Below are 288,358 nucleotides of genomic sequence, written 5' to 3' on the forward strand. Positions count from 1 at the left end.
TGGGCCTATTTACTAAACACCACTAATATGAGTTTATTTATTGCATCTGTAGAGTTTCTGAATAATCTTAGCTTGCGCACAGTATGTGATGCTTGATTTTTTCATAAAGCATGCCCTAGTTACAATTACATGTCAGGTGCACTAACATGCTCAAGTTTATGATGCTTAAGGACATATTTTAACATAATGTAAAACTATGATGGCACTAATGTATTTTATGTATTTTACATTCTGTTTGTATTTTGTAAAAAAAAGTATTTGTATCGAATTTTCGAAGTATTCTTGTAAAAATCTCTTTTGATTAAAAACAAGAAATAAATAAAAAGAAAAAGATAATGTTTTCTCAGTACCAGGAACTGAGACGTATGCAGATTAGGACAGCCCACAGGGAGCGCTTGCGTGTCCAGTCCTATCCACTACCCTACGTGCAGAAGAGGAACCACTAGTGGTAGCAGAAATAGGAAACAAGCAGTTTATCTTCATGGTAGACTCAGGAGCGGAAAAATCATGTCTCATGGAAGGGCGGTTTCCGCTCTCGGCAAGAAATCTGGAAACACAGGGGTTCTCGGGGCTATTTTAAAAGTTCCTTACACAAAAGACCTTGACATAACAGTGGGGGGAAAAACAGTGTGCGCACCTTTACTGTACCATGAAGACGTGCCAATAAATTTTCTAGGAAGAGACCTTTTGAGCAAATTAAACATGACGATCTCCTTTACTGAACGGGGGATAGTGTGCTCAATGCCAGGAGTGTGCCCCGTACGAGCGATGTTGATGATATACACCATGACAAACGAAGTTGCGGTAAGAGGGGTGCCCATTGACATGGACATGTTTGTTTATGGTATCAGGGTGTTGGCACGAGTGGTGCCAGAGATAACGAGAAAAGAGTGGAAGGTACCCTAAGATTTTATCTTTCGTCCAATTGTAATTACAGACATCATGCCAGGAACAATTTTGTCTAGTGATCTAGAGGGGGTTCAGGTCTCGAGCAAACGCATCGCAATGATAGGACTGGACACACATGTGTGCGAGTGGAGTAGTACTGTGCATAGACCCAAACATAATGTTGCGTGACTTAACTGATGAAGAATTGTTCACTGACAATGAGGGTGATGGGGAGATAATAATGGAAATAAGCATACCATGTGACATCATGATCCAACACAGGGAAATACATAATCCTCTCATGGCTACTGTCAACGTGCCACCCACAATATCTGAGAAAGACATGGAAAGGGTCCTGCCAGAGGTATGGACCACAGGCCCCCATGATGTAGGTTTATTGCACGAAGTAACATTGGTAAAAATAAAATGGAAAACCAGGTGTCATACCTCCAAGAGTTAAGCAGTACCAACTATCGAGGGAAGCAGTGGAAGGAATTAGAGAGACAATAAATGCACTACTAAAACAAGGAATAATAGTGCCATCCAATTCCCCATGTAACACAGAGATTTTTCCAATCAAAAAAGCAAAAGGCGGGGCGTGGAGAATGATACAAAACTTACGCCCACTCAATGACGTCATCCAGAAAGAATTCCCATTAGTGCCTAATCCAGCATCAAGATTGTGTAGCATACCTAAAGACGCCACATGCTTTACAGTAGTGGATCTGAAGAATGCTTTCTTCTTGATTCCAATTGACCCAAGCTCTCAGTACCTCAGAGTATTCAGGCTAGGGGGGAACAGATATGGACATTGCTGACTACCGCAGGGGTATTGTGAAAGTACCAGCATTTTAAATAGGATACTGCATGAAGATCTCGGAAACATTGATGTAGAAAGCACAATAATACAGTACGTAGATGATTTACTTGTCTGCAGCAAGAGTGAAAAGAAGTGCAGGGCCGACTCCATAACATTGTTGAATTTGTTGGCCACGAAAGGGTACAAGGGTACAAGGTAGATAAAGGAAAACTGCAATATTTCATAGCAGAAGTATTGTACTTAGGGCAACTAATTTCCAAAGATGGCAAGAGGATACTGCCTGACAGGGCAGCTGTCATATGCCATACGATAATACAAAAAACAGTAAAGGACATGCAAAAGTTTCTCGGTATCTGCAATTACTGCCGCGCATGGATGCTTGATTATGCGGCATACACCTGTCCACTGCTGCAAGCGCTAAAAGAATCACAAAAGAATAATGTCCTGATAAAATGGACAAATGAAATGATGACGCAGTACTTCAAGTTGCAAGACCTGATTGCAAACACACCAGTTCTCACAAACCTAGATTATGACAGGGAATTTGATTTATTTTCACACTGCAATGGTACGTTAAGGACTGCAGTGCTGATGCAGAAAACTTCCCTAGGACACAAGCCATTGGCCTATTACAGCGGAACATTGGATTCACTGATGCAAGAGCAGTTTGCATGTGAAAAAGCTCTCACTGCAGTGGCCTTCGCCATTGAAAAAAGCGCCACCATTGTGATGGGATGCTCAGTGACACTGTACGTGGAGCACTCATTTTTTGCAATTCTAGAAAGATCTAAATCAACATTAACAACACAAAGGGCAACAGCCTACGAGATAATAATCTCCAGCCTAAATGTCCATGTGGTCATATGTAAAACAGTAAACCCAGCCACGTTCATTATAGAACCATGCACTGTAAAAGAAATGCAGGAACACGACTGTGCTACATATGAGGGAGAGGAGAATGACATCCCCAAAGCAAGTGAAAACGCACTACAAGAAGGAGAAATATACTTCATAGACGGTTCAGCATCAATAGATAGTGAAACAGGGGGAAAACACGTGGGAGTGGCAATTGTAAGAATGGAAGAAGAAGGTTATGAAATAATTATACAAAAAAGCCTCCCTTCTCATTATTCCGCACAAGCAGTGGAATTGGTAGCACTAATTGAAGCACTGTGCACTGCCAAAGGGTGCTCAGTGATGATATATTCAGATTCAGCATATGCCACAACGACAGTACACTGAGGGTTATCACGATGGAGGAGAAGAGGGTTCCGAAGGGCAGATGGGTCACCAGTACAACATGCTGCATTACCAAATGAACTAATAGAAGCATTAGCGGAGCCATCTGTAGTGGCAGTGGTGAAATGCCAGGCCCATTCCAACAACACTGATGTGATCTCATTGGGAAAAGCAGCAGCAGACACATCATGTTGGTCAGAAGAGGGTGCAAGCAGTTGCCAATAGATTTACTATGGAGACAGGAACTAACTGGGAAAGTAGTAATGCCAGTGGAATTGTTGGAAGTAGCATTTCAGCAGCTGCATTTCCCGACACATGTAACTAAGCAACATATTGCAGCAGACATACAAGAGCATTGGTTCATTGAGAACCTACAGGAAAATTTGCCAAAATTTACCATAAAATGTATCACATGTCAGACATACAGTTCAGGAATGACACTAAGAACATTGCGAGGAACATTGCAGCGCCCAGTGGGCCCATTCAGGGAGCTCCACATTGATTCTGCGGACATGGGGGAGAGGTGTAATGGGGTAAGACACTTGATTGTGATAGTGTGCCCCTTGTCCAGGTGGGTGGAAGCGGGACCATGCCCCAACCTGGATGCAAAATGCGCAGCAAAGTTTTTGGTACAGGAAGTGTTCTCCAGGTGGGGCATTTGTGATGTGATAAGATCAGACAATGGCACACACTTTGTGAATGACCTCTTTAAGGAAGTAACATCGTTTCTGGGGGTTAAGCACAAACTGTGTTTGATTTATCACCCAATGGCTAACGGAGTGGTGGAAAAAATCAACGGCGTGCTCAAAAGTAAGTTGTCAAAGTTGTGCAACACACTCAAAAAGAATTGGGTGTATTGCCTGCCCCTAGCACTGTTTCAACTCAGAACGCAGCCAGGAATGGACCATCATTTGAGCCCGCACAAAATAGTGATGGGCAGGCGTATCCATATGTATCCCCAGTAAGAAAAGCATCGGATGCACACAGGGCTGCCACAGTGCTGGTGGAAGAATTCAAGGAATACTTTACACAGTTCACACACACAGTGCGTAGCATAGCACGACAAATTGCACCACCCTTTACAGAAAACGCTGCAACAGATACAGCAATGCCAGGGCAAGACAGTCCAGAAGGACTGTTGATGCCAGGAGAAAATGTGTATGTGCGAAGTTTTGTGTGGAGGTGGAACTCCCCAAAATTCCATGGTCCATATGATGTAATTTATTGTACATCCACAGCAGTAAAAGTGAAAGGATTGAAATATTGGGTGCATCTCTCAGATGTAAGAAGAGAACGCGATAGTGCAATCCCTCAATGTGAGCGAACAACCAACAGTGAAGAAGCAAGTGGGCAGGAAAAGTGATCATGGAAAAAGTATAAAATGACAAGAGCCGAAGTAACAAAAAATAGAATACAGAATGTATGTATGAATCTCTATCTCTCTCTCTCTCTCTCTCTCTCTCTCTCTCTCTCTCTGTCCCCTCTTTTTCGTATGTATGTTTTTCTTCTATCTCTCCATCTCTTTACTAAACTTAATAAAGAATACAAGAAACAGACAGTGTACAGGAATGATGCCTAAGACCAAGATACAATGATGTTCGTAAAAGAGCAATGCCATGCAAAAGAAATATAGAAAAATAGTAACAAGGTGTGCACACTGCAGATAGCATAACGTAGCAACAAAAAGAGATTAATGAATAACATGAAAAAAAAAAAATAGTAATAATGTTTTGAGAAATGAAATTTTTGCATGTCACTTAACAATTTTATATTGCCCGTCCAGGTAACACAATGGCCGAAAGAAGTGCACTCACAGATACCAGCACAATGTAAGTTAGCAATTGGGTAGCTAATAGAATGAATACATATTATACATTTTTAGTGTGGCCTGAAATATTCTGCAATCATTTTTTCTATAATGCTATTTTTTATGGCGTGGTACTATACCGTGTTTTTCATTGTGGAGGATATGAAAAAGGGGGGAGCGGGGCACAGCTAATACGAGAAGGGTCAGTACTTAGATGGGCAGGGGTAAAAACAATGTGGAGAGATCATTATTCTGCTAATGATTACTCTGCCAATACAAACCTCACTACATTAGACATCAATGGCACCACAGCAGCCCCCCTCCTTCCACGTGCTGCTATAAGCGTGAGCAATGATAATGAAACAAACCAATATGATGGTGATTACTTTTGGGTTAATGAACCTAACATGATAAATGTTAATGCACAGACAACCTGAGAACCTACCTCTCAAGGAACTATCATGCACTTTCATGTTGCTGCTAACCAAGAGTCCCACGATTTATCAGCTGGGTACACTAAGAATGAACTTAATGACACAACATGAGCAGCAGTGTTTCCTATACATTATCGAAAAGTAAAACCAATGAATAACCAGGAAGGGGGGAGGAGAAGACGGAAAAGGGGGGTGGGAGGGAAAAGATATGATATCTACCATGGCCTGGGATTAGATGAAATTGAAGATCACTGCCACCCCGACCAATCAAACAAATGGTACTCGGACATGAGCGCCACTGCAAAGCAAGCCACAAACAAGAGCTGCTACGTCTGCTCTCTTGTAACCCACGTATCAGGCACACCCAAAATACTAGTACCACAAGAAGTACCCTTGTCAGACACCCAGTGTTTAATTCATCTTGTATTATGTAGAATCGGAGCACCTTACAGGCACACACAGTTACAATAGAACTGCTGCAGAACGAGAGAACATGCACACGCAGACACCAAGGAGTGATTTGCATTAAAGAACCATTCTTCGTCATAAAAGGAACAAGATTCACGGAAAACAAGTGGCAAGATGAAACGATCGAGTGCAAAGCTGAAGTGCTCAGAGAACTCACTGAAGAAAACTTCTAATGGGTCAAAGAAACGAATGCTCCTGTCTGATCCCAGCACATTGTAAAACTCACCTGGGTCACAGCACTAGAAAAACCCATCAAGAAGCAATAAGAAATACCACATGAGCTTTGTTTTCACGGAGAGGGGAAGGTGCCAGTGGGCATCAACAAGCAATGCAACAAAAGAATTATAATTCCAGATATGAAGAAAGGCACAGCTGCACTCATGGACATGTACTGGATCTGCGGTAAACAAGATTGAACAAAAAACACAATTTTTCAGTGTGAGAGGTCCCTCAACTCCCAAATATAAAAATGTATACATGTCACTACACATACATTCTTTCACATTGGTGTATTTTAATAATCTTCAGATAGAGTACCTAGGGGTATTCTGGAGAAACAATACAAATGGGTATGATCCGTAACAAAAGAGGATCTTAATGTACAAAACATACAACAGCAAAAGATTATTGTCGGTGCAGTTGTGCAATGAGGACAAAAATCAACAATCATTGACATAATAGAAAGAAGTCACAATAATAAGTGTTTGAGCTGTACACTGTTCATGTGATGTTTAGTCGTCGACACAACAGTGTTTCGGCCTAGAAAAGCTGTAAAGTGCAGCTAGGTGAGCATGCCTTCATCAGGACGTGTGGTGAAATGATAGTAGTCCTGGGGTATCTATCTATGAAAAACAAAAAAAAACAATTGGAGTACAGTGAGTGGAGGAGGACCTCAACGTTAAAATGATGATTCAAAAGAGCTCTCTATGGATGCTACAAAAATACAACCAAGCTCTCTGGTGGAGAGGCTTGTGTCTTACCAAGGGTTAATCCACTGCCAAGGTAAGACGGGTCCATTCTGAGTACAGGAGCCCAGCGGCCATTTTGCTGCGCCGTAAAGGACCAACCAGTATGTATCTGTGAAGCCTGGAAAAACACATAGGACACTGTAAGAGTGCCATCCAGGTCATGGTATCTAACAGCATATCTAATGTAATAGGGTAAAAGCTTACCTCAAGTGGTAACAAGTGTCTTCTACGCGACACTGGCGGAAACACGACCTGTGTGCAAAACATATAATGCACAGTTGTAATAATCACCTATTCTATAATCATTCAAAATAAAAAAATATATATAATGGGCCGGTGCCGGCTCCAAACATTAAGGGGGTAATTCATAGAATTCAGCGCACAAGTGGCGCACGCGGCTGGCGCACAGTGTGCGCGTGCGAATCCCTGCGCCAGCCGTGTGCGCTAAAATCCATTTCCGCGCACAGCGTATTCATGGATTCCAGCCACCAAAACCAGCCGTGGCGCACAGTGGCGCAGCAACCCTGCAGCAGCGCCAGTTACGCCCCCAAGAACGCCTCTCGCGCAGGGAAAAGCCATCAAAATCCCCAATCCAGCCCAAAGGGCTGCGCCAACCCTGTACCAGCACGGCAAGCGGGCTACGTGTATCACTGGGGTGCGCGGGAAGTACCTCACGCGTTTGGCCCCGTGCGAGCAGGGTACGCGTATTTCTGGGGTGCGCCGGAAGTTCCACACGCGATTTCCGCAGGGTACGTGTATCTCAGGGGTGCGCGGGAAGTTCCACACGCGATTTCAGCAGGGTACGTGTATTTCAGGGGTGCGAAGGAAGTTCCACACGTGATTGGCCCCGTGCAAGCAGGGTACGCATATTTCAGGGGTAAGCGGGAAGTTCCACACGCGATTTCCGCATGGTACGTGTATTTAAGGGGTGCGCGGGAAGTTCCACACGCGATTTCCACAGGGTATGTGTATTTCAGGGGTGCGCGGGAAGTTCCACACGCGATTTCAGCAGGGTACGTGTATTTCAGGGGTGCGCGGGAAGTTCCACACGCGATTGGCCCCGTGCGAGCAGGGTACGCGTATTTCAGGGGTGCGCGGGAAGTTCCACATGCGATTTCCGCAGGGTACGTGTATTCCAGGGGTGTGCGGGAAGTACCACACGCGATTCCATCAGGGTACGTGTATTTAGGGGTGCGGGGGAAGTGTCACACGCGACATCAGCAGGGTACGTGTATTCCAGGGGTGCGCAGGAAGTTCCAGACGCGATTCCATCAGGTTACGTGTATTACAGGGGTGCGCGGGAAGTACCACACGCGATTCCATCAGGGTACGTGTATTTCGGGGTGCGGGGGAAGTGTCACACGCGACATCAGCAGGGTACGTGTATTCCAGGGGTGCGCGGGAAGTTCAACACGCGATTCCATCAGGGTACGTGTATTACAGGGGTGCGCGGGAAGTTCCACACGCGATCTCATCAGGGTATGTGTATTTCGGGGTACGGGGAAGTATCACACGCAACATCAGCAGGGTACGTGTATTCCAGGGGTGCGCGGGAAGTTCCACACGCGATTCCATCAGGGTACGTGTATTACAGGGGTGCGCGGGGAGCACCACACGTGAATTGCACGTGTGGGTCCTCCCAGGTGTTCCCTCTACACCCTCCACGGCCCCTGCAGATGGCTCACACCACAGGGGCCTACCCTGCACATGTCCTGCAGGCACCCCATCCACCATGGCCATGCCCCCCAGCCAACCCACATGTCAACTTGCACTACTGCCCACCAACGGATGTCCCCCTGCACCCCCAGCCACCAGGGGCACCCTCCACCAGGCCCCACCCATGTCTCCCACCCCCCCTGCCCCCCAGCACTGTGGGGCACCTGCCAGCAAGCCCCCACCCATGTCTCCCACCCCCCCACCCCCAGCACTGTAGGGCACCTGCCAGCAGGCCCCCACCCATGTCTCCCACCAGCCCCACCCCCAGCAGTGCAGGGGCAGCCTCCACCAGGCCCCCACCCATGTCTCCCTGCACCCCCCAGCAGTGCAGGGTCACCTCCACCAGGCTCCCACTCCTGTCTCCCACCACCCCCACCCCCCAGCAGTGCAGGGTCACCCTCCACCAGGCCCCCACCCATGTCTCCAACCCCCCCCCCACCCCCCAGAACTGTGGGGCACCTGCCAGCAGGCCCCCACCCATGTCTCCCACCCCCCCACCCCCCAGCACTGTGGGGCACCTGCCAGCAGGCCCCCACCCATGTTTCCCACCCCCCCACCCCCCAGCACTGTGGGGCACCTGCCAGCAGGCCCCCACCCATGTCTCCCAAAAAACCCCACCCCCCAGCAGTGCAGGGGCAGCCTCAACCAGGCCCCCACCCATGTCTCCCTGCACCCCCTACCCCCCAGCAGTGCAGGGTCACCCTCCACCAGGCTCCCACTCCTGTCTTCCACCACCCCCACCCCCCAGCAGTGCAGGGTCACCCTCCACCAGGCCCCCACTCATGTCCAACTCATGTTCCCCTGCACCCTCACCAGCCAGCACTGTGGGGCACCTGCCAGCAGGGCCCCACTCATGTCCAACTCATGTTCCCCTGCACCCCCACCCCCCAGCACTGTGGGGCACCTGCCAGCAGGCCCCCACTCATGTCCAACTCATGTTCCCCTGCACTCCCACCCCCCAGCACTGTGGGGCACCTGCCAGCAGGCCCCCACTCATGTCCAACTCATGTTCCCCTGCACCCCCACCCCCCAGCACTGTGGGGCACCTGCCAGCAGGCCCCCACCCATGTCCAACTCATGTTCCCCAGTCAACATGTCATCACAATCTAGATCCCTGGTCCCTATGGTCAGCCTCCAAATGCAAAACACCCACCCGAGTATTGCATCCACCCACTCATAATTGGCAATTACATGACAGAACACCAATTGCAAGTTCCAAAACAAACACATTTCCCTCACATACACCCAATGGGTGTCAGTGAATCTCAAAACCCATATCATGATATGCATGAAACCAATGAGATACTACACATTGAAGTTCACTAAAAAAATATGTATTAAAGGAAACATACATAGAATCAAAAATAAAGAAACAGAAATGGGAATGTACAAAAATGAAAAGAAGCATGTCCGTGAAAAAAAGCAAAAGCAAAAATCATAATCCAAACTAATGGTGTCCAAAGTCACTGTCCACAAAACAAAATCCAATGGGAAATAAAATTGAAAGCCATTGCTCCATGGTTAAAATGTGAAAGAAAAATACAATCCAACAGTGAACTATGTACATACGAACAAGCCAGGGTCCATTATCCCAACAAAAGAAATGAAACCTATCTAACTACACTAACTAATAAAATAAACTATATACAAAAATGTGGCCAATGTCCAAAAGGTCCAAAATAAATTTTTTAAAAAAGGAAACCTAACACTACCTACATAACTATGTACAAGGGCAGCGGGCTAGTTTGACGGCTCACTTTTGGATGTCCCGGGCCAGGGCATCATCGAACTCCTGCTCAATGTCCCGGAGGCGGTCCTCCTCCATGGCCCCCAAGGGTCCGCAGGGCCGTCGCGTGTCCACCTCCAAACCCCTGCGGATTGCCTCGAGGCACTCGGCCCGCCTCAGGGCCCTCCGCATGGAGTTCTCCGCCCTGACCATTGTGAGGCGTGCCTCTTCCGCCCGCTGCCGCTCCGCATCTATGGCGTGGCCCAACCGCTGCCACACGGAAGACACTCTCTGTCCTGGGTCCTCCTGCCCTCCGGCCGATGCCTGCCCCTCCGATGTTGTTCATGGCTCCCACCACGTTGCTGCTGCTGCTGTGCCTCTGCCCGTGCACTGCCTCCTGCTGCCTGCACATCCTCCGCCGGCTGGGGTGCAGTCGTTGATGTGGCCACCCCTGCTGGACGTCCGACTCCCGACTGTGGCAGGGATGCCTCCTCCACCAGTCTGGCCGCACCGTCAGAGGCAGCTCCACAGGGCACCCAGGTGACTGATGGGTGGGAAAATGGCACGGAGGACGACTGGCGCGTAAGGGGTTCAGTTGAGGAGGCGGTCGTAGCAAGCCCCATCATACGGAGGAATCCGCCTGGGTGACCTGTCCCAGCAGGCTGACGTGGTCAACGAGCCATTCGAGATGACGTGCAGTCTCCTCATGAAAAGACTGCAGGTCACGTCGCATGGCCCGTTGACGCAACGCCACACCAGTCAGAACAGGCTCAACCCAGACCCGGATGGCCACATCCGCAGGCAGAGGAAGGCCAGTTGTCGTGAGCTCATCCCCTGCCTGAAAACGGGTCTGGACGTAGGCATCCCTGCTGGTGCAAGATGATGCAGGGACAGGATCAGGGACAGGATTGCACACAGGCACCTCCGCGGCGGCCTGTGCTGCCTCCTGTCCCTGGTCCTGCACTGCACCACTAGCACCAGTGGGATCCCCACCTCCAGACCCCATCTCTGTTGCTTGCACGGCCTCCTCCTCCACCAAACCCCCCACCAACCTGGATGACTCCGTGCCATCTTCCCCCGTTGGGCCCTGTGGGGTCCCAGCTGCCCCTTCTGCTGCTGAGGAGTCCAACTCCAACCTCTGCCTCTTGGACCTCCCCCCGGCAGCTGCGGCCTGGGACGCGGCACCGGACTCCTCACTCCCCAACGAGATGACAACATGGGAGGGGAGCCGGGCCTTGCGTCCCCGGCTGGCGGTGGGATCCCCGCCGCTGTGCTCCACAGCACCTTCTCCGCCCTCTTCATCAGTTGACGCTGCAGACAGGGAGAAATAAAACACAGGCATCAGGGCACTGTACAATGGACACATACACACATGACAGTTGTACATGAGTGGCATTGGCAAACCTCAGACATGTCATCACAATCCCCAACACACATGTCATTCCAACTCGCACACATGAGCCAAACCACAGCCATATCGCAACTGCCAGCACCATCCATACACATACAACAGCATGAGCAGGCAAAGGTGAGCCAGACATCACATGCAACACAGGAAGTGCACCACACATGTACACACACCACCACACTTGCATGCATGTGTACACCTCTGCCAAGTGTCGAAGTGTTCAGATGGGCATCCATGTCACATCTGCCGATCAGGCTTCCACATAACGCTGTCACATGCATCCATGTTGCATCACTGTTGCACCCTTGTCAAATACACACAGATGCACATGTACACAGTGCTGATACATGCAGCTGAAAACAACATACATGCGTGACATCACGGACATGTCTACTTACATACACATTCATCCAAACATGTGTGCCCACACAACTGCATTTGGCATGCAAGCCTACACACACAAGCACCATCCATGTCTCACACATTCCAGCCCTTGCATGTGTTAGCCCCACAGCCCTGTACACCCCCACCCATACTCGACCCCATACAAACAGATGTGCAACCTGCACACTACTGAAAAATCACCACACGCACAGCTCACAATCAGGATGCATGTACACTTACCGCTCGACTCCAGATGGGTCTGCCTCTCTAGGACCTGGACGTGGAGCGCTGGGGATATGCGTTCCAGGACCCTCATCTGTTCTTCCGACAAGTGGCCCCGGCGCCCCTTGGCATCCGCTGCCTTCAAGAGGCGCCAGGCCTTGTTCAGGGTCCTGGACCTGAAGTCCTCCCAGCGCTTCTTGACATGTTGGAAGTCGCGGACTGCCACCCCCTCCGCGTTGATGGCAGTCACAAAGTCAGTCCAGATCCGAGTCCGTCCTTCCTTGTCGGCGAGGGAACTTCCGAAGAGGGCATCATACTGCCCCAGGACTTGCTCCACCAGGACACCAACTTTGGTGGCACTGAAGCTGGTGCCCCTCTGCCTCTCTGGCCGGGGGTTGTCAGTGGTCTCAGATGGTGTTTGCCCCGACATGACAACCCCAGAGGCAGGAGTGGGTGGGCAACTGGGTCCTGGGGCTGGGCTGTGGAGCGATGGAATCCCAGTCGGGAGTCTTCGGTTCCAGCAGGGGTGGTCACAGCAACAGCACCCCTGGCTGATGTGCAGGCAGCAAATGGCAGGGCACGTGGGCAGCAGGCAGCAGCAGATGGCAGGTGGGAGCGTGCTCGGGGCTCTGGGGGGCAGTAGTTCGGCCTTCTGGGCAGGAGCGTGGTCTTCCGTGTGCTTACACGTGGCCAGCTTGATACGGAGTGATTTGGCACGTGAAAATTCGGCACGTCAGCGTGTAATTCGAGGAAAGGCCCTTAGCGCGTAAGCTCGTCTGCACGCATACGCAATTTCATTGGACAGAAGGCCCCTCAAGCGCAAGCGCCCCTGTGACGTGACGCGTACAGGCGTGCATGGGCATTTCAGCGCGCGTGAAAAACTGCACGTCCACGTGTAATACGAGGAAAAGGCCCATGCGCGTAAGTGACGTGACGCGCGCATGAGTTTCCCTCAGCACAGGTTAAAGGTGAGCAGGCCCAGCAGTTCGCTGTACGTGCCTTTCGTGGAGACCGACGTGTGTTGCTGCTTCCTGTTGTTTCGCGCGCCATCACTACTTCACAGCTATCAAGGACGTATCTCTTCTTTTGGCGGGGGTATTGGCTACGCGTGTTTTTCTGCATCGCGCTAGTCAGACGGTGAGTCGCACATGCTCTTTTTCCCACTGCGGGTGCCCCTGTGTATCGCACCCATTTTCGATGTCATAGTAGCCTGTGTGTCCCACGCGTACGCGTTATTCGTGTTACTGGGTGCCACCCAGTACTGCGGGAGGTTGAATCCACGCACGTAGGCTGCAGGGTTGCGTGCACGGTTTTACTGCAGTTTTGCGGTGCCTGAGCATTGCGTGACCCGTCACCACATCACCAGGGTCATATACAGCCTTGCAGGTGCAGGGGAGCTGTTAACATCTTGCTTCCCACCCCCTTCACCCCAATTGCCCAGGTCAATTGTGGTGTACACCTCCCATTGGCACCACTCCATCTGTGCCAGCACTACTACATCAGTGCCATGGTTGGGAGGCCACCAAAGGTGAGGGGCGCCTCAGCTGGGCGTCCTCCTCGTGGCAGGCGTGGTCGGGGATGTGGCCGTGGTGACCAGGGAGTAGGGGGACTCCAGGGTGTCCAGGGCGGCCACAGAGGGGGAAGAGGCAGGGGTGCGCCACTTGAGCACAATGTTGTGCCATGTGTCGGTGCAGTCAAGCCACCATCCCCTGTGGTTCCGGGGGATGCAGCTCCTGCATCTGGCACTGGCACCCGTTTGACCCGGCAGTCCGTTCCATCGACTGCCACGGGCCCAAGGTAGTGGTAGCTGCAGGTGCAGCTGTGGACACCGCCACCCAGGCTCAGGGTCTGCCAGCGCAGGCTGCGTTGGCACTTGAAGAGCCCTTGGTAGATCTCTAACAGGCCAGGGGGGAAACCATAGGGGCACGCCGGGCTGCTCAGACCAAGACACGTGTCCCTGGGGCAGTCATGTCATCTGCTGCCCCGAACAGCCGGGTGTTGGCAAGTGCAGGGGCAGATGCACCCAACACCACCGCGGTTGTGAGTCTGCCAACCAGGACCGTTGCGGTCAATGACCCTGCCACAGCTGATGTTGCTGCGCAGGGTCCATTAGTGGGCACCCAGCTGCCACTGACACAAGTCAGGCCTTTGGTCATCCCTCCACCTGCCACTCCCTTGGCTCAATCCACCAAACCCACTGGCCATACTGGTCAGGGCGGCATTAGCCAGCCAGGGTCTGCGCCACAGTCCAAGAGGAGGAAGGTTGCACCTGCAGCACAGGCTGGGACCCCACACACAGCCACGACCTCCTGCATGTCGAGGAAGAAGCCTTTCTGTAAGCAGGAACTGGACTTTCTCGTGGACTACGTGCGGGGCCACAGCCGTGACATGCTAGTGGGTGCCAATAGTCAGACTACGGCTGCCCAACGTGATACCCACTGGAAGCATGTTGCGGAACATGTCAGTTCATTCGGCCATGAGGAGCGCACAGCGCAAGAGTGCAAAACGCGTTGGAATGACATCAAGCGCAGCACTAAGGCTAAGTGTGCCTCTAATTACAACTTGACTCTGGTGACTGGCGGTGGGCCTGCACCAGAGGAGGAAGAGCTCACTCCGCATGAGGCTCTCGTTGCGGAGTTCATACCGCCTAAATCGGTCGAAGGAGTGGGAGAGATGCTGGACTTTGATGCGCAGTCCAGTGAGTGTTGATGCGTGTTTGTTGAGGACGTGTGTGTTTCACTTGTGGGATGTGTTGTGCATGATTGCTGCTACATGTGACGTGTACATGGTTCTGATGTGTAAGTAATGCAATGCTTCCGTTATGCATGTCTCCTCTGCCTGCATGCGGGTGCCATGTAGGCATGCTCCCTTGCCCCTCCTCCGCCACTCTGCACCCCAGTTCCACCTTTGCACTGGTCTGCTTCAATCTTGCCAATGTGTACTTTCTTGTTCATGTGTCCTGTGTAGATGCTAACTTCCAGCGTAGAATCTGCCAGACATATGCCGTGTGGTACAGCCTTAGTACTCGATGCAGGGTATCTCACTTGTACTGTGCATGGGTCAGATGTCCCGCAGGGACATGAGTGCACATTCATGCTCCATGTGCATTGCACGCATGCCCCTATGTGTCCTTGACTGGATGATCACTGTAATACAAGTCCTTGGTTACATACATTGCCTGCCATCTCATCAGCCTTCCCATGTCAACTGTGGCTCAGTCCTGCGTTGCACACATGTATAGGCTCTGACAATCTGTGTGGCTGACAGGCCTCAGCCTGTTCAATGGCCAATGACTCTGTGCAACTCTTGTTGTGTCTTCTTCACATGTGGGCGGCCTCCAGAGTTTTCATCATGTGTCCTGCCTACTGTCCCAGCATCATTTGCAGTGTTGTCATTTGAATCACATTAAGCTGTTGATGCCAGTCAACACTGCCTGTCAATACACAGGTCAACCTTTTGATACCATGCTAGGCATCCCTGCTTTGGTACTGGAGTGGAGGGGTGCTTGGCTTCTAGATATGGTACACATTGAATGCACAATGCACGTGATGTCTGAATTTGACATTGCACTGCCTTCACATTTCCTGGCACACACCATGGAGTCCTTGTACATGTAGGTAGTGAGTGGCGTACACATTTTCTGCACTGCATAGACTCACTTCCATGGAAACTGCCACCTTTCAACAGGTCTGATCACAGAAGCTATTCAAAGTTGACCCAGCATGCATGCCAGGTTATATGTTGTGTGTCACATGTCTGCCGGATGCGTTTGCTGCCGGTGTGTGTGTGTGTTGTGTGTTTCTGACATGTGTAGTGACCTTTTTTCTCTCTATTTTTCAGGTGATGACGCAATGGAGGCGGAGGATGGTGTTGTCATGCCAGACACAGGGTTGGTAACACCACATCAACCCGGCACTAGTGGGGGTCGTGGGGTGGTAGGCCACGAAAACCCCCAAGTGCTGCAGTCCATCTTGTCTCTGGCTGCCTATGAGTCCAGCCTTGATGACGACTCTGACGTCCATGTTGAGTTGGATGAGCATCAAGTCCATGTGTCAGGGGTGAGTGATTCTGATGTGGACACTCCTCTGTCTGCGACCCCTGCACTGAGGGATCAGACAGTCTTGGTTCCTCCACCCCTGGTGGATCGGGACGCAGGGTCCCCCTCCACAACAGTCACTGATGTGCCTGGGACATCACGTCGACGGGGGCATGTAGTCGTGCAGCCGCGGGCGGTGCCAACACAGCGAGGACCCCCGGTCCTTGGGTCCCGCAGGGGTCAAGCCCGGCAACGCGGTCGCTGCGCGCAACCGCTGTGTACTCAGTGGGAGCAAGACATGACTGCCAATTCCGAACGGCAGGGGGCAGCAATGGAGAACATCGCTGAGAGCATGGAGCGTGTGGCCCAATCTGTGCTCCCCCCTGCTAGGCAGGTGCTTCTCCAGCAGCAGGCGGCACGGTCCACGGCCCACTCGCTCAGGCTGGGCATGGCGGCCTCAGACAGGGCACGCCAGGCTGAAATGTTGTCTCTGCGTCAAGCAATTGTTGCTCACGCAGAGGCGCACATGGATGCCCTGAGGGAGGAGTATGCTTCCCTCAGATCCACTCTGGGTGTCCTTATGATGTCCCAGAGGCAGCCGGCAGAGGAGAGGTTTGCACAGCTTGAGCGTACCATCTCGGCTGAGCTACAGGCTTGCCGGGAGGTGCAGCGGTTGTCCAGCCAGGCCTTGCAGGAGGAACTCTGTGTTACACGTGCTACCTTGCAAGAGGAAGCACGTGTATCACGTGAGGTTCTGCATGCAGACCTACGTCACATCGCCACACAGAACCAGGTTCACCCGTCCGGCAGACTTGCTGCCGACGAGGGGCAAGCTGCGGCTAGGCGTGGCCAGGCTACTGTGCCACGTCCTCCTTTACAGGATGAGCCAGACTCGGATGACCATCTATCTCCCACATAGGTCGGGCTGTGCAGGCGTTGAGCCCATGGAGTTTTATTTTTGGCTCAGCATCATCGCATGTGGATGTTGAGCAGCACCCTGTACCTCCCCCCTCCTGGGTGCCTCCCCTTCCCCCCGGGTCGTATGTGGCCATTTTTGATTTTTCTTTTAGTTTAGTTAATTAAGTTTCTGTTTGATAGTTAGTTTAATTAGGTAATGTAGGTTTTCCATTGTTAGTGTAATTAGTTAATAGTTGATTTAGTTTAAAATTGCTAGTCTATTGTGCTTTCATGTGACGGTGCGGTGTTTTGTGGCTTTTGAAGGCATCCACTGTCTGTTCCAGCTGGGCCCTTCAGGCTTGTCTTGTGTATGTGTTTGCTGCTTGGGGTCCTTGACTCACATATGCCACTCCTGCCTCCCTTATCCATGGGCTTGCAAGGATGGTTCGGTGTTACAGAATTTTACACAAGGGCTTTGGACTGTCATATCTGTGGCATGTCTGGTGCTGTGTGACTTGTGTTGACACCCCTAGTGGGGATGATTTTGGTGTTATTGTCCACTGTTCAGATTTTGCTAGATGGGGTGTGTCATGATTAATGTGTACATTCATTGATATGCATTGTGTAGTATGTTTCATATATTTACTGTACACGTGCTTGTTGCAATTCATGCTGTAGATAGTGTTCCACACTTTGGATGTGAAAGACGGACAGATGGTGTGATTTGTGATGTGACTCTCTGACATGGTCAAGTAATGAGATGCCTGATGTCATGATGCCCGCTCCCGGGGAGCCGGTTCAAGCCCTGCGTCCCCGAAAGCGGACATCCAGTCCCCAAGGAAAGACCCAGCAACCCCATATAGGGGCCCTTTGGACAGTGTCCTGGCGCCTGTGAGCCAGGCTCATAAAAGACATCAGTCCTGGCGCCATAGGCGCCAGGCTCATTATGGAAGTGCTTGGGTGCACTTACCTGATGCAGACCATGCTGCAGGATCCCGGCCTCCTTGAGGCCTGAAAGGAACTACTTTACCTGTGGGACTAATTTACCATCCGGGCGTGGTCGGGGAAGGATACATACCTGATTGGAGGAAGGATGCATACCTGGAACTTCTTCCAAGGCTCTTTAAACCCCACCCGAACAGCCATACGTGCTTCGCATTGTTCTGCATTTAGCAGCTGGACGCTCACCGTGTCTGCTCCTGCATCCTGACTTCTGCCACGCCTGCCAGCATCCTGGATCACCTGCAAAGGAAGAGAAGAAGAGAACAAAAGAAGGAAAAGTCCTTCCCTGCTAAATCCGCATCCCGGAGACATCTCGCCGACAATCCTGAAAAGGAAGACTTTTATTTAAAAGCTCATCGCGTCGATCGCTGCAGCGCCGCATTCCACTCACCTTTACAGGGCGCCTCCATGTTCAGCAGCGACCATCCGGATTCGCAGTCACGCCCCAGCGCCTAGGGAGAAAAAGACCAGAACAAAAGGTGAGAGAGAGAAGGGAATAAGGAAAGCTAAATCTCCATGTTAAGACTTACCTGTTGATTCATTCCCTCTTCATTTCGGGTCTGCGTCGCATCCTGGCATTTCCGGACCCCGGCCCCTAAGGGGAAAAAGAGACATCAGCGTTAATGAGCGAATGAAAAGACATTACCAAAAAACGCTCATTAAAGACTTACCTGATTTCTACAAGGATTTCACCTCTCATCTCGGGTCGGTGCCTGTTCCCCGGCATTCCGTACCCCGGCCCCTATGGGGAAAAAGACACTAGCATTAGTACATTAATGCATGGACACAATGGGAACCTCTTATCAAAAAACTTACCTGGAAGCCAAGCAAGTTTGGTTCTAACCAATCCGAAAATCCAGTGAAGTAACTGGATACCAACGCGCCCCTGCATCAGAAGCAGGATGGAGAGCTCGTCCTTCCAGACCCTAAGGTGAGACGCTACGAGGAATCACAGAAGGGTTTCGAGGAGGGTGAGAGGGGAAAGTGGGAGGCTGATTGCATTACCCCGCCGACAGTTAATCCCCTATTTTCGCCTACAGAAGGATACTTCTGTGAGCCAGACAAGCCAGATTTGGGGGCACGGTCCAGTCCGTCTTCCGAACCCTGCGCATCACCTTAGAAGAGGTCAAAGCAGCGCGAACCAGGCCAGCGCCTCCGTGGGAGTCAGGTGAGCGTTACAGAACGCGAAGCCTTCCTACAAATTCCCACCCAGGCGCTATGGAAAGTTCTGAGACTGATCAGTTGGCCCAATTACTGGGGGAATTACGGTCCGAAGTACATGCCGCTCGTCAAGAGACTAATGCCCTCAGGAGGGAATTAATAATATCAAAGGAAAGAACTGATGACCTGGCCAGACAGCTTTTGCAAGGTCAAGCTGGGCAAACTCCTCTACCCGGTTCCGGAGGGAACCCCGCTCCTGTGGTTTCCAGTAACCCTGTGCAGATTAATCTACCTGGAAACATGCCGCTGGCCCCACCCGAACGCTTTGCTGCGGACCCCAAACGATTCGCCGTATTCATGAATCAGTGTCGTTTGCACTTCCTATGCAGACCTGGGGCCTTCCCTAATGATCAGACCAAGGTAGCCTTTGTATTGTCATATCTCAGCGCTGCGCTGCCGATTGGTCAGTTCCACTGGTTACTCAAGATGACCCGATTCTCTGTGATTTTCAAAGGTTTCAAGCAAGCATGGAAAGGTTATTTGCTCGACACTCTCAGGGGCAGGCTCTGGATGACGAACTTCTATCCCTGCGACAGGGCAATCAGGACCTCCTATCCTATATTGCAACCTTTAATAGACTAATTGTGGAAACGGGATGGCCAGAGGATAAAAGAGTCACGTTGTTTTATCGAGGCCTACGCGGAGAACTTAAAGATGTCTTGGCCCAAGTTGTAAATCCGCCCCAAGAATGCACAGAGTATATAGACTTAGTGGTCCAATTAGATCACAGACTTCAAAACAGAAAAGCAGATCGGTCCAGGTTTGAGACCCGTGTGTTGGTCAAGACCCATGCTAATCCCAAGGGAGTTGATGTCTCTGAACCTATGCAAATTGGAGGGGTTAAAGGACCCTTAACTCAAAAGGAATGTGAAAGGAGGCGGCAGTTAAAATTATGTCTTTATTGTGGGAATTCTGGACACTTTCTACGAGAGTGCCCGGCAAAACCGCCCCGAAAGGCGGTAGGAGCCGCTGATAAAAACCATGAAGACTCTGTTTCGGGAAACGACTCTGCCCGACAAGTGTAGGGGTCCACTTGCCGAGCTTGAAAACTCACTCTCAGACCTCGCATTTCATTGTGCCAATGGTTCTCATAGATCCAGAACAGCCTAAGCGGTTGCATGCAATAAAGGCATATATCGATAGTGTGGCGATTGGAAACAATGTGGATCGTGAATTGGTCTCTAGGATTAACCTCCCTCTCCGTCCTAAAACCAGCAAAGATGTCATCACCACAGTCGATGGAACTGAAATTGCCTCTGGACCGGTAACACATTCCACTACTGAGGTGACTCTTATTGGTCCCGACGGCCATCGGGAGGGTGTTGTGTTTCATGTAATCAAGGCTCCACAGTTTCAGGTTATTCTTGGAATCCCTTGGTTAGAGACACATAATCCTCGAATTGATTGGCGAGCTAAGAGAATAACCTTCCCGGATTGTACACAAACCTGCTACCCAGAAAACCTGAAGATTAATCTAGCATCTGTAACCTCTGCCTCCATGCAACTACCTCCGGAATACCAAGACTTTCAGGACGTCTTCCAAAAGGAACAGGCCAACACGTTACCTCCTCACAGATCGTACGATTGCCAAATCGATCTGGTGCCCGGTGCACAACCCCCTTGTAGCAGGATTTATGCCCTTACCGAACCTGAGAATCTGCATTTGAGACAATATTTGGATCAATACCTAGCTAATGGTTTTATTTGCCCGTCAAAGTCCCCGGCATCCTCGGCTTTGTTCTTCGTGCCCAAAAAAGAAGGCGACCTTAGAACTTGTATCGATTACCGCGCATTGAACCAGATAACGGTTAAAAACCGTTATCCTCTGCGTCTGATCCCTGAACTCCTTGACCAGGTGAAGGACGCTTGCATATACACCAAGTTAGATCTCCGGGAGGCTTATCATCTGGTACGAGTTAAAGAAGGCGACGAATGGAAAACTGCCTTCCGTACTAAATACGGATTATTCGAGTACCAGGTGATGCCTTTCGGATTGTGTAACGTGCCGGCTGCCTTCCAATACTTCATGAATGATGTCCTTCGGGAACTCATCGATGTTTGTGTTGTCGTATATATCGATGACATTCTGGTGTACTCCTCTTCGGAATCTGATCACAGAAAACACGTCAGGGCAGTACTTGAAAAACTGTGCCAACACAAACTATTTGCTAAATTGGAGAAATGTGTTTTCCATACCACAGAAGTCGAGTTTCTAGGTTTCATCCTGACACCCAAAGGAGTCCGAATGGACTCAAGAAAAGTGGATGCCATCCTCAAATGGCCATCACCTAGCTCTGTAAAAGGGGTTCAAAGCATACTCGGCTTTGCCAATTTCTATCGCAGGTTTATCCCGGAATTTTCACGCGTGGTACAACCCATTACTGCACTCTTGAGGAAAAATAAACGTTTTGAATGGTCTGAAGAAGCCGAGCAAGCCTTTCAGGATTTAAAAGCTAAGTTTACCTCTGCACCTATATTGAAACACCCACGTCCAGATCTCCCTTATGTCGTCGAGACTGACGCATCCAGCCTAGCCATGGGAGCTGTCCTGTCCCAAAGAGATCCCGAAACCAACCAACTGCATCCCGTAGCATTTTAGTCCAGAACATTCTCAGCACCCGAGGTTAATTATGCAATCACGGACAAAGAACTGTTAGCCATCAAGTCCGCTTTTAAAGCCTGACGGCATTATCTGCTTGGCGCTCGACATACCATCACAGTGATCACTGATCACCGGAATTTACAGTATTTGAAAACCGCCAAGGCTCAGTCATCACGGCAGCTCCGATGGGCTTTGTTTTTCGCTGAATTTGATTTCGTGATTACCTATCGACCTGGCTGTAAGAATGGCAAAGCAGACGCCTTATCCCGAATTGGAATGGGAGAATCTGATACAAACTCAGAACCAGTACCAATAATTCCCGAACAGAGAATTCTAGGCATGACTTTGTTACAGACGCTTGAAGACATTCAAGCCAGAGTGAAACAACTCCTGGACCCTACAACCTTACAGGATTGGATACAAAAGGGATCAGACTTTACCATAGATAATGGTTTACCTTATTTCCAAGGACGCTTATTCCTGCCACATAAGGAATTACACAAACTAGTTATTTCCGGTTATCATGATGCATTAATAGAGGGACACCCCGGTATTGCCAAGACAGAGGAAAAGGTGAAACGACAACTTTGGTGGCCCTCTTGGCGAAAAGATGTTAAATCTTTTGTGATGTCCTGTGGTGTTTGCGTCCAAAATAAAAGTCAAAGGAAAAAACCAGCCGGTCTCCTTCAACCTCTAGACATACCGCCAGCACCCTGGCACACCCTATCAATGGATTTTATTACAGACCTGCCTCCTTGTTCGGGGCACAATACTATTCTGGTAATTGTGGATTTGTTTTCCAAAATGGCCCACTTTATTCCTTTGAAAGGTTTACCTTCAGCTTCTGTCCTAGCCAAAGAATTCCTTAAAAATATTGTTCGGCAACATGGATTCCCATCTATACTAATCTCTGACCGGGGAAGCCAATTCATTTCCCACTTCTGGCGCAAATGTTGTCAAATGGCACAGATCGACGTAAGATTATCGACCAGTCACCACCCTCAGACTGATGGTCAGACCGAGAGGAAAAATCAGACCCTTGAGCAATACTTACGGTGTATGTTACAGCAATCTGAAAGCAACTGGAAAGAAATTCTTTGGATAGCCGAATACGCATATAATAATTCGGTACACTCTGGAACTGGCCACAGTCCTTTTTATACTTTGTTTGGGCATCACCCTCGAACCTCAAACCTTGACTCACCTCAGAACCTCGGAATGCCTGCAGTAGAACATCTGCATTCTACAATTACCCAAGCCTTCAAAGAGGCAACTACGCATTTACAACAAGCCAAGAGAAAATACAAGGAGAATGCTGATCTACATCGGAGTGAAGCACCTCAGTATCAGATTGGGGATCAAGTGTGGTTAGCTACCAGACATTTACCACTCAAAGGGCCTCGAACTTTTAACCCAAAATATCTGGGACTTATTCTATTACGGCAATAATGAACCCAGTGGCTGTTAAACTTGATTTACCAGCTAGTATGAGAATTCACCCTGTTTTTCATGTGTCACTTCTGAAACCAGTGGTACCCGGAACCCGACTACTCAAACCTCCAGAACCTATTCTAATAGATGGGGAGCTCGAATTCGAAGTGAAGAACATTTTAGACTCAAAAATGTTTAGGTCAAAACTCTTCTACCTAATTGATTGGAAGGGGTACGGACGTCAGGAGAGGTCGTGGGAACCCAGCGACCATGTGCATGCACCTCGATTAGTCAGGAAATTCCACCGACTCTTCCCAGACAAACCAAAATCCCCGGAGGGAACAACCTTGGGAGGGGCCTTGGGGGGGAGTGCTGTCATGATGCCCGCTCCCGGGGAGCCGGTTCAAGCCCTGCGTCCCCGAAAGCGGACATCCAGTCCCCAAGGAAGGACCCAGCAACCCCATTTAGGGGCCCTTTGGACAGTGTCCTGGGGCCTATGGCGCCAGGCTCATAAAAGACATCAGTCCTGGCGCCATAGGCGCCAGGCTCATTATGGAAGTGCTTGGGTGCACTTACCTGATGCAGACCATGCTGCAGGATCCCGGCCTCCTGGAGGCCTGAAAGGAACTACTTTACCTGTGGGACTAATTTACCATCCGGGCGTGGTCGGGGAAGGATACAGACCTGATTGGAGGAAGGATACATACCTGGAACTTCTTCCAAGGCTATTTAAACCCCACCCGAACAGCCACAAGTGCTTCGCGCTGTTCTGCATCTAGCAGCTGGACGCTCACCGTGTCTGCTTCTGCATCCGGACTTCTGCCACGCCTGCCAGCATCCTGGATCACCTGCAAAGGAAGAGAAGAAGAGAACAGAAGAAGGAAAAGTCCTTACCTGCTAAATCCGCATCCCGGAGACATCTCGCCGACAATCCTGAAAAGGAAGACTTTTATTTAAAAGCTCATCGCGTCGATCGCTGCAGCGCCGCATTCCACTCACCTTTACAGGGCGCCTCCATGTTCAGCAGCGATCATCCGGATTCGCAGTCACGCCCCAGCGCCTAGGGAGAAAAAGACCAGAACAAAAGGTGAGAGAGAGAAGGGAATAAGGAAAGCTAAATCTCCATGTTAAGACTTACCTGTTGATTCATTCCCTCTTCATTTCGGGTCCGCGCCGCATCCAGGCATTTCCGGACCCCGGCCCCTAAGGGGAAAAAGAGACATCAGCGTTAATGAGCGAATGAAAAGACATTACCAAAAAACGCTCATTAAAGACTTCCCTGATTTCTACAAGGATTTCACCTCTCATCTCGGGTCGGTGCCTGTTCCCCGGCATTCCGTACCCCGGCCCCTATGGGGAAAAAGACACTAGCATTAGTACATTAATGCATGGACACAAGGGGAACCTCTTATCAAAAAACGTACCTGGAAGCCAAGCAAGTTTGGTTCTAACCAATCCGAAAATCCAGTGAAGTAACTGGATACCAACGCGCCCCTGCATCAGAAGCAGGATGGAGAGCTCGTCCTTCCAGACCCTAAGGTGAGACGCTACGAGGAATCACAGAAGGGTTTCGAGGAGGGTGAGAGGGGAAAGTGGGAGGCTGATTGCATTACCCCGCCGACAGTTAATCCCCTATTTTCGCCTACAGAAGGATACTTCTGCGAGCCAGACAAGCCAGATTTGGGGGCCCGGTCCAGTCCGTCTTCCGAACCCTGCGCATCACCTTAGAAAAGTTCAAAGCAGCGCGAACCAGGCCAGCGCCTCCGTGGGAGTCAGGTGAGCGTTACACCTGATGAGACACACGCAGATGACTTTGAAGCATTAATCATGTGTTTCATGCCCTTTCTGCAGGGGGATGAGCCTCCAGAGCACCTTTGCCAGCAGACATGGCCCATTGGACGACGGAATTCTGGACACGTTTGTTGGTGCCCACATGCACATGTGTGCACAAGCAGAGGCACAGGGATTGCAGACCCACATCCTAGAACTGCTGACATGTTCCAATGAACTCCAGGCAAGATGAGCAGCACAGGGGGGCCACGACACAGCAAAGCTTGCACCAGGCGAGTTGCACATGCAGGCTTAGTCACAGCACTGAGGGTGAGCTTAGACGAATATTGGTGTTGAAGCACACAATGCAGCTCAGATGTGTTGGTGGACTGATGGCTGTTGATAGTAGGGTTGTCTGGGACACATGCAGGGGCAGTGGCACATACCCTCCGGTACACCAAGGTCCATTGAGGCACTTGTTTCAACCATGTAGCCTTCCGAGATATGGAAAGGGGCAGCTCACAGGGACATACAGCAAGGGACATACTCGGGTGCAGTGCATGTATTTTCCATGTACTTTATGATAAATGCACTGCCAACTTTGTTTCGGCCATGGTGGTACGCAACTTGCTCAGAAGTAATGGCTTGCTATATGGGTCTGTCTGCTTACCCAGGGAACATTGCATGTTGTGTGAATTGTGACACATTGGTGTTCCATTTGCCACACACCCACCGGCGGCTGACTTACTGCATTGACTGTGTATGACCCATCACAGGGGTGATGTTATATATGGGTACGAAGCATCTACACCAGATTGTCTGTTTGTAGAGTAGTTTGTTGCTATGGGGCATGTTTGGTGTTGTGTTTTTGTGTAATTGGCATGTACAGGTTGTTGACTGTGGCTCTCTTTGCAGCATTGCAGTGCTCCTGTAACCGGACCTGAGAGTGCGCAGGCAGGAGGCCAGCACTCAAAACCAGAGCTAAGTGTCTTGTTGTTTTTTTTTCGAACTGCTCTGCATAGGCTTGCTGGGGATTGTACTAATGCATGGATGTATGTGTGGTTCAATTTGGTATGTTTTTTCTCCCTAATCACCCGTACTCCTATGCAATTTTGAACCCTGTACCCTCTACCTGGTGTTCCTGCTTCCCGTACCTATCCAAGCAACGTTCCCTGACCCTCTTTCCCCGCTGGGGTTGCGGATGCCTGTGTAAGCCCCGAACTTGCAGGCGCCAAAACCCTAGAGGGGGTGGTTGGTTTGTACCACTCCTGAGCCTGGACTACAGAAGGCCATGACAATGATGTCCACGTTTGTTTGGATTGTGTATGTGTTCATGCAGGTAGTACATTTTCAAGCATTCCCTAGTTTCATGTGCCATTCCTCCTCCCCTCTCCTGCCACTCATTCCAGTCATCCAGTGTGTTAACACCTATCCCGACTGCATATCCCTGAACCTCCTTACCCACCAGCGTCTCAGGGGCCTGTGTGAGTTTGACCTTGCAGGGACCCGGGACATGGTGGGGGTGGTTGTTTCGTGACACTCACGCACCTGTACAGGGGACCTGTGACATTACACATCCGTTCATGGTGCATCATCCGATGTCATGTACCACACATGTTTCACATCCTGTCGTGACATTGTTTTACTGTGCTACCTTGGTTGTTGCATCATTGTGGTAGTACTTGGCCTTTGTGAGGTACTGCTATGTCAAGTCATCTACTGGAGGGTGTTCTGGTTCGTTTTTCTGGCTTGGATTTTGTGATTTTGGACATGAGTGTGGATTATGAGGGTGCAGGCACCTTTTTACACACAAGGTGGGAGATGGTGACGAAGGGTAAAGGTGATCCTGTGGCCAGGTGGAATTGAGGTTTGAAGGCTCCATGACCCAGGTGCAGTTGTTCAGTGGGTCATGGTCATTTGTGAGGGAGGGGAGGGTTGTTGTTGATAGTTGCCTTGCCCTGCAGTGTGATGGGAACTCTGACATTGTAATGGTGGTATCCTAGGTACATGTTGTGTTCTGTTGATCAATGCCTGTTCATGTGTTGTGTTTTCCTTTCAGGTGCGAGGGGATAGTTGTGGTTTGACATGCTGGGGTGTACACATGGTGAATGTTCACATGTGATGTGTGGAGAACACTAATGGTCACTTGAGTGCACATGCATATGTGGAGTGCATGTCCTTGCAGAACCACACACTTGCACTCTGATGCACTACATGTACTCCCATCCTTGCATATCCACGCGTACACTGTTTGCCTTCTGGTGCCCACTGTGTCCCTGCAGCACATGTTCTGTGACCGATTATGGATCCTATACATGCCTGATTTGCTGTTTGATGTGGTCTGTCACTTAGATGTGATGCTCAGGGTGTGCATCACACACAATGGCTGTTCACTGTGCTGTGCGCTGAGCAGTGTGTTGCAGGAGTAGGACACAGCACACATGAGCTGCAGTGTTGATTTTGCAATGCATGTAGACAAGCATTCATTGTTATGTTACGTCTACGACTCTTGTAATGCATTTGGAAATGACTTATTTTGGGTGGGAGATTTTGTTGGTCTGTCATTTAATCTGATTCCGGGTCAGGCATCATTGTCTGATGCCACTGTACATTTAGGACATGGCAATGTGTACCTTATCGTTACTGTGTTGGTGTATGGGTATTACTTGCCATGTCATGTTGTGGTTTGGGAGGGTTTGAGTGACATGACAGTGATGGCCATGGCCTGTTTTGCAGGTGTGTGTGATGCACACCTTGCATGTCAGGGTCATCCGCTTCTCAGAGCAACTAGCTGGGGGTAGATCTCTCTCCACGGCAGGGCCCTCCCTCTGGAACAGCCTTCCTGCCTCACTTGAACTTGAGGGGAACCATCTCCAGTTCTGGAAGCACCTCAAGACCTTCCTCTTTGCTTCTGCTTTCTCTCTGCCTCTCCCTTGCAGAATTCTGGAACTGCACTGGAGCTGCAACTGGGCCACTCTCACCGACCTCGGTCCCTGGCCCAGCCACTCTCCACTTGCACTGCCTCCCTGGCAACCCCTGCACTGCGGTACTGTCTCTCTATCCCTACAGCCCACCCTTCCCAGCACTTGTCTGTACTTACCTTTGCAGTTGCCACCAGCCGACCTATGTATTTTTTTTTTTGGTCTACTTCCCCCGTACTGCACTCCCCCCCTTCCCCTTGCACTTTTCCCTTCCCCCTACCCCTGCACTTGCACATCTCAATGACACCTGGCCTAGTAGTACCGTTGTCTGCCTTCCCTTGTTCCCCCCTCCCTGCCTCATCGCACCTTGAAATACTTGTGTATAGGCCATATCATGTCATATGTCATATGTGTGCCTTTTGGTCACACGGGATAGCTTGTATTTAAGTAGCTAGGGATGCAGACGATGCGGCACTTCCATGGCAACTATCTCAGGGTGGTAGGGTTGTGACAGTTGACTGTCTCTTTGTCATCATCGATTGTCACCTGGTATGTGCCAGGCCTGTGTGCACTCCGCAGGGGTGGGAGTTTAGGTGAAAAATGTGGCCACAAGCTTCCTCGCCACGTGCCTTGTACCCTCCCATGGGCAGCGCCTGTGCCTGTGGTTGGGGATGTGGGGGCACCACCATGTCCACCGGGACGCCCTGCCGTGTTGCAACATTGTGCAAGACACATGCTGCCACAATGATCCTGCACACTACTGGTGGTGCATAGAGTAGTTGCCCACCAGAGCGGTTAAGGGAGCGGAAACGTGACTTGAGCACTCCGAATGTGCGCTCCACTATGCCCCTGGTTGCAATATGGGCAGCGTTGTATCTTACCTGGGGTGGTGTGGTGGGGTTCCGGATTGGCGTCATCATGTGGTTGCTCAGAGGGTAGGCACTGTCCCCTGGGGAGGTGATAATAGTTGAGATTATTAGGGTTTGGATATTTGTCTGTGTGTGACTTGCATGCATGTGCAAGGGCATTTGTACTGACCTAGGAGCCATGTGTCGCCATGCTGCCCAGCTTCCAGGGCCCGGCTCAGGGCGGACATTCTGTATATGAAACTGTCATGGGTGGAGCCAGGGTAGTTTGCATAGACAGAGGTGATGATTCCCTTTGCATCGCATACCATCTGTACATTGATGGAATGCCAGTGCTTGCGGTTTCGGTTTCGGCTCAGTGGCCCTAGGTGGACGTAGGGCCACATGGGTGCAATCTATGGCACCGAGCACTTTGGGGAAGTGTGCCACCCTGAAAAAATCCAGGACAACGGCCTGCCTTTCTGTGGGTGTTCTGGGCATGTATATGTGCCTGCGGACTGAGGGGCGCGCTGTCATGATTGCCAGTACCTGGTGTAGGCAGCGTGACTGCGTGGCCTGTGAGACTCCCCCCACTATGGCAGTGGTCCGCTGAAATGACCCAGTGGCCAAAAAATGCAGGACATTGAGCAGCTTCTCCAAGAGGCTCAATGCTTGGGAGCAAAGGGTGGGGGATGTAAGGTCATCTTCCCACTCCCTGACCAGGTCTAGGATGATATGGGGTGGAAACCTATACCTGCCATAGACCTGGTCGTCAGGCATCCCAAAAAGGCTTGTCCGTGGTGCGAAAATGCATGCCCTGGCTATTCTCCTCCTCCTGCGGTGTCCCACGATCAGTGCTGCGACAAATGGGGCATTCATCGTAGCTGTATATACGCGTTTGTTGTTTGCGTGCACTTTTATGCTGTGCGCGGGGACACTTCCGCCTGCCTTCGTGTGGCGGATGCGTTGACGCCTGTGCGCGTCTTTTGCCGTGCGCGGGTTTCCCGTATTCGGATCCATGAATACGAGTTGTTCGCGTGCGTGTGGGCGTTCCGTGTAGTTCCCTGCAGTACTTCCCCAGTTACGCCTTCTTTTTCACGCGTTGTTCCCCATTCCGTGTGTTACGCCCACTGTTCCGCCCACTTTGGTTGTGTGCGCCGTGCTATGTGCGCTTTTGCTGTGCGCGTAGCGCACGCCGTGTATGCCTGCGTGCGCCATGGCTGGATTGGGCACACGGACAGCGGGAAACACGCGCATCATTTTCCTTGAATCGCACGCATGCGCGTGCGCTGCGTTTCTCACGCTTGCGCTCCCTTGCGCCTGCTTGCGCATGGATTTTCGGCGCACGTTTGTTCCATGAATCGGCCCCTAACGGCGTGTTTTGAAATAAACATGCTGATTTTTCCATGCGTGTGCACCCAATCAAGCTAGCGTGCACTTTAGAGTGGCAAAAGCACGGCGGACAAACCGGTAAAACAGTAAAACAACGACTAATGGCCGCTGGATGGCTCAGTCGCTATGCGTGTGGAAAGCAGACTGATACTGTTGGAGGTACTAAGACGTGCACGAGCGCATGTGAATTTGCCAGTGTGTGCTCTATGAAGAGTAAACACACGTAGAACAAGGCAGAACGTACTTTCTATGAGTTGGTACGATTCGCATAGAATGGCGTCTCCTCTGCAATGGTAACGGTGAAAGTGAAACCGTAGTCACGGTGACCGCGGGTAATCAAACCCATGGGTCGCACTGATTGGCCACGCGGTGGCGCGCCCCTGTTTGCGCGTCATCGACCAAGTAGCCAATCAAGGTGGGTCGTGCTGATCCGGGGGGAGGTGCCCTCCGTGGAGGTGCACCCAGCACTATAGGCACGTAGTGCTAAACAGCCTAAGCCAAGTGTTAGACACGGAGCAACCCAAAGAACATAGTGTGTGGTTCCCGTGTAAATCCAGGTGAGAACAACATAACGTACACATGGATCGGCCCAGATTATGAAATACACATGTTGGCCCCCTGTGCTGCCCATCTACCGTAAGGTGTGTCACTACGCCGTCTCAGACGTACAACACAAGCCGCGGCGGAATTGAGAAACTGGTGTGGGTATAAGGGTTATATTAGACCCGAGCTATGATTCACCACACATGTGCTGATGAAGGTGCCCCCTGTGGAAAAGCTGCATACTCACTCCAAGGTGTGTTGAATATTGACTGAAGAACATGAATAAAATGAAAACTCAGTGTCGTGCGAGTATCCACAGTAATACACATATCCATAGGGACGTCAATGTCACAACGAATGGAAATATTGCTTGGCTGTATGTACATTTGAAATGTGTACGTTCATTGGTGATACATTACAGTCTGCAGAGGATAACATAATCAACCTAAAGGTCCACGAGATTATAACGAGCGCTCAAAGGCCCTATGAGTAATCATACCACTTATGGGCAAATGCCGCTAGACCCACATACTCGCTACATTGCGTGTTGTGTATTTACAGAAGGAAATGTAACCTCAATGTTATAAGAGTATCAACAGTTATACACATGTCCATAGGGACGTAAATGTCAGAACACATAGAAATGTTACTTGGCTGTATGTACATAAGAACAAATGGACATTGTCATTGATGATGCATTACAGTCTACAGAGAATAATACAGTCAACATAAAGGACCTAGAGATTATTACGAACACTCAAAGCAACCGTGAGAAATCAACCCGCTTATGGGCAGATGTCGCTAGACAGGTGTTGTCGGGGATAATAAAGGAGAGGAATCCACCCAAACTAGCTATCTGTAGGAACTCAATTGGCGTAAAAATGTTTCCATTCCACAGATATGTTCAAACCTGTTTTGACAGTGTCAAGTTTGTGCACTAACTGTTGTTCCAGTATAATTAGTGCTTTGTCCCTATCTCCACCTCTTTTCTGTGGGGACAGTTGCTGTATGATGGTCCACGATATGTCTTCGTTTGTATGACCCATCCGGTTAAAATGCTCCACCAAAGGCTTATCCGGTACTTTGTTTTTAATGCAAGATCGATGCTCCGAGATCCACTGTTTGATCAGTCTGGAGGTTTTGCCAATGTATAATAACAAACAGGGCAACGTATTCCATAAATAGCCCACTTGCTGTTACAATTAGTGTGAGTGTTTAGAATGCGATGAAAGTCCTTGTGATCAAAAGTCTTTGTAGGGGTGGTGTAGCGACATGCCACACAATTCCCACACGGGTAATGTCCCACCACACTTGGTAAATCCCACAGTGTATTTGGAGTCTTGATCGCCTCAATGTATGTGTGCACCAAAGTGTCCCTTAGGCTCTGTTTTTTTTTAAAGGCAAAAATAGGCTTCTTGTCCAGGGTGCCCTTGTTTTTTATCATGTGCCAATGTTTGTTGATCGTTTGTTTGGTGAGATTGCTCAACGGGCTGTACGTTGTGACACATACCAGTCTGTCCATCTCTTTTTTCTCCTTTGGTGTTAGGCACACTGTTCTGTCCATATTGAGTGCTCTTTTCTTAGCTTGTTTTATTGATTTCTTCAGGTACCCCCTCTCCTTCAAACGATTTTGTAAGTTGTTGGCGTGTAATTCGTATTTCTCTTTGTTGGAGCAATTGCGTCTGATCCTCAGAAACTGGCCATAAGGTAAATTGTATCTTAGGCCCTGAGGATGATAGCTGGTAAAGTGCAATAGACTGTTCCGGTCCGTGGGTTTTCTGTACAGTTCGGTGTGGAGATTATTTCCTGACCTATAAATATGTAAGTCCAGAAAATCAACCGCCTGATAGCTCCAATCAATGGTGAAATGAATGTGATCATTGCATACATTTATCCATTGGTGGAAGAGGAGTAAACTGGCTTCTGTGCCTGTCCAAACGAGTAGCACATCGTCAATGTACGGTCTCCATACAAGAATTTGTGATCTGCAACGGTTAGAGTCATTGTGTATATGATCCAATTCATACTGAGCCATATACAAATTGGCTACATCGGGGGCAAAAGTAGCCCCCATGCTTACACCCTTTATCTATTGATACAATTGATCCTTGAAAAGAAAGAAGTTCTCTGACATTGCGAGTCTAACACACTCCAAGATAAAGTCAGTTGGTGTAGTCGTCACATCATTCCTTTGATTGAGGCAGATCTTCAATGCTGCAAGTCCTTCTCGTTGTGGAATCGACGTGGTAAACAAGTCTACCTGCATCTCCCCACATCATGGAGAGGTACTTGCGCCCTAGCCCCTCTACATTCAGCTCTGATGGTAATACCAGAAAGTCATATATAGGAGGTGAAGGTTCGGCTGCATATCACAGCAGGGATGTTGGCTGGCATATCGGCAGTAGGGCAATCGGCTGGCACATCGACAGCGCCCAAGTAGCAATAACAGAGTCTCCTTGGTATGACCTGTTGTCAGAAAGTGAACTAAAAGACAGACTCTCTCGAAAAAGGAGATCATCAAACTATATCTCCACTGAATCATTTGCTCTTCTTGCCTAGATCCCGCCAAAGTATAAACTCTTTAACTCCGAAAAACATTCTTCCCTCTTAACACCAGGACTCCAGGCTCGAACTAACGCCAAGTGGTTACAAATCGTCCGTTGGGAGTTGATCCAACTGGCCAACGACACTGAAGAGGGATTCAATGTGATCAAGGTGGAACTTCGTGCCTTGCGCCTAATGACAATGCAGAACCAGTACGTCCTAGATCTTCTCATAGCAATGAATGGCAGTGTTTGCCAAAAAATTGGGAGTGCATGCTGTACATTTGTACCCTCTGAAGATGCAGATAATGGCACCCTCTCCCACGTGATCTCAGCAGTACATAGCCTTAGGGAGAGAATGTCGAAAGAGGGAGGAATAGAACCAAGCAACTGGTTTGACAATATGTTTAGCTGGGTGCCATCCTGGTTCAACGCTGTGATGAACGTTTTTGTCCCTGTCATCGTTTTCATTCTGCTATTTTTCTGTGTGTGCCAACTAGGTATCCGTTGCTGTGCAAAATGTATGCCTAACTCAACTATGATGATGGTAACGATGGGCCGACATATGATGGACGCACAAATGCAAACTGGAGAGCCTAACCCACCAAAACCCACCAAAGTATCGCATGACAGCTGTATACCGCCAGAATGAGGACAGGGTGGATAACCTATACCACACCACCATAAAGAACCAAGAGAGCTGCAATGGTACAGGGAAGTGTGGGTGAACCTGGATGGGGATGGAGGGATATTTATGACATGCACCCCAGATGAGTACGCAAGAAAGGGCCAGAGCCTGAAAAGCGTATGTAGGGTATGGATGCCCATAAAAGGTGCACCAGCTTGGGACAAAGCGGTAGCTGAAGCTGAGAATTATCGGAGTGAGAACAAAAGAGCCAATAGTTTGTTACTTTAGATGTAACGAAAGGGGGGAATGTGTGGGAGCGAGGGGTCGTTAGGACCCCCACTGTCCCCCCATGCATTTAGTACAGCTTAGACCATATGCCTCCAATGGTGGGGAATGCCTCCATCGCCCTTATGTAATACCAGCGTCGGCTGGCATTTGCGTAGATGGGGCTGTTGCGCAGGACATGTGGCATCCATTTTTTGCACCCTCGACTCCATCTTTTTGACTAAGCCTCACTGTGATAATATGAAAAGGCTTCTCTCCCCTCAGCAGCACTGTGCACACCGCACACAATGCCCCCACCTTTTCTCACTGTGTCTGAAAGCTTCACAGCTCCATTCTCACGCTCGAGACAGAGGTAATTGCAACAAAAACAAATGTAACATCTCACTCTTCCTCTGAGATCACTGTCCCGTGTGTGAACCGGCTTGAGCCAGGCCCTGTAGCTCATCCATCTCCACAAACCTGCCCATGCCACCTCACCCCGCTATTGAAAAATTACTGCCAGTGTAACCCTGTGTCCCTGCAAGGTATTCTCTTGATGTACCAGATATGTGACCCCGCCATGATGCCCACCCCAGCATGCCTTTAGCTAACATCAGACCTCTAAGACAGTATATTGTCTCCCACTACTAACAAACTTTAACCTGCCTCAGCCTCTTTGATAAGTCCAGACCCTCTGTGTAATCAACGTTATCACACTGGTCAAGACCCTTAACCTGGTACCCCATAAGTGATGATGCAAATACACGAATGAAATGTATAGGTTTACAATGATTTGCTCAAAGGAGTTGTGATGACTATTATTTAGTGCATGTTTAATTAGGTTGTATTATGTTAGCGCTTAGCTAGTGGCCACGCTGCCTCGCAGCGACCTGACCCTCACCCCGACCGGACACAGGCAGATGGACCTCATGACGTTCGCCCTCCCGCCAACTGGACATCCAATCTGGATGGAGCAACGCTCAGTGGACCATATGTATCTATACTGCTTATCCAATCCTGCACTGGCCTAGTACCCTATGTTAATTGCGTCATCTATGATGATGTTTCACTTTATAATGTCATGTAATTGTAATGTTTGCCAGAGTGCTCTCGGGCAGCAGAGTTCTCTGGATGCCAATTCTCGATAAAAGATCCAAACTCTCGCAACCTGTTCTCTTAGCCTTATTCCTGTTGGGGTGTGTGTCATTTATTTGTATTGCACGTAGTAAGACGGGGATGGGCCCTTACACTTGCTAAGTGGTGAAAAAGAGTGGCAACTGGGAAGGTACCAGGTGGGCGGGGCTTAGGCCAGGTGACCTAGATCCACCTACACCTGCTCCCCAGCTGCAAAGGAAAATAGGCTGGAGGGCTCCTTAAGTAGGGAAAAGAGCGACAAGCAGGAAGGCACCAGGTGGGCAGGGCTTGATAAGTGGTGAAAAAGAGCAGCAACACGGAAGACACCAGGTGTGCAGGGCTTAGGCCAGGTGACCTAGATCCACTTACACATGCTCCCCAGCTGCAAAGGAAAAGAGGCTGGAGGGCTCCTTAAGTAGGGAAGAGAGCGGCAAGCAGGAAGGCAGCAGGTGGGCGTGGCTTGCTAAGTGTTGAAAAAGAGCAGCAACTGGGAAGGCACCAGGTGGGCGGGGCTTAGGCCTAGATCCACTTACACTTGCTCCCCAGCTTGAGAGTATAGCCTTTTTTCGGGCAGCAAAAGTTGGAGAAGGTATATTTCTTAACAGTCCCTGTTTTACATTTAGGATTGTATTGGCTCTTAGTTTGTATAAGTGGGCATTGTAAGCTCTACCCACCCTTGAACTCTTACAGGGCAGAAATATATTTGTCACATTGGTGGCAGCGGTTGGGGTTTGGAACAGACTGTGCCAACAACGTATCCTGTCAAAATAACAATGTAGATTTAAAGTTAGTTTCACTGCAAGTGTGCAGTGGAACTTGATACGAGCTCTGCAGCCACCTTTTTACTAGGTGAACTGCAAGAAATTGGTCAAGTCAGGGGTCTACCCTGTGGCAATAAGGTGGAATATACTGAACTGCTGAAGATTCTGCAAACGTTTGAGGAAGCTGGGGGTTGGAAAATTCCCCAGAGGCCAGCAGCAGTGCTGAGCCTCCAGCTCAAGATATCATTTCTCTGGAAGAAGTGGAAGTGGATGTGGATGGCAACAGTGATGACACCTTCCACCATTCCTCCCGTAGAGCAGGCAGCATAGTCTCCCAGAGATGCCCCAGGTCCCAGGCCTCAGCTAGGTCCCAATATTCTTCAAGGTCAAGGGTTTCTGTTATGTTTAGGTTTAGCCAACCAGGAGCAGTTTTAACAGATAAGGTACTCTTCCTTGAGTAAAAGAAGTGGGCCTTAGAGGTACAGAAGCAGAGGGACGCTGCTTCTCTAGCGAGACAGAAACAGAAGGCTGGTGCTGCTCTAGAGGTGCAAATTCAGAGAGTTGCTGTCGTGCTAGAAGAGCAGAAACAGCAGAACATTGTGCCCCTGCACAAGATGGAGATAGAGTAGCACATGGAAGAAAGGAGGTCTTTCAATGGGGAAGGTAGTGCCTTCCTTGGGTAGCACCCAAGGGAAGCCTAGGCGCTACATCCTCAAGTACTTAGTCCCTCCTTATGAGATTGGGAAGGACATAATTGATTGGTTAGAAGGACTGGAGCTCACCTTCTGCACCCAAGGGCAGCCTAGGCGCTACATCCACAGGTACTTAGTCCCTCCTTATGAGATGGGGAAGGACATCATTGATTGGTTTGAGGGACTGGAGCTCACCTTCTGCATGCAGAATGTGAAACAAGAGTTGTGGGGTATAGCCCTATGAGTCGATCAATGTCTGTTAATGATGTTATAGCTGTGTTGGCTTCTGAAAGAGGCCCATTTATAAATAAAAATGAAGGCCACCATCCCCACAAAGTTCTGCAAGACCCTCAAACAATATCTCAGGAGCTTTAAGGAGCTCACCAAGAAAGAAGTTCAAATCTTTGAGGCGTTTGCCCATCAATCTTTGAAATATCTGAATGGATGAGTTACAGGTAACAAAGTTGACACCTTCCAGGGCATGTTCATTCTGATTGCATGTGCACCTGCGTTTAGTGGACAAGAATATAAAAGACCTTAGACTGTTTGCCAAAGCTGCTGACGGGTATGTGAGTACTCGAGTCCAGAGAAAGGCCCAGACTGACGGACAGAGGTTCTGACCATTCTTCAAAGAAAGACCCCCCAAAATATGAAGAGAAATCCCAGTACCACTGTTGTTCAGCCCCCAGTGAAAATAAATGAGTGAGGGCCCCTCTAACACTGAAGTGCCAGCACCCTCAACACCCAAGGGTTGTTTTCTGTGTGGTGATATGACTCCTAGCAAGGGATATCAAGCTTTCATGGCGAGACTGAAGAAAGCACTGGTAACCGTTGGATTCCTGGAAGAGGATATGATATGATATAATATGATAAGTCATTTATAATGCACCTGTACACAAGTGTTTCTAGGCGCGTAAAGACAAGGGAGGGAAGTCAGAGGGAGGACAAGACAAACAATCTTACTAGGCCTTGTGTCATTCAGATAATGCAGGTGTGAGAACGAGAAGTGCAAGGGGAAAGGGAGGAGAGTGCAAGGGAGTGGAGAGAGGAAAGCAAGGCAGCAATGCAATGAGTGAGTGCAGCCAGGGCACAGCGGCTCTGGGTAGTGCAAGGAGAACAAGGGACTGTGGGGTTACAGTTATAGCCCCTAAGTGTGTGGTAGACCCGGAGGCAGTGCATGGGCGACTGATCAAGAGAAGTGCCTGGTACCCAGTCGGACTCTGAGGGTAGCCAAGCAACCAGTGGGTACAGCAGACAGGTAGGTCAGGTAGGTCAGCAGGAGATGGAGAGAGAGAAAGCAAGGGAAAAGAGGAACGTTTTCAGCTGCTTCGTGAACTTCAGGTGGTCCAGCACAGGTTTGAGAGGGGCAGGGAGGCCATTCCAGAGAGAGGCACCTGCATAGGAGAGAAATCTACCTCCGATTCTCTGCCTGGAAAAGCCTCTAACCCTTAGAGAGTTAGAGCTAGTTTAGCGAAGGGCTCGAGAAGGACAGTATTTTGGAAAGGAGCGTTGGATGTGGTGTGGGCTCTGGCCCCAGAAAAAAGGCTTATGGACAATGCAAAGGGTCTTGAACTTGATCCTTGCAGCCAACGGGAGTCAGTGGAGAAATTTCAAGGCTGGAAAGATACGGTACCTCGCTTGGGCCAAGGATAAGTCTTGCAGTCCTATTCTGGATTAGTGGCAGAGGGCAGAGAGTAGAGGAATGCGGATTGAGAAAGAGGCTATTGCAGTAGTGCAGCATAGACAGAACCAGAGCTCTGGATACAGTGAGCTTCTGGGGGACAGAGAGAAAGGGAAGAGTCAGAACACTTTGAGGTTCCTTTCAAGAGCACCATGCTAGGAACTGGGTCTTCCTGGAGCTTATAGTGGGACTTCTTGGTGACGTCCGAGATGTGAGGAGTGAAAGAGAGAGTGGAGTTGAAGATGACACCAAGGATGTTTACCTCACAGGATGGCGAAGGAAGAGGGCTCAAGGCAGACCGCCAGAGTGAGAGAGAGAAATCAGTGGCAGGGGTCCCAATGAGAAGGATCTCAGTTTTACTGGCATTAAGGCAGAACTCGTTTGAGGTGGACCAATCATGAATCGTGGATAGACAGTCAGGAATGAGTGAGAGAGGAGAGGAAGCTGAGGGGAGCCTGAAGGAAAGCTGAGTATCATCTGCTTAACACTGAAAAGTTAGAGGAGAAGGTAGACATCAGCTGGGCCAAAGAGGCCAAGTAGAGTTTGAAAAACCAAGGTGAGAGGAGAGAGCCATGGGGAACACCACAGGTAGAGAGAGAGGTTGCAGAGAGAAAGGGACCAAGTTGGACCTGGGAGGGGCAGTGAAAGAGGAAGGAGTTCAGTCACTCCAGGACCTGATCCGTGATGCCCAGGTTCTCACAGAGTCAATTGATCAGGATGGCGTGGTTGACCATGTCAAAAGCAGAGGAAAGATCAAGGAGGATGAGGACAGAAGAAATGCTGGAATCAAGGTTAGAGAGCAGAGGTGTTCAGGAGAGCAGTTTCCATGCCTCAGGCAGCTCTGAAGCCAGACTGATGGGTACGAGACAAACAACAGTTTCAGTGTGGAGAGTAAGCTGGGAGATGGCCATCTTTTCCAAGAGTTTGCACAGGAAAGGGTTGATGGAGATTGAGTGATAGTTTGCTAGGCAGGTAGAATCGGCAGACGGCTTCTTGTGGAGGGGGTGCACAAGGGAGTGCTTAAGGGGAGAAGGGAAAGTTCCAGTGGCAAAAAAGTGATTACAGAAATCAGCCAAGGCTGGAGCGAGGGTGTCAATATGCTTCTTGATGGTTCTGGAGGAGCAGGGGAGCACCTGTTTGGATGAAACTTTCATAGATCGGACTTGTCTAGAAACCTCATCAGGTGTTGTCAGAGAGAAAGAGGAGAAAGGAGGAGGAGAGGGAGATATGGCCAAAGGGGGGCCTAGAGAGGAGGATGGAGAGGAAAAGGAGATAGAGGACGGGATGTCCTGAGTTTTAGCAGAGAAGCGAGAAGCAAGAGACTAGAGCCATACAGAGGGCCTGGGAGGGAACAGGAGAGGTAGAGGCTGCAATAGGATTGGCCAGTTCCTTGCAGAATGTAAAGAGTTTGGCCGTGTTGTTAAAGGCTGCAGAGATGCAGACTTGAATTTGTGCTCTCTCCTTGGACAGGACAGAAAGTCTGTATTGCCTTTGGAACAGGCAGCAGGCCGGTTTGTCAGAGGATGTGCCCGAAGCCTTCCACTTCCTCTCCGCCAGCCTGCACTTGCACTTCAGGATTCTGAGTTTGGAATCATACCAAGAGTTGCACTTGTAGGTTGGCTTCAGCCAGATTCTCATTACAGGGGCAAGGATGTCCAGGGTGTTGGAAAAGGAACGATGCAGATTAGAAAGGGATGTGGCAGGGTGTGAGTGAGTCGTAGGAATAGGAGGAGCAAAGAAAGTAGAGGCACAGATATTCACTGATACATGCTTCAAGGGCCGGATGACTGAGAAGGTAGGTAGCAGTGCTGGGGGTGGGGCTTTGCCTGAGAGATAGAGAGTTTCAGATGAGAGGAGAGTAGAAAGTGGTCAGTCCAAGAGAGAGGAGTGGTCTGAGGTGATGAGAACATCCAAAGTGTCCGGCAGAGTGTGTTGTGCCAGCGGGCAGAATAGAAAGAGAGAGAGTGTTGCAGAGGTTGTGGAAAAGCCTAGAGGAGGGATTAGAAGCATCCAGGTGGGTGTTGAGGTCTCTAAGGAGGATAATTTGAGAAGTTGAGAAGTAGAGGCACAGAGAGGAGATGTCAGCCCCTTTAGTGAGGAATAGAGTGAGCTGGACAGGTGGCCTGTAGATGGTGGCCACAGTTAAAAAGAGGGCAGGAGAGATAGAGAGCCTGCAGATCAGGTATTCAAAGGGGGATTAGGCCTGCGTAGGGATGACTGAGGCCGGCCCCACTCCAGAAAGATCAGGTATTCTCCAAAACCAGGATGGTTGGTTCAGAGTTGGGAGACGATATTGTAGCCCACTGGGAGGAAAGTGTCACAACTGCCACATTTGAAAGACTTCCGTGAAGGGGTACAGGTTTGAGGTACACCCTTCGGAGGTGGTAGATGGGCCCGAGGATGGGTAGAGGGGAAGTTGAGGGGGCCAGAGAGGTGGCTGAAGGAGTAGCAGGAGAAAGGAAGAAGTTGATAAGATGTTGGAAACACCAATCAAAAAGGAGGAGATTGGGCTGAGGGCCCTGAACCAAGACGATGCCATTCAGATAGACATTAATGATGGTTTTAGAGGAGTGGAAGGGGGCAAAGAGGACCTCCCATCCAGTGCCACTCTTAAATGGGAGAGGAGGAGAAAGGAGAGGAACAGAGACCAAATAAAGGATCCATAGGACTGGAGAGGGGACAACAAATGGGTTGTCAGTGAGAGTCTGTCTGGAGGAAGCACTGGTTTAGGTATCAGCAATAGGGAGGTCTGGGTTGGAGACTAGGATGTCCCTCTTGAACTTCTTCCTTCCAGACTTGGTGAGAGGGATAGGGTAATAGAGTAGAAGTTAGAGAAGATGGGAGAGACAGAGAGCACTATATTGGGTGCGAAGGAGGTAGGTGGAGGAGAAGGAGGTGAGAGAGATGCACAGCCCTGTGGCACACAACTCAGAGTGTGCAGGGGGATGAGGAGGAGGGGGGCCGGGGTCACAAGAAAGGAAGACACAGGAGGGGAACAAGTTACTCACAACAAAGAACTCCATGCCTTGCGGGGAGGGTATCTAGGTGGGATCCTAGAGAGAACCAGCAACAATGCCACAGTTATTGGAAGGCGAAAACACCCAGATTCGGCTTTCCCAGAAGGGGGAAAACAGGCACTGTTTTTGAGCACAGCACAATACAACACAGCCAGATTTCACTTTCCTTGAAGGAGAAAAAGTCTCCATTTTTGAGCTCAGCACAATACAACAAACCCGGGTTTGACTTTCTAGAAAGGGAAAAAAGGCTATGTTTTTAAGCACAGCACAGAACAACACACCCAGATTCAACTTACCTGATCAGTCTCAGCAGGTCGACAGCTGCAGGCTATGTGCTACCACATTGGACACTGGAAGACACCACTGGAGCCGTCCGTAGAATCTGGTCCTTGGCCAAGGGGGCTGCCATGGAAGGGGGTGCCTTGGGTGGCTGATTTAAAGCGCCCACCAACCAATGGGAGCACGATGGGAGGGATGGAGGAAGCAACCAGGACAAAGGGAGGGGGAGCAGGAACCCAGGCGCATCGGCGCGAGAATGCAACTTTTACAAATGCACACCTTACTCTGCCACGGAGCAACAGTCCTCACCCCAGCACTGGAGAAGTTGACGTTGGTGTTTCCTGATGATGGTGGGGATGACCTGTAGGGACAGAGGGAGAAAAATCATGACGAAGTATGCTTACCTGTTGTGTGAGCAGGGGTTCGGGCCCTGGGTCCTCCTGGTCCGAACAGGCCCAAACAGAAATGTCCCTTTTCTCCGTCTGCCCTTTGATTCAGATGCCCAGCCAAGAGACACCCTTGATCTAAGAGTTAAGAGCAGAAAGGAAGAGGCAGGGCTAGGAAGGTGGGTGGTGCTTGCACCAAGTGACCTAGATCCACTTGAACCTGCTCACCAACTGCAAAGGTAAAGAGCTGCTTAAGTAGGGAAAAAGAGCAGCAAACCAGAAAGGCACCAACAGTTTAAAGTGATTGACAGGTGGGTGGGGCTTAGACCAGGTGATCTAGATACACTTGCACCAACTGCCAAGGATAGTTAATGTGGGCATCTTAATACATGAAGTTTCACTGGGCCAGGGAGTGGGCGAAGGATCCCTCATTCTGATTCGGAACGGTTTTGGATCCTTTAGGAGGGCTCCAATTCCCGTCCATTCTCAGATGTTTTACGGGACAGTGTGTCCATTAATGGGGAAAGTCTCCCTCTTGGCATGATACAGCTGTGAGTATCACAGATGTCAAGCAACAATAGGTGAAGGAAGGGCAGTACATTCCAGGACCATACCAACTGGTGAGAGAGCTTGATAGTCTATCTTACTGTCCCTTGGCAATGGTAGCCCTTAGTTGTGGGGATAACACCTCCCTGCAATGTGCTGCAGTCAAGAACCTCATACCAGTAGGGTATGGATGAATGCGAGAAACCAGTGCCACCTGTAGCTTCCAGTCCTGGCCTAAAGTCCCTGAGGCTCCTGCTCTGACGAAAGAGTACTTAGGGGCCACTGAGGTAACTATGGGGTTATAACCAGATTCAGTAATCTCAGAGTTGACTACTGGTGTAGAGGAGATACCTCAGAATGTGGACAGGGAGATTTTTAGACCTAAATGGGCTACCAGAGCTGGATAAGTTGTCTTCAGCTGAAGGCCCGGGCCAGGTTGAATTTCACCAGGAACAGAGGTACTGTCCTGTTCTGATGACTCAGTTGAGGCAGACAGAGGAGTAGGTGTGGGGCAGATGTTGTGAACCACTCCTGAAAGTGGAACAGGCACAGAGTGAAGGCCCTGGCCTATTTCAGAACCAGGAACCGGTGCAAGACAGAAGCCCTGGACAGTCCACAGGCAAGGATTCCAAGAATACAGGGGCAGGGCACATCTAGGAGATAGCTTTCACCCAGGCCCCAGGTGTTTCCTACTGGACTTGGTTTCTGAAAAAACTGCTGGCACAGACTACTTGTGATTGAGTGGTCGTGTGAGTGGAAAAGTAACTACTCTCAGGTAGCATACTCCTGAGATGTCATAACTACCAAGGACCCCATGTTATCTCTGTGGCTGTGCAGACACCACAGAAATGTCAGCAGGCCAGACCACTTTTCAACCTAGAAAGCTGGCTTAAGCATGGCCCCAGTTTCAGAATTCCCAGACTATGGGCATGGACATAGAAGCCAGACAGCACCTGTAAAACTGGAATTGGAGTGGGCTCAGCCGAGCAGAGCCTACATGTCCCTGAACAGCCCATCACCCGTCTTCACAGGGGGCTGATGGGGTTACAGAGAAACTGAACCATGGTTGAGAAGAGTCCAGAGCTTGGAGATTGGGGCATATCTCTACAGAGAGTTAAATGGACATGCTGCTTGAGTCTGGACCTCAACATCCTAGTGAAGATGGCATTCTGTTATATGCTTGCCTTGCGGATGAGCATGAACTTGAGGAAGGTGTTTCTCAAACTTTTTGGCTGGTGGGCATATGATGAATTGTGATCTGGCAAGGTGTGAAAGCTCTGGCTTTTTTGATTTTTATTAAATAATAAAGTGATGCAATATGTCCATCTCTGAAAGGGAAATCTATGAATGAGATCCCCTTTCATAAGCTCCGTGCAAAAATCATAGTGCGTACTTGTGCCCTGCTGCACCAGTATACTAGTTTGCAGCACCTGCTCTGCCAGTGGCGCAGAGTATGTTCGGAGGTCACAGGTGCCCTCTGGGCAGCTGCAGTGACATCCAAGTCTCTGAAGCACAGGGGCTGCATTCAAAATATGTCTCCCTGCTCCAAAAACTGCATAACTCTGAAGATCCTGTCTTGGTGGCAAACTAAACAGTAAAAAAGTAAGCCATACCTAAGTTAGGGTATGGCAGCCATTATCTTTCAGAGTTTTCTCAACCACATTAAATTGATATTGCACATGTGTCAACCATGTTGGCCCAGTTTAGTTGTGGAAGGAGTATGTGAATTTGCAAGGACAGGCTATAAATGAATGATAGGAGACCAACCTCTGAGAAATGTGTGAGGCCATGCCGCACACTTTTCATCTGCTTCACACACAAAATGCATAGTCACGTGCACTCCAGGAAGACACAGCCTACAGGAGCTGTCTTCCCCTGTCATACTCAGCTGGAATGTGATAGCCACGGGTACATCAAAGCATCTCAAGATGGGGGAAAGCACACCTTCCTCCAGCCATGAGCAGAGTAATTAAAATATCAAAGGCCCCATGGGTCTGCTTTCCCTTTCTCTGATCCGTCTCGTGACAGTGTATATTAATGAGGAATAATTTGGACAAGCCTGGAGAAGAGGCTTGGTTGCTGGAAGAGAAAAACGGAAGGTGGAGCTAACACCCCTCTGATATGCAATGTCTCAGATTGAAGCTAGTTCCCACCTCTCTCTATGAAAGGCCGTGAATGGCATGTCTGGGTCTGTCTGGTTACCAAAGGTGTCCCTGCATAGCAGACCCCTTTCAGAAAGTCGAAGGATGTGATTTGGGGAGACAGGAAGTCTGTTCCCACCACATAATTCAAGGGAGTAGGGCTTTAATCAAGAGTCACAGAAGGCTCAGTAAACCAAAGAGACACTTTGATCTACAACAGACAGGAAGATGGGTGGGACTTAGGTATATGTTGTCACCCCTCACCTTTTCCTGTTACAGAGCATTCTGGTCCTGACCTCATGCATAACAGAAGATTGTTGATGGGGACCCAGAATTGGTTCATTGAGGTATGCTTAGCCTCCACCAATAACTGGGGCCCATCTGGCTTTAAAGGTTGGCTGAATCCCCTTTTTAGAAGATCATCCGATGACTTTGAAAGGAGTAAGAAGGGGTCATTTGGACCCAGGCTGGAGGTACAGTCTACCTTACATCTTCCACCCATGATCGAATATCAGGAATTCCAGGAGGGAAGCAAAATCCCTCCCCTAAATATCTCCCAGGGAACAAAGGGAGATACCGGACTCAGAGGTCCCGTCCAGCAGCTCCAGAACCGGTACCCAGTCAGCACACAGTGTGCCCTACTAGGATCTGCCAGCAAGCTTCCTAGGCCGGAGAGTCTCTGGACAAAGGTCAAGGCCATTGTCTGCAATCACTCCCCTGAGCTTTGGGCCGTCCGCCTTGAACGGACGACACAAACCCTGCGATGAAGCTAGGAGGAGTGCCACACAAGCATCATCCAGTGTCCAACTTTTAAGGACATTCTCGAGACAGTCGAGACCTCGAACCACATCCGGATGCAGCGCTGACTGTTGTTGTTCCGCAGTCACAAGAGCCACCTCGACTAGCATTCCAGATCCACCCAGCAGCACAGAGACAATGATTTTTGGCCCCAAGCGCCGTGCCGGCCAGCCTGCAGCCGTGCATCCAGCCTCGCTTGCCGAACTGCCTGCCGCCTGATACCCGGAGGCTGTCTCCCACCAGTATCTCTGTCTCAAGGGCTGCAAAGCACCTTGTAACCACCTCAATGCTGTCAAACACCAAGAACTTCTTCAGCACCAGGTAGATTGTGGTTCTGCCCCCCTGATCCTTCTCTGAATGCCCCTAGAGACAGTTATGATCCTTTGCCCCTTTGGTGCTGGAACCAAATAACCTTGAACTGTAAGACTGATAACTTTACCACCTACGCTCCAGTCAGTATCCAGAGTGCATCCCTTTCCTTTGTGACAATGTCTGTCCTCTGTGTTCCTTCACACCGTGGATTGTATTTGTAGTGTGCTAGAACCATCTGTTGTAGTAATAATAAAGTAGATATTTGTATACAAACTTGACTGGACAGTCCCTTTTATCATTGGGTAATACTTGTATTTTCGATGTGTTGCAACTAATCAATGATCCACGACCTTGCAGAGATAAGCCTGCCGTTCCATCCACATTACCAAAATTGGACATGGGCGTCTTTTAATTCACTTGTATTTCAATCTATTCAGATCCTTTCTGGTGTACTAGAGGTGTGGGTTTGATTGATGGTTTAGAAACCAATATTCATCTCTGGACCAATGGAAGTTGATTTGTCACAGGGTGTGACATCAGAAGGTCAACGTCCGCTCATTTCAAACACAGGACTAAAACTAGCCCTGAAGCAGGCTGGATTTAGTCCAAGCACCTAGAGACTTTCCTTTATTTGTATTTGTATTTTATTTTATTTATAAAGCGCCTTAAGCCAAAGCGCTGAACATCAGAACAACATGATACAAAAAACATAACAGTGGAAGCAACATACAATAATGAATCAGTCCAACAAAACAGTGAGAAGAGCAATTAAATTGGAGGGAAGAGGGGAGGCAAAGCAGTAATCATTTGGAGGCTTCTTTGAATCATCACTTGAGAAGATTTCAGTGGACCATGCTGAAAGTGCAGTCCTTTCTAAACTCTTCCAGTTGTGAGGGTAAGGCAGGTGTTACAAGGAAGAGGTGAGCTCTGTCCTCTAACCATGACCAGGGACCATTAGGGGTGATGTGTTGCTGTAACAAGACATGCCTCTCTTCCAGCCACAGTGGTATCCAGGACCTTGCCGTGTTGTGTGCCAGCATCCCCTATATTTGGGAGCTCGAGAACAACGACCCATCTCGACCATGGAAAACTCAAAAAGAAAGAAGGAAAAAAAAACATGTGGCATATTTGACCGAATTTAGGCGAAAATGTTGTATAGCCTAAAAATTCGAACAAATATGCCATACAAACCATTACAGTGAAGAAGGGCACCAAGGGGTGTGGGGGGGGGGGATCCCACGCACCCTTCTTCACTGTAATGTCAGTGAGGCTTGCAGGGATGTCCCCCGCTCCTGTCTCAATAAAGTTTTTAAAAAAACAAAAACGAAGGAAAAGAAGACCATGCGGCACTGGTTCCCATACATGCAAATGAAGGGAACCGCGTCGCAGAGGGATGCTGGAGACGGTGGCACTCAAGGAGGTGTGTCGCCCACAGGTAAGTAAGGGGGTGGGGAGTAAGGGGATAGTCTGAAATGTTCATGAGAGAGACGTTTTCAGTAAAATAACTTTCAGTCTTTTCTCCCTCGAACATTTCAGCTGCATGAAAATCACGGTAAATCCTTGTCCGTGATTCCACGGAGTGGGACTCACAGCAACCTGAAGAGTGACCTGCAGCTACGAACATGGCTTTTTGCCAGCTACAGCGATACCCACAACCTCACTGTGTTGAAGGACCCCGGCATTTGTGTGCAATTCCTGCTCGTGTTTTGGAGCATGAGAAAAGGACTCATTTTGTCACTGAGCCCCTGGATTTGGATTTACAGAACCTAGAACACCAAGAAGTCTGATTCAGCACTGCTGAACCAGCAAGAACTGTACAAAGGTACCATTGACTGCTAAGAGACCCCTTTGTCCATTTTTGGGCCCTGGAGACTGATTAGGTCACTCGTCCATTTCTGCACCCAGAAATATATCCTTTTTGAACTTTGTAGTCGTCATTGCCTTTTCTTATTACCCAAAGTGTTGCCTATATTCTATTTGCATAATCTATGTTGTTTCTACAGGAGTTGGTTTTTACAGTGTTTTCTGGTTAGGTATCATTGTACTTGGTGTGTTTAATTAAAGTATATCTTTTTATAGAATCTTAATTGGACTGATTACTTTGCTGTTAGGGTTGCTACGTTGCTACGGAATCACATTCACACCCCTCTTGACAGTATATCCTTCTCTGAGCCCATGTTACCACAAAAGGCAAAGGAGGCATATCTCTTCACTGTACCTTTATGATTGTGCTGGCTCTTAGTTTGTAGAAGTGTGAGGGCTGAGTGGGCGTTTTTGCCTCTACTCATTCTTGCACTCCTGCAGAGAAGAAGTTAATTCGCAACAGAGGCAGTCACTGCCATGCACTTAATGTGGGAGTCAAACCTGACCACAGGCTGCGCAAGCTCAAGCAATGTGTATACTGAGTAAATAAGAGTATTTATGCATTTGTTCATGATCTGCTCCTGTAGATGTCACTGTTGAAGCAGCCTCCCTGTCTCTGCTTTGCCGAGGAACTATAGAACATGATTACATCTCCAGTCCCACCATTGCATTTTGAAACACACATTATAGATTGAGAAGAAAAACACATGGTTTGTAGAGAGCGTAAACATAGAAAACGTTAATATACAATTATCAAATGTATGACATCGGATTGCATTCGAATTACAACATAGCAGGGGGTAGTGTTTCGACCCTTTTGGAAGTATTTGAGGGATACTCAATGCAGGGAGCTTTTGGAGGTCTGTCCAATGGGAGCAATCCCTCCAGCGCCGATTGCAAGCAGTAAGCAAGCGGCCATTTTATTCTCGCACAATAGAGATTGTTTCCAGATGTCAGCGTACCCCTACCACCTCTTCCTCGAGAGTGTTGTTGTTCGTACTACCTTAATCTCTTTCTTCCGACCACAACACTGCACCGCATGTCCGTGATTAGGTGCCTGCGGGCATTGATAGGTAAGAATAAGGTGATTTATCGTTGTTATCTTTCCGTACACCTCCCCCGCCAGCTCTCGCCTCAAACCGCCTGTCATTTTGCTCCTACGTTAAGAAGAACTGACAGCTAGGTTATCGGCCCGGGCTCGGCGGCAGGAGCCGGTCCGATGCGCAGCCTTCCCCGCGCCACAGTGCGTCTCTGACAGGCAGCCGCCCCATGGGATCCTGCGACACGGGCCTGTTGAGCCTGACAGGGCCTGCAAGGAAGGGGGTGGGCGCCGGGGTCGAGCAGGTAACCAGGGTGCCGATAACAGCGGCGGTTCATTTCATGGGGGGCTGAACTCAATTTGCAGTAGAGACCCAGTAAGGCGAGTTGCCGAATGATGGAGTCGCCCAATGCTCAGCAGAAGCCCTGGGGTCAGGCGAAGTATTAACAGCCTCTCTCCATCGGAGGTCAGGGGAGGGCTGCTACATGTCCACTGATGGAATAGGATTTTTTTTCTTTCTGTTTTTTTAATCATACAGCGGCGTCATGGTTGGCAGTCGATAGCAATTTAAACACAAGTCGCAACACGAAAAAGGTGCAAATTGTCAGAGCAGAAGCTGTTTTGCCTGGCGTATGTTGTATTCTTTACTCTAAAGTAGACCCAGACAAAACTGCGTTTTTTGAAAAGATCAGGCACCGCCTTCACCTGCATCATCGGCTTATTAGGCCTATTTAAGAAAAAAGGAAAACTTTAAAGAAATAGACAGTGCTTTAAATTGGGCGACAAATTGAGGTGGGGCTCTAACAAGGCGGCTTGTCCTACGTTATATGGGTCTAGCTAAAAGTGAAGGCAGACAGTTTAGGCAAGGGCTGCCTGGAGGGGAGTAGGAGACACACACAATCTGGGGGGCGGGGGGCAGGGGGAACCTTGGGGGACTTTCCATCTATAACACGACGTAATGGGTCGGGAAGATAGCCCAGGGGCAAGATGTGTCTCTTGGAAGCAAGACGACACAGAACAACACAGGTTCAAATTCAGGCCTGCGCTTGGAGACTGGTGTCAGGTATTAATCATGTTATAGAAGATTAAACGCAATATCACTATTCATTTGCCCCCATGAAAGTTCTACTTTCAATAATGGAAGCCGTTACTCGTTTGCTTAATTAAATTATCGTCTGATCAACGCACTAAAACTATACATTCATTCTCTTAATTTCCCTACCTGCTCAGAGTTATTTTTGTAAACGTTCATGTCGCCCTAGCTTTTCCCATGGTGCCTCTTTCCCGTTGGCCCTGTTTATTGTTTATCTTACAGACCACGGTTTGGCTGAGACTCTGGCCAGGGTCCAAATTCACTTCTACATGGACATGGCTCCACGCTTTAAGGTCACTATTGTGGGGTGATGTGGGCAATATTATAATAATATAAAAAAACACATATACACACACGCACACCCACTACATAACACACCTCTTTCTTCAAAGTGAAAAAGCAAACGGTTGGACAGCACCGCTAACATAAATTAGCCCTCCATAGATCTCAACAGCAACCACACCAGTAATGCAGAATGGGAGCAATTAGTTGAACAGCAAGGGCAGGCCGTTGAAACATAGGACAAGATCTATTTTTGAGCAGCTGTACAGGAAATCAAAATCAGAAAGCAACAACCATTAGACATTCAAGGGGTTATGAAGGAAAAATAAGCAGGGATTATTGTCTGAGCTTAATTTGGCAATTTTATTTAACCAAACATATACTACAAGGCAGTTTTCGGACGCTTCCTAAATTAGAACAGCTGACTCATCCTGACATGCTTTCACCTGCTGCCTTAACTACTGCTAGAGTTTTAGACACGTGTCAATGGTATGACCAAAGCCTCAGGCCTGGGCAATCATAAACGGGAACATCTCAACGGCCACCTTTCTGATCAACATTGAAACTAATGCAACTGACTTGCAGGGTTCTCCCTGCTCCTTGGCAGATTCCAGTAGTCATGCAAAGACCAAATTACAAAAAAAAGCAGCTGCTACTCAAGTTATAGATGAACAGGGTTGACACCAACGTATCTAAAACTCTAACTGGCCCATTGGGAAACTGCTGATAGGCCGGGTTTTTGGGATCACGTTGTTCCCTTGAAGAAATTAATGCTCTGTAGGTTTAAACGGATGTATATGGTTAGGCCGTGGCACAATTGTTTGCGGCTGAATTCACCGTGGGCAATTCGGCCGCAAAGCCAATTTTACCACCACCAAATCTGCCAAAACAAAAAAAAAACATCCTACACCCCCCACCAACCCCTACTTACCTTTTTGCCAACTGCCCATCTTCTAACCCTGCGGTGTCGGATCCGTCCCTCTTATGCAGGTCGGATCCGACACCGCAGTGTCCGCTTTTTTTTTCTTCCTGTCCCCCGCCTCCAATCCTCTGGAAGCGGAACACACCCCTGCTCTCCCCAAAAGCCATCACTACCAAACATGGGGAGTGGAGGTCACCCCTGCAACCTCCACTCCCCATGTTTGGTAGTGATTACCCAACGTGATCGTTTAAAAACGATTGAATGGTCCAGATTTACCATACAATCGTTTGTAAATGATCAATTTGGGTAATACCAGTTTAAAAAACATTACAGATATTAAGTGCTCAATCTTAACAATAAAATCACAAAAAGTCTCCTCCGAGATAACAAACAGAAAGTGTGTCCAGGAAAACCACATAAATAGTGATCGTGAGCTGCTTTTGTGCGCACTAGATTATTTTATGCTAGTCCGACCAAGCCATAGTGTTGGAACATAAAACAAACACTAAGTACTGCTCTCAGACACAGACATTTGTTTGACCACCCATAAGGGAATGAGAAAATACACCCTTATGTTTCTGATCAAAGTTCTGCAGGTTATATCAGAAAGCATGCATGCACGCCTATATATTTGACAAGCTTGCCGCACAAGGCACTCATTGTAGGGCATGCATATCTGCCACCAAAAGCGGTTCCACAGTGTAGTGCTAAGGTGGGCTGGGTAAAGCTGTCATGACATTGTGGGTGGGCTCTGCTCTGGCATCACTGACACACACGTTGGTTAGTAGTGAACACACAGACTGGGCATGCAGTGCTAAGGTAGACAATGCTCCCGAGTCCCAACTCAGCTGGAATCTTAGGTAAATAAACTTTTTGTAGTGGTTGGTTGTTAATTGGTCTACTCGCCCGTTTTTACCAAAATTAAACTTGTTAGTTGCTACGAGTGCAGCATCATTCATGACGTGCCGTAAAGTGAGCGGCGAGTATATCATGTATATGATACCTATGTATTTTCCCACTGACCTTTTAGCTCTCATCGCTCTAAATCAGACACACGATCTCAGCAAGTACTTGCAGAGAATTTCACTGCTGCTTGAGGGCCGGCCTGACTCTGAGCACGTGTCTCTACCTTTCCGCTGCCTCGTCACCTGGGCTGCGCTGCAGTGCACTGCGCATCATGTGTGATGCAAGCATGGGGAGCACAGAGGGCACATGCAGTTCTTTTCCTGGGCGGTGCCCGAGTCAAATGCGCAAGTGAGCTTGAGCAGAAAATAATTACATGTACAGTCCGGACCAGTGCACCAAGCAGCCAGCCACACACAGCCAGCCAGTGCGACTGTCTCTGATAGCAACAGCATCATAGCAATGAGTGTAGAACCACCCATCAGTGCTGGACAGACTGTATGTATGAGCAGAGCCGAGCAGGGGTCCTGGATGTTCTCTTATACAGTGTCCAGCCCTGGTTTTACTTAACACTGAACGCAGGCAGCCTTGGAAAAATGAAACCCCTGCTTCCTCACCTCCCTTCTGATTGTGGGGGGGATAAATGGCATTATATCCTCCCCATCTAACATTGTGGGGGGATTTGGCCAATCTGTCCCCTGCATGTCCTACGCCCTTGGCTGCCTGCCCAAACAATGCATAACCATGGGAGGGGAAGTTGTATTATGTGAATGCAAGTTGTATTCCCACAAAAAAAAAAACAAGAAGACAATGGGGGTCATTCCGAGTCAGGCGGAAAAGGATTACCGTCATCGTTTCCCGTTATGGACTATTCTGCCCTACCAGACCGTTATTTACGGCGCCGTAAAGTACGAGGTCGTAAATGGCGGTCTAGTGGCGCGCGCCCGACACTCCATGCCGAAATTAGCAGCATGGCGTAAACCAGAGCTGATCCCAAGTAATGTGGACATGCAAAAAACGGCCTCCACAAGGCCGCAAAGTACCTTACCGGCATGGAGTAAATAACGACATCGCCGAGAAGGTGTTAAGAACCATAAGCAGTGTTTCCAAGAGGCACAGGTGCACTCAATCAGCACAGGTGGAGGCAATGGAGTCTGGCACAGCACAAAAAGAGCACACCCACACACCACACCCCCTCCCACACCAAGATGATACCAATTGTAGCAGCATTCCTGGAGCTGGAGGCCCTGCTTGCAAGGCAGCAACTACAACAACAGCAACAACAATAACCACAGCCCCCACCACAGAGGATACACAGGAGGAGAAGGAGGGTGAGACAGGCCCAGCATGCCCTTCTGGTGCAGCCACCATTACCACGCCGCCAGCCCCCAATCCCCCGCATCAGAGCCACCCCCTTCAACCTCACACCAGAGCAGATTCACACCCTGTACCGGCTTGACTGGGACACCATTACCACCATTTACCGGCTTGACTGGGACACCATTACCACCATAGTGGACCTGATACATGACGATATAGTGAGCCTCATAGAAATCAGCACTGCCATCCCCCCTCTACTGAAGGTAGTGTCTGTGCTCCACTTCCTTGCCACAGGCACCTACCAGCATACAGTCGGACACATGATTGGCATTTCACAGCCCATATTTTCCTGGATACTCAACCAAGTGCTGGATGCCCTCCTCAACCACACAAGGGACTACATATCCCTACGCCGGACTCCCCAGGAGATATATGATACAAAAGTTGCCTTCCATGCACTGGCAGGCATGCCAAATTGCAGAAGTGCCCTCGACTGCACCCACGTTGAATTTGTGGTCCTGCATGCCATGGAGGTGCCGTATCGCAACCGCAAGCAATACCACTCCATCAACGTCCATCTGGTGTGTAATGCCAGTAAAGCCATCACACATTGCAATGCCCGATACCCCGGATCAACTCATGACTCCTTGGTCCTGCGGAACTCCACACTACCACGCTACATGGAGCGACATGCCGGACGACGTGCCTGGCTGCTTGGTGAGTAACCTGAATGGGCCATGGCAGTGCATTGGGGCTGTGAGTATGTTGGCTGCCTACTTCACCTGGGTGGGAAAGGGAGGGGGAGATGCCTACTTCATCTGGGTGGGAAAGGGGGGGGGAGATGCCTACTTCACCTGGGTGGGAAAGGGGGGAGGGGATGCCTACTTCACCTGGGTGGGAAAGGGGGGGATGCCTACTTCACCTGGGTGGGAAAGGGGGGGATGCCTACTTCATCTGGGTGGGAAATGGGGTGGGGATGCCTACTTCACCTGGGTGGGAAAGGGGGGGGGATATGCCTACTTCACCTGTGTGGGAATGTTCACGCCAGTGCACGATGTGCACCTCACAGAACACTGTGCCCCAAGGTAAGTGACACGGCACATGACTACCTAACCACACAGTGATGATTTAGAGCCGACACCTAACACAACATGACTAACAGGAAACCTGCCCGAATACCACAACACATGCACCACTCATCGGTGGCCCTTACACACCGTAAGGGCATCCTGCACCATGCAGTGCAATAGCACCATGTCGGCTCCTGCATCTCACCACACAGGACAGTCATCCCTGGGAGTGCATAGAAGTGAGTCCAACAGGGATCCCACAGCGTGTGACTGGTCCTGCACACCCATAGGATTGCTGCAAGTCACCATGGCACAGATCAGTGCAGAATGATGAGTATGCTACTAACTACATGCAACCCCCCCATCACCAAAACTCGCACAACACATCAATGAATGCAGTCCAACACTGCTGCATGCATATACGATGCACATGCAACAAGACGTGAGTGCACACCATAACCCATCATGAAGAAGCTACCGCCTCCATCATTCCATTGCACAGGACACATAGCCGGGCCAGTAATGGGGTGAATGCATCCTGGGACATGTGTGTTTGGCCAGTAATCACCTGCTGCCATGTAAGACTAGTACAGTTCTCCACCATGAATTTACAAATACTTACCTTCATTCCACTCTTATGCAGGTGATGCTGGCTACCCTTTGAATCCGTGGCTCATGACCCCGGTCCGCAACCCACAGAACAGGCACGAGGAGGACTACAATAGATCCCATACCCGTACACGGGTGGTGATAGAGCAGACCTTCGGCCTGTTGAAGGCACAATTTCGTTGCCTCAGCCGGTCGGCTGGGGCACTCATCTACAGCCACGAGAAGGTGTCCAAGATCACCATGTCATGTGTAATGCTGCACAACATGTGCATCCGTCGGAACGTGCCACTGCCCCCTGACGTGGAACTGCTACCACCAGATGATGATGAGGGGGAGGATGAAGGAATGGCAGGACAGCATCACGGTGCCGATGCACAGGAGGAACGTGCCGTGCGGCAATCATTGAACGGACAATATTTCTGACTCACTAGTCAGCTGAGGGTGTGAGGGTGACAGGACATCAGGCACTGGGTGTGGGGATACATGTACACCATGCACTGTGGAACATTAAAAGACACATGCACAATGATCAATGTCCACTCTGTTTTTTTTGGATGATCAACCGGTGTATTGAATGATAAAGTTCTAACGTGTACAACAAAACCTACACCACCACCCGCCCCCCCTCCCCCCAACTCCCACACACACCCTCCCCCCTCCCCCTCCTCTCCAACTCCCACACACACCCTCACCCCTCCCCCTCTCCCCCAACTCCCACACACACCCTCACCCCCTCCCCCTTCCCCAACTCCCACACACACCCTCACCCCCCTCCACCTCCCCCCACAGCAATCCCACAATAGTTCAATTGGGGCAACGTAGGCCACATGTGTGTGCCGGGATGGTCAATGTGCACTCCCAGAGCCACGGGGATCCATGTCGTGGCGGCGCAATGTATGCAGTGAACGACGGACGGGGCTGGTCTGGGTGGAGGAGCTCTGTGAAGGTGGCTCCTCCTGCTGGGGCTGTGGTGTGGGGTGTGCTGCTTCCAGGGCATCTGCGATCCGGCCAAGGACGTCGCAGAGCCGGTTTGTGTTCGCTGTGATCACCTCGCCCAGAGCCTGAAGGTCATTGCGCCACTCCACCCTTGATTCGCGATTGTCCCTGATGAACTCCTCAATGAGGCCTGTGAGATGCTGGGAGCGCACTACATCCATGGCCGATGTGGCCGATGTGCTTGGCAGTCTTGGTATTGGGCCTGCAGGCCTTCACAGAGATTCTGCAGGGGAAGGAGATACAGGACAGGCAGGTTGTACTCCTTGCCCTGTGAGCCCTGGGGTTTCACTCTCCCCGGAGTCGCTGTGTGCCACCTGGCTGTATGATGGTGTGTCAGGGGTATGGCCAATGTCAATGGTGTCCTCCACGTTGGCTCCCGATATTGATGGGGGGCTGTCTGGCACATCGAGGAGGCACATGGCTGCATTCTCACCAGCCACACTGGACTCCTCAGAGTGCAGCGTGGGACATGTGTCCAGCGGCACTGCAGGCATGGGTAGGGGTGCGGGTGGGGGTTGTGCACCCTCCATGGGGGTTGCTGGAGCAGGTGGTGTTGCCTGTGTTGTCTTCCTGCTTGCAGGTATGCGGCAGCCCCTGACTCTGCCCCTGGAGGTACAGGCCTGGGTGCTTTCCTGGTCCTCACTGTCATGCTCGCTGCCAGTGGGCGGAAAGAGAGAGACGGCATGAGCAATAATTTGGGGCTCAGCATTTCTACATGTCTATGGTATCACAGTGGGATTGCAGCGGTTTGTTGACATTTGGGTGGTGAGTGGGACAGTGATCTGGGCTTGGATGGTCAATGCATGCAGATGTCTGGGTCACTCATGTTGGCGGAGTACTGTGATGACTCACATTCAGAATGTTTACAATCACTGCCCCGTGTGCCTCACGGATTTAGCCTCTTTGTGTGGTATGGGCCATATGGGTTACAGCCTTGCACCTGACATCGGCCTGGGTCCCACTTGTTCCAGCATGATTTGATTGGAGGGGGGGGTTGCCCAACCATGACGTGACACCTTGCCCAGCCCTTGGCAGTGACTTACGTTAGGAATGCATGTTCTATCTTGACTCATGACACTCACCTCCATCAGTGGATGACGCTGCACCGCACTCCATTTCTCCAACACCTTCTATGGCTTCTGCGCCCATCATGGCCGCACACGTTTCCTACCACGGCATCATTTTGATGGGGGAACCTGCCCCTCCTCCTGTCTCCAGAGCCTGACTTTGGTTTGCCGAGAGGATGGCCCGCACCCTGAGACGGAGGTCATCCCAACGTTTCCTGCAGTCCTTGGTGGTGCGGGGGTGTTTCCCACGGCACTCACCCTTTGTGCCACCAAGGCCCAGATCTCTTTCTTCCTGACGACGGTGGGCCTCCGCATATCACTGCTGAATACAGTGTCTGCATGTTCGTGCAGAGTGTCAACCAGTAACTGGAGCTCATCCTGGGTAAAGCGCTCCTTTCTTATGCGTGCAGCACCCTTTTTTAATGCTTTGGGCATGATGCTGGTCTCCAAAGCCTATTTCTCTGATCACTGTATGGCTAGGGGTCCTGTATGGAGAGGATGGCAATGGATTGTGATTTTAAAGATGGCCGCCGTGCTCCTTCCCGTTCCTGTTCGATGACGTTTTTTCCGGTTCCGTTTTTTAACGGTGACCGTAAATAGCGGTGACCGCTATTTACGGTTACCGCTGAGTTCTCTATGTCGGTAGTGTTATGTACGGTGCGCTTGTTGCCGGTAAGGGCTTTTGGGGCCCTTTTACGGCATGGCGCTGAGGTGTGTTACCGGCATGGCGCAAAGCGCGTGCACGCAGAGTCGGAATAGGCCGATTTTTACGGTCTTGTGCCAGCACGGAAACGCTTTTTACGCCATGCCGTTAATCGCCTATACTTACCGCCCTACTCGGAAGGAGGGCCAGTATGTTACAGAAAACATTTGGTGGATTTCAATTGACAGGAATTGTTTTATTTCATAATGGTTGATTGTAACTGCCTATTGTTTAGAGAAAAACACTTAGTTATCAAGACGAACCGTGCATATCATGCATTTTAAATGCAGCAAGCAATATTGGACATCTTGAAGGAATACTAGCCCAATCCTGAACATCTTGTGGTGTTCTTTGCTTTAAAAAAATGTGCACTGTTTGTACTGATAACACAATATTACAGTTTTTAAAACTATACATTAAATTGCACAGTACAATCATCTCTTTAAACTGAAACCCACAATAATTGCCACCTGTAGAAGACAGTGCAGGCTCCTCAAGTGTGATGAGTGGTCATTAAAACTCAAAGTAAAATTCCCATCTGCAGAGTGTTAATGACAGTTAGGGAGAATTCTCCTTCTATGGCTAATTTCCCTCACCTAGTGAGTCCTAGCAGCTTTACTACTGGATTTCTGGAGTTTATTTTTCCACCTAGTAAGAGTGTGAGCCTTTTTTCCCCACTCTTCCCTGTGTTTTGCCATGTGTATTTTTACTGTTTGTGTGATTTTGGGCTCTGGAGCACCCCACTCCATGAGCCCCGCTTTTTGTGCAGTGACACAAGGTTGTCTTTCAGACTTCCCACTGACTCCATTTTTCTGGGGCTGACTACTGTCCCCCAGAAACATGTAAAGTTACCATTAACTTTATGCAGACACTTTAAAACTACAGACCCAGTACACCCCATCTTACATGGAGTATTGGAAAGGCTTAACCCCTACCCCTTTTTGTCTGTGCCTCTCTAAGCTTTGTTTTGCTCTTTTAACAATTAGACTTGGCTGGTGGCAGTGGTATCTACCCTAACTTTTCTACCGCAATTATATTATATAAACGTGAGATTGTTCCAGGCTATTGTGGTAGCCTGGAACTTAAACCCATTTGCCCAAATACTTTTTATTTCAGCTCCGGTTGGGTTTAGTCGCCATTTTTTTTGTTAAAGTCCTTCTTGTGTTTTACTTTGCGCAGCAAACCAGGTTTGCCTTCTTTGTTCACCGTCTTTTGGCGGGCTTCTGCAGAGAAGCACTCCTCTCGGCGCTTGAGTGTCTAGGTGGGCTGAATGTGAGGGAGGGGTGTAGCCACCCCCTGCACAGGGTCCCCATGGAGACCCACGTTGTACTTTGTCATGATTGACTGAGGTGGTTGTCAGGGCCGGACAACCCCCCTGCTGGGTAATTGACAGCCAGGCTGTTTGAATGGGGGATTTTCGCATAAAAGGCAGGACTCTTGGACTGGAAGTCAGAGTCGCCACTGGAACTGCAAGGAACCGAAGAGAAGCAGAGAAGAAGATGGCTTCTGCAACCCCGAGTCCCGGTGAAGCCCTGCTGCAGTCCTGAGCTATCTACCCTTCAACGACCAGAGAAGATCCAGTCCGGAGTCTTCTTCCCTTGAGCCTGGTGGGGTCAACCAGCTCATCTTCCACAGCCAGAGGGTCCCCTTCATGGTCGAAATCGCTGCACCCTGCTGTAGTGGTCCGGATAGCTATCTGAAGAGCCTCCCCTGTTTTTAAGGAGTGCACCTTTCATTCACCGTCGCTGCTGCTGGCCTCATCCATCGCTTCAGATGTCCTCCTTCTTGTCACCACGACTGAAGCTCCAGGAACTGTGAGTCTGCAGGAAACTACCAGGCACAACTACCATAGCACCAGCTTCTTCAAGGAATAAGGTACTGTGTCCGACTTCGAGGAACTAGGGTGAACCCTTTTCTCCTCACTAAAGGCTTGTCCTTTTCTTCCTTCCCTCTTATAACTTTTGCCTCCTCTTCTGACAATATTTAAGTACTCCTGGCAACCTTGAATCGTGAACTATCTGACTGTGCGATCCTCGACAATAGGAACCCTGTTCCTCCTAACACTGGCACAGGCCTATTGACTTTTATCTTTTGGTTAGAAAGTGTTCTCTGATTCTGTCTACCATGACAAAAGTATTGCCTATGATTTTTGCCCCCAACTCTCTTGTGGTAACTCAGATGCTAAGTGTGTTTTTACCCCGGTAACATTTCTTCCCGCGGATACGCATATCTTTACTAAGACCGAACTGTCATTACTATCAAAAAGTGATCGCATATGTATTCCCGGTAACGTCTTTTGTTTCATAACACTGGTCTGTCAAATCATAAGGTACTTACCTTGAGTTGTTCTGCACAAGGGGAATTGGTTGTGTGCAGTGTATTTGAAGTGTGGTTTTATTTTACTAGAAGTGAAGTGTTTTGTGAACATATGGTTTAAAAATAAATGTACTTATCAGTGTTTGCTTGAGTCACAGTAATTATAGTCCTTTGTGTAATCTCTACTACTGCTCATTTGCTCTTGAGATAAGTTTGGCTGCTGAGTCACTGCTACCACTCTTTCTGTGTAGTACAGGCTTGTACCAAAGGTGAACTTGTATTACCACTTGTAGTCTTAACTCTGTACAGTGGTCCCTAAGAGCACTGCATAGGATTCTGCCTAACACTGGTGGCAGCGTGGGATTTTTAAGTATAGTGATTACACTTAGAGAGCTGCTATTACCTTGGGTCAACTAACCACAAGGCTTAACACCACTCTAGTTTTATAACTGAAAATCATGTCAAATATGGAAAGCTATAGTGAAGAGAATCTCTTAAATTGCACTGCTGAGCTTTTGAGAACCATGTGTAGAGAGCAGAGACTCTCTGACAAAGGCAAGAAATCTGAACTCGTTGCTAAATTGTTGGAAAAGAAAAGTCTGGAGATTGGGTCAGAAGAGCCTACTCCTCCAGCAAATGTGGATAATGATGTTTCTGATTCTGAGAGTGTTGGTTTAGATGAAGTAGAAGAATCTTTGTTAGGACATCATGCCACTCCCTTACCTGCTCAGAAACAACAACCTCTGTCCACAGGACCCCACAGGTCCTACACCCACTCCTGAATGTATTGCCCTTGAGAAAATGAGACCTGAAATGGAAGTCAAACGTATTGAGGCACAAACTGCCATGGAACATCAAGAGTTAAGGCTCAGGGAAATGGAGATGGCTCATGCTTTAGAGATGAAGAAATTGTCTTTGGAAAATGCTTCTCTCCCAGAATCTACTAGGTCTTCCAGCCCTAAGACACCCCATATGCCAAAGGAAATGATTGGTATGTATGAGACTAAACTTGATATTTTGGATTGGTTAATATAATCATGGGATTCAGGGTATCACAGGGAATCAGTTGATTCCTTGGCTTTTTTCTGGGCTTCCCCCTGTTGCAAGTGATGCTGTGATGGAGTTGGGGGAGGAGGATAAGCAGGATTATGAGTGTGTGAAGCTAGCTTTAATAGCTAGATTTGGGAAGACCCCTTCCCAGTACTTTAAGAGGTTTAGGACCCTCGAAAAGCATGATGGTACCCCTTGGGCTACCTGTTTGTGTGAATGTTTGAAAAACTTAGATGGTTGGGTTAAGGGTTACAAAGTGAACACTTATGAAGGTTTGAGGAATCTAGTTATGTTGGAGTCTATTTATGATGCCTGCTCTCCTAAGCTTAGACACCACTTGGCTGATTCAAAGGAGATAGATCATAAGAAACTAGCTAAGGCTGCTGACTTGTGGGTTGCCAAGAGGGCTACTCACAAGGATTCTGGGGCAACTCAGAAGAAGGATAAGGGGAAGCAGCCAAATAAAGATAACAAGGAGAATTCCAATCCAAAAGAGAGCCACAAACATAACCAGGGTAAGCCACAAGGGAAACCATATCAGGCTAGTGTACCATCTGGTGCCAAACCAGATGGAGGTCAGAACAAACCCCCATTCAATAAAGCATTTGGGAAATACTTTGTTTTTGGGTCAGCTGATCATGTGAAGGGGGATCCCAGATGTAAGGGTAAACCTTCAGGGGTCCACACTGTCTCCTTAGCCTTCTCCCATGTGAAAGAAGTACCTATAGCCAGTGGAAACTTTCAGTTACGGATGATGAGCCCATGAGAGTCTCAGCTAGTGTTTCTTTAGTGTCCTTGGGTCTTTGGGAACAACCAAACTTAGATGTCTATAACTCAATCCCAGATAATACTAAAGAGTACTATAAAGATAGTGTTCTTGTGAATGGTCAGGAGACACCTGCCATCAGAGACACTGGAGCCAGCATAACTGTGGTTGATGATTTTTTTTTCAAGGTAGAGGATGTTGCTAAGGCACCCAAACACCTAACCAAGTTAGCTAGAGGCCCTGCACAAATGGTTCCCCAGTTACCAGCTCTCATCCAGTGTAATGACATGACTGTCAGAATAACTGTTAGTGTGCAAAGTGATGTACCTGGGAGAGTCCTGTTGGGTAATGACCTAAAAACTCTTGGAGTTGTATCTAGTACCCCCAGGCCTCCTAGCAAAAGGAAGCAGGAGCTCATCAGATCTGCTAGGGAGAGAACCTTGAGAGGCTGTCCTGGGGATTTGATAGAAGAAACTATCACCCCAAGTCCACAGGACTTACTTACTGCTATTGCAGGACAGAAAGAGACAAAGGGTAAACCCAAGTCTGACAGCAAGAAACCAGCAAGCACCCCTGTGCCCAGAAGGACATCACCAAGACTGTCCAAAGTCACACCTGTGACTCATCCACCAGCTGATGCTGAGTGTGAGGTTCAACCCTGTATGGTTCAACTAGATACTGAGGAATCAGATCTAGAAGAAGATCCTACTCTGGTTGGAGATCTTGACCCTGTTGACCATCCTGAGCTGCAGTCTTTACTGGCAGAAAGTGGACCCAACAGGGCAGATTTCAGCAGAGGACAAAGGGAGTGTCCTACTCTTGAGGTTCTTCGCCTACAGGCAGCTTCTCAGCTCAATGGGGAAGAGCCTGGGAAGTATAGGTTACACCGGAAAGATGGCCTCTTCTATAGTGAACCAACTGAGTCAACCCCTGGAGACTGCAAAAGACTTGTAGTACCTCTAGAGAACGGACTCCAGTTCCTATAGTTAGCCCACGAGATACCTTTAGCTGGTCACTAAAGTTTTAAGAAGACCAACGAAAGGCTCTCTCTCTACTTCTACTGGCCTAAGATGGGTTCAGAAATAGACTAATTCTGTAGGAGCTGTCACACTTGCTAAACCTCTGGCAAGAGTGGAGCCACGAATGTGGCCCCTTTGGTGCCTCTCCCAGTGGTGGGAGTCCCTTTTGAGAGGGTTGGGATTGAAATTGTTGGTCCTCTTGACCCCCCCATATCTTCAGGTAACAGGTTTATCCTGGTTGTAGTAGACCATGCATCTAGGTATCCTGAAGCAATACCTATGAGAACTGTTATGGCTCAGGCTGTGGCTAAGGCCCTACTTGGTATTTTTTACCAGAGTAGGTTTTCCTAAGGAAGTGATATCTGACAGGGGATCACATTTTATGTCCTACTACATGCAAGCCATGTGGAAAACTTGTGGAGTCACTTACAAGTTCTCTACTGCCTACCACCCCCAAACCAATGGATTGGTAGAAAGGTTTAACAGAACTATAAATAGCATGATAGGTGATTTAGAAGAACCCCTTAAAAGAAAGTGGGACCTTCTACTGCCATGCCTTCTCTTTGCATATAGAGAAGTCGTCAGGAGTAGGTTACAATCCCTTTGAACTTCTCTATGGCCATCCAGTCAGAGGTTCATTGGCCCTGATTAAGGAGAGGTTGGAGAGTGCCCCTTCCCCCAAGCCAGTCAGAGTGACTATGTGATAGGTCTCCAGAGGAAAATGTCACAAATGATGGCAGAGGCAAGTGATAACCTGAGGGCTGGTCAAGCTCTGGTCAAACATTTGCATGACCAGAGGGCTAACATGGTTGAGTTTACTCAAGACCAGCTTGTTCTTGTTATGGTGCCCACAAGGCAGAGGGCCTTGCAGGACAAATGGATAGGACCCTTCAAAGTTGTAGGTAAACTTGGAGAGGTGAACTAGCTGGTGGACGTAGGCAATCCTAAGGAGGCTCCCAGAGTCTTTCACACAAACCGTTTATAGCCTTATGTCTCAAGACCTGACTTGGGAGCTTTGCTTCTAGCTTCAGATCAAGAGGAGGAAGAGAGTGAACCTCTACCTGATCTCCTCGGAGGCTTACCTTTAGATGAGCAAGTGGAAGGAATTACTCTCTCTTCCAGTCTCACTTATGACCAGCAGGATGAGTACAAGTTACTGTTAAATCAGTTTTCCTCCCTGTTCTCACTTTCACCAGGCTTGACCCCTTGGGGCCAGCATGATATTCTCACTGGTGACTGTTTGCCTGTAAAAAGCAGGGGCTACAGAATGTCAGACAATGTAAGAACCCATATAAGGAATGAGGCCACAAGATGCTTGATCTCGGGGTAAAAGAACCCTCTACTAGTCCATGGTCTAGCCCAGTTTTGCTTGTACCAAAGGCAGGATACAAAGAAATGAGATTCTGTGTGGACTATAGAGCTCTAAATGCAGTCACAAAGACTGATGCTCATCCTTTACCTAGGACAGATGAGCTAGTGGACAAACTTGGTGCAGCCAAGTACTTCAGCACATTTGACCTAACGTCAGGCTATTGGTAAATAGCCCTGACAGACCATACCAAGGAGAAAACTGCATTCTCTACCCCAGCCGGCCTCTACCAATTTAAGGTGAAGCCTTTTGGACTAAAGAATGCACCTGCTACATTTCAGAGCATGGTCAATTAAGTTCTGAATGGGATGGGGGACTTCTGCATGGCATACTTGGATGACATTGCAGTGTTCAGACCTACATGGAAAGAACATATTGAGCAAATTGGATATGTTTTGCAGCCTCTTGAACAGGCCCATCTGACCATAAGGGCAAGTAAATGTCAAATTGGTCAGAGTAAAGTGGTCTACCTTGGAAATGGGTAGGAGGGGGTGAGATAAGGCCATTGCCTAGCAAAGTACAAGCCGTACAAAACTGGGCCACCCCTACTACTGAAACCCAAATGAAAGCCTTCTTAGGTCTCACTGGGTATTACAGGAAATTCATAGAGAACTATGGGACCATAGCTTATCTCGTGAATATGATCTCCTCTCCAAAATTCCCTAAAAAGGTTATATGGAATGAGGAGTGCAATCAAGCATTTTAAGGCCTGAAGAAAGCCCTTTGCCAAGCTCCAGTCCTAAGAGCTCCTGACTACCACCAGCCTTTCATTGTACAAACTGATGCTTCTAATCTAGGTATAGGTGCAGTCCTTAGTCAACTGGATGAGAAAGGTAGGGAACACCCCATTTGTTTCATCAGCAGGAAGTTAAAGGATTCTGAGACAAGGTGGGCAACAATATAACGTGAATGTTTTGCTATTGTGTGGTCACTGAAGAGGTTTAAACCATACTTGTATGGATCTACCTTCATTATTCAGACTGACCACCAACCCTTGAGATGGCTGATGCAAATGAAAGGGGAAAACCCCAAACTACTCAGATGGTCAATCTGCCTGCACGGGATTGACTTTACCATTGATCACAGAGCAGGACGTCACCATCAAAATGCTGATGGTCTCTCTAGGATATTTATAACCGACTAGAGGTACTAGATGTATGAGATCCATCTAGGAGTGGATTAAATCCTCCTGTCCCTTAGTTGGGGGGGTGGCGAGTGTTAGGGAGTATTCTCCTTCCATGGCTAATTTCCATCACCTAGTGAGTCCCCCAGCAGCTTTGCTGGATTTCTGGAGTTTATTTTCCCACCTAGTAAGAGTGGGAGCCTTTTTTTTCCACTCTTACCTGTGTTTTGCCATGTGATTTTTACTGTTTGTCTGATTTTGGGCTCTGGAGCACACCACTCCATGAGCCCCACCTTTTGTGTGTGTTACACAGCACCTTCAGTGCAGTGACACAGGGCTGTCTTTTAGAATTCCCACTGACTCAATTTTTCTGGGGATGACTACTGTCCCCCAGAAACGTGTAAAGTTACCATTAACTTTATGTAGACACTTTAAAACTACAAACCCAGTACACCCCATCTTTCATGGAGCATTGGAAAGGGTTAACTCCTACCCCTTTTTCTCTGTGCCTCTCTGAGCTTTGTTTTGTTCTTTTAACATTTAGACTTGGCTGGTGGCAGTGGTATCTATACTAACCTTTCTACCGCGTTTATATTATATAAACGTAGTATTGTTCCAGGCTATTGTGGTAGCCTGGAACTTAAACCCGCTTGCCCAAATACTTTTTATTTTGGCTCAGGTTGGGTTTAGGCACCATTTCTTTTTGTTAAAGTCCTTCTTGTGTTTTACTTTGCACGGCAAACCAGGTTTGCCTTCTTTGTTCACCGTCTTTTGGCGGGCTTCTGCAGAGAAGCCCTCCTCTTGGCGCCTGGGTGCCTAGGTGGGCTGAATGTGAGGGAGGGGTGTAGTCACCCCCTGCACAGGGTCTCCATGGAGACCCAAGTCTCACTTTATCATGATTGGCTGGCGTGCTTGTCCAGGCCGGACAAACCCCTGCTGGGGAATTGACAGCCTGGCTGTGTGAATGGGGGATGTTCGCATAAGAGGCAGGACTCTTGGGCTGGAAGTCAAAGTCGCCACTGGAACTGCAAGGAACTGAAGAGAAGCGGAAAAGAATACGGCTGCTGCAACCCCGAGTCCCGGTGAAGCCCTGCTGCAGTCCTGAGCTATCTACCCTTCAACGACCAGAGAAGATCCAGTCCAGAGTCTTCTTCCCTTGAGCCTGGTGGGGTCAACCAGCTCATCTTCCACAGCCACAGGGTCCCCTTCATGGTCGAAATCGCTGCACCCTGCTGTAGTGGTCCGGAGAGCCATCTGAAGAGCCTCCCCTGTTTTTAAGGAGCGCACCTTTAATTCACTGTCGCTGCTGCTGGCCTCCTCCATGGGTAGTGCAGATCTCTTCAGACGTCCTCCTTCTTGTCACCACGACTGAAGCTCCAGGAACTGTGAGTCTGCAGGAAACTACCAGGAACAACTGCCATAGCACCAGCTTCTTCAAGGAATAAGGTTATGTGTCCGACTTCGAGGAACTAGGGTGAACCCTTTTAGTTTAGTTTAGTTTGTTTATTTATAAAGCGCATCCGAACCCTCAGGTAACTGGGCGCATAGTCATGTGTACAGCAAGGTTACATATCGTTGCACAATCATCGTATAACAACAGACAGAGCGTACATTAGTCCAAGCTCTGAGTGCTTACATACAAGAGTAGAATATACCAAGAAAAGAGAGGTATGTACAAAGAATATGGGATGAGGAATAATAGTTACAGTGGCTAATGCGGACCAGGTTACAGGTTGGTTCCTGAGTATGCTGTAGGTAGAGTAAGCATTGCTACAGGTGTAGAGCGGCGGCTAGCAGGTCATGATGGTGTTAATCTGGGTGTTTAGGCTAATAGCCAAGATTTTACCATAGCTCTGAATGGCCAGAATGCGACTTCCGATCTAATTGTAGTGGGGAGGGTGTTCCAACATTGTGCTGCAAGCACTGGAAAACTGGAACCCCCTGCTGTTTTTAGGTTGAAATTCGGGATCTTTAGTTGGTGTAGGTAAGGTGTTCGGGTGGGTCTAGTGGGGCAGTGTCTAGAGAATTTGTCAGAAAGATACTGTGGGGCAGTGTGAGATAGGCACTTGTGGGTGATGACCAGTGTTCTTAGTTTAATTCTGTCCCGGATCGGGAGCCAGTGGACTTCTTTTCTAGTCGTAGATATGTGCGCCTTGCGCGGGAGGTTGAGGGCACATCTAAGTGCATTATTTTGCAGGATCTGGAGTCTATTCAAGTTTTTAGTGGAAGTGCCTAAGTAGAGTGTGTTACAATAGTCTAATTTAGACAATATCAGCGCTCTAGAAAGGGTGAGGCAGCTAGAGGTGGAGAGAAAAGGCCTGCAGGCATTGATCAATTTATTGGTGTGTGAGGTAGCTGAGATGGTAGAATTTATTTGTTTCTTTAGTGAAAGGGTAGAATCTAGATATACACCTAATGTTTTAACCTCTTTGGAGACTTTTATGATGTTGCCATCAATAGTAAAGGAGTGGTACCTTTGGTCCAGTTTGTTGAGGCGCGCTTGGGAGCCTACGATAAGCAGTTCTGTCTTATCGTCGTTAAGGCAGAGACTGTGTGTGGCCATCCATGTCAATAGGCCTGCGCCAGTGTTAGTTTTCTCCTCACTAAAGGCTTGTCCTTTTCTTCCTTCCCTCATATAAATTTTGCCTCCTCTTCTGACAATATCTAAGTACTCCTGGCAACCCTGAATCGTGAACTATCTGACTGTGTGATCCTCGACAACAGGAACACGGTGTGATCCTCGACAACAGGAACCCTGTTCCACCTAACACTGGCGCAGGCCTATTGACTTTTATCTTTGGGTTAGAAAGTGTTCTCTGATTCTGTCTGCCTTGACATAAGTATTGCCTATGATTTTTGCCCCCAACTTTCTTGTGGTAACTCAGGTGGGTGCTAAGTGTGTTTTTACCCCGGTAACATTTCTTCCTGCGGATAAGCGTATCTTTAGTAAGACCGAACTGTCATTACTGTCAAAAAGTAATTGCATATGTATTTCCGGTAACGTCTTTTGTTTCATAACACTGGTCAGTCAAATCATAATGTACTTACCTTGAGTTGTTCTGCACAAGGGGAATTGTCTGTGTGTAGTGTATTTGTAGTGTGGTTTTATTTTAAGGGAAGTGAAGTGTTTTGTGAGCAGATGGTTTAAAAATAAATGTACTTATATTTTTTAACCAGAAACCTTGAGTCAGTGTCTGCTTGAGTCACAGTAATTGTAGTTCTTTGTGTAATCTCTACTACTGCTCATTTGCTCTTGAGATAAGTCTGGCTGCTCAGTCACTGCTACCACTCTTTCTCTGTAGTACGGGCTTGTACCAAAGGTGAACTTGTATTACCACTTGTAGTCTTAACTCTGTGCAGTGGTCCCTAAGGGCACTGCGTAGGATTCTGCCTAACAATGACCCCCATTAAAATCTTAAACACTAGGCTTCCTCAGTGCAGTTGGCACATAATCATCAGTGACTTTGGCCAGAGCAAACAAAGGAATGTATTCGATGGATCAGTAATCCCACCTCTGACAGTGCTGTGCCTCCCCTCCCCACACCTCATGTTGAGGTTCTGGTTTCATCCTGCTCACAGTATCCATACTCTCCAATTCGTTCCCCCTTACATCAAAAGTGGGAAGATTGCGTATTGCAGGATTTAAAAGGAATGTCGTAGTTGGGACCTACAGGGAGCCCGGCACAGCCCTGGGTCAAGAAAAATGTATGGAGACTGCAGAGGCTTAGCCCCAGCTAGCCCCGGCCCACTTAAAGCCCTGGAAATACACATTTATTTTAATTAAAACTGGCTTTCGTGAACACAACCTTATTCACTTGTAACACTGTTAGCAAGTGCCTCACTTAGATGGAATTGTGAACAGTAGCCTGCATGGAATCTAGAACACACTTAGAACTGTGAATGTTAGCAAGTGCCACACTTCAATAGAATTGCGAACATTAGCCAGTGCCGGACACAGACAGAATTGTGAAGAATAGCAAGTTCCACACTTAGAACTTTGAATGTTAGCAAGTACTACATTTAGATAGAATTGTGAATATTGCCTTCGTCACATCTATATAGGATTGTCATTGTTAGCAAGTGCCACACTTAGAATTGTGAATGTTAGCAAAGACCACATTTAGATAGAATTGTGAACATTATCCAGCGCCGGACACAGACAGAATTGTGAATGATAGCAAGTGCCACATTTAGTTAGAATTGTGAACATTAGCCTGTGTCGCATCTAGATAAGATTTTGAAAGTTAGCAAGTGCCACACTTAGAAAGAATTATGAATGTTAGCAAGTGCCACTTTTAGATAGAATTGTGAACATTAGCCTGCATCACATCTAGACAGGATTATGAATGTAGGCCAGTGCCACATCTAGATAGAACAGTGAATATTAACCATTGCCACATCTAGACTGCATTGGGAATATTACCAATGCCACATTTAGATAGAATTGTGAATGCTAGCTTAATTCGCATCTAGACATGATTTTGAAGATGGGCCAGTGCCACATCTCGATATAAATGTAAATATTGGCATGCGTCATATATAGACAGGATTGTGAATATTAGCCAATGCCAGATCTAGATAGAAATGCAGAGATATCCACACGCCACTGCTAAACACAATATGGAAATTTAGCACATATCACTTCTAGATAGCGAGGCCAATAACCAACCCACTAACAATTTCACCCCTCTACATACACCTCCCAAACTCTAACCAAACACAACCACAGCCCTAAAGCACAACAAACTGCACAAATGTCACTACACCGCAACAACAAAACAAACCACACATAGCTTTGCACAACAGCACACAACGGCTACCGACCGGAAAGCACCGTCAAGCTCAGTGAACGGTGTTAACCAAACTGAAACTTTATCACAACTGTAACATTATCTGCAAGCCCAACCACTTATATGGACTGACCACTTCCTACTCTCATTTGACATTAGCACTAATAACACTCACCACATACAGTGCCCACTTGCACCAGCATGTCTGACGCGAAACAAGCGGAATATCACTGCTGAAGTCCTCATCCCACTAGTTCTACCCACCCTAAACATGATCCCTTACACCTCGGACCTCATTCTACTAGTAGACACCTATAATAACGCCATGACCAAAGCTATCGACCTTGTTGCCCCTCTAAAACTATGCAAAGGTAAACCTAAAGCACATCTTAACTCCTGGTACACACCAGAACTTAAAATACTAAGAAATAATAAGTCCAAAATGGAAACCCTTTGGAAAAGGAACCCGACAGAGGTACACAAAACCAATCTCACAAATGCATCCTCCCTCTATAAAAAAGAAATAATTCGTACTAAAAAGGAAGCCTACAATATAAGAATAAGTAATGCTAGCTCCAGTACCAAAGAATTATTCACCATCCTGAAGGAGTTAGAAAACCCCATTCCACCCTCGGACATGTCCGTGAAGGACCAACTCTGGTGCACAAGCATCCAAGATGCTCTTGAGAACAGAATTACTAGCTTACAAACAAAAATAAAAGACGACAACTCTCCAATAGTAGCCCCACCTCAAGCCCCCCTATCCCTAGCTCACCCACCACCCCCAACACTAATCAGGGATTCACCTTCAAAAAAGTAACCCCACTAGAAATGCAAAAAATCATATCCTCCCTCAAACCGTCAAACTGCAAAGGGGACATCTGCCCCTCACAGATCATAAAAGATGCAGCAAGAGACTTCGCACCCTTCATTTCAAAGCTTATAAACGTGTCATTCTCCACCAATTCGGTACCTAACAATTTGAAACAGTCATGGGTCCTCCCGCTACTAAAAAAACAGACCCTGGACCCAGCCATCCCCACAAACTACAGACCTATCACAACCGTTCCTTTCCTGTTAAAGATCCTGGACAGAGTTGCCTACTTGCAAATTCAGCATTACCTAGAGGCCAACCAATTACTTGGATTACGTCAGTCTGGCTTCCGGCCCCAACATGGAACTGAAACTGCCCTTGTTGATCTTAAAAGTCAGATTGACGAAATCAAAGATAAGGGCAGGGCTGCCATCCTACTCCTCTTAGATCTCTCTGCAGCTTTCGACTTGGTCGACCATAAAATACTTTGCAACCACCTCTCCTCTGCTGCCCACTTTTCCCCCTCTGCCGTCTCGTGGATACAGTCCTTCCTGGCCAATAGAACCATGAGAGTCTTCTCTCCGGTGGCTGCAGCAGACCCTATCCCCATCACTTGTGGTGTCACGCAAGGCTCATGCGTCTCACCCACCCTATACAACATCTTTACAAAGCCCCTCTTTGATAAATTGGACCGTCTGGGTGTCACCTACACAAACTACGCGGATGACACCCAGATACTCCTCACCATCTCAGGCAATTACAATACTGATGTAGCCAGGATCAATGAAATCTTCTCTGTTATTCAGGCATGGATGGCCACACATGGCCTCTGCCTGAATGACGAGAAGACTGAACTTCTCATTGTTGGTTCACCGAACAACCTGCAAAAACTAAGCCCCAACTATTCTAACAACTATTCTAACATCATAATTGATGGCAATACCATCCCAGTCGCCAAAAATGTGAAAACATTGGGCTTCTATCTCGATGCCAATCTTAACCCCACCAAGCAAGTTAATTCAACCACCTCAGCTACCGCCTACAAAGGAAAACTAATTAGAGCTTGTAGACCATTTCTTTCCTCTAACAGTTGCCTCACGCTAGCCAGAGCTCTTAAACAATCTAAGTTAGACTACTGTAACAGCCTCTACCTAGGGGCTAACCGAGCGCTAATCAGCAAACTCCAAGTCCTTCACAACAATGCATTACGCACAGCGCTAAACATTCCCAGGCATGAGCATATCTCGGCCACCAGAACTTCATGTAAATGGCTCTCTATCCAACATAAAATTGATTTGAAAATCCTCTGCCTCACTTACAAAACCCTCAACCATCTAGCCCCTCCCTACCTTACTAATAAACTCACCTTGAAATCCTCCATCAGACCACGAGATCTTCCAACACCTTATGTCTCACAGTACCTAGATTTACCTCTAAAAGATATGGAGGCTCGAGCTTCACTGTCCTCGCCTCCCAACTCTAGAACTCCCTGCCACTGAACATTAAGTCATCCAAATCCTTCCTGTCGTTCAGGAAACTTGCCATTGGATCGCTTCTGACTAAAAGTCAACCTCTAAGCTAGACTTAGATAGAAACTGTACGAACTGCACATGTCTCATTTTTGTTATGACTACTCCCTATTACCGCCACTTTCTGTATATTTTGTATCTAACTGTTGTCTAGTATCACTGACTATCACAAATCACAATGTACTGTGCCATGCAACCTGTTCTATACCATTACCGCTATTACCGTCACTGACTGTACATTTTGTATTTAACTGTTGTCTAGTATCACTGCCTACTGTGCCTTGTCATTTGTACTAAGCGCCCTTTTACTCCCGGGTCCGGAGCGCTATAGAAATAAATAAATAAACAAATAAATAAATGAAACTGCCAACAGCACATCACAGCTCCCTTGCACTTATCCCACTTGTTCCCACTAACTTCACCCCCCAACCCCTTTCCTTTTCAGATCTGCTAGCGCGCCAGGGGACCCTGCGGTGGTGATAGTGCACGGTATAAATATCCTTTAACATTAACATTAACATTAACAAATGAAAAACAAATCATTTTTCTTAACACAGACAGTGAAGTGAAAGGAGTCCTGTGGGGCATACGGTTCTGCAATTATATTGTGTTCCGTATGGAGCAAATGTGGACTGTCAGCACTTCAATGATTAGATCAGGAACCAGATGATCTAATTTCTAATCCTGGCTCTACACTTAACCAACATGCCTGAGCCTGGGCAACACACTTTGGAACTGAGACACAAAGTTGCATACCTCCTTCTTTACACTTGATTCAACAAGCCTAGAACTGGAGACAATCTGAAGATCCTTTCATCATCTGTGAGATGCCCTTTAACACATCTTTGTGGGTCACATTTGTATGTGAGCAAATCGGCAAAAACTGTGAATGTGTAACTCACATTATAAAGGTTCACAAAATAAACATTCCAGTCGGTTGAAAATAAAAGTGAACAAGAACCACCGTTGAAGCATGACTAGACATAGGAAATCTTTGTGATAGGAAATGCTTTTTTGTAGCAGTGCACACAGTTATTTAATTATATAGGCTCACAGCAGATGTTATTTGCAATCCCTGCATCATTTTTAAAATGGTCTGGGCCAATTATAGCAGTGGCATGGAACAACTGCATTTTTAGAAATATATCTAAGGACTGACAGCCAACTTATCTAAATGGTGGTTTTGAAGTACAGGAAGAACATATTTATTCTTTAAAACATATTGACCTTAATTTTCCGCCTAGCTGTTTCTACCTTTTGTTCTGGTATATTAAAGAGAGTGAACTTGAAGGTACTTGCAACTATATTTTTGATGTAAAATTATTTGAGAAAACCACAGCAGCAGCACTTCCTCATAAAGGAAAGACATCTAAACCATAAAAAAATGGTGCCACTTTTGATCAATGCTGGATGTCTCACTACAGTAACCTCAAGGAAAAGTGCCTCCAAATTGCTTAAGTTGGATAGAAAGCGGGAGTTCCAGTACCCGTGGATGTAATAGGCAATGTAAAGGGGCTGTCAGGCAAAGCAAGATATGTAATGAGAGAAGAAGAGCAGGGACAGCATCATTAATCCCTGAGTGTTCTGCGAGTTTATAAATAACCAAAAGATTAGGGCACCCTCTCGGGATGGAGGATGAAAAAATATATAACCCGTCAAATGGGCATTGAAAAGCTGAAATACTTCAAGGCTTTCGCTCTAAATTTGCATTTACAGATCAAAGACCATTCACAGCTGATTTATTTAGAGGTCTTTAAAAATCACTGTAAATAAGGATGCGTGGAGTAAGGACAAAAATATAAAACTGCTTGAGAACATAAATAAGAATTGTGTGCCCTCTGAAATTAAGTTCACTTCAGTGTGAGTCTGGGGCTTGCTGCTGTTTTTGGGAAATCTGCCCTTGAATTTCAAGCAGTCAATTAAATCTGGTTTAGCGAATGATGACTGGCACAAGTTCCACACAGTGGCAATACATGAGAAGGGGGCAAAGCCAAGACCTGACAACAAGGCATGGGTATGCGTAACATCTGTTTTAGGAAGTATTCGGAAATGCTTTATTAAGGAACAGATTGTCGAGCATCTGGGCAGACAAGAGCTGCTTCGAAGAAACCAGCAGGAATTGAGGTGTAACAAGTCTTGTCATACTAACCTGCAGGGATTTTGTTAGTGATGAAGTGTGCGTCTCAAAATTGGCAAAACATAGGGAGCGATATTTTTGAGATTCAGAGGATTGAATGCCACACAAAAATGTATTTTATACATTGCATCAGACAATGAACGGAGAATTGATGTTGAAATGTTTTGGAACCGGTTAAAAGGCAGGCATAAGATATTTCCTCCGGTTTCTGAATGGGTCCAGGGCTGTTCTTACATGATCCATAAAGATACGTGAGAGACAATGTTTCCATCTTTAATAATTGTGCACGCTTAGTAGGGTAGTGTATACAGAACAGCACACCCCGCAAATAAAGCATACAGCTGGACACCCATAGAAAATGTGGACGCTAACGACGTCAGATGAGGTTAAATAAGTGAACAGGGTTGTAATACGTACACAATAACACAGACTACATATTGGGCCTGTAAAAACGTTTTCTACCAACCTATGAACCACCTGTAGAGTTTGACATACCTCCTGAACTAATAATAATTTGTGTAAGCAGGGCATTGAAAAGCTCCGCCCTTTTGTCAGTAACCACCAAGAACATAGCATGTAACTGGCAGAGAAAATGGGTTGCAGCGTGTGTGGACGTTTATCTTTAATTGAAGCAAACATAACTGTCTCTCACATATGTGTATTGTACTAGTCTTTCATGGCTGCAGGCTTTCTTGAACCCATTCCATTGTATTATTTTCCATTTAAATGCTTCTCATTTAAGCAATGTCATGGTAAATATAGCTGCCTCATGCATACCTGGCACATGAATGTCTCTACTGTAGCCAGCTAGGTCTTTTTAGAGGTACATTCCTGCCATTAATATACCCTTATTGTAATATTTTCTACTTAAATAATACTCATGAAATTGACTGTGGACAAATAAATGTCTGCATGTGACCTGCTATGTCACAGAACAAAGTCCTTTTTAGCAGGAAATGTCTGCTATGAACGTTTCTATTGTGATCTATTCAACCTCAAAGGTACTGAGGCAGACTTCATCCAAAGGATGAATTTCAACACCATCATTGACTCGGTACAGGAGGTTTTGCTTATAAGCCACATCCACCTGAGCTATTATAGCAATGGTGACGGATTATGGGAGTCATAGGCCAAAACAACTGGAGAGCCATAATAGGGTCTTCATGCTCTGTGATTTTGTGTTAAACTTCAAAAAGGGCTAATGGGTTTGCAATATGGTGTTGCGTAATGCGACTCATATTCCCATTTTCGATGATGGTATAAACAAGGGTTATTTATTAGTTGGCTTGCAAGTCAAACAGACAGCCTCCTATCCATTAACCCATTCCTTCCTAACTGACGTGACCTTCACTTCAGACCCATTCCCTTTATGGGGTTTCAACAATATGACCAAAGAAACATTGAGAGCATCTTTTATCCGCTGTGGTGCCTTAGATGTAGAGTTTATTAATGCAACACCTCAGCCTGTCTTCGCTATCTATTTTAGAAAGCTATGCTTGGCAATCTACTTCCGGTTTACTTGAAATGTATTAGATGCCCTTCCGGTCTCGCTACCTCAGACGAGGGGTATCAGGCTTCCACCACCATGACAACATCTGGCTTCTCTGAAGGGCTCATTGTCTGATCTGGCGTGCGCCAGTATGATCCAATGTCCTCAGTCCAGTGGCCTTCTCCCAGTTACCTCGGATGGTAAAAAGGCTCATAGTGAGCTGTTTCTGGTACATGTATGCAGTTCATAATGAAAAATCGTTGACCACAGCCAACAGTGGAAAGCGAAGCATAGGAAAGTCAGATGAAAGGAAGAAAATAACAAAACACAAAGGACAGGAACAGGACCCAATATCATGGGAGAGGGCAGTAAACACTCTTCCAAAGCACAATCCTGAAAAGGGAAGGCCCCCTCTCCCTCCTACGGTTCTAATCATATCCTGATTATGTATTTATTATTCCAGGGAATGCGTGCTACCACAATGGTATGGTTGCTGAGTCCAAGGAGAAGTTGGAACTAATCACAAGGAACATTACAGACTTACAAACTTGACTTTACTATAGGAAATTACATGTTTAAAAAGATATCCATGGCTTTAATAAAGAAATCCTATACTATCGATCCTTCCTTGATTACAGACTATTGCCATAGCTCTGATGTTTTATTCACCTTATATTAGCAGAGAGGGACCAATGATACAAGGAATAAGAAGAGAGGTGACATGGACAGACTTATCGAAGATCTCCTCTCATGAAGACAGTAGATCATCCAATATGAATAATCTCAGAAATATAAACAACAGGACACAAATACCTATTTTAGGGAATGGGGCGCCCAGGTACAGGAAACAAGAGCAAAACCATATCTATGTCAACCAAGTAGCATCCCTCCTGTTTTGCACTTGGTACAAATCCTTTTGAAGGTAAGGATCCCTCTATAATTTTTCATATACGAGTTTCCAATCAGACCAACCCTCTTTATTGTCACGTATAAATACAGAACAAACCATAAGCGTCCCAGCCACAAGACAAGAACTGTGTTGTGTTATGCTTAATCTGAGGTGTAAATGTTTTGTTTTCCCAAAATGTACCCAAGTTAATGTCATGTCAATGTTGAAGCACCTAATGTCACTGATCTTTCCCTAACTTCCACCCTTCATCCCCCGCCCCTGCCCAAAATATACCTCCGGAAGTCTTGCATTATGAGAAAAATACATTTCATGATTGCAGCAAATTATATATCCACCATAAATCTGTCTAACGCGAGCTTTGTGCCCAAGAAAAACTAAAAAAAAAAAACACACAGCGAGCGTGTGATTAAGCCAGCCAGTAAAGCTAGTAGCATTTTAGTCATCAATCCGGATACATACGGTAACGTGCTATTTGATTTACTTAATAAGATCGATCATTACACCATTGAACACACTGTCTCAGCTTTTCTCCAAAGAGAATTGGGGTGGGGCCATGCCGAAAGATGTCTGAGCCTTCAGTGAGCTAATTACTCAGACCATGACAATCGGACGTGTAATGGCTGATGCCGAAGCAGTTGCGTGTGAGGGGTGCAAACCACGAGCCTAGGACCATAAGGCCGCTAAAAGGTAGCTTTAGTATTGATTAAAAAAAAAAAAATCACAGCAAAGTTAAAAGAACAAAGTTAAAATAGCAGTAAATCAGAATAATGCAAAGCGTAACTTGCCTCTGTGGCCATACAGAGATGGGAACAATGTGATTTTTATAACTGTTTCCTCTTGTGGGAAGCAGCGTTGAAGTCCTAAAAATTAAAGTGGGGGGACTCATCAACAAACGCAAAGGGATGAGACGTCGCCAGAAATTAGCAAATCAAGGTGAAATATGTACATTTCATTGAATTGGCTTTGCATAACCACCCAAATTTAACTGGACGAATGGCATTTGCCTTTCATAAAATCAACACGCACACAAAACCAAGACAAGATATTTTCTTCTAATAGTGTTTTAGAAAACGTTAAAATGTGTGCATGTTTTAAACTCCAAGAACCAATACAAATGTTTTCCCTGGGACTTGCAATAATGAATTGTGATATTTCACCTTTAGATGTTTGCTATTTTTGATCCGTGTCTTTATTGCAGGGGTGAAGTGTCCAGCCTACAAACCTAACGACTGAGGTTTGATCCTTGATGTGGGCTTTAATTCATAAATTCAAAGAGGATGTCCAATGTTTCTCTTTTAGCTGGGTGGACTGAGTCCACCCTCTGAATAAAGTGGGGAGACTCCGTCCCCCTGCGTGTACCCTCGACGTGAGTTCTGGTGCGAAGATTTGTGCCAGGATGACCTGCACATTTCTGCAATGAAGAATATTCCTCAAGGATGCATAGGCAAAATATACAGGTACCACTGGTAGACCACAAGTCGACCGTGCAGCTCTCAGATGATTATTTTCATGTACTGGCTTAGAGGTAATACATCAAAATGTAAGGGACACATCACTTGCTTAGATACTGCTGAAACGGAAAGAAGACTGGATACTTTGCTTGAGCATCCTGTGCTAAGGCCGCGAGATGAAAGCCCTTCAACATGTTACTAGAATTGAGACTACAACACACGAAAGAATACCTTTAGGTTTTTTATTTACATAAGTGCTCAAAAGATAACACAAGATGTCAGATGCAGCCAGCGTGTACCAGGATTGTAAGGGTGATCAAAAGCAAAGCACTGGATGTGGATTTGCTCTTAAATCCCAGGCATGCATTACAAATACTTGCCAGATCTTATCTTGACTGTGTCTGCCTCGGGTTCCTGGACTCAGATAGTCCCTACTTTATATGGGTTCATCTGTTTCCTTACACATATGAAAAACAGGTTCACAGTGAAACTCCTTCAGATGTACAAATGCAAGAATGCTACCTAGGGGTGTTCATGCACCTTATTTTAAAATGACCTATCAAGTACTTGGCTGACTTACCTTGGTTCCTCTCCGCCACCTTCTTCCACAGCATTCACATCTAATAAGGCCAGTTTAATTTGGGATACCTTTTCGGCTAAATGCTTCTTAGGGGATGTCTCTCCTTGGATATGGGCTTAGTGAGTTCCTGATTGATGGCTTAATAGACCAAATGGTTAGTGAACCATTCAGGAGAGGCAAAACATCATGGGGCTCGTAGACAAGGTATACTGGAGCCATCCATGGAGGACATGATCAATACCCTAGCATCCCTCAAAGCTACCTCCTACTCTGAGGACACTCTGACAGCCTCCAGCTTCGAAAGACTTCCCAGAGAAGCACTCCACCATTTCTTCGTACCCCTACATCTTGTACTCTTTCCTCCATACTTTTTGGAAATTCCCTTCAAATAGGATGGGACTGAAGTGGTTCTTGTAGCACCAAAAATTATTGTCCTTAATTAGGTGGAATAGGACATGTGTGGCACCAGCAGACCTTTTTCCCCACTCTATTTTCTAGTCACGTTATTCTCCACTCACCTTGGCTTTGGGATAATCCTTTCCAAACGTCTGTGCTGGGTAAAAAAGGGGTTTGTCTCATGTTCATCATGTGGGCATCACAACGTGGCATTGAATCCTCATTCAGTCAGTGTTCAGTGCTTGGGGCCCAATCATGGCTGGGATGCCCATGCTACCTTATCGGTCAGTGCTCTCAGTCGGTGACTTCAGTGCTGAGTGGAGGTGTTTTGACACCCGAGGGAGGCCAGCAAGTGATTTCCTTTTTACAGCACCCTAGGCTGGGGACATCTTTCCAGGGAACTCCCATCCTGAGAGGGATAGTTCAGACCGTAACCATACCATGATTCATCCAAAGGTACTCTATAAAGGGACTAAACTAATGCTGGAGTGAGCTCTCAGGTGCCCCATTCAGGTGCCCCATTCAGATGCGAAGTGCATTGACAAGTGCTGTCAGATGCTGGCTCCTGGCCTGACTCCCTGCTCAAATCTGAAAAGGAAATACTTACTTGGTATGGACTATTGTTAAGAACTTTACCTATAACCCCCGACTCTTACCACGGAAATATATATTACTTAATTTTAATTATATTCACTGTTTTTCTTATTTTTAGGGCTAATTCAGGCTCAAGCTCCTCCCCCTTTCCAGCATCCTTTATGACCACCAGGGTGTGCGGTTTTTGCGCATGCGCATTTTGAGATGTGCATTGACAAGTGCTGTCGGCTGTCAGCTGGATGCTGGGAGCGGGTGGGCGAGTTACTTTGTTATTTACTTTTGCCATTTGGGTTAGTTCTTTTATGCTTGTTTCTCTGAGATAGCTTCCGTAGTGGAACCTTGCATGTGTAAACCATAATTGGTTTATCTGTTCATTTGTGCATTCCAGGCTTTTACGCTCTCACGTCTGACATGCCGTCTGCTAAAGAAATCTTTAGTCAGGTGTCCGACGTGCTGATTACTCTGAAGAGCTCATCACATACTATTAACCTAACATGCAGGAGCAATGCTGTTTTAAATGCGTGCTCAATTTTTGTCACTTCCGATTGGGGGTGTACCGAACCTCGGCTTCGAGTAAGTATTCGGCCGAACTCCGTCTGAAGAAAAGCTATTTGGCTCCGGCCGAATAGTTTCTTGCTATTCGGCTCTTGCCAAATAATTTGTCATTCTCATTTGAACACAATGCAACAAGAACTCAGAAAGGCAAATATAGACTTCAGTTTGCCAAACTGAATAGAATTAGACCAGACACTTAGTCACAAGACCAGACAAATTGCTATCACACAGCTGTAAAGTATCTTATATTGTAATCTGCTCATTAGGGCATTTGTTTTTTTACAGATTTCTAGACATATTTAGCCAACAACAATACAGTGAAATCTTTTCTTTTGGTGATTGTATGTATGCAATGTGCACTTTATTCAGTTTTAAAAGACAAACTGAAAGAAATGTGCATTTGTCACTTTAGGATACATTCAGTTCCTTTCATGTCTCTTCCCACTGCAAAGTCATAGTCCCCCTTTTTCTTTTTTTTAAGGACTTGAGTCCTTAGTTTAACATTGTCTGACATTTTATCAGAAATGATAAGATACATATGTTTGTGTATTGGAGAGAAGGACTGGCTAGGATAAGTGAAAAGTGAGCAGCATTTCTTCCTATGGGACATACCCATGGAGAATCAATAAGAATTCACAATAGGTAGTGGAGACTAGCAAGGCTCGGTTATATTAGGCAGCGTAATATGCCCCCTCCCAACATGTTGGGCAATCTCTCCAGTTCCAAAGTGGGCCAGTGTGTGACAGTGGGTAAAGATAGAGGTGAGGACTCTATGAGACAATCAGAGACCCATACTATATTAGTGGAATTTTTGGGATGTAGAGTTGGGAGAGCCAGAGAATTCCTGGGAAGTGCCAACTCAGGGCCGAGCCTTAGGGTTCGGCTTGGCTCCAAGTGGCAAACATGGGAAGAACTGGTAAAATGAGCACGTAAGTCTTGGAACCAAAGACACCTTTCCTGACACTCTGCCAGCATAGAGTGCAAGCCCCCATTACTGGCATCCTGCCTCCCCAACACCCCAACAAACTTCCTATTTGGAGCCTGCCACCCCCTAACACAAATACCATATATGGCATTCCACCTCCCAGACCAACAACACAATTCCCCGACCTGGAATTCTGCTTGTCCATCCCTACTAAACATTGATTCCTGCATGGCCTCCCACCTCCTCAGACCACACAGAGAGATAACACCCTACACCTACTCTGAGCAATCAGACAATGAAAGCAACCAGAGTCAGAAAATGATTCTGCTTCAACGAGGAATACAAAAATAAACTAGCCCAACCAACCAAATTAAAAACGCTTTAAAGGGAACGTTTCCTTCCTTTAAAGCGTTTTTAATTCAGTTGGGCTAGTGGCAGTGGGTTCAACTCTGACATAAAGCAATACTCTAATGAGAATGTGCATTTAGGGCCTTTCTATCTAGTTAATATATGAAAGGGATTTTGATACGTGCTTAGGCTCTCCTAAATGTAAAGCCCCTTCACACGCTTGTTTATCAAAATTAGCATTTTGGTCTTTTGACAAACATATTCACAGCTGGTCTCGGAACTGCCAAGGTGACAATGGAACAGACCAGGATGAGACACAACGCCTTTCCATCACCATGAGTGATTGCGGACCATTGTTTACTCAGAAATGGGTGCAGGTCATAATTGCAGTTTAATCACTTCTAGCAGTATTTGAATGCAGGGGCAAGAGGGATACCGGCAGCTCTGGGGAGAAGGCGCCAGGTCAGATTAGCCTTTTTTAAAGACATGGGTGTAAACTCTATAGGGGAGCCATCAGCATGAACACAACTGCACCAGGAGTGGAGACAGGATGATCTTGCAAAGCTCACTCTCAAAGCCAGCACAGGGCTGCAGTTTAATATATGGGGCAGATTTCCTTGTACGATTGCACACCTGTCTACGTTTTATATATATATTGGTTTGTAGTAAAAATGTGATGCTTGTGAAATTTCGCTTTTAAGAATGAAAGGCTGAATCATGTGAGAACTGCAAGCCACTCAGATTAATTCAGGTTTGCTGCTGCTTTAACACACCAGGCTATCCAAGCAGCTTTCTTTATTGCCCAAAGAAATCAAAATAAAACAAAAACAGAACTGCACAGGCAAAAAGACGAAATTGACAAAAGCAACAGCACATTTGGTGGAAAACGGCAGCAAGTGCATTGGCTATAATAGGACTATGTTCCGATCAAGTATGAAGTAAATGTTAAAGTATATTTTAGTACTGTTATAATTTGTTTAATTGTTTTGGTGGCCATCAGAGTTACATAAACAAACTTCCACTATGTATAATCCAGAATTGTTCTTTTTATGCAATGAATAGTTAGACCGATGTGCAAAATCTGTGAGGCTCTTGTAGCTACGAATGTAACACTGCAGGAATATATAATCACACAAGTACATGCCATACCTGTGCACCCGATACAAACGAAAGATACATCTGTCCCACATTTGCCCCTGTTCATTTCAGTCATGTCATCTGACTTGCTGCCAAATTCTACTCTAACTAAAACACTGTTTCAAAAAGATATAGAAACATGGTGTGAAAAGCGAAGTGACCTTCTTATTGACATAAATGACGAGCCTAGGATCAGAGACTTCTCACAATCGCCGGCTATGTTCTCTCCCTCTGCACAAAACTCCTCAATTCTTTCATGCACAGAACCAACTCCACGACGGCAAATAACCTCTCGTGTAAACATTGCCAATATTGAGGCAATGGACCATAAAGTGCAAGTCGAGACATCCCTGCGGGCAATGAAAACTGCATTGTTTTTGTTGACCAAATTATACTAGACTTTGAACAATAAACTAAATAATCAATATAATCTATTACAGCAATTAATAAATAAGAACAAGAAACATGTCAGCACTTCAACTCAGCAAGAGTCATTGAGTCAATCAAATGAAGACGTAATAGAAATAATGTCTAATACACCTCTGCTAGTAGTTGAGCAAGCAAACTGCTCCTCACCTGCTCAGTTGAATGATAGCCAAGAATCAATTTGCCATCCAGACAAACCAGGTAAAAAAATAAAGAAAGAATTTCAAACATATACAAGTACCCTTAGCTAATCAATCTAGGTTGTGTAATTTAACAACCGTACCAGAATTTCCAAATTAATGATCCTGCTGGAAGATCAAATTATGACTTGTTCAAAAATAACACTAAGTCGGATGCCTCAGAATCTGAGCCTAAGAAAACTAAAAATATGAAGATGTCAGATGCTGCTAAATGTTCCAGTTCTCGCCATTTTATTCAGAACCTGATACTATCAAAGACTCAAACGAATGTGGCCAGATCCGTGATAGCTAAAAAGTACTGCAAAGTGGCACAACAAAAAAATGTGGAAAGTCTTAAGCAAAAGTCACAGTTCTTTAATACGAACCACTCGACAATTAAGTGAACAACAATACAAAGCTGCTAAAAATGTCATAACAAATGAAAACACAATAGCTACTGCAGAATCTAAATTAAATACATCCACTGGAAACCTAAGGTCCAAAGAACCAGCAAGACAAGATGATAAAAAGACAGAATCCATAGAAACTCCTGCCCTTGATCCAAAAGATTTTCTGACTCTCGAACAGAGCAATCTAGCTCATCACCATCTATGTCTCTGCACCAATCTAAAGATCCCTGATTGAAAAAGTATTTACAAGATCTTCCTGATGGTGGGGAAAATAAGAACGTTCAATTTCAGACCTCAACATTACTAACTGAGGGGTTTGCCCTGAAAGCAGCCACACAAGATAAGAGATTGTGTCCGCATCACCTACTCCTACAATGTAGAAGCCATCCTTTTCCCATGTATGATTTGAACAGAACTTGTGTCATGAATATACTAAACAATATACCTGCCCTAGAAGATCTGTGCTGTAATGATTTTGAGCAAGTCGAATTTATTCATGACCATGATCTGTCTGTAGTTAAGCTCTGGATGAGATCAGGCCTTGTGATGAACCTGTTGTGGCAAACTAGAGGTGAGCTATACAGCCTTGGTTTCCTTCTAATAAATCACTCATCCTTTGACCATATACATATTTCCTCCTATGGGAGAAAATACACATCAAATGAAGATATATACCAAAATAAAAGTAGCCCAACTCAAAGTGTGTTCAAAATGAATCTAAAGTAGACACAGTTACAATTAGAAGAACCGTTTTGAACTCAAATTAACAATCCACCCACCTATCACACCAGGGGACACAAACATTTGACTAATACCCATTGTCAGATTATGATATAATAGCTCTGCAAGAAGTCTGGCTCATTACACCTACGGTCTGGGAACAACACATGCTCTCTCTAATTCCAGCTAAGCTACCATTTAGAGGACGTCCTATGGCTGGCCTGATGGTGGCAGTGAAAACAGTGGCAAATCTATCTATAGAACCTTGTGCATCCCTGAATAGTTTTCTCCAACTGGTTAAAATAAAGTCCAATAAGAAATCTAACGCATTAATACATGTGTATTGGAATCACGTAGGGATACAGGATGATGAGGTTTTCAAACCCTTGCTGGACGTCATAACTTTGGACCCTTCAAATGACTATACCATCCTAGTAGGGGATTTGAATATTACCTGCCTAACAAAATCCTCCAACCCACTTAAACCTATAGCAATATGTTGGAACTCACTCTTGAAGCAACGACAACTGCTTATGATAAACAGGTGCACTCAAGGGGATATTCCCCCTGCATACACATGGCACAGAGGGCAACAGGTTGCACTCATTGATTATGCGTATGCAGATTGCAATCTTTTCACCCACATTTTCAGTTTCAAATTAAACCCCAAACTGCCAGCGAGTTGTTATCTGTTACGTGTAACCGGTCTAATCCTAAAAAAGTTCTGCAACCGTCTTCTGCCCGAGATATGGCAGTCTCAAGTGGCAAAAACAGATTCAGATGGACATCTAAATCATTACTTAACTTGAATAATTAATTAATACATTTGTTTTAATACTCAGTAAACAGACATCGCTACCTCTCATGATTCATATGTAGCAGCCATGCAAATCTTCAAGATCAGAAGGCATCTGATCTCCAAGGCCATCACGAGTAAACTCCACATTATGACCATGATTTAGCTGTTAGGAAAGCTAAATATAGATCTGAGAAGTGAATGCTACTATTTCTACCCTCCTCCCAAACGGTACAAAGCTTAAGGACTCTAAAATGTCATTACAAAAACTGGATTAAATCCAGAAGGGCCTCAATGCACCAACGAGATGCCAAACAAAATAAAGAAGTCATGGCAACCAAGAACTCATCTCGCATTTGGGGACTTTTGAAAATAGCAAACGGGTCCTCACAAATGGGTGTCCAGATTAATGCAGTTCATGAAGAAGTGTGGAAAGTGTACTACACAACCTTATATGCAGCCACTCCCCTATCAGTTAAGGCAGTTGATCATCCATGGTGTACCCATTACACCTTGCAGTTTGATGTCGATGGCGTACTTTATTATATCATGAGACTAAGATCATCCTGGGCCCCAGGTCCATAAGGTCTATCGAACCAGATGATCAAAGCCCACCCATTAGCATGAGCTAGAATACTAATGATTATATTCTTTCACACGATCCAAACTCGACAACTCCCTCCCTCGTGGAGATCATCTATTATCGTCCCAATATATAAGAAGGGCGATCTTAGAGAGCCTCGGAATTATAGACCACTAACACTATTAGATATTCCTGGGAAGCTTTTTGCCAGGCTCATTCAGAGGGAATTTAATCAATGGATTTTGCGAACGGACATACAAGATCCAAATAAAACTGGATTTGTGTTAGAATTGGGTACAGCAATACATTTACACACTCGACATGCCATAAAACTTAAAGAACACCAACGAAAGCAACCATTTTATATGGCTTTCATAGATTTCCAGGCGGCGTTCAAATCATGTCCTGCACATCTGATATAATGAATACACCAACTACATTCCGAAACTACTGCACAAATTTGACTTTCCCTGGATAGTAATCTGTCGCTTCCCATTCCAACCTATAGAGGCCTCAAGATGGGGTGTATACTGGCATCAACATTATTGAATTTCTTTATTGCAGATATGCGACACAAATTTGCTGAAGTCACCTCTTACTTGCCCAAACTGGGGGCCCAAAGTGGGGGCATGCGCAACCCCTTGACTGTTTTATGCTGACAACCTTGGGTTGGCTAAAACACCAAGGGGGCTGCAAGCTCTTCTGACCCAGCTGGGGGATTATGTAAATGCGAACTTACTTAAGGTCAATCAATCTAAGTGTAAAAGCATGCTTGATGATGACAGACAGAAAAAGAGAAAGACGAAATCCAGATGGATGCTCCAAGGAAAACAGATACAGGTAGTTCAAGAGTATAAATACTTAGGCCTCAGCATTAGCAACCATCCTTCCGACAAACCTTATCATCTAGACAGACAAATATAATTGAGGACTGCCATATCCCAAGCATGTATAATATAGGCTAGATATGGTAAATTCTCATTAACACCAGCAATCATCTTTTTTAATCAAAAGGTGACTCTTATTCTCACTTACAGTGCAGAAACAAGAACATGGCAACCAGAGTCCCTACGGTTGAGAAGGGAGGGTCTTTTCTGGAGATCAGTCCTTTCACTACCTCAGTCAGTCTCCATGTGTGTCATACGACACAAACTGGGGATGGTCTCTTTATATCCATGGTATAGATGGAAGCTCTTTTGACTTTATACAAAATGCTAACCTGGAGAACTAAAATTCAAGAATCTTTACAAACAGCGTGAATATCTGACTCCTTGCTAATTACCAATCCGAATAGAGCCAAAAAAATCTATGGCTCGAAGATTGGATCAGAACGAGAGAAGGCTGTACGAGACTTCGCTTGTTTATAGATCAAGCGTTTCTATCCAAGAGTTTGAACAAATCTGAACCCGATATTACTATGTTCCAGGACCCTACAACAAGGAGGCTATTTATGAGGTTCAGAATTAATCTATGGTACAGAAATGATGTTCTTCAAGTACGTAAAAAAAATCAGTAAAGAGCACAACATTTGTAGATTTTCTTTAAATGTTATCCAACCTGAGAAAATCAAACATTTAATTTCTGAATGTCCAGCACTAAGTGAAGTCAGAACAAAATATTTCTTCCATCTATTTATGAATTTTTCTATAACAACTTACGAAGATTTGTGGAGAGTGATATCTAACTGTCAAAGAGTTTAAAAGTTTTCTTTTTATATTAAATATTTTAAAGGCTGTTTGATCAGCTATAACAAATAAAAAAAATAAAAAATACTGGAGGCCTCTCTGATACTGTCTGTTCCATGGCTTATGCAAATATCCAAGCAAGGCTGAGGATCCCTGCAAGGAGTCCAAAATGACATTTTTCGAGGTTCCCTGATTTGGGGAAAAAGCTGCAAAGAGCACTGGTGGCCCTTTGTCTCACCCGCAGTGGAACGAAACTCACTAGGACTTTACCAGAGGAGCTGTCTAGTAGAGCTAAACACTTCACAGGTGTGACCGAGTTTCCCTCAAAGTGGGCTAAGACTTCCACAAATCACCCGAAATGTCCCACAGTGATATCACAGGTCAAAAGGCCATTTTACCTTGGGAGACCAAGCCTACTGTGATGCAGGCTAAAGTTCCTAAATCCAAAATACTTGTGAGGTGACTGAGGTAACTATCGCTACAACATCATCCTCTGCTCATGTGTGTAACACTCATCTGGCATCCACGGAGACGTCACTCAGCCTGTTCTGACCTCTTACGACCTCAAACCCTTCCCTGGAGTCTACTCGACTGGAGACTGGGCCTGAAACACAGGATTGGTAGAGTTTAACTCCCTATTGTCTCTGTGTTCTTGAACCCCTTCTTCCCCGGGGTCCAACCCTTCCCTTAGATCCACAGCTCACCTTGTTTTCTTGGAAAGTGTGCCCTCCGTCCTGCTTTCAGTGCAGGGGCGCGTTGATTGATGCAGGCTCGTTGCTGCCTAGTTACTTCACTGGCAAGAGTCCGACAGGTAAGTATAATGAGTCTTTTGAACAGTTCTCTAACTTCGTTCCTTTCCTTCCTTAGATGATGGCCGGTGTCCGGGGATGGCGACGTGCGGCTGAGATGAGTAGCGCTGAAGGTGAGCTAGAGCACTATGCAACCCTTTCGTATTTGTATTGAACTGAGTTATTTTTCTGTGTCTTTTAGGTGGCGAGACATTTTCAGCATGGATGCCGTTTTTGAAGAAGAAATGCAGTGAGTAAGCGTGGTATGCGGTGCCTCTAGATGTTTCCACGCTAACCTAGAGTGTCTTTTCCCACTTGCAGATGGATGAGAAGTTCCAGAGACAGAGTTCCCCCAGAGCGGCTGGGATTCAGGTAAGCGTTTGAAGCTCGTACAGTCTTTAAAAATAAGCGAAGATTTGCTGAATGCTTACTAATGCCTTTTTTCTGTTCTTTTCCCTTTTCCTTAGGAAGCGGCATGCCGGGATGGGAATGACACCGCCGAAGATGTCCGCAGAACAGAAGAAGCGATGAATGATGGGCAGAAGTGCCGCAGGGTTAGGCTGTTCCTAACAGTGTTCTTGTTCTTCCAGGAGCTGAGCACAGAAGAAAGATGCAGGCCTACTGGAGACCGATCCGAACACAGTGAGTGTCACGCTGCAGGTGCAGAAAACACAAATCAAGTTTCTCAGCCTGGGCGTGGCTTAAATAGTCTCTGGGCATCCCAGGTGTCTCTGGGCTGAACCACACCCAAAAGAATAGACTGCACATGCAGTTGTGCGAACCGAAATATGTGGGGGCATCCATCCTGTCCCCATCAATGCACTACAAGTCCAATCCCCAATGTTATCCTATGGGAGTGAGTGAGTCTGGTGCCACAAGCGCCAAGTCTGATTCCAACTGGGTCTTTGGAGGGATGGAGAGGCCTTTGAGGGCCGTGTAGGTGATCGTGGCCTGGCTCCAGCCTGACATCTTGGAGGGCTGGGGACATGAGGGGCAGGAATCATGACATGTGTCTGAATGATGTCCCAGATCTACCCCTCATTATTCTCACAGTAGGTTTCCTTTTGCCCTGAGGGTTGAGTGCTTGGCCTAACATGAGTGTTGTTACTCCCACCACGGTCTCTATGGCTTTAACATACTTTCCTCTTCATTAGGTAGATCCATCAATAGGTAGGACATCTTCTGTGGAGTCCTGGAACAGGCAGGTGCCCACACCAAGACTTAGTCCTCAACCTCAGGGTCAGTCGCAGAGCTATGAAGATTTCTTTTTTCTACGTTTCAAACTCTGATGCACTCTGCTCCTATGCAAGAATAGGTCAATGATTTTTTCAGAGAAATCCTTCCACAACTGCAGGATCTGCCAAAGCCTGCAGAGTATCATGATGCTCTGCTACCAGCACTTTAGCTGGAGGAAGAACCACTCAAATAGCTGCATCAGATGCAGAACCTCATGTGCCTAGTTCAAATTACCCTTTGGGGAACTCTTTAATGCTAAGGATGCCAAATCAATTATGACAAAATGAATACTGCTCTGAAGGAGTACAATGATGAGTAATAGCTAATGTGCCTACTCGGCCCTCACACTTCTACAAACTAACAGTGATCCAATTAAAAAATGTAAAAAATGCATAGCGAAGAGATATACCTCCTTCGCCTTTTGTGGAAACGTGTGCCGAAGGACAGCTATACTCTTAGAAGGAATGTGGATGTGAGACTGTAGCATCCCAAACAGCATAAGTACAACAGTTCTAAAATAAACAAATGTCCAACCAAGGTTCTATAAATATATATATTTTGATTAAACAAATCAATTAGACAACTATTAAAAGCACTATACAAACCCATCCCTGTTAAGGAATACAGAACATGCAGAACAAGCTTGCACTCTGATACTTTAGCAGGAAGGAAAAAGGCAAGAATGTAATAATATCACTGACAATATATGTTTCTTAAAGAAAAGTGACTTTAACCTATCACCCAGGCCCCAAAAATTTACCAGCAGCTCTTAATAGTACGTGATTTCAGTATTTCGGTGGTTCAACAGGGTTGAATCAGGCTTTGAGCTGTGATGCCACTTTCTGCAACCAGGCTGCTCTAGAAGCCACTGTTTGCCTGCCGCTGTCTGAACACATGACCAGAGTCACAGATTGCCCTGGCAACTTGCTTTAAGGTAAGCCCCCCTCGGCTGAATGCGGATATGACCGCTGAGCAGACGACATCTTGATAAAATTAAATGATGACATTGTATTGATCCTGTGCTTTACCTATTACCATTGAAACTTGCATAAGTACTTCTGATTCGAGGCATTCATATTGAATTAGAGAGAGACCCTCTCTAAAATAGCCACTGCATCCCCCAGCACCGGTGCGACATCTTGATAAAATGAAATGATGACATTGTATTGATCCTGTGCTTTACCTACTACCATTGAAACTTGCATAAGTAACTCTGGTTCAAGGCATTCATACTGAATTAGAGAGAGACACTCTCTAAAATGGCCACTGCATCCCCCAGCACCGGTGCGCTTTTGCAATACAGCATGATGCTGATCTGATTGGCTGCCTGGCCATTTGAGCATGCCAATCAGGGAGCCGACAGGTAAACGCCGGTCCCCACCAAAGGCCCACACTGAAGTCCCCTGTCTGAGCCTGTCAGAACATGGAGAAACACAGCAGATAGCTGTACACTACAGGTAAGATTACATTCATTTTGCATAGCCTCTCCGCCCAACCTCTCCCTATCCCACAGTGTCTGAGAGCTCCATACACCCCGTTGCAGTCTTTCCGTCACAGATTCCTAACCTGATCCAATCATTTTAGCACAGAGAAACACCCATTCAGAGACCTTCAGCACCTGACTGCTGTCCGCTCCCACACTCTCACGCTACCTAACTTGCCACTCACACCTCTCAGCTGCAAAAACAAGGCAAATGTGACTCACATCCAACCCATGCAGATCCAAACCCTAAAGTGCCTACATATCACCATTGACGGCACAACCAACAGAGAAGTTTACAATACATACTCCCGAACCCTGCACATCGACCTAAGTCACGCTTGCACTGTGTTCCATTCCTGGCTATTGAACACTACACTCAGTGTGTCTATTTTCCAAATTGTGTTGTGTGTACTCCACGCTCCTTGCCTGACTGCTAAACACAATATTTAGTCATGTTTCATCTCCAAATCTTGTTGCCCGCCTCCTGCGCTTCATGCCTGATGAATGAATCAGCATTTGTGTATGTCCATGCCTGAGTGCTGAATATTATATTTAGTTGTGTGTATTTGCCAAATCTTGCTGCGTGCTACTGGCGCTCCTTGCCTGACCACTAATATAGCATATTTGTCGTGCTTGCTATTAAAATTTTGTTGTGTGCATCCGCGTTCCATCCCTGACCACCAAATTAGCATATCCTTATGTATCTGCTATTCAATTGTTGTTGCACGCTCTCTGCTTTCCTTGCCTGACAGATAAACATTATATTTAGTCATGTTTATTTTTTTAAACCTGCTGCATGCTCCCCGTGCCCCATACCTGACCATTGAATTGGCATATTATAATGTGTCTGCTAATCAAACTCTGATCTGCACTCCATGCCCGACCACTAAAAAACATATGTTGACCTGCCATATTGTGGCACATGCCCACCGCTTATACACAAAGTCAGATAGGCTCAACGCGCTACTTATTGCAAACCAGCAGGCCAAATCCAACCTAAGATACTCTCCTCCAGGGGCAAATCCCACAAGGCTAGTCTTGTATTACCTCCTTCTAGCAGATAATCTTTAACAAGCCACACAACTGGGATTAATTTAGATCACAATGGCACTCCTAGGGGGACCACACACACGCCTCCCCGACCTAGCATGCAAAACAAAAAGCACTATGTGATTGGCACTTGTGCTCCCCAACTCACGAGACATCCCTCCCTCCCACCTCCTTCCCAAGACACAGCCATTCCCATGTCCCATACTTCTGCAAACCTCTCAGTCATAGAAACCTGGCTCCACACAACAGCCAGTCCTATCCTCTCCATCGCCATACCCGATGGATACACTATCCTCAGGAAAGATAGAATAGGATCCAAAGGAGGGGGAGTTGTGCTCATTGCTAAAAACAACCTCCAGCTAAGAGAAATTACCAACCAAATCTTCCCATCAGGGGAACTAATCTCGTTCAAACTCTCACTTTCAGCCACGTTGACCCTCACTATCCACCTTATCTACAAACCACCCGGCCCTTTCACATCCTTTGAGGAAGATATAGTGACCCTTCTCACTACTAACACCAAACCTCTATCAAAAATGATCATCATGGGAGACTTCAAACTAGGCACCAATACTATAGAAGCACAAGACTTTACCTTCAGAATCACAAGCCCTACACATGACAAAGTCCATATACTAGATTGGCTAGCTGACCTGAATTGTCTTACCAACATCCTAGCCAATACACCTTGCCCATGGTCAGACCACAACATCATTCAATTTAATATCAACATCCTACCACAATTTACCCCACTGGGACATGCTAGAAACCACAAGAACATCACCCCTGACAACATGCTTCCCTAAAAACGTCCAATCATCACCCAAGCGAACACCACCACCAACCTTACCACCTTGATAACGCTCTATAACCAAACCTTGATCGACAAAGTAGCCCCCTTAGGCTGTCGCAAAGCAAAACCTATCGCCTATGCCAACTCCTGGTTCACGGACAGCCTTAAGTAGCCAAAAGAACTGCAGAGAATATGTGGAAAAAGAAAACTCCACCAAAAACAAATGCCTGTTCACCTCTCTGGCGACTGAACACAAGGCAGCCACTATTTATAGCCACCATCCATTCATAGGGTAACACCTATAACACGAGAATCGAGAATGCTAACTCAGACACCAAAGAACTCTTCACCATACAACGGGAGCTCAAATCACCAGCCCGACCCCAGATCATTGTATCACTGTATCAAGGATCTCCACTGGTACACCAAGATCCAAAATGCCTTATCCCACAAAATAGCCTCACTTCACAATAAAATCAATCAAAGCCAAATCATCTAAGCTTGCCCCAGTCAACCTTCCACCCACCCTGCCCCCTTCCCACAACAACCAGATCCCTAGATTAGAATTCACCCCGATCTCCAACACTGAAATGCTAAAAATCATCAAGGGACTGAAGCCATCCAGATGCCAGGGTGACATCTGTCTGCCAACCCTCATCAAAGACTGTGCTGACAAACTTGCACCATTTAGCACAACCCTGATCAACAACTCATTCACCTCCAGCAATGTACCTGAAAACCTGAAAGAAGCATGGGTGCTGATAAAACAAAACCTACTCTACACCCAAGACCCAAACATCCCAACCAATTTCTATGGTGCTGTTTCTCTTGAAAATTCTTGACAGAGTAGTGTACCTTCAAATTTAAAAATATTTGGAAACCCATAACCTCCTAAGCCTCCATCAATCTGGCTTCCACCTGGGACAGAGGACAGAAACTGCCCTCCTCGACCTCAAAACCCAAATGGATCAAATCAAAGATAAAGGTGACCTGCCAATTCTCCTCCTCCTAGACTTGTCTGCTACATTCAACCTAGTTAACCATAATATCCTTTGCCAACACTTGGAACACGCAGCCATTTCTCAACAAGTGCTATAAAATGGATCAAATCTTTCCTGGCAGACCGCACCACAAGGGTTTTCTCTTCCACTGCAGCAGCACAACCTGTCTTGTGTCTCCCCAACGCTTTACAATGTGTTCACAAAGCCAATTGTTGACCTTCTTGACAAACTGGGCGACACATACGCCAACTATGCTGACGACACACAAATACTTCGACACTGACACCAAACCTTTGAACAATATTTACCTCACGATACAAGCTTGGATGGCACAACATGAGCTTTGTCTAAAGGATCAAAAAACCAAATTACTCATTATTGGCAACCTTCCTAGATTAAAGTGACTCCTACAATCCTACAAATCTTTCAGTATCAATGGCAAGAGCATTACAGTGGCCAAGGAGGTGAAAACACTTATACTCGTCACTATCTCTTACTAGGCAAGTCAATGCCATTGCCCCATTGGCAGCCTACACCGCCAAACTGATTAAAGCCAGCAGACCCTTTCTAACGACAGACAACTGCTTCACACTAGCCAGAGCACTCATCCTTTCGAGAAGTGACTACTGCAACTCCCTCTTTGCAGGCTTAAGTTCACGAAACATCAGTAAGTTACAAATAACTCAAAACAACGTAATCAGAGCTGCCCTCAAAATTCCCAAAAAGGATCATATTTCTGCAGCTAGGCGCAACCTCCACTGCTTACCAGTACAGGATTGCATTACATTTAAAGTCCTTTCACTAATGCATAAATGCCTGTCCAGCAACGCCCTAGCATATCTTGCCAATCAAATCACTAAAGCCCAGACTAACAGACCTACCCGATCAGTCTACTCTCACCTCACTATTCCCAGATTGAAACTGCAAAAAGCACGAACAAGAGACTAGGCAGAGGGTGGAAGTTGGAGTGGAGTGCCGAAGAATTGCTAGAGGTGTTTGGGAAGAGTGTATGTGAGGTAATGCGTGTGAGGGAGGCTGGGACCAAAAGTGAGATAGTTAAGGGGGTGTTGTGAGAGTGGGTGTTAGAATCACTTTTAGCAGAGAGAGACATTGCAAGTGATCAGAGACAGTGACCATAAAGATTGAAGACACAGAGGAAGAGGGAGTGGAAGTGAAAGTGAAAGAGAGATTAAACAAGGTATAGAGGGGGTTGGAGAATAGGAGGGACCTGCAGGAAGGACATAGAGAAGATAGGAGGTTGAGAAACATCAAAGGGAAAGAGTAGAAAGAGAGATAGGAGGGAGTAGTAGGAGACGATAAGGGAAAGAAAGAGAGAATGAGAGAGAGATAGAGCAGGGAGGAGAGTGGGAAAGAGTGGAAAGAGAGAGAGGAGGGAGTAGACAAAATAGGAGATACAGATAGGGTGTAGGAAGGCAATAGGAAGGCAATAGGATGCAGAGGAAGAAATGGGAGACATGAGATCAGGGGAAAAGTGGGAGTAGGCAGAGTAAGGGTGAGAGTGGGGCAAGATTAGGGGGAGCAGAGAGAGAGAGAGGGTGTGTGAGAGAGAGAAAGCACATCTTGAACATCAGAATGTCTACCATCATCAGAGTAGGTATTCCTTAGAAATAATCCTAGAGGTAGTAAAATGGATAAGATTAAGGCCATTACGCCCTCCTTTGAAGTGCAGCATAGAACTAGATAGTAGGGGTTACCTATCACTAATCTTGCCTTATACCTGGCTTGGAGATTGGGGTAGAAATGCCTGATTAAAGTGGATGGAAATCCATGGGAGGTTGAGCGTTAGACTAGAGACCCCCCTAAACCCATGGCCTGGCTTTTTCACAGTTCATCATCAGCCGATTTATTAAATTTGACAAATAAATATCTGAGCTTCCTAACCGAATCCTTGATTTATTGAAGCTACCAGTGATACTGCAGCAACTGTATACCTCATGTCTTTCTCTTCCTTGTTGATCACCTCTCAGATCCTTATTAATGATGATAGAGCTCTAGAAGCCATAGACAAAAGTTTTGCCTAATTCTGTGCTGCATCTTATACAAGCTGATGCCGAGGCATTTCTGGCAGCTGCCAACCAGAGACATTGGCATGAGTGCTCTGAATTTGAGCAGCACATACCAGCATACTTCCTAGAACAGTTCAAAGATGGCTTTGCAGACACCAGAGTCCTAGCTCAAGATCTTCTGTAGTCAGCGATCAACCATATAGACACTCCAGCCAGATTAGTAGCTGTTGGCTCTGATATTTGCAGGGAAGCCTGACTGCAGGCTAGGTTTACAAATGAAGGTGCATAATCTTCTGTTCAATAGTATCCACCCGTCCCACATTTCAACTAAGAGTTGATGAAGACAAAAACAAGGACCCTCACTCTGAAATACTTGTCAGTGCTCACTAAACAACCATCTACCAAAAAGGCAGGGAGTGGGAGGTTGAGTTCAACTCACATTCTTTTTGGGGTTTTGGGGCTTCCAAGATCGCAACTGCAGACAGAAAGATCTCACAGTCTCCATGAACACAGAAGGACATTCCAAATGTTGACTGGGAGGGAGGTTCTCCTATTGTTCCCCACAGCAATCTCCTCCTCCACATCAGTTGACAAAGCTAACACGTGGTGGTCAGGCACAATCCTATGGTTCTCCAGTGGGGGATTGAATCTTGGATTATATCAGTAGTAGCAGAGGTTTTTGGTTGACACTTTCACCTTTCACGCCCTCTTCCCCCTTAGCAGCAGATTGGTTCCCCTTCACTAAAGAGGAAATATAAAAAATATGCTGGAGGAGGTACTGCTGAAGGAGAGAGGCAAGGGATTCTGCTTGCGCCTATTTACCTTACCTAAAGTGAACAGGCAGGCCTGCACACCATCTCATAATTGGCAAGCTTCAATCTTCATTTACCCCTGGAACAATTCAAGATGATCACTCCCACACAGATCAAGTCTGCCAATCAACTGGGAGATGAGGATCTGCTCTGTTGATCTGAAGGATGCATATTTGCATACACCAATATGGACAGCTCACCAGAACTTCCTGAGGCAGAGTCTCACATTCAAATTGTACTAGACCTGCTCTACAACTTGGGCTATCAGTGAACAGTTTGAAGTCAACTTTGATGGTCACATGAGACCTGATTTCTATATGCTTCCTCTGAAACACAGCTCAAGTCAAAGTACATCAAATGACCAAAAGATTATTGGACTACCAGAATATGTGTGCTCTTTTCCTCATGGCATATTCTATGAATGCATAGTGGTTCCAATGGCTTTTGGGTCTAGTCGCTTTGTGCATGCCAGTGGTTCTGCTGCCAGGCTAAAGATGTGTTGGATCCAGATTTCTTTGAGAGAGTCCTCGTCACAGGTGTCAGATTCCCACTCCCAAATGATACCAGTTTCAGATGGGATGTAACAAGATCTGGTCTAGTATTCCGATCTAGAAAACATGCCAGTTAATTTGACCTTCTCCAACCCCATTCTTTAGGTTGACATAACCACCGATTACGCTCTCATGGTATGGTGTCATGATCCCTACCGCCAACCTTCATAGGCAAGTCAGTCTTCCCCCTGGAACCAAGTCAGGGTCTCCTATGATGGCCTCAAAGGTCTTGCAGCCTTGCCAAAGACTCACCTGGAGTCAGTCCTGGCACCAGCTCATGCTTAATGTGAAGGTAATATGGGGGCCTGGACTTTGTAATGGGCTGGGTCCAACATGGAGGCTCCCACATAGCTCAGTTCCAAGAACTGAGCCATGCGGTCTAGTGTTTTGGGTGTGGTCGGGCCTTGGAATATCTGGGGCTATATAAGCCACACCCAAACAGAGGAACACGCTTTGCGTTACTCTGCAGTTAGCAGCGTGATACTCACTGTGTCCGGCTCTGCCTCCTGAATTCCTTACCTGCTGATTCCAGACATCGCGCACCCTGAAAGAACAAGAACATCATTACTACAGCACTTACCTGTGAGTAGCATCCTGTCTTCGGTCCATCTCTTACCCGGTCCAGAGAACACCAGCATCTAGGCACTGCATCCATCTCCGGAACACCAGCAGCCAGGCGCTGCATCCTCCTCTGGAGCACCGCAACATGGAAAGGAGAGAGAGAAAGAACAGTGTTAGTGAGCACCTAACCATTCTTGTTAAGGAAGTCCAAGATTCTTACCTGATGCGAACGTCTCGTGGTCGGCATCCATTCTGGAACATCACAGCGACTTGCAGGCAAGACAAGAGACACACGTTAGCACAGGAAAGGCAAATTAACACCGCGCAACACGCATTCGCTCACCAATTCATTCTCCACGCCGATCCGCATGGCAACGCCAACACCACTTTCCACACCTAGAGGAAAGAAAACAGAGACATTAGCAAATTAATAAGGAGGAAGAAAAAAAGAAGGGAGACTGAAATATCAAAACTGTGAAGAAGCAACCTACCTTACAAAGTTGGAGTCACAGCGGGACTGGACTCACACAGGGCTTGCACCAGTGAAGTAGCTTGGTTGCAACATGCCCGCTCCATCTACACACCCCTGCATTGAGAAGCAGGACAGAGAGTGCATTGTACAAAAAATCAAGGCTCAACTATCTAAAGCATTACCAAGGGAAGAGGTCCGAGAGGGAGCGAAGGTCCAGCCAGGCTGTTTGGCATCCCAGTGGATACCAGGTGAGCGTTACCGATGGGGAGCCTACGGGTCTTCGATCTCTGGACAAGCAATGATGGCAACAAAACATCATTGTCTTACAGCTTACAGCAATCAACAATTCTGTGAAAGAATTCATGACCAGCATCCTAAACCAGTCTTTGCGAATACAGTCAGACAACTCTCTATCAGTGTTTTACATAAACAAACAGGAGGGCATAAAATCCAAACATCTCATCATGTTAGAGATGGTGCAATGGGATAGGCCATTCTCCGGGGCATTTGGCTCCAGACGATTCACCTTCCAGGTACAGAGAACACAAATGTGGGATTTCTGAGCCAGCTCACGACTGCCAACCAGAAAGTGTAACTCAACACTGAGGTGACCCTAACATCTTTGCCAATTGGGGATATCCTCAGATAGACCTCTTTGCCACATGGCTGAACGGGAAGTGTCCCTTTTATGCATTGATAGAAGGCCAGGGGGAGATGCTCTGGTGATGTCTTGAAATGTGGTGGAGGCCTTTGTCTTTCCTTCCTGTCCCCTTTTTTCACTGGGCCCTGCTAAAATTCCCCATCGTCAGTCATGTGTTCACTGATTTTCAGAGCTCCTTGTTGGTTGGTGAGATTCTTTTTTTTAGACCTCATGAATCTGCCATGTTGTAGACATGATAGTTGATAAGTAGCTCTTTCCACCAGGTGGCAGCCTCCAATCTAACATCCCCTAGTATACAGTGCCATCCACAATTATGAAACATGTTTTATGGTTAAAACTCAAATTTGTGTAAATAAAAGGCAATTGAAAATGGTCCCGTACCATATGCAGGGGAAGTTGCCACAAGACATAAGCTATACATTAACATGGGCTTGTTTACACAATTAAGATCTAGTCCCCATGTGACAATGTCCCATGGAGACAGTACACACACATTTAATCACCATAATGTCTGGTAAGTATAATTCTAAAATGTCTAATCCTAAACAATACAAGGTTGTCTCTAAGCATTTCTTAATTTTAGGACCATAATGCAGATTATTGGACAGTATATTCAAGCTCCCTTCAATTAACATTTACAGAAAATCAACTTCAGCCAGTAATTAGCAAGATGAGAACATGTTATGTTCTCCCATATCAAAAACAAGTATTGGTACCAGAATACATTTACATAGAAAAATTACATTTATGTACTGTTTTTACATCAGTGTATACCCCTGTGTGAATGTGAGGTTGTGGGTTTCTAGTCTATGTGCATGCAATTTAAAATTAGTCTAAAATGTGTTTGATCTAATTCTGTACGTTTGGGGGAAAGTCATGTTTTCAATTCAGAACAGAACAAATATTGTTTCCCCCACCCAATATAGAAAAAATATATATTTTATAGTTTTCTAACGCAATGATGAAGTCCTCTCCCACTTTACTTTCCAATTCAGGTTGCCCAAGTCCTGGTGGGAATGTCAAGAGAGAAGGGGATGCATTTATATTGGTATCATTTTATATCTATGGCTTTCATAGGTTGTAAACTATCAAGCAATTTCTGTATTTAATCAATGAAGTGTAGCCACCTATTCAAAGCTTAAAATGTTGCATTATACCTTGACTTCGGCAGGAGTCAATTTGACTATCACTTATAAAATGCTACTCTGTCAGTGCTGGGAAGTGTACCCTGTTTTGCAGTGCACACACAGCATAGAGGAAGCATTTGTTCTTATTTAAATGTAATCTCCCTCAGCTTTAATACAGACAAAGAGCAGTATAATTCACACTAACAATCTGCAATACCCTATTCTCTTTCTGTTAATGATTTATCAGTCCCTGCACTCTGTGTGCAGAAAGTGTTGCTTTTTACAAGCAGTCAAATATCACTTGGCTTTAAAAACAGTCAAAAAGCATGATAGCAATTCACACATATTCTCAAGATGTTCTATTTGGAATGAATGCCCACTAGTGGCCACCCTCTTCCACCAATTCCCTTGCGTAACAGGGACTTAGCAGAGAAATGATTTTAGGAGGTTTATATGATTATATTTGGGGAATTTTCATACTCACTTTGAAATATTCATTAAGGTGCCGAGTCAGAATCGGCCCTCATGAGCTTTCAAAAGAGCTCCTAGTTAGCCTATCCTCTTGGAAAGCAAATTTCCTCCAGGTAATATTCTTCTTATGGTTAGTGACCAATTCTCCAGTTAATGCCCAAGTTCAACAATCATCCCTTTGGAACAGGTGGTATCCCTTCTGTGTGGCTTTTGATTCTAGAGTCAGTTCTCTATTCCCTCTGTTTACCTTTTTATATCATTGGTATTATACCCACGCTTTGTCATGATTATGCCACACATTTTGATTAGTCAAATCTTTCCATTGGCTTGCTCAATAGTGAGACACTCCCATGGAATACACTGACAAGTTCTTATGGGTTAATCATGATTTATAGATATGTGAAAAAAGGGAGCGGTTAGAGCATCTTGCCCTAACATATTTGAATGTAGATATGATTTTATTCCATACATTGCTGCAGACACGTGCCAATTAAATGAAATGTGGATTTCTGGAATCCGCCACCCCACCATGACATCTGGACATGTAGTCCAAATGCTTAGCACAATTTACCATGAAATTATTAATATTAATACTTTGAAGTATTATTAAAACACATACAATTTGTATGATTTCACATGATAGATGAATGCGTCATGATCATAATACATTTTTCTGTATATTTCTAAGTGATTTGGTTGTGGATTAATATGCAAAATGAATGCTTAATTCATGCATAGTGTGGGTTCACATAGCACATTATATTTATGGGCATCTTTATAATTCAGCTTTAAGTTTCCTATCTTGGGGTTATAAAACCAATAATAGCAGGCCTCTCAGTCAATAATTAACCTGGATCTGTTAACACAAGGCGTTTATTGTTTGAGTTTCCATCAGGAAAACCATCTCATTGGTTTTATTGAGATTTGAGGTCCAAAGGTGACAAGTTAAGTGAAACAAATTTTATTTGAAGCCCACTCCATATGGGAATTGGGCCTGATTGTGATGGGACCAATTCTGATTCTTATCAGCCAGCTGACCACAGATTCAGCCTTTGTGAAATTGACAGCTGTATTTCTTAGAATAACTTCTCCTTCGCAAGGGTGCCGACCTCTCTTTAAATTGGATGCCTGATCCACATTACCTTTTGTTCTGGGAATCTAATGGGTTTTCATGATTAGGGGCAATCAAGCCCTGTCTACTGCAGATGGCCCATCTACATTTCTTGGGAAACATCAACCCCCACATCAATGTATCTGTCATGAGCTGCATACATATAACTTTGATTTAAACAGCTCCTAATCCAAGACAAGTCGCATAAATCTGTGACCTTCCAACTTGATTTGTCAGCTTCACTTTACTAGCACAAGTGAATAATATAAACCGTTCAGATTGCATGATAATGTTAATAGAGTTCACTGTAGTGACAGGCGAGGGTGCATTCAAAATACTTATTTTTCTACAATGATAGATACATAGATAAAGAAACTGTATGGCTTGGACAGCTTTGCTTTTCATGCACAAGTCAATATTATCAAGGCATATATAATTTTAAAAAAATGATTAGCAAAATGTGCTAACTAAACCTTTATTGTTTAGCAAACAGACTTATTCGATTAGCAATATTGTACCAATATTTTTAATGTAAGCAGAAGTTTCTAGCACAATACATACATTGAAAAAATATTTAGCATTTGGTATACTTCTGAAGAAAAACATTAGTGAGGTGAACGTATCTAACGTAATGTCTATCTGAATGATAATACTCAAAAAAGTAAAATAAAAAAGGCTCTGCAAAAAGTTTACAGTTTAAGAGTCTGTACTGCTGGGTGCAGTCTGTGCTGTACAGTCAGTATCCCCATATATGTTATGATTGCTCCATAATGTACTATGTACAAAGTTTAGAAATGTAATAAATTATGAAGTTCAGAATGTTAGAACTGGGGACTAGTACAGATTATCTTGCTGTGACAGGCAGGTGTGGGGAAATCCAGTAATTTGAACATTTGACTCAACTAACTCTGACTGCATTGTAGTTCTGTGCTGCTAATGCATACTACCAGGTTTAACAAGTGCCTTACTGCCATTTCAAGGTTAGCCCTATGTCCCATTGCGCATGTTTGAACCCAAATAGCCCCATCTCCTACTGTCTAGCAGTATTCGTCTCTATGACTCTCAATGCTGATGTGTTTCCATTTTGGCTTTAGCAATTGTGTTTTCAGCTGCCACTTTCCCTAGCAAAGCGGTGTGATGCTGGAAATGCTTCGGAGGTACAGGGCCTCCGTATCCTTGTCTTTTACTGCTTTTATTGTGTGTTCTGTCGTGTTTTCCATGCAGGAGTTCATGGGGACTCCTGGCGGTGCAGCTCTCTCTTTTGGTTTGGTGTACAGACCATGGGATACCCTTATGGCACCCATGGGTGGGGGTACAACCCTGTGCCCCTACTGTATGTTTTTTGGCAACTGTGGGTCACGCACAGAGCAGGGTACGGGCTGGTGGCAGCTCTGTGCTGAATTGACTGGTGGCCTGAGTGTTCTACATTTTGGGATGCCCAGGCCATGTCATTGAAATTGGTAGTTTCCTGATGGAGACAAGATGGCCCGTGTGGCCTCTTGCCCTCCATCGCCTGTTACCTTGATCTTTCCAAAGTCCCGGGAAGCCCTGACCTTGTCCCATCCCCCTGACTGGCTGTTGGGTGGAAGATACATATATGGTAGTGTGGGGGAAGTGTCGACCAGACTGGCTGGAGCCTTCCCAGCGACCGTATGTTGTGGGTGCACCTGTGGGAGGGACCTGGGTGAATGGAGTGTGTGAAGAATATACACTTCTTGTTGTGGATGTTTGGTATCTGGTGTTTGACACAAAGACTGAGACAGCCCTGCCCGAAACTGGTATGAATGCAGTGTGTAGTGTTGAATGGTATGGTACTTGTCCGAATCCACATTTTGTGTTGCGAGTGTCTGGATGGAGAAGAATGGCCTGAATGTACAGTGTGCCTGATTGGCTGACTGACTGCTGAATGCCCTTTGTAGTGAATGGATGCTTAAGTGTGACACAGCAGAATGAATGAGAGATCAACAATATATCTGGGGACCTCTCAGTGTTCAGAAGTGTTCAGAAGCTGAAGTCCAAACTACAAAGAGTAACTGGAGTGAAAATGTAGCTTGACCTTGAAGCCCTGCTGGAAGAGAAGAATTGCTGTTGCTCTCCTGCTGTGTCTCCAAGGACTGACCCAGAAAGGACCTGCTAAGGCTTACCGAGATATGAGGGACCATCGTGCACCAGCTGATCTTTGTCAAAGCGCACTTGTAGACAGACCTACGACAAGCTGCCAACCGCAGATGGGGACTGCTGCGGAATCCCAAAGAGAAGCGCCTGGACTGTTGTCCGCCACCCTTGGTGACCGCTGTCGCTGACTGGAGGCGCCGTGCTCCCGTTGCCTAAGAACTTTAGATTCACAGACACGCTCGTCCGCACCGCGCCGGCCTTATCCCGGCAGAGAAGGCCAGGCTGCCTACGCGCCGAGGAGCATCCACCGGTGGGTTTCCTGCCACCCAAAGACCACAGAGATGCCGACGACTCAACGCCCTTGCCAGAACACAGTTCTTCAAACTCTTTGCGGTCCTGGTCTATCGACACTGAGGTGCCCAGCACACCTCTTCCTTGCAGGACGTTTACGCTTCCCTTTCAACGAGCACTGCTGGGAAAGAAGCTGCCACTTCACTGCAGTAGTTCACCCTATTCTTGGGCCGACGTTCGATGACCCGTGGCTCCTGCCTTAAAGGGAGGGCACTCTTCTATCTATTGTTGGTTTCGTTTACAAACTGATTTGTGTGACTTTTAAACGTACAGTTGATGCACTTTAAAGAGATCAAATAGTAATTGTGGTACCAGGTAGAACTGTATATTTGCCATTATAGTTAACCAAGTACAAAGTGAGTTATCGTGATATTCTACATATCCTTGAATATTAATTATATAAATACTGTGTTTTAACTAATACAGTGTGCGGATATTCCTTTGTGGTGCTTAGGGACTATACTGTACTTAAGAATCAGCCCGCATCACCTCTTGCGAAGCTAGTCCTTAATTTCTCGACCAGCGCTACCCTATAGAGAATCTTGGCTGAGGTCCTCTGTGCCTCTTCTCTACCATATAGAGAGCAGGAGTACAGCCCCCCTCCAGTCTTTACAAGCGGCTTTTGTACATAAAAGCTGTCATATAGTAAGCAAGCTTGTCTACTTGAACCGTTTAAGAGAACTTTAGAGGTAGCTTACATTGCATGAATTACTGTATCATTATATGTCTTCCTGATTGTATTTTGCAGAACGTGAGAATGCAGCCTTTTCCTTAGACCTATGCTGTGACAATGTCCTTCCACTTGACACATTGTTTTTGTAAGGGAAATTGCCATATATATGCCTCCCTCTCCATTGAAAGGCTTGTGTTCTCTGTTGAAGAAAAGCCCATGCCTGGAAGAGATCAGGTATGTTGTATTGAGTTGCGTATTGCTGTTGGATTGTTGCTGTCCTGTGGCTTTGCTAATGCTAATAAAATCCTTCACCAATCCATCAGATTAGTCTGTGGGTATTTTTCCATGACACAGGGTAATTGGCAACTTCAGATAGACAATTGGAAAAGATGTCCATTGCCTGCCACTGAGATCAACCCATTTCGATCACTAGCAAGCAACTGTGCTTTCAGGGATGGACACGGTATGCCCCTGAAAACGGTAATCCTGATAGGCATGAGTGCAGTGTTCAACCCCTGCCCACACACAAACGCAATCTTTATAGCTATAATCACCCCGGGGTACAGATATTCTTTTTCATTTTTACAGAAGCAGGTTTTGCACGATTCACAGGCCACTGCTTCCCAGAAAAACAAACTTCATGCAAATAACCTGCCAATTTAAAAATAACTTTTCCCAGGACCTGGATGTGGCCTAGGAAATGTGCATGGAAGTGGGAGCGGGAGACTCATGTATCGGGCATGCAACAAGTGCAGTTACTATCATAATATTCCCTTGCGTCCAACCTCCTGATTGGCTGGTACGTCTTCATGGGTGCTAATTTGTGATACAACCATAATCGAGGAACAAAGAGAGATCTGGGGTATATTGTATTACTTTTCATTAGGTCTATAGATTTACAGACTGGATGGAACTATTGATTGCTATCTTGTACAAACGGCTAGCTAGCATTAGGTATTCATTGTTTAAGAGGAAACACAAAGCTGGAGACCAAGTACAGTGGCTGGAGTTTTATCAGGCAGGGAACTGGGCCAATTAGGTAGAACATTGTAGGTTTCCTGATCATCTGTCACTTTCTGGCTAGCTGGTTTAAAGCAACAGATTGATGAGAGAATGTCAAGCTGTTTGGGATCAACTCATGGGTTTGTGCTTCAGCTGATCAAATAAATGGAACAGCAGGTCACATAATGAGCTTTTCCATTTGACCATGTGATAATTTACTTTTTCACATCATCTCAATATATCGCCCTTCTGGTCCCAGTGGACCATTCTTTGATGAACTTGTGCAACTCCTTGAATCAGGTTCCAATATACATCAACTCCTCCTATTAGGTGACTTTAACCTTCTCTCTCCAACCACTTATCAGACATTTGAAATTCAGTCTTTTCTTAGTGGCTCTGCTCTCCAGTCTATCCATAACCTACCTACCCACATAGGGGGTCAATCTTGTGATCTCTTATTCATCTCAACCTCTCTCCTAGCCACTAACACTACTGTCATGCCATCCCTATCTGATCACTACATTGTTTCCACCACCATTTCCTTTTCACCCTCTCACCTCTCCTCATCACTTGCCTCACCCATTACTTAAAGGACATTTAAATCTACCACCCTTGCTCATGGACCCACAGTTCTCTTTTTCCTCATATCTGATGCCTCTTCCACAAACACTGCCCTTTCCAGCTTCCAATCCCTATTATTTGACTAATTCTCCTCTCACTTCCAACTGCTAACTTTCACCCCTAAATCTCAGCATCCCCAGCCATGGGTCACCCCATTCATACGTTGTCTCCACACAGACATGCGTTGGCTGCTGTGCCAATGGAAGTGTACCCATTTGCACGAAGGCCTGCAACTCTACTTCTCTGCCTTGAACTCTCTCAAGTCTTCCTTTGATTGTGCAAAAATGAAATTCTATTTCAACCTCATTGACTCTCACTCTGTGCATCCTGGCTGGCCACAGGGCACCCTAAACTCATTTCTCAATCCTCCTAAACCTATAACTATCAACTCCACTCTCACAGCTATTGATGTAGATGAATACTTCAATGCAAACATTTCCAAAATTCAAGACTCTCTCATGACCTTCCTCACACTTTCGCCTCCTACATTCTACACTCCGCCTACTCTACCTCTAGTCTCTCCCTTTAATCACACTAATACTGAAGAAGTACTATCTCTACCCATGAAGGCTAACCCCTGTTGTGCCCCGTTAGACCCTCTTGCTCCTCAGCTAGTCAAGGCTATGGCCCTTTAGTGGCCTATCGCCTCGCTGAATTCTTCAGCCTGTCCTTTGACTCCACTTGCTTTCCCACTGTGTTCAAAACAACCAAGGACATCCATTTCCTAAACAAAAAAGGGGCTGATCAAAACCTACTGGCTAACCTTCGCCTTGTGTCTCTCCTTCCAGACTACTCTAAAGTACTGAAAAGGGTTGTGTTCAGCCACCTTACAAAGTTCTTAGACATACACAAACTTCAAGACCCCCTAAAATCAGGTTTCTGTTTCAGTCACACCACAGAAACTGCTCCCCTGAATGTCCCCAAATTCATCATATCTGCTAAGCACTCCAGCCTATCCTCTATCCTAATTCTTCTTGACCTGTCAGCTGCCTTTGACACTTGCAATCACTCTGATCTCCTTATACTCTCTCATTTCTTGGGATTCATGATCAATACCTACCTGGATTGAATCCTGTCTGGCACCTCGCCAATTCTCAGTCTCCTGGAACAACACCTCTCAACTCACTCCTCTAACTGTTGGTGTTCCACAACGTCTCTTCCTCTTTACACCCTTTACACTTGTGGTACTAATCTCCTCCTATGTGTTCTTGTACCAACACTTCGCAGACAACACCAACATCTCCTCTTTTCCTGAACTCTCCTCGGATCTTTGTATCAAAGTTTCCAACAATCTCTCTTCCATTACATTTTGGATGGCTTCTCACTCTCTGATGTTAAACCCTGCCAAATACTTTCTCTTATCTCTTCTCCTGCCTATACATTTCCCTCCTGACACTCTCCCCTACTCTTCTTCATATAGAGCCCTCACCGTCATCTATGACACATGAATCCCCACTCTTCGACTACCTTTGCGGCACCTCACCCTCCCTGTGCTTCCTCTCACTTCTGCTTTTTCTCTATGCTTGCTCCACTTGCATTGAATTCTCTTCCACTGGACATCAGAGAAACAGTCCACACAATTTTGTTCAAAACCAAACTAAGAGTCTACCTCCTTGCCTCTGAGTTACCCTTTTAACCTACCTATCATCTGCTTACTAGCTAAAAAATGTTTCGCGCTTCTAACCTGCCTCTGTCCATCACTTTATCTGCCATCCGTCAGGGTCCCTTACCTAACACAGCTGGCCACACAGCCCACCTGCACTTAAACATTTCTAATGCTGATTGCCCTTAATTTTTGTAAATCCACCAATGCATTGTCCCCGGTGACTGTTCCATTTATTACCCTCCACAACCTGGTCAGAATGTTACTCAAACTCAGCGCATTGCAAGAAGCTCACTGCTTCCCATCAAATCTGATTTCTTATCTATTGTATGTTCTTTTGTGTTCAAAAATAGTATTGTTTGATCCAGTATTTAAATATATACAATAAATAAATGTAATATGAAAACAAAGGGACTCATTATAAGTTTGCCGGTCTGGAAACAACAGTGCCAGTAAGCCTACCAACACCGTTGTTTCCGGACCGGCAATCTACAAGTCAATCTACAATCTACAATCTACAAGTCTGCCTGCCCAACAGGTCTGATGCTGCCGGGTGCAGCGGCCACGGTAGGCAGACTTGTCACAGGAGCACTGGCACCATTGTCAACGGTGCCGGTGCTCCTGTGTCCAACAGGACTCTATGGGAATGGGGATTAACAAAATTGGTTACCGCCAGACTTGGAATGAGGCCTAAATTCTTTATGCTAATATTAAGAACTGTATGTTGTTTGACTATTTTTAATGATCGGATATTAGCTCTACAAGACAATACATATAATAAAGTGCAAGCTTTCTTAATTTGTTATTATTTATGGGTATAAAAACATGATATTGCAAATTCTTGTTGGTTTAGTAGTAAAACTGTGCAGGGAATATATTGATATCATCATATGTTTATTATACACAAAAGGGTAATACACACTGATAGATAGATACTCTAAAGGTAGACCCACATCAATACATTTCAATAATAAGCTTGTCAGGCACTCAGGGGTAGTAGTTTCTCTTGCACTAACCAAACAGACACAGCTTTTTCAGGAGACCTGCTCTCGGTACAACACTATTCTCTAAATAAAAACCTGCCACAGCCCCAAATTGGCAGTTAGAATACTTTTGCAGTGAAGGTTAGGCCTTGGCATGCAGGGTACAATGAATATCATGACTTATCATTGTTTTTCTTCTTTCCAAATCCATCGTCATAGGTTTAGAGAATGCTCCACTTTTCAGACATTGGGAGGGCTTTGCAATTCTATTTGGAGAGCACAAAGGAGTTCAGGAATTCTGCTAGTCTCTATGCCATGTTTCCAAATACCAATAAAGGATCTCAGGCATCCAAGGCCACTATCTCAAGATTATAGATAAATATTATATTGTGCATATTCAAGCTCTAGTCTACCCATGTATTCCCTCAACAGGGAGGGCTTCACACATTTCTTGTGATTTGGTTGCTTTGCAAAGACATGCCATATGAGGAGGCGAGGCTGAGGCAGCACATGCGGTGGGCCCACATTAACACTAAAAAGGGACAATGAATTTGTTGGGCAACATAAAGAGCTCCATTCCCATCCTGTAGGACAAAATATACCAGAAGTATGCATAAAAGGGAACTATGTATTAAGAATACAGTAGTCACTATGGTGAGTATGTTTTCATTTATCGTCATTTCACCCCTCACCCAAGGTAATTTTCCAACCAGCCTAAAATATTGTCAAATATTCCTGCTCTAAAGAAACATTACTGGACTCCAGAGGAACTCAGCAGCTATCACAGATCATCCACTTTACTTTTCTTGGCAAGATTCCTGGAAGAGATGTAGTCACTCTATTTCAAGCACACATCGATACCACAGCCTCCTACAGATCTGTGATTCATGCCCATATATAGTACAGAGACTTCCACCATCCAAGTGGTAGAAAATATTCTCTATGTCTTCAATGATGGACACCCCTTCCTTCTCGTACTATACACAACCTTTCACACAGTGTTTCATTGAGCCCTCATTGACATGCTACACAGCTGTCTGTTAATTGATGAGACCGTTCTCTATGGTTCATTCATATCTAAAAGACAGGCATCAGTTCTTCTAGAAGGAAACCTCTAGGTCAACCCCACAAGGATCCATTCTCTCACCCTTAATCTTCAACCTCTGCATGGAGCCCTTGGGAATCCTCCACACCAGCTAATTTTCCATATTCAGCAATACACAGATAAAGGGCCTCATTCCAAGTATGGAGGTAATCATGGCGCTATTTGCGCCATGACTACATCCCATACTTGTACCGAGTCCGCCATGGTTCAATGGGGACTTACCGGTCCATTCCGACCTTGGAGGGACAGGTCAGTCCCCATTGAAAAAAACATTCCCAATTCCCATTTCAGCCCCCATAGGGCTCAATGGGAATGGAGAAGTAGCTAATAACGGTACCGCAATTTGCGGTAACGTTATTAGCTCTCTGGTCCCTTAGCGGCTCCTGCTAAGGGCGCCTGGTAAAACCAGGTGCCCATTGCGGGACCCACTAAGGGACCCCGTAGTAGGGTGCAAAGGGATTACCGGCACCGATGTCCTTAACGGTGCCCGGTATCCCTTTTTGCTCTACTCAGAATGAGGCCCAATGCTTAGCTCTATCTCAAAGTATTTTCCATCAAAGATATCCACCAGTTAAAGATTTGCCTCTTCCTGATATGAATCTGAATGTACAGTGCATTCCTCAAATTGAATCCCACCAAAAAATAATTCCTCCTCCTCTCCATTAATACTGAAAACACCCAGATGCAGATCTGGTTGACCAACATGAACTTAGATGGGTTCACCCCACAGCTAACACCAGGTGCTAAGTCACCACATGGACAGTCCTCTCTCCTTCAAAAGGTGCATAGTAAAGCAAACTCAGAGAGGTTGGTACCAATCTGATCTTGCCCAAATCAAGCTCTTCCTTACAGAGAATTATTTCCTATGCATGGTACAGGCCTTCATCCGTTTTGGCAACTAATGGACCAGCTCTGAGACAGAAAGGGAACGACACAAAATGCTTTGGAGAGAATGCTAATAGCGCCATGTGTTACCACCAGTGTTGTAATGAGGGCCAAGGTCTGAAATAAATCTTACCATTTACCAGAAAGTTTTCCAGCAACCATTTATTAAATGGTATTTATAACGCGCCTATACACAAGTGTTTCAAGGCGTGACGAGGCAAGGTGGGGGAACAAACGGAGGACAGACAACAATCCTACTAGGCCAAGTGTCATTCAGATCGCGCAAGTGCATGGGAAGGGGGGGAAAAGGAAAAGTGCGCAGGGGAGGGGAGAGGGGAAAGTGCAGTACATGGGAAAAAGTGGAATAAATAAGAAAATAAATAAACGGCCAGCAGGTGACAAGTGCAAGGAAGTGCAGACAAAAGTGCTGGTAGAGGGACTGTAGGGATACAGAACAACAGTCCCCAGGTGCAGGGGTTGCCAGGGAGGCAGTGCAAGTAGGCAATTGACAGGGCCTGGACCAGCGATCAGAAAGGGTGGCCAGGTAACCCGAGCAGCTTCAGTCAGGAAATCAGCAGGGGAGAGAAAGCAGAGGCAAAACAGAAGGTTTTGAGGTGCTTCCAGAACTGGAGATGGTTCTCCTCGAGTTCCAGGGAGGCAGGAAGGCTGTTCCAGAGAGAGGCCCCAGCCGAAGAGAGTAATCTGCCACCAACTCGTTGCTTGGAGAAGCGACTGACACTGAGGGATTGGAGGTGGATGAGCGAAGAGCTCGAGAAGGAAGATATTTAGGAAGAGAGTGTTGAAGATATTTCAGCCCCAGACCCCAGAAGGCCTTGTGTACAATGCAGAGGGTTTTGAGCTTAATCCTTGCAGCCACTGGGAGACAGTGCAGGGATTTCAGTCCTGGAGAGATACGATCCCTGGGCTTGAGGCCAAGGGCAAGTCTCGCAGTCCTGTTCTGGATAAGCTGCAGAGGGTGGAGAGTATAGGCAGGCAGATTTAGATAGAGGCTGTTACAATAGTCCAGACTAGATAGGACCAGGGCTCTGGAGACAGTGAGCTTCTGGGGGAAGGAGAGGAAAGTAAGAATACCTCTAAGGAGGTGCAGCTGGTAGTGTGACTTCTTAGAGACGTCAGGGATATGAGGTGAGAAGGAGAGAGCAGAGTTGAAGATGACCCCAAGTTTTTTAGCCTTGCAGGTGGGAGTAGGAAGAGTGCCAAGAGAGGCCAGCCAGAGAGCTGCAGGGAAGGAGGGAGTGGATGTGCTGATGAGTAGAATCTCAGTCTTACTGGCATTAAGGCAGAGGTCATTGGCGGCACACCACTCCTGGATGGCAGACAGACAGTCAGAGATGAGGGAAGCAGAGGAGGAAGCCGAGGGTAGCTTGAACACTAGCTGGGTTTTGTCCGCAAAGCACTGAAAGTGGGGAGAGAGATTGGAGATGTGGTGGGCAAGGAGTGCCAGGTATTGGTAGAACAGCCAGGGAGAGAGGTTAGATCCCCCACAGGTAGAGAAAAAGATGTCGGAGAGGAAGGACCCCAGTTGGACCTGGGAGGGTCGATTGGAGAGGAAAGAAGTCAGCCACGCCAGAGCCTGACCAGTGATACCCAGGTTATCACAGAGACGGTTGAGCAGGATGGCATGGTTGACAGTGTCAAAGGCAGAAGAGAGGTCAAGCAAGATGAGAACGCACGGGATATTAGAGTCAAGGTTGGTGAGCAGGTCTTCACGGATATTCAGGAGAGCAGTTTCCATGCTTCTGGCAGCTCTGAAGCCAGACTGATGGTCATGAAGACAACCAACAGATTCAGTGTGGAGATTGAGCTGGGAGATGGCCAGTTTGTCCAGGAGCTTGCCCAGGAAGGGAGTGATGGAGATTGGGCGATAGTTAGCCGGGCAGGAGGGGTCTGCAGAGGGTTTCCTAAGAAGAGGGTGCACAAGGGAGTGCTTCAGGGGGGAAGGGAAGACTCCAGTGGTGATGGGGTGGTTGCAGAAATCAGCCAGGGCAGGAGCCAGGATGTCAATGTGGTCTTTGATAGTTTTGGAGGAACAGAGGTGAACCTGTTTTGACGAGACTTTCATAGATCAGACTTGTCTACAAATCTCATCTGCAGAGAAAAGGGGAAAGGCCGAGAAGGAAGGAGGAGGGGTGGCTGAGGAAGGTCGAGAGGAAGAGCAGAGGGTAGGGGGGGCGAGGCGAAAGGAGGAGAGTGAGGACAGGATGTCCTGAGTTTTAGAAATGAAATGAGAAGCCAGTGCCGTGCAAAGGGCCTGGGAAGGGACAGGAGAGGTAGAGACTGTGGCAGGATTGGCCAGTTCCTTGCAGATTTTAAAGAGTCCAGCCGAGTTGTTAGATGCCGCAAAGACACGGGCTTGGATATGGGCTTTCTTCTTGGTGAGGACAGAGAGCCGGTATTGCCTTTGCAGCAGGCGGCAGGCCAGTTTGTCAGCGGATGAACTTGAAGCACGCCATTTCCTCTCGGCCACCCTACACCTGTATTTTAGGGTGACGAGGTCTGAGTCATACCAGGAGTTGCACTTGGCTTTGGGCTTCAGGCGGATTCTCATGACAGGGGCAAGGATCTCAAGAGTATCAGAGTGGAGCGTGGAGAGGGCTGTGTCAGGGTGAGAGTTAGCCAGAGGGGGAGGTGGGGGTGAGAAGGTGATGGCAAAAGCCTCAACTGACATGTGTTTCATGGGTCGGATGACCGAGAAGGTGGGTGGCAGTGATGGAGGTGGCTTGGCCTGCGGGTGAGGTGGGAGGAAAGGAGAAAGTGCTCACTCCAGGAGAGAGGAGTGGAGAGAGGGATAGAGAGCGGAAGGTCAGAGGAGATCAGAACATCAAGAGTAGGTCATGCAGAGTGAGTCGGGCCAGAGGGGAGAATGGTGAGTGAGAGAGAGTCGCTGAAGTCGCAAAAGAGTATGGAGGGGGGACAGGAGGCATCCAGGTGGATGTTGAAGTCTCCAAGAAGGAGGAGTTGAGTGGTTGAGGCCAGGAGTGAGGAGGACAGATCTGCCCACTCTGAGAGGAAGGAAGAAATCTGACCCGGTGGCCAATAGATAGTAGCCACGGTAAGGGAATGGCTCGGGGAGAGAGAGAGCCTGCAAACAAGGCATTCAAAAGAGGAGTAGGCCTGTGTAGGAGTGACAGAGGCAGGAATCCACTCAGGGAAGATAAGGGCAATGCCCCCACCAGAGCGGTTGGGCCTGGGCCCAGAGAGGATCTTGTAGTCATCTGGTAGAAGCGTGTCAAAGCTGGTGATGGAGCTGGCTGTAAACCATGTCTCAGTGAGACCGAGGACATCGAGGTCAAGTTCTTCAAGAAGGCAGCAGATATCAGGGGAATGTTTGACAGCGGAGCAGGAGTTAAGAGTGGCAATGTGGAGAAGGTTGACCTCCTTGAAGGACTTCTGGGGAGGGGTACAGCTCAGAGGTAAGCCCTACAGAAGTGTAGAAAGCGCCCGAGAGGGGGCAGAGAGGGAGGGGGAAGGCAAGGTAGCCAAGGGAAGAGGAGAGGGGACAGCAGGAGAAGAAAGGAAGTTGATGAGGTGTGCGGAAAGTGTCTATCAAAGAGATGAAGGTTGGCCTGAGGGCCTTGGACCAAGACGGTCCCATTAGAGTTGACATTAAGCACAGAGACCATATGCGGGGTCCATAGATCTGGTGAAGGAACAACAAATAGGATGTCAGTGAGAGTTTCCTTGGAGGAAGCACTGATGTAGGTGTCAACGATAGGGAGGCCTGGGTTGGAGACCAGCATGTCCTTTTTAAACTTCTTCCTACCAGACTTAGTGAGGAGAGCAGGATAGTTGATAGAGGAGCAGTTAGAATAGATAGGGGAGACAGAGAGCACCATAGAGTAGGTGGGAGAGGAGGGGGGTGTCCCAGGGGTAGACAGAAAGACAGCGAGAGACAAGTGAGTAGGGAATATGATTTTGGAGTAAAATGGTCATAAAATAAAAGGCATACATCTGTGACACACTCATCACATGTCTTGCCAATATCAGAGTTGCATCATTGGATTCACATGAGTGAGAGCAAACTGACACATCAATTTGTAACATGATCACATGTGGGGAACATGATGTTATAGAAAATCACAATTTTTTAATGTAGAAATCTCCAAGATAAGATCACATAAAATGGGAGGGAATCTAGGTTTAGAAGTTTTTCCCAATAGACTGCCCTCTTCTTTAACATGCCCAATGAGTATTAAGGGTATGGTTTAGTGCAATGTCACTTTTGGAACATTATCCAATCACACACACTGACCGATGACATTAGAGAAACGATGCAAACCTCTAAAGGGAGTTGTTACTATTCTATGAAAGTCCAAACCTATAGATTCAGGGGACTCACTCACACACTTACTGATGGATGGCTGGGCGGTTGACTGGAGAAGGAGATTGAAAGGAGAATTGACAACAACAGGAAAGAGACTAGAATAGCTTGCTGTCCTGTGGACCCATTTTGGAATGAATAGCAGACTACTGTGAAAGATGTTAATATGGAATTTCACCTTAGAAATTCCTCAGTGGAAAAGAAAGGAGACAGGCCCAATGCAGAATGAGAAAAGCCAGACTGTGGTGGGAATCTGAACCCCTTGCTGACTGATGCCCGTCTTTTCATAGAGGGGATGAATTGAAGCAGTTCTTAAGAGGGTATCCACCTGCCTGTGAGACAGCCAAAGGAAATCCCGCTGTACGTATAATGCCAAGGGGAAATATACTGTTTTTTGGGGAGCTATATTGCAAAGAGCAATAGATTGAATCATGGCCCATTTTATGTGTGCTAGTACTGAGTGGAGAGCTATACATTGACTGTACTTTCTGGAAAATATTTCAGAAACATGTGTGCTTCCTGAATTATAGATTTGATAAAATAGATCCTATGGTGTGTAGATTGGGAGATCTCCAAATCGTCCTCTGTGTAATAAGCAAGCACAGAATGCAAGCTAAAATAATACCTCATATTTTTCATAGAAAAATAATGTCATTGAAGTAATTGCCTGGTGAACAGGACAAAGCTGAATCATGTTACCCAAGCTGAACTAAACAACACAAAGGGGATATGGTTCTTAATCGCTACCCATTTCCCCACCTTTAAGCTGCCCATTAAAAAAGACAAACATATACAATAGAACCTCCATTAAAGGGAATCAAGCAAATATATATGTTAAACATGCACTTTTATTTTTGTAAGCAGTTTATGTGCAGGAGTATCAAATAGCCTGTTTTTAAATTGAGTTTACTAGAATGCTTTTTGAGATGCTCACATGTGTATTGGGTAAAAAGGAGGTGTTTAATCTAACTACAAAAATAGAGAGATTTAGGCAACGATGTACTGATTTAATTTGTATTTCATCAAATGAAAGCTTTATCCTGAAACCTCATACAATTTCAATGCATGGTGGATATGTGCAGCTGTGACAATTCAAGCGTGCTATGTATTGATCATTCTTCATTGTAGTAGCCATTGACATTGGGTTTGCTTAATTCTATGGTGTGTTTAGATTTAAATTGATTTAAGTATTTCTATTTTAATAAATAGACCTTATGTGCAAAAATGTCTGTTCATTGTCCCGAAAGAGGAGGGATGTTGTAGGGAATCCATGCTGTTAAATTGGTGAGTGACAGGGTCCTAAAAATAACTTTGTTAAATAAATATAAATTGTGCATGGCTGATTTGGAGGTGGTTGGAAAAGTGCCTGAACTAGTTGTTGCCTGATTAAAACATCCTACAACTCGCAAAAAAACATAAGTAAATAATACTGCAAGTTTATTATACACAACACTGGTTGGATTAGGTCTCCAAAGCAGAACTGAGTTTTAAACTAACATTGCAGAAGGTCCAATGAACAACATAGGCACATGCAAAGGAAATTCAGATCTTATACTAGAGAGGACACTGATCCTAAGTCCAAGTTACCTTATTTACACACAGTTTATTGTCAGGGCTTGGCTGTCTTGAAGGGATTATACAAAATCACTCATAGTCCTTTTTTAGGTAATTGTATGCTAGACACCTCCATCGAGGTTATAGCCAGTATCAGCTTCTATGGGATTAGATTGCCTGGCCTCAAAATAGCAGTTCATTTCTTCCCTGTCTCTCCCACTCAGAATTTCATGCTGCACTTATTGTGCATGCCCCTCTTGCAAGGGTGGCAAGATGGCAAGGGTCCCTAGTGCCAGTTCTTAGTCCCAGTCTTTTATCTGGGTATGTCCACTTCATTCCAGTCCTTATCCTCATGCCTAGTTCGACTTCTTAGACCTAGGCCTTTATCCGAGTACTTGCACTTCATTGCAGTCCTACTACTGTGTCCTAGCCACTCTTTCAGAAACAATCTCTCAGTCTACCTTCCGTTCCCGCCTGTATAACTTCATCCTTCTTTTGTTCTTTTCACCCCTCAATATGATCCCTTTTATTTGTCTTGCTTGCTCTCTTTTTCTCACTGGGGAGTGTGGCAACGGTCGGGGGAAATGGTGCCCTACAGCGACACAAATAAAGGCAGTGTGGTTGGGTTGTAATGGGTAGGGATGCTGAGCACATACAATGTGATGTGATCTAGAAGAATTGTAATCTATTATCCAGAAACAGCCATCCCTTAAGCCTGCACATGGATCTAGTTGTTGTATTTTACGAATGGGGGCCTTGCTTTGTTGGTGGGTTTGAGATATTCATGGAACTTAAACTCCAGTATTAAGCTTCAAACCTGCAAGGAAGGACAAATTAATGCAACTGCCTTAGTTGTCTTGGAGGTAATTGGAAGGCATAAATGCTGCTGAAATGCTTCTCAGCCAGAAATGGGCATATGGCCTTCGTACTATCATAGTTTTCTTGCATCAGTCAGAACTAGAATGTTGACACAAATGTTCATGCCCTCTTTGCATGGCATTGGCTATTAAACTGCTTCTGCGTTTTGGTTCTGCACAATATTTTAATCTTGCAAGCAATAATTATTTAGCAGTATATGCCCTCCTTTATTGAGCAGATCATTAGGGGTTAATTTTTCAGTTGGATATTGTTTGTAGCCTTGGACAATTGGTTTTGAAGGTGTGTTTTTCCTTTATTGAAGAAGCCAGGCCATATGGTACAAAGCTAAAAAAACATGTTTGGGCCTTCTTCAAGTCTTCGTAAGCTGCAGGCTTTATGCCTTATAACATAATATAACATGTTAGAAGTATTTATTCAGCCAGTAGAGGGTAAAAACTCACGTACTACTAGTCACATGAAGAGTGTCTCTTCAGCTTGCATCATCTTTTGCCTGCCCCATTCTTTATGGGGCCAACATTCATGCCTTTAAATGTAAAATGGAATTAACAACAGCAAATCCAAAACATGTTGGCTTTGCAAATGCATGTTAAACATAGCTAGTGTATATGGACAATAGACATGAGATAGCTTCCCAAGAGGTGGTGTCCAAAGACAGATGAGAACAAGTGGTGAGCCAGGAAATAAGCATGTTACAGAGGTGGGAGAAATACCAGGGACAAAATCAACATAAAAAATATACATAAGAAACAGGTGACTTACAAAGGTAACATTAACGTAAGGGGTGGGGGAGTGCTTTACACTAAAGAGGAGTACCATATAAATATTTAAAATTACCTTAATAAGTGTCACTGGAGGGAGTAGTGGGGTCGGGTAGGAAGGACGAGGCAAACGGAGCGGCTCTGTGCATGGAGAGTCAACCAGCATGATGTTCGTAGGTAGAAGTGGGGGAGCATCTGGATATGTTATAGACAGTTCAGATAGGGAAGTTGAGGGAGGAAGGAGTCGTAAGGAAAGTCAAGGAGTAGGTTTAAGCAGTAGCTCAGTTGCTGTGATCAAGGGTGGTGATTACAGTTTTCGTAGAGTTGTTAATAAGATATGGACATGTTTCACAAATGTTGAGAAGGTTAAAACATGCAACAGAGCTAGTGGTACTGATGAATTCTTACAGTCAGAGTTCACTATAAAAGGGGACTTCAAGTTTGCAGGCCTTGGGTGAGAGAGCAAGAAGGTCAGTCTAGAAGGAGATGTAGAAGTTGATGGATGACAGTGGGAGCTGTGAGAAAGATAACTTTAATTGGAGAACCAACCAAAGACCAACTGCAGTGAGACAGTTAGTAATGGTGAAACAATGAAAGAAGAGACATATTCAAACATAATCAGCTTAGAAGTGCTAGCAAAAGCCAAAAGATGAGGTACATCTTCTTAGTGCAGAGGCTTAGAGAGTGAAAATCAGATGTTTAAGGATGTGTCCTTGGGGGATGCTGACAGGGATGGGAGTGGGATCTGAGGTTTGCAAGTTCCAGGTGACTTAAAAAAAGGCTCGACCTTCCAGGTAGGGGACAATCCAGGGAAAGCAGATTTGTGAAAGTTCTTCCAAGGCTTTAGAGTGTGTGGAGGTGAAAGGAGTGGTCTACAGTGTCAAAGGCAGTAGAGAGGTCCAAATGAATGAGTTTAGAAGAGAGTTTGAAGTGGTGAGCATCAGAGAGAAAGTTGCAGTCATGCAAGAATGAAGTCTCTGTGGATTGTTTACTACCAAAGCCCGATTTAAGTGGATCTCCAAGGTCATTATCCTGAAGGTACTTCAGAGCTAGTGGTACTGATGAATTCTTACAGACAGAGTTCACTATACAAGGGGATTTCAAGGTTGCAGGCCTTGGGTGAGGGAGAAAGAAGTTCAGCCTAGAAGGAGATGTAGAAGTTTATGGATGACATTGGGAGCTGTGAGAAAAATAACTTTAATTGGAGAACCATCCAAAGACCAATTGCAGTGAGACAGTTAGTAATGGTGAAACAATGAAAGAAGAGACATATTCAAATGTAATCAGCTTAGAAGTGCTAGTGAAAGCCAAAAGTTGAGGTACATCCTCTTAGTGCAGAGGCTTAGAGGGTGAAGATCAGAGGTCCAAGGATGTGTCCTAGGGGGAAGCTGACAGGGATGGGAGTGGGGTCTGAGGTTTGCAAGTTCCAGGTGATTTTAAAAAAAAGACTCGACCTTCCAGGAAGGGGGCAATCCAGGGAAAGCAGATTTGTGAAAGCTCTCCCAAGGCTCTAGAGTGTGTGGAGGTGAGAGGAGTGGTCTACAGTCCAAAGGCGTAGAGATGTCCAAATGAATGAGTTTAGAAGATAGTTTGAAGTGGTGAGCATCATAGAGAAAGTTGCAGACATGCAAGAATGAAGTCTCTGTGGATTGTTTACTACCAAAGCCTGATTTAAATGGATCTCCAAGGTCATTATCCTGAAGGTTCTTAGTTCTCTGATTGAAGATCACCCTGTTGGGATGCATGTACAACGCCCCAACAAGGAAAAGAGGATTACGCTATGGACGTTGTATTAGCCTATGGTTTGTTTTCTTGAAACGCCATATTGCAGTAAACATGTGTTCAGTATAGTTGGAGGAATTGATATGTGTTATTTTGTGTTAAGCTTTTGGATACATTTTAGATTGCATTATGTAGCAACATAATAGGTGTCAGTTTGGGCACAATGTTATGGCGTGGAATACAACTTTGTAACTTCGTAGTGCCTAGACACGGGTGGCGAGGAGCTATGTGCTTGTGACAGAAGAGGGTCTGCCAATAGAGAAATCGATTGTAAGTGGATGCAGTAATGCCATGTAGTGAACATGTGGGGACTCAACATGATTTAGGGTGGAGCTACTGTTAGAACATTATGGTGTTAAGAGTTGAACTGTATACAAATAAGAACTTTGCAGATTGCAGTCCTTTTCTAGTTAGGGGCTGTGTAGGCAGCAGCATCTTTGGTTTGGTTTTTAGCTTTGGGAGTTTGGATGACCAGGTCAAGTAATGAGGGAAGAAGTGAACCACATTTGGCAGATGATGTTAGCAAGCAAACGGTCACTAAAGGCGAGTGGAAAGATATGTTCTTAGATTGGGATGTTATTTCCAGTTGGGCCTGTCGGTACAAGAGTCAATCTTCCCGAGAGCACAACGTCCTGTTTTTGAATGACTCTAGGAGAGTCCAGCTCGCTTGTGAGTGTTGATTGGGGTTAGTCAATTAATACACTGAGTGGGTGCTTAAGGGCAGAGCTTGACCAGTGTTGTTTGGTTCCAGCTGGACTCTCAGGAAGATAAGCAGTACAATGTATTAGAGGCAATATGATTTAAGATGGCAGTCACAATGAGGTGACGTGAAGGAATGTAGGAGGAGCACTTCGGGAGGCCAGCTTGTCTGGGGCGATAAGGAGGTTCAAAGGACTGGTCACTGTTTTCTCTTCACCCTCTAATTTATTAAATCTTATTGAGACTATGCACATCACGTACTGGGTTTAGATTTCTCTGACAAATGGGGCAAGTCAACTGTTCAACTGTTTTGAGTTAATAAACTAATTATATTTCAGAATGTTATGACACATTAGACTGAGACCCCAAGGAAAGGGTATTGTGCTTAGTAAATGTATCCAATGGGATTAGAGAATGTAGGGGATGATTATATTTCATTGTTAGGGTTAGCAAATTGGGGATTGTGGAATGATGTTGTGACTGGTGTGTGTAATTATATACATTATCTAATTTTGTGCTTAAAAACTATAACTTTGATGAGCACGGTAAGGAATTGTTAGTTGTCAGCTTTACAAAGCTGGATAACCCTTTCCGGCCATATGCATTAAACTTGCTTTTCTGATAATGTGCATTCCCTCTCTTTTTGGAGTTATTGTTTTGTTCATGTTGGGTTTCGGGTGCACCCTTCTACAACCCACTCAAGGACCTTTAAATAATGGAGAATGGGAGAAACTCTGTGATAGCTTGCCATGATGTTTGGGTCAACAGAGGGTTTCTTCAGTAGGGGTAATACGGTTGCAGATTTGAAAGAGGCAGGGACGAGTCCAGTGGAGAGAGAATGGTTAAAGAGCTCAGAGAGTTAAGAGCAGGTGACTGAGACTCTATGGGCCTCATTCCGAATATGGAGGTTGTCATGGCACTATTTGCGCCATGACTACCTCCGATACCGGGTCCGGGTCCGACCTGGTTCAATGGGGATTTACCGGTCCATTCCCACCCTGGAGGGACCTGGTAAATCCCCATTGAAAAATCTATTCTCCATTTCCATTTGAGCCCCGATAGGGCTCAATGGGAATGGGGAAGTAGCTAATAACGGTACTGCAATTTGCGGTACCGTTATTAGCTCTCTGGTCCCTTAGCGGCTCCCGCTAAGGGCGCCTGGTAAAACCAGGTGCCCATTGCGGGACCCACTAAGGGACCTCGGAATAGGGCGCAAAGGGATTACCGGCACCAATGTCCTTAACGATGCCCAGTAATCCCTTTGCGCCCACCTCGGAATGAGGCGCTATGTCTTTGACAATTTGGGCATCGAACTGGTTGCTTAGAGTGCAAGATGGTTGGCACTTCAAAGGATGAGTGCTAATTTGATAGTAGAGATAGGGGAGAAGAGATCTATAATAGAACATTTAGGCAGAGAGGTGGTGGAAAAAGAGACTGCAGGGTAGAGAAAGGAGGGTTGTGAGAGTCATGTCGTTTAGAGATTGTAGAAGAAAAGTAGCAAGCAAAGTCATTAGCAGAAAGGGAGGCAGTGATGAACATGGCTTGGAAGGTAGATGCAAGTTTACAGGGGTAGCTGCTAAGGGAGGAGGTTACATTTGTGAAATAGTAGGATTTGGCAGAGTTGAGTGCAACAAGGGAATTCTTGTAGGCTAGAAATAGAGTAGGGGTCTGTGATTTTAACCAGGTTTCATAGGTTATGGTGCATGGTGGTTTTGAGGGTCTTAATCTCAGAGGTGATGTTCAAACAGAGGATGAAGAAAGCAGAAATTGTAAGGAACAAGGAATTGATCATAGATGCTGTAACAAAGCTTGAACTGGGCCCTGACTATTTTGAGGGCAAGACACTCTTCAGTTTTGAGAGCTATCTAGATTGCATGTATCCCCCGTGGAGAGATCTTTGTACTTTCTGTTTAGAATGGGAACATTACCCGTGGCTTGTTTTACCAAATCTTGGGGCGGTTGAGTACCTGCCCTCTATGTGATATAGGCATCAAAACGGTTATGCATGTTTTTGTTTATCTGCGTAAAACTGAAAGACTTAAGAACCCAGTACAAAAGACTGTTATTCAGGACGACTAGTATACAAACTTCTAGCGAAGCACTGATATTCTGCAGAGCCTCAGCCATACATTATATTGTATTTTCAATAGATCGTTATGTCCACAGGGCGTGGTTACTTAGAATGAAAATACTGGGAAAAAGAAAGGAGCACTGATTGGAACCAGTCCCACGCTGTACATCTGGTGAGGAGTATGGTGGCTGGTTTACATTTGTGCCATAATTAGAGGCTGCAAACTTGCTCTCTTCTTGATATGAATTGTTACAAGACTTGTATTATTTTTATCTATTGTATCTGTTCGATTTTAAGGGATGAGTTTATTGAGAAGTAGTGATTTAAACTTGATTTTTATCTTCATGTTCTCAGAATTGAAAATTAAATGTTTTTGTATGTGTGTTTTAGCGTGTTTGCTACGTTATGGTTTTATATCAAATAAAGTATTTAAATGAAACAAAACAATAAAGGCAGTCAGAAGTGTTTAAAAAAAATGGTCAGGTCAGGGAAGGAGTTAAGAAGACCAGGGGTTTGTAGAGAGTCGGTACAATTAGAGGAGTAGGAGGAAGTAGTTGATTGGTAGCATATAGATAAGAGGATGAGGTGATGTCAGACTGGGATAGCAGAGTCAGTGTGGTGAGCGTTTTGAGAGCCAGGTTTCTGTGATAGTAAGATGTAACACTTGAGGGTGGCCAGTGATGTGGAAAGGCTTGTTGCAGAGGGATTGTGCATTTATTTATTGAACATTTGTATGTTCACCTATAGAGCAGGAAGTGTTTCTAGGTGCAGCAAGACAAAAAAGGTGGTGGGGTGGGGGGTGCAAAGGAGCAAACAATATAATGGTCCTACTAGGCCTTGTGACATTCGTATCCTGCAAGTGCCATAACATGAAGTGCGGGGGGGGGCAGGGCAAGGGATGAATTAGAGACGGGGTTGAGGGAGAAGTGCAGGAGTGCAGGAGTGCAGGAGGGAAGGGACTCAGGGAGATGGGCAAGTGCCAGGGGGAGCCCATGAGGGCGAGTGCCAGGGGAGGAAGGGGTAGAGGTGAATAGCGCGAGGACGAGGATGGACAAGCCTCAGTGCTTTAGTCATAGAAGTAAGCCCAAGGTCAAGTGCTTGTAAAGGGGGCCAGGGGGAAAACTGGTCGAAGGTAGGCCTGGCCCCATAAGATTCATAGGGGTCACAGGCAACCAGTCACAGCGGCAAAGAGAGTCTAGCAAGGGAGGGGGAGAGGAAAGGAGGAAGTGGAAAGGAAGATATTGAGAAGTTTCTGGAACTTAAGGAGATCCGGCTCAGGATGTAGAGGGGCAGGGAGAACATTTCAGAACTAACCCCCACTCTGCTTGGAGAATCTTCTGATCTGCAGAGTGTTGGAGCTAGAGGACCAATGTTGTGGGAGAGAAGTACAAGTTGTGCCGCTGGAGAGGGGGATAGATGAGATCATCATTGAATACCAGCTTTGTGCTTGAGAGGAACGGGTGCTGGAGGAAAGGAGGGAGAGGGTGGAAAATGAGGCAGAAGTTAGGCAGAGTTGATGCCAAAGGCTACGAGAGAACAGAAGTAGAAGAGCAAATACATGGAGAGAAGTCAAGGTGCAAAGATGGATGGTAGAAGAAATAGGCAAGTGAAGGTAGTGGAGAAAAGCTGCAGCCTAAGAGAAAGAGAGAGAGAGAGAGAGACAGAGAGAGAGAGGGAGGGAGTGTAGTTGGTTAAGAAAAACAGGGGAAGGTGGAAATGGCTACCTTGGAAGAAGTAGCTGTGCGTTTTGAGTTTTATTGTAATCGGGCTATCTGAAACCAAATAACAGTTAAAAGGCACAGAACTGGAAAGTTCCTTGGTCCTTTGAGGTATGAGAAGCTCTACAGTCAATGTATAGTCGATGAATGAAAGGATCCCTGTGTCGAATCAGGAGTTAGCCAAAGGATGAGCTTGTTGAAGTCTTTAGCAGGGGTTCTGGCCCGAGGAAATCCCCATCCTTACAGACTCAAACAGGGAGTTATCCGTTTCTGCTTGTGCCCCTTGCCTGCAGACACCAGGCTGGACACTCGGTGGATAATTTATGTGTTGTGTTCAGAGACATACAAATTGCCCTCAGAGAATTGGCCTGCTGTATAGTAAAATGCTTTTGATACGATAGTTCCCCTTTCATAATGACAGTGCAGGCTTGAAATCAATGCCAGCACTTAAGATGTATTCAAAACCTTCTGGCCTTCACTGATAGGCTTTGTATAAGCATCTCTAATTGAAACATTTTTGCTCAGACCCAGTCTATACTGCATTGATGATGGCCAGTAAGACCGAAACATGTCTGGGGTTCCTTGTGGTATTGTGCCAAAGACATGTGATCTCACGGTTTGGGCTGGACTGACCATTTTGATTTGGAGCCAAGCCTGATTTGCACATGTCCTTCCCCTTCTGTAATGGCATGGCACACAACAACAAAAACAATGGTTTGAATAGTGGCCCAGATTAATGCCAGTATATAAGATTTGTTCAACTGCTTCCAACCATATCTCAGTTTCTTTTAAGTCACCCTATACTTAAGGAACCATGTTTGTGCCCTGTTATAAACAGGCTGAACTGTACAAGATGTACTTTATACCAGAAATGCTATGTCTGCCTCCAGTGTGTTAAGTATTTAATTCAGGCGAGATACCCTGGTCTTCAGCCTTGTATGCAGCGCACAGCTGAAATGCTTATTTTATTATGTCCAGCGGATCAATATTCTGAGTGATATACCACTCATATCACACCACTTCTCAAAATACCCCAGGTCACATTGGACCAGGAATCAGGCTGGTTGGTAAAGGTAATATGTATTTACTTATTTAAAATTCAAATCAAACATATGCTTTTTAATAGGGAGCAGCAATCACCAATGGGTTGACAATAACAGATAAGAAGGTATGTAAGGCAGTTAAATTCACTTTTAGCAATACAGAATATAAAACGTCAGAGAAAAGAACACTCTTGGCTTGTTTGGAAGAATAGCACTGAAGTTAGTGTTTCCCCCTGCAATATTCCTCAACCCACAAATAAGCAATTCTAAACAGATGTAAGGAAGCAGCAGGCATACAGGAATAAAGAACAGTAAACAGAATTTGAATACAACCCCCCCCCCAAACAAGAGAGAAAAACGGATTTGAAATCTTACACTTTAAAATGACATTTCGGAAATGGCTGTATAAAACAATGAATGTGTGCACAAGTTTTTAAATCAGTACACATCTCTATGGTGTAAGCGACTTCAATTCAACACTACAGCTAAGTCAATGCCTAGTCTGGGATGCTGATGGAAGCCCTTATTGATGTATTTTTATGTCCAGTTAATTTACTCTGGATGACAACCCTTATATAACACCCCTCTCTTAGAATCCCCCTGACCCCACTGAGCCAAGAAGTAGGTTTGTTTTGCAAATTAAAAGGTTTATTTGAAAATTAAACAATATATATCTATCACACTTTTATAGTAAATTAATATTTGATAGCACACTTGTGAAGATGATAGTGATCAACAATGGATAATGTTACAGTGGTACACTCTTTTGATGGCTTACAAGTGATATAGAGAGGATAAAGTAGCTGAGAATGCTTTTATGGCTTCAAGGACAATGCAATGATGAATGAAAATGCAGTACAGATAATAAACTTTATATGACTTCAACAAAAGACCAAAAGACAATGTAATCACTTTTCTTTGACAGTTCAACCTCCCCCCCTTTATGCAAGGTAAAGAGATGGAAGAAAAACACACAGTTCTCAGGAATGCAATCAAATATAATTCAGTTCCCCCCTAGCAAGCTTAGATGAAAACAGGTAGGAGTTTGAAACACAGGCAATATACTTTGATGTGGTATGCAAAGAAGTGAAAAATATGCGAAAAATGCTTTTAATTCCCTATAGGAGGTTCAGGGTAGGTGATAGATACTTTGAATCAGTTCAGGCCAGCCCTATCGATGATTCAGGGATGGTTATTAGGTTGAAAACATATTTCAGGGATGGAAGCAAAGAGAAATATTTTTACACGTGGCTGAAATTAAGCAAAATGTCAAATCGCGGCAAATTTAGTCGTGTGCATAGAGCGCAATTATGGAGACACTATAGCTAGTAGGAAGTCGGTTCTAGGCTCGTTGGAAAGCTTAGAATCTTAGCATTAAGATGACAGTTAAAACCCGCTCCTAGCACAAACGGTTCCGGAGATACAGCCGATTTAGTAAAGGTAGTTTTTCGGATTTGAAATTTTAAAGCTCAGAATGACAGATGACAGTTTTCAGGTTTAAGGATGACAGAATGACAAGATTCTAGGAGGCAGTTCTAATAGGCTAAAATAGTTTGGATTATATTATTTTAAACTAAGAGATTGGTTTTGGCACAGTGCTAGCTGGGTACTCACACTAGATTTTGGACAGGAATGTGACTTTGTCACAAATCGGGTCAGGATTGGACTGCGGTTCCCTCGCCACGGACGGTCTCTGCCTGGTTCTGCTCACTGGATCTGGGTCAGCTCTGCTAGCGGCACTCCACAGCGATCTGGTCTGTGTCTGGTCTCTCCGGATAATTCTGCCTTCTGGGTCTCTGGTTCTGGCAGAAGTTCTTGGCAAAAATTCAAACAGCTTTCCCGGCTGTTGAATAGTTTGGTTGGTTTTGAGGCCTGCTGAAGAGAACTCAGCTTGTGGGTTAGGCCTTTGCTTTGAGTTCTGGAGTCAGAGATTTAAGTTCTGGTGTCTTTCTTGCTGGAGTCAGTCTAGGTCTCTGGAGTTCTGGATGTGAATTTGTCTGTCAGCGTGCTCCGCAAAAAATGGGAATTGAGTGTCCCTACCTGTCTCAGCAGTCTCTTTTTATGTGTTTAGAAAGTGGTGGGTCGGCTAATTCTGCATGCCCAACCCTCTCAACTTATCATTGGCCAGTTCCTCCTCTCTTCCTTGATTGGGGAGCTGGGTTGTGTGTCATCTTTATGGCTTACAGAAAGACACTCCCCTTGTCAATGTGCACACAAATCTATTTCTGATCCAAATACATATTTCCCAGATACACAATTTGTTGAAATTACATGTGCATATTACAGATTCCTTATGGTCCATGCGTGTCCGACTCTGATCTTCCTGGGGGCTTGCATTAAAAAATGATAACTTAATTTTGTTTTTAATTGGTTTACCAATGTTAAATCTGTATAAAAAATTACACCAATGTACACCCTCCTTCTACACACATTCCAGTAATTTACTAGGTTTCTAGCATAAACCCGGTGTCTGTAATATCAATAAATAGTGGGGTTTCGCCTCAGAACATGGTACAAAGTTGAATCAAGTCTTGAATTGTGGGGACATTTCTTGGATTAAGGTTCTCCAAATTGCACATTTTTGTGAGCTTAATACCATATTTTAGAAGCATTTAACTTAAACATATATTTGCTGCAATAGGAATCCACACCCAAGTCTGGCCCACCCCTCGAAGCTGGGTGGGTCAGCTCACATGTCCCTGCTCCCAGGCAGAGCTCTGTTTACAGTCCACATCCAAAATTAACATACTCCATTCAAGGGAAAGAGTCTATTGTGTGGTGTCCGGCAGGCTGAAGGGAAAACCCCTCCTTCCCAATCACCAGGGTCATGTGATATCCTGGGAGGTTGTGTGGGTCTCTGGGGTAAGAAGGTTTCCCAGCCTCTTGGCATGTTAATTGAATCAGATTGTCTCTGGGAACAGCAGGTGGTTAAGAATTTTAATTAATCAACAGGCTTTGGAGTCCCAGTTAGGCTGGATCCTCTTGAACTCCTGAGATACAGTCCTACTGTCAGAGTTTAGACCGCTAGCGCAGGTTTGAGGACAAAGCTGGTAATGCACCCATTTTTGGGTTCTGTCTTGAATTAATGCATTTCAATAGAGTGGTCTTTTGCTTGATAGTATAGGATCCTTGCTTAACATGTTTTGATGGCATTCTTACAGTAGAGTGGCGATGTGGAACCCCCACAAGAAGGTTATATCTTTAGCGTGGTCTTGTGCCGATGATTTTAGCAACTTTTTGACATCAATAAAAACGGATTTTGAACAGAACCACCTTTCTTTGCACTGGTGGGTGGCAGGTTAGGTGACCATTTTGGTGTGCGCAAACTGCGTAGTTCTTCTGGATTCTCGCATGAATGTGGGCGGCGACAGCTCATCCTCACATCTACCCAGTCTATTGATTTAGTTTGTTCTGGGATAGAATAATAGGCGGCGACAGCTCATCCCCACATCTACCCAGTATATTGATTCAACATGGGTCAAAACCCTTGACAATGGGAGCAACATTAAACACTTTGAATCTGAATGGAAGGACAGAAATAATTTAGAGTGAAAATCACACGTGCAAATGCGGATTCCTGCCTAAAATTAACCAAACATTTTTTTAAGAAAAATGGGTGAAATACACTGATGGAGTGTTGTTTTTAGGTTAGGATGCAGCTATGGGTCATAGGTGTACTACAGAGTTGAAATTAAGTCTCTAGCTATTTTTCTAGGCATTTTTCAAAAATAACGGCGCGAAAAAGAAAACAGAAATACATTTTTACATGGATAGTTATGCTCTACACTAGGGCATTCAGCCTAGGTTACCAGATTGAAACACAGTAAGCTCTAGAGTTGACCGCGGAACCAACCCCAGCAACTCCACGCCCGCCCTGGCAGACCCAATCCGATTACCCAAAGGAGGATTGAGGGTTTAGGATTTCACAAGACACAATTATTTAAAGAAGTTAGCACTAGCGCAAAGAATCAAAGGCAAGGTTTCAAGAATGATTGTGACAATACTACAAGATCTTAAGGTAAGGAAAGGTTGGTTTAGAGATTGGGATGGAACAAAACAAGGCAAGGTATGCTATGATTTTCTATGCATCCTATTAATACTTACAGTCCACTTTAATTTAGGATTTTGGACCGTCAAAGGTTCTGGTCATCACACGGATCGGGTCTAACCAAGGACAGCAGGGCATATCTGATAGGACAGGGTCAGCTGAGTGGTTCTGGTCACCTGGACGGCACTGGACTGCACTGGGAACTGGAGACTGGAGATCAGTGGGATGGCGAGGTTGCAGCAGGCATGCATTTAGTAGTAGTAAGCCAAACTGGACCAAGATGCTTCCCCTGGGTTCTTGGGATTCTTCAGAATTTGCGGCCTAGCTGAAAACAGAGTCAGCAAGGCATAGGCCTTGGCTTTGTAAGGAAAATCAGGAATCAGGAACAAAGATGAAGAAATCAGGAACAGGACACCAAGCAGAAAATCAGGAAGTAGTCAGGAATCAACGTGTCTGTGTGCTGTCAGATTCCCTTATTTATTGTGCCAAATGACATCACTAAGTATATGGCAGGGGCAGGTTTACTGTTCACACCCCTAATGCTAGGATTGGGCAAGAGCACAGTTTCCGACTTGCTTTTTGCTGATTGGATAACAGAAAAGGATGTCATGTTTATGGTGTTACTTTTACAATGTCTAGAAACCTCTCCTCGCTACTGGGACCAAAATGTAATTTTCCCACAATTGCATAGTTATGTCGTTATGACCTCTAAGAAAATCAGGTGCACAGGTTACATATTTTGTGGGTCACATTTCAATTCAATCCCAAGTCTGTGGGACCTGGTTTTGACTTTCTGCTACATTTTGGCAATTTTAACCATGAAAGATTTGGCCTAACATTTCCCAATTTTGTACATCGATGCACAATTACCCCTGGGATATGTGTACCAAATGTTATATTCACTACATTAATACTTTCCCCGCAGTCATTCTTTATAATTTCTGTTCCTTATGCAGTACTGAGTCCTACCAAGTCTTCAAACGAATAGTATGAAATTAGATTTAAAACTACCAACTTTCAGATTTGTCCTCATTCTTGTGGCAAAGTTAAATGTCTTGAAAGTTCAGTTGCAAAATCGGCATTTTAAAACAAAATGTCACTTGATCAGTTTGTTTTTCTTTTCCAAGTGTAAGCAAATGTCAATCCCTTTCAAGCAGAATGAGGGGCCTATCCCTTGACAGAAGTTTCCTGCCGCTCCCACTCAAAAGGTGAGAGTCTTAGCCTGCATTGTCTTAGCCTGGGGCAAAGATGAATGTCTGATGCAACTTTGAAAACCCCATTGTCCTCAGTATTCAAAGCCTCCAAGCTAACAATTAGCCTTCTCTGTGCCAGCAGTATGAGGTGTCACCCTTTCTCAGGGCTAGCACTGCCAGAGCAGGTTTTTTCTTATATATAGTTTACCATCTTATCCTGGGTTTCAACTTTGATTTCCTTTTAAATCTTTAAACCTATGGAATTAAAACAGTGTATAGGTGGATTTTTAACAGTAGCAAATTATTTTACATTTCTTAAATAATCAAGCCTTTACACAATAATATACTTTAAAAATATGCGATTTTGCTCTTATTTCAGGCAAAAATACATTTAACTTATTTCTTTAAATTTGGTTTTCCTCTGCAGCAAATACACACTTTGGGCAGCTCTATTTCTTTCCTTGAGTGCTGGAGTTGTTTGCAGCATGGATACATGTATCATGCATCTGTTTGGAGTCTTTCTCTGGACAGCTGACTCTTGATTTTTATTTTCAAATCTGTTTATTGGCATTTGTTATAAGCACAAGAAAATTGCCAGGTCTGCCATCAGACAATAAATCAGATTGCATCTCAAATTATTAACATTTACAACTTAACATAGAAACTTTAACTATCTCCAAATGTCTGCTTCTTGAGTGGCCGGTGCCGGGTGGGGCATTGGGGGGGATCGGGACTTTCAGGGGATGACGGGACTTCCTTTAGCAGGGCCCGCATAAACTTATGGTTGGGCTTCTACCAGAATTCCACTCCTGTCCGTGGGACTTCCTACTGCGGGTTTGTGCTGGTTCATGGGGGCTTATCGTCTGAGGGGTAAAACAGGGAGTCTGTGAGTCCCTTCCAAGCCTCTAGGGTTACACTCGAGGCATCTGTGGATCTGGCTACACTTTCTTCCCAGGCTTTCGTTTCGGCTTGCACCCATCTTTTCAGTTCCCTGTGCCAGATTTTCTGTTGTGGTCCCGATGGTTTCTTCCAGGACATTGCAATTGTCCTCTTAGCCAGAATGCACATAATGTCCATTAATCTAGTGAGGTGTTTCAGCTTTGTTGGTCTGGGGTATGTGCCAAGTAGGCACTCCGCAGGAGTCCATTCATACCTGGTCAGCCCCAGAGTTTCGCTTGTCTGCTGTACAAAGGACCACAGTGATTGTGTCCTGGCACACCGCCAGAACATGTGGAGCAGGTCCGCGTTGTCCAATTCGCACCAGGTGCATTCTGGGCTCCGAGTGTTGTAAAGTTTGGCCAGCCTGTTTGGGGTTAGGTATGTTCGATGCAGCATGTTCAATTGTATTTGCCTAAATCTGTGATTTCTGGATACTGTTTTAGGGAATATGAGGGCCCTTTCCCATTCCCCGTCTGTTAACTCTCGGCCTATGTCTGCTTCCCATTTGGATTTTAGCCCGGCACTGCGTGGGTTGGGGGTGTCATTTAGGTGGCCGTAGATCTGAGACACTGGTCTTCCTCCCTCACCTAGTTCATATAGCAGCGTAATTAGGGGGTTCGTGTCTGGTTCCTCCGGCCATGTCGGCCATCTGGCACGTGCCGTGGATCTTAATTTTTGGTACCATAGAAACTGGCCAACGTGGACATCATTTTGTTCTTGAAGTGTTTCAAATTCCATGAACTCCCCCTCCGTGTATAAGTCCCCCCATGAGTAAATCCCCTTCTGTTCCCAGTGCCTGAGGTGTTGCAGATCTGGGTGGGTTTTGCATAGATCTGAGATAAGCGGTATGTTCGGGGAGTATTGGTGTTTGACGCGTGCAAGGGATTCGGCCCTATGCCAGATTTTGCGTCCAAGGGAGACCAGTAGGGGGGCGTTTCTTGTCAAATAGGTGGGGGCCCAGGGAAGTTCTTTCATATATAACGGGGAGACCAGTGGCTGCAGGAGTGGCGTCTCCGATGTGGCATCGTCTGCTAGCCACTTGGTGACAAAGCCAAGCTGCGCTGCTAGGAAGTATTTTTCAAAGTTTGGGAGTTGGATTCCCCCCTGAGTGTACGGTAGTGACAACGTGGCAAGCGCAATCTTACGTCTTCCCTTCCCCCACAGGAAGTCTCTCAGCATACTTTCCAGTAGGCGAAAGAAGGGCGCTTTGATGTAGAAGTGTACGTTCTGAAATCCATACAAGAATCTGGGAAGGATGATCATTTTAGTTATGGAGGCTCTGCCCATCATGGATAGGGGGAGTTTCGCCCAGAAGGCCATAGATTTCCTCAAGGCCGGGAGAGCCGCTTTAGTGTTGCGCTCATGCATTTGTTCCGGGGAGTGCATTATGTGTATGCCTAAGTATTTGAACGAGGTGTGTTCCCATCTTATTCCCACCGAAGGAAGCTCCGATGCTTCCTTTCCCTTAAGATTCGCCAGGGGGAAGAGGCAGGATTTGGTTCTGCTGAATTTTATTCCAGAGACCTTCGCAAAATTATCTAGGACCTCCATCATCGTGGGCACATTGTATTGTGGGTCCCTGACAAATAACAGGACGTCGTCCGCGTAAAGAGAAATAATGTGGTCAATGTCTCCCAGTCGGATCCCAGCATCAAAAAATTGCTTTCGAAAATAGATAGCAATGGGTTCCAGGCCCAGTACATAGAGCATGGGAGAGAGGGGGCAACCCTGTCTGGTTCCTCTGCATATGTTCCAGACCTCCGAAATATGCTTCCCCGTTTTAACCCTGGCTCTAGGTTTCGTGTATAGTGTCATGATCCACCTAATGAACCTAGGGCCAAAACCAAACCCCTCCAGAACCGCCAATAGCCATTCCCAAAAGATCGAATCGAACGCCTTGATGGCGTCCAGGGACAGCAGTGCGAACGCTTCTGTGCAATCTACAGTTTGGGCGATGACATGCTGCACTCGGCGCAAATTCATGGTTGTGTTTCTGGCTGGTATGAAGCCGCATTGGTCCTCATGTACTACTTCCCCTATAATTCTAGCCAGTCTATTAGCTAACACTGTCGTCAGGATTTTCGCGTCATAGTTAAGCATTGCTATCGGGCGGTAAGAGTCGCATCTATCAGGGGGTTTATTGGGCTTAATAATCGGGATCAGGAGGGTCTCTCTCATGCTATCGGGTAATACTCCTGTCTCATATGCTTCCTGAAAGACCTCATGTAATAGGGGCGTTAGTGTAGGCTCATATGTCTTATAAAACTCCGTGGGTAGGCCATCGCTCCCAGGGGTCTTGCAAGTGGCTAGTGATCTAATAGCTTCCGTGATTTCCTCCGTTGTGATATCTGCATCTAGGGCCTCTGATTGCTCTGGGGGCATCCTGGGGAGTCCTATCTCTTCAAGGGTGTCCATGATTTTTTCTAGGGGGACCTGGTCATCATGAGAGTAAAGGTGTTCATAGAAGCCCTTAAACGTTTCGTTAATGGCTTGTTGTGTCTGTGCTACCCCCCCCTCTTCGGTCTGTACTCTAGTGATTGTGTGCCTGGGGTGTTCTTTCTTGCAGAGCCAGGCGAGCATTCTGCCTGGTTTGTCAGCCTCCGTGTGTATTCTATTTGTTTTGGTGGCATAATCAAATTTGGCGAGCCTATTCCATGCCAAGGTAGAGTTAGTTCTAAGTGCTCTGAGGTTGTCCTCCCTTTGTTCTGTGTCGACCGGGGCAGCTTCCAATTGTTCTATTTCCTGTTCCCAGTGGGCCAGATCGCCCCTAAGTTGTTTCCTAATGCCCCCTGCCTTTGCTATTATTTCTCCTCTCGTCACTACCTTTAGGGCGTCCCACATTGTACTTAAGCGGTCTACACTTCCTGTGTTTCTTTCTATGAAGTCTTCTATGAATTTGTGTAGGTCCTCCCTAAATGTCGGGTCGCCCAGGGCATCTATCGGCATTCTCCACATTGGAATAGGAGGTCTGGGGCCAGTGTGATTCCAGCCCACCAGAAGAGGCGAGTGGTCAGAGATGGTTCTGCCCAGATATAGAGCTTCATCTATCTGTGAAAGGTGTTCCTTGCTTATGAAAACATAGTCTAGTCTGGTGTGGAGACCGTGTGGAGAGGAGAAATATGAATACCCCCGAGCGTCAGGGTGACACTCCCTCCAGGTGTCTGCCAAGTGTAGCCTGTTGACTAGTAGGGAGAGGGCTGTAGTAGCTGCTGAGGGCCCCTTTGGGTGCGGAAAGGACCTATCAAGTGTCGGGTCATGGACACAGTTGAAATCACCCCCCCAGAAGAGGATTTCATGCCTATTCAGTGCAATCCTAGTGTACATGGAGTTTAGGTGTGATGGGATGTTAGTGTTGGGGAGATAAGAGTTCACTATGCAAATATCTGATTGTTCTAGCCTGCCCCATATTATTACGAATCTTCCCTCTGGGTCGGACTCGGTTTTGGTTACCCGGAAAGGGAGTTGTGGGTGAATCCAGGTATACACCCCTCTTGCATACTTAGAGTACGAAGATCCGGCCCCCTGGCCTCCCCAGTGTTCATTTAGCCTCGCTAAGGATTCAGCCGTGCAATGTGTCTCTTGTAGTAACGCTATCTGTACTTTCTTTCTGTTCAAATAGGACTTGACTCTATTTCGGCGTAGGTATGATCCCAAGCCTCTCACATTCCAGGTCAGTATCTTTATATTCATTTTAGCCGCCATTACAGGGCAATTGGGTCACACTCACAGTTGTCCGATCCCTGTTGTCCTCGTGGGTCCTGCTATCTCGTCCTGGACTTCTCCCCGCCTGCCTTTCCGCTCCGGCCCCGGGTCTTTCACTGGTTGGAGATTTATGAACTTGTGTAAATCCCATTGTGGTAAATGGGAGGAAAACTAAACAAAACTTTCTAAACTGTCCCTAGCAGCTGCTTTAAACTTGCAGCGCTCAGGGGCTCCTGAGCCTTCCAGGCCACTCCTGGCCTTCCGGATCGGGTTGTGTGTGAGCAAACGGCTTACACCTTTGTTGGTGGGGTGGGTAGTTTGTCCGCCGCTTGTGTGCTCCTCGGGTCTCGCGTCCGATGTAGCGAGGTTAATAGTAGAACTTTCATGATGGTACAGTCATCTACGATTCGTGTGGCTTCCCTTTTGTTTGCTGCGGGGATCGCCTTCTGCCCGCATACACCCGGGGATGGGTGGTCATCCCCGATCCGAGTTCGGTGGATCCTCCTTGCCATCTGCCAGGTTGTTGTGTTCAAGCCACATACTAGCTGCAGCTGGGGTCTCCAGGAACGTTGCTTTCCCCTTATATAGAATCTTGAGCCGTGACGGGTATAAGAGCATGTATTTCAAATTGAGCTTCCTCAGCCGGGCTTTTATCGGAATGTAAGAGTTTCTGGCTCGCTGTACTGCAGGGGTGTAGTCCGGGTATATGACTATTGTGGAGCCGTTTCTTTTTATCTCCCCGCCTTCTCTGGAGAACCGCAGTATGATTTCGCGGTCTCTGAAATTTAAGATCTTTGCTATGATTGGCCTTGGATGCGATCCAGGTGGGGGACGTCTCTGGAGAGACCTGTGGGCCCTTTCGACGGAGAACCCCTGGGAGAGATTTACCACCCCTATTTCTTGCTGTAGAAGCGTTTCGATGAAGGTCGTCGGGTCCGGGCCTTCCAGATCTTCAGGGACCCCCAGTATACGAATGTTATTACGTCGCGCTCGACCTTCCGCGTCCTCTGAGCGGGCTTCTAGCCTTGTTACTTTTTGTTCCAAATCTCTAACCGCCAACTCCAAATCTCGGGTGTTCTCAGCATTTTCCTGCAGGGCAGTCTCCGCAACTGTGACCCTTTCCGTTAGGTTGCGGGCGTCCTGCCGCATAAGTTGCATGTCAGATTTCACCTCTTCGAGCCGTCCCTCGAGTGATGTGCGGAGGGCTGCTATTGCTTGGAGGACTTGCGTGTGCTTAAGGTCTTCCACTTGTTGGGGCAGGTCTTCGGGGGTTTCTCGGTCTTGTTGAGATGATTGCCTTTGGGGTTTGACCGTCGTGAAGGAGTCCATCGTGACCAGTTTCGGCTTGGTCCTGGGGGGAGACATCTCCTGATCAATGTCCTGAAAGTGCTGCCCCCTGCGGAGTTCCGTCGACGGTACCTGTATTAAATCTTCCGTGTGGGCTACTAGGGAACTTTGATCCCAGGGATCCAGCTCCAGGTATTCCGTTGTTTCTGGCTATTGGTGTTTCCCGGCAGTTAGGTTCAGGTTGTGCGAAGGGCCTTGCTCTGGAGGTCGTTGTGTTGCAAATAGGCCCGGGGCCTCAGGTTGCGTCTAGTACTTTCTGATTCCTGCCAGCTTGTCTAGTGGGGGTACTGGCGTGCCGGTGTCTTCCCACCACCAGCCAAGAGATTGGTCTCCTTTCACTCTCTTGGGCCTTAGTGCTGTGAGTGGGTTCCGACCTCTTCCGGGGGCCCACAGGTTCAGAGCAGTCCTCCTCGCAGGAGTCAGTGTTGGGCCCCAGGGCCAGCCGAGCCACACTCACTCGGTCTGCTGAAACCGCATGAGTCAATTGCGGGTGGTCCCGTCAGGGAGCGCTGTGGAGGGGACCCGATCCCGCTTCGAGCGTTGGTGAGGGGGCCCACCGTCTTTCGTTCTGTTCCCCGTGGCCGGTCTCACCCTTACACCGCCGGGACTGCTCCGCGTTCCCTGCTCTGGCGTCCGCTCTGGCGTCCGCGGCAGACGCGACCTCCTCCTGGCTGCGCCCGCGCCTCGCCGCGGTTTCTCCTACCTCCGCAGTAGTCGCCGACGCCGGCCCCCGCTCTAAGCTGCTCCGCGTTCCCTGCTCTGGCGTCCGCGGCAGACGCGACCTCCTCCTGGCTGTGCCCGCGCCTCGCCGCGGTTTCTCCTACCTCCGCAGTAGTCGCCGGTGCCGGCCCCCGCTCTCAGCTGCTCATCGGCGACTGGCTCCTCCACCGCGGCCGCTCTCAACTGCGTCGGTTCGTGGTATGATCCGGGGGGCCGAGGCTGGCCTTTACCTACTCCGCGGCGGGCGCCGCCATCTTGGAATCCCTGGGGGCTCGAGTACGGGCTTCCCGTTCTCCGCCGTCCGGGCCCAGATTTCGCCCAGAGTTGTTGCCGAGTGCTGGCAATCGGTTCCCCCACAATATTCTGGCCTCAGTTCGTCTCGTAGACCTGGATTCAGCGAAAGTTATGCGATTTTGTCAGGATCGCGGACGGAGCACCGTGGAGGTCTGTCCTTACGGCATGCGCGCTGGCCACGCCCCCACAGCTGACTCTTGATACTTGTTGCAAAGAAATAACCGTGTTTCCCAGGGAAAATGAAAACACAGTCCCTGGTTTGCTTTTCCAAAGATACTTTTGATAGGGGCTGTCATTCAAATGAGGCCCAGTTCCTCTGAAACTCAAGAATGATCCTGGGCATTGCAGGACCTTTTTGATCATAGTGGTTCAGGAGGAATTGATTAATGTAGCGCCAAACAGCACTTTGAAGGTTAAAAAGATGACATTTTAAAGAGGCATTTTGGATTTACAGCAATGTAATGCTGCTTCCTTCCTTTGCTCCATGTAAAATGTTGTACAGCACACTGGCACATTCCTGCAGTGAGTACTCTGTTTTACTCCACCTGAAATGGGGTTAATAGCGTAGTGCAGCCATTTTATGGTTGTGACCAAATGCAGTTTCGAGATCTTGGCATGCACAGGAGTCAGCGCGGCCAGTTTGTGCTGTTTCTTGTCCCAACGCAGCAAAGTGATGTAGTGAAGCATAGCTGAGTGGGTAAATATCCCACAAGTGCTTAACACTACTAACTTGTGCAAAAGCAATAATTTAAGGGAAAGCGTCAGATTTGTTAGACAAGTACATTTAAACCAGTACTGCAAAGGCACACATTAACCTCATAGCCACAGTGAGGGTAACAATAAAACATTATGAACCTGACAACAAACGGCATGATGTGTGCCCACAGCATAATGGATGCAATTTCTTCCAGATTGCCTCCCCTAACTGGATCATTACATTTGCTGAATACACATATCTCTCGTAGTGAATCAGACTGGTACAAAAGGATGCAATATCAGTAGAAATAATTATGAATCAGTGAATGCTAAATTGGATTATTCTTTGTTTTATTTGTGTTGCAGTTTAATTAAACCTTTCTCAAAAAGCAGTTAACAGGTTAATATTTACGTTCAAACAACATATAAAAGATTAAAAGTAACAGAATACCTATGTACACATCTTCAAAAACCTGAGTTACAAATTCATACTTAGTTCAATTCTAAGTTGTCAGATATAAATGTCATGATTGTGATGCATAAAGACAAAGGCCCTCATTCCGAGTTTGGAGGTAAGTTCCGTCTATTACCGGCATGGCGCAAATAGCGTGTCCGAGCTGGCAATAGACAGCTAAAAGCGCACTATTACGAGTTCGTGGGCACGAGCTTTGCACCATGCCGGTAATAGACGTAGCGGCATGTCACAAAAGGGCCCGAAAACCCCCCTACCGGCATGAACCGCACCATAGACAACACTACCGGCATATATTAATGCAGCATTAGCTGTGACCGTAAATTGTAGTCACCATTATTTACGGACACCGTTAAATTGCGGAACCGGAAATAGCGTCATCACACAGGAACGGGAAGGAGCATGACGGCCATCTTTAAAAACACAATCCATTGCCATCCTCACCAGACAGGACCCCTGGCACACTGGTGACCTACCGGAAACTAACTGTAACCACCCAGGAATGCCCAAAGCACCAAAGAAGGGAGCTGCCCGCCTCCGAAAGGAGCGGTTCAGCCCAGATGAGCTGCAAATGCTTGTAGATACCCTCCACGAGCTTGCTGGGACTGTTTTCAGCAGCAACATAAGGAGGGAGGCAGTGCTGAAAAAAAAAGAAATCTTGGCACTAGTATGCCAGAAGGTGAGCGCAGTGGGTAACACCCCCCGCACCATAAAGGATTGTCGCAAAAGGTGGGATGACCTGCGGCTGAGGGTGCGGAGCATCCTCTCTGCGAACAGAAACCAGGCCTTGGAGACCGGAGGAGGTCCAAGTTTGTCAATAAAACTCATGCCATGGGAGGAGACATGTGCGGCCATGATAGGGGCCGAATCCATTGAAGGGGTCGTAGAAATGGAGTGTGGTGCGACGTCATCTGCTGATGGAGGTGAGTGTCCAAAGTAAATACCGCCCCCCCTGTAAATCATGCCCAAGCAAGTGAGACCCAAGCCAGTGCCAGGTGCAAGGCCGTAACATACATGCCACATACCACACAATGTTGCCCATCTAATGAGGCACAAAGGTTAGTTGATGTAAACAGTGTGCATGTTAGACAGCACAGTACCTGGCCAACATGAGTGACACCGACATATGCATGCATTGACCACCCAAGTATGGAATGACGTGCCTTTCCCTACACAAATGCCGATTACCCACAATTGTCTGAATGTGCTATCATAGCCATGCATGAATGCTGGCTATCCAAACATCACTCATGCCGTCCCTCTCTTCCACCCCCACAGGCAGTGAGAATGACAGTGAGGAGCAGGAGAGCAACCATCCCAGCACTTCTAAGGGCCAAGGCAGGGGCTGCCGTCTCCCAGCAACAAAGACAACACTGGGACGTACACCACCAGCACCAGCAAGGCCCGTGAAGGGTGCACCACCCCCACCCCCATCCCTCCCTGCAATGGCTGCAGACACCTGCCCAATGCCACGGTCCAAGGAGTCCAGTGTGGCTGGGGAGGTGGCAGCAACGGCCCCCCTCGAAGTTGAGGACAGCCCCAATGACATCTGGGGAGCGACTGAGGATGACACAGTGGAACTCGTGCATACCTCTGAAGACTACGCAAACCCCCACGTATCCTTCAGTGACTCTGGTGAGAACGACACATTAGAGCAGTCTGGCCAGATACAGGGACATGGTAGTCCTGTGTACAGTTCCCTTGAGGAAGCGCCGGCAGGACATGTCAGCCCGATCCCCAGCAGGGCCACTGCTTCATCCGCCGATGCACAGCAGGCTGACCAGCACACAGCCCTGATAACAGAATTTGTGCAGGACAATCGGCAGGCCAGGGAGGAGTGGTGTGATGAATTCAGGGCACTGGGCCAGTCCATAATGGAAAGCACCAACCACCTCTGCGAGGTGCTCGGCCTCATAGCCGATGCTCTGGAGGCTGCTCATCCTGGCCAACAGCCTCAGCATGAGGACACACCTTCAACGAGTAACTCCACCCAGACCAGCCCACTCTGTTGGTCGCTCTGTGCGCTGCGCCGCCGGGACATGCCTCCTCCTGGCTCCGGGAGCGCAGAGTGACTTTACTGCCAGCCACATGTGGGCTACGTGGTCCCTATGGGTCTAGTGTGGGGTTGTTTTGGTGGGAGGGGGAGGGGTGTGAGGGTGTGTTGGGGAGTTGTGGGGGAGGGGGAGGGCGGTGAGGGTGCTGGAGGGTTTGTTTTTCACATTGATATTTTCACTTCCAATACACCGGTTGTTCATCCAAAAAATTACCAGAGTGGACATTCATCATTGGACATGTGTCATCTATTCTTGCACAGTGCATAGTGTACATGTATCCCCACACCCAGTGCCCTATGTCCTAACATTATGTCACCCTCTGCTGACTTGTGTGTCAGAAATATTGTGCAATCAATGAATGCCGCACGGCACGTCTCTCCTGTGCATCGGCACTGTGATGATGTCCTGCCACATTTTCCTCCTCCCCTTCATCATCATCAGGTGGTAGCAGTTCCCTTTCAGGGGGCAGGGGCACGTTCCGACGGATGCACATATTGTACAGCATTATACATGCCATGGTGATCTTGGCCACCTTCTCATGGCTGTAGAGGAGAGCCCCACCAACCAGCTGAGGCAGCAAAATCGTGCCTTCAACAGGCCAAAGGTCTGCTCTATCACCACCCGTGTACGGGTATGGGAACGATTGTAGTCCTCCTCGTGCCTGGTCTGTGGGTTTCGGACAGGGGTCATGAGCTACGGCTTCAAGGGATAGCCACAATCACCTGCATGAGAGTGGACTAAAGGTAAGTGATTGCACATTCATGTAGGACAACTGTACTAGTGTCACATGGAAGAAGGTAATTTGTGCCCACACGCACATGTCCTTGCATGCATTGTCCCCATTTCTTGCCGCGCTATGTGCCCTGTGCAATGGACTAATGGTGTGGGTTGCATCTTCAAGATGGGTCATGGTGTGCACTGATATCTTGTTGCACGTGCATCGTATATGCATACAGCAGTGTTGGTGTAAAATGAGTGATGAGTAGTGTTCTGTGAAATTTGGTAGTAGGGAGCTTTGGCTGTAGTCAGTTCTATATTGGACATTCTGCACTGATCAGTTCCATGGTGACATGCAGCACTCCTATGGGTGTGCCGAATCAGTGACACACTGTGATATCCCATGTTGACTCAGTTCAATGCACGGCCAGGGATAACTGTCCTGTGTGGTGAAATGCGGCAGTCAGCAACATAGCGCATATGCAGTGCAGAGTGCTGGATGACCTTATGGTGTGTGAGGGCCAGTGATAAATTGTGCATGTGTTGTGGGATGTGGGCTGGTTACCTGTTAGTAATGTAGTGATGGGTGTCGGCCTTACTTCATCACTATGGGATTTGGTTGTCATGTACCATTTCAGTTGCTTTGGAGCACAGTGTTCGGTGATGTGCACATCGTGCACTGACGTCAACATTCCCACCCAGGTGGAGTATGCATCCCCCCCATTCTCACCCAGGTGGAGTATGCATCCCCCCATTCCCACCCAGGTGGAGTATGCAGCCACCCACCTCACAACCCCAATGCACTGCCATGGCCCAATCAGGCAACTTACCAACTAGCCAGGCACGTCGTCCAGCATGTCGCTCCATGTAGTGTGGTAGCGTGGAGTTCCGCAGTACCAAAGAGTCATGAGTTGATCCTGGATATCGTGCACAGCAATGTGTGATGATCTTGCTGGCATCGCATACAATCTGCACATTGATGGAGTGGTATTGCTTGGGGTTGCGATACACCACCTCCATGGTATGCGGGACAACCAACTCCACGTGGGTGCAGTCGAGGGCACCTACACAATTTGGCATGCCTGGCAGTGCATGAAAGGCAACCTTTGTATCGAATACCTCCTGGGGAGTCTGTGGTAGGGATATGTGATGCTTGACGAGGGCATCCAGCACTTGTTTCAGTATCCAGGAAAATAAGGGTTGTGATATGCCATGCATGTACCCCACTGTGTGCTGGTAGGTGCCTGTGGCAAGGAAGTGGAGCACAGACACTACCTTCAGTAGTGGGGGGATGACGGTGTGTATTTCTATGAGGCTCACTATTTCGATGTGTATCAGGTCCACTATGGTGGTGATGGTGTCACAGTCAAGACGGTGCAGGGTGTGGATCTGCTCAGGTGTTAGGTTGAAGGGGGTGGCTCTGATGCGAGGGATTGTGGGCTACCGGCATGGTAACGGTGGCTGCACTGGTGGTGCATGCTGGGCCTGTCTCACCCTCCTTCTCCTCCTGCGTCTCCTCTGTGGTGGCGGCTGTTGTTGTTGCCTCCAGCTCCAGTAATGCTACTACTATTGGTATCATCTTGGTGTGGGATTGGGTGTGTGTGTGCTCCTTTTGTACTGGCCCTGACTCCATTGCCTCCACCTGTGCTGATTGTGTGCACCTGTGGCACTTGGAAACACTGCTCAGGCTTCTTAACGCCTGGTCGGAGATGCCGGTATTTACACCATGCCGGTAAGCACTTTTTCGGCCTTCAGGAGGCCGTTATTTGGATGTCCGCATCACTTGTGATCATCTCCGGTTTATGGCATGCCGCTAATGCCGGCATGGTGTGTCGCGTGCATGCTCCCAGACCGCTATTTACGGCATCGTAAAGTACGATGCCGTAAATAGCGGTCTGGTTGGTCAGAATAGCCTGTAGCGGTAAGCGATGCCGATAATCCTTCATCGGCATCGTTTTTCCCTTACCTCCAACTTCGGAATGACCCCCAAAGACTCTCCACTCATGCTATTACTCCAGATCATCTCTCTAGGCATGGACTTCAGACAATCTAAAAGACTTTCAAAGTAAGATTCACGTTCATGTTGAAGGGCAAAACAGTTCATTATTTGATGTGCACAGGGTTCTATCTTGGTATCTCCACAGAATCTACAAAAGCCCTCCAGACAAACTGTTTTAGTTCATAAAATACTAACTTGGAATAGGTGACGTTCATTCTAAATCTTAAAAAATTTAACCTCTATCACCTATTGGGGGATTTTCCCAAGCATAAAGGCACGTTACCCAATTCTTTCCCTCATAAACAGGTGAAAGAAAACCATTGACACTTCAAATTCTTGCCTCTAGTGTTGATCTAGTCCATCTGTTCAATGTTTTGTTTTACTCTTGGGGAATCTGTCAACTCTTCTTCACTAGAATCCAACATTTTTAGTATAGATAGCACCATAGTTATCCATTTGTCAAACACAGTGCAACGCAGTTGCTCTTTTAATATGAACAACTTAACAAATAAGGAGTTTGGAGGAGGATTGATCACTTTATAGTACAGAAGTAGAACATTCGAGTTAATTTAAGAATTTAAAGATTTTAAGCCCAGCTCAAAATGAATATCAGAAGTGGGGACTCAAACAGAATACAAATGAAGAACCCTGCTCACCCTAATTAGAAATAATACTATTTTCTATTGTACATGTTATTTATACTCAGTGGTGGGTGCCAACAAATTAAAAGATCCAACAGAGCCAAGGATAAATCTAAACTTACACCATGGGTTCCATCGATCATTCGACATATGCACTTGTTGCACACTGCCTAATAATCATTGATCGATAATCAACAGTCTTCAAGTAATAACCACGTAGACATTTTTAAATAAAAGGTCTATGCAATAGTGTGTCTATGTTTTACACAATGCCTTGCTACTGAGGAATTCAAAGTCATCTTTCTAACATTACTTTTATGCTTGTTCCAATGAGTCCTCACTTTCCTAGTAGAAAGACCTACATACATCATGCCATAGGGGCATCTGATGCCATAGATTGCATTTCATTTTTGGTACAAAAAAATATTATGAAGGGATGCCTTTTGCATGTATCTCATATGAGATGTTCATATTATTTGTTTTGTAACATGCTCAGTACAAATAAGATTGTTGACTTTAGTTATTTTCTTGTACAAATATGTGGGCGGCAGGTCCTTAGCCCCAAAACTTTTGGGAGTATGATTCACTCTTTTATTTTACTCATATGCCATATAAATTGTTATGGTATCTGTGAGTAATTCGATAAGGTGGGTGTGGGCTTGCCTGGGCTTTTTTGACATGTTTTATTAAATGGAATGATGGTAGACAAACATCAAGAAAATGTGTGGGGCTAATCCAAACACATTGTCCTGTGCTCAACATGACAAAAACATAGACCTGTGTACTATAGGCTGGACACCGCCTACAGGCACCGTCCAACCGTCATATTTAGTTGGAATGTGATAGCAAAGGATGGCACAATGTCATCCGAGGAAGGGGGAGGACCACCCTTTCCCACTGCCATGATTAGCCTGGGGGACTGACAAAGGCGCCATGGATATGTCCTGCTTTTATGTTTGGCCCTGCAGCTGGTGGCAGTGATTTTCATACCAACAGGGGCTACTTCAAACAGGCCCTTATGGGTCCTGGCTGCAGAGGATAACAAAGGATGCCGGAAACCCAACAACCTTTCATATGTAACTGTGTCAACCAGAAGCCAGCTCCCACCTCTCAGTATTGATGGCAGTGAACTGTCATATCTGGGTCTCTTGTTTACAGTAGGCCACCCCACTAGCAGACCCCATTCATAAGGTAGGATAATGAGGTTTGCATTAGCCAGAGTCTGGCCTGTATACAGCGTCAAGGGAGATCTGCCACTTTAAAAGGAACCACTCCGGGAGGACTATTAACCAGAGAAACTCCTTGAACACAACAAACAGGAAGATGGGTGTGACTAATGGAATGTGCCCAGAGCTATTTCGCTTGAGAGAAGGGTTCTGCCATTTTAGTTCTGGGGCACACACTGTTGTTTTCATCCCTTTACCTGTCCTGTTGCATAGCACTCTGGTTATGGCCTCAAGCACACAGAAGATTGTTGGCAGGGAACCCAGGATTGGTTCATTAAAGTAGGCTTAGCCTACACCAATCACTGTGGCCCACTTGTCTTTAAAAGATGGCTGAGCCCCTCTTTTGGCAGATCATCTGAAGACTTCATAAGAAGCGCGAAATAAAGAAGAACTCAACCTTGGACCCTGGCTGAAGGTACAGACTGCCTTACATCTTCTGCTAGTAAAGCAAGGCCAGGAAATCCGAAGAGGAAATTAATATACTTCCCCTAAACCTCTCACAGGGAACATAGGGAGATAAAGAACTCAGAGGACACTCCAGCCACTCTCAAGAACCGTTACCCAGCCAGCAGACAGTGTGCCCTGCTAGACTCTGCATAAGCTTCCTGGATAGGAAGTTCCAGAAGATCTCTGAACCTAAATTCAAGCACAAGGCATCTGCCTGCAACACACTCCAAAGCCGTGGGCCATCCGCCTTAAAGCAGTCACAAGCCCATTGAAGAAGCTGGGAGAAGTACTTCAGCGAGCATCTACTGCATGCTGTCTTAAAGGACATTTTCGAGCCAGTCGAGTTCCTGGATCTGCAACCGACTGCAACGCTGACTTTTTTCAACCTGCAGTAGCTTAAAGACATCCGAGACATCTCGACCAATGCTTCAGAATCACCGATCAGCACCGAGACAATGATTCCTGAGCCCGAGCCACTATGCAGGTCAGACTGCAGCCGTTTGTCTAGCTTTGCTAGCTGAACCGTCTTGCGGTCTGATACCAGCAGCTGACTCCCATCTTGAACTCTTTCACAGAAGCCTGATAATGCCATGCAGCCGAATCAACCCTCTCGAGCACCAAGCACACTAGCAGCAAAAGGTACATTGTGATTCTGTCTTCCCAGAAGGCCCCTAAAGACATTTTAAGACCCTTTTCCACATTTGCGCTGAAGTCAAGAATCTTTAACAAATGTTTGTGGTTATTAAACATACTGACTACACTCCTGTCAGTATCCAGAGTGCATCCATTTCCCTCTTTGAAACTGTCTGTCCTTTACATTCCTTTACAGAGTGGGTGGTATTTCATAGTGTTGGTATTTTGTCTGTTGTGATAAATAATAAAGTAGCTTTGTGTATGTAACCTATTTTTGCTGTCTTGCAACTAATCAATAATCTACGATTATTGTTCCTGGGAGGATAGCTCAGCTGCAACGTGTTCGCCTTGGAAGCAAGGACACGAAGCAACACAAGTTCAATCCCCGGGTCCATGCTTAGAAACCTCTGGGTATTTAAGCACATTATAAATACACGACTAAGACAAAAAAAAAACAATTACGCAATTAAAAAACGAACAATTCCTGTAACAGCACCTAAATACCTGCGGGCTGCGTGAGCGCTTTGAAAATGCAAATAAATAAATATGATCTTTTGGATATATACTGGCCTTTTTGTTGACGTTAACAAAAATTGGACCAGAAGGTTTATAATGTGCTTGTTTTTCAAATCTGTTTGGATCCCATCTGGTGTATTAGAGGTGTGGGGCTGATTGATGGTTTAGAAACCGATATTCCTTCTTGGACCACTGACCCCAGAAGTTGATTCGTCACAGTGTCCATGCTGAACTAGGCTTAAAGCAGAAAGTTTTTTTGCTATTAGGTCTATGTTGGTAATTCTTATACTGCAGTCTTTTTGAATTGTGTGATATGACAGTGTATTTCTTTTCATATCTAAGAATCCGGTGACTTAGTCATGAGTATACTGATTGTAGTACCTGATGGGCTATAACATATTCATCATCCCTTCTTTGTGATTGATTGATATACGAGGGAGCAGAGAACTACACATTTGAGGGGTTTTATTATCTCGTTGGTCGTTTTTCACAGTTGAGGGTAGTTGCTTTACACATGCCTAATATATTTTTTTCTTCCCTAACTTATTAATATGGAATTATAGTATATTTCTTTGTACATTTAATTTGATTTTTGTAACAATCAACACTGGGTAGATATTGCATGGGACAAAGTGAACTACAAAAGTTTGTATTTCTTTTATTTTTGAAGTAGTTATTATGACATGATTTGATACGCTATATATAGCATTCTGCTGTGCACACTGGGTTGATGTCTTAAGAGAGTGAGTTTGGACACGGACTGTGCTCCATTCAGTCAGTTGACAAGGCTATAGTTGTTAGATCCGTGGCAAAGTGATAGTAAGATAAATTATGTTGAATGATTGACTGAAAGGACTTTACTTCCGATTACTTAGGTGTTGAGACATACCAATAGAATACAGGATGCTTAGACCTCCACTTAGACATTCTGGTAGGTGGTGATTTTATTTTGAAGGCTATTAGATATAATGTATCATGTTGTGTGCCCTTTGAGGTGTTTTGTGTAGAGTGATTAATATAGCGATTTCAACCCTCTTTTACAGGGAGCACATGAGTAACACAGTTTTAGTATTAACCTCACTTGGGTGAGGGGGTCTTTTTGGACAGCATTGGTTCATCATTACATCTGAGGTCACACTATATCTGCTTGTAATTTTGACTTTGATTGCATTTTTATATATAAACCTCACTCGATATGATTAACTATATAGATTGTCATTGGTTATGAGCTAATCTAACTTTGTTAGAAAATGTGCTAGAAATTTGATGTAAGTAACAATAACTGGTGAACTTTCTGTATATGTTTTAACGTAGATGAAATTTTCTGAGGAAGAGTTGTTTGAACTCCAAAAGCATCAGACTGCTTACAAGAACTTGCATGTCATCACAAAGAGTTATGAAACATCCTGTTATAAGTATTATTGTTTAACAAACAATTACAAGTATTGAACATCATCTGGATATTGATATCAATGGTGTGTTAAATGTTCATATTATTTAAAGGAAGCAATTGATATATGCATACTACTTGAAGATCGAGAAGTGATGACTCCCCTGTCCAAGTTTAAAGTCCTTCTCAATAGGTTACCCTCCATTCTCTGTGACTCGACTTTTGTAAATCTGGTTTCATCTAACAAAGCTTAAACAGGGAACAATTTTCTTTTTATAAAAGCGACGAAGAGAGAGAATGGAAAATTACCCATATTTAGAGTAAGGTTGTACTCATTTGGGATCGAAAAATCAATAATCTAGTGTAGAGGTCATTAAGGGATGATTTTGAACAATGATTTGCTAAATTTACTGTTGGAATTGAGGTTTCATTTTGTTGACGGGATTGAAAAGAATTATTTCTATTTTAGCGGAGTTGATTTTTAAGTCATTTTCGGACATATATTTATTCAGTGATGTAAGCACATTTTGGACACCTCTAGGGGTTTGGCCTAGTACTTATAGATCATCCAGATATAGCAGATGAAATATGGGAAATGGGACCAATATCGGTGGACAAGAATTGATACTTGATAGGGCATTTCCCAAATCTGATAGGTAAAAATTATATTGGATTAGTTTGAAACTATCAATCAATAATAGTTGTGATGCAAGTACACCTGTACAATCCCATTCCAGGGTCATGTGTGGATGTGTATTCGTGCTGTTTGGAAATAGCCTGATATGAAGACAAGTTGCTTTGGGAATCTCTTTTCAAAGAGTGGGATAAGGCGGGATAAGGATGTGTACAACTACAAAGGAAATCGGTTTGTATTTGTATTTATTTATTTGTATTGCGCATCGGGGCCCCGGGGGCAGCTGAGCGCATATCTTACATGTTATGCATACATTGACATTGTACATAAGGATATTCACAATTTACAGTATCATATGGCCAGAGAGGCGAAAATTATGACGTAGAACAGTTACATATATACAGGTACGAATACAGACGCCAAGAGAATAGTAGGATAGCTAGATGTGATTTTGGTTCCAGAGGTCTGATTTAACCTTATTCCTAAAGATCATGAAAGAAGGCTCCGCTGTGGTGGTGAGGGGGAGTGTGTTCCAAGAACAGGGAAGCTAACTCCACCCGCACTTTGTTGATTGACTCTGGGTATATTTACGCAGTGAGTTTGGGCTGTTCTGATAGGTCTGGCTGAAGTATGCCTAGTAAAGGTATCGCAAAGGTAGGATGGCGCTTGATTGTGTAGGGATTTATGTGTTAGTGATAGAACTTTAAGGTCAATTATTTGATTGATGTTTAGCTATTTAAGGTTTTGTCTAATAGTAGAGATGTGCTGTTTCCTTGGGCTATTGCATGCTGATCTAACTGCATTATTCTGCATTACTAAGTTTTTATTTACATTTTGTTGAGAGGTGCCTAGGTAAAGTGCGTTGCAATAGTCTAATTTGGATAGCATTAATGCTCTTGCAACTGATACACAGTTGTTTGTGGATAGGTATGGGCGACAGGCTGTAATCAGCTTACAGGTATAAGCTGTAGCTGATGCAAGCGCATTATTTTGTTTCTTAAAGGATAGTGCTGCGTCAATATGTACACCCAGTGTTTTCACACTATGTGCTACATTAATGGTGTTACCATCGGCGAGAAAAGTTTTGAAGGCATAGTTTAGTTTGCTCAGTTTGATGGTAGTAGTTCAGTTTTGTCGTTGTTTAGACATAATCTGTGATTAGTCATACAGATTTGTATTGTACCGTAGATATTGTTCAAAGTTTTGCTGTCTGCTATGTAGTCCCGAGTTGATGGTCAGACCAGGAGAAAGATGACTAATGAAGATTTACGCCCTCAATGGGTGCCTAGAAACAATTGTGTACAGGCGTGTTATAAATGACACATTATATCATATATCATGTCATATCATATCATAACAGGAAAGGACAATGTAAAGGCAATACATAATGCCTTTACACCTCCATTTCTCACTCTTTTCAATTTGCCTGCTGACAGTATAAAGAGGTTTCACAGACGGAAATCATTTCATAGTAATTTACTTTGAAATGATTACTTCAACAATACATGGGGTTGTGGGTTTAGGGTCAAAAATGGGGTGGGGAAGGGCTTGGGTAGCGGTCGTAGGGAAGGGGAAGAGGGGACCGTGGGGGAAAGAGTGGTAAGATATACAAGTGGTGTAAATTTCAACTGGGCCAAGAATTTCACCGGCAACCCAGACTCCTGTAGAAAGTGGATTTCAGAGTGCAATTAGTCTGTGCTTGAGCATGTGTGTGTGGCTTAGCGCTGATGTGAGATAGTGTTGATAATTCATAAAAAACAAAGAAAGGGTGACTTGGGATTTAGCATTATATAGCAATATAGTGTAGCTTGAATAGAATAGCCAAATACCATAGCATAGTGCACACAGCACAGCATTGCAGCATGGGGTAAAAAGAGTGTAGGAACTAATACTAACCCTAACATGTTAATAATTAATTCCTAACCTCTAACACACTAATGTCCTAGTGATTAGAATGGGTGCAAACTTCGGGTGCCAATGTAGGGTGAAAACTGGGGTGTAGAGGTGGACTGCAAACACAGACTCTGTGGTACAGTTTAGAAAATAAAATACAGGAATTAAAACTGCTTAGGCGATGCGGACAAAAAGGCTCCACAGGGAATTTGCATAGTCATTCTGTTTAGAATAGGCCTTTCTGTTTGAGTTGCTAGCAATGGAAACTGAAATGTGAATGTTTCAATTCAAGACAATTGAGCTAAACCTTAAATAAAGGCGACAGGGTTGGAACACATGTTAGCTTTTGGAAGGAAAATTATAGGGAGTTGACTCCAGGCAAAAGTTTGATTGATGTGTGACATCACTGCCAGGGGCTGGAAGATCATATACCTTCTGTAGAAAGATATAGCTTGAATGGGCGTGCATAGAGAGGGTTTGAAATGGTGCTGAAAGAGTGGAGTTTTTTTTCTTCCCGCTGTTTGTTGCCGAGAGAGTGTGGAAGAAGGAGAGATTGGAGAGAAAAGAAAGGACTTTGGTGCCTATCTGGGACAGTGTAATGACAGCTGCAGTGTCGATAGCTAAGCCGAAGAGAGTGCAGGGTCAGAGAGAAGCTGCTCCAGTGAGGCAAACAGAGAGAGAGAGAGGCTGCCGAAGTGGGCACAGCAACTCCCAGCTGAACTCTTTAAGTGGATGAGATGAGCATGACCTTTTGGTGATGATAATGATGTACTAAGTGACTTATTAGAAGCGCTCCAGGCCTGGCTTGGGGAAGTGTAGAAGTATAATAAATAGGCAGACCATACAAACGTAATTAGCTATTTTGTAATGTGTTTTCTTCCGTGTGCAAGGGGCCTGTGTCATATGCAAACTGAAAGCTTGCAACCCTGCCAAAATAGCTGATACTTTTCAAGGCTACAAATAGCAATGTATTTCCAGTCAAACGATAAAGTGTAAGTAAGGTTTGCTATGAGAGAAAGGATTTTATGGCAGGGATGTCATGCTGAGTTTATAACATTGAGTTTGTTATTTATTTATCGCAAACACTGTATCTTGTGTGTTCTGATTATACGTGGTGATGCATAGACAGATACAAAGGTAAGGAGCATTTAATAGCGCTTGTGGTAAAACTAAGGTGCACCACAACACTAGACCTAGCAGTGACCTGAGTCAGAGCCCCAAATAAAAGATACATTTGGCAGTGGGCTAATCCCCATGCTAAAAATCAGAGAAACTCAGAGAAACAGTGCAAGAGGTTATGGCCTGGAGATAAGAAATATCCAACAGCGAGGACCCCTCAAATCTTAAAAAAAGAACATTGGAAGTCAAATTTTTCAGTAATCACTTAAAAGAGAATTACTTCAAAGTGATTTACGTCAGTGAAATGACATGTAATCCCCTGCTGACACAAGGTGGTAGAGTGGCACGGATTGGCGATAATATTTCCACTTGGCTGAACTCCTGGGAGAGTGGCACGGATTGGCGATAATATTTCCACTCTGCTCAACTCCTCTTTCCCAGGTGCGCTCTTCGTTTTATGCCTTTGTGATATTTTTATACAGGGGTTAAAACAAATTGATTTGTATGGAATCTGCCTGCGTTTGTACACCAAGTTAAAACAAGGAAGATTCCACAGGAATCCACTAGTAAATGCTACCTGAAAACCATATTTAATGGTGTAATTTCCTTAAGATGTAGTGGAAAATTGAAGTGGAAAGCAAGTTCTTGTTGCCTTTCCTTTTTGCATTTCCACTCGCACTTCTGATTTGAAGATTGAAGTTTATTTGTAAAGCGCACCAGGCCCGTGGGCAACCGGGCGCATAATTTTAGGTCAAGGTTACAACAAGAGTATACAAGAATACCAAATTTACAAGTTATACATAAGTACAAATTTACAGGTTATATACAAATACAGAATTTACAGGTTGTGATGGATACAGTGTGGCATATGTACACAGATAGGATATATTGCAGGTAGAGAACCTCATGCTTTCTGGGTGAACAGCCAAGCTTTGGCGTTGTTCTTGAACGTTGGGAACAAAGGTTCAGTTCTTATGTGGGTTAGCAGAGTGTTCCACAGTTTGGAAGCGAGGACCGGGAAGCTCACACCATCCACTTTTTGGAGTTTAAATCTGGGCAGGGTTAGGCTATGAGTTAGGGCTGATCTGGTGGGGCGGGAAGAGGAGTGAGGTGTGAGGCGCGAAGAGAGGTAAGGAGGGGCATTGTTGTTCAGGCATTTGTGAGTCAGAGCTAACGTTTTCAGGGCAATTCTTTGTTTTACCGGGAGCCAGCGTAAGTCAGATCTGATTATGGAGATATGGGACCGTCTAGGGATATTGAGAGCAGCCCTTATGGCATTATTTTGAATAGTTTTAAATTTATTGAGGTTGGACTGACTAGTTGCTAGGTAGAGGGCGCTGCAGTCATCTATTTTGGACATGATGAGTGTTCTAGCCAAAGTAGTGCAGTTGTGAGGGTTCAGGAATGGTCTGCAGGCGGTGATAAGTTTGCATGTATATGCTGAGGCCGACCTAACAGCATTTGTTTGTCTGTTCAGGGAAAGGGGGGAGTCCAGATAAACACCTAAGGTTTTGGTGTCTTTGGAGACCTTGATGACGTTGCCGTCAATGGTGAAAGCCTTATAGGTTTGGTCAAGTTTGTTAAGACGATAGGTGGATCCTAATAGTAAGAGCTCTGTCTTATCGTCGTTCAGGCAAAGCTTGTGTTGCGCCTTCCAGGCCTGGATGACCAAGTAGACATCATTCAAGGCTTTGGTATCGACTGTGTAATCACCTGTTATGGGAATGAGTATCTGGGTATGATCCGCATAGTTGGTATAGGATACACCCAGATAGTCAAGCACATCGAAACGTGGCTTGGTGAATACGTTGTACAATGTAGGAGATACACAAGAGCCTTGAGGGATGCCGCAGAGAATGGGAGAGGGGTCTGCTGATGCTGAGGGTGAGAAGACCTGCATAGATCTGTTACTGAGGAACGAGTGGATCCAGGCATTGGCACAGTCAGAGAAGTAGGCAGCGAATTTGAGATGTTGGCAAAGTATTTGGTGGTTGACCAAATCGAATGCCTCGGAAAGGTCGAGGAGAAGGAGTAGCGCAAGCTTCCCATTGTAATTTAATGTCTCCATCTGGGTTTTTAGATCAATCAAGGCTGATTCGGTGCCGGGTTTGGGACGGAAGCCTGATTGTCTTAGCCCCAAGAGTTTGTTGGACTCAAGGTAGTCTTGGAACTGCAGGTAAGCTGCGCGATCAAGAATCTTAAGCTACAATGGGACCGTAGTGATTGGCCTGAAGTTAGTGGGGATGTTGGGGTCCAGTGCGGTTTTTTGAGTAGTGGGATTACCCACGCGTCCTTGAGGTTGTCAGGGACTGTACCCGTTTTGAAGCAGGCATTTATAAAGGATGTGATGAAAGGGGCAAGGTGGTGTGAGGCTTCCTTAATGATAGGAGCCGGGCAAGGGTCCTTGGCAGTTAGATGGTTTGAGGTTGTTTATGATACCTTCTACTTCAAGGATGGTAAGAGGGGAGAAGGCGAATGGTTTAACGGCAGGGTTGGCTTGGTGTTGGATGCTAGGTGTGGAAGTGGGCAATGGCTGATTCGACTGTAAGGACTTTTGTTTATCTTTTGGTTTGGAGGGTGGCAATTTTGCCTAGGAGTGCTGTCTGAATATTCGTGCACCAGTTGCTGTCTTTAGGACAGGAATCAGGAGGGGCTGCAGGTGTCTCAAGTTCCTTGAGAATTTTGAATAATTCCTTCGTATTTGATTGTGCTGACGTGATGCGATAGTTGTATGAATCTTTTTTGGCCTGGACTAGAGCTTCTTTATAGTTAAGGGCGGCTAATAGTAGACTGTCCTTATGGGTGTCAGAAGGGTGAGTTTTCCAGCGTGCCTCTGCACTGCGTTGCTCTTTGCGTAGCACTCTGAGCTGTGGTGTGAACCACGAGTTAAGGTGCACATGTTGTTTGGGTCTTCTAAGTTTGAGTGGGGCGATGGAGTTTATGGCTGTAAGAACTGACTGGTTGTAGATGTTGGCTAAGATATTGGGGTCCAAACAGGAGTCAGTGGCTTTGTTGAGGGTAGGGAGGATGAGGGGGAGTAACGTTTCAGCAGTTATGTTCTTTTTGTTTCTGGTGAGGGTAGCTGGGGCGACAGGAGGCGTTGGTAGCAAGGCTGCTTCAATGCTGAAAGTGATAATGTGGTGATCCGACCAAACGCAAAGGACGTTCGAGAGTAGGTGGATGTTGCAGTTGGTGTTGCTAAACCAGTCTATGGCTCATCCTTTGATGTGGGTGGGAGCTTGTATTTGGTGAGAAAAACCTAGATCTGTTAAGGTATTAGCAAGATCAAGGGCCGCAGGATCATTGGGATCATTGGGATCTTGGTGACCTAAATTAAGGTCACCGAGGATAATAGTTTGCGAGTTAGTTCTCGCTTTGTCTAGTACTAGAGCTGTGACGTCATCCACAAAGGAAGTGGAGGGACCTGGTGGTCTGTATATTAGATGGATAGTGGCCATTTGGTTGGCTGATAAAGTGAGTTTGGCAGAGAGTAGCTCTGCAGAATCCATTTTAGTGCTTGGTAGGGTTCTAAGTCCTAGTGAGTTTTTGTAAATTAATGCGATTCCTCCACCTCTGGAGGTACGGTCACCTCTGGTGATGGAATAGTTGGGTGGGAGGGTGAAGTCAAGCTCCTGAGTCTTGATGAGATCAGCAATGTCCAGGGCGTGAGCTGCAAGGGACCGTACATTAATGCATAATCGGACTGGTATTGCCTAAGGCGGCAAGGTTGGTCTGAAGGCCTTGAGGCATGAGTGAGGAGGGGCTTTTGGGGGGACAGGCTAGGCTTCAGGGTTTTCTGAGATACGCCAGGGTACATCGGATGACCCTTCTTACCCATACGTCTAGAGCCTAGTCTTAGGTTTCTTAAGGCTGTAGCGCAAGGTTGATTGGGTGTGGGTTTTTGCGCGAAGTGGTCGAGCCATAAGGCCGGAGCATTAAGGTAGAAGTTGGGGTACTTGGGAACAGTACTAGGGCAGTTATCAGCAGGTCTGCAGGTAGGGGCCATAGTTGCAGTGTACCGAGTGGTATGTGTCACTGTGTTGGGGGATGGTATATAGAGTGTGCAGGTGGATACCCACAGTACGAAGTATACTCTTAATAGTGGGAGGAGATGGTTTTGGGCGGGTAGGTGTGGCGACATGATACTAGAATACGGTGTGGATAGGTCACCAGACCGATGTAACAATGTAACGGTCACTGAATAGACAATGCAAATGCAATAAGGCTAAAGTTGACGTGCTCTGCAGGCTACACAGTGCAAAGTGCACTAACGCTAAAGACTAATTTCAGGCAGAGTAGAAAAACACCAGTGCTAGGATTGGTTATGAATATGCCTGGGAAGCAATGCAGACTGCACCAATGTTGATGTTAGTTGAGGGCTTAGCAATGCAGAGTACCAGAGCAGTGTGCAATAGCAAAGCTAAAAACAATAGCACAACTCTACAGGCAAAAGAACCGTGCAAAATGCGGCACGACTAGATTCAAGTGTGGGCACAACAGGGCAAAACAGTGCAAAATGTGGCACGGCTAGATTCAAGTGTGGGCACAACAGGGCAGAACAGTGCAAAATGTGGCACGGCTAGATTCAAGTGTGGGCACAAAAGGGCAAAACAGTGCAAAATGCGGCAGGCTAGATTCAAGTGTGGGCACAACAGGGCAGAACAGTGCAAAATGCGGCACGGCTAGATTCAAGTGTGGGCACAAAAGGGCAAAACAGTGCAAAATGCGGCAGGCTAGATTCAAGTTTGGGCACAACAGGGCAAAACAGTGCAAAATGCGGCCCGGCTAGATGCAAATGTGGGCACAACAGGGCAAAACAGTGCAAAATGCGGCACATCTAGGTTCAAATGCAGGCAAAACAGGGCAGAACAGTGCAAAATGCAGCACGGCTAACTTTGAGGAAGGCACAACAGGGTAGTACAGTGCAATGCAGCACAACTAGGTTCAAATGCAGTCACACCAGGGCGAAACAGTGCAAAATGCGGCACGGCTAGATTCAAATGTAGGCACAACAGGGCAAACCAGTGCAAAATGTGGCACAGCTAGCTTCAAATGTGGGCACAACAGGGCAGAACAGTGCAAAATGCAGCACAGCTAACTTTGAGGAAGGCACAACAGGGTAATACAATGCAATGCAGAACAACTAGGTTCAAATACACGCACAACAGGGCAAAACAGTGCAAAATGCAGCATGGCTAACTTTGAGGAAGGCACAACAGGGTAATACAATGCATAGTGCAGCAAAGCTGGATTCAAATGTAATCAATGGACTTAGCAATGCGGAGTGCTGCCAGGGTAAAGGTTAGTTGTGCGGGTCCATCAAGATAGACAATGCAGGGTGCAGCAAGTCTGGAGATCAAGTACATAGTAGTGCTGAGGGTAGTGATGTATGATCTGGGCCGGTGAGTGAGGGCTTGCAGCTTTGGTGGGTAGCGAGGGGAGGCAGTAGCAAACTCAGAAAGTACTAGTCTGCTGAGAAGTGATTAGCAATTCACAGGATCACAGAGGATTAATGATGTTATTTCAAAATAGGTAGGGTAGTTACCTAGCGCAGGATGGTTGCAAGCAGGAACACTGGTAGTTATGCATTCTGCATCTATTAGGGTATAGGGACGTAGCTTGGCGCCGGCTGCGCTCGGTCAGCTCAGTCAGAGCCTGAGCCTTCTTTCCTCGCCTTACTTCCGCGACCTGGCTTCCGCCTGCTGGCAAATCATGTTCAGCTATGAGGAAGGCAGTAGCCAATCAGGTCACGGCTAAGAGCCTGTTACAATGAGGAAGCACCTCGAGTGCGGAAATGGTGGATAGTTAGAACAATGGGGCTGATGAGCCCACGCTCTGTGTAGGAGCGTAATGGTGAGGAGAAATCACAAGATGCGGCAGGTGCATTCTGAGCTGAAAATGCTATCCCAATTGCAGCGGGACAACGAAGGGGCTTGGAACAGCTGGTCATAAGCCCAAGCTTACCTCCGATCCTGTGTGAGTCAGTGGGGTTCTGCTCTTGCAGTACACACGCGCGTTGGGGAGCTTCTGGAATGGAAGACTAATGCTCAGCTCAGTCAGATTATTAAAAAATGTATTCAGTCAGGTTATTAAAAAAACAGCATGTAGGAGACCCCAGAGCATAAACTAAACTAAGAGAAATCCCCAATTTGTTCTTCTGATTTCTAAGGAATTGTACATTTGTCAAAATAATTTTGACAATCTTAGATGATTGAACAAAGAATTGTATTGGCCAAACACGGCCTAGTTTAGAACCAAAGGAAGGAATACTATAAATCAAAGCTCACACAAACAAATTTAAAGCAAGAAATATATTTTCATAAGGCAGACTCCAAATTGCACCTCTAGTGAGAGACATACCTTTATTGACTGCTGCCAAACTTCCATACCAATACAACTATCATAATAGTCATTCATCACATTTATAGTCATTCGTCACCATTCACAAAGCACATCCATAAATTAATTTCAAACCGTGTATATAAAGTACACAAGGGAGAAGGAAAATTGATACAACAATGACAAGTGATACAACAATATCTAAGAAATACAGTTGGTTTTGAGGCTAGGGTTAGATAACTCAGGTCAGAGTCAATCAACTGATGCTTATCCTGCACTACTACACATGATGAATTTAGTTATAGTGATTGTTCTTTGACGGTATCATGTTCTGTCATTGATTCGAGTTTCTGGCTATATGTTAATCAGCCCTCATCAGGACGATGGAAGGGGAGTCGATTGAAGTTTGGAGAGCCAACAGTGTATACAAATCTGAATGGAAAGCACACTAGGTGAGTCCTAAATGTCAACTCAGAAGTGTGATCCATTATACAATTCTAAATGAAAAACCAAAAAGGGTTAATTTAGTAGAGTGATTTCAAAGAGTGCAATCTCAATTAAACCACTAGACTGTGTCCCTGGGTGCCCAGATTTACCTTGTCCGACCGGATGCCCTTTGAGCTACAAGCTTCACCTCAGAGCATGCACATTAAACATTGGTGTTCCTCTCATGTAATTGCTGCCTCTTGTAAAATGAGACTTTTATAGTGAAACCAAGAAACTCCTCACAGATATGATGGTGGCCACTCTACAAGAGACTAATGCAGGTGTCAATTTGCTAAGTGATTAATGCTTAGCCATCTCACAACCTTACAGATTGACTTTGATATTTAGCTTCAAGTTGGAGTGGCTTCAAAAAAGCATAGAGCCATTGGGCCAGGTTCACAAAAAGCAAACAACTGAAAGACGCACAGAGAATGCGCTTGTTTCATTTGCACTACTTTCAGAAATGCTTGGTGGGCTGGACTGAAGCGCAAATATGTGTTTTCCAGCCTTTTTGCATTCATAAGTGTCCTAAGCGCTCTCTAATATATGACAGGTTCCCCACAACCACGTGGTTGCTGGAAGCACATTCCGAGCAGACAGGCCCTTAAAGGGTCCATCTCAGTGAAATGACTGGAAAAAAAGCATTTCCATCACCGGATGTTACACTTAAAAAGAAATCTTGACAGGATCAGAAATGAAAAAAGAGTCCAAGGGTGCCCCTCCTTGAGAACGAACATGGCTAAATGACCTGTTCTTTGGGATGGTACCAACTCAAGAGTCCGCAGCCACACTTTAGTTTACTGTACCTTTCACAGAAGGGAAATATCCATTTGCATATCAGTCTTTGTCCCGCCCACATGGGCAGTTCAGCACCGAAATGCTATGGCAATTCTCTTCTGAACAAGAGTACCAACAGCAACCCCATACACGTGTTTCCACCTTGTTGAGCCTCATTCAGATGTCGTTTGTGAACGTTTTGAGAATCTCACCCGTAATCTCCTCTATTATCTTTGAAATCTCCATGTCCCCCTGCTATGAAGATCTCACTGCCTTGCTGATGCCTTGCCATCGCAGATTCATTGGATTCATACTGTATGCATATTTGGAGTCTTCTTTGCTGTTTGGATCCAGCACATGGAAACCCAGAGAATGAGTGGCTAGAGTAGCGTGACCAGTGCTTCAAGACGAGAGACGATAGGTGGATTTAGCAGGGCCACCCACAATCCCCACAGGTGTGTACGAGCTATATAATGGTGGTATTGAACCACTGTCCAGAGAACATAGTGAGAACTATACACTAACAATAACTGCATCTGGTAGAAGAGCCAACACAAGGGGTAGTTCAGTCAGAAATGCTATTGGCCCAATGGATCGGGCATGTATTTCAGAGCATACATCGATTGTTCTTAAATAAATTTCCGAAGCAACTTACCCGCGCTTTTCTCACTTTAACACATGTGTAAATAATGTGAAAAATGAAGGCTCGGGTACCGCCATCTTGTGCTATTCTTATCCGTTGATCTCTTTCCCTAAGTTCAAAGACCCTTACAGCACTGATTAGGTTTGCCTGCCCCTAACACTGGCATCACTAGATGCTCAGGATGAGCGGCACCTATTTCAATGACGTTAGTGAGCAGCATAGCCAACCTACCCTGTCATCACCAATATCATGATGTTATCTAACGCATAACCAGGAACTTAAACACACACATCCACAACAAATGCAAAACTTTTGTATTTTTTACAAAACTTATAGGAACAGCAATAGTCGAGAGCATAATAAGTCGTTTTCTTTTTGACACAATAATGAAAGTAGTTAATTAAGTCCACAAAAACTCGGTTAACTTTTTTGAACACAGTTCATTGCTAGCGAACTTTGCAAAATTCTCATTTTTGGTGTAACTGTGAAGAGTGCTCTTCCAATGCTGAATCCAATCATCGATCAAAGTGTTTGTGTTTTTCACAGAAAGATATATTCCATGACGACGAGTAATCTACACACATGGTGCTCCATTACATTAACAGAAAATAGTGCACACTTTCACATAAGCAAGTTTCTAGAACATATAGGCTGCCATGTTGCTTCTTGTTACTGAAATGACAAAAGGACTGATTGTTGTCTGGAGATCGTCCCAGATAATTGTTATCAGAGATGCGTTGTTGGTGATTATTGTCCAAATACTGTTAAAGAAGCTGTCGGCCGGTAAGCTCTAACCTTGACAGGTGCACATCGGGATTATATAACTATGTAAAATCAAGAATGCAAAAACATATTTCAGTACCCATTTTATAATTGAATATACACAGTACATTCTTATTTTGGGTACAAATTTAAGTTACAATTAGCACATACAATGTCTGTTTTTTGCGTCAAATTAAGCATTCTTCCGTCACAACATTCATCATGTAGCACACTTTTCATCCACACTTGCATACATATTATTTCAAATCTTGCTTACATTGTGTTTTGAGAATCCACTCTCCAGATGTGGCGGAGGATCAACCGCTTGGAAAGACAGTTTTCTGAAATAGAAACTTTACTTTCTGGCGTAAGCTTTCAATACAGTCAATCTTATAATTTCTTTGTGGATTTTTCACACATTTGGTCCTTCAAATTCTTAGTGCGGTTTATTCAAGGACACATAACAAAGGGACCCTTAATCTATCATTCACCACGTGCCCAAATCAGTTTTGTTTTTGATAACACATGCCACAATAACTAACAATACCAGTGGCGATCAATGTACTGAAAAACAACACAATGTTTCAAGTAAACCACATATGACAATATTTACTTCCATTTAAACAGTATCGACGTGCCTGTTCTCACTACATTTACGTTTTCTTTCAAAGATGACTTGAGCCGTGGTGCACACAGGCACAGATTTCCAAATACATCAATAATGACATGCCCCCAGCTCTCTCCTTGGAGAAGTGTTTGCCCAGCAGAGATTTGGAGCAAGAGGATCTAAGGTATCGCAAAAGAGAGTAGTTTGTGAGAGAGAGAGCTGCAGGTAGTATGTTCACATGCCCCAGACTGCCTTGCGGATGATGCAAAGTGTCTTGAATTTGATCATTGAAGCAACCACAAAGGCATAAGAGTTTGTCTGGCATAATGGCTGGGGTCTGATGGGATAATAGTGAGAGAGAGGTACAGGGATCACAGAAGAGTGAAGAAGCATGGACAGTGGAGTAGAGGCTTAGTAGCTTCTGTGTAGATCTAGTCCCGCAATCACATTGATTTCTGCATTGATGCAGGCGCGCCTGTTGTCTTCCACATGTGGGCCTTTTAAGGAAGGCATGGTATCAAACAGTGGATACAGACACAAGTGATCACAGTTCAAGGGTGTTTATTGAACTTCAATGGGTTGTAAAAAAGCCTATATAAACCTAAATCTAAAGATGGGAGCAAGTTACGATCATCAAATAATAATAATGCAATCCTAGTAGAGCCTATCAAAATAAAAAGGCCTATACTAATAAACCTATTGCCAATCCTTACTTTTAAATACAAAATGGTGTGGGATAACAATGTATGCAACAAATAAAAAGTGTTCAAGAAATGATATGTCAGGATAGTTGAGCAGTTAGCTTCCCTTCCCTATGTTTTCAGCACGGGGCAAGGTGGCAAGTGCGGGCTTCGCACACGCTCTAGCTTCTTGGCCATGAGGTAACAGTTCAACACAAAGGCAAAAGGGCCTTCTGACAAAGTATCTCTCGCAATGACAGTCTCTTAATGCAGAGGGCCTGATGCAGCAGACAAAATGCAAAAGTTCCTTTCCTTTGTCAAGGTATCACTTTCACAAGTTCAAGACTGGTCTCCCTCCTTCAGGCTTGGATCACAGGTCCCCTTCGTCCGGGCTCAGATACCCTCTTGATACATGATTCACAAGTTGGTCTCCCTCGTTTGGGCTCAGACCATGGACCCTCTTCATTCGGGCTCAGATCCCCTTTTGACACATGGTTCAAAGACTTTCAAATGTACAATGGGTTTTGCTTAAACCGTTGCAGGACCGCTTCAATTCAGTGCACACAATTTACACTGCGCATCAATCGTCTGCTTTCATTTCCTTTCATCAAGATACCATACAGAGACCTTTCATTGAGCACATTCACAGTGCTGGGCAACTCTGTCGGTGGTATCGTATCTTTTCTTCTAATGTTCAAATATTCACCAGCAATTTAGCTTCACTCACGTCTTTCGTCACACGTGTTTAACAATGTTTCTTCTGGTGCTCACTTTACAATGTTGCTGCTTGCAACCTTGACTTCAACACAGACCGGTCTCCCCAACACACACTGGCTGTGTTGTTTTCTGTTGCTTCTTTGTTCTTGGAGCCACGGACAATACCATGGCATCTGCTGATCCTCTATGCCCTATCAGTCACACGGGAGGACCCTTGATATCTCTGACACACAATGTAGGATTCTTTAGCCTTGTTTTCTGGTCTTAGCTTTCTGCCTTGAAGGTTTCTTGAAAGTAACAGCTTCCTGTCAGTGATGTCAAGGTTATTGTGCCCCTCTCATGAACCTCTCGTGCCTGGCTCTCTTTCTCCCCTTGTTCAACTGCCATCTTGAAACTGTGGTAGCATTGTTTGTTTTGCCTCGCTCAGAATGTGCTCTCATGCTCCGCCTGTTATCCATCTGGGGAAGTGTAATGGAAGTCAGGTGTGAGTGATCGGCGATGATTGCCTGACCTCACCTGACCATAGTATTGGGATATGTGGTGTAAACGTCTCGGGGTGTGAGTCTGTTTTCTCTCAGAGCAGGCTGTCCATTGAGAAAGTGTTCATGCAGAAAAAGGGTTGGGGGGTGGGATGTTGAGTTTCTAAATATCCTGTTGGATAGAAATAAAGGTGTTATAGGGAACAGAGGGATACAGCCTCTCACCATCTAGTGCCCCACTCCCACTCCCAGAGGACCCATCACACAGGTGATCCTCTCACACTGGTCCACCCCCAACAACTGGATCCAAAAGAGATGACTGTGTCCAGGCCACCTGGATGACAAGTCCCCAGGGACTGGCGGGTGAGACACCTTCTGGGTTCTCACATTCCCTTCCCCTGTGAAATGTGAATAGGCTTGGTCTTTTCCTAGGTCCTCTAAGTTGAGGACCGTGAAGGGAGCAAGAAAAAGATGTATCCAGGTTCTCTTGCATATTCCTTGAGTTTTGTTTCCTCTGGTCTAGTAGAGGCAGGGTGTTCAGGTTTGTCTCCCGAAGATATCCTACAAACTGAGATCCAGGTGGTGGTATTGTTATATCATTTGGAGATTCCAAAGATACCTCTTGGCTAATGGTAGGCTCTTGAAATTCGGTTTCTGTCCACTCCCACACCAGAGAGGTTTGCGTGCAATAGTCAGGTTGCCAACAAGCCTGGGGTATTTGGGAAATCTTATAAGAGAGTAGAAAATGCAAGACAGTCTCTTCCCATGATTATGTCTTCGTGGAGTCCAGGAATAATGGCAGATTACATCGCCTTGATTCTCCCCTGATGTTAATGTACACAGGTATCTTGGGATAGATTTCATTATCTCCGGGGACACATGTGACTCTAACTAGAGTAGCATCCTGGCCCTTTAATCGATGCAAATAGTCAGAACGTTGTTCATTAGAAAATGTAAATTGGTATTATAACTTAGACGAAATAAACCTTTTTAAAAAAGAGGTTTGTGTACAAGTCGCTTGGCCTCACCATTAGGATGTTGGACGTGTCTGTGTTTTCCTCCATGGTAACGGTCTGTACTTCCATCTGTGCTGTCTACATGAAGACAGACATGGTAATTTACCAATAAATTACCGGCGGGAAATCCGCCGCCGGTAAGATTGTGAAAATTCCCCATTGAGCCCAATGGAGAATGGGGAATTCCCAAATGGACTCAGTGGGGAATGTGCAATTCCCGTTCCGCCAAACCCGTGATCCGGCGCTATTAGCGCCGTGGTGTTTGGCGGTAGGGCTATTAACGCCGGTGCTAATAGCGCCGGCGTTACCGCCCAACTCGTAATGAGGCCCTGTGTCAAGAAGGAAAGACATGCAATAAAATATCAATGGAATTATTCCCCAAAAACTGAAAACCATTATTTATGGTACCTGCCCACAGACTATTTCCATTTGAGTGTTCACTTCAAAGACTTATTATACATGCAAAGTTAGAAAAAGGTAAAATACATTAAAAAAGTAGCGTCCACTACTCACCTGTGTCAACGTGTGCTGAAATTCAGTTGGAACTGCATTAGGCAGTAGTTTTAGAAGTACTCTGAGGTGACACTTTTTGGTGCACTGTGACTGCTCGCATATATCTTCTGAGAAGTGCATACTGCAAATGCAGTATTGATTGCCCTTCACGTCGTCGACGACATCCTTGGGACTTTACTTTCAATTTCAGACACTGGAAATCTGCAGTTCAAGAGGCTTTTTCTGAATACATTTAAATCCTTTGGAAAAACATGAAGGACTGTACTATCACTTTTAGCATGGCTGGTATTACTGCAACCCAAAACGATACAAGAAGGCATTGTTCGATTGCCCTTATGATCATTAGTATTAGAAAAGTATCACAGTGAGTAAATTAAACATCAATTGACTTTATAGAAAATGGCACTAAAAATACATTTAAAAACAATACTCTGTAATGTTATATGCTAATTACAGAGACAAACATGAGTAGGCTGGTTGATAATGGTGTAGACCTTTAAAATAAAATAAAGTGAGATTAGGCTATACATTGGAGTATAAAGAAATATAAGGGCCGATTCATGGAATAATTGTGCGCCAAAATCGGTGGCGCAAGCGAGAAAAATCCATTGCACGCGTGCAATTTGCATGTAAGCGATTCATGGAAGTCTGTGCATTATGTTTCTTCTGGGAGCTGCACCAAATCCGCTCCTACCTTACACATCACTGCGACATCCCGAATGTTGTGCGTGACGCGCACAGCGAAAGCGCACAATGTGTAGCACACACACCAAAAAGGGGGCGGAACACGCAGAATGGGGAACAACACATGAAAATGAGGGCATAACTGGGAGGCTTCTGCTGGGAAATACATGGAACGTCCGCACACACGCAAATAACACATATTCTTGGAATCGAATGGGAAAAACAGCCACCCCAAAAGACACGCACAGGCGTAAACACGTCTGCCACACGAAGGCAGGTGGAAGCTCCCCCGCGCAGTATAAAAGTGCGCATAAACAACAAACACGCATATACAGCTACGATGAATTTCCCATTTCTCGCAGCAGTGATTGTAGGACACCACAGGAGGAGGAGAATAGACAGGCCCCACATTGTATTGCCCAGGACCAGCCTTTTTAAGATGCCTGAAAATGAGGTTTATGACAGGTATAGGTTTCAACCTCATATCATCCTAGACCTGGTCACTGAGTAGGAGAAGGACCTCACATCACAGTGTGTCATTTCAGCAGACAACTGCCATAGTTGGGGGCATCTCATAGCCCACGCAGTCACGCTGCCTACACAAGGTGTTGGCAACCATGACTGCATGCCCCTCAGTCCGCAGGCACATATACATGCCCAGAACAGGGAGGCTGTGGTCCAGAACTAGATTGCACCCATGTGGCCCTACATCCACCTAGGGCCACTGAGAACATCTACCACAACCGCAAGCACTGGCATTCCATCAACGTACAGGTTTCATGCAATGCCCAAGGAATCATCACATCTGTCAATGAAAACTATCCTGGAACTACCCATGACAGTTTCATATACAGAATGTACTGAGCCGGGCCCTGGAAGCTGGGAAGCATGGCAACACATGGCTCATTTTGTGAGTAGAAATGTCTGTGCACATGCATGCATGTCACACACAGACAAATATGCAAACCCAACTAATAACAACCATCATCACCTCCCCAGGGGGCAGTGCCTACCCTCTGAGCACCCACATGATGACGCCAATACGAAACCCCACCACACCACCCCAGGTAAGATACAACACAGCTCATATTGACACCAGGGCCATAGTGGAGCGCACATTCGGAGTGCTCAAGTCACGCTTCCGCTCCCTTGACCGCTCTGGCGGGCAGCTACTATATGCACCCCCAGTAGTGTGCAGGATCATTGTGGCAGCATGTGTCCTGCACAATTTTTCAACACGGCAGGGTGTACCGGTGGACAGGTGGACATGGTGGTGGCCCCAAATCCCCAACCACACGCACAGGCGCTTCGCATGGGAGGGGAAAGGGCATGTGGCAAAGCAGCCCTGACCCAGCTTGTGGCCACATTTTTCCCCTAAACTCCCACCCCTGCAGAGTGCACACAGGCCTGGCACGTTCCAGATGACAATCGATGATGACAAAGAGACAGACAACTGTCACAACCTTACCACCCTGAGAATGTTTCCACAGAAGTGCTACATTGTGTTTATCCCTAGCTACTTAAACATAACCAATCTGGTGTGACCAAAAGGAACACATGCAAAGTGTATATCACACCACCCCCCTGCAAAACAGGCCATGAAAATTACTGGTGTGTCACCCAAACCCTCCCAACCCCCATTACTCTTGTCAGCCACACCATGACATGGCATGCAACAGCAAAAGAGCTAACCAAATGAACAACACATAACAAATTAGTCAAGAAGTGCCACGTGATAAATGGATACAGGCCTGAGACAATCACACCTGACATGGAATCAGATGAAATGACTGACCGACAACCTCCCACACATACAAAGTCACACACAAATGCATGCCACCAGCGGTACCATCAACAAAAAGACAGAATGCCTGTTGGCATGCACATTGGGCAATCAAAATCCACAAATCCCAAAATGGTGTGCTGTGTGTGTCCCCTGCAACACACCACTCAGCACACAGCACAGTGAGTGGCCATTGTGTTGGGATACACCTTGAGCATCATATAAAAAAGGACAAGAAACAAAAATTAACTGCATGTACACAATCTGAAAATTGTAAGTGATCATGCGCTGCAGGGACACAGCATGGCCGAGAAGGCAATCTGTGTGCATGTGTGGGCATGGATGGGTGGTTGTATGTGTGCTGGTGTGTTGTGTAAGTGTGTGTGTCAGTAGGGACATGCACTCAATACATGCATGTGAAATGAAGTGACCCTCAGTGTCCTGTACACATCATATATGAACATTGCCCATGTGGTCACCCCAGTGTGTCAAACCACACCAATCCCCTGACACCTAAAAAGTAAACCCAACACAGGAATATCCATTCACCAGAAGAACGCAACATGTACATAGTACCCCACATTGACAATGTCAGACAGTGACCAATCACTGTAGCCAAAGGGTACTGTCAGACACAAAAGACCCTCCCTCATTTCCTCTTCATCTTGACCTTCAGAAGAACTGTCTCTGGGGTCTGTCAGCCTCTTCCTTCTAGTCTACCTGGCTTCAAGATTCCCTTTCTCCTTGGTTTTCTTGTTCTTCCTTTTGTGTAAATAGGGTCTAGCTCCCTCAGAGGCCACCTTGACTGGTAAAAATACCAAATTGCAAAAAAAACTCCAAGGAGCCAAACCCCCAAACCAGGGAAAAAGCCTCAAGTCGCCAAAAAACCCTGGAAAAGTCTCTAGTAGATGACTTGAAGTTGTAGAATATGGGCAAGTAAACATCCAAGCTAAATGATAGAATAACTTCCAAGGTTGCACAGTTATAAAATGGTTCAACAGGATGGGTAGGAACATGAGTAGACAATAATCAATGAGGATGCCACGACTGATGGGTAGAGCTGAAATTTGAGTAGAAAATAGCCAAGGAGGCTGGCACAACTGGTGGTTGATCTGACACCCAATCAATCCTTGATAGTGTGAACAGAGAAAGGCAGTGACAGCACAAGTCCAGAAAGGCAGAGTGAACGCGAGATCTCCGGAAACAGCTGGCAGCAAGTTAAGAGCCAGAACAGTTGAATAGCTTTGGTAAAAGGCCGAAGTCAACATAAAGGTATGGATGTAATAGATGAAAGATAGGAGGGGCGAGAGAGAGAGACCGAGAGAGAGAGATGCTGTGGTACAGAAGTGTACTGAGGCTAACAGAGACAGCGTACAAGCACGTGGAAAGAACTGCCTGAGAGACAGGTGGACAGATCTGCAACAATGACAGTAGCAGGAAGAAAAACAGGGACCAAAGGCACGAGAGTGTGAAAAATGAGTAAAGGAGCTGGAGTCCAGTAGGAAAAACTGCGCCGTAACGCAGCAGCAAAGTCCAATAGGGAAGACAGATACAACGTGCCGTCCAAACGGAATGGAGAATAGAAGTAGTCTAGGCACCCATATTAGGTGAGGACTGGACCGTGAGTTGTGGTTCTTGGGTCACATTCCTGATGCTTCCACCTTTGCCACAATTTCCAGTGGTTTAACCTAACACGTACCAACTTGACATTGTCACCACCCGGCCCCCTCCCACCATCAGTGTGGCTTTGACAGCTAAAGGGTGTAGGCTACCATCTACAGTATGAAGTGCATCAAGCACGTATACGGGCAAGAAATGAAAAAAACATCACAATCAATTTCAATAAAAGCAGAGTTAAAAAATGTACTCACCAAAATTGATTGCAAACATGCCATGGAGAAAATATCCATAATCCCCACTTGGGGTGTATACACAAGTAGGACTGCAGACGGGCCACAGATATGACGAAAGTCCAAAGCCCCTGTGTAATTTGCTGTCAAATCGAACCATCGTTGCAAGCCCTTATAAAGGCGAAGCAGGAGTGGCATATGTGTCAGGACCCCAAACCACAAACACATACACGAGACAAGCTTGTATGGGCCCAGCTGGAACACACAGTGGATGCTTTCAAAAGCCACAAAGCACCACACCGTCACATGAATGCACAACAATAGACAAACAATATTATTAAAAAATAAAAATGGCCACATACGACCCGGGGGGGGGGGGTCACCCCGGAGGGGGGAGGTACAGGGTGCACATCAACACTCACATGCAATGATGTTTAGATAAAAAAAAACTCCATGGGTTCAAAGCCTGCATGACCCGACCTGTGTGGAAGATAAGTCGTCGTCCTACTTACCCTTGGGATGGAAATCAGAAGGTGGACGTGGCACCGTTGCCTTACCACGCCTATCCGCAGCTTGCCCCTCCACGGCAACAAGCATGCAGGTCTGGTAAGCCTGGTCCTGTATGGCAATGGCACATAGGTCAACATGCAGCACCTCACATGATATGCATGCTTCCTCTTGCAAGGTAGAATGTGTAGCATAGAGTTCTGCCTGCATGGCCTCAGATGACATATGGAGCACCTCCCGGCACGCACGTAGCTCAGACAAGATGGTATCCTTAATCTGCTCCAACCTCACTTCTGACCGCTGCCTCTGGGATATGTTGAGCACACCCAGAGTAGATCTGATGGATTGGTGTTCATCCCACAGAGCCTCCCTGTGTGCCTCTGCCTGAGCAGCAAGTTCTTCACGCAGAGACCCCATTTCAGCCTGGCGTGCCCTGTTTGAGGCTGCCATTTCCAGCCTGAGTGAGCTGCACGTGGACTGCGCTGCCTGCTGCTGGAGCTCCACCTGCCTATCAGTGGGGAGCATGGATTGGGCCACACTTTCCATGCCTTGAGCAATCTTCTCAATTGCAGCCCCCTGTTGCTGTGGACTGGCATACATGGATTGCTCCCACTCAGTATTCCCCAGTGGTGCACGGCCACCGCGTTGCCTGACATTACACCTGCGGGGCCTAAGGAGCCGTGGTCCTTGCTGGATTGGCACCACCCGCGGCTGCAGGACTGCATCCCTCCGTTGACATGATGCCCCAGGCACACCAGCAACTGGTGTGGAGTGTGACCCTGTCACAGGCGGATGTTCCAACACTGTCTGGTCCCTCAGTGCAGGTGTCGCGGACAGAAGTTCATCCACATCAGGATCACTCACTGGCGACGAATCATCTTGGTTTGCATCCGACTCAACATTGTGCTCAGAGTGTTCATCAGAGTTTGACTGATTGCCAACCCTGGATACGATGGTCTGGAGCACAAATGCATTCTCATGGTCTACCACCCCACAACCTCCACTTGTGCCGGGTTGCTGATGTAAAAGCAACCCCGTGTCTGAAATGACATCACCATCCGTTATCACCTGTAACGTGAACAAAACAAACATGAGTACATATGTCAGCAGCACATAACCCACACATACATAGACATCACTACATCAACAGCCAACACATGAAGCAGACATGTCACACACAACTCAAATTCTGGCATGCATACAGTGGCATTGATATGCAATGGCATCCTGAAAGCAGAAATTAATGCCTGTAAATTGCGAAGCCTACACATGTACTGAATGTAGTATATCACCTCCATCACACACCACCTCGGGCAGGCACATATCACAGGCAGAAATGACAGTTGGCAACAAAGAGATGGCACGTAGCATAAGCATGTTTAAACAGCCAAATGGCTACAGGTGCAAGTGAATCAAAACCCACCATGACACACGTAATATGCATGTACACATGCATCACTAAACCATCATCACCAATATAGCTTCATCCATCTACAGCTTGGCCTGTACCAGGCATCATGGGCCCTGATGGCATAGTGAATGTCCCGAGCAAAGCGAGGGCCTTCAACAAGTTATGAGGGACCATAACGCCCAGTACAATCCAAGCTGCCGGACTATGAAGCTTCTAGAACACCCTTTAGGGCCTGATTCAGCACTTTGTGCATTGAATGTGCCAAAAAACATGATTCAGTGTGTCAAATCACCACGCCCAGGCTCCACCAGTATTGCTAAGTGGGCCTCAGTGTATTCGTAGTGCATGACAGTGCACCTTCAGTATTGTGCTGGTTTAACATAACGGGTGCAATGCTGAAATGTCAGTAGCATTTCCGTAAAATAATGACATATTAGTTATTTAACAAAAATGCTGCTGAGAACACGTGTAAATAAACACTTTCACATACACCTAAGTAAGTAGCTGCAATGTTGCACTACACAACGTTGAAGCTGCTTGCATATGTGAATGTGAAAGTGTTCAAATACACCCGTGTTCATATACAGCCGTATGGTGTGTATGAACAGCATCCTATACAGCAAAGCAAGCCGCTTCAATGCTGCTTGTATTGATGTATGTGAAAGTGTACATATACACACGTGCAGGTAGCACCACTGTAATTACAACCCAATTTGCGGGTTATAATAAATCTGCGGGGTATACCAGTTGGTATAGCCTGCAGACTGACCAATCAACTTTGCTAAACACCCGGTAGGGAGTTCCAATACAGAGTACATGTGTCACAGGATGCACCTGTGCTAGTGCATTTCATAACAGTGAAGGGATGGACATCTGAACATACATGCCAGGTCACTTTGACATTGCAGCAGTGAGTAGGCATGTAACTGTCTCAGAAAGTGGGTGGTGCAGTACATGTGTACATTACCAACAATCTACATCAACAACTACGTTTTGATGTCAATCACTTAACATGACGGCAGTGTAAGGGAACGTTCAGCCATCATGTGCAATGTGCATGCACTGGGTTGCATGGCTACATTTAACCCCCCGCCCCCTTAGTGAAAATGCAGGGAGGCATTGTATTGCAATGAAAGGTTGACCAGAGAACTGTGTATTGGTAGACAGTGTTGGCTAGCGTCAATTGCATCATCTCATTCAACTGACAACACAACAGATGAGAATTGGACAGTAAGCAGGACACATGATGAACCGTCAGTAGTACACCCATTCATGCAGAAGGCACTACACCAGATGAACAGAGTCAGGGGACCTGCAACAAGTGGAGGCCTGTACCCCACATAGACAATGCCACCCTAAACATGTGCGTGATGCAGGACTGAGCCAGATTGAGCATGGAATGGATGACCAAATGCCATGATACGTATGTAATCCTGAACCCGTACTACACTGATCATCCTGCCAAGGACACATAGGGGCATGCATGGAATGCACATGGAGCATGAATAAGCACTTATGTCCCTGGGGAGCATCTGCCATCTGCACAGTCCAAGTGAGACACACTGCATCAAGGACATAGGATGTACCCCACAGTATGTGTCTGGCAGGTTTGCAGGGGGAAGTGTGCATGTACACAGGAGTGTGGAACAGGCCATTGCAGTAGTCCAACATGCTACCCACCAGTGCCATGGTGAAATTGAGGTGCGGGGGGGTGGAGGGGCAAGGAAGAATGCCTGCTTGGAGTATCCGCATGCATGCTGAACACACATGCACGTCAGTCATGCGATGACATAGTCCGAGTGCTGAGTAGAAAGACACCACAGGCTACATGCAGACAGGTCAGTGAGCTGGAACATGGACTGGAGGGGCAGCCAGGTGACTAGCATGTGAGTAGAGTGCATGTGTGGTGATGAGGACAGTCCCCATCTGCTTCACATGTCCAGCATGCATCACAACAGGCACGCATTAGTGAAGCATTGCATGACAAGCACATGAGAACCATGTACACATAGCATGTAGTGGCAGTCAAGCACAACACAGCACACAAGCAAACAACACATGGGCTGGAAAAACATGCAACAACACTCACCGTACGGAGCATCATAATCCTGCATCTCTCCCATTCCTTCGATCAATTGTGCCGGGATGAACTCTGCAGCGATCTGCTTGCGTCAGTGGCTGCTGGGTGCTCTTGACAGGACCCAGCTCAGCCACAGCCCTGTGCCAAGGTCTGTGACTGACACAGTCCTGGCTGGAAGACTCACAGCCGGGGTGGTGTTGGCTGCATCTGCCCATGCAGTTTACAACACCTGTCTGCTTGCGGTAGCAGATGACAACACTGCTCCAGGGACATGTGCCTCAGTCAGAGCATCCCTGTGCGCACATTGCTTGTGCCTCCTGACCACCTGGAATTCAGCCTGGGAGTCCTCAGGTGCCAACACATCATGCGCTGGCTGAACCTGAGCCTGGGTGGTGGTCACCACAGCTGCACCTGCAGCTACCACTACTGTTGGGCCCATGACAGTAGATGAAACTGACTGCCGGGTCACATGGGAGCCAGTGTCAGATGCAAGAGATGCATCTGCCGGAGCTGCAGGGGGTGGTGGCATGACTGCACCAACACATGGCAGAACATCCTGCCCAAGTGGCACACCCCTTCCTCTTCCCCCTCTGCAGCCACCCTTGCCACCCTGGACACCCCTACTCCCTGGTCACCCCCGCCTCATAACTGACCATGCCACCACGTGGAGGATGCCCAACTGAGGCGCCCCTCACCTTTTGAGGTCTCCCAACCATGGCACGGATGTACTAGTGCCAATGGGAGGTGTACACGACAATTGTCCTGGGTAATTGGGGTGAAGGGCAGTGGCGTAATACAAAATGTGGGGGCCCCCCTGCGAGCCATGCTGAGGGGGCCCCCCAACTCGGCAACAAATCACGGGTCGCGCCACACTCCTGGCCGGCCTAGATTGTCACGCTTGCGCAATACGCATGAATGTGCTGCTGAAGGGGTATGCCACACACTGCACTAGGAGAAAGATATAAATATGTGTTTTAATGCAATATACAGCACACTTTCTGAGATAAATTGGCTATAAAGCCAGAGTGTTTGCAATTGTTTTGTAGGGTAACACAATCCAATACATGCAAGTCACCAACAGTGCACAGGAACATTAATGTTTTGCTATTAAAAATGCCATGCCACAATGAAAACATGTCCAACTGGCTGCACAATGCAGACCAGTGTAAACACGTAATAAGATTATAGTAAAGCATGCCAGGCCACATTTAGACATACCTAGACTGATTGCAGCAAAATGCCAGTCGAAGCAATAACACTCATCAAGAAGAGAGCACACATTAAAGCGTGTGTCTCCACAGCCTCTAACAACACGGCCGAACTCTTTAAAATCTGCAAGGAACTGGTCAATCCTGTTGTGATCTATACCTCTACTGTTCCCTCCCAGGCTCTCTGTACAACTCTGGCCTCTAACTTCTCTGCTAAATCTCAGGACATCCCGTCCTCTATCTCCTCTTCCTCTCTCTGCCCCTTTTGGCCATCTCTACCTCTCCTCCTCCTTTTTCCTCTTTCTCTCTGACAACACCTGACGAGGTTTCTAGAGAAGTCCGATCTATGAAAGTGTCATCCAAACAGGTGCTCCGCTGCTCCTCCAGAACCATCAAAGCCCATATTGCCACCCTCACTCCAGCCTTGGCCTTTCTGTAATCACTCTTTCGCCACTGCAACGTTCCTCTCTGCCTTTAAGCGCTCCCTTGCGCATCCACTCCTCAAGAAGTCGTCTGCTGATCCTACCTGCCTGGCAAACTATCGCTCAATCTCCATCACCCCTTTCCTAAGCAAACTCTTGGAAAAGCTTGCCATCTCCCAGCTTACTCTCCACACTGAATCTGTTGGTTGTCTCCATTACCATCAGTCAGGTTTTAGAGCTGCCAGAGGCATGAAAACTGCTCTCCTTAACACCTGTGCTGCTCTCTAACCATGATTCCAGCATTCCTTCTGTTCTCATCCTTCATCTTTCCTCTGCTTTCAACAGGGTCAACGTAGCCATCCTGATCAATCGACTGTGAGAACCTGGGCATCATGGATCAGACCCTCCTTCCACTTGGGCCGCCCCTCCGCTCCCAGGTCTATCTTGGTCCCATTCTCTCCACCACCTCTCTACCTTTGGCATTCCCCAGGGTTCTATCCTCTCACGCTGGTTTTTCAACCTCTACTTGGCCACTTTGGCCTCCCTGATCTCTACCTTCTCCTCTAACTTTCAGTGTTATGGGGGTGACTCAGCTTTCCTTCAGGCTCCTCTCAGCCTCCTCTCCTCTCTTGCTCATTCCTGACTGTCTATCCCCGATTCAGGATTGGTGCGCCTCTAACGATCTCTGCCTTAATGCCAGTAAGACGGAGATCCTTCTCATTGGGACCCTTGCCTCTGTGTTTCCTCTCTCACTATAGCAGACCACCTTGGGCCCTCTTGCTTTGCCTTCCTGCTAGGCAAAAAACCTTGGTGTCATCTTCAACACCACACTCTCTTTCTCTCCTCACATCTCGGACATCACCAAAGAGTCCCACTACCAGCTGCTCCTCCTCAAAGGGACACCTCCCTTTCTCACTTTCCACCAGAAGCTCACTGTCTCCAGAGCCCTGGTTCTCTCTAGGCTGGACTACTGCAACAGCCACTTTCTCAATATGCCTTCCTCTTCCTCTAGTCTCCGTCATCTGCAACTAATGCAGAAGAGGACTGCAAGTCTTACCCTTGGCCTCAAGCCCTGGGTTTGTATTTCTCCAGCCCTGAAATCTCTCCACTGGCTCCCGGTGGCTGCAAGGATCAAGTTCAAGAACCTTTGCATTGTCCACAAGGCTTTCTGGGGCCGGGGCCCACACTAAATCCAATGCTCTCTTCCAAAATACCTTCTTTCTCTAGCCCTTCACTCAGCTACCTCCAACTCTCTAAGACTTAGACGTTTCCCCAGGCAGAGAGTGGGGGTAGACCTCTCTCCTCTGCTGTTGCCTCCCTCTGGAATGGCCTCCCTGACCCTTTCAAACTTGAGCCGGACAACCTGAAGTTTCGGAAGAAGCTCAAAACGTTCCTCTTCTCCGCTGCTTTCTCTCCCCCCCTCCTCCCCCTGCAGACCTACCTGCCTTCTGTACCCACTGGCTGCTTGGCTATCCTCAGAGTCTCTCTGAGCCAGGCTCTTTCTTGATTGGTCACCTTTGCACTGCCTCCGGGCCTACCATGCACTTAGGGGCTGTAAATGTAACCCTGCAGTCCCTTGTTCTCCTTGCACAACCAATAGCCGCTCTGCCCTGGCTGCACTTACGCAGAGCATTGCTGCCCTGTTTTCCCGTCCCCTCTCACTTGCACTTCACCCCCTCCCTTTCCCCTTGCACTTCTTGTTCCCACAATGTCACAAGGCCTAGTGAGATTGTTTGTCTTGTCCTCCCTCTATCATCCCTCCCTTGTGTACACTTGTGTACAGGCGCGTTATAAATGACTTGTATCATATCATATCATTTTATCACAGATGCCCAGAAAAATATACAATGCCGCAGTAAGAAATGGCTAGACTGGCACCACCCAAATGCCAATCTAGCCAGGTAATTAAAGTTAGCAGGACTGCTTTATCAGAAATGTCCAGTTAAAAGAAAGTCATACCAAACTGAGGAATGACTAGACTGGCTGCACCAAAATGTCTCTCTAACCACTAATGCCACATATCATGCCTGCTTAGCCTGGACATATACAACCATTAGGAGAAAGATGACTAATGAAGATTTACGCCCTCAATGGGTGCCTAGAAACAATTGTGTACAGGCGTGTTATAAATGCCACATCAGATCATATATCATATCATATCATAACAGGAAAGGACAATGTAAAGGCAATACATAATGCCTTTACACCTCCATTTCTCACTCTTTTCAATTTGCCTGCTGACAGTATAAAGAGGTTTCACAGACGGAAATCATTTCAAAGTAATTTACTTTGAAATGATTACTTCAACAATACATGGGGTTGTGGGTTTAGGGTCAAAAATTGGGTGGGGAGGGGCTTGGGTAGCGGTCGTAGGGAAGGGGAAGAGGGGACCGTGGGGGAAAGAGTGGTAAGATATACAAGTGGTGTAAATTTCAACTGGGCCAAGAATTTCACCGGCAACCCAGACTCCTGTAGAAAGTGGATCTCAGAGTGCAATTAGTCTGTGCTTGAGCATGTGTGTGTGGCTTAGCGCTGATGTGAGATAGTGTTGATAATTCATAAAAACCAAAGAAAGGGTGACTTGGGATTTAGCATTATATAGCAATATAGTGTAGCTTGAATAGAATAGCCAAATACCATAGCATAGTGCACGCAGCACAGCATTGCAGCATGGGGTAAAAAGAGTGTAGGAACTAATACTAACCCTAACATGTTAATAATGAATTCCTAACCTCAAACACACTAATGTCCTAGTGATTAGAATGGGTGCAAACTTCGGGTGCCAATATAGGGTGAAAACTTGGGTGTAGAGGTGGACTGCAAACACAGACTCTGTGGTACAGTTTAGAAAATAAAATAAGGCTCCACAGGGAATTTGCATAGTCATTCTGTTTAAAATAGGCCTTTCTGTTTGAGTTGCTAGCAAGGGAAGCTGAAATATGAATGTTTCAATTCAAGACAATTGAGCTAAACCTTAAATAAAGGCAACAGGGTTGGAACACATGTTAGCTTTTGGAAGGAAAATTATAGGGAGTTGACTCCAGGCAAAAGTTTGATTGATGTGTGACATCACTGCCAGGGGCTGGAAGATCATATACCTTCTATAGAAAGATATAGCTTGAATGGGCGTGCATAGAGAGGGTTTGAAATGGTGCTGAAAGAGTGGAGTTTTTTTTCTTCCCGCTGTTTGTTGCCGAGAGAGTGTGGAAGAAGGAGAGATTGGAGAGAAAAGAAAGGACTTCGGTGCCTATCTGGGACAGTTTAATGACAGCTGCAGTGTTGATAGCTAAGCCGAAGAGAGTGCAGGGTCAGAGAGAAGCTGCTCCAGTGAGGCAGACACAGAGAGAGAGAGGCTGCCGAAGTGGGCACAGCAACTCCCAGCTGAACTCTTTAAGTGGATGAGATGAGCATGACCTTTTGGTGATGATAATGATGTACTAAGTGACTTATTAGAAGCACTCCAGGCCTGGCTTGGGGAAGTGTAGAAGTATAATAAATAGGCAGACCATACAAACGTAATTAGCTATTTTGTAATGTGTTTTCTTCCGTGTGCAAGGGGCCTGTGTCATATGCAAACTGAAAGCTTGCAACCCTGCCAAAATAGCTGATACTTTTCAAGGCTACAGATAGCAATGTATTTCTAGTCAAACGATAAAGTGTAAGTAAGGTTTGCTATGAGAGAAAGGATTTTATGGCAGGGATGTCATGCTGAGTTTATAACATTGAGTTTGTTATTTATTCATCGCAAACACTGTATGCTGAGGTGAGAATTTCAACTGCATATAAATTACATGAAAGAATTAGCTCTGTGCTGGTCTGTATCTTGTGTGTTCTGATTATACGTGGTGATGCATAGACAGATACAAAGGTAAGGAGCATTTAATAGCGCTTGCGGTAAAACTAAGGTGCACCACAACAATAGACCTAGCAGTGACCTGAGTTAGAGCCCCAAATAAAAGATACATTTGGCAGTGGGCTAATCCCCATGCTAAAAATCAGAGAAACTCAGAGAAACAGTGCAAGAGGTTATGGCCTGGAGATAAGAAATATCCAACAGCGAGGACCCCTCAAATCTTAAAAAAAGAACATTGGAAGTCAAATTTTGCAGTAATCACTTAAAAGAGAATTACTTCAAAGTGATTTACGTCAGTGAAATGACATGTAATCCCCTGCTGACACAAGGTGGTAGAGTGGCACGGATTGGCGATAATATTTCCACTTGGCTGAACTCCTGGGAGAGTGGCACGGATTGGCGATAATATTTCCACTCTGCTCAACTCCTCTTTCCCAGGTGCGCTCTTCGTTTTATGCATTTGTGATATTTTTATACAGGGGTTAAAACAAATTGATTTGTAATGAATATGCCTGCGTTTTACACCAAGTTAAAACAAGGAAGATTCCACAGGAATCCACTAGTAAATGCTACCTGAAAACCATATTTAATGGTGTCATTTCCTTAAGATGTAGTGGAAAATTGAAGTGGAAAGCAAGTTCTTGTTGCCTTTCCTTTTTGGATTTCCAATCGCACTTCTGGTTTGAAGATTGAAGTTTAGTTTATTTGTAAAGCGCACCAGGCCCGTGGGCAACCGGGCGCATAATTTTAGGTCAAGGTTACAACAAGAGTATACAAGAATACCAAATTTACAAGTTATACATAAGTACAAATTTACAGGTTATATACAAATACAGAATTTACAGGTTGTGATCGATACAATGTGGCATATGTACACAGATAGGATATATTGCAGGTAGAGAGCTAGGCTAGTGTGAGGAACATCATGCTTTCTGGGTGAACAGCCAAGCTTTGGCGTTGTTCTTGAACGTTGGAAACAAAGGTTCAGTTCTTATGTGGGTAAGCAGAGTGTTCCACAGTTTGGAAGCTAGGACTGGGAAGCTCACACCACCCACTTTTTGGAGTTTAAATCTGGGCAGGGTTAGGCTGTGAGTTTGGGCTGATCTGGTGGGGCGGGAAGAGGAGTGAGGTGTGAGGCGCGAAGAGAGGTAAGGAGGGGCATTGTTGTTCAGGCATTTGTGAGTCAGAGCTAACGTTTTCAGGGCAATTCTTTGTTTTACCGGGAGCCAGCGTAAGTCAGATCTAATTATGGAGATATGGGACCGTCTAGGGATATTGAGAGCAGCCCTTATGGAATTATTTTGAATAGTTTTAAATTTATTGAGGTTGGACTGACTAGTTCCTAGGTAGAGGGCGCTGCAGTCATCTATTTTGGACATGATGAGTGTTCTAGCCTAAGTAGTGCCGTTGTGAGGGTTCAGGAATGGTCTGCAGGCGGTGATAAGTTTGCATGTATATGCTGAGGCCGACCTAACAGCATTTGTTTGTCTGTTCAGGGAAAGGGTGGAGTCCAGATAAACGCCTAAGGTTTTGGTGTCTTTGGAGACCTTGATGACGTTGCCGTCAATGGTGAAAGCCTTATAGGTTTGGTCAAGTTTGTTAAGACGATAGGTGGATCCTAATAGTAAGAGCTCTGTCTTATCGTCGTTCAGGCAAAGCTTGTGTTGCGCCTTCCAGGCCTGGATGACCAAGTAGACATCATTCAAGGCTTTGGTATCGACTGTGTAATCACCTGTTATGGGAATGAGTATCTGGGAGTCATCCGCATAGTTGGTATAGGATACACCCAGATAGTCAAGCACATCGAAACGTGGCTTGGTGAATACATTGTACAATGTAGAAGATACACAAGAGCCTTGAGGGACGCCGCAGAGAATGGGAGAGGGGTCTGCCGATGCTGAGGGTGAGAAGACCTGCATAGATCTGTTACTGAGGAACGAGTGGATCCAGGCATTGGCAGAGTCAGAGAAGTAGGCAGCGAATTTGAGATGTTGGCAAAGTATTTGGTGGTTGACCAAATCGAATGCCTCGGAGAGGTCGAGGAGAAGGAGTAGCGCTAGCTTCCCATTGTACTTTAATGTCTCCATCTGGGTTTTTAGATCAATCAAGGCTGATTCGGTGCCGTGTTTGGGACGGAAGCCTGATTGTCTTAGCCCCAAGAGTTTGTTGGACTCAAGGTAGTCTTGGAACTGCAGGTAAGCTGCGCGATCAAGAATCTTAAGCAAGAATGGGACCGTAGTGATTGGCCTGAAGTTAGTGGGGATGTTGGGGTCCAGTGTCAGTTTTTTGAGTAGTGGGATTACCCACGCATCCTTGAGGTTGTCAGGGACTGTACCCGTTTTGAAGGAGGCATTTATAAAGGATGTGATGAAAGGGGCAAGGTGGTGTGAGGCTTCCTTAATGATAGGAGCCGGGCAAGGGTCCTTGGCAGTTAGATGGTTTGAGGTTGTTTATGATACCTTCTACTTCAAGGATGGTAAGAGGGGAGAAGGCGAATGGTTTAACGGCAGGGTTGGCTTGGTGTTGGATGCTAGGTGTGGAAGTGGGCAATGGCTGATTCGACTGTAAGGACTTTTGTTTATCTTTGATTTTGGTTTGGAGGGTGGCAATTTTGCCTAGGAGTGCTGTCTGAATATTTGTGCACCAGTTGCTGTCTTTAGGACAGGAATCAGGAGGGGCTGCAGGTGTCTCAAGTTCCTTGAGAATTTTGAATAATTCCTTCGTATTTGATTGTGCTGACGTGATGCGATAGTTGTATGAATCTTTTTTGGCCTGGACTAGAGCTTCTTTATAGTTAAGGGCGGCTAATAGTAGACTGTCCTTATGGGTGTCAGAAGGGTGAGTTTTCCAGCGTGCCTCTGCACTGCGTTGCTCTTTGCGTAGCACTCTGAGCTGTGGTGTGAACCATGAGTTAAGGTGCGCATGTTGTTTGGGTCTTCTAAGTTTGAGTGGGGCGATGGAGTTTATGGCTGTAAGAACTGACTGGTTGTAGATGTTGGCTAAGATATTGGGGTCCGAGCAGGAGTCAGTGGCTTTGTTGAGGGTAGGGAGGATGAGGGGGAGTAACTTTTCAGCAGTTATGTTCTTTTTGTTTCTGGTGAGGGTAGCTGGGGCGACAGGAGGCTTTGGTAGCAAGGCTGCTTCAATGCTGAAAGTGATAATGTGGTGATCCGACCAAACGCAAGGGACGTTCGAGAGTAGGCGGATGTTGCAGTTGGTGTCGCTAAGCCAGTCTATGGCTCATCCTTTGATGTGGGTGGGAGCTTGTATGTGGTGAGAAAAACCTATATCTGTTAAGGTATTAGCAAGATCAAGGGCCGCAGGATCATTGGGATCTTGGTGATCTAAATTAAGGTCACCGAGGATAATAGTTTGCGAGTTAGTTCTCGCTTTGTCTAGTACTAGAGCTGTGATGTCATCCACAAAGAAAGTGGGGGGACCTGGTGGTCTGTATATTAGATGGATAGTGGCCGTTTAGTTGGCTGATAAAGTGAGTTTGGCAGAGAGTAGCTCTGCAGAAACCATCTTAGTGCTTGGTAGGGTTCTAAGTCCTAGTGAGTTTTTGTAAATTAATGCGATTCCTCCACCTCTGGAGGTACGGTCACATCTGGTGATGGAATAGTTGGGTGGGAGGGTGAAGTCAAGCTCCTGAGTCTTGATGAGATCAGCAATGTCCAGGGCGTGAGCTGCAAGGGACCGTACATTAATGCATAATCGGACTGGTATTGCCTAAGGCGGCAAGGTTGGTCTGAAGGCCTTGAGGCATGAGTGAGGAGGGGCTTTTGGGGGGACAGGCTAGGCTTCAGGGTTTTCTGAGATACACTAGGGTACATGGGATGACCCTTCTTACCCATACGTCTAGAGCCTAGTCTTAGGTTTCTTAAGGCTGTAGCGCAAGGTTGATTGGGTTTGGGTTTTTGCGCCAAGTGGTCGAGCCATAAGGGCGGAGCATTAAGGTAGATGTTGGGGTACTGGGGATCAGTACTAGGGCAGGTATCAGCAGGTCTGCAGGTAGGGGCCATAGTTGCAGTGTACCGAATGGTATGTGTCACTGTGTTGGGGGATGGTATATAGAGTGTGCAGGTGGATGCCCACAGTACGAAGTGTACTCTTAATAGTGGGAGGAGATGGTTTTGGGCGGGTAGGTGTGGCGACATGATACTAGAATACAGTGTGGATAGGTCACCAGACTGATGTAACAATGTAACGGTCACTGAATAGGCAATGCAAATGCAATAAGGCTAAAGTTGACGTGCTCTGCAGGCTACACAGTGCAAAGTGCACTAACGCTAAAGACTAATTTCAGGCAGAGTAGAAAAACACCAGTGCTAGGATTGGTTATGAATATGCCTGGGAAGCAATGCAGACTGCACCAAGGTTGATGTTAGTTGCGGGCTCAGCAATGCAGAGTACCAGAGCAGTGTGCAATAGCAAAGCTAAAAACAATAGCACAACTCTACAGGCTAAAGAACAGTGCAAAATGCGGCACGACTAGATTCAAGTGTGGGCACAACAGGGCAAAACAGTGAAAATGCGGCACGGCTAGATTCAAGTGTGGGCACAACAGGGCAGAACAGTGCAAAATGCGGCACGGCTAGATTCAAGTGTGGGCACAAAAGGGCAAAACAGTGCAAAATGCGGCAGGCTAGATTCAAGTGTGGGCACAACAGGGCAGAACAGGGCAAAATGTGGCACGGCTAGATTCAAGTGTGGACACAACAGGGCAAAACAGTGCAAAATGCGGCCGGCTAGATTCAAATGTGGGCACAACAGGGCAGAACAGTGCAAAATGCGACACATCTAGGTTCAAATGCAGACAAAACAGCACGGCTAACTTTGAGGAAGGCACAACAGGGTAGTACAGTGCAATGCAGCACAACTAGGTTCAAATGCAGTCACAACAGGGCAAAACAGTGCAAAATGCGGCACGGCTAGATTCAAATGTGGGCACAACAGGACAGAACAGTGCAAAATGCAGCACAGCTAACTTTGAGGAAGGCACAACAGGGTAATACAATGCAATAGAGAACAACTAGGTTCAAATGCACGCACAACAGGGCAAATCAGTGCAAAATGCAGCATGGCTAACTTTGAGGAAGGCACAACAGGGTAATACAATGCATAGTGCAGCAAAGCTGGATTCAAATGTAATCAATGGACTTAGCAATGCAGAGTGCTTCCAGGGTAAAGGTTAGTTGTGCGGGTCCATCAAGATAGACAATGCAGGGTGCAGCAAGTCAGGAGATCAAGTACATAGTAGTGCTGAGGGTAGTGATGTATGATCTGGGCCGGTGAGTGAGGGCTTGCAGCTTTGGTGGGTAGCGAGGGGAGGCAGTAGCAAACTCGGAAAGTACTAGTCTGCTGAGAAGTGATTAGCAATTCACAGGATCACAGAGGATTAATGATGTTATTTCAAAATAGGTAGGGTAGTTACCTAGCGCAGGATGGTTGCAGGCAGGAACACTGGTAGTTATGCATTCTGCATCTATTAGGGTATAGGGACGTAGCCTGGCGCCGGCTTTGCTCGGTCAGCTCAGTCAGAGCCTGAGCCTTCTTTCCTCGCCTTACTTCCGCGACCCGGCTTCCGCCTGCTGGCAAATCATGTTCAGCTATGAGGAAGGCAGTAGCCAATCAGGTCAAGGCTAAGAGCCTGTTGGAGGCGGGCACAGGTGCCAGCCCAGCAATTCAAGGAGGGCGGACATCTTACAATGAGGAAGCACCTCGGGTGCGGAAATGGTGGATAGTTAGAACAATGGGGCTGATGAGCCCACGCTCTGTGTAGGAGCGTAATGGTGAGGAGAAATCACAAGATGCGGCAGGTGCATTCCGAGCTGAAAATGCTATCCCAATTGCAGCGGGACAATGAAGGGGCTTGGGACAGCTGGTCATAAGCCCAAGCTTACCTCCGATCCTGTGTGAGTCAGTGGGGTTCTGCTCTTGCAGTACACACGAGCGTTGGGGAGCTCCTGGAATGGAAGACTAATGCTCAGCTCAGTCAGATTATTAAAAAATGTATTCAGTCAGGTTATTAAAAAAACAGCATGTAGGAGACCCCAGAGCATAAACTAAACAAAGAGAAATCCCCAATTTGTTCTTCTGATTTCTAAGGAATTGTACATTTGTCAAAAGAATTTTGACAATCTTAGATGATTGAACAAAGAATTGTATTGGCCAAACACGGCCTAGTTTAGAACCAAAGGAAGGAATACTATAAATCAAAGCTCACACAAACAAATTTAAAGCAAGAAATATATTTTTCATAAGGCAAACTCCAAATTGCACCTCTAGTGAGAGACATACCTTTATTGACTGCTGCCAAACTTCCATACCAATACAACTATCATAATAGTCATTCATCACTTTTATAGTCATTCGTCACCATTCACAAAGCACATCCATAAATTAATTTCAAACCGTGTATATAAAGTACACAAGGGAGAAGGAAAATTGATACAACAATGACAATTGATACAACAATATCTAAGAAATACAGTTGGTTTTGAGGCTAGGGTTAGATAGCTCAGGTCAGAGTCAATCAACTGATGCTTATCCTGCACTACTACACATGATGAATTTAGTTATAGTGATTGTTCTTTGACGGTATCATGTTCTGTCATTGATTCGAGTTTCTGGCTATATGTTAATCAGCCCTCATCAGGACGATGGAAGGGGAGTCGATTGAAGTTTGGAGAGCCAACAGTGTATACAAATCTGAATAGAAAGCACACTAGGTGAGTCCTAAATGTCAACTCAGAAGTGTGATCCATTATACAATTCTAAATGAAAAACCAAAAAGGGTTAATTTAGTAGAGTGATTTCAAAGAGTGCAATCTCAATTAAACCACTAGACTGTGTCCCGGGGTGCCCAGATTGACCTTGTCCGACCGGATGCCCTTTGAGCTACAAGCTTCACCTCAGAGCATGCACATTAAACGTTGGTGTTCCTCTCATGTAATTGCTGCCTCTTGTAAAATGAGACTTTTATAGTGAAACCAAGAAACTCCTCACAGATATGATGGTGGCCACTCTACAAGAGACTAATGCAGTTGTCAATTTGCTAAGTGATTAATGCTTAGCCATCTCACAACCTTACAGATTGACTTTGATATTTAGCTTCAAGTTGGAGTGGCTTCAAAAAAGCATAGAGCCATTGGGCCAGGTTCGCAAAAAGCAAACAACTGAAAGACGCACAGAGAATGCGCTCGTTTCATTTGCACTACTTTCAGAAATGCTTGGTGGGCTGGACTGAAGCGCAAATATGTGTTTTCCAGCCCTTTTGCATTCATAAGTGTCCTAAGCGCTCTCTAATATATGACAGGTTCCCCACAACCACCTGGTTGCTGGAAGCACATTCCGAGCAGACAGGCCCTTAAAGGGTCCATCTCAGTGAAATGACTGGAAGAAAAGCATTTCCATCACCGGCTGTTACACTGAAAAAGAAATCTTGACAGGATCAGAAATGAAAAAAGAGTCCATAGGTGCCCCTCCTTGAGAATGAACATGGCTAAATGACCTGTTCTTTGGGATGGTACCAACTCAAGAGTCCGCAGCCACACTTTAGTTCACTGTACCTTTCACAGAAGGGAAATATCCATTTGCATATCAGTCTTTGTCCCGCCCACATGGGCAGTTCAGCACCGAAATGCTATGGCAATTCTCTTCTGAACAAGAGTACCAACAGCAACCCCATACACATGTTTCCGCCTTGTTGAGCCTCATTCAGATGTCGTTTGCGAACGTTTTGAGAATCTCACCCATAATCTCCTCTATTATCTTTGAAATCTCCATGTCCCCCTGCTATGAAGATCTCACTGCCTTGCTGATGCCTTGCCATCTCTGATTCATTGAATTCATACTGTATGCATATTTGGAGACTTCTTTGCTGTTTGGATCCAGCACATGGAAACCCAGAGAAGGAGTGGCTAGAGTAGCGTGACCAGTGCTTCAAGACGAGAGACGATAGGTGGATTTAGCAGGGCCACCCACAATCCCCACAGGTGTGTACGAGCTATATAATGGTGGTATTGAACCACTGTCCAGAGAACATAGTGAGAACTATACACTGACAATAACTGCATCTGGTAGAAGAGCCAACACAAGGTGTAGTTCGGTCAGAAATGCTATTGGCCCAATGGATCGGGCATGTATTTCAGAGCATACATCGATTGTTCTTCAATAAATTTCCGAAGCAACTTACCCGCACTTTTCTCACTTTAACACATGTGAAAATAATGCGAAAAATGATGGCTCGGGTACCGCCATCTTGTGCTATTCTTATCCGTTGATCTCTCGCCCTAAGTTCAAAGACCCTTACATCACTGATTAGGTTTGCCTGCCCCTAACACTGGCATCACTAGATGCTCAGGATGAGCGGCACCTATTTCAATGACGTTAGTGAGCAGCATAGCCAACCTACCCTGTCATCACCAATATCATGATGTTATCTAATGCATAACCAGGAACTTAAACACACACATCCACAACAAATGCAAAACATTTGCATTTTTTACAAAACTTATAGAAACAGCAATAGTCGAGAGCATAATAAGTCGTTTTCATTTTGACACAACAATGAAAGTAGTTAATTAAGTCCGCAAAAACTTGGTTAACTTTTTTGAACACAGTTCATTGCTAGCGAACTTTGCAAAATTCTCATTTTTGGTGTAACTGTGAAGAGTGCTCTTCTAATGCTGAATCCAAACATCGATCAAAGTGTTTGTGTTTTTCACAGAAAGTTATATTCCATGACGACGAGTAATCTACACACATGGTGCTCCGTTACATTAACAGAAAATAGTGCACACTTTCACATAAGCAAGTTTCTAGAACATATAGGCTGCCATGTTGCTCCTTGATACTGCAATGACAAAAGGACTGATTGTTGTCTGGAGATCGTCCCAGATAATTGTTATCAGAGATGCGTTGTTGGTGATTGTTGTCCAAATACTGTTAAAGAAGCTGTCGGCCGGTAAGCTCTACCCTTGACAGGTGCACATCGGGATTATATAACTATGTAAAATCAAGAATGTAAAAACATATTTCAGTACCCATTTTATAATTGAATATACACAGTACATTCTTATTTTGGGTACAAATTTAAGTTACAATTAGCACATACAATGTCTGTTTTTTGCGTCAAATTAAGCATTCTTCCGGCACAACATTCATCATGTAGCACACTTTTCATCCACACTTGCATACATATTATTTCAAATCTTGCTTACATTGTGTTTTGAGAATCCACTCTCCAGATGTGGCGGAGGATCAACCGCTTGGAAAGACAGTTTTCTGAAATAGAAACTTTACTTTCTGGCGTAAGCTTTCAATACAGTGAATCTTATAATTTCTTTGTGGATTTTTCACACATTTGGTCCTTCAAATTCTTAGTGCGGTTTATTCAAGGACACATAAGAAAAGGGACCCTTAATCTATCATTCACCACGTGCCCAAATCAGTTTTGTTTTTGATAACACATGCCACAATAACTAACAATACCAGTGGCGATCAATATACTGAAAAACAACACAATGTTTCAAGTAAACCACATATGACAATATTTACTTCCATTTAAACAGTATCGACGTGCCTGTTCTCACTACATTTACGTTTTCTTTCAAAGATGACTTGAGCCGTGGTGCACACAGGCACAGATTTCCATATACATCAATAATGACATGCCCCCAGCTCTCTCCTTGGAGAAGTGTTTGCCCAGCAGAGATTTGGAGCAAGAGGATCTAAGGTATCGCAAAAGAGAGTAGTTTGTGAGAGAGACAGCTGCAGGTAGTATGTTCACATGCCCCAGACTGCCTTGCGGATGATGCAAAGTGTCTTGAATTTGATCATTGAAGCAACCACAAAGGCATCAGAGTTTGTCTGGCATAATGGCTGGGGTCTGATGGGATAATAGTGAGAGAGAGGTACAGGGATCACAGAAGAGTGAAGAGGCATGGACAGTGGAGTAGAGGCTTAGTAGCTTCTGTGTAGATCTAGTCCCGCAATCACATTGATTTCTGCATTGATGCAGGCGCGCCTGTTGTCTTCCACATGTGGGCCTTTTAAGGAAGGCATGGTATCAAACAGTGGATACAGACACAAGTGATCACAGTTCAAGGGTGTTTATTGAACTTCAATGGGTTGTAAAAAAGCCTATATAAACCTAAATCTAAAGATGGAAGCAAGTTACGATCATCAAATAATAATAATGCAATCCTAGTAGAGCCTATCAAAATAAAAAGGCCTATACTAATAAACCTATTGCCAATCCTTACTTTTAAATGCAAAATGGTGTGGGATAACAATGTATGCAACAAATAAAAAGTGTTCAAGAAATGATATGTCAGGATAGTTGAGCAGTTAGCTTCCCTTCCCTACGTTTTCAGCACGGGGCAAGGTGGCACGTGCGGGCTTCGCACACGCTCTAGCTTCTTGGCCATGAGGTAACAGTTCAACACAAAGGCATTAGGGCCTTCTGACAAAGTATCTCTCGCAATGACAGTCTCTTAATGCAGAGGGCCTGATGCAGCAGACAAAACGCAAAAGATCCTTTCCTTTGTCAAGGTATCACTTTCACAAGTTCAAGACTGGTCTCCCTCCTTCAAGCTTGGATCACAGGTCCCCTTCGTCCGGGCTCAGATACCCTCTTGATACTTGATTCACAAGTTGGTCTCCCTCATTTGGGCTCACACCATGGACCCTCTTCATTCGGGCTCAGATCCCCTTTTGACACATGGTTCAAAGACTTTCAAATGTACAATGGGTTTTGTTTAAACCGTTGCAGGACCGCTTCAATTCAGTGCACACAATTTACACTGCGCATCAATCGTCTGCTTTCATTTCCTTTCATCAAGATACCATACAGAGACCTTTCATTGAGCACATTCACAGTGCTGGGCAACTCTGTCGGTGGTATCGTATCTTTTCTTCTAATGTTCAAATATTCACCAGCAATTTAGCTTCACTCACGTCTTTCGTCACACATGTTTAACAATGTTTCTTCTGGTGCTCACTTTACAATGTTGCTGCTTGCAACCTTGACTTCAACACAGACTGGTCTCCCCAACACACTGGCTGTGTTGTTTTCTGTTGCTTCTTTGTTCTTGGAGCCAAGGACGATACCATGGCATCTGCTGAACCTCTATGCCCTATCAGTCACACGGGAGGACCCTTGATATCTCTGAAACACAATGTAGGATTCTTTAGCCTTGTTTTGTGGTCTTAGCTTTCTGCCTTGAAGGTTTCTTGAAAGTAACAGCTTCCTGTCAGCGATTTCAAGGTTGTTGCGCCCCTCTCATGAACCTCTCGTGCCTGGCTCTCTTTCTCCCCTTGTTCAACTGCCATCTTGAAACTGTGGTGCCTTTGTTTGTTTTGCCTCGCTCAGAATGTGCTCTCATGCTCCGCCTGTTATCCATCTGGGGAAGTGTAATGGAAGTCAGGTGTGAGTGATCGGCGGTGATTGCCTGACCTCACCTGACCATAGTATTGGGATATGTTGTGTAAACGTCTTGGGGTGTGAGTCTGTTTTCTCTCAGAGCAGGCTGTCCATTGAGAAAGTGTTCATGCAGAAAAGGGGTTGGGGGTGGGATGTTGAGTTTCTAAATATCCTGTTGGATAGAAATAAAGGTGTTATAGGGAACAGAGGGATACAGCCTCTCACCATCTGGTGTCCCACTCCCAGTCCCAGAGGACCCATCACCCAGGTGATCCTCTCACACTGGTCCACCCCCAAGAACTGGATCCAAAAGAGATGACTGTGTCCAGGCCACCTGGATGACAAGTCCCCAGGGACTGGCGGGTGAGACACCTTCTGGGTTCCCACCTTCCCTTCCCCTGTGAAAGGTGAATAGGCTTGGTCTTTTCCTAGGTCCTCTAAGTTGAGGACCGTGAAGGGAGCAAGAAAAAGATGTATCCAGGTTCTCTTGCATATTCCTTCAGTTTCGTTATCTCTGGTCTAGTAGAGACAGGGTGTTCGGGTTTGTCTCCCGAAGATATCCTACAAACTGAGATCCAGGTGGTGGTATTGTTATATCATTTGGAGATTCAAAAGATACCTCTTGGCTAATGGTAGGCTCTTGAAATTCGGTTTCTGTCCACTCCCACACCAGAGAGGTTTGGGTGCAATAGTCAGGTTGCCAACAAGCCTGGGGTATTTGGGAAATCTTATAAGAGAGTAGAAAATGCAAGACAGTCTCTTCCCATGATTATGTCTTCGTGGAGTCCAGGAACAATGGCAGATTACATCGCCTTGATTCTCACCTGATGTTAATGTACACAGGTATCTTGGGATAGATTTCATTATCTCCGGGGACACATGTGACTCTAACTATAGTAGCATCCTGGCCCTTTAATCGATGCAAATAGTCAGAACGTTGTTCATTAGAAAATGTAAATTGGCATTATAACTTAGACGAAATAAACATTTTTAAAAAAGAGGTTTGTGCGCAAGTCGCTTGGCCTCACCATTAGGATGTTGGACGTGTCTGTGTTTTCCTCCATGGTAACGGTCTGTACTTCCATCTGTGCTGTCTACATGAAGACAGACATGGTAATTTACCAATAAAGATGACATCATTTTTAGAAGATGCAATGGGAGTGTGTTGGCTAAGGCTCCCATTGCTCAGAGCTATTTGAGTATCCGACAAAGAAATCTAAAGTTAGAAATGTATAAACCAAAGAAGAATGTGGGCCTCATCACGAGTTTGGCGGTAACCCTTAAATGCGGCGTTAGCGCTATTACCGCTGCATTTAAGCGTCCGCCAAATCACGGGTTTGGCAGATTTCCCCCCAGCTCTGAGCTGGGGGAAATCCGTCGAAATTTCACGCTCTTACCGCCGGCGGGAAATCCGCCGCCGGTAAGATCGTGAAAATTCCCCATTGAGCCCAATGGAGAATGGGGAATTCCCAAATGGGCTCAGTGGGGAATGTGCAATTCCCGTTCCGCCAAACCCGTGATCCGGCGCTATTAGCGCCGTGGGGTTTGGCGGTAGGGCAATTAACGCTGGCGCTAATAGCGCCCAACTCGTGATGAGGCCCTGTGTCAAGAAGGAAAGACATGCAATGAAATATCAATGGAATTATTCCCCAAAAACTGAAAACCATTATTTATGGTACCTGCCCACAGACTATTTCCATTTGAGTGTTCACTTCAAAGACTTATTATACATGCAAAGTTAGAAAAAGGTAAAATACATTAAAAAAGTAGCGTCCACTACTCACCTGTGTCAACGTGTGCTGAAATTCAGTTGGAACTGCATTAGGCATTAGTTTTAGAAGTACTCTGAGGTGACACTTTTTGGTGCACTGTGACTGCTCGCACATATCTTCTGAGAAGTGAATACTGCAAATGCAGTATTGATTGCCCTTCACATCGTCAACGACATCCTTGGGACTTTACTTTCAATTTCAGACACTGGAAATCTGCAGTTCAAGAGGCTTTTTCTGATTACATTTAAATCCTTTAGAAAAACATGAAGGACTGTACTATCACTTTTAGAATGGCTGGTATTACTGCAACCCAAAACGATACAAGAAGGCATTGTTCGATTGCCCTTATGATCATTAGTATTAGAAAAGTATCACAGTGAGTAAACTAAACATCAATTGACTTTATAGAAAATGGCACTAAAAATACATTTAAAAACAATACTCTGTAATGTTATATGCTAATTACAGAGACAAACATGCGTAGGCTGGTTGATAATGGTGTAGACCTTTAAAATAAAATAAAGTGAGACTAGGCTATACATTGGAGTATAAAGAAATATAAAGGGGCCGATTCATGGAATAATTGTGCGCCAAAATCGTGGGCGCAAGCGAGAAAAATCCATTGCACGCGTGAAATTTGCATGTAAGCGATTCATGGAAGTCTGTGCATTATGTTTCTTCTGGGAGCTGCACCAAATCCGCTCCTACCTTACACATCACTGCAACATCCCGAATGTTGTGCGTGGCGCGCACAGCGAAAGCGCACAATGTGTAGCTCACACACCAAAAAGGGGGCGGAACACGCAGAATGGGGAACAACGCATGAAAATGAGGGCATAACTGGGAAGTTTCTGCTGGGAAATACATGGAACGTCCGCACACACGCAAATAACACATATTCTTGGAATCGAATGGGAAAAACTGCCACCCCAAAAGACACGCACAGGCTTAAACACGTCTGCCACACGAAGGCAGGCGGAAGCTCCCCCGCGCAGTATAAAAGTGCGCATAAACAACAAACACGCATATACAGCTACGATGAATGTCCAATTTCTCGCAGCAGTGATTGTAGGACACCACAGGAGGAGGAGAATAGACAGGCCCCACATTTTATTGCCCAGGACCAGCCTTTTTAAGATGCCTGAAAATGAGGTTTATGACAGGTATAGGTTTCCACCTCATATCATCCTAGACCTGGTCACTGAGTAGGAGAAGGATCTCACATCACAGTGTGTCATTTCAGCAGACAACTGCCATAGTTGGGGGCATCTCATAGCCCACGCAGTCACGCTGCCTACATAAGGTGTTGGCAATCATGACTGCATGCCCCTCAGTCCGCAGGCACATATACATGCCCATGCTGTGGTCCAGAACTAGATTGCACCCATGTGGCCCTACATCCACCTAGAGCCACTGAGAACATCTACCACAACCGCAAGAACTGGCATTCCATCAACGTACAGGTTTCATGCAATGCCCAAGGAATCATCACATCTGTTAATGAAAACTATCCTGGAACTACCCATGACAGTTACATATACAGAATGTACTGAGCCAGGCCCTGGAAGCTGGGAAGCATGGCAACACAAGGCTCATTTTGTGAGTAGAAATGTCTGTGCACATGCATGCATGTCACACACAGACAAATATGCAAACCCAACTAATAACAACCATCATCACCTCCCCAGGGGGCAGTGCCTATCCTCTGAGCGCCCACATGATGACGCCAATGCGGAACCCCACCACACCACCCCAGGTAAGATACAACACAGCTCATATTGACACCAGGGCCATAGTGGAGTGCACATTCGGAGTGCTCAAGTCACGCTTCGGCTCCCTTGACCGCTCTGGCGGGCAGCTACTATATGCACCCCCAGTAGTGTGCAGGATCATTGTGGCAGCATGTGTCCTGCACAATTTTTCAACACGGCAGGGCGTACCGGTGGACATGATGGTGCCCCCAAATCCCCAACCACACGCACAGGCGCTGCACATGGGAGGGGAAAGGGCATGTGGCAAACCAGCCCTGACCCAGCTTGTGGCCACATTTTTCACCTAAACTCCCACCCCTGCGGAGTGCACACAGGCCTGGCACATTCCAGGTGACAATCGATGATGACAAAGAGACAGTCAACTGTCACAACCTTACCACCCTGAGAATGTTTCCACAGAAGTGCTACATTGTGTGTATCCCTAGCTACTTAAACATAACCAATCTGGTGTGACCAAAAGGAACACATGCAAAGTGTATATCACACCACCCCCCTGCAAAACAGACCATGAAAATCACTGGTCTGTCACCCAAACCCTCCCAACCCCCATTACTCTTGTCAGCCACACCATGACATGGCATGCAACAGCAAAAGAGCTAACCAAATGCACAACACATAACAAATTAGTCAAGAAGTGCCACGTGATAAATGGATACAGGCCTGAGACAATCACACCTGACATGGAATCAGATAAAATGACTGACCGACAACCTTCCACACATACAAAGTCACACACAAATGCATGCCACCAGCGGTACCATCAACAAAAGACAGAATGCCTGTTGGCATGCACATTGGGCAATCCAAATCCACAAATCCCAAATTGGTGTGCTGTGTGTGTCCCCTGCAACACACCGCTCAGCACACAGCACAGTGAGTGGCCATTGTGTTGGGGATACACCTTGAGCATCATATAAAAAAGGACAAGAAACAAAAATTACCTGCATGTACACAATCTGAAAATTGTAAGTGATCATGCGCTGCAGGGACACAGCATGGCCGAGAAGGCAATCTGTGTGCATGTGTGGGCATGGATGTGTGGTTGTATGTGTGCTGGTGTGTTGTGTAAGTGTGTGTGTCAGTAGGGACATGCACTCAATACATGCATGTGAAATGAAGTGACCCTCAGTGTCCTGTACACATCACATGTGAATATTGCCCATGTGGTCACCCCAGTGTGTCAAACCACACCAATCCCCTGACACCTGAAAAGTAAACCCAACACAGGAATATCCATTCACCAGAAGAACGCAACATGTACATAGTACCCCACATTGACAATGTCAGACAGTGACCAATCACTGTAGCCCAAGGGTACTGTCAGACACGAAAGACCCTCCCTCATTTCCTCCTCATCTTGACCTTCAGAAGCACTGTCTCTGGGGTCTGTCGGCTTCTTCCTTCTAGTCTACCTGGCTTCAAGATTCCCTTTCTCCTTGGTTTTCTTGTTCTTCCTTTTGTGTAAATAGGGTCTAGCTCCCTCAGAGGCCACCTTGACTGGTAAAAATACCAAATTGCAAAAAAAACTCCAAGGAGCCAAACCCCCAAACCAGGGAAAAAGCCTCAAGTCGCCAAAAAACCCTGGAAAAGTCTCTAGTAGATGACTTGAAGTTGTAGAATAGGGGCAAGTAAACATCCAAGCTAAATGATAGAATAACTTCCAAGGTTGCACAGTTGTAAAATGGTTCAACAGGATTGGTAGGAACATGAGTAGACAATAATCCATGAGGATGCCACGACTGATGGGTAGAGCTGACATTTGAGTAGAAAATAGCCAAGGAGGCTGGCACTACTGGTGGTTGAGCTGACACCCAATCAATCCTTGATAGTGTGAACAGAGAAAGGCAGTGACAGCACAAGTCCAGAAAGGCAGAGTGAACGCGAGATCTCCGGAAACAGCTGGCAGCAAGTTAAGAGCCAGAACAGTTGAATAGCTTTGGTAAAAGGCCGAAGTCAACATAAAGGTATGGATGTAATAGATGAAAGATAAGAGGGGCGAGAGAGAGGGACCGAGAGAGAGAGATGCTGTGGTACAGAAGTGTACTGAGGCTAACCGAGACAGCGTACAAGCACGTGGAAAGAACTGCCTGAGAGACGGGCGGACAGATCTGCAACAATGACAGTAGCAGGAAGAAAAACAGGGACCAAAGGCACGAGAGTGTGAAAAATGAGTAAAGGAGCTGGAGTCCAGTAGGAAAAACTGTGCCGTAACGCAGCAGCAAAGTCCAATAGGGAAGACAGATACAACGTGCCGTCCAAACGGAATGGAGCATAGAAGTAGTCTAGGCACCCATCTTAGGTGGGGACTGGACCGTGAGTTGTGGTTCTTGGGTCACATTACTGATGCTTCCACCTTTGCCACAATTTCCAGTGGTTTAACCTAACACATACCAACTTGACATTGTCACCACCCGGCCCCCTCCCACCATCAGTGTGGCTTTGACAGCTAAAGGGTGTAGGCTACCATCTACAGTATGAAGTGCTTCAAGCACGTATACGGGCAAGAAATGAAAAAACATCACAATCAATTTCAATAAAAACAGAGTTAAAAAATGTACTCACCAAAATTGATTGCAAACATGCCGTGGAGAAAATATCCATAATCCCCACTTGGGGTGTATACACAAGTAGGACTGCAGACGGGCCACAGATATGACGAAAGTCCAAAGCCCCTGTGTAATTTGCTGTCAAATCAAACCATCATTGCAAGCCCTTATAAAGGCGAAGCAAGAGTGGCACATGTGTCAGGACCCCAAACCACAAACACATACACGAGACAAGCTTGTATGGGCCCAGCTGGAACACACAGTGGATGCTTTCAAAAGCCACAAAGCACCACACCGTCACATGAATGCACAACAATAGACAAACAATATTATTAAAAAATAAAAATGGCCACATACGACCTGGGGGGGTCACCCCGGAGGGGGGAGATACAGGGTGCACATCAACACTCACATGCAATGATGTTTAGATAAAAAAAAAACTCCATGGGTTCAAAGCCTGCATGACCCGACCTGTGTGGAAGATAAGTTGTCGTCCTACTTACCCTTGGGATGGAAATCAGAAGGTGGACGTGGCACTGTTGCCTTACTACGCCTATCCGCAGCTTGCCCCTCCACGGCAACAAGCAAGCAGGTCTGGTAAGTCTGGTCCTGTGTGGAATGGCACATAAGTCAACATGCAGCACCTCACGTGATACGCATGCTTCCTCTTGCAAGGTAGAATGTGTAGCACAGAGTTCTGCCTGCATGGCCTCAGATGACATATGGAGCACCTCCCGGCACGCACGTAGCTCAGACAAGATGGTATCCTTAATCTGCTCCAACCTCACTTCTGACCGCTGCCTCTGGTATATGTTGAGCACACCCAGAGTAGATCTGATGGATGGGTGTTCATTCCACAGAGCCTCCCTGTGTGCCTCTGCCTGAGCAGCAAGTTCTTCACGCAGAGACACCATTTCAGCCTGGCGTGCCCTGTTTGAGGCTGCCATTTCCAGCCTGAGTGAGCTGCACGTGGACTGCGCTGCCTGCTGCTGGAGCTCCAACTGCCTATCAGTGGGGAGCATGGATTGGGCCACACTTTCCATGCCTTGAGCAATCTTCTCAATTGCGGCCCCCTGTTGCTGTGGACTGGCATACATGGATTGCTCCCACTCAGTATTCCCCAGTGGTGCACGGCCACCGTGTTGCCTGACATTACACCTGCGGGGCCTAAGGAGCCGTGGTCCTTGCTGGATTGGCACCACCCGCGGCTGCAGGACTGCATCCCTCCGTTGACATGATGCCCCAGGCACACCAGCAACTGGTGTGGAGTGTGACCCTGTCACAGGCGGATGTTCCAACACTGTCTGGTCCCTCAGTGCAGGTGTCGCGGACAGAAGTTCATCTACATCAGGATCACTCACTGGCGACAAATCATCATGGTTTGCATCCGACTCAACATTGTGCTCAGAGTGTTCATCAGAGTTTGACTGATTGCCAACCCTGGACACGATGGTCTGGAGCACAAATGGGTTCTCATGGTCTACCACCCCACGACCCCCACTTGTGCCGGGTTGCTGATGTAAAAGCAACCCCGTGTCTGGAATGACATCACCATCCGTTATCACCTGTAACGTGAACAAAACAAACATGAGTACACATGTCAGCAGCACATAACCCACACATACATAGACATCACTACATCGACAGCCAACACATGAAGCAGACATGTCACACACAACTCAAATTCCGGCATGCATACAGTGTCATTGATATGCAATGGCATCCCGAAAGCAGAAATTAATGCGTGTAAATTGCGAAGCCTACACATGTACTGAATGTAGTATATCACCTCCATCACACACCACCTCTGGCAGGCACATATCACAGGCAGAAATGACAGTTGGCAACAAAGAGATGGCATGTAGCATAAGCATGTTTAAACAGCCAAATGGCTACAGCTGCAAGTGAATCAAAACCCACCATGACACACGTAATATGCATGAACACATGCATCACTAAACCATCATCACCAATATAGCTTCATCCATCTACAGCTTGGCCTGTACCAGGCATCATGGGCCCTGATGGCATAGTGAATGTCCTGAGCAAAGCGAGGGCCTTCAACAAGTTATGAGGGACCATAACGCCCAGTACAATCCAAGCTGCCTGTCTATGAAGCTTCTAGAACACCCTTTAGGGCCTGATTCAGCACTTTGTGCATTGAATGTGCCAAAAAACATGATACAGTGTTTCAAATCACCACACCCAGGCTCCACCAGTATTGCTAAGTGGGCCTCGGTGTATTCGTAGTGCATGACAGTGCACCTTCAGTATTGTGCTGGTTTAACATAACGGGTGCAATGCTGAAATGTCAGTAGCATTTCCGTAAAATAATGACATATTAGTTATTTAACAAAAATGCTGCTGAGAACACGTGTAAATAAACACTTTCACATACACCTAAGTAAGTAGCTGCAATGTTGCACTACACAACGTTGAAGCTGCTTGCATATGTGAATGTGAAAGTGTTCAAATACACCCGTGTTCATATACAGCCGTATGGTGTGTATGAACAGCATCCTATACAGCAAAGCAAGCTGCTTCAATGCTGCTTGTATTGATGTATGTGAAAGTGTACATATACACACGTGCAGGTAGCACCACTGTAATTACAACCCAATTTGCGGGTTATAATAAATCTGCGGGGTATACCAGTTGGTATAGCCTGCAGACTGACCAATCAACTTTGCTAAACACCCGGTAGGGAGTTCCAATACAGAGTACATGTGTCACAGGATGCACCTGTGCTAGTGCATTTCATAACAGCGAAGGGATGGACATCTGAACATACATGCCAGGTCACTTTGACATTGCAGCAGTGAGTAGGCATGTAACTGGCTCAGAAAGTGGGTGGTGCAGTACATGTGTACATTACCAACAATCTACATCAACAACTACGTTTTGATGTCAATCACTTAACATGACGGCAGTGTAAGGGCACGTTCAGCCATCATGTGCAATGTGCATTCACTGGGTTGCATGGCTCCATTTAACCCCCCGCCCCCTTAGTGAAAATGCAGGGAGGCATTGTATGGCAATGAAATGTTGACCAGAGAACTGTGTATTGGTAGACAGTGTTGGCTAGCGTCAATTGCATCATCTCATTCAACTGACAACACAGCAGATGAGAATTGGACAGTAAGCAGGACACATGATGACTGTCAGTAGTACACCCATTCATGCAGAAGGCACTACACCAGATGAACAGAGTCAGGGGACCTGCAACAAGTGGAGGCCTGTACCCCACATAGACAATGCCACCCTAAACATGTGCGTGATGCAGGACTGAGCCAGGTTGAGCATGGAATGGATGAACAAATGCCATGATACGTATGTAATCCTGAACCCGTACTACACTGATCATCCTGCCAAGGACACATAGGGGCATGCATGGAATGCACATGGAGCATGAATAAGCACTTTTGTCCCTGGGGAGCATCTGCCATCTGCACAGTCCGAGTGAGACACACTGCATCAAGGACATAGGATGTACCCCACAGTATGTGTCTGGCAGGTTTGCAGGGGGAAGTGTGCATGTACACAGGAGCGTGGAACAGGCCATTGCAGTAGTCCAACATGCTACCCACCAGTGCCATGGTGAAATTGAGGTGCAGGGGGGTGGAGGGGCAAGGAAGAATGCCTGCTTGGACAATCCGCATGCAGGCTGAACACACATGCACGTCAGTCATGCGATGACATAGTCCGAGTGCTGAGTAGAAAGACACCACAGGCTACATGCAGACAGGTCAGTGAGCTGGAACATGGACTGGAGGGGCAGCCAGGTGACTAGCATGTGAGTAGAGTGCATGTGTGGTGATGAGGACAGTCCCCATCTGCTTCACATGTCCAACATGCATCACAACAGGCACGCATTAGTGAAACATTGCATGACAAGCACATGAGAACCATGTACACATAGCATGTAGTGGCAGTCAAGCACAACACAGCACACAAGCAAACAACACATGGGCTGGAAAAACATGCAACAACACTCACCGTACGGAGCATCATAATCCTGCATCTCTCCCATTCCTTCGACCAATTGTGCCGGGATGAACTCTGCAGCGATCTGTTTGCGTCATTGGCAGCTGGGTGCTCTTGACAGGACCCAGCTCAGCCACAGACCTGTGCCAAGGTCTGTGACCGACACAGTCCTGGCCGGAAGACTCACAGCCGGGGTGTTGTTGGCTGCATCTGCCCATGCAGTTTACAACACCTGTCTGCTTGTGGTAGCAGATGACAACACTGCTCCAGGGACATGTGCCTCAGTCAGAGCATCCCTGTGCGCACATTGCTTGTGCCTCCTGACCACCTGGAATTCAGCCTGGGAGTCCTCAGGTGCCAACACATCATGCGCTGGCTGAACCTGAGCCTGGGTGGTGGCCACCACAGCTGCACCTGCAGCTACCACTACCGTTGGGCCCATGACAGTAGATGAAACTGACTGCCGGGTCACATGGGAGCCAGTGTCAGATGCAAGAGATGCATCTGCCGGAGCTGCAGGGGGTGGTGGCATGACTGCACCAACAAATGCAGAACATCCTGCCCAAGTGGCACACCCCTGCCTCTTCCCTCTCTGCAGCCACCCTGGCCACCCCGGACACCCCTACTCCCTGGTCACCCCCGCCTCAATCCCTGACCATGGCCACCACGTGGAGGATGCCCAACTGAGGCGCCCCTCACCTTTTGAGGTCTCCCAACCATGGCACGGATGTACTAGTGCCAATGGGAGGTGTACACGACAATTGTCCTGGGTAATTGGGGTGAAGGGCAGTGGCATAACACAAAATGTGGGGGCCCCCCTGCGAGCCATGCTGAGGGGGCCCCCCAACTCGGCAACAAATCACGGGTCGCGCCACACTCCTGGCCGGCCTAGATTGTCACGCTTGCGCAATACGCATGAATGTGCTGCTGAAGGGGTATGCCACACACTACACTAGGAGAAAGATATAAATATGTGTTTTAATGCAATATACAGCACACTTTCTGAGATAAATTGGCTATAAAGCCAGAGTGTTTGCAATTGTTTCGTAGGGTAACACAATCCAATACATGCAAGTCACCAACAGTGCACAGGAACATTAATGCTTTGCTATTAAAAATGCCATGCCACAATGAAAACATGTCCAACTGGCTGCACAATGTAGACCAGTGTAAACACGTAATAAGATGATAGTAAAGCATGCCAGGCCACATTTAGACATACCTAGACTGATTGCAGCAAAATGCCAGTCGAAGCAATAACACTCATCAAGAAGAGAGCACACATTAAAGCGTGTGTCTCCACAGCCTTTAACAACACGGCCAAACTCTTCAAAATCTGCAAGGAACTGGTCAATCCTGTTGTGATCTATACCTCTCCTGTTCCCTCCCAGGCTCTCTGTACAACTCTGGCCTCTCACTTCTCTGCTAAATCTCAGGACATCCTGTCCTCTATCTCCTCTTCCTCTCTCTGCCCCTTTTGGCCATCTCTACCTCTCCTCCTCCTTTTTCCTCTTTCTCTCTGACAACACCTGACAAGGTTTCTAGAGAAGTCCGATCTATGAAAGTGTCGTCCAAACAGGTGCTCCGCTGCTCCTCCAGAACCATCAAATCCCATATTGACACCCTCGCTCCAGCCTTGGCCAATTTCTGTAATCACTCTTTCGCCACTGCAATGTTCCTCTCTGCCTTTAAGCGCTCCCTTGTGCACCCACTCCTCAAGAAGTCGTCTGCTGATCCTACCTGCCTGGCAAACTATCACTCAATCTCCATCAGCCCTTTCCTAAGCAAACTCTTGGAAAAGCTTGCCATCTCCCAGCTTACTCTCCATACTGAATCTGTTGGTTGTCTCCATTACCATCAGTCAGGTTTTAGAGCTGCCAGAGGCATGGAAACTGCTCTCCTTAACACATGTGCTGCTCTCTAACCATGATTCCAGCATTCCTTCTGTTCTCATCCTTCATCTTTCCTCTGCTTTCAACAGGGTCAACTTAGCCATCCTGATCAATCGACTGTGAGAACCTGGGCATCATGGATCAGACCCTCCTTCCACTTGGGCCGCCCCTCCGCTCCCAGGTCCATCTTGGTCCCATTCTCTCCACCTCCTCTCTACCTGTGGCATTCCCCAGGGCTCTATCCTCTCACGCTGGTTTTTCAACCTCTACTTGGCCACTTTGGCCTCCCTGATCTCTACCTTCTCCTCTAACTTTCAGTGTTATGGGGGTGACTCAGCTTTCCTTCAGGCTCCTCTCAGCCTCCTCTCCTCTCTTGCTCATTCCTGACTGTCTATCCACGATTCAGGATTGGTGCGCCTCCAAAGATCTCTGCCTTAATGCCAGTAAGACGGAGTACCTTCTCATTGGGACCCTTGCCTCTGTGTTTCCTCTCTCACTATAGCAGACCACCTTGGGCCCTCTTCCTTTGCCTTCCTGCTAGGCAAAAAACCTTGGTGTCATCTTCAACACCACACTCTCTTTCTCTCCTCACATCTCGGACATCACCAAAGAGTCCCACTACCAGCTGCTCCTCCTCAAAGGGACTCCTCCCTTTCTCACTTTCCACCAGAAGCTCACTGTCTCCAGAGCCCTGGTTCTCTCTAGGCTGGACTACTGCAACAGCCACTTTCTCAATATGCCTTCCGCTTCCTCTACTCTCCGTCATCTGCAACTAATGCAGAAGAGGACTGCAAGTCTTACCCTTGGCCTCAAGCCCTGGGTTTGTATTTCTCCAGCCCTGAAATCTCTCCACTGGCTCCCGGTGGCTGCAAGGATCAAGTTCAAGAACCTTTGCATTGTCCACAAGGCTTTCTGGGGCCGGGGCCCACACTAAATCCTATGCTCTCTTCCAAAATACCTTCTTTCTCTAGACCTTCACTCAGCTACCTCCAACTCTCTAAGACTTAGATGTTTCCCCAGGCAGAGAGTGGGGGTAGACCTCTCTCCTCTGCTGGTGCCTCCCTCTGGAATGGCCTCCCTGACCCTTTCAAACTTGAGCCGGACAACCTGAAGTTTCGGAAGCAGCTCAAAACGTTCCTCTTCTCCGCTGTTTTCTCTCTCTCTCCCCCCATGCTGACCTACCTGCCTGCTGTACCCACTGGCTGCTCGGCTATCCTCAGAGTCTCTCTGAGTCCAGACTCTTTCTTGATTGGTCACCTTTGCACTGCCTCCGGGCCTACCATGCACTTAGGGGCTGTAACTGTAACCATGCAGTCCCTTGTTCTCCTTGCACAACCAATAGCCGCTCTGCCCTGGCTGCACTTACGCAGAGCATTACTGCCCTGTTTTCCCGTCCCCTCTCACTTGCACTTCACCCCCCCTTTCCCCTTGCACTTCTTGTTCTCGCAATGACACAAGGCCTAGTGAGATTGTTTGTCTTGTACTCCCTCTATCATCCCTCCCTTGTGTACACTTGTGTACAGGTGCGTTATAAATGACTTGTATCATATCATATCATTTTATCACAGATGCCCAGAAAAATATACAATGCCGCAGTAAGAAATGGCTAGACTGGCACCACCCAAATACCAATCTAGCCAGGTAATTAAAGTTAGCAGGACTGCTTTATCAGAAATGTCCAGTTAAAAGAAAGTCATACCAAACTGAGGAATGACTAGACTGGCTGCACCAAAATGCCTCTCTAACCACCAATGCCAAATATCATGCCTGCTTAGCCTGGACATATACAACCATTATGATGTATCACACAATCCCGCCCCCCCACACATCCCCTCTCCCTCTCACCCACTACCCCAACCTCCACAATCAGCTCCTTGGCCCAGAATTACCTCCCCATCCTCTTCCTTGTCCCAGAGCTTACGTATGAGGCTCCTTGTCTCATAGGTAAGTACTGGGATGAGGAACAGTGGGACTAGGAGTGATGAAGATTACAGGTAGCTAAATCAGGCATTACCTTCATGTACCTCTACCTCTTCCCAGTACTTGTGTATGAGGTAGAGTTATACATAAGTACTGGGAGGAGGAAGAATAGGGTTAGGAGTAAGCAAGTAGTAGCGAACACCATTGAGTTGACTGGGCTTCAGCACTACCCCCCCTGAAATTTTGGGCTATATTGACCCAACCTGGCTAATTTAGAGCAGTTGCCGGACCGAACAGGACACAGATGTTAAACGGCATCTGCTTTTTGCTGTTAACAAGAACCCAGCAATTACCAACGTAAAGCATTTCACTGTTAGTACCTGCATTCAAATGCCACATTGTTTAGGCAATTGAAATCGTGATGTGGGTTTAGTACTTGCATGCCAGGGGAGTGATTGGAAGGGTAGAGAGGGAACAGGAGACTTATAGGAGAGAGTTAACTGCTTGTAACATTGAATATGCACTAGAATAGTCTTATTAAAATGCATAAATAAGTTGGATGCCCCTACACAAATAAGTTTCCCCCACCCCACCGCCTGTGAAGTTAGCACCTCTCCGAACATTTGAAGGGTTAGCCCCCCGAAATGAAGGTTTTGTTGTGCCCCTGTACACAAGCACACACACCATTCAACATATACACACCCATCCATCCATACATTTAAGTGTGCACCCTTTCACCATACACTCACACAGGCAGCCACCTATACATTTAAGTGTGCACCCTTTCACCATGCAGGCACACCCAGACAGCCACCCATACATTTAAGTGTGCACCCTTTCACCATACACACAGAGGCAGCCACCTATACATTTGAGTGTGCACCCTTTCACCATAGACTCACACACGCACACGTCATGGAGTTGAGGGGAGCCCTATTACTTCAAAAAGAAATTGGGGCTCATTACGGGTCCAGCGGTAACCGAGCCGGTGCTACCGGCGGGTTGCCGCCGGACCCGTAAGAAATTACTAGTGCCTGACTGCCCGGTGCCACCGTGCTATTTCAAGTCCGGCGGCTGGGAAATCAGGTGCCGGTAATTTCGATAATCCCCAGACTCCACGGGAATGGGGACACGGAAGCACCTGCACCATTGTTAATGTTGCCGGTGCTTCTGTGACGGGTCTGCCTACCGTGGCTGCTGTGCCTGGCAGGGTCAGACCTGTCGGGCACGGCAGCCCCAGCAGGCAGACCAGTAATAAGCCGGTCCAGAAACAACGGTGCCGGTATGCTTACCAGCACCATTGTTTCCGGTCCGGCATGGTCGGAATGAGCCCCAGTGTTTCTTTTTTAAGTCACTATAACTTCATTAAGAAATTATTTCAGTTAAGGACCGAACCATAACCAAAATAATTTCTTTATGATGGCTGAGGGACTTCAAAAACAAACTATTTCTTTTTGAAGTCGTAGGGCTCCCCCCAACCCATGACATGGAGGCCTCCAGCCTAGGGTCTTCCATGTCATGGGGTAGGGGGGCCCTCGGACTTCAAAAAGAATGTTTCTTTTTGTAGTCACTCTGCCTTCATAAAGAAATGATTTCTGTTATCTGTTACAGAATGTTCTTTATGAATGCAGAGTGAATTTCAAAAGAAACTTCTTTTGTTTTGTAGAACATTTTTTTTTTTTTTTAAGTGGGGCCCCCTTCCAGGATATGTGCAGGTGGGGCCCCCCCACACCGTGGGGCCCCCCGCACCGCAGGGGCTGCGGGGGCCCCTGTTACGCCAGTGGTGAAGGGGGCAGGGTATGTGATGTAAACAGCATCCCTGTGCTCCTGCAAGGCTGTATGTGACCCCTGGGAGAAAATGACCAGTCACGCAATGCTCAGGCACCCCAAATCTGCAATAAAACCATGCAAGCAAACCCTGGAAGCCCACGTGTGTGGAATTAACCTCCTGCAGTACGCAGTTGCAAGCAGGGACAAAAATAAAGTATATGCGCGGGACACACATGCTACTATGACCACGAAAATGGACCCGCAGTGGGAAAAATAGCGTGCGTGATTCACCGACTGACTAGCGAAAGAAAAACACACGTAGGCAAGACCCCCGCCAAAAGAAGAGGTACGTCCTCAATCTGCTGTGAAATGATGGCGCATGAAACAACAAGAAGTAGCAACACACGTGTCGGTCTCCTCAAAAAGCACATACAGCGAACTGCTAGCCCGCGCTCACCTTTAACACATGCGTCACGTCACTTACGAATTTAAGCGCTAAGGCCCTTTCCTCAGATTACTTGCTGACGCGCTGATTTTTCATGTGCTAAATCACTCTGCATTGAGCTGGCCACGCGACAACACACGGAAGACTACGCTCCTGCCCAGAAGGCCATTTACCTGCCCCTCAGAGCCCCGAGCAGCCTCCTACGAGCCAACTGCTGCTGCCAGCTTGCCTGCTGCCAACGTGCCCTGCTATTTGGTGCTTGCACAGAAGCCATAGCCAGGGATCCTGTGTCTGAGACCACCTTCGCTGACCCAGAAGACTCCCTACTGGTGTACCATCGCTCCACAGCCCAGCTCCCGGAGCAAGTTGCCCACCCACACCTGCCTCTGGGGTTGCCATGTTCCGACTCACCACCATCTGGGGCCATCTGGGGCCAGTGGCAACCCCCAGTCAGAGAGGCAGAGGGCTACCAGCTTCACTGAAAATGAAGTTGGCATCCTGGTGGAGCGAGTCCTGGGGAATTAGGATGCCCTCTTCTCAGGTTCATGCCTCGTCAGGGATGGACGGAGGAGGATCTGGAAGGACATCGTAGATGCCATCAATGCGGAGGTGGTGGCATCCCACAACTACGACCGTGTCCTGAAGCACTGAGAGGACTTCAGGGCCAGGGCCCTCAGGAAGGCCCGGTGCCTCGTTGGTGCTTGTGGAGAAGTGGGGCGTCGGGACCCGCTGACCAACATCCAGATGAGGGTCCTGGAACGCATTAACCAGATCCTTGAGATACAGACCAGTCCGGAGTTGAGTGGTAAGTGTCCATGTGTTCATCTCCAGCATAGTGCATGTCAGGTGCGTGCACCTTGGACATATGTCTGGCATGCCCCATGTATGGAGGTCTGTGTGCAGGGACATGACAGTGAAGCATGTGAGTCCGGTCAAGCGTGTGCAATGACAATGGTGTGTATGTAGTTATGCATGATGTGCACCTGCATGTGATGACACACACATTATTGCATGCCTGTGTCTGTACCTGGCAATGTCTATTGTGTGAATCATGGATGCTGATGTCACCCGAATGTACATGGACGGTGTATATGCGCGTGTTACTGAGTGGTGAGTGTGTGACTGGGAAACACCATGGATGCATGACACGTGCACATCTCAAGGCATGCTTTTACTGTTGTGTCTTAGCTGTCCATGATTGCACTGTGATGGGAGGTGGACACGGATGGATACATGACTGTGCGGTGGTGTATGGGCATGTGTATTGCTTGCAAGGACCCATGTGTTGTGGAAGGTGATGATGGCTATGACATACAACAGTGCCACTCATGTGCATTTGCTTGGTGTCTAGCAGACTTACGTTCAATAACCTGATGCTTGTGTTTAATGTCTCCCTTTCCACAGAGAGAGTGAAGAAGTGGGCAGAGACGGCGCTGTGGAGCAGTTCGGAGGAGATGCCTCCACCGTCCGGAGACGCAAGGCCCAGTCACCCTCCCAGGTTATGACATCTTCTGGGAGGTAGGGGACTGGTGCTGCGTCCGCCACTACGGCCGCAGCTGCCGAGAGGGGAGGCCCAAGAGGCCAAGGTTTGGAGTGGGCTCCTCAGCAGTGGAAAGGGCAGGTGAGAACCCACAGGGGCAGGACAATGCGGAGGCATCCAGGTCAGTGATGGGTGAGGAGGAGGAAGAGGCCATATTAGATCCACACGTGGGGCCTGGTGGGGGTGATTCCACTGGTGCAAGTGGTGCCGTCCAGGGGCTGGGGCAGGAGGCAGCACAGGTCACAGCGGAGGTGCTTGTGCATAATCCTATCCCTGATTCTGTGACTGCATCTCTCTGCACCAGCAGGGATGCCTCATTCAAGGCCCGTCCGCAGGTAGAGGATGTGTCCACATAAACTGACCTTCCTCTACCTGCGGACAAGGCAATCCATGACAGGGTTGAGCCTGTCCTAGTCGGCGTCACGCTGTGCACATGCGTGATTCGTGATGATGTGTGTGATTCCAGGAAGGACAAAGCACATCATCACAAACAGCTGTGTGCAATCGTGAACTGTCTAGTACGGCTCATTGTCGCAGGGTTCCTCCATGTGCTGGCCACTCTTGTGATCCTCTCCTCCACTGTACCCACTATGCGCCAGTTGTCCTCCATGCGTCTTCCGCCCCAGATGCCACCAGAGCACTCTGTGGAGCTGCCTCATCCACTGCAGCCAGGCTGGTGGAGATCACATCCCTGCCACAGTCTGAGTTGGAGGTTCAGCATAGGTGGTCACCCAAACAACAGCATCCCTGGCAACGTAGGATGTGTAGACAACTTCCAGTATGGCACGTCCATGATAGCCCCGGGGGTCATCAGCATCCCGGAGACAGTCGTGATGGCACAGGCAGATGAAATCAGGGCAGCAGCACCAGGCTCGATGTAGGAGGCTTCTGGACTCAGGGCATACAACATCACAGGGGCAGCCATCGGCCGAAGGGCAGGAGGACCCTGGACTATGTGTGTCTTCCATGTGGCAGCAGATGGGCCAGCAAATGGATGCAGAGCAGCAGCGGGCAGAGAGGGCACGGCTCACCATGGTCAGGGTGGAGAACTCCATGGTGCGGGCATTGAGCCGGGCACAGTTTCTTGAGGAGAAACGCAGGGAGTTGGTGGAGAGCATGTCGGCGTCCCTTTGAGCCCTTGAGGACAGAGCCCAGTCCTGCCTCCGGGACATAAACTCGGGAGTTCAATGATGCCCTGGCCAAGACTCTTGGTAAGAACGGTGAGCCGTAGGACTGGCTGCTGGCCTTTTGCATGCGAAAACACTGCTTTCACCTAACGTCACAGGCAACAACAAAGGCGTGCATAAAAATGTAAATGTGCTGCATTTTGTTAGCACACAATGAAATCTCCATAAAATAACACAAAACAACATTTCAAGCAAATAAGTTGAACGCTGCACTCTCCAAAGAATAAGCATTTGCCTACAAGCAATTCAGTTTTCTGCCAAGTGACACAACAGTCCCAACGCACTTCCCCCTTTACGATTGCATGCATTTACAATGTTCGACTGCTTTCTCTTAGAGACATAGGGCCTCATTATAAGTATGATGGTAAGGCAACAACTGTGCCGGTATCTCTGCCGGCACTGTTGCTACCGTACCACCATACTCCGAGCTGTGCCCGTGGGTGCCTGTCAGCCAGCCAGGTCTAGCCTGGTAATCACCCATTTGCGGGTGCCGGACCCGGATGGGAGTTTGGAGGTAACCTTGCCGGTTTTCCAACCTCGTAATGAGGCCATGTATATTCAATTAAATTCTGCAAAATTCACACTAACTCAAAGCATTTTTCTCTCACTATAACATTTCTTCACCCGGTTTAATCTCTGGATTGGCTTTGCCCAAGCTTTAACTCTGCCAGATGTGTGGAAGGCCGGTATATAATAAGAAGAGTGTAATTTGTTAAATTATCACATGTTCAAAGAAGGGATTCTTCCAACATGAGAATGCAATTGTACTTATTTAAAGAAACAATCAAGTATGAAAACTCGACATATCACAAATTAAAACAAAATATGCAATATAGATTTTCATAAAACAATGGTGACAAGAATAATTTTATTTCAACACAAGAGGTCACAAATAATTATCTAAAAACAATTAAGAGCTAAAGGTGGAAATACTCTTTAGATTAGTCTAAATCACAAGTTCTCCCAACAAGGGTGTATTGAGTCAGGCTCTTGACACAAACTGGCATGATTGTGGAAAAAAGGCGGTCAAAGTTTTCGACTTCAGTTGTTGCGAAGATGAAGAACAAACTGCACTTCTGGTTTTAAGAGAAAGAAAACAAAAGTCATTTTCACTCCCAGCTCCTTTCTTTGCTGCTCTCCAAGGTTTTAAACAATATGGCACAGTGTGAGATTATTGACACTTAAAGTTGTAGTTCAGTCAGAAATGTTATTGTCCCAATTTATCGGGCTGGTATTTCAGAGCATACATCGATTGTTCTTGAATACATTTCCAATGCAACTTACCCCTTCAATTTAACACATGCAAAAGCGACGGCTTGGGTACTGCCATCTTGTGATATTCTCATCCGTTGATCTACTGCCCTAAGTTCAAAGACCTTTGCGTCACTAGTTAGGTTCATCTGCCCCTAATGCTGATATCACTAGACGCTCACAGCCCATTTCACAACACAAATCACAACACCAATGCACGTTTCATGTCAATGTCCTCTGTGCACAATCTATTGATGCCTCATTTCTTAAAGTGTAACCAAACCCTTTTTGAGCTCCACAATACTGGAGTTTCTCTTTCCTTCATGTCAGTTTATTTCATTTTGGGCTTTTAGAGTGATAAACTACTGTTTATCGCCTTTATTTATTTATTTTACGTATTATTATTTACTCTGTTCGCTCCTCTGTTCCACACTTTCCACTTCTCCCCTTCCATGCACTTCCCCCTTTTCCCTTTCCCATGCACTTGCCCGAGCTCAATGGCCTAGCATGATTGATGTTTTTTTTCTGTTTTTTCTCCCGTTTCCCTCCCTTTGCCTGGTTGTGCTCTGAAACACTTGTGTACGAGCGCGATATAAATAAAATATAATTTAATTTCATTTCATTTCCCTAACTTGTTTTTGCTCTGTTCAGCTCTCTGCCAAGTATGACACACTGAGAACAGGTGCTTATACTGCCTAAAATCAATTAACCCAGTAGTCTCTTTTCATTGCTTATATTATGTACAAAGTTCTTTACCAAACCATATGTATATGTGTGTGAATGGGACTTTTTACAGTTTGAGACTATTCATGCCTTTGTGACATTGGCTGTTTCTTTGCTTTACACAAACAAAAATGTTTTTATTTGCCTCTCAGTTGATTCTGTGCTTTTTCACTATTCAGGAACTAGAGCAACAATTCAGCCCTACATGTATGAGCCGGAATGCTCAGAAGAGGAGATTCTTGAAAGAGAAAAAAGTTGAGACAATGTTGAATCAGATGAAAGTCATGAGGATCAATCGCCAGAGCCTAAACCCATTCGCATGGAAGACGTTTTCACTTGGTGTACCAGTCATTGAAGTGAGCTTTTGTCTACTCTGGTGGAGAACTGCTGTTGCAGAGAAAACTCTGGCTGCTTGTCCTACATTGCAAAAGGAAACTTATTGCCACTATGCGTTACCGACCTGAATGACGTTAGGGCCGCCTTCCTTACAAGATCCGGGCTGTGAATGATGATGGCCCTTATGTATGAAATTCGAGCTAAATTTCGCCCTTGTAATCCAAGTAACAAGTACGTTCACTCTATGGGCCTCATCGCGAGTTGGGCGGTATCCCGGCTGGGATACCACTCAACTTTATTTGCATTACCGGCCACCTGTCTGGTGGTATTACTGCTGGATCACGGGTGGGGGCGGTAAACGTTTTTCCCCTTTCCCCATTGAGTCCATTGGCTCCAATGCAGAATTTTTGGTGCAATTACCATGCCATACTCATGATTGGTTGGACCCTTAGATGGGGCAGTAACCCCATTAGCACTGCATTTAAGGGCTACTGCCCAACTCATGATGAGGCCCTATATATGTTATTTGTTTGATAATAGAGACAAGTAAAATAATATGTTATTACCCTACACCGATATAAGTTCGGCGGAACACTAAGGCGAGAATGCTTCTGTAAATTCAATAATTTACTCATTGTAAAAGGAAAGCAAAGTATTGCACTTTAGATTTATGGTCCGAACAATTATGTTTTTTTCACGTTGAAGTATCTCCCAAGCAGTTTTTCTTTAATGTGCGTTCATACTTGTAACTCATCCATAATTAAAATCATAAGTACTGTGAATACATTGTATGAAAAGGTACGTTTTAAATAAAAACAATGCTGTACACTTTATCTCGCCTTCCGTAAGGCTATCAAAAGGATATTGTTCGCTTAAAACTGCCCTCACACTATTAAGGCCCTAACCTCAACAGCGCCATACCCTCCCATAATACTCGTTCAATGCTAACCACTCTATCCTACTGACCAATAGATATCCTTAACCAAATAACTGTATCCTGTGTATGGCTGCAGCTTAACATATAACATTGATGCCCTATCACAAGAATGTAACCAATGTAACCGAGCATGCATAAGGTAACCTAGCAAGGGCTAATGTAACAAGGCACTTACCTAGAGAATATCAATGAAAATAACATTTGTGGGCTATGTAACATGACCACCAATCCTTGTTCTGCAACTAAGACATATGTCTGTAACAGCGCCTCGATGCCCCTGGGCTGTGTGAATGCTTTTAAATGCAAATAAATAAATAAATAAGGTAATGCAAATAAAAATAAATGCAATTATTGGGTTCATTCCAGTAAACTATGTCTGTATCTCTTACAAAGGTGTTGCCGTTTTGTGGCATATCATGCATTTACATGGTGGATTCATGGAAGAATGGGATGTTGTGCCCGAAGGAACAGTTGTCAGACACATCCAAACATATAACAATATCGTAACATATTGGTGTTCAATAACACATGTATTGGCATATGACACCCCTGACCATGCCCTGCAGGCAGCACACACCATGGGGGACCACCCAACACCCCTGACCATGCCCCTCAGGCAGCCCATCTACCCTGACCATGACCCGCAGGCAGCCCATCCACCCTCCCCATGCCCTGCAGGCAGCCCATCACCCCTGACCATGACCCGCAGGCAGCCCACACCACGGGGGACCACCCAACAACCCTGGCCATGCCCTGCAGGCAGCCCACACCACAGGGGACCATCCAAAACCCCTGACCATACCCCGCAGGCAGCCCACATGGCACAATGCACATGCATGCCCCGACTGATGTCCCCCCACCAGTGATGGGCACCTGCCAGCAGGCCCCGACCCATGTCCACCCACCAGTGATGGGCACCTGTCAGCAGGCCCCGACCCATGTCCCCCCATCAGTGATGGGCACCTGCCAGCATGCCCCAACCCATGTCCCCCCACCAGTGATGGGCACCTACCAGCAGGACCGGACTCATGTCCCCCCACCAGTGACGGGCACCTACCAGCAGGCCCCGACTCATGTCCGCCCACCAGTGATGGGCACCTGCCAGCAGGCCCCGACTCATGTCCCCCCACCAGTGATGGGCACCTGCCAGCAGGCCCTGACTCATGTCCACCCAATCAACACATTGTCACAACATACATGCATGTAGCAAATATCCATCCAAATGCCACCCCACGCTGCCCCCCCCGCAGTGCAACTCCACACCCATCCATTGTCCCCCCTTCCCAGTACAGGCCCCATGGCATGTCATTCACAGAAGCACACATGCATGGACCCAAAGATATACCCAACATGGCCAGACAGCAGCGACACATGACCGAGGCAATGACGACCGACATATGCACCAAACGAATGAGAGCAGACAACACAAATATGTGAACTGATGAAAATGTATTAAAACATGAAATCAACCAAACAAAAAGCAACCATGCCAAGGAAAAATAAATGAATATGAACATAACTGAAATGCAAAATCTATGAAAACGGTGATCCCAAGAAAAAGCAAATCCTCAAAGTTCTCCATGTCAACAAACAAAAAATCGGAATCCAAAGGGTAAATAAAAAAAAATACATTCCATCATGGGTGTGAAAAACATAAAAGAAAAAAAATCTGCAGTTCTAGTACTATTGACAATGAAAGTTCTAAGGGCCCATGATCCCAAACCCAAATAAAACCTAGAAAGAACCCTACAAAATACAACTATGTACAAAAAGTGGATCAATGTCCATCGACTCCAAAATAAAAATAAAACGACAGGAAACCTAAGCCTGATAAACTATATACAATGGAATTTCTTTGCAGACATGGAATCGCATAAACAGAGATCAACGACTAGGCTCCAAAAACACAGACAGGCAATCACACGCTCACAACAATAGGTACCTCTTGTTCTGATGTATTATTTTGTTTGGACGGGAGGCCTTTTGACCCACGTTGAGGTGCAAGATATGTTGTGCTGTCCATTTTTACCCATAGCTCTGTTGCTGTCTGTGACATTAACAGGCCACAGCATGGCAAACATGTGCACGTTCACATTGTTTTTATTTTGGGGAAAGGCCTTTCGATACACTTTAAGGGGTGAGATAGTGTGGGCATCATTAAGAGCATGGCGGTGCAGTAAAATTCATGGTAATGCAATGGTAATTCTGCTATCAGTACGTGACCTTCGTATTACTGCACCGCCATACTATGTGTTTGGTGATAAGGTGGAGAATAAACCCTCAGCAAAAAGCTGGAGGTAAACCCTCCACCTTATTGCCAAATATCGGCAAAATCTGCACAATTACTGCTGGCGTAATTACCGTCGATAATTCTGCCAAAATCACCATGTAGTCCTATGAACTCCGAAAATGGGGGCTTACACCTCCCCACCACCACTCGTAATCGGTAACAGAACTTTCATTTGTTCGTATTTTGGTCATTTACTCGTAATGAAGTCCTAGTTTAGTTTAGTTTAGTTTAGGTAGTTTAGTTTCTTTATTTACACCACGTGACGAACCCTGGGGTAACTGGGTGCCGGAGACATAGAGGAAGTTACAGCAGAGTATATACATACAAGATGATAACAGTAAGTGCAGTTGACCGGGTTACATGGTGGTCGGGAGAGAATGCTAGTACATTAACTAGAGTGTCAGATAGCGGTGGAATCTTGTTGGCGAGCCAGGACTTTGATTTTGCTCTGAAGGTCCAGAAGGAGGGTTCTGCTCTAAGGTTCAACGGTATAGTGTTCCATTGTTTAGCGGCCAGGACAGCTGGAGCCACTTGCTTTTCTTAGGGAGAATATGGGGATGGAGAGACAATGAGAGTACACCGTTCTTGTTGGTCTGGAAGAAGTGTGTTTGGTGAACTTGTCTGCCAGGTATTTGGGGGCGTCATTGGAGAGGCATTTGTGGACGATGACGAAATTAATCACAAAACTAATCAATGCCTCCTTCACCACTGGCTCTATCCCCACCAATCTGAAACAATCCTGGGTACACCCACTATTAAAACACTATTAAAACAACCTACACTTGACCCAGCCACACCCACAAACTATAGACCCATTACGACTGTTCCCTTTTTACTAAAAATCCTAGACAAGGTGGCCTATTTACAAATTCAGAAGTACTTGGCAGAACATCGTCTATTAGGCTCCAGGCAATCAGGGTTCCGCCCTCAACACGGAACTGAAACTGCCCTCATTGACTTGAAAGCTCAGATTGATACGCTTAGAGACAACGGCCAAGCTGCCCTACTCCTCCTCCTCCTAGATATGTCTGCAGCCTTCGACCTGGTCGATCACTCTGTCCTTTGCACACACCTCCACACATCAGCTCATTTCTCTACTGAGGCAATCACCTGGATTACCTCTTTTCTTAATGGCAGAACTAACAGGGGTCCAGTTTGTTTAGCCGAGGTTGGGAGCCGACAAGAAGGAGCTCGCTTTTCTTGTCGTTGAGGCATAAGCCATGTTCTGCCATCTAGGCTTGGATCTCCAGGTATAGGTAGTTGATCCGCTCGGAGTCCTCTTCATAGCAGCCTGATAGGGTGATGAGAAACTGGGTATTGTCAGCATAGTTTGTGTATATGACACCCAGGTTATCAAGGCGGTCGAACAATAGCTTGGTGAAGATATTTGTATAGGGTCAGCGAGATGCACGACCCTTGTGGGACGCCGCAGAGGATAGGGTGGGCTGAAGCCCCCGGAGAGACAACCCGGGTGGTTTGGTTGGACCCAGCAGTCACCTGGTTAGAGAAAGCAGCTGAGGCTGTCAGATGTTCTGTGAGGATCTGATGGTCCACGAGGGCAAAGGCTGCTGAGAGGTCAAGCAGCAGGAGAATGGATAATTTGCCCTTATCCTTTGCCTCGTCCATTTGGATTGTTAAGTCCAGGAGGGCTGTCTCTGTTTCGTGCCTTGGTCTGAAGCCAGATTGTCTAAGGCCCAGGAGGTTGTTCTCTTCCAAGTGCTTCTGGATTTGTAAATAGGCCACTCTGTCTAAGATCTTTAGGATGCAGGGGACAGTGATAATTGGCCTGTAGTTGGTTGGGTTATTAGGGTCTAGGTCAGGTTCTTTTAGAAGGGGCATGACCCAGGCCTCCTTGAGGCTGCTAGGGACTGAACTTGATTTGAAGGAGGCGTTGATAAGGGCTGTTATGAAAGGTGCCATATTGTTGGCACCTTCCTGGATGATGGCCGCTGGGCAGGAGTCCCCTTGGCATCTGGAAGGCTTGAGGCCTTTGATGATGCTTTCCACTTCTTTTGTTGACACTGGGGTAAAGGAGAAGGGAGGGCATGTAGGAATTCCAGAGGTGGGTGGGGATGGAGGGTTAGTTTTTTTTGGCTAGGCTGAGCTTTTTCTGTTTGATTCTGGATTGAAGCATGGCGATTTTGTCTGCCAAGTCTTTTTGGATCCTCTCACACCAGTCTGCGTCTTTCACGCATGTTTCTGATGGTCTGGAGGGGGACTTGAGTTCCCTAAGGATGGTGAAGAGCTCTTTTGTTTTAGATTTGGCACTTTCAATTCTTTTGTCATAGGTCTCTTTTTTGGCTTTGAGGATAGCGGTTTTGTAAGTGGTGGCTACTATCGTGAGTAGTGTTTTGTTGGCCTGGTTAGGAGTTTTTCTCCCAGTGGCTTCTGCTGCCCGTTTGGTGTTCCGGAGGGTTTTAAGCTCCGGAGTGAACCATTTGTTCAAGTGGGCTGCTGGTTTAGCTTTTGTGAGTTTGATATGGGCGATGATATCTACTGCTGATTTGAGTGTTTTATTATAGAGGTCAGCAAGTTTATCCGCATCTAGGAATCAGTAGGGCTTTTTTTTTTCTTTCAGCACTGAAAGTGGGGCCATACACTACAAACAATTAAAGTGGAAATCCTTCCTTCCAATCAGACTTCTTAACTTGGGGCGCTCCTGGGGAAGGAAGGAAAATATAGGACCAGGTATATTCTGCTGAGCCTTGCCTTCTTTTCTTATTTCCTTTTGTATTTTTATTATTCTGGTTTTTGTACAGTGCCCTCTATGTCACTCGATGGCAGAGTCTAACCAATAGACACTTGTTAAGCTTTAGGTGATTCTCAAATTTGTTTGTATGTCCATTGAGGGCAGAGGATGCAGAGGGACATATCTTCTGATGGAGACCAGGGTTGTGGACGTTCCATAGCAGCAAAGAGAAGGTATGATAACTGTGGTCACCAACCAAATAGAGAGTCACAGGGGCTTTTGTTTAAGGTGTTCAAGTGAAGGAGTGCCTGCAGTGGCCTTGGCACTTAGGAAAGCATGCCAGATTGTTGTTACTCATTGACAGTATTATAACGAGGAGGTGCATAAAAGGCAGAGTACTAGCAGGCAAACCTTTATTTATTTCTTCTTGTACAGGTGAGCTCTAATATATGGCCCCAAATCAGCATTCACAAAAGTCCCCTCAACTATCACCGTCCCCTCAAGGTTCCACACTCAACTCCATACCCCTTGCATCAATACATTCTGTGACCTCACTATTGGATTAAGTAAGAGGTGACAGTAGGGAAGGGACACTGGGTAACAGGGTGAAGAGGAGGAAATATAGAGAAAGGGCAGACAGGATGACAGCAGGGGAAAGGACAGAGCAGAGCAAGACATAGCAAAGAGGGACCGAAAATGTCCTCAGGAATGGTACAAATGGAAGCATTGTGACAGGCACCCGTGCTAACCACTTGTTTGGTGTGGGTTCAGGTTCCAGATGTATGGTTGCTTTCTTGGTGCAGTGGAAGTAATAGACCCAACTGTCTGGATATCCACCCATTGCTTACCTTGATCTTTCAGAGGCTGCTGCTTTTCTCAAGCTCAGTAAACAGCAGGGTTCTCAATCCTCAGTTTTCCACAGTCACCTTTTGCAGTGAGGACTCTTCTATGACCAGTTAGCAGGTAGACTTGGGATCTGGCAGTCGATTCAGGGTTCTTGGTTGTTTCTGCCTGCGAACAGAAGTGCACCAAACCTGGGCTTTCACCTAAGGCTGTGCAGATGTTCACAGTTATAATATTATAACTTTTTCTGTGAATTCTGCAGCACTTCACCTCCTCAGTGGCTTCTGTGCTAGTATTTTTCAGTAGGACGGTTTTTTTCTAAGTCTTCACCAAAATACTTATGCAAACCCTACCAGGAATTTTAGACTGAGATGGTGATCGATCTATGGGCACATCAGATAGGTGCATCTATTCAAGTATGCATTGTTCTTGTAAAGCAGTGCCAGGGATCATTAACACTTTGCAGGTTTTCTTTTGCAAGGGTACTCAATGTGGATACAACTTGAAATCCAGAGATTGACAAACACTTTCCATAGCTGATCATGGCACGTTTCTACAATAAGCATGCAGGAACCATGGCCACATACACGTGGCCACATCTGTACCTGCAAACATTCCTACATATGAAACAATGCCTGGATGCTGGTGAACATTGATGTTTAGAAGTGGGCCATGTCAGGTCACACCATAACTGTTGTTACTGTCACGGTACTTTCACATAGCCATCACAATCAAGAAACACAGAGATGTGGCCGAGGACAATGTGAAACATGACATCTGCTGTGGGTTAAATGACTATTTAGGACTTTCAGCCATATATCAGAATACAAAGCATGATTGTTATAAGAATAAAACATCACTTCAATTGTGCGTAATGTCTTTTCCATGCAACACTACCCTTGAAATCCGGGGATGAGAGTGTACAGTACCAGATTGTGATCTAGATCTAGCGGCGTGCCAGACTGTCACGGGGACTCTGTGCTGTCAGCAAAGAACGGCACTATCAAGCCCAAGAGTTGGTGCCACAAATTGCGGCCATTTCATGTACGTAGCCTTATCATCATGTCATCATGGTCTAGTTGTGGCAGCAAACAGCGGTATTGTTGAGATCCAGGCCTAGCATTACTAATTACCCTTATCAAGCCTTGCATCTGCAGTAAATCAAGTTACAGTCAAGACTTTCATAGTGCCTGGAGGCTGGCAGGGACATCACTACGAGAGAGGACCACACCTGGTAGTGTGCGGTACTACCATAGATTCCTTGTGCCAGATTCACAAAAAATAGGGCAAATTAAAGGAACGCATAAAATGCACTCATTTCATTTGTACTATCTTTAGAAATGCCCTAGTTAGCTTCTTCTCAAATGTGACCTTCACACTGCAGGAAGGGCTGGAGAGTGGCCCTAATATACGCTGCCTTGGTCTTTTGCATACATTAGTGGTAGGCCTGCGCTCACAACACTAGTGTATGACAGGCTCCAGGCAGCCCATAAAGGTCCTGTCTCTGTAAAATGATCAGGGGAAAAAAAATATGTCTACTCCTGTTTTGGGGAATGGAAATGCTATTGCTGTCACACTTCAAAAACAAACCATGGCAGGATCAGAAATGTTTTAAAAGGTTCAGTTGGATGCCCCTCATTTCAGGGCATTTAAAATCACGTCTGGGTTCTCGTCTGGCTGCAGTGCTTTAAGTAGGGTAAGAAACCGAGGGAGCTCATAACCATAAAATTGCAAGTAGCTAAAGAATCTTTGAAAAGAGGTGTAGTCTACGCAACTAAAGGAGCAGCCGAACATACATGGTCAAATTTTCAAATCTGATATGAAAGGGGGCAAAATCTACTTACAACGTTCGCTGAATATATTATCATTTAGGAGTAGAAACAATCGACTACATTTGCGATGTCATCTTTAATTTACTGGGGGTTTGTCTTAGCAGTGCATGGTGGTGGTGCGCGTTACGGTTGCTTAGCTTACCATAACTGTTGAATTTCTGGGATTTTCGGTTTTACTTGTAATAATAACGTCAATTTAACAACGTTTTTTAATTGAATTTCATAGCATTTTATTAGTGCAACTTAACCATAACGTCCCTTTAACAATGTTTTTTCATTGAATATATATACCTATATATTTAATGAAAATAAAAACGTGTTAAAGGGACGTTATGGTAAAAGTAAAACTGAAAAACCTCAGAAATTCACCAGTTATGGTAAGCTAAGCAACCATAACTCTTGCCATCCCCGTGCACTGCTAAAACTAACACCCAGGACATCAAAGATGACATCACAAATGTCATTGATGACATCACATATCTTGGCCACTTGTTTTCGTTCACTGACAGATCTATGCCAGGTGGTTTGCGACACTGACAGTCAGAATATTAAAGTTCAAAAGGTGCTATAATGATAATGATAATGATAGTGATAACACACACAAAGAGTCAGCAACTAGTGAAACTATGGACCTCATTACGAGTCCAGTGGTAAACGTGCCTGAAATTCTGGCAGGTTACCGCCAGACTCGTATTACTATTCCACCTCTGTGATTCCTGGAATTACCGGGGAATTACGACCCCGGTGACCCGGGAATTCCGGAGGCGGAATTCAGTAAATCCCCATTCCCATTGAGTCCCATAGGACTCAATGGGAATGGGGAAGTGGAAACACCTGCACCATCTCGTGATGGTGCCGGTGTTTCCACGTCCGCTTGCAGGCGGGTGGTGTTAAACCCGCTAGGTCATACCTGGCGGAAATGACACCTCCGCCTGCAGGACTTGAGATCACCCGGTATGGAAACAACGGTGGCGGCGGGTTTACCGCCACCGTTATTTCCATACCGGGTGACTCGTAATGAGGCCCTATATCTTATGAATTACCACACAAATAAGGACACACAATTTGACTATAATTAGGGACTACATCTTCTGCTGTTTTACAGAGGGTAAACAAATAGTCCCCTTTGACGAAATTGGTGTGAAGTAAGACTTTCTCGTAGGCCCAAAGAACCGCCTCCTGATCCCTATGTCACCTGCCTTAATTTAAAGGTAGCACTTTTTTTACTTTTTACTTTTAACTGACGAGATGAAACTGACTTACTGTTTCTGTATTTTAGGGAGCGTGAGAAATGGGACTTTTCAACAGAGACATCCTGTAATAGAATAACTTGTATGCCCTGAAGACGGCTCTAATAATTCAACACGTGAGCACGTGGGTTAAAGTGCATCACAGCTAAAGAGCCGAAACACGTGTCAACCTGCAAGAAAAAGAAAAACAGTAAACATACACTGAAGCAGTGAATTTATTTAGACATGCATTAACCATTGCAGATCTTTACAAAACGACTGCAGGTCTAAATCACACTGTAGTACAGACCATTGATTATCTTATTACTGTACAAATAATTCTGCATTGTGTTTCTCTAGTAAGTGTGCATAATCACTTTATAATAATGCCCATTCAGATCCTCTCTGTTGAAGTGATTCTTTGTGTCAAACCTCTTTGATGTTGTTAGGTTGTTGGGCTGACTCCAGCGGTTTTAAATTAAATGTGTATGTTGAAAACCTTTTTCAGAATAAAATAAACACCCACTCAAGTTTATACTACATGAGGTCTCTTTCGAGCTGTTTGCACGACAAGTGATTAACAGCATAAACATTTAAAAGGTTTGGGCTCATTGATGTGCCTAAAGAATAAGGGATATAGATAGATAGGAGTTCTAGATCTTCCCCATTTGAGACAGGTCCCCCGTTAACAAAAACGTGGTGGAAGTACCCAACATAGTGACTGTACCTACATGGGGCAATACACAGGCTTCAAACACACAGTGTATTTGTATACATGAAGATAAACTTTAATGTTATTAACATTTTAAGGTGATGCTGTTTCTTTCTTCCCTATTTTAGTTTCCCTGTATGTGCCTCTGATTTATATGCATTGTGGGTCTTCATATGCATTGTTTTTACTAGCACAAGTGTGTAGTAAGTTTTGAATTGTTAGCTATTTATTACATGTTTAACATTACTGAAAACTCAGATAAGGTAGCATTCATTATTTTACTGTCAAAATTACAATACTATAAATAGTGTTGTTCTCGGATCCATACTGAATCCATTGCCTAAGTTTATGTATGATAAGGTTCCTGTATTAACAACAGCACTCCAGTATAATGTTTTATTTAGATGAGTACATTCCTTAATAGATTAAGTAGTTCATGATAGGCCTCCCCCTCACATCTTGTTACCGACATTATAAACACAACCCCTTGTAGGGACTTTTCATCAACATTAATTTCATATGTGATGTCATCAGTGATGTCACCAATGACATTAGTGATGTCATCTTTGATGTCCTGTGTGTTTCTCTTAGCAGTGCACGGTGGTGGAAAAAATATGTTTGCTTAGCTTACCATAACTGGTGAATTTCTAAGGTTTTTCGGTTTTACTTGTAAATATAATGTCACTTTAACAATGTTTTTTCATTGAATGTCATAGGTTTTTATTAGTGCAACTTAACTATAATGACCCTTTAACAAAGTTTTTTCAGTGAATTTACAAGGTTTTTATTAGTGCAACGTAACCATAACATCCCTTTAAACACAGTTTTTTCAGTGAATTTCATGGGTTTTTACCAGTTTATTCTACTTTCCTACAACTTACTAATATCATACTTACACAAATATAGTACCATTTTTGTCCAATTTACAAAGTTTCACCTTAAAACTCTACCATTTCCCATTTCCTTCTAGCATAATTCTTAACACTTCCATACACGTTCGCAGACATCTGACATCATCGCGGACCTTACGCGCACTGTCACGTTAACGCATTCACTGACGCATCCACATTTCATGATCAGGTCTGTGCTTCGCAGACAGTTTGGAACTGTATTTTCTACTGATCTAGGAAATTTCAAGCTCAAAATGTCCCCTTTGCACAGCTTCTACACATATTCTTACTCATTATCCATTAACAATCTAGTACAGAGCACATACTTGGAACAATATAAGCAAAATTACTATTTATCTTAAAAATGCCATAAGCTATTGCCATCCCTCTTCCCCAAGAGCCACCACCACCAGCCGAAGGACCTACACAACAAAAAAGTGCTGTACTTGCAAAGACAATGAAGCAGATAAATAATATGAAGTAGAGGAAGTGCATACCTCTAGCACCAAGAAAGAATCATGGGTGTGGCAGTTATTTACCACTGTTGGGAATGTACCTAAGGCTAAAATAAGCAAGGTGAAAGGCACTGAGTACAACACTGTACTCAGTTGCGGACTAGCTGGACAGTACTCCTACAGGACCACCTCCATGTGCCGCCACACCCAATCCAACCACTGCAATGCTCTCAGAAAGGCTTTTCCTTTCTTAGCAAGTAGTACACTGTCTTCCTCCACCTCATCTTCCTCAACCAACACTGTAACCACACAGCCTAATTCTGTGGGGCACAAAATCCCACTAGCTACCCTGCAAGCAATAACAGAGGCTCTTGATCCATATCTTTTGAAGACAACAGTCCTCTGTATATACTGCAACACACCACTCTGCAGGGGGGAGTAATTTCAAAGTGATTTTAAAGCTGCAATCAAGGAGCATGAGAAACACTGCCCACTACCTTAGATGTAACACAAGCGCAACAACTTCCCCTGTCCACCTTCCCTTCCATATTAGTGTTTGGTGCCTCTTCACATATTACTCTCCCCACCTTGCATTCTCACTTCTCCTGCAATAAAATAAACAAAATAAAAAAAAGGTTCCTTTCGGAACCACTTTTCACAGTAAAAAAAAAAATACTAAAAAAATCTTACAGACTTCCTCTACTTTACATTTCTCAGTAAAGTACATAGAGCCTCATTACGACCCAGGCGGTAAGGGGTTTACGGCGCCGTAAACAGCGCCGACCCTTACCGCCTGAGTACGAGGTCCCTTAGCGCCATGGCGAATTTAACACCTGCTTTCAGCAGGTGTTAAAATCCATGGCGCTAAGGGACCATGTTGTTAATTACGCCACCGTAATTTACGGTGGCGTAATTAACGCCTTCCCCACTCCCATTATGCCCTATGGGGCAAAAATGGGAATGGGGAAGGGTAAATGGGGATTGGGGACTTACCGCCCCGCCAAGGTCCGAATGGGGCGGTAAGTCCGCCAACCACCATGGCGTAAACGTAGTTTACGCCATGGTGGTAAAGTCACGGTCCAGGCGGTAACTTACCGCCTGGGTCGTGATGAGGCCCATAGACTCAATAAGATTTTTCAACATTTCCATTAGAATTTTGTCTTATGCTAATGGGAATAATGCGGCTGTCATCCCCCGTTCCAGGGACTGAAACAGGAGATAATGGCCTGTCAGCCCAAGTTATCGGCCCAAGCAAAGCGAGGGCAGATAACAAAGGCCCCAAACCATTATCCCCCATTCCAGCCCCTCCAATGAGGGATGAAGGCCATTAGCACCCCAGGTTGCCACAGCGGTAACGCGGGATGCTAAAAAAAAAGATTTTTCTTCCTACACCGGGACTCACGTGGCATCCCACTGTAGGAAGTAACATCCTTTTCCAAGATGGCCACCATGGAAAGGGAAGCAGGGGCTGCATAGAGAGCCCTTCTTCTTTTTCCATGGAAGCCTGCAGAAGGCAAAAAGAGAACCCTATGACCATATTAACACAAGCACATTTTATTTCCCTTTCAAACCTATCACAATTTCGAAAAACCTTACCACATAGCCGGTCCCTGGTGGACATGGACACTTTATCACCATTGGTCGTCCTTCGTGGTCAAGGCCAATAGCCAGATTGTCCGGGTCATGACCTTATGCCCCAGATAATTTGGCCACTGCCCATGGCCACATGTTATACCTCAGTCACCAAAGGTTTATCACTATTTTTTGTACCTGCATTATGACACTTGTCAAAAAAATAAAACACTGACACGTTTGCAAAACCATGCGTTCAGGACATTGCCAATGCTCCTTACATGGCTTTGCTGGAAATCCGTCCATTATTTTTTCAAAAGTGTCAAAATGTATGCACATACAATAGTCTTATTACTTAGCCCCCACTTGACAAAATCCATTCTTCTTTTTTCGCAAACATTCAAGGTTGGGCCTCTAATCTTTCTGAAAACATTTGTCCACATTTGTCAAACAGCAACAAAGTTATAAGCCATATAAAAATGATGAGACCCTCCCTTTAATTTAGTCCCCTCTTTACAAAATCCCACCAAACTTTGCAGAAACATGTATATCTAGATCTAGAATCCTTTTGCAAACTTTTGTGCAGTTTCCTCAAATGGTACCACATTTGTAAGCCTTTACAATATTTTGAGACCCCCTCTAATGTTGGCCACTCTTGACAAAATCCCACCAAACCTTGCAAAAACATGTATATCTAGATCTAAAATCTTTTTGCAAACTTTTGTGCAGATTTGTCAAATGGCACCACATTTATAAGCCTTTACAATATTTTGGGACCCCCTCTAATGTTGTTCCCTCTTGACAAAATAGCACCACTCTTTTCAAAACCATTCTAGAATGTAATTCCAAAATTTCATGCACTTTATTGAGTGGCGTCAAAGTTATAAGCCATCCAAAAACTGCTTTTCACTAGCCCTGTGAGGCTCAAATAAGCCTAGATGCCCACAAACAACTAATATGTTCGCGAACATCACAGGACTGCCCCCGACTGTTCATGGACATTGGAGAAGAAAAATGCCAGTTTTTTTGCTTTTTAAGGCCATATCCCATGCCATCCTCATCACCCCTCACCTCCCCAGAGATTGTTTCATTAGTTTGACAAGTGCAATGTTGTGTTTTTTAATATGTTTTCACTGCGATGTTCGCGGACAGCGGAGGATGACTGCAAATCCAACATGGCAAGTGTTTTCAAAAATCTGCACCTGATGTTTTGTATTGACCAATCAGAGGGCACGGTATCCGCTGACATCACATCACCCTTTAGGTCAATTTAAAGCCTGTGGACCAAACCCAGATACCACTTTTTTTTTTTACAACAAAACTACTGGACAGATTTACACCAAATTTACAAAAGCACGCTTTTGGGACCAAGCCACCACTCCTGCCGCAAATTTGGTGAAAATCCATCCAGCAGTTTATGCTGTAGATGTGAGCAGACTTTATGTTCCATTGCATCTATGGGAAAAACCACACTTTGTGGGACCCCCCTATAACTTTGCCCCACCTTGATGAAGACTCCCCAAACTTTGCAGGGTCAATCTGATGGGGCCATGTACTTGTTTTGCAAAGTTTTGTGAGGATTCGTTGAGGGGGGCAATGTTAAAAGTCACCCAAAAAGTGCACTTCCTATGGGTTGACCAACTGATCCATAACTACTGGGCTGCTACCGCAGGCCCTCTACCCTGTAGTTATGGTTAATTTGCTCAGCTCATAGAAAGAGCCCTTTTTGGGTGGCTTATAACTTTGGCACCCTTCAACAAATTCTCACCAAACCTTGCAAAGTAAGTAGAAGGCCCCTTCAGAGTTTGGTTGGGTTTTGTCCCGGGGGTAGGGGGGGGTAAAGTTATCAGGGCTTCCCAAAATTGCATTGAAATCCTCATAGACACAATGGAAAACAATGTTTGCTCGCAGCTAGAGCACAAACCGCTGGACAGATTTTCACAAAATGTACTCCTGGAGGGGCTGCTTGCTCCTGAAAGTGTCTTTTTGTGAATTTGGTGTACATTTGTCCAGTCGTTCTTTTTAAAATGGCCAAATTCTTGGTAAGATTACATTTGTGATATCTGGGACTGGACCACAGACTCACTTCCCGATATGGGGTCCGTGGACACTTCTGGGCCAATCAGGTGGTGGCATGATATCATATGTGCTCACTGACTGGTCAATTAAAAATGTGAGGTGCGTCAAAACTTTTGAAATGGATGCCATGTTGAATTTGCGGACAGCACCTGTAGTCCGCAGACATTGCAGTAAAATTATATTAAAAAACACAACATTGCACTTGTCAAACAAATGAAACTATTTCTGGGGAGGTGAGGGGTGATGAGGATGGGATGAGATAAGGCCACAAAAAGCCAGAAATTGGGTGGTTTTTCTTCTTAGATGTCTGAGAACATCTGAAATGTTCAGGGGCCTTCCTGTGATGTTCGCAAACAACTCAGATGTTCGGGGACATCCCTGCATATTTCAGAATTAAAAGGTCTGTGAAAAGCAGTTATTGGATGGCTTATAACTTTGGCACCACGCAAAGATGCTGCATGATATTTTGCAATATCATTCTAGACCCGACCCTGAATGGTTATGGAACGTTTGGTGCTGTTTCACCAAGAGGGGGCAAAATTAAACAGGGATCCCAAAATAACTGAAAGGCTTATACATTTGGTGCCATTTGATGGATCTGCACACAAGTTTGCAAAGAGATATTAGATCGAGATTTGAATGTTTTTGCAAAGTTTGGTAGAATTTTGTAAAGAGGGGCAAAATTAGAGGTGTGTCTTCATATTTTTAAATGGCTTATAATTGTTGCCATTTGACGAAGTGCCAATATGTAAGTACATACATTGGTGATATAACTTTGGAACATGGACAGTGGGCCTGGCTCCTGGCCTTTGTGATGTCATCTTTGATGTCCTGGGTGTTAGTCTTAGCAGTGCACGGTGTGTGCATTGAGTTATAGTTGCTTAGCTTGTCTTAACTGGCGAATTTCCATTTTTTTTAGTCTTACGTGTAGCCGTAACATCCCTTTAACAAGATCTTGTCACTAAATTTCATAGGTTTTTCTTAGTGCAACTTAACCATAACGTCCCTTTAACAAAGTGTTTTCACTGAATATATATATATATATATTAAGATATAGGAATAGTTCTTTAACGTGACATTCTATCCATCTGATCACATCCGCCCTGAATGGCATGTGCAGGCTTAAGTACTGATGTGCAAAATGATGAACTGGCAGTGACTAATAATATCGGTGGATGTAAACTGCTATTTATATGCCTAACAACATATTGATTAATTGTGGCTTTCTATCTGGGATGTGAGCACAGTGAGCTACGCTTTGGGTGCTTGTTTAATCATTCTATTTACCAATTACTTGCATACACAGTGATCTTCTGTAAATTGATGGCAATGATCAGAAGTGATGAACTGGAGAAAATAAATCACCCTAGCAATAGCACAAACAAGATGTGAATATTAAAAGTGTGTATTGGCGTGGTGGTGGGGATTCACATTTTGTCAAGACGTAGTTTGGGAAGTGAACTCTTCTTAATAATGTGCTGCATAACCACTCGCTTTGCACCTTTGACACTCCACACCCTGAATAAGCCCCACCCCCAAAGTGCTTCAGCTAAAAGCACGACTGGTTTTAACACACCCTGAATTGTTTTTTTGTTCTAGCATCACTGCTTTTAGCTGTGTGTCTTTCGCACAACAGTTACTAAAAATTCACACCAATTTTCAAATAAACTTTTGGCCTAAGCATTAACTCATTCATCGATTCATGCAGCTCAGGGTGTGTACTGTAGTCAAACTGTAGTGTTTAATCAGTGCATAGGCACAATATTATATTTTAGACACAATTATAGAAAATGCAATACTAATGCCCCACATATGCCTCTAGGCCAGTCCAGGCATGGCACCGATAAGGGGTGTATTTTAAGTGCTGCAGCTGTCAGCAGCCCTCTCTGCTCGACATCCCCCCAGGAGTGTAGACCTGACCCAGCCAAGCAGCCAGGGTCAGCTGAACTGCACATACGCCGATAGGCCAGTCCAGACCCGGCACCGACACAGGTGTATTTCTAAGCGTTGCAACCTACATTATTGATTTAAACCTTCGCTCACGCTGATGTTCGTTCGCCAACGCCACTCGTTTTCTCTTCTCCACACGTCATGGGTTGCTGCTGACCTCCTAGACACAAAAGGAGAAAGAGTGAGCCTGTGCTGCCTGCATGCCATGTGTGCCTCGTAGCCATGCCCCCAAATACAAGAGCAGCAGTATTATTGGAGGATGGGATGCCACTCACCAGAGGTCAGCACCGGATTGACCAAGGGTAGCTAGCTCAAAGCCAGGTGCCGCAGCTGTGACCCCAGCGACCCCATAATGACGTCCCTATTATTGACCTCCATTTTTGTGCTTTAATGTCTCCAGGCATTTTAAGGGTCTTCTTTGCTGGGGCAGCATCAGAATTGTGAGTTAGCCAGTGATTGGTTTTGGGAGGCGAGGGGGAAATCTGCTCTTAGTGTGGCCATCAGCAGGTCCCATTCTTCAGACCGAATTTCAAACCCTGTCAAACGTGACCGAGGGTGGCTCTGGCCCATGTTTAATCATGGCCTGGCACCAGAAATTACAGACATTACCATAACCGCCTCTAAACCCGTAGCACACAACACCAAGGAGCTCTGCCTGAAAGCACAGTGTACACATGCCAAGAAATGAGTTTGGGGACTAAATTAGCATAACACATGTGAAAGACCAAATGTTTAGACCACAGCGGACATGATTTAACAGCAAAGATATGTCAGCCCCAATTAGTAAATGAGTGTGTGTGTACATGACACATTGGAATACATCCTCTTTATTGGCAGTAGACCATTTTTCTCTCCTGCCACACAGTGGTAATCTGCATGGAAAGTAACTTGTTGCTGATTTCCAATAAACATAGCAATGCTAATAAACTACTTCTTACTTTTTTCACCTAATCTCACTCCTTAATAATTCACACTTTAAAAAAAGAAATGTGGGTAGCCTAGTGATGTTATGGTGATATTGGTTTACAGCTTATGTTATTTTGCATTGCTGAAAGTACTTGTAGTGCTACCTTTCATTTTTAAAATGTAATTGTACAAATTCAAGCATGCACAGTGGTGCAAGCTTTAGAGCTCGCAGTAGCTCAACAGCCTATACCTGACAATGGACAACTTGAGATCTTTGAAAACGGTCCTGCTACGTTATATTAAAGCCGGAAGGTCCCTTTGTGTTTGCCTTAGTGAGAAAGATATGCAGCTTGCTGCTATGCAGATGAAATGAAATCTGCAGTTCTACTGAACAAATACCTTATTTACTTGCCAAACAAGCATTCGTCGTGGCAATAGAATCAACAGCTTTGAACGGCTAATGCGTTTTTTGTTCTTCCTTGAATGCACGTAAATATTGAACAGTCAGTTGCTGTCAGTGAAGGGGTTTAGCTTTAAGATGAAGATCGAAAACGCAAGTCAAATCACACAGTGGCAGGGTGATGAGTGATGGCAACTCATCATGAAATTCTGCTTGGCTCCAAAGGTCCCACATTCAATTGGGACACCATCCACTCCTCCCTTGGCTGATCTAAGTGGGGGCAGAGTTTCCTATAAAAAAAAAATAGCTGGGGGCATTGCTCAACCGCCTGCACCATCGACATGTGCCCCGAGAAAGTGGAATGTTTGAATCAGAATCCTGATCAAAAATGGCTATGCCAGCGATTGTAATATCTCCTGTGCGGTCTGTGAATCTGAAAGCATCCTCCGTTCAAAGGAAAGGTGAAACATACAAGTTGTATTGATTTTCCCTTGCCCGCCCCCCTTCCGCCGGTAGCGGTGAGATGACGCGGTCAGTGGTTAAGGGGGCCGCCAGGATACACATGCAGCCTCGTTTCCCCCGAGTTCCATTAAAGCCATATTAATCTTCGATGTCGTCAATGCCAGGACCGCTGTTAAACGTCAGGACTTGTTTGAAATCAATTGACCGTGAGATGTCTCAGTGTCTAGGGAGTAGATGGGATGGGACAAAAAATGCATTGACTGAGCCCGTCGGCTGAAAGGTTCGGCCTTAAATTCAGAGCCATAGAAGAAGGAATTAAAACAGAACGAGGGCTAACGCTATGCTGGGTTGATCTACAGCTCAGAAAGAGTCAATAACAAGTCCATTTGGCTACCTTCAACACTGCTTAATTTGCAAAAAATTAACTGGTGCCAGAGCACGCATATTTCCTAGTATGCCTCTGATACATTGTAGCAGGCTACTCTGTACCATTGTTGCCACCATCCAGTACTGCCCCCCACAGTAGCCTCATATTCGTGGTTAAAGCTGCAAGTAACACCAGCACATTGTTGATGCACCGACTATGGCAGATATGTGATTTACAAATAAAAATCAGCAAACATTCCACATGCTTGTCAAATCTTGAACTGAGACACATGATTAAATGCTTTGCAGAGAAGGAGCCAAGTAACCCCACTTCAAGCATCGCTCCCATGTTGCCTGCATGTTGGGAACCAGAATGTGTAATAAGTGCAGTGCCAGTGAAGATACCAATACCAAGGAGAATCCAGGAAGCAAGGTTCCCATTGTGAAAGCCATACCTGCATACAGGACAATATTATGGCCATTTGAATGAGATACCAGAAGAAGTGCAAAAAGTGAGCAAAAGAGCAGATTGGTGATGTCATATGAAGCAAGAATGACACACCCAGAGGAGATGCAGGGACAAGAGAACATAGATATTCTATAGGCATCAAAACGTATCAAAGGTAAGCAGCATTTCAGGATAGAGATGAAGATGTTTATGCAACAGAAAAGATAAAGATATCGAGTTATTTTACAGGTGTACAGATGCAAAGAAATGCAAGCAGACAAAGTATTCTTAAGGCTAGCTATGTAGTGAATACATTGCGGCATGCGCCAACATTACACAGCCTGCAGTAGCAGCTGTGTAGTAATGGTTAAGTTGCTAAACCCAAAGGAAGACTACTTTTTGGGAGGCTTATAACTTCACTCCCCCTGGACAAACCCACACCAAACTTTGCAAAAAAAGTATATGGCCCACTCTGAATTTTTTTCCTCAAATTATTTTTTTTCCATAGACTGGAGAAAACTTTGCGCACGCCTACAGCCCAAACCGCTGGATGGATTGTCACCAAATTTGTGGCAGGTGAAATTTTGTGAAAATCTATGCAGTAGTTTTTTAAAAAACAGGTAAAATGTAGGACCCAAAATATTAGTGATAACTGGTTCCACTCTGCGGTCTCATTTCCCTGTTCGCTCTGCAGGACTGGACTGCGACTGGCCAAGAGGGCGGCGTGATGTCCACAGATATACGGTGCTTCCGCTGATTGGGTGGCGGTAAACGTGATGTGCATCACAATTTTCGGAAACGCCGCCATGTTTTATCCAAGGATAGTGCGACGGTGAAAGGGGCTCGAAAACATGCTTTGTGGCATCTTGTGGTGGTAAGAGGGGCTGGAAAGGGTCGGGGAGTGAAAAATGGTTCATATGATGTATTTGTTTAGGTGGAAGATGATGGCGTGTGCGCCCGGTGTTGTGCGCACGGTGTCTGCGAATACTACAACAGATCAGGGGTAGCTTCTCAGGCGAGTAGCTTCTGTGGTGACTGCAGGCAGTTTTCGTTAGGGTTGGATAGGTCCTGAGGTTAGCAGTTTCTATGGTGACTGCAGGCAGGCTTAATTGGGGAAGGGGAGTGTATTGCAGATGATATGAGGATGTTTGTATAGGTTGATTTATGCTGTGTTGTGTGCGTTAAGCCCCTAGCACCTTGCGTGCATGGCCAGAGGAAGCTATGCACCCAAGAGTCTGCCCACTGGTTGCAAGTAGATTTCAGGTTGTTGGCTTCTGTTTGTGGTTTGTGAGCAGTGTACAGATTGTTGGTTGCATGGGTGTGCTATGGTGTGTTGATTTTGAGCATGTACTACCGTTTTGGGTTCATGGCTGGAGGTGATGAGTCAACAGGCCTGGAGTGTACCCACTGGGTGAAGTGTTGGAATACTGTGTGTACAGAAGTGGATAGGATTCAGTTAGATGGCTTGTGTGTTTGGGTTGTGGCCACTGGCCAGATTCCTGAGTAGTTTACTGTACTATGATATATTGGTTGTGAGCAGTTAAAAACCGCTTGGGGGCAGAGGCTATGTTCTGAAGATTTTGTGAACTGAAGTGGGTAGGGCCGCCGGTGCCTGTCTTATGTTTGTGGGTTGTGGTAACTGGGCAGATGTTTTCATGCATGGATTCGACAAATATGTGTACAGAGTGCAATTTTGTTCTGCCGATCGTTTTGGTAAGTTGTTATAACAATATGTTGATCGATCATACACATTTTTCATATGCATGTTACCTAGGGTGGTCACCTTTATAGAATGGCTCTGCAGGACAATTTAGACTTGGTAGTGCACCAGAAGTGAGCTGAAATGCGTGCAGTTCCATATGGTGTAATTTGTTCCCCAATACAGCAATGCATGCAAACACTGTGATACTGGAATATGGATTCGACAAATATGTGTACAGAGGGCAATTTTGCTTGACCGAATGTTTGGGTAAGTTGTTATAAGTATACGTTAATCGATCATACACATTATTCATATACATCTTACCTAGGGTGGTCACCTTTATAAAATGGTTCTGTAGGACAATTTAGATTGGTGATCTGAAATGCATGCAGTTCCATATGGTGTAATTTGTTCCCCTTCCTCCACATTAGGGAGTGACATAAGACAATTTGAGATTAAAATGGTTTGCCCAGATCAGACACTTTGGTTATGGAGTGAAATAGGATTGCTTAGCATCATACATTTATAATATGTGCAATTTAAGCAGTTGCCCACGTATATTTTAAGGTTTACTTGCCATACATATTTATTAAGGCTTTCTTTATAGAAATGCCTTGGAAAAAACACAACATCAAAAAAAGGAGTATCTGACAATGAACTAACCTTACACTATATTATTGGTCATAAAATATGTTGAACGACGTGAGTATGATTTTGGAAGGTCGCAGTACTACTAGGCACACTATTGTGAGACAAAACACTTGTCTTTCAAAATTATAGTCTTATTTCAAACACAGCATGCTGCACTGCCATTTGTAATCACTCAGAGTTCACATTTGTTAAGGAACAACAGTCACTGCTAATATCCCCTATTGATGTTTAACTACTGCCATTATAATGCTCTGTTTACACAGAGCAACATCTTAAAATGCTGCACATCCTGGGAAAGGTGCACTTGCATCTTTCTGCTCTCAGCTTCAACTACCACATAGAAATGTGAGCTTAAGGCACCAAAGATTTTAATCAAGCAGGGGGTCAAGGCAAATTCGGGACCTTTAGCGGCCCGCAGAGAATGGCTGCAAATCGCAGGACAAAGCCATCAATTGTAATTTTGCAGTGAGTATTTCAATAATTCTTCAACAACAGTGTGTAATGTGGCAAGTGGTTTAATTTTTCAAAGAATGTTCACATGAAAGTGTAAGCTGCATGGAACAACCGATTTTTCCATTTTGTGGGGAACATCAAGTGCAGAATGCTGTCTGTGCTTTTGTGTCCTTCTTTTGTCGTATGGCAAATTAGCAAAAGAATTGATTAATGGTCCTTGGTGGTTTGTGTGGGAGAACAAAAGTTGCTCGGGATCTGGAAAGGTGACAGTTCTTGTTTTTGTGGTTTCTTACATCATGAATGCTTGTATGTTGCTCCTTATTGCCGGAAACGCAAATGGACATATACGGCCATAGCGATCATCCCAGATAACGATGACAGAAAACACACCGCTTATGGTAATCTTGCAATGTTTGTTGCAGAATCCGACTGTTGGCATGTGGAAGGTGTGACATGGGCAGTACGGGCAGTAAGGTCGAAGGTATCTGCTATCAAAGAGGAATAACAATACATTTAAGAAGCCGTTATCAGTGGTAGATAAAAGGCAAAGGGCTCAGTGGGAAGCATGAGACAAAGGGTTCTAGGTGAGTGGGTCAAGGAGGTGGAGATCAGGGTGGGCGGAGTTAATTGCAGTGACATAGTCAAAGGCGACCTTTCCAGACAAAATTTTGTTTATGTAAAGTTGACTTTACTACAGGCCCCAGTGTCCTTACCCTACACACGTCAAATATCAGTACACATCATAGATGCAATTAAATGAGTGTGCGCATAATATACTGTTGTTATATATTAATAATAATGTGTCCATTCATATACTTTACTAAAGAAATCTCTTGCTTTACACAGGAAAACCTGTATCCATGATATCCAAAATAAATGCATAATCACATTGTTTTGCTTGACCTGTTTGTATACCATTGTATATAACAATGAATATACTGTCATGTTATTGTATTATGTGATCACCACAAAAGCAATGATTTAACCGTTTGCCTCCCAACCACTACCAAATACTACTGAAATGAAGTTTATCTGTGAAGATATGTGGTCAAATTCTTACATGTCCGCCTGGGACAAAATCCTGGTTTTGCTACTTAAAGAAAGTGTGTAATCGTGGGCAAATTATGCATTGTGATCATGGTTGATGTACCAACTTTGGGAGCTCATACAAGCAATTCAGTGTACAACTTTTGCTATGAGATGAAATATATTCCCAGAAGGTAAACAAGACTAATCCAAGTCCAGGCTGGACAAACACTCATAACCCAGGTCATAAAGGACCTCCATAGTGCTACTGGAAATGCATCGGAGGGACAGGGCCTCCGTATCCTTATTCTTTACTGTAGTTTATCATGTGTTCTGTGGTGATTTCTGTGCAGGAGTTCATGTGGGATTCCTGGCGGTGCAGCTCTCTCTTTTGGTTTGGTGTACAGACCCATGGGATACCCTTCTGGCACCCATGTGTGAGGGTTCAACCCTGTGCCCCTAGTGTATGTTTTTGGGCACCGGTGTGCGGCCCACAGAGCAGGGTATGGGCTGGTGGCAGCTCCATGTTGAATTTGACAGGTGCTGTGAGTATCCTCCATTTTGGGATACCCAGGCCCTGCCATTGGAATCAGTTGATCGCTGATAGGAAAAAAGATGGCCCCTGTGGCCTCTAGCTTTCTATTGCCTGTTTCCTTGTTTTCCCAATGTCATGGGAAGCCCTGACTCTGTCCCTTACCCCTGACTGGCTGTTGGGTGGAAGTTCCATATATGGTGTTGTTGTGTGGTCCAGGCCAGACTGGCTGGAGCCTTCCCAGTGACTGTATGTTGTGGGTACACCCTGTGGGTGGTACCTGGGTGAATGGAGTGTGTGACAAATACGCATTCTGTGTTGTGGATGTCTAGTATCTGGTGTTTGACACAATGACTGAGACAGCCCTGCCCAAAACTGTAAGAATGCTTTGTGGAGTGTTGAATGGCTGTGTACTCGTCCCAATACACATACATTGTTGTGAGTGTCTGGAGAGAAGTGATTGGCCTGAATGCACTATGCACCTGATTGGATGCCTGCCTGCATGAATGCTCGGCTGACCGATTGGTTGCCTGAGTGTGACCCAGCAGAATGAATGGGAGATCAACTAGTATATCTGGGGGTCTTTCAGTGCTAGAATTCATGTTCAGAAGCTGAAAAGAAACTGGAGTTGAAACTGGAGCTTAACCTTGAAGCCCTGATGGAAGCAAAGTCTTGATGCTGCTCTACTTCATCAATCTGAAAGCTGCTGTGTCTCCAAGGACTGACCCAGAGAGGACCTTGGTAAGGCGCCCTCTTCCCAAGCTATGAGGGACCATCATGCACCAGCTGATCTTTGCCAAAGCTCCCTTGTAGACAGACCTATGACAGGCTGCTGACCGGAGATGGGGACTGCCGTGGAATCACAAGGAGAAGCGCCCACACACTGTTGTCCATCATCGTTGATGACCGCCGTCGCCGACTGGAGCTGCTGTGCTCCCTTTGCCAAAGTAACATTTGATCCAAGGATGCTCTCGCCTGCACCGTTGACCACTTTGTCCCACCAGAGAAAGTCGAGGCCGCTGACACGCCGACTAGCATCCGCCGGTGGGTTTCCCACCACCTGACGACTGTAGAGACGCCAGACGACTCAACGCCCTTGCTGGGCCACAGTTCTTCACAATCTCGTTTCGGTCCTGAACTGTTGTCATCGAGGTGCCCCACACGGCTCTTCTTTTCAGGACGCCAACGCTCTGTCGTCGCCAAGAACCACTAGGAACGAAGCTGCTGCCTCACCATCATCATTCACCCCTTTTTCCTCACGGGATCTCAATGATCCCTGGCTCCTGTCTTAAAGTGAGCCACTCAAGAAGGTTCCGTCGACGACGAACACTGCTATTCCAGGTACATTGGTGTTGTAGAAATATTTTAGAAGGAAATAAGACTCTTTTGAACAATATATGGACTGGGCTTGTACGATATATCTTTATTTACAGGTTGGCCAGGTGGGGGGATCTCCACACAGAATTGTGCCTAGTTGGCAGGGGTCAATATTCTGCCAATTGTTCTAACCAACTTCTTTCCGCCTATATCTCTTGTTGGTTACTGTTATTCCTTAATCTGTGTGACATTTGACCAGAGTATAGTTGATGCACTTTAATGAGATCTGATAATAATTGTGGTACCACTTTAGAACTGTATATATTTGCCGTTGTAGATTTCCTGAGCACAAAGTGAGTTATTGTGATAGTGTACATAACCTTGAATATTAATTATATAAAGACTGTGTTTAACTTATAAAGTGTGTGGACATTCCTTTGTGGGGGATTGGGGACTACACTGTACTTCAGAACCAGCCTGTATCACCTCCTGAGAAGCTAGGCCTTGATTGCTTGACCAGCGCTACCCTATAGAAAATCTTGGCTGTGGTCCTCTGAGTCTCTCCTCTGCCATATAGAGAGCACGAGTAGAGACACCCCCCTCCAGTCTTTACAGTGTGCGCATACAGAGCTCAGTTAGAAGGTACTGCAGGTTGAGTCCACATGAGGCCAGGAACAGAGAGTGCAGTCCAGGTTGGTCACAGGGCATCAAAGCAAGACTGGGAACATAGAACACCTTCCAGGATGGGTGTATGGAACCCAGGCAGATATTTACATGGTCTGAGTAACACCTTCTTATAGGAGAGAGTTGAAAGGTTGGGGGAGTATAACTCACAGTGGCTGAAACAAACATTTTATGTGGGGTCGTTATATGAATAGCCAAGTTGTATTGCAAACTGCAACAACTCGCGTGTTAATGGAAGTATCAAAAAACGGTAAAGCAAGGGAAATAAGGGGTATTTTGTTTCGTGCCCAGCTACCTTCATTTTGAACTGAGGCAGGTAGTTTCTAATATTGCAGAGACCTAATTTTCATTTGAATAGCTGTATATGAAAATCTAGAGGGTAAGCAGTACTACAAAAGATTTTTGTTCTATTACTAAACCCGATGGTGCGCATTTTATTTAACATGTATAGATGAAGAGTGGAGTTGGTTGTGTCCACAGAGCTAATAAGTGTTATTGACTTGCGTCAAGTGTTCACCCAGAGGCTTTTTGTCTGTTTTGTAGGTGGCCCTCTCCTTACACGGCTACACATATGTGATTCAACTTTCAAACGTTGTCAACACCCCGTCGTTTCATGTTTTTGATTTTTACAAACTGATTTCAGTGCTAGCGAGTGTCGTCAGACCCACGGCATGTTCCCTCTGTGTGTGCCGAAAAGACCTCCAAAAATAAAAATCTTCATGGGGGACTGCTGCAATTGCAGGACAATGCAGGAGCTGTTTTGGCAAGACATCCGACAGTCCAACATCAACTGGCACTGTTTGTCTGCCGTGCAAGTGTTATATCTGCCTCTGGCCATTATTTATTTTAATATAATAAGGTAGCGTACAACTCTTAAATTAGGAAAGCTAATTATAAGCACAATACAGCCAATCTTTAAGCACACGATTGAACAAATGGGCAATGAGCAGGAGTTGCGTTCAATTTCAGTGTTGTGCTCTAGGTATACGTTTGAATGGGCCGGAGAATGATATGAACAAAACAAAGAACTATCATAGCACTAATTTAGGCTGAATCTCGGAGACATGGCACTGTAAGAAAGTGTGCAAGAGTACTGCTAGAAAACCCAGTACAGTGCACAAGGACAAAGCTTACGTCACAGTACGTTAATAATTAAGCAATATGACCCGAGCGACGGGGGCATTACCGACTCAGGTAATGCCCCGGGGCCCTTCGGTATAGGCCCCGACCAAAGCGAGGGCCTTACCGAAGGCCCCGGGGCATTACCTGAGTCAGTAATGCCCCTGCCGCGAGGGTCATATTGCTTTTAGTACCCCAGCCCGCATTATGTGCGTGATTGGGGCACTAAAAGCATTTTTTTCTGTCCCAAAATGCTGCAGCGTTTTAGGACAAAAAAAAAAAAAGAAACAACCAAGAAAATGGCTGCCATCGAAAGGGAAAATAGAGTCCGTTTTCCCTTTCCATGGTGGCCATCGGGAGCGGACGCGCTGGGAACACAAGTGTTCCCAGCGCGACCGCTCCAGAAAAAGGATCAAAAAGAAGATAAGGTGGGTTGGGAGGGCGGGAGTGGGACGGGGGAAGAGGGAAAAAAAAACGTACCTGCGTCCCCGGCGGGGGACGAGGGAAGCCCCCAGCCGTGTGGAGGCGCAGAGCGGGGATGGCCCCTCTCCGAGTCTCCAAACGGCTGGAGGCTTCCCTCTTCCCCCACCAGGGACGCAGGAACAAGAAGGTAAGTTGGGGGTGCGGGTGGGAGGGAGAGAAGGCAATAATACAATTAAAAAAAAAAAGACTTACCCGAGTCCCCGGCAGGGGGTGAAGGCAGCCTCTCAGCCCCGGGGAGGCTCGGAGCGGGGATGGCCCCGCTTCGAACCTCCTCGTTGGCTGAGGGAGTGCCACGCCGCAGGGGCAAAGGCTGTGGAATCCCGACGGAGGGATTCCTGGCCTGGTAATGACTCAGCGAGGGCCAATCAGACTGGCTCTTTCATTCTGATTGCACCGTCGCCGGGTACTAATTATGAATACAGCACTGTATCCTACTCATGTTTAATCCCTATAAAAGTTATGTAAAGTTCTACCTACATTATTTCTTCAAATTCCATGGTTACACTGTCGATGGGAAAATCCGTCTGTACACCGTATTCGACGGTTGCAGAGTACCTTAGCGGAAAATGTGCGGTGTGACAATACTGTAAGTTATCTGTGCTTCTTTTTTTTAAATTTTGTACAAGGTCTGTCCTTGGAGCAATTCATGCGTAGCGGTCGAGGCTATTTTACAATAAGCATTTGTCCTTTTGAAAGAGAGGCTTGTTAGGTTTCAATTTCCTGGCAGAATGCGGGTAAAAATAGCATTTAGGTGGGAAAGTGTTAGAATGTTATCGTGTATTTCGCAATGTAAGTAGTTTGGTTACATAGAAGTTAGTATTATGTACATGGAGAGATGATGGTACCTTATGCATGGTGCAATGAATGGACGGACGATAAAACATACAATTGTAGAATAAGGCCCCCTATGTAATATTTATAAGTGCAGTGTGTTACAAATCAACAGCGTATGTTGGGAGCCTGTGTGTGAGACAGCTGAGGATACGTGGGTGGCAGGGCCATGTTAAGCACTTTAGCGTCTTTGGGCACGGACATATTTGGGGCACTCGGCCACGAAACAAAAGGAATTACTTTACAACTCTTCAAAATATTGTAAGTGGAGTCTGGTTTTCACCTTGTGTTTCCATTATATATTAAAAGAGTAAAACAGAAGTTTATAATTTTAAGGGGTACAGTAGACTTTCAAATATGCTTGCTGCGTTCTGCACCATGTGGTCCACTCTATTGTGTGGTCTACCCGTTCCAGTCAAATGTTGTACATAAGAAGAATAATGAAGTAATGGCCTAAACGGTGCTAGTGGCATGCGAGGAGCCACATTTTACAGAGCACAGGACAGTTATGTATGAGATATGGATGTATTTTGTGTTTGGGTTGTGGTGATTGTACAGATTATTTGGTAGGTTTCTGTACTATAATGTATTGATTGTGGCCAGTTATTAGAGGCTTTGGTGAAGAGGCCATTCAGCAAAGAGTTTGTCCATTGAGTGGAAGTACTGCAGTACTATGTGACCTGAAGTGGGCAGGAGGTAGTTGGCTGTGCTATGTTTCTGGTTTGTGGTAAGTGGGTAGATGTTTGCATGCATGGTTGTATGGTTGTAGTATGCTGTGGTGGTTGTGGCCAGGGTCTTCAGTATTGAGTGCATGGCTGGAGGCTGTAGACTGTAGGGTATGCAGTCAAGAGTGTAGGCCGTGGGTACAAGCAGCACAGTACAATGTAGCTATGCATTGAATATTGTGATATTGGTGTGTGGATTGCAGAAATATGTGCATAGATTACAATTTGGAGATTATGAATAAGTATGGCACCAATAATTGTATACTTACTGTTTCTATTGTTGCAGGCCTATGTAGTTTTTGTGTATGGTATGTGAAATGTAGGAGTAATTGTTGTTTCATTCTCTGTGGTGAAATAATAACATAACATGTTAGAGCAGGTAATTTGTTATTTTGTAGTTCATTGCATTGCAGATATTTCCATACTTTGTGGACCCTCTTAATTATTACTTCATAAGTACTTTGCTTCAAACAAGTGTACTGTGCAATGTACACAATTCCCCTGTTTCTTTGCATAATCATTGGGTCTGTGGAAAAAAAAATCCATGCTAGAGAACATGTTTTTAGTAATGTTTGCTGTGGTTACAACAATGTTTAACCACTGTTTCAGTAGGAGGAATTGAAATTATGTATGATTTCTGTTTTGTAAGTGCTGGTATGGTTGCAGTTATATAGCAGTTGGTGTATTCTAACTGTTTACCAGTTTCCTTTTTTTAGCAGTATTTCTTTATGCGTTTGGTTGTTGCTGATGTAAGTACTTTGCCATTGCACTGTGATATTGCAGAATTGTGAGGGCAGTTAGATACATGTTGGCGTATTGTAACTGTTGATAGTTTGGAAGTTTTTGAGAATATGCTTGTAGCACTGTGGTTGCTGAAGGTTGAGTTTGGCAGTTTTATTGCTGCAAGTAATATTGAAGTATTATGGTTGCAGTTAGATACTAGTTGGCGTATTCTAATTGTTTACAGTTTCTCATTTTTACAGGGTATGTTTAGAAGCTCGTGCATTCTTGTTGGTACATTCACATATTTCAATATTCTGAAGTGCTCGTGCACCTCTATCAGTTTACTTAATAATATTTGCATATTTCTTGCATTGCTATGGACATTGTTAGGCAGTTGTTGCCTTACTGCAGTAGCTGGTGGTTTCAGAGGTTACCGAGGATAGTTTTAAACCCTCAGGCTTAGTAGTTTCTTTTTAAGTACCATGCAGGCAACAATATTAGTGTGATTTTTGTACACTAATTGTTTTTGTGACTGAAATCATTGGGTCATTGGGGAAAAATTGTACGGCAGGCACACTGATGTATTTGTTGGATAGTTGCTGTATGCTAAGTTGTTTCAGTTCCATAAAGTAGAAGGTAATTGTTTTGTGTGCAATTATTTATGTACTGGTGGGTGTTGGTTATTCTAATTTTGTAGATCAGTGAGTACATTTTGGTTTCAAGAATATTAAGTAGGCATTTTTAAGATTTGCTGGTAATCTCTGTTTTAGAGTAATGGAAGTATCATTGCATTCGAGCCATGCACATTATTTTGTAATGTATGTAATGTTGTGACCTGCACTGGTTGTGTTGCCTGTGTGGTAGATTATGGCTACTGTTGTGAAGGGTTTCTTGCCAAGTGATACTTGTCCGTGTGTGAAGGTAGTAAGCTTGCGGTTGTTTTTGGTTCCATCTGCATTGTATTTTAAAAGCATTAATATTACGTGTTGGCTATGTAATTGTATATGTAAGGTGGAACGATTATCGGAATTACAAGTAGTACATACTATGCTATGGTTTGAATTTTGTATGAGTTGCTGAAATGGAATGTAATCACAGTCAGGAATAGATACATAGACAAAGTGTTTGTTAGGGACATGTTCCTGAATGACATGGTTGCAGAGAGTGCATGTATGTTTCCACATGTAGGAAATCTGGAAGATTTCATTTATGGGTATTTGTTTGCTTTCCAATACTTGTAGTAAGTACACTAGAAATGCATTTCTGTGAAGGAGTAGGATTTGTAAACACAACTGGTCTGAGCCGTTTAAATACATGTTTTCAACAATTGCTGGCAATTGGAATAGAACATTCATTGCTACATTTGCACAGCAGTTTACACCAATTGTATTGGAAATTGGAATGAACCAGAGATTTTTGAGTCTGATTACTGTGATGGATCTGCATGTGGTTTGTTCGAAGAGGTAGTTCTCTTTGCGTGTGCAGTTGGGTATGTATTGTTCCTTTTCAGTAAATTTGTCTGTGTTTTTGGTAGTTGATGGTGTATTTGCTGATTTCAGTTTCTTTGGTGGTACTGGTGGGAAATGATTTAAATGTTCTGATTGCATTACTTTTCTTTTACAAAGTTTGTGTTTTTGAGGCACAGGGTACATTTTGAGACGGGGTGTGTAGAGTGTAGATAGTCTATTGTACTCTATGATGCAAGGAATGTCAGCGCTGACTTTACTTGCATCAAAATTGACTAGAAATAGTCCTTCAAGTGTACGTAAGCGTGACAGTGCTACGTAACTCATGGCTTCTTTAAAGACTGTACTGCCAATATCAATGAATGCTTGATCTAAGGTTAGACCTTGCGGTTTATGAATAGTCACTGCACATGCTAGTGAAAGATAAAACTGTTCTCTGCGTACATACATGTCTTTAAAAAGAAGGAATTGGGCTCTTGAGCCTCCTACCCTTTTAATTTTGTTAAAGTGGATGTTGACAAACTCAATGCTGTTTTCACGTGGGTATGACTGGAAGCCAACAACTGTACCAAGTGTTCCATTGACTAAACCTTGCTCTACATCAAGGTTACGTTTAAGCATTACTCTACAGTTTAATCACAATGTTTACATTGTCTGCAAACCAGCAGTGTTTTAGAGATAGAGTTTTCTAAGTATTTAGTCATGCTATGGCTTGTTGGGTATTGTCATACCGTGTACGTCCAGTTTCTCTGTGGAGTACATTTGAACTAGTAGTTGTATTTCTTTTTTCAGCATAGTTCCATTGAATTTTGCACAGCTTGCTAGAGTTGGCATTAAGGAATTACAGTTGACATTTATGTGTGCTAATTGTTCCATGACATCAGTAGCACATGTGTTATGGCCGGATTGATAGTACACCAATCCAGATGTTTTTTTAAATGTTGGCGTAGATGAAGTCTGCAGACTGATGCTTGTTTTCAGTTAGTTCTAAGTATTGGAAATGTTGCCAGAGATTTACATTCCCTATGCTCCCAAGAGCATTAAGGTATAGTTTGTGTCCTAAGGTTTTAAAGATAGGTTCACCTTTCACTGGTGTTAATTGAAGGAGATTTCTAAAAACAATAAAATGTTTTCCTCTAAAGAGTTCTTTGTAGTCTGTTTTTAGGACCTCTTGCAATCTGAGGTGAATCAAAGCTAACATTAGGGTGGAGACCATACTCACCTCAACTATTAGGAGCATGTTCATTTGTTTCAAAACTCTGTGTAGCTCCATAGCAGCTTCTGTTGAAAGTTTGTAGTAGTCTACTTTGTTTTGGTGTTCTACTGGAAGGAGTGGCCGTCAGTGTATAGTGTCACCACCTATGTTGTAGGCAGCTAAACCTGTGGGGACAGTTTATTAATTGTTGGAGGAATTTACTGATGATTTTTATTAAGAATGTTTTGCCTGAACCAGCTTGACCGCTTAAGTATAGCAGTACAGATTTGTAGTGTTGACAGGTACAAGTTTTAGTTTCGTGCTGCATACCATGTTCAATTTCTTTAGTTACTTCTAGGAAAATGGTATGCTGCTCATTGTTTAGTTGTGATTTCAGTAGTCTTCTGCAGATGTTATGTTATGGTACTTGGCATTTATATAGCGCACTATATTTGATTCGTATGACCTCAAAGCGATGGTAGCTTGAACGCCCCGGGGAACCGTATTTATAGTCAGTAGAGAGAAATAGTGTTGTAGGGTGCGTTGGTGCACCTGATATGTGTGCAGCTGATGTAATTGCCGGATGGTAGCTGCATACTATTGTTAGGTGTGGTGCTGAAGATATCAGTTGGATGTGTGCAGTCTGGTGGGTGGACACCCAGACTGGGTTCTGGCTGCCTTAGGCCTGAAGGACGCATATGTAAGCAACTAGGGCGGAATGTGCTCAGCTAGCTTTGTTTTTTTAGGGTGATGAGGTGTTCATGGGGTTGTATTCGTATGTGAACAGCTAGGCCAAATTAATCAGGGTTATAGTTGTGTTCTAGTTGTATGATTGTCATGGGAACCAGCATATGGGCCCACTCCTCACTAGCACAAACGCATGGGGGAAGGCAGAAAGCAGAAATAGGGGCTAAATGGGTAAAGGCCTGGCAAATACAACACTCATTGAGGTAGTCATAGAGCGCACCTCACTCACATAGCCTTGTTTTGGCATAGCCTTTATTATCCACCTCCTTCCTGTACCTCTAACATGGATGCTGGTGTAACATCCAGGAACTTTGTGGAACTTTATAGCATAATCTAGTGTCTGGGCGTGGCTACCTATATAAGCCACGGCCAAGAACTAGCCCATTCTTCGTGTGCACTCTGTAGCCTTGAGCACACATTCACCGCAGCCCGGACTTCAATTGGTCCTTACCTGTTTCCCGCTTCAGTGCAGCCCGGACTTCCATTTAATACTTACCTGTTTTCTGCCACAGCCCAGACTTCCAGTGGATTCCTCACCTGTTTGGTCTTCGCGATAGAAGCAAGCTTCTCATCTGTGCGTCACACCAGTGCTCCGGACACAGAGAGGGTTGAGGGAGGGTTGGAGCACCTTCTTCCCAGAACACCCACTAAAACACCCATTCTCTTGGCAGGTCAGTTTTCCACCCCGGGGGTAACGAAAGGAAGAGACCGGAGGTATCCATTGCTCCCGCAGAGACCCTGGTGAGTGTGACAGAACACAAAGCCTACCATAAAGCACTCTGCCTGAGCAATGGAAACTTCGGAAGTAGATCAGTTGTCCCAGATTCTGGGGAAGTTGCGGGCAGAGGTACATGCAACATGCGCCGAGACCAATGCTTTGAGGCGTGAGCTGGTTGTCAATAGAGACAAAACTGACGAGATAGCCCGGCAGCTACTCCAAACCCAGGCAGGTCTGTCACCACTACCAGGGGGAGCTACATCAGCCCAAATACTGCAGTCTCAATCCGTAACCCCTGTACAGGTGGTAATCCCAGGTAATATTCCACTAGCACCACTAGAGTGATTTGTGGGAGACCCATAGAGATTTGGAACCTTTATGAACCAGTGTCGCTTACATTTTTTGTGTACACCAGGATTGTTCCCTACAGACCAGTCTAAGGTGGCTTTTGTGCTATCATATCTAGGGGAACATGCAGCAGATTGGTCTTTCCCGTTAGTAAACAGGGTTGACCCCTTGCTACGTGATTATGCCGGTTTACATCATGAGTAGGAAAAAGTCTTTGCTCGTCGCACACAAGGTCAAGCCTTAGACTATGCGCCTCATTATGAGATGGGTGGTAGCCATGGTGCTATCAGCACCATGGCTGCCTCCCATACCATGCCTGTGACCTGTCTCGTTCAATGGGGACTTACCGGTGCAGTCTGACCCTGGCGGGACCGGTAAATCCCCATTGAACAAACCATTCCCCATTCCCATTTGAGCCCCCATAGTGCTCAATGGGAATGGGGAGGGTGCTAACAATGGGCTCACGAATGGCAAGCCTGTTATTAGCGCCCTGGTCCCTTAGCGGGATCCCTAAGGGACGTGTGGTCAGACCACACAATCCTTACGGTTCCCTCCAAGGGACCTCGGAATCAGGCGGTAAGGGATTACCGTCACCAGTCTCCTTACTGGTGCCTGGTATCCCTTACCGCCCAACTCGTAATGACCCCCTATGAGTTGTTAACTCCCCGACAGGGTAGTCAGGACCTCCAGGCATATGTGGCCACGTTTGATCGACTCGTGGCTGAGGCAAATTGGCTGGAAGAAAGGCGAATCACCTTGTTTTACAGAGGCTTACACAGGGAACTAACAGTTGTACTGACGCAAGTAGTGAATCCTCCCGATGGCTATGCAGAGTACATCGACCTAGCACTGCAGCTTGATCACCAGTTACAAAACCGGAAGACTGATTGTGCCCGTTCTGAAGGCAGAATGTTCTATTTACGGCCCAAGGAGACATCAGCCCGCGCACGCGCATCCTGAACCTATGCAATTAGGTGTTGTATGAGGTCCCCTCACTAAGTCAGAGCGAGATAGGAGGCAACAAGATCAACTATGCCTGTATTGTGGCCAATCAGGTCATTTTCTTCATAATTGTCCAGAAAAGAAGACTGTAGGGGCAATGGATGGGAACAAAGGTATGGAGGAGATGGAAAACTTCAATGCCTGGCAGACATAGAGGTTGGTTTGTCGAATGCAGTGAAGACCCCACAGGCCTCCCACATTGCTATTGCAGTTGTCATCATTAACCCACAAAACTAGTCCAAGATGCATGCAATTGAGGCTTTTGTGGACAGCAGGGCCATTGGTAACTACATGGACCTGGAAAGTGCTGGCCAGGTAGGGTTACTGGTTTGCCAATAGACAACAGCCGACAACGTGACCATGGTAGATGGTTCCCAACTAATTTCCTGCCCCGTTACCCACTGTACTGCTAATGTCACACTGCTCTGTCAAGACGGTCATAAAGAAGAAATCTTGTTTGATCTCATCGCGGCCCCACAATTCCAGGTGATTCTCGGCATGCCCTGGCTGGAGGCTCATAACCCTCAAATAAACTGGCGAGCTAAAACACTAGTTTTCTTGAAGGAATGCAATCGCTGTTACGAGAAGCATCGCCCCTCTGTACACCCGTTACTCGCATCTCCCAAGCCGATGCCTGTGCTAGGAATAATAGGAGCCCTACCTGCCGAATACCTGGAATATCAAGACATCTTTGCTAAAGAACAAGCTAATACACTTCCCCCTCATCATTCTTACGACTGCCAAATTGATTTACTGCCTGGGGCCCAAGTACCATGAAGCCGGATCTACGCTTTGACTGAGGGAGAAAATACCCACTTAAGGAAGTATCTGGACCAATAGCTAGCAAATGACTTCATCCGTCCCTCAAAATTACCTGCAGCTTGCCCCCTATTCTTTGTCCCCAAGAAGAAGGGTGATCTCCGAACTTGTATTGACTATTGGGCACTAAATCAGTTCACTGTAAAAAATAGGTAACCACTGCCGTTAATCCCTGTCCTGCTAGACTAAGTACGACAAGCGCAAGTCTTCACAAAACTATATCTTCGAGAAGCCTATCACCTGGTGCACATGAAGAAGCGTGACAAATGGAAGACTTTTTTTCGCACCAGGTACGGCTTGTACAAGTATGAAGTGATGCCTTTCAGGCTCTGTAATGCCCCGGCGCCATTTCAACACTTCATGAATGATGTTCTACGGGAGTTACTCCACGTGTATGCAGTAGTTTACATAGATGATATCCTCATCTACTCATCTAACCTACTGTCATGATGCCTACCTCCAAGGAGCCAGGCCGGGCCCAGCAACCCCAGAGGCAGACATCATTTTCCCCAGGGAAGTCTCAGCGGGCCCAAGTCGGGGCCCTTTGGACTCAGTCCTGGCGCCTTAGGCGCCAGGCTCATAGCGGACCCCAGTCCTGGCGCCTTAGGCGCCAGGCTCATAGAAGAGGATATGTGTTTAAGTGCTTGGGTGCACACTTACCTGATGCAGACCTTGCTGCTTCATCCAGGCCCTCTTGAGGCCTGAATGGGACTACTTTACCTGTAGGACTACTTCACCACCCGGGTGTGGTCGGGGAAGGATACATACCTGATTGGTGGAAGGAAACATACCAGGAACTTCTTCCAAGGCTATTTAAACCCCACCCGAACAGCCACACGTGCTTCGCGTTGTTCTGCACCTAGCAGCTGGACGCTCACCGTGTCAGCTCCTGCATCCTGACTTCAGCCACGCCTGCCAGCACCCTGGAACACCTGCAAGGGGAGAAAGGAAGAGAATAGGAGAAGAAAAGCCCTTACCTGCTAAATCTGCATCCCGGAGTCATTTTTCCAACGGCCCTGAAAAGGAAGACATCATTTTAAAGGCATTTTGTTTCGATCGCTGCAGCGCTGCATTTTACTCACCTTTGCAAGGCGCTTCCATCTTCAGCAGCGATCTTCCGGATTCAGCTACGCCCTGGCGCCTAGAGGAAAAAAGACAAGAACAAAGGTGAGAGGGAGAAAAGGAATAAGGAAAGCTCAGTTTCCTTTTAAGTCTTACCTGTTGGATTATTCCCACTACATTTCGGGTCCTGCCGCTTCCTGGCATCTCCGGACCCCGGCCCCTATGGGGAAAAAAGACAAAGACATTGAATGAGTGAATGCAAAGACATTACCTGAGCGCTCATCCAGAACTGTTTCACTTCGGGTCGGCGCCATATCTCCGGCACTCCGAACCCCGGCCCCTAAGGGGAAAAAGACATAAGCATTAGCGCTTGCTGCAATTAGACAACGAACATTATTATTAAGCTTGAACTTTTAAACAGAACTTTTACAGCACCTTACCTGAACAGTCAAGCTTACCTGAACTCCCATCAATCCTCAATCCAGTGAAGTAACTGGGTTTCAACGCGCCCCTGCATCAGAAGCAGGATGGAGAGCTCATCCTTCCAAACCCTAAGGTGAGGCTTCACGGGGAATCATGGAGGAGGTATCGTGGAGGGTTGGAAGGGAGTGGGAGGCTTGAGCATTGTTCCACAGTTGGTAATACTCCCTTTTCACGCACAGGAGGGTATCCAACGAGCCAGGGAAGCCAGAATAGAGGGGTCCTTCCTGTCCATCTTCAGAGTTCTGCGCCTTCGACGCCGCGCCTCCGTGGGAACCAGGTGAGCGTTACACCTACAATAACATGTTACACATATGCGGGCAGTACTCTGCAAGCTACGCGAAAACCATCTATACGCCAAGTTTGAAAAATGCTCATTCCATGTCACTGAGGTGGAGTTTTTGGGGTTTGTGCTGTCTCCGCAAGGCATCAAGATGGACAACAGAAAGGTAGAAGCTATACTCACTTGGCCTTCACCCACATCACTAAAAGGGGTAAAAAGCTTTTTAGACTTTTCAAATTTCTACCGGTGCTTCATACCTGGTTTTTCACACTTGGTGAACCCAATTAGCTCTCTCCTCCACAAACATTGAAAGTTCGAATGGACGCCTGCTGCAGAAGAAGCCTTCCAAGCACTGAAAGACAGGTTCACTTCAGCTTCTGTATTCCAGCATCCACAACCCGATCTCCCTTATATCGTGAAGACTGATGCTTACTGTGTAGCCATGAGGGCAGTTCTATCCCAGCAGAATTCTGAAGCTGGCCACTTACATCCTGTGGCGTTCTGGTCAAGGACATTTTCCCCAGCAGAATTAAACTACGCAATTATGGATAAAGAGCTACTAGCAATTAAAAATGCCCTTAAGGAGTGGAGGCACTATTTACTCAGAGCCAAGCATCCCATCATGATCATAACTCGCATCGGCAAAGGAGAAGCGGCCTACAGCAATCCAGATCCAGGAGACATAATCCCTAGTGATAAAATCCTAGGCATTTGCGGAAGCTCTCTCTCACCACTGGATATGCTCAAAGAAGAGGTAAAGAGCAGCATTCCTGCAGAAGAGTTGAAGACTTGGAACCATAAGGGAGAGCTCTTTTCCATATGAGATGCCCTCCCCTATCTCCAGGAACATTTGTACATACACACGCGTACTCTTAGGGAAGCGGTTCTCACCAGTTACCATACTTCACCCCTGGAAGTTCACCCTGGAGGAGCTAAAACTCTTGCCAAGATAAGGAGATACTACTGGTCGCCATCTTGCCGGAGTGATATCATCAACTTTGTAAACTCATGTGGGATTTGCGCTCACATTAAGGTATCAAGGCAAAGACCAGCCAATCTGCTACAACGCCTGACAGCCCAGATCTTTCTAGACTGCATAGTGAAATTACACGGGTTCCCATCTGTAGTAATATCTGACAGAGGGAGTCAGTTTGTGTTGCAGTTCTGGAAGAAATGCTTTGTTCTAGCAGGAGTAGAAGTCTTTTTGTCCTCCAGCCACCATCCACAAACCAACAGACAGACTGAACGCACAAAGCAAACTCTGGAGCAATACCTCCGCTGTCTGCTGCACCAAACAAACCATGCTTGGGTGGAAATCTTGTGGATGGCAGAATATGCGTACAACAACTCAACACATCCTTCTACTCAACTGAATCTGTTCTATACCATATATGGGCGGAACCCATGGACTTCGATATATGATACACCCAAAACAATTGAAATGTCAGCCGTCAAGACGTTACATGAGCGTATCACCCGGGCAGCTAAGGAGGCAGTAACACATTTACAAACCTAAGGAAACACAGAAAAGATATGCTTATCAACACAAAAAGAAGGCCCCAAGCTATCAGGCAGGAGACTCTGTGTGGCTGGCATTAAAATATATAGGGCTTAAGGGACCAAGTGTACAGGAGGGGGAGTGACCTCTGACGGGCCTATAGGATCAGAGCTCACCCTTGAGTACTTTAAGACAAGATAGCTGCACCTGGAGGTGGATGGGGTGCGGGATTCTCTTACTCCAAAACCAGTCAAGAAGGACAACTCAATGGTTTGGCAAAGGGAGTCTGTTTAATGACAAGTACAAAAAACGGGGAAACATGGAAATCAACAGTGATGCGATCGCCCGTCTCACTTCAACTCCCATCAATCTTCATTCAACAGCAATAGTTATAGCAAAAATTTGTCATCATTGACGTGTAACACTCATAAGTTTTTCATACAATTCTATTGGTTGGAAAAGGTAATTTAAGTATAGGCGCTATATATGTATATGGTAACTAAGTGTGAGGATTGGATAACTCTTATCGGTTAGGCGTCTATGCCCTTCCCTCTACATTACTCATGCAAACGTCACTAAAGGTATGACGTCTCATTGGTTCTACTATCTGTAGGACCGTAGATTATTTGGCCCACTGTGATTGGGCTGGCTACAACCCTAAGCATAAATCTCCACTTTAATTAGCAGCATGCATAATGGTGACCCAGATGCGGCATGCCCCATGGTTCACTCTGCCTCCCTTTCCATCAATCAGTACTTTAGGGCTATGTGTCAATTAGTTGGCTTAGGATGGCTTTGAAACTGTAGCTTCTTGTCAGGAAAAGTTATGGTATCTTCTGCCTTTGGGTGACATCAGACGTTGGTACCTCTTTGCTCTCAGCTGGTCACGTGTTAGCACACTGTGAATCTGCTTCTTTTTCCTTCTATTTGTGCATTTAATTCTCTTTTAGGCCCGCCACCTGCCTGGGCCCCCCTTATCTCGACCTTCACAGAGCAAGCTGCTATGCTCTTAAGTTTAGATTCTCCGAAGTTACTATCCATCTCCTTCTCTTGGTTTGACCTCGATTTCCTGGGCATGAGCTGTTTCTTGCTGAGTTTCGATTCCACCCTCTCTCTTGGCTTTGCACTGGCATACGAATCTTGGCCTGCTCGATTCTTAGTAAGCTGGGTTAATTCTGCTTTTGTATAAAGTGGATTTTCACTTATATAATGTGCTTCGTTGAAGCAGATACATAGTTGGTGCTTCCCGCTCTATTCTTCTACTAAGCATAGCAAGCCGCACTGTGTCTTAGCTTCTTACATTCCAAGTCTATGTACAGGTGTTAGCTGGTTGCATACTTTCATCTAGCATTATAGTTATGTTTCTTTGTATTTCAATATCGTCTCTTCTTCTATGTCTACTACGTTATTTTCGTGCATTACGTCTTTGTGTATCACTCTTTTGGTTGCCGTTTCTTTCATCCATGAGTCTGTCCTGGCCCTTGTGTCGTAACCATTCGCCTTCAATTAAGGCCCTTTGGATCTCTACTGGGACAGTTTGTAAGTAGTCTTCATTTTGTGTCAGCTGCTGGTACGGTTGTCTCAATGGGTATCTTACTGCCCATGGTTGTCTGGTTATTGGCATCTCAATAGGTATTGCCCTTCTGATGGGCACTGGGCAGAGCCCTAGTGCGGTTCTCTGCTGGTTTATTTGTTCATCATATGTCACATATCTTGGCATGTATGTTCCTGGTACTTAAAAATGGGTGGCTGGAGTGCAGGCCATATCTGGGACCTCCTCTACACAAGGAAATGTCAACCTAAATTCTCAGGCCCTTTTACAATCTAAGCTGTATTCTCCCCAGTAGCCATGAAACTAGCCTTGTCACCTCGCATGCACATACATCTGGTGTTCCATGTTTCACTGTTAAAACCTGTGCATCCTGGGACACGATTATCACTACCCCCTGCTCAAATGGTGGTAGAGGGTGACGAGCCAGAATGCAAAGTCATGAGCATTCTAGATTCTAAGGTAACGAGAAATACCCTATACTATCTGGTAGACTGGAAAGGATACGGGCCGCAGGATAGGTCATGGGAACCGGGTGAGAACATCCATGCCCCCCGGTTATTACATAAATTTCATTGGGATAATCCCACCAAATGCGGACCAGGAAAAACACCATTGGGTGGGGCTTTGAGGGGGAGGACTGTCATGGGAACCAGCATAGGGGCCCACTCCTCACTAGCACAAACACATAGGGGAAGGCGGAAAGCACAAATAGGGGCTAAATGGGTAAAGGCCTGGCAAACAAAACACTAATTGAGGCAGTCATAGAGCACACCTCACTCACATAGACTTGTTTTGGCATAGCCATTATTATCCAGCTACTTCCTTTACCTCCAACATGGATGCCGGTGTAACATCCAGGAACTTTGTGGAACTGTATAGCACACTCTAGTGTCTGGGAGTGGCTGCCTATATAAGCCATGCCCAAGAACTAGTCAGTGCTTCATGTGCACTCTGTACCTTGAGAACACATTCACCGCAGCTGGGACTTCCATTGGTCCTTACCTGTTTCCCGTTTCACTGCAGCCCGGACTTCCATTGGATCTTTAACTGTTTTCCGCCACAGCCCGGACTTCCAGTGAATTCCTCACCTGTTTGTTCTTCGCGATCGAACCAAGCTTCTCATCTGCGCATCACATCAGCACTCTGGACCCGACCTGCAAAAGCCCACTCCTCACTAGCACAAACACATGGGGGAAGGCGCAAAGCACAAATAGGGGCTAAATGGGTAAAGGCTTGGCAAATACAACACTCATTGAGGCAGTCATTTAGCGCACCTCACTCACATAGCCTTGTTTTGGAATAGCCTTTATTATCCACCTCCTAGAGTCTTGGGTGCATGGCCGAAGGCCATAGGCCATAGGCCATGCCCCCAAGAGTCGAGGCCCTGGCCACAACCACCACAGCATAACGCACCCATAGAATCAAACACCCATCAAATATGCAGAACCCAAAAGTTTGTCTACTGTTTCATTCGTAGAGTTTGTATGTCAAGTTTTGGCTAGGCTATGCAGTTAAGATCGTGGAGTTTGTAACAAGGAGTGCAGTGTTTGTGAGTTTATTTATTGTATACTTACTGGGTGCATTTTTTGTGATTGTATGCAGTTTTTTCATGACATGGGTAACTGGACCAGACATACTTTGTCGATCTCTGTGATAAAAGAAAAGATCATATGTTAGAGCATGTAGTTCATAATGAATTATTGCATTTCATAATAGACATTTCTGTATTTTTTGGACCCTCATATTTAGTACTTTACAAGTACTATAGTTCAAACAAGTGCACTGTGCAATTTGCTGAGTTTCTCTGTTTGTTTTCTAAATCATTGGGTCTGTGGGAAAAAAATCCATGCTGGATTAAAAAAAAAACTTCTATGTTGTGGTACAATATATTTCCTTCATTGTTTTACTGTTTATTTCTTGTTTCTTGCTAATCTTCAATCTTTGGCTTGCTGCAGATTTTTGTGGAAATTAGATACCTTGGCGTATTCTAATTGTTTATTTCTACTTTTATGCTATTCATCTATCTGTTGGGTTTTTGCAGATGTTTTGGGGCAGCTAGGTACCTGTTGTCGTATTCTAACGGTATATTTCTTGTTTGATTTTAGTAGTATTTGTTTATCTGTTTGCTTGTTTTAGATTTTTTGGGGCAGTTAGATACCTGTTGGCGTATTCTAACTGTATATTCCTTGTTTGATTTTAGTGGTATTTATGTATGAGTTTGCTTGTTCCAGAATCTTGGGGCAGTTAGATTCCTGTTGGCGTACTCTAACTGTGCACTGTTTTGAAGTTGAAGTTTTGCTTATGTTCATACACAGATTACGTATTAAATTTTGGGTTTTAAGAATATTAAGTAAGCGTTTACAAGATTTGCTGGCAATCTCTGCATTAGAGTAATGGTAGTATCATTACATTCGAACCATCCACAATTCTTTTTTATATATGCAGTGTAGTGACCTGCATTGGTTGTGGCTCCTGCGTGGTAGATTATACCTATTGTTGTGAAGGTTATCTTCCCCAGTGATACTTGACCATGTGTGAATCCAGTCAGTTTACAGTTGTTTTTGGTACCATCTGCATTGTAACGTAAAAGCATTACTATTACGTATTTACTATGTGTCTGTATTTGTAAGGTGGAGCGATTATCTGAATTGCAGGTAGTGCGTAATCTGCCATAGTTTGCATTTTGTACAAGTTGCTGAAATGGAATGGATTCAAAGTTAGGTATGGATACATACACAAAGCGTTCATTAGGGACTTCTTCCGGTGCCACATGGTTGCAGAGAGTGCAAGTATGTTTCCACATGTATGAAATCTGAAATATTTAATTTATAGGTATGTTTTTGTTTTCCATTACTTGTAGTAAGTATGTTAGACATTCTTGTGGATCTTCTTGTGAGGTTATAGTGAATTTGACAATTCCAGCACAGTAGTCCAATTCCTGTCTTATTCCACAAACACTGTAAGTGTTGTCAGGATTGTTGGTTGCATTTCTATGAAGCACTAACATTTGCAAACACAATTGATCTGTACTGTGTAAGTAAATGTTCTCAATAATCGGTGGCAATTGGAATAGAACATTTATTGCTACATTTGCGTAGCAATTTATAGCAGTTATATTTCAAAATGTAAATGGACTTGACAGTTCTGTGTTGGAGCCATTTGTTCGGAGTATGTCTTGCTTCTTTGAAGAAGTAGTTGAGTTACTGTGACCAATAGATTCTTCTTTCGTTGTGCTACTTGATGAAGTATTAGTTTATTTTTTTCTTTGGAGGAATTGTAGTGATATCCCGTATTGTTTCAGTTTGAAGTAGTTTTCTTTTACAACGTTTTGCTTTTTGTGGAACAGGATAGTTTTTTAGATGGGGGTGTGGAGTAAGCACAGCCTATTGTATTCTAGAATGCAAGGAATATCTGTATTTACTTTACTGGCATCAAAGTTGATTAGAAACAGCCCGTCAAGTGTACGTAAGTGTGATAGTGCTACATAGCTCATGCCTTCTTTAAAGACTGTGCTACCAATATCTATTAATGCTTTATCTAGGGTAAGACATTGTGATTTGTGAATGGTAACTGTGTATGCTAGAGTTAGTGAAAATTGTTCTCTGCGTACATTCATGTCTTTGAAAAGAAGGAAGCAGGCTGTTGAGCGTCCTATCCTTTTAACTTCTGATAGTTTGTCAAAGAGAATATTGACAAATTGAATGTTGTTGTCATGTGGGTATGTTTGAAAGCCAACAACTCGACCAAGTGCTCCATTAACTAGTCCTTGCTCCAGGTCAAGGTTAACTTTTAGCATTATTGTACAGTTTAACAATAATTGTAATATTTTCTCCAAACCAGCTGTGTTGGAGATAGAGTTGTCCAGGGTATTTAGTATTGTTGTGGCTTGTTGACACATGGGTAGTGTCATACCATGTACGTCCTGTTTACCTGTGGAGTAAATTTCAATTATTGGTTGCATTTCTTTTTTCAACATTGTTTCATTGAATTTTGAACAGCTTGCAAGAGTTAGCATCAAGGACAAACAATTGACATTTTTGTGTGCTAATTGTTCCATGACATCAGTTCTAAACTTACTAGGATCCCCATGAAACCTCTCGGGGGCAGCCAAAGGAAAAGGTGAGGGGAGTACCACGGGTATGGGATTCGGAGGGGATGGAACTGGAGGCTGGACAGGGTGTGGGGCTGATGACGCTGGTGAAGCATCCCCAAACTCAGCATCTGGAGGCAGGGGGTGTCTAGTGCTTTGGATGTTGTCTAAATATTGGTGAATGGCAGTGTTTGCTGTGGCCAAATCTGCACGTAACACGGTTATGGCTTGGACCATAGTGGCCAAGGGGTCCTCCGCGGCTCCCTCCATTGACTACACGACAGGATGGCTTCACAGTCTGTTGTGTCTTGACTGTCATGTAGTCAGAAGAGTCCTCTGTCCACAAGTGCCGCACAGAGAGTATCTAAATCACTCTCTGTACAACCGTTGAGGCCACAGGTGGGAGATGATCTGCCGGAACCATGGACCTCTGGGAACCCCGAACCACTGTAAAGAAAGCACCGGTTAAGTAACAAGCCTAAAACAGCAATAACAAACCAGACAACAAGGAATTGGAACGGTCTTACCAATAAGTGGCCGTGGAGTATCTGCTACACCTATAGAGGAGGTTCCGGGACCAAGCAAGGCTGTTTCCTTTTGCAGGGCAGTAGGTGTTACTGAGCTGCGTGTGCCGGGCCCACCTGTTGTCAGAGTTCAGACAAAGAAGCTGAGCAGAATGTAGTACCAAAGGATTAAGGAAGTGGAATGTCCAGAAGGTAGTCCATGAATCGTAGCAAGGAATACAATGAAGCAAGAACCAGAAACCAGGGGAAATCCAATAGCAGTCTGTAGAGTAATCTGAGGTCAGTGTCCAAGTAATCCAAAGGAATAAATGTAGCGCCGAACAGGTGTCCAAATAAACAGCTGTGAAGCACCGAAGTGTTGCGATGCGGCTGTTTAAATACCGGCACTGCCTATTACTTTCCGGTCACATGAGTCGTAACCGCATCACGTGAGCATAACTTAGAGACACGTGAGCGGGGAATGCTGGTCATGTGATGCGGAAGAAGCCGGTCTCGCAATCACTAAGGAACACGCCAATGGAACGGGCATCTCCACGAGTAGGCAGCATGTCGAACCATGCGCGGTGGCACATGGGAACTCGGGGAAAGCACAAGTGAGTCCCGGAACTGGGCAAGAGGATGGGATGGGGTTGAGGTTTGAGAACTTGCAGGGGGAACACTGGGAACACTGGGGGGTGAGGGTGAGTGTGTGACAGAAGTCCACGGTTTGACTGAATCTGGGGTCGTCAGAATACATTCATAGAGAGCAATATTCTGATGCTGTTATCTGTGTGGGTCTATCATTGTACCTTCCTCCTTTTCCAGTAGGAAGGCCCGTGCTTCGATACTTTATTCTCATATGCTGATTGGAGATCCTTTGGCTTGTTGCATTTGGTACGTTTCCAGTGCATGATCTATAGTGTCTTTAGAGTGTAAAGGATGAATTGTATAATGGTCTAAAATATTGTATTCTGTAGCAGGATTTAGAAGTTCAAATTGACCAGTTTTTGGTGACTCTTGAATTATTTCAATGGTTTCTCTCAGGTTTTCTTCAATATTAACTTCTTTGTTGTATTCATTGTTGTTTTTTAGATATTGCAGGGCTTGTCTAACTTTATGTAAGTCCACAAGTTGTTGCAAAATGTTTTGGTCTTTTGTAGGTACACCATTTACTAAAACAATTAAAGATTGATCTGTTGTCCGTTGCACTTCTAGAGTGTGTACATTTTCTTTGAGATCTCTGATATTAAATAAACTACTTTGCCACAAATGCCTTTGACTAATTCAGAGGGAGGTAATTTTGCTGTTTTTGGTTGGAGGCGTATTATTGCTTGAATTGGGTGCACTGTTTGAATTATGATGCTCTCATACAAATTTAGTTGTTGCAAGGGTTTTGGTAGTAGGAATAATTCCAAGTTATGTGTGATAGCATGTGAAGGTGTTTGGATGTTGTCAAGTTTTGCAGTGCAGTAACTGCAAAGTATTAAGGGGTCAGTAATGTCGTATTTGTTTTCTGCAATAAGCTACAGTGCTAATTGGAACCATTTCAAATCTTTATTGTCTTCTATTTTGTACGTTATGTCCATAGTTATTGTGGTACTTTTATAAGAAGTCCTCCAGCAACACACACACACACATTGTTTGGTACTTCAGCAGAGGTAATTTAAAACTTTAGAATTTCTTTTTTGTATGTGTTTAATAGAAGGTTGCTATTTGTACAGTAGTTGCTAGTTTGTTGTACATCTATATCATTTTGTAAGTGGCTTTCAATTCCAAAATATTTTCTCTGGATATGCTCTTTGTCTTTTAGTAGTTGCTTGGCTGTACCATGTAGAAGATTGTTATTTAAATTGGCTAGTGCTAAAGCAGGACTTTTAGCATAGTATAGTTTTTGGACTAGATTTCTTATAGTTGAATGATGTATTGATATCATTTTGATATGATGGAAGGTGCTTTTGAAAATAGGTCCTGAAATGCATGCTAATGAATGTCCTTGTAGTCCTGTGTATATGCGCACTGGACAGGCATCCATATTTTGTAGTAGTTTCATTTTGATTTTGTCTTTGCTTTTTACATACTGATTGAGGAACTGGCGTAAAGATTTAAAATATTTTTTGGCAATGTTACACATTGATGTGCACGGCCATTTGTAGACTGGACATTTTGGTTGAGTAGAATGGGGAGTTGATTCTGATTTTTCTGGGGATATTTTTTTGAGCAGAGTTTCTTGTTCCATAATGGTGTTATTATGTTTTTCATACCCTCGTCCACTGTTATGTATGGCAATTTGGTTTGTTTGCTTTTGTTTATATACTTCTTCATTAAAATATGGTTCTGTGGTCGTGGTGTGACTCCATTCACCTCCATAGATGTTTAAGAAGCTATTTTTGTTGATATTCCGTTTATTGAGAAGTCTTTTTTGTAGTTTAGTAGTTAGTTTTGTTAGTGGTTTAATCCTGTTTGATACTTCCTTTTGAGAAGGATTGCACTGTCTATGAGAGCTTCTAGGATTAATTTTCTAGGGTAGATTTTAAGGGTTGTGCATGATTCCTCTTCTGTCTTTAAAATGTTCTGAAGGACTCTGTGGGGGAACATTTTTTGTAATAAAAATGTTGGTATGCTTACTTGCCACTACATCAAGATTTACAGGTACAGCGTTAGCAGTAGTGGTAGCTGAAGTCTTGTTAATCACTTTCTATTTGGTTTTACATTTTGATAGTGGAGGGAAAGTTTCTGCACTGGAAGCTTGTTTTGTTTCGCTTAATGACTGTATTAGCTGTTTTGCTTGAACATTTTGTACAAAACCTGCTAGAGATGGATGCTTATTTTGGACACTTTTATTTTGATTTGCTCAACTTCTGCATTGCTTTCTACTGAATTGTTTTTTGGTAGGCATTCTTTGGGGTCTGTTGGAGAAAAAAAAGAAAGTGTGGGTTGGGCTGTTGTGCAGTGTATGCATGCTTTGTGCATGAGTGTCTGAGTATGATCGTAAGTATGATTGTGGAGGTGTGTGATTGCGCAATGGACAGCTACATCAAGCTGGGAAGGCTATTCTTGTATTTGTGTGTTACTATACTGGGCTTGCGTTGACAATATAAAGAATGAAACTGGTAAGTGGAAGCACTAATAATACATCTAATGGTAAAGGGTTAATATATTTGTTTCTTCTACAATACCAAAATGCCAGTGTGTTTGAGTAACAGTTACAACATTATGTTAGTTTTGTACTTTTTTGTATGAAAAGAGTAGGTTTCTTCTAAGTCCTTGTTTATACTTCACACGCTGCTGCTTTTCAGGAGAGTGGTCTTCACTGAAATTGTAAAAGAAAGAAGTTAGTGAATATGTGTGTTTATAGCACTTTTGTTAATGTACACATTGTTTTGCACTTTCCTTTGTCTATGTGCATCCTGTATATTTTATTTAGATTCTGTTAGTTGAATATGTTTTTCAAATGAGTATAATAGTAAACATATAGAGCACACTTGTTTTTTTTTAATGTTATGTTAATGGATGTTAAGAGAGATAGAGAGATAGAAGAAATAATCCTATGCATTTTTTGCAATTTTTACAGGGTAAATGGCAGAGATTGTACATAAAAGCATTCAATGTATGGCTTTGTGAAGATGTGAGAAATAAAGCAGAAGGATTTCATATAGAGGCAGTGGTGTTGTTTGATCGGGGAGCCTTTCTAATGATATTGTCTGCGTGTGTACTTGAATGAAGATGCATGTACTCATCCTGGCTGCATGTAAATTTATAATACACTGGACAGTCGTTTTCATAATGATACTGTTATTTTTCCCGTTTTATAATATGAAACAATATTCTTTAGATAGGTGTGTGTGTAACCAAAAATTTGGAGAGCTGAAAGGTTTGCAATTGACATTTCATCATAGCAGATGGGAGAAATGACAGTAGGTTCATTTTACAGTTTATACAGAGTGTAAGTGGCAGCTACTTTATTCATATTTTTATTTATTTTATTTTACATTTTTAAAGCACTTATGCAGCCCGTGGGCATCGAGGTGCTGATACAGGAATTGTTTGTTTTTTAGTTGCGTAATTATTTTGTCTTAGTTGCGTATTTATAACTCGCTTAAACACCGAGAGGTTTCTAAGCGCGGACCCAGGGATCGAATCTGTATTGCTTCATGTTGTTTTGCTTTCAAAGTGCGTACGTTACCGCTTTGCTATGCTCTCGGGGTGTATTGTATTACTAGAAGAGGTGTACATGTACTGTGTAGGAAATATTCATACCAGCAATTCCTGTAGTTTGTCAGGATATGGCTAGGTTTCATAGTCCACATGTAGTTTTCCTACACTGTGGTTATGTGCTTTTGGGCTATGTCAGTGCCCCTACTTTATTGCAAGATCTGCAAAACTTGGTTCAGGCAATCATGAACGTCTTTCCAAATGCCAAGGTTATTTTTTCTGCTTTGTTACCTAGAGCAGTATGGGACAATAGTTGTGTTTTTTGTCCTGTTGCTAGATGTGCAATCAACCAAGGCATGTTTGCTTTCATGCTTGGAGCTGGTATGTTCTTTTGTAATAATGAGAACATTGATTTTGTTAATGTTGTTTATTTTAAAGAAGATGGCATTTCTTTATCTTTTATGAGAAATGCCATGCCGTTTTGGTTGCTTTGGAGAAGCTCATTTGAAGATTTTTGGAGGAAAACAAGAAAGAAACCCCCCCAAAAACACAAAATAAAAGGTGTTTCTGAAGCATCTGCAAAAAAAAAAAGCCTCTTTTCATAGCCAACCTCAAAGAGGAAATGGGGCACACTATTTAAATTTTCATTCTCAACGCTCAGATTCTTCGATTTGTCTGCGGACAGTACGGTTGTTACATACAAGGATTTTGTGGTTGAGAGGCATGCAAATGAGACTGAGCAGAGAAGGGATTGGTCAGTAAGGTTTACTGGGTGTGTTATGTAAGGAGAGAGTTTGTCAGTAGGTGTTTTTCCTGAGAGAAGAGCAGATAGCTATGTCTGTGTGTTTCAGAAAGCAGATTGTTTGGATTTTGGGACATTTGTGGATAAATTGGTTGGGGGTGCCAGCAGATCGCTGTGGAGTGGCTGCACATCTTGGATTCTTTCACGTGGAAGTGCACTGGCATGGTGTGCTTGGAATGAAGTGGGTGCATTTGGTACCTGCCTTGATATGGGCAAAATCTTCCTCGGGGCCAGCCCTTTGAGAGCAAAAAATACCCAATTTAGCCCAAAATACAGGTTCTATTGTGCTGAGCAGTGATCTCATGCTAGTGACAAATGACACCTTCAATAAGTTTTAGTATTTATTCTAAACAGTGAATTTCATATACATTTGGTATTCAAGTTAGAGAAGATTACAAAGCACAAAACTTAGAGAAATGCAAAATATAGAGAAACATAGAACTTAGAGAAACATAGAGAAACACAGTCTTACGCCCCTTCAATCAGCACTGGGAGACCCTGGCCCTCATAAGCTAGCTGTAACAAGCCCCGCTCAGAGGACAGCGCTGTCGGGATGCCGTCAGAGCTCCAAATTCCGGGCACTTGATCTTGCTCAAACCAAGTCCACAGGACGATCTCCCACCCGAGTCATGTGAGCATGTATATTTTATAATCTCGTGCTGCCTGTCCGTGACGCACAGTTCCAGAACTTCCCCTGTGCAAAATATAGGCTGGCTCATGGAAAAAACCCAACTCTGTTAATTTCCACTGCTCCTTCTTCTGAGCCCCTCCCTGGCTCCCTGGAGCCCATCTGCCAAAGCTCAGGAATGTCTTATCAGTGCCTTCCCAGAGAAAAGGAGATTAGCTTGGGGCCATGCAGGGCTACCGTTAGTGAGGCAGAATATTCTAAGGGAAGCAGGGATGTATTAACCCTATCTGCAAGCTCTAAAAGGCATGCACTCATAGCTTAGTGTTTATAGCGCTTAAGACTGGCTATCTAAGCGCTATATAGGTGCCATAATGTTCCAAACACTCCAAAAATACCTATTAGCTACAGAGCTAGGGCCCTCTCCCTGCCTGTCTATCAACAATGCATAATGTGACCTATCACTCATACTAGGCCTGCATATTCCTTGTAGCTCACTACTGCATAATGGAAGTGCTACAACAGACTACTGTCAGCATTTTTAGCACATACTTTGAATACACTATTGGCTTTCAGCGGCTAATGCTGTCATCTAAAGCCCTGATTGGCAAGGTTGCAATTTTGTGTATCACTACATTCCACCCCTATTCAACGTGTGTGCGACAAATGCTGACTAATACACATCAATATAGTATTTAGTGCAGTGATAAAGACCTTGGGGCTTTGCAAGAGATTTAAGCAAACTACTTTCTAGCGGTTAGTTAGCGTGGCATGCAAGGTTAGTAAAAAACACTACCTAAACAAAAATGTACACAAAGTGAACAGTGACATATACCCTTGCCAAAACCTGGCCTACACAAAAATACCTACACAAAGTGAACATGGACATTTACTCTAGCCAAAACCTGGCCTACACAACAATACCTAAATAATTATTGTATAACTGATTGTCAGTTAAAAAGCAGCATGCAGTTAGAATGTCAAGGCAATCCAGTGTAGTCTAATCTACAATGCACTATTGCATTTATGTATAGTTACCAACTCTAAAACCTGGCAGCCTTTAACTCTAAGGGCCTACCCTCCCCCTGATCCCAGGGCATTCAAACGTGACTATGGGCTGTGTGATTAGACACTTCCCCCATATATGTGGAACCCAACCAGAAACCATCTAATTTCGTGAACAAGGTGAACCCATGGGCACCAGGTTATCTAAATAAAAACAATTCTACTAATTTACATTAAGCATGGCATGTGTTATTCATGCAATCAAAAGCAATCAATTTGATCCATATGTATGCTGGTAACTGTAGCTCTGCGTGCCAGTGTGTGGAGGATGGTCGCCCCCACTCAGTAAAAAGCCAACACCTGCTGATTAAACAATGTTTGCCATACAATGCATCGTGTGTATTTAGCAGTCTTGTTGACCTGCCCTATGGCAGAAAAAATGTCTTCATACCTAAAATTCTGCCATCTTCAGTGGTTGCCAATACTTGTAGCAGTGTTGGGCGTATCAATGAACCCCACTAGGCTAGAAGTTCTATAGCAGAGCTGGCATCAGAACCCATAGTGGCTAGCTTATTGTGCACAGTTTCTATGTCACAAGCATATAAAGCTCCTGTTACTCCCCGCTGCTCCTGCAATGAATGAATCTAGCTCCCTAGCTACGCGCACTCTAGTGATGGGCCATAGAAATGGACTCCATTTGTAGCAGCTTGGTAGTACTAAGGAAACATTGCCTCATGATAAATCTATGTCTAAGTGTACCACTGTAATAATAGAGGTGTGCATTACCAGCCTACAATTTAAATGTTGTCTTACTACTGGAAAATCTAACATGTTCACAGTGTCTACCTATTGTGACTTGGAGAATACCCTTCTTCAAGTGGGATATCTACCATATACAATATTAGTTTTTGCTACAAACACCATACTACCCTCCGGCAGTGGCTGTTTCATCACACCATTGTGTAAAATGCATTTAGTCAAGTTATAGTCCATAAAATCTTGGCGAGAACACTCGCTGCAGTTCTTGGTCAGAAAAACATCACATTAAACAAATTAAACAAATCGTTGTTATCACCATTCAGTGACAAAAGATGCCCGACAATGTGCCAGGCCAGTACGCTAGCAATTCCATGTGGATACTCATTTGTAGTGCTTTTCCAAAGAATTATTCCAAATGTCTACAATCAAAAGGTGACTCTTTGCATTAGTGTGCTGGAGACAGCTGTCCCCACAAAAACATGAAACTGGTTGGTTTAACAAAAACCGTGTCACACACTGTGTCATAAAATCAAATAACTAGTCAGTCATGGTTTCATTTACCCGCCTTAAGCTGGCTGTAAAAGTATCCAGTGTTTCAAAGGTTACCATCTCAAATTAGAGCTCACACACTTGGCAGCATTACTTCAATTAAGTATCTTAACCTACGCACAGGTGACTTTGATGTGCGCACTCATTTTATCTCAAAATAAATTACACTCCTGCTTGCATATTTCTGCTGCCCCAAAAATTCATAAATCATTTTCCTGCCTACGTGCAACGTAGAAGTTTTTTTTTTTCAAAAAGCAAAACATCTCTTGTTAAAGCAATTCAGTTGGAAGAGCAAAACCATTTCGTTTTTTCAGATTCATCTCAAAAAGTGCATTTAAAAACCATTTTTCAATGTGTTAGCATTCAAGTGCTGTGTCACACAGCTGTTTGTGGTGCATGATCTTACAGTCCACAACTCATTGTCCATAGTCCTTTAAACAGGAAAGGCAAGACATGTCAATTAAGCCTTGGGGCTTTGCAAGAGATTTAAGCAAACTACTTTCTAGCGGTTAGTTAGCGTGGCATGCAAGGTTAGTAAAAAACACTACCTAAACAAAAATGTACACAAAGTGAACAGTGACATATACCCTAGCCAAAACCTGGCCTACACAACAATACCTAAATAATTATTGTATAACTGATTGTCAGTTAAAAAGCAGCATGCAGTTAGAATGTCAAGGCAATCCAGTGTAGTCTAATCTACAATGCACTATTGCATTTATGTATAGTTACCAACTCTAAAACCTGGCAGCCTTTAACTCTAAGGGCCTACCCTCCCCCTGATCCCAGGGCATTCAAACGTGACTATGGGCTGTGTGATTAGACACTTCCCCCATATATGTGGAACCCAACCAGAAACCATCTAATTTCGTGAACAAGGTGAACCCATGGGCACCAGGTTATCTAAATAAAAACAATTCTACTAATTTACATTAAGCATGGCATGTGTTATTCATGCAATCAAAAGCAAGCAATTTGATCCATATGTATGCTGGTAACTGTACCACTAGGCTAGAAGTTCTATAGCAGAGCTGGCATCAGAACCCATAGTGGCTAGCTTATTGTGCACAGTTTCTATGTCACAAGCATATAAAGCTCCTGTTACTCCCCGCTGCTCCTGCAATGAATGAATCTAGCTCCCTAGCTACGCGCACTCTAGTGATGGGCCATAGAAATGGACTCCATTTGTAGCAGCTTGGTAGTACTAAGGAAACATTGCCTCATGATAAATCTATGTCTAAGTGTACCACTGTAATAATAGAGGTGTGCATTACCAGCCTACAATTTAAATGTTGTCTTACTACTGGAAAATCTAACATGTTCACAGTGTCTACCTATTGTGACTTGGAGAATACCCTTCTTCAAGTGGGATATCTACCATATACAATATTAGTTTTTGCTACAAACACCATACTACCCTCCGGCAGTGGCTGTTTCATCACACCATTGTGTAAAATGCATTTAGTCAAGTTATAGTCCATAAAATCTTGGCGAGAACACTCGCTGCAGTTCTTGGTCAGAAAAACATCACATTAAACAAATTAAACAAATCGTTGTTATCACCATTCAGTGACAAAAGATGCCCGACAATGTGCCAGGCCAGTACGCTAGCAATTCCATGTGGATACTCATTTGTAGTGCTTTTCCAAAGAATTATTCCAAATGTCTACAATCAAAAGGTGACTCTTTGCATTAGTGTGCTGGAGACACCTGTCCCCACAAAAACATGAAACTGGTTGGTTTAACAAAAACCGTGTCACACACTGTGTCATAAAATCAAATAACTAGTCAGTCATGGTTTCATTTACCCGCCTTAAGCTGGCTGTAAAAGTATCCAGTGTTTCAAAGGTTACCATCTCAAATTAGAGCTCACACACTTGGCAGCATTACTTCAATTAAGTATCTTAACCTACGCACAGGTGACTTTGATGTGCGCACTCATTTTATCTCAAAATAAATTACACTCCTGCTTGCATATTTCTGCTGCCCCAAAAATTCATAAATCATTTTCCTGCCTACGTGCAACGTAGAAGTTTTTTTTTTCAAAAAGCAAAACATCTCTGGTTAAAGCAATTCAGTTGGAAGAGCAAAACCATTTCGTTTTTTCAGATTCATCTCAAAAAGTGCATTTAAAAACCATTTTTCAATGTGTTAGCATTCAAGTGCTGTGTCACACAGCTGTTTGTGGTGCATGATCTTACAGTCCACAACTCATTGTCCATAGTCCTTTAAACAAGAAAGGCAAGACATGTCAATTAAGTTATTTCCAGCAACTGAATCATTTGAATGTGCAGCATCAAATATTTGATAACTAGCCAAGTCTACACCGTGCCAGTTCAGCAAAAGTTATTACTCTGTTGGACACCTTTCGCAGGTTGCAGAACAAATGTCCTCATACGTCATGCATGTTAGCAGCATTGAGTGCGGTGCAGGACACGTTTAAAGTTGACTCGCTTTCTCTGAGCACAGTTTGCTTGACTGATCAGTGTCACCCGCAAATTGAACACATCTATTTCTGTTATTGTCTTGCTTTTTTGCCTAGGCAAAATACAAACAGAAATGTTAGGATTTCATCAAAACTTCAATATCAGCGTTATCCACCCTTTCCCATAATACCACCCCCATCTTCAGATGTCTCATCAGGTAACTACACACTTTATCATTGCTACTGCAATTATTTATCACCCTTCTGCATGTTTTCTGGGGGCTTATTTACACTCAACCATACGGGGTGTAACTGCCTAATCACAAACTCATTTGTGCAATGCGATCATAGTTGGTCAATGGTACCTCAGACTGATCTGTGCTTTTTACAAAAGCCATATAATAAGTACCCAGGTCGCACAATGCTTTTCTTTTTCACCAAAGCGATCACGAATGCCAGGCGCCAACTTGCTTCCAGTGTCTCATGATCTTGATTTAGTTTGCCCTGCTGGCATCACTCCATTTTTCAAAGGTAAAGTCCTTCAGTCCAATATCGCCTGCAGTTGCACAAGCAGCTTTGTTTATTTTTCTCCATACAGCTAGTGTCTTCCAAGCCTCTGGTTTTTCACTTGTCATTTTCTCAAAGGGTGTTTGCTGATTTCTTGGCCCACCCCTTTGAGTGCAATAGTCTAAGTCAGTTTCTTTTGTTGCTTCAACAAATCATTCATTCTTGCACTAAGCCGTGAGGCTTCTGGATCATGGCTAATGTGCAGTGTTCATGTTGTACTCCAAAGCCCCGCTCTGCATGTTGTCTCTTGCAAAACGGCTAAGCGCTTTTTGTCAGTTTTGCTTCCATCTGGAATGCCATAATGTCTTTGTCAGTTACTCCAGCCCTGGCAATGTAGCTTGCATTTTGCCAGCTGTGTATTTTCTCTTCTCAAAGCGCCTAGAGGTTTCTTCTCCAGTGCACAGTGCTTTACTTCAGTTCACATCACATGGAGCACTGGGATGCAGCTTGCACAGCAATAGCGTTTCACTTCACATCACATCACATGGTGCATGGGAATGCGGTTTGCATGGCAATGTCTGTTGGAATGGGCAGCTGTCTTTTCTTAGCCCATTCACAGATGCACAGGTTCCTCAAATGTTCAGATGTGATGTGCCCGTCTGCCATCCTGCATGCAGCCTTTATTTTCCTTCCAGTGTTACTGGGCAAATTCTTTACTTGTGATCAGCTCTGTTATTGCATGCCGTATAAAGCATGCGTACATCAGCATTTCTGTCTTTGCACCCCCTCTCCTCAGTTTTTTTTTTTTTTTTCACACTGCCGGTGTCTCTCACAGGGGATGGAATGCAGGAATGTCAATGTTTATCTTTCGCGCAGCAAGCTTATCTCTTTGCCTATAACTCTTACACTGTGGCGGCTTCAATGGAAAGGCACTCGTTTCAGACAGTTCATCCAGATTAACTCTTTCCTGCACTGTTCCAGCAACTCAGAAAAGCTCCCATATCTGAAACACCATTTCATTAAACAGGAGTGCAGTATTCTGCTTTTGTTTGCCTTCCTGCACCTCGCCCAAGACAGCTTCAAGGCACAAGCTCTGCACACACAGCAAGACTCTTATTTTCAAAAGAGGCACTTTTTCTTCTCATCAGATTCTACTCCATGTAATTTAGCAAAATGTCAAAGCGTCTTTTAGACTGTTTTGAACTGATTAATGTCCCATTTAAAAGCATACGTTTTTTTTTTCTCTCCTTTTTCCTCGTAACCTTGTAGTTTGGCTTCACGAGCTCACTCCAATGCAATGTGCGATCTTTCAAAAGAACCCACAACCCACTAAATCTTTGTGCTATCTTATCACACACAGATTTTTTCATTCTGTTGTACCATTGCCAGAATATAACCACTTATTTCAGTGCATTTAAAAAAAAATGCCATGTTTAGTGCAGCTCCCTGCACGGTTTTCCTGCAAGAACAACCCACACTCTATATTGCTTGTGGGCTGTTATTGTGTCAACAACATTTTTCACCATGTACCACAGTCAACAGGTCACTATTTCCAAACATGCATCACTTATAAGGCAACAGTACAAATCCATGGCATAGCGTGGGAACAGTCAAAAATACTCCAGGGGCAATTTAGAGGCAATTTAGAAAAAATATAAATTGTTTTTTCCCCCCAAACCATTGCAAACTGATTCTGCAATTTCAAATCAATACACAAAAATCGAAAATCCAAATAACATCACTCACTTTCTTTTTTTAAGTGAGTCTCTCACCCATTATAAGCATAGCAAAGCTTAAAATGCAATATAACCATTTTAGTGTGTTTCCTTTAAACAGAATTCGCCACCAGCACATGGAATTTACAGTTGCCAAAAGAAAAACAAACCCTTTAGGCTCTCAGCACAGATGTTACTCTTTCTCCTAAGCACGGCTCATTCCCCACGTTATTTTCAGGAATGTGAACACTTCAAAAGCATACATTAAAAAGCGAACCTTCGCCTCCAAAAATTACAGCCCCCCACTCGCTAGCACACTGGGGCTGAGTCAATGGTTGAATTACTATTCACAATTTGCATGTCAAATCCTTGCAACTATTTTTCCCTGCCCTCATGACAGAATAGAGTTGAGAACTCCGTCTCACTTTGCATTTCAAATTACAACTTTAAACCGGGGAAACCGCATGATAAAATTCTTTCCTAATTGAACATACATCTTTCTTGACCATTCATCAGAGCGCTTTAAACAAAGCCATTTCCCGCTTGTTTATCGCCTTGTACTCCCTGGCTCCATTCCCAAGCAATAAGTCAGTCACGACTGATCTACTGAAGGGAGTCTTAACCACACAAGCTATCGGCCACGGCAAGCCGACACAACATTGCTGTCTTTTGAAGTCTCAGAGCTGCAGTGAGACCCCCAAGGAAATGCGACAGCCTGCTCCTCACTCTACACTGTGTTCTCTCACACAATTTGTCATTTCACAGCAAGGCACTGCTCTGCACAAATCCCACAAAGCTGCCACCAAATGTCTTGATATGGGCAAAATCTTCCTCGGGGCCAGCCCTTTGAGAGCAAAAAATACCCCATTCAGCCCAAAATACAGGTTCTATTGTGCTGAGCAGTGATCTCATGCTAGTGACAAATGACACCTTCAATAAGTTTTAGTATTTATTCTAAACAGTGAATTTCATATACATTTGGTATTCAAGTTAGAGAAGATTACAAAGCACAAAACTTAGAGAAATGCAAAATATAGAGAAACATAGAACTTAGTTAAACATAGAGAAACATAGAGAAACACAGTCTTACGCCCCTTCAATCAGCACTGGGAGACCCTGGCCCTCATAAGCTAGCTGTAACAAGCCCCACTCAGAGGACAGCGCTGTCGGGATGCCGTCAGAGCTCCAAATTACGGGCGCTTGATCTTGCTCGAACCAAGTCCACAGGACGATCTCCCACCCGAGTCATGTGAGCATGTATATTTTATAATCTCGTGCTGCCCGTCCGTGACGCACAGTTCCAGAACTTTCCCTGTGCAAAATATAGGCTGGCTCATGGAAAAAACCCAACTCTGTTAATTTCCACTGCTCCTTCTTCTGAGCCCCTCCCTGGCTCCCTGGAGCCCATCTGCCAAAGCTCAGGAATGTCTTATCAGTGCCTTCCCAGAGAAAAGGAGATTAGCTTGGGGCCATGCAGGGCTACCGTTAGTGAGGCAGAATATTCTAAGGGAAGCAGGGATGTATTAACCCCATCTGCAAGCTCTAAAAGGCATGCACTCATAGCTTAGTGTTTATAGCGCTTAAGACTGGCTATCTAAGCGCTATATAGGTGCCATAATGTTCCAAACACTCCAAAAATACCTATTAGCTACAGAGCTAGGGCCCTCTCCCTGCCTGTCTATCAACAATGCATAATGTGACCTATCACTCATACTAGGCCTGCATATTCCTTGTAGCTCACTACTGCATAATGGAAGTGCTACAACAGACTACTGTCAGCATTTTTAGCACATACTTTGAATACACTATTGGCTTTCAGCGGCTAATGCTGTCATCTAAAGCCCTGATTGGCAAGGTTGCAATTTTGTGTATCACTACAGTACCTCTCTGTGATTCTTTAGTGACACAACATCATCCAGACATTATTATTATTCATTACTATTCATTGTGGAGGGAACATTTTAGGACATGTGTCGGGTTTCTCTTTGCAATTTGCAATGAAAGAAGCTCTTGGGAAAGTCGTGGACATGTATCCAAACTCCAGAGTAATTATTCCCCGTATTGCGCAGAGACAAATGTGGCTGTGTTCTTTTTCATTTGGTCCACAAATGGAGAAAGCAAGGCCAATGTTAACAAGGCTGTTTGTGCCTTTTTGAGAGATGTTGGTATGTCCTCTTTTCAGAATGAAAATATTATGTTTTGTAGCACACATATTTGGAGTATATCTTACTTATGCCGGCAATCAGATCTTTCTGCGAAATATGCAAAATGCATTGCAACCTTTTTTGGAATTACAGCAATCCATTTTGCAGTAGGTGTTGACTATTTGAAATTTTTGAAACACAAAAAAACACCACAAAAAGTTGCTTTTCAGAGCCACCACTTCCTCCCAGAGAAAAGTGCAATGGTTGTGACAGTGCAGCACAGCACAATTTTTAGATGTCCGCGGACTTCTAAAAAATGGGCAGGGCCCTGCACTATTTATTTGTCACTTCTGGTGTTCAACTTTGAAAGGCGGCTCTGAAAAGAGCCTTTGTTTTATTTTTAGTTTTTTTTTTTTTTTAAACACGACACACAAGGAAAGGAGGGGAAAGGAGGGTAAGGAAGGGAAACCAACCACAGGGATAAGAAAGGGCAGGTGGAGAGAGGAAGATGTAGGGTGGGCCTTATTCAGGTAGGTCGCAGACCTTCTGATGCTCCTTGACCGCAGTCTTGAAAGCACTCCGAAGGTTCTCCCCCCTGGAGAGTACTGCGTTGAAGTACATGCACAATATTATGACCCTTGAAAGGTAAGGGTCACAGCATCTTGAATGGCCTGTGAGGCAGCTGGAGAGATGCACTGTCCCACAGGAGTGTCTTTTGTGGTGACTGGAGTGATATGATATGATATGATAGGTTATTTATAACGCGGTTAATACCCAGAGGTTTCTAAGCGCGGACCCAGGGATCAAACCTGTGGTGCTCTGTATCGTCTTGCTTCCCAGGTGAGCAAGTTGCCTACTGAGCTCTCCTCCCGAGACGTGGAAATGGAGGATGCTGCAAAGGAACTCAGCCTACTACGTTTATCGCAAGGGCCAACCTTACGAATCGCCCCACCATGGAATGACTTTAGGTGTTGCTTCATTGATGTAGTACCAAAACTATATGAACCAGCCTTGCCACGACACAGCACCATGTGGCACTGAGTGCAGATAACCTTGTTCACTTGAGCTTTTGACTTTCCATCAATGGTGGTAAATAATTCCACACCCAAGACTCACGATGAGTGCTAGTAGCAGGGACTTCCACTAACTCATCCTCTTCATCCGTCTCCTCTGCATCCTCACGCCTGTTCCCCTCTGCAGGCCCTTGGGGACGTCGTGGTGGTGGAGGGGGTGGGGGTGCTGATGCCGAGGCAGTAGCAGCAGAAGCAATTTGGGATTACATCTGGAAGGTTAATAACCAGAAACTACGAATGAGGAACCAAGAACAGCAACCTGCACAATTGTCCTTTTGTAAATCTTGGAAATTCAAAAGCAGAATGAGGATCAGCTCTGGGGTGTGGCCTTTTATAGGGGTGCTGGGACGCGCTTCGTGGACACCCGCACCATCCCCAAACACTTCGAACACCAAGATAGGGATCAAAAAGTTCCAAAAAGTATGTAGATCGGCAGGGACATTGTCTGGGACATGTGCAATGGTGAACCTCTACTGTAAAGTACCTTGGATTGCTAAACAAACAGTTTTTAAATGTTCAGGGGCCCAGAGGGTGTCCACAAATAAGGACACATGCTCAGCGTGGGTGCGGTCACATGCTGATGTCGCGGACATGTTCGCAAATGGGGCGGCTATTCGCAGGACACCAAATGCGCAGTGACGGTTGTGCGCATGTGCACGGGTGTTCTACGGACAGTGTTCAGGTTCTCGAACTAATTAAAAGTGCAACACACGTGTGGCGGACAGTTGTGGAGAGGCGCAATGTTGGTAGGACCCAAGTGTGTGATGCGCATGTGCGTGGGTGTTCTGCAAATAATGTTGAAGTCCCTGAATAAAATAAATGTGCGTCAAACTTTGTGCACAGGCGGACGGGATATGTGTTCTACGGATATATTAATTCTGGTTGCAAACATTATGAACAGCAGGGGTGTTATTAGGACACCCCCATTTTGGGTGATTGTGAGAGGCGGACATCTTGTGTGTTCTAAGGACACCTCCATTTTAATTACGGACAGTACAAATATGTATATTGTCCTTTGGACACCCCCATTTTGGTTAATTACAGACAGGCGGACATCTTGTGTGTTCTAAGGACACCTCCATTTTAATTACGGACAGTTCAAACAGGTATAGTGTCCTAAGGACACCCCCATGTTGGTTAATTGAGGACACCCTGGACAGCTGTGAAGACGTGGGCATGTACTAAGAACACACTTCAAATTGTGTTATTGTTTAACAGTAGAAAAATTATGAAAGCGAGGTGAAGCAGAAACTGAAACAAATACAGGGGAATTAGGGGTTTGTATTTGATGTATGGAGGGGTGGAAGGGATGGAAGTCTCATCATACCGTTTTTCTTGGTGGGTAGGGTTTGGGGATAGCTGGCTGGGAGATGGACAGGGGAACAGGTACATGAGGGACAGTGGTATTTCATGTTTTTTTTTTAATGTGGTCCACAATACACTCTTTTAGTTGATTGACGTGTTCCATTAACAACTCCATTTTTAGTTCCATTCATTTCAGAGGATCTTCTAATATCTCTTTTGGTACATTATTTTTATTGGTTGTCTGGTCTGTTAAAAAAATGTGTTACGTACACTTAAAGTAATGGTTATTAATTGGCTTATATAGAGAAATGTTGTGTCTACCATTATTATCACTGTCTTCACTCATGTCCTGTCATGGGAAATTTTCTTCCAGCCATTCCAAAGTACTGGACATTTCTGTGTTAAAAAACGAAATATTAGTTTTAGTGTACATAATACAGAAAATGTATAAGTATATGAAATAAATGTAGTGTACTTACTACTTTTTAAATAAACGTTTGCTGTTACTGCTGTCTAAGTATGCTATTGCTTCTTGCTGTGCACTTTCTGTGAGATAATTCAGTTGCAGACATATTTATTTTGTTTTGGTATATTCCATTATATTGGAAATGCTACTTCAGTGGATGATTGGTGTCTTACATATACAGTTTCCACTTCTTATTTATTATTAAATGTATTGTATTTATGTGATGCTTTTTTAATATGTTTGGTGTTTTTATTGTATGATACAGTAATGTAAGATACCCCCTGAGTTTTTGGATACTGCTGATAGTGACCGCGTCCGCCCGCGGACATGCGCACGGTCCGTGGACATCAGAATCAGTAGCGGGACAGGGGGTTTATTATATTCTCTGTTATATAAATGTAAGGTAAGGGAGTCTTAGTAAACATTTATCACATTTACATTATTTATATTTATATTCAGTGATAAAACTTAGTTAAAGGGACGTTATGGTTAAGTTGCGCTACTAAAAACCTATGAAATTCAGTGAAAAAAACTTTGTTAAAAGGACATTATGGTTAAGTTGCGCTTCTAAAAACCTTTGAAATTCAGTGAAAAAACTTTGTTACAAGGACGTTATGGTTCCAAGTAAAACCGAAAACCCCCTGATATTCACCAGTTACGGTAAGCTAAGCAACCATAACTCGCACCTCCACGTGCACTGCTAAGACTAACACCCAGGACATCAAAGATGACATCACAAATTCTGCTGAATTTCATAGGTTTTTAGTATCGCAACTTAACCATAACGTGACTTTAACAAAGTTTTTTTTTACGGAATATATATTAAAAGGCCACGCTAGTGGCCGTGTAGTTATGGTTAAGTTTCTAATCCCATAGGAAGAGCACATTTTGGCCGGTTTATATCTTTGCTCCCCCTGGACGAATCCTCACCAAACATTGCGAAAAAAGTATATGGCCCACTCTGAATTATTTTGCAAGGTTTGGTGAGGTTTGGTCCAGGGGGGGCAAAGTTATGGGTCCCAAAATTTATTTTTTTCCCACAGACATAATGGGAAAAAACTTTGCTCATGCCTACAGCCCAAACTGCTGGACGGACTTTCATCAAATTTGCAGCAGGAGCAGTGGCTTGGTCCCAAAAGCGTGATTTTGTTCATGTGGTGTAAATCCGTCCAGTAGTTTTTTAAAAAATGATTTAAAATGTAAAGCAAAAAAATTAGTGATATCTATGTCCACTCCGTGGACACACTTCCCTGTTCGCTCCGCGGACAGGACACCAATTGGCTAACTGACTTGCGTCATGTCCAAGGACACCCAACGTGTTTGCTGATTGGTTGGCGTGAAGCGTAAGGTGCGTCCGATTTTTGGAAACACCCGCCATCTTGGATTTGCGGACATCTGCCTTTGTCTGCGAACGTTGCAGTAAAAACATGTTAAAAAACACAACATTGCACTTTTCAAACTTATCAAATAATCTCTGGGGAGGTGAAGGGTGATGAGGATGGGATGTGATATGGCTGCAAGACGCAGAAAAACAGGTGTTTTTTTCCACGAAAGTCCACGAACAGTTCGGATGTTCGCGAACAGCCCTGAGAAGTTTGCGAACACCTCAGCATTACAGGGTTGGTGAAATGAAGTTCTTGGATGGCTTATAACTTTGGAGCCACTTAATGGAACTGCATGAAATCTTGTATGTATATTTCTGAGATGATTTTGAGTGAGTATGCAATGTTTGGTTGGATTCTTTAATGAGGGGGCAACATTAGAGGGTGGGTCCCAAAATAATGTAAAGGCTTATAAATGAGGTGCCATTTGACGAATCTACACTTCGTTTGGCAAACTGATAATAGATCAAGATATACATGTTTTTGCAATGTTTGGTGGGATTCTGTCAAGAAGGAGCAAAATTAGAAGGGGGCTCCCAAAATATTGTAAAGGCTTATAAATGTGGTGGCATTTGACAAATCTACAAAAAGGTTTGGAAAAAGATTATAGATCTAGATTTAGATGTTTTCGTAAAGTCTGAATGGATTTTGTCAAGTGGGGGCTAGGTTATATGACGATTGTATGTGCATACATTTGACACTTTTGAAAAAATAAAACATGGGTGGATTTCCAGCAAACTTGCGTAAGGAGCATTGGCAAGGACCTACAAGCATGGTTTTGCAAATGTGCCAGTGTTTTATTATTAGACAAGTGTCATAATGTAGATACAAAAAAATAGCGGAATACCTTTGGTGACTCACCGGTAGCCTGTGGTCATGGGTAGTGGCCAGATTGTCCGGGTCATGAAATAAGGTCATGATCTGGACAATCTGGCTACTGGCCATGACCACAAGGGGCAAAACCTAGGATTAAAGTGGACTTGTCCATCTGGGACTGGGTTTGTGGTAAAGTTATTCGAAATTAGGATAGTTCTGAAAGGGAAGAAAAATGTGCTTGTGGTAATATGGTCATAGGGTTCTCTTTTTCGCGAAGAGGGGCCCTTTATGGAACCCTCGCCTTCCCTTTCCATGGTGGCCATCTTGGAAAAGGATTTTCCTTCCTACACCGGGACGCCGCAGGCGTCCCGGTGTAGGAAGAAAAATCCTCTTTTTTAGCACCTCAGGTTCCCGCTTTGGGAACCTAGGGTGCTAATGGCCTTCATCCCCCATTTCAGGGGCTGAAATGGGGGATAATGGTCCAGAGACCTCGTTATCCACCCTCGCTTCGCTTGGGTTCATAACTTGGGCTGCTGGGCCGGTAGCCACAGTTCCAGTCCCTGGAACGGAGACTGAACGCCACAATATTCCCATTAGCATAACCCAAAATGCAAATGGAAATGTTAGAAAATCTTATTGAGTCTATGTACTTTACTGAGAAATCTAAAGTAGATGGAGTCTATACATGTTTTTTCAGCTCTATTTTTTAACTGTGAAAGGTGGTTCCTAAAGGACTATGGGCCTCTTTACACGGATGGCGCTAAGAGATTACCGGCACCGGTAAGGGCACCAGTGCCGGTAATCCCTTAGCGCCATACTACGAGGTCCCTCAGCGGGTCCCGTCCTTAACGTGTGGCCAGACCACACGTTAAGGAAGGGACCCGCTGAGGGACTTCAGGGCAAATAACGGTACCGCTAATAGCGGTACCGTTATTTGCTCCTTCCCCATTCCTATTGAGCCCTATGGTGGCTCAATCGGAATGCGGAAGAGCCTTGGTGAATGGGGAATTATCTCCCCGCCAACCTTGGAATGGGGCGGTAATTCCCCCATTCACCAAGGCGGAATCAGTAAAATACCGGCGGCAACCATGGCGCTAATAGCGCCATGGTTACCGTCTTCTGTGTAATGAGACCCTATGTCTTTTGTTGCTTTTGGATGTATTTTTTTTGGGAGGAGATCTGAGAACGAAAGTTGTTGAGGCAAATGAGGGAAGAGGACCCAAACACTAATATGGAGGGGTAGGTGGACAAGGGAAAATGTTGCGCGTGTGTTATTTCTAAGGTAGGGGCCAGTGTTTCAAATGCTTCTTGATTATAGCAGTGGTGTTGGCTCTTGCGGAGGAGGGATGGCATTAGCTGATGCCATTTTAAGATAAATAGCAGTTTTGCTAAAAGTATATACTGTGTACTCGATTGTTAATGGATAATGAGTATGAATAGGTGTTGGATCTGTGCAAGGGAAATTTTGAAGTTGAAAGTTCCTAGATAGAAAATGCAGTTCTGAACTGTCCGTGAAGCAGAGATCTGATCGTGAAGTGCGGACGGGTTCTCTGACACATCATCATGCCGCGTGCCAGTGTATGGTCATGTGGCACTGTCCGGAAGGTCCGCTATGAAGTCAGATGTTCGTAGACGTCCACGGATGCAAAACTAGCTGAAATAGTTGCAAAAAGTGTATAGAAGTGTTAAACAGGATTCTAGAAGGTGGGAAATGGCAGAGCATTAAGGTGACACCTTGTAAATTGGACACACATATTGCTATATTGGGTAAGTATGTTATTAGTAAGTTGTAGGAAAATAGTATGCACTGGTAAAAGCACATGAAATTCAATGAAAAAACTTTTTTAAAGGGACGTTATGGTTAAGTTACAGAAGGGAAAACCTTTGAAATTCACTGAAAAAACTTTGTTAAAGGGACGTTATTGTTAAGTTACAGAAGGGAAAACCTTTGAAATTCAATGAAAAAACTTTGTTAAAGGGATGTTATGTTTAAGTTGTGCTACTAAAAACCTATGAAATTCAGTAAAAAAACATTGTTAAAAGGATGTTATGGTTCCAAGTAAAACTGAAAAACCTCTGACATTCACCAGTTACGGTAAGCTAAGCAACCATAACTTGCGCCACCACCGTGCAATGACTAACACCAGGACATCGAAGATGACATCACAAATGTCACACGCACGGCTACAGTTCAAACCGCTGGACAGATTTTGACAAAATCTGCGGCAGGTACAGGGGCTTGGTCCAGAAAGCACACTTTTGTAAATTTGGTGACCAGCCGTGCAGTATTTTTCTTTATGATTATCAAAAAGTAGGTCTGAAAAATTAAGTGATATCTATGTCTGCTCTGCGGTCACACTTCCCTGTTCGGTCCAAGAACAAGATACCGATTGGCTAAGGGGCTAGCGTCATGACCGCGGACACGCAACGTCTCTGCCCATTGGCTGCTGCGAGACGTGTTCTGCGTCAGATTGTTTGGATGCGACCGACATCTTGGTTCCGCCGAAAGCGGAGCAACAACCAGCATATACATGCTCTATTCATGAAACTCTTTTGCTGTGTCACACAGCATTGGGAAAGGTTCATAAAGTAAGACATGGGTGATCAATGCATTTGTTCTGGGGGTCGGTCTTCATGATGTAATTTCTATGGGCACCTTGTACGCACAGTAAATGTGGGGTGCAATAACGATAGCACTTCAGTCCATGCAGTGGACAGGAAACTTGTAACTGTTGAAAGCAAACACGTATTGGTAGGCAACATTGAAATTGACAACATGGCGTAAATGCATTATTTTTTCCGATGGCTATTATTATATTCATTAGTACGCCGCCATGGGTGTCAAATGGTACAGTGGTTGTTGCCAGGGCCTAGAGTCTTGGATGCATGGGCGACGGCCGAAGGCCAAAGGCCTTACTTCCAAGACTGTAGGCCCTTACCACAACCACCGCCACATGTGCCACCCATGCACACACCCGTAGTGTTGCAGTTTGATTGTCAAGTTGTGGGGAGTGGGTGCAGTTTTGTGTGCATGGCCAAGAACAAAGTGATAAGTACTAGACACGGAAGCCACTGCACACTCATCCCATGTAAGATCTACAGACATACAGCTAGGAGTGAAGCCTCTGGGCAGAAGCACTGAAGGATAACACACCTATAGAATAACCCCCACTATCACACATCACTGAGGGGGTTGTGGGGAGACCCTGCACTCTTGGGTGCATGGCCTAAATTGTTACTGTTGTAAGGACACGTGTGGTGTTAGGGAACATTGAAATTGACAGTATGCCGTAATTGCTATACTTTTTCCTAAGGTTATTGAATTCATCAGTATGCCACCATGGGTGGCACATGCTACGGTGGTTGTGGCCAGGGCCTAGAGTCTTGGATGCATGGCCGTCTAGGCCCTGTCCGCAACCACCGTAGCATGTGCCAACCATGCATACACCCGTAGTATTGCATTTAAATTGGCAAGTAGTGGGGAGTACGTTCAGTCTTGGGTGCATGGCCAAAGGCCATGCACCCAAGAACAAAGTTATAAGTACTAGACGTGCAAGCCACTGCACACCCATCCCATGTAAGATCTATGGACATACAGCTAGGAGTGAAGCCTCTGGCCAGAAGCACTGGAGGATATCACACCTATAGAAAAACCGCCAGTACAACACATGACTGAGGTGTTTGTGGAGAGACCCTGCACTCTTGGGTGCATGGCCAAAGCCCATGCATCCAAGACTGAAGTCATAAGCAGTGGAGTTACAAGTCAATATGGGTGTGGTGCAATGCGCAAGTTGTGTTAACGCCCTAGTGTCTTAGCTTCATGGCTGCAGGCGATGGTCCGAAAAGTAAATGTATAAGTAGCTAATTTACAAGGACCATGGTTGTGATATGCAGCGATGGTTGTGGATATGAACAATATTCCTTGTACCTTGGTTGTAAGGTGTAGGTGGTAGGTTACTCACCAAAGATGCACGGGCCAGCCTACAGGCACTGCAGCATATTAGTACCATAGATTAGACGTGTAGATTTCCATGTGTAGAAAATGACTGCCAATACACTTACTCCTTACTTTGTTCAGAATCCACATCCATTTTTTAAGTTGCTTCCGTACTTGGTGGAAGTATCACTTTTTCCATTTCTGTGATGAAAGAAAAAGGTGTGTTAGTGTTTGCATTTTTTGAAAATGTACTACATTGCATAATAGACAGTCATTTTTTTGTTTTTACCCTCATATTTAGTTTACAAACCAGTGTACTGTGCATTCCGCTCAGTTTCTGTGTTTGCTTTTCTAATCCTTGGGTCTGTGGAAAAAAATCCTTGTCGGATTAAAAAAAAACTTTGTTTCCTATGGTGCTAACTACTTCCTTGTTTCCTTCATCTTTCTGATCAATGTTATGTTTGTTGCCTTCCTGCCCATTTTTAACAACAGTTAGATACCGGTAGGCGTATTCTAACTGTGCATTTGTTCCTACAGATTTGTGATACTCATTCATTTGTGTCGTTGTTATATCCTGTTTCCTTCATCTTTCCCATTAATGTTTTGTTTGTTTCCTTCCTGCCGATTTTTAACAACAGTTACATACCTGTAGATGTATTCTACCTGTGCATTTGTTTCCAACAATTTGTGATAATTATTTATTTGTGTCATTCTTCCATCCTGTTGGGTAGTTAGATACCTCTGGGTGTATTCTAACTGTTTGTAGCCTTTCACATAATTTGTTGACAATCTTGAAGTACACATTATTTCATACATTTTGGCTTTAAGAACATTAAATACGCATTTGTTAGGTTAGCTGGCAATCTCTGCTTTAGAGTAATGGTGCTATCATTACATTCAAAGCATCCAGAATTCTTTTTAATGTATGCAGTGTAGTGAACTGCATTGGTTGTAGCTCCTGAATGGTAGATTATTCCTAATGTTGTAAAGGTTTTCTTTCCAAGGGACACTTGACCGTGTGTGAATCCAGTCAGTTTGTAGTTGTTTTTGGTGCCATCTGCATTATAACGTAGAAGCATAAGTATTGTGTAGGCACTATGTGATTGTATCAGTAAGGTGGAGCGATTGTCTGAATTGCAAATACTACATAATCTGCCATGGTTTGCATTTTGTAAAAGTTGCTGAAATTCAATGCTCTCACAATTTGCACAAATCGCTCATTTGGGATTTCTTCCCGTATCACTTTGCTACAGAGAGTGCATGTATGTTTCCACATGTACGAAATTTGGAAGATTTCATTTACAGGTATGCTTTTGTTTTCCAATACTAATAGTATGTACATTAGAAATTCTTGTGGATCTTCTTGTGAGTTCATAGTGAATCTCACCATTCCAGGACAGTCGTCCAATTGTTGCCTTACTCCATGAACACTGAATGTGTTGTCAGGAATGCTTGTTGCATTTTTATACAGCACTAACATTTGCACACACAATTGGTCTGTACTGTGGTCTGTACTGTGCAGGTAAATATTGTTAATAATTGGTGGCAATTGAAATAGACTATTCATTGCTACATTTGCATAGCAACTTACCCCACTTTCATTTGCAAATTTAAATGGCCCAGCAAGTTCTGTATCTGAGTGCATTTTTCGGTTTTTCTGTGGCTTCTTTGCCGACCTCCCTGGTTTACATTCCCTAATAGGTTGTTCTATGTTTGCGGCAATTGATGAAACTTTACCTTCATTTATTTTCTTTGCAGAATTTGCTGTTGAATTCTGTTGCATTTCTGTTTCATTTACTTTTCTTTTACCACGGTTCACTTTATCTGGAACAGGGTATTGTTTCAGATGAGGGGTGTACAGTGAACGCAATCTATTGTATTCTAGAATGCAAGGAATATCAGCTTTGACTTTACTTGAATCAAAGTTTATTAGCAATAGACCGTCAAGTGTATGTAAGCGTGATAATGCTACGTAGCTCATGCCTTCCTTAAACACTGTGTTTCGTATATCTATCAATGCTTTGTCTAGGGTAAGACCTTGGGATTTATGAATGGTAACTGCATATGCAAGAGTTAGAGAAAATTGCTCTCTACGTACATACATGTCTTTGAAGAGAAGGAATCGAGCAATTGAGCGCCCTATCCTTTTCACTTTTCAAACTAATATTTACAAACTGAATGTTGCTATCACGTGGGTATGATTGAAAGCCAACAACTTTGCCCAGTGCTCCATTAACTAGCCCTTGCTCTACGTCAAGGTTACGTTTAAGCATTACTTGACAATTTAAGGATAATTTCAATATTTTTTCCAATCCAGCTGTGTTGGAGATTGAATTTTCTAAACTATTTAGTCTTGTTTTGGCTTGCTCACACATGGGTACTGTCATACCATGTACGTCTAGTTTGTCTGTGGCGCTAACTTCTATTATTGGTTGCAATTCTTTCTTTAACATTGTTTCATTGAATTTGAAACATCTTGCAAGAGTTGGCATTAAGGCCATACAATTGACATTTTTGTGCGCTATTTGTTCCATAACATCAGTTGCACATGCATTAATTCCATAAAGTGCATGTATATGCCTGTTTTTCAATACAATGCAATTTCAATGCGATAATATACCAACTCTAATACTTTTTAAAATGTTGACATAAGTGAGATCTGCCGATTTAATTCTCTGTATTGGAAATGTTGCCAAAGGTTAACATTACCTATGCTACCAACAGTTTTCCGGCAGAGTTTGTGGCTTAAGGATTTAAAAATCAGTTCATCTTTCACTGGTGCCAATTGTAGAAGATCTCCGAAAACAATAATGTGTTTCCCTGCAAAGAGTTCTTCGTTATTATTTTTAAGTACTTCTTGCAATCTGAGATGAATCAAAGCCAACATTAGGTTGGAGACCATGCTCACTTCATCTATTAGTAGAATTTTCATTTCTTTCAATACTGTACGTAATTGCAATACTGTACGTAATTAAGCTTTGTTTGGTAAGTTTCACTAAGCTCCCTTCACAATCAGTCACTCTATATCTACGTTTGCTTTCATCGGGTTTTACATTATTTTTGTATGCAAAGTTTTGAGCTATGTGGTATAGACGCATGCTTTCCAGAGTGATACTCCTGTTCGGATAGTATGTGCCCAGTAAATTGTTTTTTAGAATGTCTTGGCTGTTGGGATAATTTCTGGCAATTGTTTCTATGTCCTCATATGCTTTTAGCACTCTTTTTCTACATTTTGCAGGACCAAGACTAAGCCATACTATGTTGTCTGATTTTCCATACAAAGCAGGGCCGGTTAAACGATCTGCTGCTTCATAGGCCCCACATTCTCTATGAGAGAACCTTTTTATGCCTAGGCTGTACAATTTCTGTGATAATGTTTTGTCTGATGCTACGTCAATCCAGAGGTCTTGAAGCTCTGTTTTTTCTGCTTTTGTTAAGTAGTCTGTAACATATCGTGCAACAGCAGTTGAATTGTCTGCAATGTACTGCACATCTATGTTTGCATTCCATAAGAGGACAATGATTGCATTGTAATCATTGATATATTTTGATTTTTCCCTTCTTATTATGTAATACATGTTTTTAGGTGATTTACCTTTAACACTATGTCGAACTGAAGACATGAAGTTGTTTACTTCACCGGTTTCTGTAACTGGTCTAGGGAAACCAAAGCGGCATTTGGTGTAGTATTTACCTTTGTTTCTGTATTTGCTGCGACAATATCTGCCACATTTGTGTCTTTGAAATTTTAAAATCTGCCCATGCAGCTCACTATGTGTCTGTTGTGAAGGGATTATACATGTGACATATTTTTGGATAAACTGCAAAACAGTGCTATCACTGTTGTGCCCAAATTCCGGTGTACCTTTGATCCATAACAGCATGTGAATATGTGGTGCTCCTCTCGCTTGATATTCTTTTCTCCAAAAGAAGTGCTGCACTTCTCCAAGGGGAGGAACAGTTTTATTGCAAATAAAGTGTAGCATGGCAATGAAACGATGATGGAAATATCTTGAGACATTAACTGGATCTAGAGAGCAATGTTCTCCAGGTGATAATATATCTATGTTGTTTTGTTGCTGTTTGCTATGCGTAGGAACTCATGTAAATCTTCCCATGCATATTCTGCACAACTTAGCGTAACAAACCAAGTTGGTGGTCCAAGGTTTCTGATCATGCAACGCACGTCTCTGTGCCATCTGAACCCGTATTCATTTGTACCACGCATGTTTGCAAACAAATTTGTTATACTTGATTGTACTTTTTCCTGTACTTTTTGTATTAACTGCGTAGCTGACATATTTAGAAAGTGGATTTAAGAATGTGTGCAACTCCATAACATTGTGTTGCTAATTCACTTTCATAGAGTAGGTGGAATATGTATTCCACATTTTGTCTAAATCTGGGATCTTGCGAGTACATTCGTAATGAGCAGTATTCTGATACCCCAATCTGAGTGGGTCTATCATTGTATCTTCCACCTTTGCCAGTAGGAAATAGCAGTGGAAAAGCACGTGCTTCTATACTTTTTTCCCAAATACTCATTGGTGACCCTTTGGTTTGTCGCATTTGGTAAGTTTCTAGTGCATCATCTATGCTTTCATTGGAATGCAATGGATGAATTGTGCGATGGTCCAAAAGAGTGTTTACTGTAGCTGGATCCAGAAGTTCGAATTGTCCAGTTTTTGATGGCTCTTAAATTATTTCAGTTGTTTCCCTTAAAATTTCATCAATATTTATTTCCTTGTAGTAATCATTATTGTCTTTTAGATATTGCAATGCTTGTCTGACTTTGTGTAAATCCACTAATTGTTCCCAAATGTCTTTGTCCTTTGTTGGTACTCCATTTATCAAGACTATTAAAGAATGCTCTATTGAACGTTCCACTCCTAGAGTGTGTACATTTTCCGTTAGATCTAATGGCAGATAAACTACTTTGCCACAAATGCCTTTCACCAATTCAGAGGAAGGTAATTTTGCTGTTTTTGGATGAAGGCGTATAATTGCTTAAAATAGGTGAACTGTTTGAATTATTATGCTCTCATACAAATTGAGCTGTTGCAGGATATTTGGTAATGGAAACAAATCCAAATCATCTGTAATAACAAGTGAAGGAGTGAGGTTGTTTTTTAATTTTGCAGTACAGTAACTGAAACATATTAGGCGTTCAATTAGTTCATATTTGTTTTCAGCTAAATGGTACAAAGTTAATTCTTCATTGTCTTCTATTTTGTATGATATATCCACATTTTTTGTGTTCCTTTTGTAAAAAGTTCTGCGGTAACACACACAAAACTTTTAAGGGTATGGGAATGCCTTGTTGTTTACAAAGTGTACTATGCATAGGAGAGAGGTTTGTAAGTGATAGGGCATAGTACTAGGTGGGGAAACATTTTCTACTTGTAAATGAAAAGCACAATGGCGAAAAATAGGAAGACCCTCAGAAGGAAATGTCACCACCGCAATCGGGAGTGCTTTCTATTCTCATATGATCACAATGCAAGTAGCATTACTGTAGGCCGTACAGAGTGCACAACTCTGACATTTTCACATACAAAATTGAGTTCTGCCCTAAATAGACATGCTTGCAACGTATGTACAGGTTATGCGGATGACAGTAAGCAGTCATGCGATTTGTGAATGACAAATCATACATCTTGCACTTTAAAGGGGGAGCGTTGTTATGCATTCCCTATGGAGATATAGCGGCATCATTTTGTCTAAATTAAATCATAAGGGTTCCACATGTTCTCTGATTAAAATATACATACCTGTTCTCTATACTCATGCATGTGCACATGCATGAGCTGTACGTAGAAATTGGTAATATTTGCAAAGTAGCTTGTCAAGTAGGTGCTTTGCAATGATATGCGACTTCCATTCAGAATCATCGAGAGTAATTTTGAATTGCGCAATGTTGATGACGGAGTTCAAATTAGCGATGTTCAATGTGATTGGTGGATGATTGTGCGACTGCTTAGTTGTGTCCAATGAGGGACTCGCTTTGGTACCACTGTAGAAAGGGTGGAAGGACTGGGTAAGAGTAACGTGCCACACATAGGCAACGCTTGACCGCTGGTAGGGCGGGTCACATACGGGTTTCTACAGCAAATCCTGCATAGAAAGGCGATTGTAGGCATCAGCCAATCAGATGTTCACATTACTCTTTTGTTTTGAAAGACGGTGCGCACACTGAAGATGGCAGAGGTGGAGAGGGTCAGAGTTTTGATGTTTGGAGACATTTTTCTGCAAGGCTTACAAATGCCGAGAGTAGGCATGTGGCACACCATTTCGATGTGAGAGGAGTGGAGGTGGTGTGAAGCGCTGACACTGATGCCAATGCTGCAGCA

This window comes from Ambystoma mexicanum, chromosome 2p (assembly GCF_040938575.1).
Source record: "Ambystoma mexicanum isolate Mex_15411 chromosome 2p, UKY_AmexF1_1, whole genome shotgun sequence".
NCBI classification, from domain to species: Eukaryota; Metazoa; Chordata; class Amphibia; order Caudata; family Ambystomatidae; genus Ambystoma; species Ambystoma mexicanum.